The following is a 288,358-nucleotide window of genomic DNA, read 5'->3' on the forward strand; positions in this document are numbered from 1 at the left end:
ACGAAGCCGATTAGCTTGTATGGTGAGTGGTCTTTCAGGTCAGATGGTAAGAGTACGGCTCTGCCGAACTCTAAAAACCTGATTCTGTCCCCAGCTAGGCAGGCACAAAGTATATGCTCTACCGTTTCATCGTTAATCAGGTAGTCGCATAGTCAAGTTGCAAGTTTCCCACCTTGATACTCACGACAACCTACCCATATGAGGTTTTTGCACGTCAGCTACAGATTATGCGTACGCCGCTCAAGAATTTTGTGCAAGGTGGTTTTATAAGGTACCCCACTCTTGACGAGACGACTCAGTCGTTTCCTGGCTGCACCATTAGATCTTTTTTTAGGTTCAGTTATTGGATCAGGAGTTGGGGAGTTGGGAAGCTCTCGCTCCTGAACTAAATTTACAAGGAGGTCAGTTGGAGTCATAAACTCGACATCCATCTCCTCTGTAGACCCGCTCCTGAACTAAATTTATAGGGAGGTGAGTTGGACTCGTAAACTCGACATCCATCTCCTCTGTAGACCCGCTCCTGAACTAAATTTACAGGGAGGTCAGTTGGAGTCGTAAACTCAACATCCATCTCTGTAGACCCGCTCCAAAACTAAATTTACAGGGAGGTCAGTTGGAGTCGTAAACTCGATATCCATCTCCTCTGTAGACTCGCTCCTGAACTAAATTTACAGAGAGGTCAGTTGGAGTCGTAAGCTCGACATCCATCTTCTATGTAGACTCACTCCTGAACTAAACTTAAAGGAAGGTCAGTTGGAGTCGTGAACTCGACATCCATCTCCTCTGTAGACTCGGTCCTGAACAAAATTTACAGGGAGGTCAGTTGTAGTCGTAAACTCGATATCCATCTCCTCTGTAGACCCGCTCCAAAACTAAATTTACAGGGAGGTCAGTTGGAGTCGTAAACTCGACATCCATCTCCTCTGTAGGCTCGCTCCAAAACTAAATTTACAGGGAGTTCAGTTGGAGTCGTAAACTCGACATCCATCTCTTCTGTAGGCTCGCTCCAAAACTAAATTTACTGGGAGGTCAGTTGGAGTCGTAAACTCGACATCCATCTCCTCTTTAGACTCGCTCCTGAACTAAATTTACTGGGAGGTCAGTTGGAGTCGTAAACTCGACATCCATCTCCTCTGTAGACTCGCTCCAAAACTAAATTTACAGGGAGGTCAGTTGGAGTCGTAAACTCGACATCCATCTCCTCTGTAGGCTCGCTCCAAAACTAAATTTACTGGGAGGTCAGTTGGAGTCGTAAACTCGATATCCATCTCCTCTGTAGACTCGCTCCTGAACTAAATTTACAGGGAGGTCAGTTGGAGTCGTAAGCTCGACATCCATCTTCTATGTAGACTCACTCCTGAACTAAATTTAAAGGAAGGTCAGTTGGAGTCGTAAACTCGACATCCATCTCCTCTGTAGACTCGGTCCTGAACAAAATTTACAGGGAGGTCAGTTGGAGTCGTAAACTCGACATCCATCTCCTTTGTAGACTCGCTCCTGAACTAAATTTACAGGGAGGTCAGTTGGAGTCGTAAACTCGATATCCATCTCCTCTGTAGACTCGCTCCTGAACAAAATTTACAGGGAGGTCAGTTGGAGTCGTAAACTCGACATCCATCTCCTCTGTAGACTCGGTCCTGAACAAAATTTACAGGGAGGTCAGTTGGAGTCGTAAACTCGACATTCATCTCCTCTGTAGACTCGGTCCTGAACAAAATTCACAAGGAGGTCAGTTGGAGTCGTAAACTCGATATCCATCTCCTCTGCAGACTCGCTCCTGAACTGAATTTACAGGGAGGTCAGTTGGAGGCGTAAACTCGACATCCATCTCCTCTGTATATTACTGAGCTAACTTGCTTGTATATCAAAAAGTAGAAGCTGATTCATGGTAATAATGCTGTGTAAACCCATTAGCGTCTGTTTGAGATATTATGTTTTTGGAAAAAACACCCTAGTTAATAATATATATTTGGCAACAGCTACTTCTTTCGAAAAAGTATAAGTAACGTTATAGTTTCCAATTTCTAACTCTCCAATCCATCAGACTGAAGCTTGTGACTTTTTCCAACTCGAGCAAATTTTTTATATATACAGGGTTAGTTTGAAGAAACAGTGTCGTTTGAGGTGCCCTACCCTGTATATACATGGACTGTTGAAAAAGTAAGGTGGATATTCAAATTACGCGAGCTAAGTACATTTGATTAGCGATTGTTTTTTATGTTGATACACTTGTCTCGAATGTATGTTCACAATTTCAGCCGTTTAGCATGTTCAGTTTGTGGGTGAGAGACACAAAAGTTAATAGTTTTTGCATGTTTGGCGATTTTCTGCTATCGGAAAAAAATTAATCAAAGAATATGCATTGAATTTTGAGTGGAAAATGGAATTGAGTGCGCAAAATACTTGAAATGTTGAAAGTGGCATACGGTGGTTGTACTCTGAGTCAAGAAAATGGTTACAAGAGATACCAGTTTGTCACAGAATATATGAATAACAATTCTCACCCTGGACACCCCAACATATCAACAATTATTGACGAAAACGCCAAGAAAACTGTTATGAAAATTCGTCGAATCACTAATGAGATTGGCATAATGGTTTGCTCATGTCATAGTATTTTTTCGGAAATTTTGGATATGGTGCATGTGGCAGCGAAGGGTCATAACTCGTGATAAATCATGAGTATATGTTTATTATATCCCAATGGAAAAACCCAGGATAAATGAGACCAAAAGAGCACATCAAGTCCATAGTGCGTAGTGTATCAGGAACTCTCGTCACATGGTTGTACGGTAAATAAGGACTAGTTATGTGTCGTTTGCGAGAAGCAATACGAAGAAAACTTTCGGTATTGTTGAAAATAAATTCATGGCTTTCGCATCACGATAATGCACCTGCTCACTCGTCATTGCTTGTTCGTAATCATGCTTCAGCCACTTAGTTCACCAGATTTGGCCCCCAGCGACTTTTCCCTTTTCCCACATTCCCAAGCTCACCTCTCTCGTAGCAATGCATAAGGTTATCCCTTAGCTCATGCATCCACTCAAAACGTCCGTTGTCTTTGCCAGATTTGTCACCGATAAGCAAGTCATGGTTATGGACCCCACCACTTCGCCTCTGACCTTCCGAGAGGGTCGGTTGTGGGGGCCCTTCTTTGATTACCAAGAACCGAGTTTTTAAGTCTGCTGTCACCTAAAATCTCAGGTGTTAGATGCAATCCCTGCTTATTATTACTATTATTTTTTCACTATTATTTTTCATTATTATTATTTCTTCATAATTATATTTCCAGCCTCTATCTGAATGATATGGCGAATTTCAAACGTATTATTTGTGTTTCAGAGCCTCATACCTTCCAAAAGAGATTTTCAAAAACAAAGCAGCATTTGATATAGAATCCAAAACCCTTTTCAATAATGAATCGCTTGACGCCCATTTCTATTTAAAAAATTTCGCATAGACCGTTGAAATTTCGCAATGGGTTATGAGTCAAATAATGATATTTATTCATTTCTGCGATGGGTTTTCAGCCTGGCAGTGATGCCTTCTGGAATGTATTTGTATAATTGAAAAAATTAATCAAGTATTCTTGAAGATTCAGCATAGCTTGCAGAGCGAACAGGAAGTTATAAAACCCAAGTATAATCAGTTATTGCATTCTAAAATCCACATTTTCGAATATTTCTATCGAGTCCTGAACATGACTCATTATTTTTTATGCAGTCGACAGGTCAAATTGCAATCCACCAAAACAACAGTAGTGAAACAATAAGCCAATTCCAAAACTGAATTTGGAACCGCGGATAAATACTATACTAGCCCTATTATTTCTCTATAATTCAAAATTTATAAAATCCTATTATGGTAATCTTTTGCAATTGTTTTACTACTGATAATTCATGATGTTTTGGCATTGCGTGCTCGAACATGATTTAGTATTGTTATGATTTATGATGGACATTATGTTTTTGCGCCGTGACTCGCGAATCTAAATATAAAACGCCCGGACAATTAATAATTATTAATAAATTTGGAATGATTGCTGGACTTGTTAACGAACATATGTAAACAACGTCATCATAAATATTCCAATTTTTACAAACCTCAAATAATTGATAAAAATATCGTCATAAGGGTTCTTGGTTCTTCTTTGGTTTTAAATCAAGGAATCTAAAGATAGATTATCTTTAGATTGCTTGATTTAAAAGTTGCACTTAAGTGTCTGTGAAAACAAAATTTCATGCTAGCCACTCTACCATCCTGCTAATACCTCGAGGTTCAAGAAGAGATATTCCATGATATCGCTAACTGAAGCTAAAACTCGTCGTAGTTCTCCTCATCATCAATGAGGAGTCCCACAAATATGAACCGGTAAATTATCCGGATAACTGTCGCATTAATCCTTCTCAGTGAAACTCAGCAAAATCGAGCAATTTACGAGAAGGTATATCCAAGCTTTCTAGATAGATAACTTCTTTTGAAGGGTTTGACTTTGTACTTGAGGAATCCATAGAGATTTTTTCAATTCAGAAGCCTGGTCAAAGATCAAATGATTGCTGACAATGTAACTAATGAAGACTTGAATGAACCTAAATTACCCACGTTTGTTTGAAGGTGATTGACATAGTTTCATGATGAATTTCATCAGTTTGGACTTCCATTGTCTGATATTATATTAAATAAAATTCCTGAAAAAACTAAGAAAAAAAGGATTAAAAAAGAATAGCTGGAAATAACATTAATTCAAGCAAAAAACCCGGACATAAAATAGCCAACATATATATGGAGTTGTTTGAAACTCTGGCCAACGAAGAAGCTCGCAAGAAACCTCGTATCTAGTTGATATACGTTAATGACACCTTCATAATAAGAAAATACTGAACTAGACGCCTTCCTGAAATACAACAACAGCGTAAGACCTTCCATCATTTTCACAATGGAGAAGGAAGTCCACAACGAATTGCCATTCTTAGACGTATTGGTGAAGAGGACCGACACTAAGTGGAAAACATCTGTATACCAAAACACCCACTCACACGAGACATTATCTGAACCACGAATCCAACCACCATCAATCGACTAGAAGAGGAATCATCAAGACTTTATTTAACCGTGCTATCAGGCTCTGTAATACGAAGGAAGGTCTCGAGAAGGAACTAGACATCATCAAAAATGGTCTTCAAAGGAATGGCTACTCCAAAGTGATGGTAGAACAGGCCTTAGCTAGATTATCGGAAAGGATAAGAAGAATTGGGTGCGAGTACAACATCAGAACCTGCTTCATATCCGGAAACACTATCCGTAGCACCCTCACGAAAACCAGGCCACCAAACGCGGCCTGCGATTCCAAGAATTCATTTACCGGATACCCTGTGAATAAGGAAAATCCTATATCGATGAAACTAAGTGGCCATTGAATGTTCGCATTGCCCAGCACAAGAAACACACACAGCGAGGAGGAACCAGCAAATCAGGAATAGCAGAGCATGTTTGGACCCATCAACATAACATCGAGTGGTCCCAAGAGGAGGTCATTCACAGGGAGGAACATTGGTTCAGGAGGAAACTCAAAGAAGCCGCATACATGTTGTTCAACAATGTATTCAGCCAAGCTAGCGTAGAGATACGCAACATATGGAAACCCATAATCAAGCGAAAAATGACCAACTCCCACCAAAAGATCATTTCCCAGTAGACCGGTTAAGCGAAAAAGGAAAACGGGGATAAGTGAAAGTACTCGAATGACACATAAATAGTCATTTCTCGAAGACGATTGTGGATACTAGCATTCGAAACGTTGTCAAGTAACTTGGCTTGAAATCTCGTAGCTTTTTATTTTCATTTTCAAGTTTTGTTCAGTTTTTCTATTTCTTTTCAATTCTTATTGATATTATATAAAATGATTTCAAATCATTTTATATAATATCAGGCAATGGAAATCCGTACTAATGAAATTCGACTAAACTACCCGAATTAACAGGAAATACTACAGCACGAATTTCATTTCATTTTCATTTTTGGGAGATTCAGAACATTTTTCATAAAGTAGGTGCAAAATCAGTGCTTTCAGGACCCGTTCTGTGAAAAGTTGTATATGTTTATAATAGTTCTGTATCTTTCTCATGATCAATACCTGCTATTTCATCTTTGAAAGTCTCTTCTCCATCATCATCATCGTCACCAGCACAACACTTCCAATATAATATGAGTTCTTTGGAAATCACCAATGATATCTCAAGAAGCCCGACTAGCATTAACGATGATAGATTTTTATTCATTTGAAAGACCTACTTATGCCATTATGTGTGGAATATAAGATCGTCGTCCACGTAGATCTTACGTTTTGTCGATGTACGAGTGTTGGTCAATCGTTTACTGAACCAGTGGACTCAAATGTATCCACCATATTGCGAATATTTCTCTCGCTAGAACGAATATGGCAACCGTAGGATTTTGATTTTGATAAAACAATTTTATTATTTGCACATGTTGTTGAATGTTATATCCGTCCATAGAGATTTGCCAAAACAGATTGAATACATGAAAAGTAATTTTTCAGATGGAGCTCCAACAAGATGGCCGTTATCGATTGTCAAAGTTTGAAAGTCGCTGCTGAAAAATCCTATACAAGCATTTATCATGATCAGTACCATTTTTCCTACGATTGGTCCTATAACATGTGTATAGCCTAGAATCATGTTTTCCAGAGCAAACTGATACGATAAGAGCTTATGAATACTTCGGATTGTCGACAATAAGTACTGGGATTTACATAAATTTTGATTTATTTTTTTTCGGTCATACATTTTTAAACAGAATTATTTGTTATGGTATCCTTCTCGCTCAATACACTCTAGCTCATTAAAAACTAAAGAAATTTTTTTGTTTGTTGCAAAACAGCGACCTTGGAGTTGTTTTTTCAGATTTAGGGGCACGAAGAAGACAAAACAAATGGTTTCCCAAATCATGATGCAAAAAAAATGTTTACGAATGAAACCAGGTGTCAGCTGCGTAGTAATAGCCACTTATTGGTTCATTCCTTTTTCGAAGGGCCAACATAAACGGTGCATTTTACAACCCAAAAAAACAATAGTAATCACCACTCCAATGGGAAGTGCTTTTGGTCATTTCGATAGGACTTTCGTTATCTTCTTTCCACTACTTCGAACGTTCCTTCATCTCCATCTACGCGTGTACATTTTTGGTCTTAGTAAGCACCCATCGCTTTGAGAGATTTTTCGTATCACAATGTTCGTTCATTTAAAGATTCTGCTATCTACGAATTCTGTTTGAAAACTGCTATGATCCTATAGACGTTGTTAATGGTTTTTGAGATATCTACAACACCATCGTCAGATGAACTATTTTGACTAGAAATAAATTAACATCCTTAAGAGAAGAGGGAATACTCTTTCAATGAAAGCTTTTTAAAATATTCCATAATTTCATTGGTTGTTTTGGAACGTTTATAGATTTGAAAGTATCTTGTGATTCAGATGGGAAATTACTTCTTGCTTAGGTGGTCCTATTTCTCCCAGTGATGATCTCATATCGGGAAGTGATAACCCTGATAGTGAATCTGCTGATAGTGAATCTATCACCTGTTATCAAAGTTACATCAATTCACCTCAATGATCTTTCTATGAAGCCAATTCCTGTCATTCTTGGAATTCCTTTAAAGAAGATTTGACAGGAATTTTTCAACTCTGTTCAGTTCAATCACATCGAACATAACGAATAAAAGTATTTGAGACAATTATGATTCAATTGAGATCGTAGTACATATTTCCACAGTACTCATCTGAAAATATATGTTAGATACAATCATCTACTGAAACTGTATTCCTTGTTGTTATAACTAATTATCAAGAGAGCTCTAACTTCAAATGAAGACATCTGTGATTTAATTCAATGGCAAAATTCAAGGAAGTTTATAATGAATAAACGAAAGTTCAACAATTCAATCCTCTGTTGTTCCAATACATAATAATTGCCGTGTATTCATGGCCTGATTTCGTAGGAAAAATTCGAGGTGACAAAATTTGTTGGATTCAGATGCCATCACTAAAACTAAACAGCAAAAGTTTTGTCCCAAATAATTTCCCAAATAATTTGCTATGCCCTCTCAAAATCTATCAGTTTATACATGATCTGAAAATTATTCATATTTAGTTGCACAAACATCAAAAAATGTCCACTTCATTGAGGCTGATAATATATTTATGAACTCTTTGTATTGACAGTTGTGTGAAGTTAAAACAATGCAGGATTAGATAAAAACCTTTTTGTTTTAGAAAACTACACAATTTCCCCATACCGACAAGAGCTCAGAATATAGATTCAGAATACCATATACAAGAAGAAAATAGAGTACAAAATACCTTGGAACGGACAATGTGACTTCGGAATGCTTTAGCATATAATTGAAACATACAAAAACAATAAACTTACAGTATTATCTGTGAAGACTTCTGAGTTTTCACAAAGATTTTGAATTGAATATAGTAATATGAATTGCAGCAGATTTGGCATCCATGTTGTATAATTCAAGTCGGTAACCAGAGTTGCGCAGCTAGGATGTGACGTGTCAAATAAAATAGATAGTTATAAAAAAGACAATGACAACAACTCATGAAATCACAAAAAAGTTCACTGCGAATTTGAAAAGTTTTTGGTGAATTTTAAAATATTCTCAAGATAATTACAAGTATCAGTGACTAATGATTTCCCCTATTTCAGGAGACTCACTTCGAGATTGAAAACTTTCCCTTTATGTATATGTATAGGGTCTTCAGAGACTTCGGAACAATTGTTAACAGCTATCTTGTTGGAGCTTCATCTGTCGTTTTGCCGAATCACCATGGACGAATATAGCACTGCAAGTGACAAAACTATTTTATCAAATTGGATTTTCTGTTCGAGAAACGTACCGCTCGCTTCAACCATTTTTAAAAAATTTCAAAAAAAATATTTTTACGCCGGATGCTTTGTTTCAATTTTCCCCAAATCAACTCGATGGAATTGAAAACACAAAAAAGGGGGAAAGTCTCAGTATGGTTTGTCCATACTCTTCAGCAATGCTCTCAAGGGCATACACTTTTTCAAATGTTTTTGTCTGTAATTACTCTAAATAGTTGGTATTTGGTATAGTAATCTTCAAAATACAGATCGTTATCCACTAAAAACTTTTTATTTAATCTTTTCTCGAATTTCTATTCGGTACTTTGATGAGCTGTCGCGTCGCATGCATGCATGTTAGGCGTACACATTCTCGAACCATCAGTCCATCTTTCGTAACTGTGTCGTAAATGTCATACCAAGTATCGTCCAAATAAAAAATTTGCCGTTGTTCTTGTCTACATTTAAGTATTTGTTTTAAGTATTTGTTACGAAATTCAACTATTCTTCTGTTTTCCATAACTGCTTGACATTTGTCTATTATTTCAAATCCAAATCTCAGTTTCTTTATCCAAATATGAAGGGTTTGGTCAAAACAGCTCACGTTATGGGGGGATGTATTCAATTCCTTCCTGATGATTTTTATGATTTCAGTTGTAGGAATCTCATTGCTTTTGTAACAGTCGTATATTGTTTATTTCAATGATTTCATTAGATGAACATCTAAAGGTTTTGGTAATCCTGTATCACATCGCGTCTTGCGTTCACAAGGTTTGTTTTTGACTATTTTACGTACAGTTAAGAAAGGAATTTCGGTCAAATCTGATGTTGCTTGTAATAGTTTGTTTGCCTCGAAACCAAATTTGGGATATACATTGAAACATACTGTCTGTATTTCAATATTCAAACGCATCCAAATCTTATTCACTGGTATCTCTTTTTCGCATTGTTCACCATCGCTAATGGAATCACTACACAGGAAAAAGTCTGCGTTGTTATCACACTCGTTATTACTATTAGTACTTGTTTAAGGACGCCACATTTTAAACAGATAACGATAATTTTAAGTAATTATAACTGCACCAATATCGTACTTCAACACTCAAATCGCGATTAGTTCCTGAACTGAACACGACGGCGATAACCATCTCCGCATTCCCGATTTCTATTCGTCACCGTAACATGACTTCAAATTTAATTATATAACTATTCAGCCACTCATAAAACTTGGTTAGTAAAAATTATCCATTGTTTAAAGTTAAATTTAAAAAATCTGGGTTTCCAATGTATTCGAGGTAAACCCTTTTCATAACAAATATAGTTATTTTAGAACTTTGCATCATGATTGTTGTCTACCGATTTTTTATTCCTATTTCCTACGAAACTATAGACGTTTAATTCAGAACAAAACCAAAGCAGGTAGTTTCTGTCTTCAGGCCAGTACTAAACAATAATAATGCAAATACACGATGAATGAAACCTTTTCCTCCTAGATCAGATAACTTCTTTAACCACAATATACATATATTCACACGCCTAATAAATCAAACATGGCTGATTAAGCGTCGGGCTTGAACATCCTCCTTCTTTCCCATCTGATACGATTCAATTCGGTATGTCTGAATGACCATATTCATATTCAATTTTGTGGTATTGTAATGACCCACAATATTATGTTTGATAATATCACTACAGAGCACGAATACATATAGTTTCTATGAATTCGTTTGTAACCCCCTGTCTTTTGCATCGCTGACTTACAATTCGTGGTGGTTGATGAGTTTTTTATTCGGGATCGAACGGGTTGTTTGCGTTTTTTATTAATTTTGATGAGGTCTGGCGAACGAATATTTGTTTAAATAACTTTCTCTACTCCGTAGTAAAAAAGTTAATACTCTACAGTGTTTTTTAAAACATGGTCCTTCGGGAGTTAAACGTGAAACTTTCAGCTGAACCAACTAACAATTTGCGTTGTGCTTTTTATATATTACAGTAATTTGAGTCTTTATTACAATCAAACAATTAATGCAGTTTTAACAATCAAGGAATGAAGTCATTGAACTGGGCGTAAGATAATAAAATATTGATAAAAATACTTTTGAAACATGCTTTTATTTAAGTGCCCTAAAAAGATCAAAATAAAATCTCAAATCACATTGTTGATGGTCATCACTCCTTACCTCTTGATATTCTATCAGGAGTACCACAGGGTTCCATTTTGGGACCTTTATTGTTCATCATTTATACTACTGACATTATCTCGTCCATCAAAAAATGTAAAATACAGGCGTATGCTGATGACATACAATTATACATGCACTTTAAAATCGATGAGTGTGCTGAGGCACAAAATCTCTTCAACACTGATCTTGATTTGATCAATGGGCTATCAAGTGAACATGATTTGAAAATTAATCCTAATAAAACAATGATGATGCACTTTGGATCGCAGAAGAATCATAAATTTGCAGAAAACAATTTCCGTGTAGAAGTAGGTCATACTATCTTGACTCCTGTCAATACAGCTAAAAACTTAGGGGTCATGCTTGACACTGATCTTAGATTCACTAGTCATGTTAAAACTTTAATGAAAAAAGCTTATATGTCATTGAAACTGTTATACTGTAATCGTTTCATTTTGAGCCAACCTCTAAAAAGAATGCTCTGTGATAGTTTGGTGCTAAGCCATTTCAACTACTGTGACTTCATATATGGACCATACTTATATGATTCAGATAAAAAAAGAATACAAAAAGTGCAAAATTCTTGTTGCCGCCTAATTTATGGACTTGAATCATACGTAAGTATGATTCAATTTCAATTTCAAGAATGACAGCCTTCTGCATCTGTGCGGCATTATTATTATTATTATTATTATTATTATTATTATTAACCACATTCATTTATGACTTCACAGAATTGAAATTACAATAAAAGCTTGTCGCGATAATTTCAATTTGTAATTGAAATTTTGTAATTAGGTAGGTATTAGGTAGGCACCTACTAAACTTTTAAGCAATTCATAATGTTTGTAATTAAATAAAAGTGCCGTGAATGCTTGAAATGTGGAACTTTAACCCTGAATAACTTTTTTGCACACATAGGAATTATCGGGTTTGAAATTTATTGCAGTACCTTACCTAGTTGATCTGTTAGAATGTTTTTTAATTTAAATTTCATCTGACTGAATATGTAGAGATTTCTTCTAGGCATCGCGACAAGCTTTTATTATAATTTCAATTCTGTAAAGTCATAAATGAATGTGATTGATGTGATTTAAAATTTTATTTTGATCTTTTTAGGGCAGGACTTAAATAAAAGCTTGTTTTAAAAGTTTTTCTAACATTATTTTATTTCATATTTTTCAGTTTCAGTCGATAGTTATCGATCAATACGAAAGTCCATCTGAAAAACGGAGAGTCCTTCAACAGAAAAACTTAAGGAACCAATGCTAATGACGCCCATCTCACCAAATTGCACAAGTCCTGGTATGCCTCTTGTGCCTGTTGCTCACATTGCGTAATAGACCCTCTTACTCTGGGAACTTAGAGGGTGGTAGATAATAATATTTTTCTACAATGCAAATGAATATGGGTTCTTACAATTACAGCCTACCACACCATTTACTGTCTTCTTTTTAGGGTCGGGAAGTAGGTATTTGAAGGTGAAAGCTTGATTTGATTTTTTTTCTAGGAATATATTTTTTTTATTGAAGCCAACCCTGGATATGGCATCTATTTCGTGTCCCTGCTATTTACCACTGAGGAGATCTCTCGTACGGAGCCGATCCTGGCAGCAGCATCAGGTCACATTTATGATTAACATGCATTGTCATCGGTTCTGGACCAGCATTCTGGAAAGTGGGTCAAATTAAACTTGCAAGATTTGTTAACATACATACAAGTCAAGTTAAATCCATTGATTGAGTTTCATACCTATTTCTTTCATATTTCATAGGTCGTAATCACGATTGCTCATGCTCCTGTAGCAAAAGATGGTTTGCGAATAAATTGGTCTTCTTAGTCTATACTTATTCATTCTCCTGAGTTGTGTACTCATGTTCATGAGCAATACCACAATCATTCGATGAATTGACAGTTTTGATAGTTTTTCTTGTTGTCCGAATTTGTCCTATCTTTGGCGAATCCTGCAAAACCGTTGCCTGTTCTTCTGATAATGAAATTTCATTTGCCTTCAATAAAGCTTGTTGTGTCTTTTGGTCGAAAATTTCAGCAAGAAAGATTGGAACGGTTTACTATAATGTTGCTCAACTGCAAAAAAATTGAATCTTTCAATCCTCAGGTTCTTCTTGGGTACACGATACTGTTAAAATTTACTCAAGATCACTTCAAAATCAGTTTAGTTTTTTTTTCTCATATTCAAATGTCTGTTTCACTTCTATGGTAACCTCTCCAATCAAATTTAGAATTATATTGATCTTTCTTTTATCTGTTGATCCATCCAAATCAGCTGCACTCATATACATTTCAAAGCAACTTTTTCATTTTTGCCATTCCTTACCAGCATTTCGTTTCAATTCCAATAATGGAGGCTTATTTGAACCTTCTATCATTTTGACTTCACTCAAATAATTTCCAACTCAGTTTCTAACTTTCTTCTATTTCATTTTCAAATCGTACTTTTTGATCTTTTACGACTGCCACCATGTTTAATATTCGTCAAGTTGTTGCCCGCGGCTTTGCCCTCGTCGAATTTGGTTTGTCACATTAAATTTCGTGATAGACCAATCTAAGCAAATAGTTCAATATTTTTTCGTCAACCCAAAACTTCAGGTTTCCAACTTCAAAACTGAATACATTCAATACAATCTTTGAACCCCTATTTGTCCCGCTTGGAATGCAAAATACTGATTCCCTTTCTTGATGTTCATTCACGCCATACAATTAACCTACCTGCATATTTCAAGGTTCAATAGCTTCGGCCTATACAATGTTGAATAGCATTAGCAAAAATAACTGGATGGATTAGAATGAAATGCATTGGTAATCCTACTGATCCTACTCCTATACCTATAAAGAAAATCGCAAAACACATCACGACGTCTGCCCTCACGCGTCTGCCCGCGTTCGGGTCGCATTCTCGGCGCTTCTTTGCTCAGAACGCTTCTCTAGCCCCGCGCATCGTCCACCGTAGTCTCACAGTAGACGCGACGCGTAATGGCTTACTGCGTTGTGCCAAGTTAATCTTATCGTGATAACTTTTAAACGATTCATCTCAATTACTTAAAGTAACGAAGTTTATTCATATATAATACTTAAAACGACAATTGTATCAATTTTCATAAGAATTTGACAGATATTCTAAAATGACCATTGTAAAAAAAAACTTTTATAACTCAAGAACGAAGGTATGGCGACACGTGTGTCGCTAACCAAGTTAAAACAACTGCGTTGAGAACCTCCTGAACATAATAAACAGTTCATTGGCCCTCAGATACTTCCCTAGAAGGTGGAAGCAAGCGGTCGTTGTCTTGATCCCAAAACAGGGTCAAAACCTGCTGTTCCCACAGAACTATCGCCCGATCACTCTGGTCTCGTCGGCGGCTAAGCTGGCTGAAAGAGTCGTTCTGCAAAGACTCAACGAAGAAGTTGAGGACCGAAATGTTCTGCCTGATGAACAATTTGGCTTCAGGAGAGAACACTCCACTGAGTTACAGGCTCTAAGGCTGGTCGAAAACACCATCCAAGAAATAAGCACAAACAAAAAAGTTCATATTGTTTTGTTAGACATTTCGAAGGCCTTCGACCGTGTATGGCACGAAGGTCTTCCGCACAAACTAATCGAGTTCGATCTGCCTCGGGGCCTGGTCTAGTGAATTGGGTTTTTCCTAAAAGACAGAACATTTCAGGTTAGAGTAGTGTGCTCTCTGTTTGACAACAGAGATGGAGTGCCACAGGAGGCCGTGCTCTCTCCCACGCTGTACTCTCTTTACACCAACGACCTTCCGAGGCCTAAGCCTCTATACGCCAACGACACGGCTCTCCTCTCATCTTCCATGGGTCGGGAGCTCGGGATCCTCTACATGCAATGTTCATTGGATGACCTCGAGCGCTGGTACCTCAAATGGAAGATCCGAGTGAACCTGGAAAAGACTCAGGCGATAACCATGGAAAGAACGTTATCTTCTCCAGCCAGAAAAGTGAGGATCTCTGGAAGGGAGATCGACTGGCAAGCGCGGGTAAAGTACCTCGGTCTTTTAATAGACCTGGATCACCTGGAATCCGCACATTATGTGCGTTAAAACAAAGATCGAGGGTTGAGCTAATCTGTACCCTCTGATCAAAAGGAAATTAAAAATGAGTCTTAAAAACAAAATTACCATCTACAACACGATGTTCAGGCCTGTCATCATGTATGCTTCAGGCGTCTGGGGACAAGCGGCTCCGTCTAACATCTCCATCCTGAAGATATTACAAAATGAGTTTGATTCGGATGATTGTGAATGCTCCGTGGTTCGTGCGGAATGAAGCCATCCGCAGAGATTTGTAGCTGCCTTCCATTCAGCAGTCCATTCAGTCGAGGAATCCGAAAGTTTTTTTATAGCGCGGAAACTCACTAAAATCCGTTAGTTAGGGAAGATATAGATTATGCTGTAGACGACCCCTCCCGATATAGAAGGCCCCGACACTCCGTCGAATGAGGCTGGACTCCAACCTGATGTAAACGAAGATGACACGAACAAACCAAGTTAAAATCATCAGCAGATTTATCGAACATTCAGTTTCTCTGGTAGGTTTAGTTATTTCCAGACAATTCTAACATGGTTAGTGAATCGCGGATCATAGTGCTTCAGTTCTGGTGTGGAAAAAGTGTTCTCATTAGATTTCTATAGTCTAGCCTACATGAAAAAACTTCGAAACAAATTACCCAACAAATAGTATAGCGGGGTCCTTGTTCAGTGGAATAAAGTTCCAGAACAGAATACAAGGTACAATTTTTTTTTCAATTCGATTCAATTTATTCAATTCAGATAACTAGAAATACAGAAATATATTTTTACAGTGTTACATTTTGTTTGATATGTTATATATATATATATATATATATATATATATATATATATATATATATATATATATATATATATATTATATATATATATATATATATAATTGATAGTTTGTTGTTAATCCTGGTATAGAATTCTTGTTGTAGATTTACGATATTGTTAGCCTTTTTTAAACATTGTATGTTTATGCTATATTCATTATTGATTTATATTTTTATATATTTGTTTTTTTAATATCTAACAATTTGACTATGTGTATATGTTCACAACCTAGTGAGAATTAGATTGTTATGTATATATGACCTGCTACAAACAGTATGTAAAGTAGTTAAATAAATGAATCTATTTATCTATCTATCTATGGTTCCTCCAGTGATAGTTTCAGTTAGTTAATGCCCGTCTTCTGAAATTTATCTTTGAAGGATCATATTCCTATTCTAACAATATATCGTTCTAACAATATTGTATAAGATTAGTTACACATAGAATGTGTCCGATTTACTTGTTTTATACACATCTTGGGCTTTCACAATGCTTGGGTATGAGAGAAGTAGAACAATTGGTAGAATAATGTTTCTGTTCAAAACAGGCGTATAGTTTATAACCTATGGGTGTTTTTTGAGGGTTAGCAAATGGAAGGTTATTGTTTACTTAGAATATATTGAAAATATTGTAATTTTCCATTAAAAAATGTTTTACCTCTTTTTTGAAACTTATGGCACTTTTTAGTTGTTTTATATTATTTGGGAGAAGGTTATATATTTTGGGTCCATAAAAATAGAACCACATCTTGCTTTAAAGTTATTCAAACAAACAAAACGAATATGGCGTTATCAAAACCAGAAGTTCCAACCTGAATAACTCAAGTTTCTTCATCGTTTCCATTGTTCCTTTGAGCATTTCCATCAACCAAAGGAAATTAATTTTATCTCTTCAGCAAACACGGTTGCTAAAAACGGTAGCCGTTTCTTGTTATCAGTTACATGATTGTTTGCGGAGGATGGAGAGAGACCGAAATAACTTCGAGTTAACTTCGAGTTAACGCGCAGTTAGCTCCGAAAAGAGACGTCCAGCCGCCGTGAAATGTTCTGTAACTTGAGGCAAATTATTTTCCCGCATCAAAGGTGGCTTGGAAATTGTTTTAACACGCGCCCTCCCACTTTACGCGCTCCGGTGCACACCCGGAGTCTGTGGCGCTGGACGGGTTTCCCCCCGCCGAGGGTTTCTCTTTTCATCCGCTGCTCCTTGATTTCCGGCGATTTTCTTTTTGTTTGTGACGTTTTAGAAACGTTAGTAATTGGTTATCTACTGTTTTTGTATCTTGGAGGTTATATCTGGGGGGCGGTCTTTTGGAGTCAGTAGCGTATCTTCAAGTTTTACTCGGATCATCTCTCATTTTATGACGTTAAAGAAAGTGGGAGTAGTCACTGCAAAGACTTCCACAATGAAAAAAGTCAATAGTATGCAAAATGGACAATATTGGTGAAAAAAGAAAAATAAAAAGAAATATCAAACTGAGTTTTCATCAATAGTCGTCTTCAGGGCATTACTGACCTATTCCTGTTGCTTTGTTCTTAGATTTTCATTCACGAAAAAATAAAACATTTATTCCATAGAAACTCATCTGATAAAAAGTGTTAATGCGTTAAGTTTCGTTCAACATGATTTTAAAAAAATTGTTAATAGTCCCGATTATATCAGAGTGAAACTCTTTGATTGAATCACACATACACTTCCAAAATTTACAATTAAAAAAGTTTTAAATGGAAATGAAAACACTTCTGATCGAAAGATCATACTATTCTGCAGATGAATTTTGAAATCATTGCTTGCACTAATTCTAGTACCAGATTATATCAAGGTTTTTAAATTTTTCTAGTCATGAAACTGCGGATATATTTTCGTTTTTTTGAATATAACGTGTGAATCTATCCTACGAATAGCTGCTCCCGACAAGTACTAATAAATGTATTGTTTTGTATTGTTATGCTTTGTTTTTGCTCAGTGCACAGGGACCCGTTTCCCGCTCAATTGAAGATTTCCACACGTCAGTGCTCCATGCTGACCTGAATAAATATGTCGTTGTTCAATGTGTATGAAACTTCGGGTGATGACCCGAAGACGATTGTAGATACTAACAATCGAAACGTCGTGAACTTACTTGGCTTGGAATCTCTTTCCATTTTCATTTTTATTTCTTTATTTTTATTTTTTGTTCAATTGTTCTATTTTTACTTGTATTTTATTTCACTATTATTTCATTTCAGGTTTTTTTGCTTGATATAATTGTTATTTTCAGCTATTCATTTTTAATTCTTCTTTTTTAGTTGTTTCAAGGTTTTCAAATCATTTTATATATTAGACAATGGAAGTCCGAACTAGTGAAATTCACCATGAAACATTGTCAATCACCTTCAAACAAATGATAAGAGATGTCAAAATGTGTTTTTATAGAAACATTAAATTTATCTATTTTATTATGAAAACAGGACAGTTGTACAAGAAACTTTGTATGATACTTGTGTTGAAAGTAAGTTTTATTTTTTGGGAAAAAAAGTGTTTGTCTTTCTACTATTCCATTTTGATACAAAAAAATGTGGGAATCTTCCAAAGAAAGGAAGGAATTAATCAATTCAGATATCATTCACAGGAGTTCTACTTCAAATGAATGGTAATAAATTGCACTTACATGGAACACTGTCATCCTCACTGTTATACATCGATGTTTCGCCATAAAACACTTGCCTTGGGCTCGTCAGTACCAAATTGGATAACATTATAGAAAATACACACAATTCATTCATGAATTACGATTTTTAATGTCACGGAATAGGTTTGATCTACTTATGTCATCGATGACATCGTAATGACATGCATTCACCTATTTGATTAAATCCCAGCCAAGAGGAATCTTATTTGAATTGAAGGGGTTATATTTTTAGGAGTGATTAATTTTTCCCACATTTTTTTGTATCAAGATGGAGTAGTAGAAAGCCAAAAACTGTTTTTTCCCAAAAATTAATCACTCCTGAAAATATAACCCCTTCAATTCAAGTTTTATTTTGTTTATGAAATTCATCCACCTTATTTTTTTAAAAGACATCGTATTGTGGTTTATACAGTGTCATCCCCAAAGTAAGCACCACATGGGAAACTTATTTATTAAGGGTTTTTCGACAAAAAGTTATTCGTGATAAAAGTTTATGCATCCCTCAAAACTAAACATGCACCAACTAAATACAGTGCAATGCACGTAATATACGAGGAGCCTTCAAATATTTGATTTTGTTATAGGAGTAAAGTACTCTTATTTTGAAAAATCTCGGGAAATGGTATTTAAAAAAGTTGTTCAGCATTGAAAAATATATCTAGAATTGAAGTTATCGCCATCTAAGTGAAGTTTTATTTTTTTACTATTTTTTTTAAATGGGGACTACGAAAAAAAAATTTGCTGAACCTAAAAATAGACAGCATGCTGTACACGACAGTTCATTTTAAAAGCCTGTGATATCACAAAATACACAACTATGGTGTTAACCACGGTCAATTTTTTCGAAAAGTAAATTACTCAAAATTATACAGTATTGTCACAAGAACTTAATATTCAATAATATCAAATCACAAAACATCAAAGTAAAATAGGCATTTCGGAACAAACTCATTGATTTTCTGGAGATTCAACTTGAAACACTTATTTTGGACAAGAAAATCTCCAGGAAATCAATGAGTTTGTTCAGAAATACCTATTTTATTTTGATGTTTTGTGATTTGATATCATTGAAGTTAAATTTTTGTTACAATACTGTATAATTTTGAGTAATTTTTGGTTATAACAAAAAATAAAAATAACTTTGCACCAAAAACTTTTAATTAATTTACTTTTCAAAAAATTTACCGTGATTAACACGATAGCTGTGTAATTTGTAACCCATTTTAAAAAAATTGGTAAAAAAATTAAACTGTACTCAGATGGCCATAACTTCAAATCTAAATGTATTTTTCAATACTCAACAACTTTTCTGAATAACATTTCCCGAAATTTTCCAAAATAAGTGTACTTTACTCCTGTCACAAAATCAAATATTTGAAGGCTCCTCGTATATTATGTGTGTGGTACTGTATTTTGTTAGTGCATGTTCAGTTTTAGAGGATGCACAAACTTTTATCATGTTTTTGTCAAAAAACCCTTAATAAATAAGTTTTCCATATGGTGCATACTTTGGGGATGACACTGAATGGATAAAAATTTATATCTTCAAAAATTGTTCAAATTGTATCTCTACCAATTTTACCTGGAAACGATAATACTCTTTTTGGCAGAGACAATTCAAATTTTTCCACTGGAGATACATTCGCATTAAAATTATAGATATATTTCTGATCAACTTTTTTTATAATAATTTTTGGTATTTTCGAATTCATATTTTTTGAGAAACCGTATTTACAACTGAAAAAAATTCATATCTTATGGTTGCATTTCAGGTTCAAGACCATGCAGATGTTTTTATAAAGAATAACTTTTTATGTAAAATTGATAATAAAAAAGTTTTCGATATGGTGCGAACTCAAGCAGACACAGTGTATATAATTTTATTTTAATAGCACCACAAGACGTGAACTCTTGTCAGTGTCAAAAAGTCTGTTCATTATCTCATAGAGTATATGATGACATCTCAAAAATCAAATAGACTATAATAGCATACAGGGTAATCTTTCTAAAAAGTTATGAAATTAATAAAATGAAATGTAATAATGTGGAAGTGACGAAATTACAGGCATTTACTTGACTATGATTATATCATATTCCCCAAGATCTGTGAAAAATAATTCAAAATTGCTAGTGAATATCTCATAAACCGATAACGTCCCAATCTCAAAAGTTTTCAACTGAGAAATGGTGATTTAGGAATGTCCATTATTTGACAGGTTATTGAAATCGAAACTCCAATATACATGATCAAAAACCTATAATTTTATACTGCCCTGTATCCTGGTGAAAGAGATACTTTTTCTACAGAACCCGCCTACTTTGATTCAACGTCTTCATCCAATTTTCCCTAACAAAGCTATCTACAAATTTCTATTAGGGCCAAATTCTTTCATAAAAGAACATCGGTTTGTTTAAATTGTGGTTTACTGGGACAATAGTTGACATTTTGAAAATCCTTTCAGTTAGTAACATTATCCTTAATTTCGTTTGTATGCTGAGATTTGGTCCTTGTAGCAAGGATCCTTTTGACTGCTCTGACAATTACATAAAAGTATTGGATTACTTCGCTCCACACGGGTCTATTCAGATAGGGAGGCTCATTATCTAATTTTCCAGTCATGAAGCACAGTTGAGGAAATACCCTCGAGCACAATCTTGGCAGTATAAGAATTTAACAATGAACAATATGTGAGTGAAACGATTTCATTAAAAAAATGCGTTTATTTCTTCAACACGATTTTTGAAAAAGTTATATCAGTCTTATGCAAATATATTGATTTGACTGAAAGTAGTGTGCGATTGAAATTCAAAGAAAAAACATTTTTAGGAAAGGTGAAATTTTTGGGAAAGTTTGTTTGGCTTTCCACTTCTTCATCAACATATAAGGAGTGTAAAACTTACAAAAAAAAGAAAAATTATCAATGTAATTTCTTCACATAGATGTGTGAATCATGCACAGGGGTTTGTTAATTGATATGTTTACTTTTCTTTTCCCTCATTCCGAATTCCCTACTTTTTATATATAAATGGAGAAAAAGATTTTTCCAATAACAGTGGTAGAGCAAACTACAAATAATATCAAATATATTTTAGTTTCAACCGAATAATTCATTGAAATTTCAAAGCATACCCATTTATAATGAAATACGCAAAATAAAATGCATATTCCATATGAAGGATAACATTGAAATGAAAATATTCATAAATAATCTTAAATAAAATTCAGATAACAATAACTGTGAAAAAAAGTTGTTTTTCCTTTGGGAAATAACTTTCGATATCTAAAGATGTGGCTGATGCCCTGACGTTTTCGGTTTCTTTAAGGTTCTCAAAGATATTCATGGATAATTCATAATTGTTCCAGCTCATCTCATAACTAAATTATGACAAATACCTCTACAAATGCAATAAGAATCCGAACAAAAAAAAAAGGAGCAAACCTGTACTCTTCATAATCGCCACAGGAAATCAATCGAAATATAATTCAGCATACTTTTCTGTTTCAAACCCTGGAATTGTATAGACTTATTGAAATATAGTAGAGTGAAAAATAATCTAGTTTTCCTATGACTATAAGCAGTTATCTACAAATCGTTTTTTTTAAATTCGCCTTGATCACCGTTGAATCAAAATCATTCAATTGTTTTGTATGCTTCAATGCTTCATTTGGTAGTGTATTTTTTAAAGTAGTGACGTAGAGTTATCTGATGTTTAACATGCTGTTATCAATTTCGAATATTTTTTGGTGACTTATTCCTTTCTCTATATAAAATTGCGATAATAATTGGATGGAATATACCGATATTTGATAAAAATCTGTGTGAAACCCATAACCATGCCAATTTTTTTTTATGAAGGTAATCTCCAAATTGAAAATGGGTGCCTTCTATACATACTTTCAAAAGTTTCAATATAGAGCTAGGTTAGGTTAGGTCCAAAGTGAGTGGGTCTATTTGACCCTCCACCGCAACCCGCAAGGATTTATTGTGGCTCACACCTATTCACACTCGACCAAATGAACCCAGCTTCTCAACAAAGCAGATTAGTTTGTATGGTGAGTGGTCTTTCAGGTCAGATGGTAAGAGTACGGCTCTGCCAAACTTCAAAAACCTGAAGGACCCCAGCGGGGCGGGCACAAAGTTTATGCTCTGATGTTTCACCATTAATGAGGTAGTCGGATAGTCAAGGTGCAAGATTCCCACTTTGATACCCGCGACAACCTTCCCATATGAGGGTTTTTGCACGTCGTCAGCTGCACCTGACGATGCCCTAGATTCAACCGTGCAGGGCTTTTTCGCCTCTGGTTTTGGTAAATCATCACTTGAGCGAAAACGTTTGCTAACCTGCTCATGGGGGGTTCGTTCCTCCACCTGAGACAGATTCTGCGTACGCCGCTCAAGAATTTGGTGCAAGGTGGTTTCTTAAGGTACCCCGCTCTTGAGGAGACGACTCAGTCATTTCCTGGCTGCACCACAAAACCTTTTTTTTTTAGGTTCAGTTATTGGATCAGGAGTTGGAGAGTTTAGAAGCTCTCGCTCCTGATCTAAATTTACAGGGAGGTCAGTTGGAGCCATAAGCTCGACATCCATCTCCTCTGTAGGGGGGTAATATAACCAGCAGGGTCCATCGCATAACGATAACGCAAAGAAGTAACTTTCAGACAGAAACTGGAAGAAGGACCCCTCCCAAAACAGCTATTTTGATATAAACATTGAATTACACGAATGAAAAATACTTTCAAAACAAATACTTTTATATGAACGCTGAATTATACGAAAACACACTTTTTTCTATTCCGTTTCTATTCCAAACATTCGTTTGGAATCGAATCAGATATTATTCACAGGATTCCCACACAATATAATCAATAAAATAAGTAAAATTTACTAAAAATGTACCCCTTTCAATTTAAACAAGAATATTTTCATGTTTAGCCAATATTCTATAAGTTTCTGTTCAACTGATATTGTTGACTCATCTTTAGGATTTTGTATTTCTTCTGTGTTTGGTATATTTCATTTCAACTGACAATTCATTTGCATAATCGTTAGTATTCATTACTAACGTTACCTTCATCATCATCAAGTATTTTGACATAGCTTCAACGAAGCTATGTTTATTCAAATTATTTTATTACTTGAATTACTTTTATAGTGATGAGGTCAACAGCACAAAAGAAACAACAAAAAATTGCGTTTGTATATACCTCATTCTTTTTTTGAAAGTAATATTAGTGGAAATCCAAGATCATCAGAAGTACGTGAGACTGAACATCGAGGTTACATTAGAAATAGACAATCAACAGGATCAAAATTGTTAGAACATATTTTGAAATCAGACGGTGAACATCGACTTGAATGAAACAAGAGGAAAACTATTGCCACTGAACCCCACTCTAAGAGGGTTATGCTCAAAGAATTAGAGTATATTCTTATAGCTGAAGAGAATTGTATTTCAAACAGCTGCTCAAAAATGGTTCATATTTGGCTAACCATTATAGTCGATATGTGATCGATTTGGCCGATACATTGATTTAAAATAAAAAGTGATAGATACACTTCCTTATTAAATTTTCACTGAACAATTAATGTAAAAAAGTACATTAAAAAATGGATGAGTATCAATGTTGGGAATGATTTAAAAGGTTTTTTGATAGAGAGCAAACAAATAAAAAAATATAGTGATAAGTTTTATATTGTTTTTTGGGTTTATACCCTTCCTTCTACAAAAATGAAACATAAATCAATAGAGAATCTGTTGAAGTGTAGTATAGGACAAACTGAAAAGTTAACCCCAAAAAGTTACTGCGTTATATAAACTACTGGAAAGTCCAATTAGTCAGTAACTTGTCGTATTCATAAATTTTAGCTACAAATTGAAAAAAAAAATCAATGGAAAATTTTAAATATTGATACTAAGTTAAGTAGTTTAGAGATCCAATAATTGAAGGTTGGTTGGGTAACAGAATCAATTTTTTCTTTTCTTCAAGAACAAAACACAAGCACTACAAGAAAATCCTTAGGCACTCTCAGAGCGGTGCCTGTACGAATGTAGCGATTCACATTGGATTTGAATCGCTGAAGATTAAATCCATTTGCAAAAACGTTCTAAGGAAGTTTATTCCACATAAACGAAGTTCTCCAGATGAGAGATTTCTTAAACACTGGAGTTCGAGGTGTACTGAGTTGAACCTCAAAACGATGAGCAGCCACAGACCGTCGCATATTTCTGATATGTACTGCTCTTGGTGGAATCAAATGTACCAAGTCACTTGAACACACTTTCCCTGACATTATCTTATACGGTTCAGTGCCATTTATCTACTTGGAGAAAACCGATGCCTGGGTTTTTGTGGGTTACTGTGGAACCAGGTTACTTCCACCTCAATTCGAAATACCTTCTAGATTCTCATAAAGATATGCAGACTCCTGCTGCCTGTGAAGATGTACCTCCGTACCCCATGTCCTGGAATCCAAATAAAAAAACAATTGTTTTCTTGCCGACGTTTCGACCTCAATTAAATTTTACTTCAGAGCACTGTAACACTTCAATTTTCATTAAAATACCTCCCACAAAACTTACACGATTATTATTGTTTCAGTTCTACCAGAGAGAATCAGTTCTTAATTAAATTACTCACCGAAAAGTAGTTTCTTCGAGATGATAATATTACTATAATTGAAAAAATGTATCTGTCATATCAGATACATTTAATAAAAGGCAGCACACAATCTTCCGAGATACTTAGCTCTCGTAAGTGATTGGCGTTTAGGAAAACAATATTTTTCCGTTTTCAAAACCTGAATTCACTAAAAAAATCTCGCCTCAAACTGTGATATTTCTAATTTCTTTTGACACAAGTCTCAAGAATTGTTATAAAAATTCGTAAAACAGCACCTACCGGGTGAAGAATACGTATCGAAAAGGATAGAAATGGAATAAACTGTTTATAAAGACTCATAACTTTTCTGAAATGCAAAAAAAACTCAAAAACATTTAATCCGACCAGTCTTATTTCAAAATCTGACAAATTATTTCATTTATTTGTCATTAATCAAAACACAAAACAACTAATACTGAATGCTCTAAACTCCGAAAGTTTATGAAGTCTCGACGATTTTCAATATGAATGATGTGTCCAGATGTCCACATGAACACATACACTGTATGTTTTTTGAGAATTCAGTTCAGTTGAGGTTCATATTTCCGTTTTCAATCTCTCTTCAGTAAAAAAAGCAGTATAAAATATTGAGTCCTCTACAAAAATATGTCGTTTGAAGAATATAATAGTATATACAAGTATATAGAAAATCAGCAATTCTACATTACCAAATAACCACCTAGGTGTTCCACACAAGGTTTTTTTTGGGGCATGCGTTATTTCTGTTATATATTATTGATATTGAAAAACTATGTGGAAATGTTCATGCTCAACAGTGATCATAGAACTTCAAGACGTATTCTAACAGTTTCATCCCGTAAATATTCACAAAACTGTTGGTATTACAGTAATCGCAATTATTGTTTATCTAAAGAAGGTCGGTATCACAGTTATCTTTTACAAGCAACGACCTATTATGAACGAATCAAGAGGCATATCAGATTCCTCCTGGCGATTTAAAACACTGATGAATGCAGCTACGGAGCCCTGGAAACTTATAGGATCTTTTCATTCATTTTATGCGTGGGAACACCTCCTCGATTTGTTTGTGTTGTAGGCCATCATTGTACCTTTATTGTGCCATTATGTTCGCGTCAGCTAAAAAGTTATATTTCCAATTGAAATACAATATAAAAAATATGCAGGAAGTGGCTAAGGTAATATAATATTTTTGGATGAATGGATCTATTATGAAATGCTGAAACATTCGGATGAGTAAAAAATATATGCTGTTGTATAGTGGAGAGTATTCGATTTACTTTTGTTGAAACCATCATAGCTTGAGCAGAATGATATACTGTTTCTGAGTTCATCAAAATGACATATGTCCATGGGGTTTTTCTTAACTTCGAAATATCACGTTTCTGACTGTTTATACAATGGCATTTCTTCGTGATCAATTGTTGAAATTGTGTTGCACTGTTTGGAACCTTTAGTTTGATAATGAATATTAAAGCTCCTCAACATACCCTAAATAATATCCTAAACAAAGCACGATCTTGGTTTAGATCAAATTAACTGATTTTAAATGAACAAAAAAACAAAAGTACTAACTTTGGAAACAAGAAACTCAAACCAAGCTGATAAAACTGCAGTTAAATTTTTAGGGATTTATTTTGACACACATTTATCGTAGGTAGAACATATAAATAACATATGTACCAGGCTGAGTAGGTCAACAATTAGAGTAATTAAAAAATCTATGAACCAGAACGCAGCCCTCACTACATATCATTCTCTTTTTTACTCAGTTCTAAGATATGGAATAATATCCTGGGGCAGTGCATCCTGCAGAAATTCGCTGTAAGAGGTATAACTTCTGCCAGATGGGAAGAAACTTGCCGTCCAATATTTAAAAATCTCAAAATAATGACACACTATTCAGTAGTAGTAGGTTTATGAAAACCTACTACATAATCGACTAAATATAATTATAATAATACATATTTATCATTCAGTATATATCGTACATACCGTACAGACATACACCATCATGATACTAGAAATAAATCAGACCTCGTCATGCAAGCAAATAGACTGAAAAGGACTGACAATATTGGTCTTAAGATATACAATACTCTGCCACTAGACTTTCGCAATTTGTCATTCAATAGATTCGAGTACTTTCTGGAGTTTTTCTGAAAATCCTTTGTATGATATCAATGAATTTCATGGAAGTGTCCAATTGAATGAGATGCCTTCAATGTGGACACCTAAATAATAGGTATGTTCCCAGTTGACTAATATATATGTGTATTGTAATTTAAATCAAATGATGGACTGAACTTCTTAACGATCTTGATATATTCTTGACGATCTCGATATGATTTTTTCAACCTTATGATTACCGTGTAATTCTCAAATTCCATCATATAATGTGATTTGTTTTAATGAGTATGTTGATTTGTTCTAATGAGTATGTCTTCGTATTTTGTATTTCTCAATTCATGACCACCATTGATTGTGGAATCTTAAGATGTATATAGCCTGATTTTAAACGCACTATTTGTTTTGACATGTCTATAAACCTTGTGTTTGTCAAGACGAATGAAGATATCATTATTATTATTACTTGAGTTCTATCCAAAATCAAACCGTTATGTTTAACACCTTTCCGAAACGAAGATTAAGATGAGTTTGTATTTCATCACACCGCTGTGTGTGGAGATACCTGCAAATCCGGAATAGCAGGACATGTTTGGACTCATCAACATAACATCAAGTGGGCTCAATCTGAAATCATCCACAAAGAGGTCCACTGGTTTAGGAGAAAATTCAAAGAAGCCGCATATATGTTGTCCAACAACGCATTTAGTCAAGCTAGCATAGAGATACGCAACATATGGAAACATCTAATCAAGCGAAAAACGACCAACTCCCGCCAAACGGTCATCTCCCGCTTAAACCAATGAAGCGGAAAGAGGGAAGAGGGGATATGTGGAAGCACTCGAATGACCTATAAATAGTCAGATCTCGGAGGAATAAGTCCAGTTATCACCCGAAGACGATTGTGGATACTAACAATCCGTCGTGACGTAACTTAGTTTGGAATCTTTAAATTTTTAATTTTTGTTAATGATATTTTTTATTTTCATTTCATTTTCATCTTTCATTAATATTTCAACTTTTTATTTTTTGGTTGTTGCTTGTATGTTATTTCTTTCTCATTTCAGTTTTTTGTTTAGTAAAATTGTTATTTTCGGTCGATCTTTTTAATTTTTTTCAGGGATTTCAAATCAATTTATATTATATTAGACAATGGAAGTCCGCACTGATGAAATACACCACGAAACATTATATAAAAAAACATCAATTCTAGACATCAGACAACTCTACTTTCTCAAAACTATAATAAGACAACATATTAATAGACATGAATTAAGGAAAATGGAACACCAATATGAAACTCGACAAAAAATAATTCATATGTTCCGAATTCAAGGAAAAACATCCTTCAAAGGTCTTACTCATACCTAGCTCCTCGATTATAGAATCTAGTCCCACATCATATAAAAAATATCAGGAGTAACAATTCATTTAAAAATAAACTCAAAACCTGGGTTTGATATGAAAAATGTTTACTATCACAGTGACATGGACAGAAACTGATTCACATCTTCATACATAAAGTTTGAAGATATAATTAATGTCCAAATTTTCTAAAACATCTTACCTTTTATTCATTCAGTTATACTATTTTGAATTTTGAAATTGTTTTCATTATTATTCCAATTTCTGCAGATCCCACTGACAATTATATCCTTCTCTGGGATTCCTATATTTATTCGGAAATTGCCTCGTACACCTTGTGATATTGAAATATGTATATTTGCCAATGAATATTATTATTATTATTTTGACTTGTATTTTGTTTCACTATTATTCCATTTCAGTTGTTTTTTGCTTAATATAATTGTTATTTTCAGCTGTTCTTTTTTTATTAGTTCTTTCAGGAATTTCAAATCAATTTATATAATATCAGACAAAAGTCCGAACTATTGAAAGTTTTTCCATTCACATGTTCGAGAAAAATCTGTATCATTGTTTAAAATACTTTTAATTGCTTAGAATTAAGTTCTTTCTATAAACCATAAAGTCAATTAAATGTATCTTCTCAAACTATTTGAAAGCAATTTGCAACTATGAAGAGAATTGAATCAGTTTGATCTTCCTCTTTGAAAATGATCAATTGGTGATAGAAACAAGTGTCGAGGTGTTAAAAATAACGATTTGGTGTTGGGAAAAAACTCCAGTAACATTCATTACTACACCAAAGGTTTCAAACAGTGCATCATAAGTACATGAAGAGAATTACTCAATCACCATTGAATCATTTTCTATTCGAGCAATTTTATGTGAATCATCCACTTTCCGCATAATCCAAATCTGATTACAACCCTGTCTTACCACTAAACTGAAATTGAGTAGATATCGAAAAGACATCAGACTCTGTTGGGGCAATAAAATGCAGCACGACACTAAAAATTCGACAATTTGATACACCCCTTCGCCTGAAGGGTTTGAGCAATAAAAAGGGTACACTTATTCTGAGCTTTTTTGTCCCTCTTTGTAGCAGTTATTCTCACTCTTGGGGTGGATCTACTATAATCAGTTATGATGCATGGTGTTTCAAATGTATATAAGAAAGGAAAACTCGATTTTGAGAGTGAAGAACTACTACATGGGCTGAAAAGTCTTGGACCTAACACATAGATGGCGCTAATCTTATTGTACGCACCGCGTTTTCAGTTAGTACTAACCTTCAAAAGAAAGCTGTTGAAATTTCAAGATATTCTACTTATGAGTTTGTGAGTTATTGTGCTAAGAGTGACACTACTTTTGTTTGTTTCAAAACAATTGATCAAAAACAATTTTGTGTTCCGAAGCGAAACAGTGGCTTGAAAGGTGTTATAAGGACGCCACTCCATCAGAAAAAATTCAATGTTGAAAGGATAAAACACAAGCACTACAGGAAAAGCCTGTGCGAAAGTAGAGATTTTGAGGCAGTAACAACAGAACACATTAAAAAAACACAACTTTTTTTGAGTGATCGAAAAGTGAAATTGTGTGAGTTGGCTGACATTGTGAAGATATTAAAAGAACGTGAGAGGCATAACATTATCTCCCCGATTCAACATGGTTTTCGATCCAATATGTCCACTATTACTGCTGTGACAGCTTTTTACTCAAAAATCTTGAAGTACATCGAGGCTGGTGAATGCTCTACTGGAATATTTTGTGATCTCAATAAGGCATTTGACTACGTCGACCACACGATATTATTAAATAAATTATATTCATATGGAATAAGAGGAAATGCCCTTGACTGGATAGAGTCTTTCACCAGAAACAGGAGTCAATTTGTTTCGGTGAATCATAGATCTGAAAATAGTCATTATGAATGTATTTCAAATACTCAAGTTTTGACCATTGAAGTACTTCAAGGATCAGTGTTGGCACCGCTATTATTTATCTTATACTGTAATGATGTTGTGGCCGCGGTTGCTGAGAATACGTGCTTTATGTATGCAGATGACACATCACTTCTAATTTCGGACAATGAAGACACAATTTTGAAAAAAATTGTAACACGGTGTCAAGTCATTTGGTTTCATGGTGTGCCGCCAACTCACTTCATTTCAACTCTCGAAAAAGTTTATTATTACGGTTTTATCACAGGCAAAAAATCTGTTCAAATCTAGAAATTAAAATCAATGAGAATGAAAACACACTTTCTTTATCCGATGAATGTAAATTTTTGGGACCCACGCTAGATAATTGTCTGAACTGGAAGAGTCATTGTTATGAACTGATATTGAAACAAAATTCTGTTTCGTATCTGATACGAAATCTTAAACCGATATTAACCACTGAACAGTTAATAAATTATTACTATGCACATATTGAATCTAGAATCGATATGGCAGTTGTCTTTGGGGAAGCTCTTCATAGACTCCAAATGTATTCATTGCCCAAAAAAAGATTATAGAGATTTTAGCAGGCGTAAATCAGAGAACCTCCTGCAGAGATTCATACAAACATTTAAAAATTCTAACTTTCCCGGAATTAAAAATGAAGATTTGGTGTTGGGGAAAAAGCTCCAGTAATATTCATTACTACACCAAAGGTTCCAAACAGTGCACCATAAGTATATAGTTTTGTTGGGTAATTCCTCTCACTCCGTTAACTTCTAGAGACTTCAGAAAAAAGCAGTCAGAATATTTATGAATGCCAATTATAGAGATCACTGTAAGCCGCTTTTCGAAAAAATGGGTATACTACCCAAAATTATCTTTCATTTTATTCACAATTTATGATCCAATATGTTTAACTTGTGACTAGTTTTTATTTCTTTTCTATGTACATTTTAACTGACTTGCAACAAACATTCAAGTGTAAAGTTGTCAAATAAATATATCTATCTATCTATCTATCTATCTATGCATACATTTCTGGTTCGGAACATTGTTCCAAGCTTTAAAGAAGCAGCCTTTGCAATTCTGTCTGTCCTGACATTATATCTTAGGTTTTTGTGGCATTGAATTGAACCTGGTTACTTTCACCACAATTCGAAATCACTTCCAGATCCTCATTTAGATATGCAACCTCCTGCTGCCGGTGAAGATGTGCATCCGCAGCCGATGTACTGAAAACCAAATGGAATGACGAACAAGTGTGCTGTCGTCAGCAAAGCAATATATTGAATTCTTGTTTTTTCTAATAAGTCATTGATAAACAATAAAAAGAGGGTTGGAGACAATATGGATCTCTGCGGAACACCAGCGTTGATAGTAAAAGTATTCGAGAGATATCCATTGACGGCCACTTGCAGGGAACTTTCTTTCAGGAAGCTGGAGAGCCATACACAGAAATGATCCGACAAGCTAGAGCAGGGGTCTCCAAACTACGTCCCGCGGGCCAAATCCGGCCCGCCAGTGCCATCAGTCCGGCCCGCGACACCCAATGATTTATTGTCATCAATCTGGCCCGTGACAGCCAATGATTACCTAATTGTTGTAACTATTGCTGTCATGAGTTGAAGAAGAAAACACAGAATGATAATTACTCGGTTTTATTTACTTGCAAGGTAAATCTTAACGACAGAAATGATGACAAAGAAAACTTAACGCAAGTATCTAAGTTTAAGCATATTAATAACTAACAAATAATTGAAATGAATCACAGTAGAACAAAAACACTAATGAGATTTATGTAATTGTGATTTTCCACCGACAATACTTTGTAGTTGTGGATCAATTTTACTTGTACCAATTATCAAAAGAGATTTAAGATGCTCATCGGTTAATTGAGATCTGTAAACATTCTTTGTGTACTTCATCTTGGAAAACGTTTTGTCACACAAGTAGTACCAAAAACAAAAAACAACCCACGAGCAAATTTATGTTAATGTCAGAATCAAAAAGATTTTGAAAAGCTTAATTTCTGAAAAACGAGTATCAAAATTTATTTTCAAAGCACTCAAAGTTTCGATTGCAAAACTGACGGGAAATTCAGTCTCTGTAGCGTGGCTGAATATTTCACATATTTCAAAATGTGTGAAACATTTTTTACGTAATTGCGATTGAAATAGTATTATTTTCTTCCTGAAGGATTTGATATTGGTGTATAAATCAAGGAGAAGCTGATTTTCTCCTTGCAATCTCAAATTCAGTTCGTTCATATGATTTGTCAAATCGACATAGAAGGCTAACTTCCACATCCATTCACTATTTTCTAAATCGGCAAAAGGGCGCTGCTTCTCATTTAAAAAAATTTCGATCTCTGCTCGAAGCTCAAAAAAGCGCTTAAGGACTTTTCCGCAACTAAGCCAGCGTACGGAAGTATGATATATGGTAATTCATTTTCTCCAATCTGTTGAATAAACTCGCGGAATTGTCGGTGATTCAGCCCAGTGGATCTGATGAAGTTAACAACTGAAATGACTGGTTTTAGAACTTCAGACATATCCAAACATTTTCCGCACAAGGACTGTTGATGAATGATACAATGTAAGACTAATGGTTTTGAACCACCATCATTTTCTACAGCCTTTGACACAAATGCAACCACTCCTTAATTTTTACCATACATATTTTTGCCTCCATCAGTTGTTATAGATTTCAAATTTCTCCATCGAAGGTTCTTTTTATTAATGGCATTTTCAACTCCCTTAAAAATATCTGCCCCAGTTGTCGTGCCGTGAATACTATCAATATCATGAAGTCCTTCATACACTTCATAGCTTTTATCTACTCATCCAATGCTAGAGAAAACCACTCATGATGTCCATTTTTGTCAGACAGTTGAGATGATATATTTTCTGCGATGTCTTGCACCCTCCGAGCCACGGTGTTTGCTGACAAACTGACACTTTTAAATAAATTTACCTTTTCGGGGCATATTTCATCGGCCACTGCAATCAAGAATTCTTTTATCATTTCTCCATCGGTGAATGGTTTGCCACGTTTTCCGATTTGAAAAGCTACACGAAAGCTAGCGCGAGTTGCTGACTCTTGTTCAGTATTCGCTTTGATAAACAAAGATTGCTGCGATTTGAGTCCGCGTTTCAAAGCTTCAAATTTTTACTTCTGCAAACTTTCTGTATACTTGGAGTAACTTTGAAGATGTTTCGATTCATAGTGTCTTTTAATGTTATAGTCTTTGAGAACAGCTATGGTTTCATTACAAATTAAACATAGCGCCTTATTACTGGACTCAATCACAAAATACTGAAAGTTCCATTTTTCTTGGAACGTTCTGCATTCACTGTTGATTTTTCGCTTCTTTTCCATACTAACAAATCACACATAAAAACAATAAGTCAAATCAAAATACTTTTATTGACGGGTGTTACTTTATTTCACAATAGACAGTTTCGCTTCCTTCGCCTTTCCTACGCAGACTAACTCGCAGTTGCGCCGCTAGCCTTTTTATATTCAATTATTACTGCCATCTCGAGGTGATCGGAATACACTAGCTAGAACCAGAACTTTCTCGAACCAACGCGGTAATTCCAAATATTTAATTACGCCTAATGCCACCTAGTGGGTAGCTGAAAAAGATAGTACATAGTACCACTACTCGCCACTAGATGTCGTTAAGTGTCACAATACACAATAATAATTGGAATGCAAAAAAAGCGTAAGTTTGCTTAGGTCACGCACTTTGCGACTATCCTAGTCTAGAAATATAGTTAAGGGCAGAAATTGGCCTTTGGAACAAACTGAAAAAATCATTATGGCCTGAAGGCTTCAAAGTTTGGAGACCTCTGAGCTAGAGTATCGAAGTTTAGCCAGCATCATGCCATACACGATCAAAGGCCTTAAAAATATCAAGCGCAACAGCTCTCAAGTCTCCATATGTCTCGATTACGCTATTCCAAATATGGGTGTCATATGATAAAAGGTCGCCTGTTGATCTTTGTTTCCGAAAACCATATTGATGATCGCTCAAAATGTTAAAGCCTTTCAATACATCTGAAAACAGCTTCCAGGACTCACCTACGGCGAATTTTGTCTACTCTTCCAAAAAAACAGTATTTTCCGGACTTGTTACGTAAATTACTATCCTTCAATATTTTAAACAGATTCGTTCCTGTCTTGAGGTAATCGATTATGAAATGAATATTGAATTTTTACACCAACCTAGAACAAATTTGCCAAAAGAAATTCGAATTTATTAGTTCTCGCCATCACTTCGAAAAGATATAAATGAATACTCTTGTACACGCCATGGAATTAAACCCTCAGCTGAACACATCACGTTAAATAAACCTTTCCATCAAGAATTTAAAAATCTCACAAAACATCTGTCCCGGTTGACGGTAAACGGTTACAATATTAATCAATTTGTTGAGAAAATAAAAATTTGTTTTTTCAAGTTTCGGTGTCCTTTATCCAACGTCCAGTTCGAGGTTTGGAGAGCGTCGCTTTTTGTTGACCAACCCATTAGTCAAATACACTCTTATGTAACTGAATATCGCTGGGCACTTCATAAAACAAATCGATATTTTTGAGGTTAGTATTTAAGTTTCTCAAGGTGTCTCTGGACGATACAAAAATAATAAAACTGATACAAATTGATGAGGGTTGAATTTAAAGCGTTTTTAGTTGGTGAGGTAAAAAAGGTCCCAGATGAAAACTAAAGAAATAGTGTTTGTGTACGTACCTAAGAAGTTATACTTATCTTTTTTTGAATTATTTCACGCTGTGATTTATCTGATTATTCATTTAAGTTTATTAAAGGTCATTTTGATACTGTCATCATGTTGTACTGTGTATGGGATGAACCGACGATAAATATAATTATATCGAATTTTAAGATTACTTCAAGAAACAAACATTCAATTTAATTCAATATTTGGAATATATTAATTTTTCCAAAATTCAATGATTATTATTTGTATCTATTAATAATTTATTAATTTATTTGTACACTCATTACATAATGAATAATAATGTGAAAAAAAATTTAAAAACAGTCTGGATAAACTTGTGTCCGGAAATGCTTCGTTTCGGAGATACAGGGTATTGAAATAGATTTTTTTGTTCGTTTTTTGAAACTAATTTCTGCAAAAATAAATTATTCGCCCCAAATTTGATACCCGGTGTTTTTTTGATGTGGGAAATCATAATTTCGTATTGATTTTTATGTAAGGGTGCTGCGTACGCTGTTATTATTTATTTCAAAATTGCCCTAACTTTTTTTACTACTATTTTTCATGAAATAAAAAACAATCCCCGCACCTTTTCTTAGTAAAAAAAGGCATACTTCCTCAACAACGCTGAAGGTGATCATTTTCGAGATATTTACAATTTTCTATATCGATGCATATCACTCAGCTACTAGGGCGCTAATTGAAGTTACTGAGAACATTTACGAAAAGTAAGTAAAGGTAGATCTCGCCAAAATAAACAACTTTTTCCAATAAAATGTTTATCTACACGTAGTACTCATTATACAAGGTGTAACTAAATAAAATGTAAAACATTCAAGGAGATGATTCCTCATCGAAAAAAAAGATAGGATCTTTCATATAAAGAAACTTCATTGGAGCATCCCTTGTTAAGATATAGCCCCTCAAAGTGGGTACATAAAATTTGTATAACAATTTTTTTCACAAGCACTAAAAAAGTTACAATATAGAAATTAAGCTGACGTTTTGTACTACCAAAAAGGCACTTAACCAGAAATTTATTTGGTTTACCCCATGGTTGTAAGGGGTGGAAAACGCAACCCCTAAAATTTATTTCCAATGTAACTTTTTGTCTTATTTTTTGTTTAATTTATTTAAAGATTTATTTCCGATAGCCTGTTTGATTCTAAACAAAAATGTCACTTGACTTTTTTGCCCAAAATAAACCAGTTCGCAGCAAAAAATTATTTTAGGAACAACTACAGAGATACATCGTCATAAATGCGAAAATACGAAACTAATCTATCTAGTATGTCGCTATTAGCGATAGTGACAATCAAATTGGTATGACGCTGTCAGTTTGTGAATTTTCAAAATTGAATTAATACTAATTGTGTGTCGTTGTTCTGTTCTTAATTTGTTACTTCAATAATTCACTTGTTATTAAAATGGCATACACAAATGAGGAAATGGCTGATATGCATTACGTTAACGGTCTGTTGCAGGAGAATGGGTTAGAAGCTTCTAGAAGATATGCTGAAATGTGTCATCGACAGCAGCATCCTTCACATAGAATATTTGCTCGACTTCATCAACGATTACGAGAATATGGTTCATTCGACAAAAGAACGCAGGATTATGGTCGCTATCGAGAAGTACGAACACCACAGCTTGAGGAAGCAGTACTTAATTTGATTGAAGAACAACCTACTACCAGTACTAGAAAGATTGCTTTCCAGCTGAATGTTGATCATATGATGGTATTTCGAATTTTAAAGGAACAACTCTTATACCCTCACCTCGGCAACGAGTACAGGCACTGTTACCGCGAGACTTTCCGAACCGTCTTGATTTTGCAATTGGATGCAGGAAAGACGATAGAATTCACAGAATAGAATTCACAGACGAATGTAGTTTTTCTCGGGACAAGATTATTAATTTTCATAATTACCACATATGTGCTGATGAAAACCCTCACGCTATTGTCGAAACTAACCATCAAGAACAGTTTTCTCTTAACATGTGGCTCGGAGTTATTGGGGATGATTTAATTGTGCCTCATTTTCTACCTCCTCGATTAAATGGTGAGGCATCCGTTCAATTTTTAAGAGAAGTGCATTCAGTACTGCTGGAGAAAGTTCCTTTGGGCGTCAGAAGGGCTATGTTTTTTATGCGTGATGGGGCTCCCGCCCATTTTAGTCAAGTGGCACGTTAGCATTTAACTGAAACATATGCAAATCAGTTGATAGATCGAGAAGGACAACAGAACTGGCCCGCTCGATCCCCGGATCTCAATCCTCTCAATTTCTCTATTTGGGGCCATTTACAGCATTTGGTTTATCGTACTCCTGTTTGCGATGTAGAGGACTTAAGAAACCGCATCATCGATGCGTGCAGGGTAATCAGAAAGACTCCAGGAATATTTGAGCGAATACGTGGCTCAATGCGCCGACGTTTAGACGCATGCATAATGTCTGAATGTAGACATATTGAACATTTATTATGATTTCTACATGTTGTGTGTTTTGTTATTAATAAATTTGTTTTGTTTATTACCCTTCAATCGTTAAATGCAGGTATTAACTATAAAATAATAATAAATCCAGTTCGCATTTATGACGATGTATCTCTGTAGTTGTTCGTAAAATAATTTTTTGCTGCGAACTGGTTTATTTTGGGCAAAAAACCAAAGAGACATTTTTTGTTTAGAATGAAACAGGCTATCGGAAATAAATTTTTAAATGGTAAACAAATAATAAGACAAAAAGCTACATTGGAAATAACTTTTAGGGGTTGCGTTTTTCACCCCTTACAACCATGGGGTGAACCAAATAAATTACTGGCTAAGTGTCTTTTTGATAGTACAAAACGTCAGGTTAATTTCAATATTGTAACTTTCTCAGTGCTTGTGAAAAAAATTGTTATACAAATTTTATGTACCCCCTTTAAGGGGCTGTATCTTAATAAGGGATGCTCCAATGAAGTTTCTTTATATGGAAGATCCTATCTTTTTTTCGATGAGGAATCACCTCCTGAAATGTTTTACACTTATTCAGTTACACCCTGTATAAGCTTGTCTTTCTCTTCGTTTCTTCCTGTGAAGTTGCTAGCTATAGACCAAGTCTGTTTTGCTACTTACTTCTACTTAATCAGCATAACGGAACTTTTTGAATGTTCAACTACTTTCTAGTGGATTTTTGCTAAGACTACCTCAAAAACGTTATTTCAGCAAAATTGATAATTTGGTAATAAAAAGAGTGATGAATATCAAATTGGTATTAGGTTATCGATAAGTTAAAAGCACAAATATCAGGTGGAGTATTTTCTAACAACCTGACTTCAGATTACTGCTAGTAGCTAATAAACTACATCGTCCTCAGAATGTGACAATTGTAATGACTATTTCCGATCATTCGCATCAAAAATTGCACGCATTAAACTGTTATGATGTTGACGTGTATAATGCAAAAAAAAAGCAAAAGGGTTCTATTTTCAAACTAACAAGAACACATACATTTTCAACTACTTATTATTTACTCTATTCATTATCAAAATATTAGTTTTGTCAAAATTAAAAGAGTCTGAAAACACTTTGATTTCGGACTAAAATAGAAAAGATAAGAAAAATTCCAAAGTGATTCCTTTTTTTTATTTAGGTACCTCGAAATAAATGATCAGTGACTCCGTATATTCCCAACCATGGAATCGTATCAAAATCAATACCTCTCTGACTAAAATTGAAATGAAAACTATTTTGCTATCAATGATTTTTTGAGTAATAGGGCTCCTGAAGATGTTTCATCGGAAGATCAGTTTACCCTCAATAATTCAAGTTATTCCATTCTCAAATGCAAAAACCGAGAAATATTTTAAAATCCCAACTCACTCCAATTCCGTATACATATAACAAAGCCAACAAACAAATATGTATTTCATAAAGAAATCATCCAAATGTAAGGAACTGTTGAACCTCAATCACCACGTCCAATTGTGTGTATTATTATTATTTTCCTAGCATTTCACACATCATTAACCCACGAAACTGGCGCGTGATTTCAACACAAAACCTGAAGCATCAGCTCCGCTTATTCGCAGCACAAAAGATCCGAGGTAGGTGGAAACGGTTAGCATTCATATTTTACTGCCTTTTCCTTTCGAGATAAATTTCAGTTCTTAAAACTCGCCGCATTGTCTTCCCAGCCAAAGAGAGAAGTTTACAAACTGTTTAAAAGAACTCGAAAACGGATCGCGAAGCGTTAGAATTCGAAGATTAAAAGTTCGACGAACAATCACACCTTTTATCAGTTGCTGTCACTGGCAAAAGATTCAACCCCTTTATAGAGGAGTTAATTTTAATTTTACCACTCCATCTCTGGAAGGCGTTACTACGTTGTATTTGACGTTTTTCTTCAAAGTTATGAACTCAGTTAACCAATCAGGGATTGAGATAGATATACTTTTATTGAAATAAATAGTATTGTGGTCGTCAGGGGTTACAGAAGATATTGAAATATTTACGCATATAAATCATATCAATGTAAAGACATACTCTAGACTGTTTCTCAGCCCAGAAGTTCTACGTCTTTCAATTCATGAGTCAGTAACTAGAGCTATTTTAGCCAAAATTCCATCAAATCTGCTCTTCTATCCGTTACAATTGCAGATGATATGAAAGTCACAACAACAGAAGTAGTAATATGCTGTGACAATATGTATGTATGTATGTATGTTTCAGTATGTACCTGATATATTGCGGAACACTCCAAAATACTCTAGAATGTTATGAACTGTATTAAAACTATCCTGGTGGTGGATAGAGATCTCACAAACCATGTAAGTCACTTCATTGTTTGTTTAACAAAGATCTGGGATGATTCCGAATTTTCCTGAACATTCCAGATTATTTTCGAACATTACATCACATTCTAGAATTTTGCCGGGTGTTCTAGAATGTTGTGGAATGCTTTCAAAATCTTTCAGATTTTCTGGACATTTTAGAGGGCCAAACTTTTAGCTTTTATATCTTCAAAAGCCCTCATTCAGAAAACTTGGATCTGCAGTGGAACAGTCTTGGGATTGGAAAGATCCAAAAGAATGTAATTTGTGAAAAATAAGAAATAATACTTCTCAGGTTTTTATACCACATGTATTTGGAGTTATTGTATTCTTTCAGAAATGTCCTTGTAGGACGAAACTGCAGTTACATTATTTATAGATACAAGAACTTGTATTGTAAAACAACGATAAAAATGAAAACCACAATAAAAATTAATTGGCGCTCCGGGGTAACTTCATTGATTCCAGTGGCGCATTTGCTTTCTCAGCTGCAGGAAAACCCGGAAAAACCTGCAGCACCACATCGTCTGAAGATCTTGATCTGCCAATGTCCTCTCTCATAAAATAAAATGTAGGGTGTCTCCAAAGGCTCCGATAGATTCAATACGTCGCCAGAACATTTCGTGACATGACTATCGTCAAACTTAAACCAGTCCGTTTCGTCTTTGACCAAGGCGTTATAATGACCAAATTCAACGCCAGAACCACAGTGAACAATGACTGCATGAATATTGTAAGAGTGTTCATCTATTTCGAACCTTCGAAAGAGTTTCTTGCTTCCATCAGAGTTTGAGTCTTGTTTGAAATTCATCAGTGTTATCATTAGATTGACTGGTGCCTCAGTATACTTGTTTCCTTATAACAGACAGTTAGTTTGGCTCATATTTGGCAATACAGTCGATCATCACCTGTTAAAAAATCAATTTTCAGATGATTTAACAATAAACTTTGCACGGACTGGTTATAAGTCATATTAGGAAACGCTAGATGCAGTTCCAAAAATTCACATAATTTTTCACTACCTCTTGAACATTTACTGCAAAGTAAACAAGTGACGATTTTTCCAGCAAAAGATTTACAAACACAAGACGAGATGGTCTGTACAGAATCATTCAATCCAGAGCGGTCAGGAGTATTGATTTTGCTATTGTTTTGCTCACAAAGAGTATTCAACAAGAACTCCAAGAATTCGGAACAATCCTCTTGTTGTCCTAACGAGTATCTAGTGGATTTCAAAGACTCCAGGAAATCGGTTGGAAGGAAAGATGATACATTCTTATGAAACTGCAGCTACATGAACATGAGTTTGATGAATAAGTAGGGACCATTTCCGTTCTCGTTCATTATTAAAACCTCGTTCTTGAAATTCTTCGTCATGAACAACACTTGTAAAATTCTTTTCATGTAGCAAGTGTTTCCTGAATTATCCAATCCAATTTTCTTCTCTGGATTTTCAGGACAACTCTCTACTGATTCGTAAGGAAGAACATGTTTCACATAATCACCATAAGAACCATTTCTCAAGCTGCGATCGATCCTTCCAAGTGAAGAAGGATTTCGTAGAGGGATCGATTCGGCTCCTGCTTCATGAAGCTCTTCTACTGAAAAGAACCAGAACTACGAGGACTGCAACTCATATTTGGGGGCAAGAATGACCTAAGTCCATTGACCGCACTGAAAAAGAAGAAGGTGGATCAATCACTTGTGAATTAACCTTGACAGGGGACTAATGAATATCCACATATCTCGACTCGTTTAGAAGATATTTCAGTTCCATACTGAAATTAGGGCAATGCATGATCTCATCAAAGTTATGTGGAGGAGGAATAGTTCTAAGGACCAAAGCAGCATTGCCACGTTGAATAACAATACTAATTCTTTCTATCAAGAACGAGATAGAACGGTGATCTTTCGTTGCTTGGCCTATTCTCCTTCCGAGTTCATGAACGAATAACAGAGACTCCGGGCCATAAACATCAAAAGTTTCAACAGCTACTGGATGGAACAAATAGTTGTTACCAAGATTTTGGTATTTTTTTCTTTTCAGTTTCTCGCCAGACAATGCTAGATGGAAAGCCGCCCCCGTGTCAACGCAAGTGAAGTCCCATACCACAGGTTTACCGTATTTCTATGGTATGAGAGACATACCATCTGGTCGTTTACCATCATCTCGACTGGTACCTAAGGGTTCCAGGATTGCAGGAACATCAGCTGACAACATAGCTCTTTTCAATATGTCGTTCACTTGGTGATGTCGAGATATACGCTCTGCACTTATCCTACAACTCAAACCATGTGTACCTTCCTCATCAACTATACTACCGCAAACACAAGTATGAGGAACACAAATAGATGAACCCATCCTAAGTGCTACTGCTATTCTGAAAGATTCATCGTCTAATAGTGTTCCAAGAGATGCAACAGTAAAGCATTCAGCCAAGCACCCGATTCCTTGATCATTACTGCTTTCAGACGAGCCTTGTCGTATACACTTGTTGATTTCAGAAGCTTATCATTTATAATGTTCAGAAGAGGTCGGTCCCATACACTTTGTATTTCCTTTTTATCTGTAGGAGGAGCAATATTAGTTGCAGCATGCCAAAGTCATTCATCTTCAGCATAAAAAACGTCTTGGATATTGATAAATATAGAAGGAAGGATGGAATCGATAAGATCAAAAACACTATTGACTGGTGACAAAAACCTGGTAAAGCTAGGAAAGAAGCCGAACGTAGCCCTAGTCCGCCAAGGTTTACAGGAAGCGTTACTTGGAGCCATGAGTCATTATTGAAATGATTGTTTGTAACATATTCCGTCGTGTTGCGGAGTAAATTATCAAATTCGTCAGGCTCTAACTGACTTGAACAAGTGGGGGAACATGAGTTTTGGAATCGCCAAATACAAGTGGTATAAAAGCATAGGAAGTTTTATTTCTCAATTTTCATGATGACCTTCTATATCCATAAATTTATTAGAAGTTGATTTATTTCAAAACCTCAGAGAACATACACTGCCGTTAATCTGCTTTGTATAGTTCAAGTAAACGATATAGTGCAACCCACCTTCCAAGAACAATTCCAGCAACATATTGGTGTCCATTTTAACCCCCAACAAACTTATTATATCCGAATCGGATACATTTATCTTCTTGGAGAGAACCGATGCCTGAGTTTTAATGGAATTGAACTGAACGTGGTTAATTTTACCCCAGTGCAAAATCACTTCTGGATCCTCATTAAGATATGCAATCTCCTGCTGCCGGTGAAGATGTGCCTCCGTAGCCGATGTCCTGGAATCCAAATGGAATGATGAGAGTGTGCTGTCGTTAGCAAAGCAATATATTAGATTCTTGGTTTTTTTCAATAAGTCGTTGATATACAATAAAAAGAGGGTTGAAGACAATATGGATCCCTGGGGAACACTAGCGTTGATCTCCAAACGTTTCGACTGCAACTAAGTCAGTAATCTTCAGTAGCGTGGTCGAAGTATTCCTCTTGACGTGTCAACTGTAGTATCATAAAAAACCCATTTGTATTGAAAAAAATGCCAGACCCTTTCTGGCGACAAGTAATATTTTTTCCTATCGATAAATTACCGTGTAATTATGCATTATCCACATTGAACATACATGAAATAAGAATGTGTGAATGATTGCGACTGTGAAAGTTCGAAACATCAATATGTTCCCAACCACTTTATTGTTACTTGAATCATATTCATACGTCAAAAGACGCTATAGTACCAAATCCTAGAGAAAGCCCTTTTGAGAGTTTACAAATGATATAATGCGTGGTTTATTTGAAGATAACTACTTGTGAACTGGGCATATGTATTTTGAAAGAGGAATGTAGGCTTTTACATATCATTTTTGTCTAAAATCTGTTTGAAATCTGTTTTTCCGTTAATCAGCAGCTGTCGCCCCCATACGAACGACAACTCTCAGAAGTTGCGAAACTTGTGCGAGCTAAGGACTAATGAGGTATCACCTTTTAACGTGTGATTCCTAGATATCAGTGAACTATATCAGTTTGAAACAACAGTAATATCTGAAAAATCTAAAACAATTCCATAGTCCTCTGCTCCATTGGCAGCAATTCAGTGAAAGTATTCGAGAGATATCCATCGACGGCCACTTGCAGAGAACATTCTTTGAGGAAGCTGAAAAGCCATACACAGAAATGATCCAACAAGCCATAGCATCGAAATTTGGCCAGCAAACCCTCATGCTTCACACGGTCAAAAGCGTTAGAAATGTCAAGCGCAACAGCTCTTGATTCTCCTTGTGTCTCGATTGCACTATTCCAATTATGGCTGACATACGATAGAAGGTCACCTGATGATCTTTGTTTCCGAAAGCCATATTGATGTTGAAGCCTTCCAAATATTTTAGGATATATTGACGGGCTACATAACACCGTACTATCTATCATAAGTTATAGAATGATTTACGACGCTCACCTCCGGCTAGCGTTGACAAAACTTCATTCTCACGAGTACTGGCCACATTTCTTGTTTCTTTCGGAAATATGCTTCGACACGTCGATTAGTATTTCAAAGTGCCCTTATTTTCATGCAAAAAAAATTATACAGTGTGTCTCAAATATGAGATATGACTTCATCGATAATTTTTTTAAATGACAACCCTGTTTCTTTAATGATTTTTATTAAAGTGTTCAACAAGTTGCACATGCCTGCCAAATTTCAATTTTTTACTCCTTGACCTTTAAAAGATATTCAACAAACATTGTCTAATTCAAAAAATGAATTCATTTCAATAGTCTTCCTTCAATAATTGCTTAGAATGTCAGGGATATCTGACAGTGACATTATCATAAAAAAGTTATCAAAAAAGTAAGGAGAGCAGTATCGCATTCCAATCATATTTGTGCACAAAAACTGTTAGTCGTTTCACAATTTGTTGTTCGCCATTAGTAAAATGCCGTACTTAACTGAAACACATAAAATAGAGATTCTAAAGATGTTTGGCTACGGAGATAGGACAAGAACACAAAATGAAGTTACCCATTTATTCAGAGAGAAGTATCCTGATTTACCACCCATATCGCGAAGTACCGTAAGCAAGATCGAAAAACAGTTCCGGAAAAATGGGCATTTGAGAAAAACAAATATAATCATCGTCGGAGTACGCTCAGTGAAGAGGTCAAAATAAATGTTCTTTTCTCTGTCGAAGAGAATCCCCATGTTCCCACTAGGCAGATAGCTAGGGAACTCGAAATTAGCCAGTCTTCAGTGGCAAGAGTTCTTAAAGCTGAAAAATTTCATCCATATAAAATCACAATCCTCCAGGAACTCACCGAAGATGATCCAGATAGAAGACTCTAGTTTTGCGAACAAATGATGGATCTACTAGACAGGAATGTTGTACAAAAAGAAAACGTTCTATTTTCTGACAAATCAACGTTTATGTTGAATGGTGTGGTAAATCGTCAAAATTATCGTTATTGGGCAGACAGAAACCCACACTGGATGAGCGAAGGCCACACTCAACATCCAGAAAAAGTCAATGTTTGGGCAGAGATTGTTGGTGATTGAGTTATAGGACCGATTTTCTTCCAAGAGCATCTTACTGGAGCAAGATATTTAGAATTCTTGCAGGAGGACCTAGTTCCGAATTTGGCTATTTTGTTCCCTTGTCCTATAGAAGCTGACGTCCCGAATAGAAAGATCTGGTTTCAACAGGACGGCACGCCTCCTCATTTTGCAAGACCTGTCCGTAAGTACCTGAATGATGTATTTCCAGGCAGATCGATTGGCAGAAGAGAACCCTATGAATGGCCACCTAGGTCTCCGGATTTAACACCTTTGGCTTTTTTCTTATGGGGTTGATGAGCAAAGTTCTTAAAATCAAACCGGCAAATATTAAGGATTTAAATGAATGAATAAGACAGGAGTGTAGGCTAATTTCCGGCAAAATAATCAGAAATGTTCAAAACGAGTTTCAGTTACGTTTAGGGTATTGTCAGTTAGTAAATAGACAATATTTTGAACACTTGTTGTAGAAAGACTATTGAATTGAATTAATTTCTTGAATTAGCTAATGTTTGTTGAATATTTTTTAAAGGACAAGGAGTAAAAAATTGAAATTTGGCAAGCATGTGCAACTTGTTGAACCCTTTAATAAAAGTCATTAAAAAAACAGGGTTGCCGTTTAAAAAAATTATCGATGACGTCATATCTCATATTTGAGACACACTGTATAATTTTTTTTTGCATTAAAATAAAGGCAATTTAAAATACTAATCGACGTGTCCGAGCATATTTCCGAAAGAAATAACACCTTTGATTTAGTGAATTTGTTCAATGTTAGAGACTCGCACTCTATAATTTTTCCAGGTGGTACCTATTTTCATAGTTATTCATCTTTGGCTCACTCTCGCCTCATCGATTACCCTTCGATAATATCTACTCGTTCAACACTTCCCACACGCCCGCTACTGGGGTCGATTCCATTCATATAAGGGTTGCCGATGGTGTTGAGACTTTATTGAATCATGGGCACAAATTGGAAATGATATCTTGGCCAGAGTTGTCAGCGGCACGCCAAGACACTCTTTCCGAACTTCTTCTCAGCCGAGAAAGTTAATTGAAATACTATTAGTATTCTCATTGTTAACACTTCTCCACAGTCAGCTCCAGTTTTTTTCATAATTAAATTGTTGAATTGGGATTTCGGGACTCGTCTTCTGATATTTTGAATAATCGGATTCAAATTTCGTTTCGTAAATTATTGAATTGTCTTCGGCTCTGTTTTTGAGCTCGGGTATTTATCAAAAGTGAAACGGTGCGTGATTGGAATTGCCGATTGTCAGAAGTATAATGAGAACTTTTTCTGGACTTGAAAACAGGGTCAAAACTGAGGTGACTGTTTATAAAGGGTGTGCGAAAAGTTTTAGAGCGGGCTAATGTATCCGAAGTCAGGGAAGATAGAAAAACGGAATTGTGCCAATTACGCCAGGGTGACTGCCATTTTAAAAAAAGGAGACCCCTCGATTCAGGGCAATTATCGACCAATATCATTAATTCCGATCATTGGGAAAGTTTTTGAAATCTTGATTAAAAATCGCTTGATAGTTTTCTTTGAAAAATACTCCCTTATACACAAATTCCAGTTGGGGTTCAGAAAAAATCGGAGCACACTTGATGCAGTTTACACTGTGGTAAAAAATGTAGTCCAAAGTTTTGAAGAAGGTACTTATACTTCAATCACCTTAGTAGATCTCAACAAGGCCTTTGACTGCGTTTCCCATGATCTACTGATAAAAAAGCTGGAGCACTATGGTATAAGAGGGCTACCACTGAAACTATTGAAATCTTACCTAACAGACAGATATATATGCGTCTCAGATGGCACGAGACGTTCCCAAGTGGAAAAAGTTAACCATGGCTTCCCGCAAGGGTCGATTTTAGGGCCCCTTCTTTTTATCATCTATATAAATGATCTTTTCTATCAATTTTTGCCTGATAAATTAGTTATGTATGCTATGACGCTACCATACTTAACATCGACCGTGTTCTACACAATCTCACAAATATAGAGGATGAGGTATTAGACTCAGCTGAACACTGGTATTCTGATAACCTGCTGACTGTGAATATAGATAAAACGCAGAAATTAAACTTCTTCAGCAATCATATGCGAGTAAAGGTGATACCGTTAACCTTCTGGGAATAACACTGGATGACAATCTAGCCTGGGGTCCACATATTGACATTCTGTCTAAGAAAATCTCCACCTATATCTTTGTTCTCCGCAAACTAAAAACATTTACAAATCAAGAAACTCTACTCAGTACTTTTCACGTCCTCATTCAATCACATCTGAATTATGGTGTCATGTTGTGGGGAAATTCAACGCACGCCAGTAAAGTGTTTATTATACAGAAAAGAGCGCTGAGAGTTATGGCTAATGCTGAATACAGAGATCATTGCCGTCCGCTATTTGTCAGGTATGGTATCATGATAGTGCCTTCATTATATATCTATCATACTCTTCTTCACATTCATAAACATAAAGACATATTCACAACCAGTTCGGATTTCCGTACTTACAATACAAGAACAAAAGACATTTTACTTGAGCCTCGATATCGTCTACATAAATCGGCTAGGAATTCTCCCAATATTAAACTTTATAATAAATTGACTGAGAAGACAAGAAATCTTGACAGGATAAGATTTAAATCTGCGATAAAAAAATCTCTTCTACAATACGGTTTTTACTCTGTTAATGAATATTTGATTAATGATTACTCTATATAGCCAGCTAGTTTAGACATTAAGGTCAAACCCTCTCATTTATTTATATATAATGTATATGTGTAAATTTTGTGTGTTGTAATGTTATACAAATAGCTGAATTTATGTCAGAAGTATACTTGTTTTTCTAATCTGAATGTTAGATTAGTATTTATATTTTTAAATATTTTATTGTAACCTAGTACTAAGAAACTGACTTGCTATAAATGTATCTTTGTACATAATGTAGTAAAATAAACATCTATCTATCTATCTATCATATGTACAAATAAATCTACTTCGTCACGCATTTGCAACTTGAAGGAAAGGGTGCTGCACCCTAAAATCTCAAATGGAACCCTATATCGATATGTAGGAACCCCATATCAAATGGCTTGAAAAAACAAACTTTCTTCACAAACTAGGGGGTTTGTACGATAATCCACGATTTTAAGTAATCCAACGAAAATGATTTTGTTGTATTACTTACTTATCAAGTTTTTTAATTTTATTTTCACACGAAATGTTTTATCATTTCGATTTGACTTTCTATCGGTATCCGTTGATTCAATCCTTCGATAACATTAACAAATGAGGTATTCAATTGACTTCAGGATCAAAAAAATGTTTAACCGTATTTTTAGACCTGGTAACTTTTTTAGCGATTAGAGGGCGTAGGAGTGAGATGTGTAGCATTAAATTCATTCAAAGATCACTCATCAACCATAATTCAGAGAGTAAAAATAAATAATTCCTATGGTAATCTACTATAGGTTACATGGGTGTGCCGCAGGGAACTGCCATGGGCCTCATACTATTTTTACTGTGTGTCAATAATATTTCCAAAATTGAAAATTTTGAAACTTTAATGTCTTACGCTTATAACATTCGTGAGGTTTAACGTGGAATGAAATATTTGGAAAAGCAGAAAATGGCATGAACCAAATTTACTTCTGGCTAGGTACCTACCAAAGTACTGACCCCTTATCTGAACAAAACGAAATTCATAACTTATTTCTCTACAAAAAAAAACATAAAAATTTCGAACCACAAAGTTGCATGCTTAGGAAATGCAAATTGCATTTGCATTTGAAAACTGGCTGTAAATCAAACTAAAATAACAATTTGTTCAGGCCAGTCTCGACTTACCTACACTGTAGATTAGTGGACTGACACCTATCAGAAAACAACTATTACCCTGGCTAATACCACAAGGGGCGTTGGATTAAATTCAACAGGTGTCAGCGCAGGAATCTCAAGAGAAATATTTCCTGCATATACTGTTGGCGATACAACTGCTGGAATCGATTTTCAATCAGGTTGATGATGGTCACTACCTTGCACTGACGAGAGGCTAAATAGCCCGAAACCGGTCTGCAAGTGTGCCTGTTCTTTTAATTGAAAATCGATTTCAGCAGTTATGCCAACACCACATGCAGAAAATACCGTGAAAATTCCTGCACTGACACCTATTGTACCGATATGATCCAACGTCCTTCGTGGTATTAGCCAGGGGAGTAGTTGTTTTCTGATAGGTGCTGTCCATCAACCTACAGTGAAGGTAAGTCGAGACTGACCTGATCAAATTCTTATTTTTTAGTCAATTTAAAATAAAATAGAATCAACAAAGTAATTAGGTTGTAAACCCAAATGTTCACAGACGTTGTATTGTGAGTCCAAATACTCACAGACGTTGTATTTTTATTATATGGAACCAATATTCTCTATAAATTTGTGTTTTTATAGTGACTGACAACTGCTCAAGTCACAGTTTTTTATTTGACAATCAATTGACTTTCAATGAAAATTCAACATACATAGAAATCAAATCAACAAAACCAAAGTAATAAATAATTGATATTCTTCTTCCGCAACATAGATATAGTCCAAGTTGACGATATTGTGAACATTCAATGTTGGCAGCACTCTCAAAGGCCAAAAAACCTAAACATAGAAATGAACCGGCTGCGAAATAGTCCACGTGAAATGCAGAATTGGCGGTTCATATTGGATAATTTTTACTAACCGAGTTTTATGATTGGCTGAAGAGTCATGAAATTAAATTTGAAGTCATGTTACGGTGAAGAATAGAAATCAGGAATGCGTGGATGGTTATCGCCGTCATGTTCAGTTCAGGAATTGATCGCGATTTGAGTGTTGTAATTCGATATCGGTGTAGTTATAATTACTTAAAATTTTTATTATCTGTTTGAAATGTAGCGTGCTTGGACCAATACTGATAGTAATAACGAGTGTGACAACAACGCAGACTTTTTCCAGTGTAGTGATTCCAATAGCGATGGTGAACAATTCGAAAAAGAAATACCAGTTAATAAGATTCGGATGCATTTGAATATTGAAACACAGAGAGTATGTTTCAATGTATATAAGAATCTACATCTCAACTTTGGTTTCGAGGGAAACAAACTTCTACAAGCAACATCAGATTTGACCGAAATTCCTTTCTGAACTGTACGTAGAATAGTCAAAAAAAACCTTATGAACGCAAGACGCGATGTGATACAGAATTACCAAAACCTTTAGATGTTCATCTAATAAAATCATTGGAATGAACAATATACGACTGTTACAAAAGCAATGAGATTCCTACAACTGATATCATAAGGAAGAAATTGAATACTTCCGGCCATAACATGAGCTGCTGTGACAAAACTCTTCAGAATTGGATAAAGAAACTATGACTTAGATTTAAAATAATTAACAAACGTCAAGAAGTTATAGAAAGCAGAAGAATAGTGGAATTGCGTAACAAATACTTAGAACAAATAACTAAATATAGACAAGAACAACGGCAAATTTTCTATTTAGACGAAACTTAGTATGACTCTTACGACACAGTTACGAAAGGGTGGACTGATGGTTCGAGAATGTGTACGCCTAACATGCATGCATACAAAGGATTGCGACTACTCATTGTAAAGAAAGTGAAGGATAGGTTTTGAATTATTCGAAAAAAAACTTGAGGACTGAAATGTTGACTATCATAAGAGCATGAAAGCTAATATTTTCGAGGAATGGTTTGGAAACACATTGATCCCAAATTCAGATGCGAATAGTGTAATAGTTCTTGACAACGCTTCCTATCATTCGCGACATCTCATCAAAGTACCGAATAAAAATTCGAGGAAAGATGAAAAACAAACTTTTTCAATGGATAACAATTTGTATGTTGAAGATTACTATACCAAAAACCAACCACTTGAAGTTTTACAGACAAAAACATTTGAGTATTGCTGAAAAGTATGGTCACACCATACTGAGACTTCCCCCTATTTTTGTTTTTTCAATCCCATCGAGTTGATTTGGAAAAAATTGAAACAAAGCATCAGACGTGAAAATAATTTTTCAAAATTTGAAGAAGGTAATAGAGCAAATTAAAGAAGAAATACCTAATATTACCGAAGAATACTGGCAGAAAAGGATTAAAAATGTAATTGTGGTTGAGAAAGACTATATGGAGATTGTACACCTCCATATTAATATATATATATATATATATATATATATATATATATATATATATATATATATATATATATATATATATATATATATACAAAAAGGATTCGAAGCCTTATATCTTCTATTAATTATCTGCGAGCGCAGATAATTAATAGACAGTTGGTAGTACTGTCATCTTGTAGGCACTCCTCAAACTGAACTTGTCATCCCGTCGTCTGCCACTTTATACGGTCAGAGCATCTCAACTCAGGTATTTCAGGTACTTTAGGTAAATTTGCCTGTATTTGTACTGCATCAGGTACTCTTCTTTGTGTCAGATCTTCTCTAGGAATGTGTATGGTTTTGTTTAATATATTGAATGTGGGGTCTTGTGTTTTGATTTGTACTTGTTCCTCGATAAGTGATTTATGACTGTTAAATTTATGGATATTCAAGTTTTCCCAAATGTGCATGCGGTTTCCCTTGTTGACTTGTTTTATGACTTGTATATTCTCTAGTGGGGGGAAATTATGTTCCTTTTGTATGGCGTGTGTTGCGAGGTTTGATTTATATACTATTGGATTTATGTATGCCTTCTTGTGTTCATTGTACCTTTGAATTAGTTTTTTCTTGGTTTGACCGATATAGAATTTGTTGCAGTCCGAGCATTGTATACTGTATATCCCGTTTTGGTCTTTGTCATCTTCTTTTTCATAGTTGTTTATTTTTTGTGTTATCTTCGTGTTCGGCTTGTAGGTGATGTTGATGTTCAGTGGTCTGAAGATGTTTGTTAGTTTTTTGGTTTGGTGTCCTACGTACGTAAATGCTGTCCATCGTTGTATTGTTTTGTCTGTTGGGGTGGATTGATCCTTGTTCTGTATTTTTTGTTTGATTCTATTTTCTAGTTTATCTATTGTCTTTTGGGTGTATCCGTTTTCGTTCGCTATTTGGTATATGACTTTCCGTTCTTTGTTTCGGGCTTCATTGCTGAGTGGTATCCTTAACATTCTATATATGAATGCGTTATAGGCAGCCATTTTGTGTGATGGTGGATGGTTTGAACCATCCACCATCACACAAAATGTGGTTATATCCTATGGTTATGTCCAAGTAGTTAAGTTTTGAGTTGTGTTCTTCCTCAATGCTGAAGCACAGTTTTTGATTTATTTCGTTAATTTCTTTTTTTATTTGTTCTATTCTTATTCCATTGTTTTGTGATATGTACAGTCCATCGTCAACGTATCTTACCCATTATCCTTTTTCATCATGTGTTTTTATTATTGTTAAGATTTTCTCATCTATGGTTTGCAGGTATATTTCGAATATAATGCTAGATAGTGGGGATCCCATCGCTAGTCCATCTGTTTGCTTATAAATTTTCCCTTCAGATTCTAAATAATTTTGATTAAGTATTGTATTTAGACTGTGTTCCATTTGGTTAATGTAGGTTTTGTCTATGTTTTGGTGTTTTAGTGTATCAGATATGATGTTTATACTTTCGTTGACTGGTATGTTGGAGTAAACGTTTTTTATGTCGAACGAGAACAGTTTAGTGTTCGGGCTGACATTTGTCGTAGAGGTTCTGTCTATGAATTCCATTGAATTTTTGATGCTGTGGTCGTTGTTCCGGTTGATTTTGTTTATCAGTTCAGAATGTTTGCAATGGACATTGAGTACACCCATTATTATAATCAATCCCACGTATAATACACGAATATCAACAAACCAAGCAACAATTATACCGTGCTGCCATTTTTGTGTACTCTCATGTATACCTCTTTGTGTCTACATCTCTAAATCGCCATGTCCTGATCAAATCTACATTTATATCATTTATTATAAATTTATGTAAGGTCCGTCATCTTTATCTGAATGCTGAATGAGAGGTAGGTCTTGGACCTCTAGCGTAGAATAAATCCAAAACAAATACTACTCCCGAACATCAGGAGATATAATAAACAAATTTCACGAATTCTCAAAATCAAAAACGAAGTATAATCCAAAATTTCCACTTTACTCTGTAACTGATACTTTATGTTTATCGATGTTTATTACGAATCCTATTAAGGCAAATTAAATTGTGAAGAAAAACACTGAACCCTATCTAAACTCACATCGAATCAATCTAAAACTTTTTGCAGATAACGTCCCTCTTGTAAACGGATTCTCATCGAAAAAACAATACAATGAACGAGGAAACGAACTCCGTCACATAAAGAATCTCGGCGAGAAAAATAAAAGAAGGATATCATATTAAGAAACCGGAAGAGGTACGTTAAAATGCAATTATTTCCAAGTTTCCTCCGGTCCCTCTCGAGCTCGTTTCTTTATGTTCGAAATCTTTGAAAGTCGAGTGTACCTTTTCAGTTGCAATAGCTTGATATAGTGATCCCCATCGAAGAACAATGATATAATGGTCGCTCGTTTTGTCGCAGCATGTGTATAGAAGCCTCCCACTGCTTTTTTTCTTTGTTTGAATTATTCTAAAGCGTTTTCGATCAAGCAGACCGTGGAACAAACGAAGGGCGAGTTTGTATTATTGAGTTATTGTCCAAATTGTGATATTCCTTTGTTCTCTGCCTATTATTCCTCTATTTTCAACAGATTACTCCATTACGCTCTTTTAAAACAATGTTGGATTTTTGGAGGGTGCTTTTAGAAAAGGGTGAGCCATGCTTATGTATTCAAAATGGTAAACGCGCTAGTCAAGTAACACACCTCCGTTTCAAGTGGGTTTTCGGTTTGAATATGTTTCTGGCAAAAACGCCCCATTAACTAATTGGGTTTCTGCTCAAGCGTGTCACTGAAAAAATATATGAAATATTGAGACGTTACTCTTTCACATCTTCTGAAGGTTGTTTCATAAGGTCATTAAGCAGATTTTCATATGTTTCCACAAAAAAGCTTCTTAGCTTTTCTCCAAAGTAAGTAAATTCATGTGTCTTTTTCGCTCCATATCTCAATGAATATTTATTTTACTGTGTCATGATATACTGACATTTTCTTCTGACGCACTCTTCAAACTTAGTTTATTATATAAGGTTGAAACTGCAGTAACGTTAATTACAAATAAAAGTGGTAAAAAACATAGAAAGTTTCATTTCTCTTTTCTTCATTATGATTTCCTGCCACGTAGTAACGGCTACCTACATCCATCATTAATTTAATAAAATTTTACTTTGTGTCAAAGCTAATAAAATTCAACTCACCTCTCATGAACATTCTCACAATACCAGAAGAGCTGATGCAATTTTCTTTCCCAGAAGTGAAAAATGTATAAGGTCAACGAAGTGCAAATTTCCTTGCACCAAGAATATATAGTCTGTTACCAAATGAGCTGAAGTATATTTCTTTTGATAAGTTATTCAAAAAGAAACTCTGTTGTAAGCGAATTTTCATTCTGAAAAAATACTCCTCTCAATTTGAACGAAGTTTCTACGGCTGGGATTGAATCAAATAAGCGTATGAATGTATTCACGTCGTCGTGACATTAAGTCGTATTGTTTTGAATGAAATGTTTGATTCAACTTGTGATATTTTCCAGAACGTTGCTGATGAGTGGATATGAGATGTATATACATCTCATTTCCATACCACCAATATACGACGAACTTTGGAAAGATTTTCAAGGAATTAGGTATGAAGGTGGTTTTTAAAACATGTCATAAACTACAGAGCCTTTTGGCAAGTCCAAAAGACAAAGTCGAGAATTCGGAAAAGTCTGGAATTTACGAAATTGAATGTAAGGACTGCGATGCAAAATATTATGGACAGACAAAAAGATCTATTGAAGTAAGATATAAGGAACACATAGCACACTTAAAATATGGAAGACCTGAAAAATCAGCAGTCGCCCATCATATTTTGCAACAAAACCATTCCATAGACTTCAGTTCATTAAGATTAGTTAGACAAGTTAACAACAACAGGCAACATGATGCCTATGAGAGTGTAGAAATAAGTAAACACAATAATATTATGAATAATGATGACGGACCTATACCAAAGAGCATACTATATAGCTTGTTAAAATAAAATAAAAGAATGTTGTTGGGTTTACTGATTACTACATAAGGACACATTGAAAAAATAAATTTGGATAGGCAATATTGTGAAATTAATTTTTATATAGCTGAAAATTGTTTTATATAAACATATGTTGTAGAATAATAGATAAAGCAAAATTGTAAAATTAATTTAGGTTGGTATGCCTGGATGGTTTACCTATATGAGTTACCTTTATAGCATAAATAGGATTAGCTCGCACTAGTCCTCAGTTTTAATCTTCCTCTTTGAAGATGATCACTTGGTGATCGAAACACGTGTCGAGGTGTTAAAAATAACGATTTGGTGTTGGGGAAAAAACTCCAGTTATTTTCTTCTTGATGATGATATCAGATTCAATCCTATAACGAATCTTTGGAGTACAAACTGGATAGAAAAAAGTGACTTTTGTACAACTGTCATTAAAAGGGACATTTCTAAAGGTTGTCAAGATAATTAAAAGATTAAGTTTAGAAAGTAGCGTGTTATAAATATGTTCAACACTATAGTATTTTTAACACATTTTTTTCGAACAAATAGCCTTCTACAAAACATAATTATTCAAATTTCAAGGAAGTTTTATTATGAACAATAGATATAAATACAATTAAATTATGTTATGTATTATATACATTAATTACATTATTATTAGTATTTATGAACATTAATATGAGAAGTATTACTGCAGATGTCAGTACCTTGCGATGTTGAAGAGTCTGTGATATATTTGAACTATCTGAGTTGACAATTTCATGGGAATTAACATCTAATTCTTGAAGTGAAAAGGACGCTGCTGTAACGCTGGACTAGCTGTTGGGATTATTCTTTCAGTCATAGCCTTTTAATAAGAAATAGATTGATCGATGTAACCCTCAGCTACTGTTGTAGACTTCCATCCTCCGTGCTTCTTGAAATCCGTTATATTTTCTCCTGATTCTGCTAGCAAAGAAGCAGAAGACCTTCTGAAACAGTGACCTGTATATTCCTTTGATTCCGGGAGGTTCAGAAACTTGGCAATGGTATAGGGCATTTTACCAAACGTTTTTATACCAACAGGGTTGGCACTGCATTTATAATTTGAGTATTTCAGAAGAAAACCTTGATAATTGATAACAGAAGGGCGTAATGCAACGTATTTATTAAAATAGTCAATGTTTTCTTCAACAACATAAAAAAACGACCTATTTTCGTTTTTGTATTTGGAATTTGAACGATCAATGATTTATCCATTGATTTAATGTCTTCTATTAATAAATGGCACAGCTTTTCACGCCGGCAGGCTCCATATATTCCGAAAATAGTAGCAACTTTCATCATCAAATAGTTTTCATCTGGCGCCTCATTTATAAACCTCTGGACTTGTTCAAACGTAAGAGTTTTTAATTTTTTGGGCCTATAACTTTAATTTTTTCGCTTTAAGAATGCTATTACCTTGAGATATCTGCTTGTATTAACACCATTTTTAACAAGCGCACTCGACTTTATCTTTGAAAACTTGCTCCACAAAATTGACGAGTTCCATATTTTTTATTTTTCTTCTAGATAGGCTAAGAAGACGGTTTCACTGAAATTTCCTTCGACGTTTTTAAGTCTACACAAGCTAAGAAAATTAGAATATGCGATGTCGTACTGTTGAGCCGATTTTTTTGGTAACAATTCAATTGAAGCTCTTTTTGCAACCTCTCCTATATCGTCAGGAACACACAATTCCTCACTATTTTTCTTCATTATGCAAGACAGTAAACATCAGCAAGAACTTTAAACGTTACTTTAACGTGTTAGGAATCATACGTTAAAAGGTAAAACCTCGTTAGTCCTTTCACTCACAAAATAAAACCTCACTTTTAACATTCATATCATAAATAGCCATTCTGTACAACTCAGTGTTCTTACGGAAGTAGTCATTTCGAAAGTGAAGAGTTTATCCTGAACCCAACTGCTTCCTTCCTTAAAGTTATTAACAATTTTTGAATGAAAATGGAGAAGTTGAAAGTCAAAAACATTTTTTTCCATCAGTGACAATAAATGATAACAATGATAAAATATACATCATTGTCTCAAGTTATATAGATATTCAGACGAATATTGCTTCCTAAATATACCTCAGAATTAATTAATGGAGTTCACTGTTTTTCATTTATTTTCCCGAGAGTGCTACAGAACTGGGAACTGCTCCCATCACTCCTGCTTCAATTTAATCCTGAACACGTGTCTTTCAAAAATTGAATAAATATTTTAAACTGAAAACTCTGCCGTTGACAGAATAGTGTGTCAATTAATCTGCGGTTACGCTTTGACGGCCTTTATTCGTCACCCGAGGATTATCTTTTTCACAGCCACTGGTGTGAAATCAAATTAGCCCCAAAGGGTGCAAACAGAACTTGTCCGCTGCCCTGTGATGTGCTAATTTACTGGTTGTGATGTGGAATGTGTAATAGCCAGTTTATAGACAACGATGTTAGTTGTAATGACATCAACTTCAGTTATTGCAAGAAAATGAACGAGAAACAATTGATGCTAAAATAGGATGAAAAAAGTGTTTTTCTACTCCCTCCATTTTGAACTAATCATTACGTGTTTGACAGCAGGTAGGTAATGGCTCATTTACAATACACGTGTACCTATTGTAAATTAATGGCGGCCACTTGCCTAAGAAACTAAAAAAAAAAGATGAGATATGTAACATGTACTCTGATAAATAAATATGATCTCACGAACACATTCAATTGTCCAAAAGCCAAAATCAGTGAATTTTCTCTCCAAATTCTCTGTAGAATCGAAATAAAAATGATATTTTCAGTGAATTTATTGTTCAACAGTTTGTGAGTTGGTAATGAATCTAGTTAAATCCGTGAATCACCAACCACGTAATCTACTTTCTGCACTAATGCAGAAAGTAGATAGGGGGAGCCCAAGCGAAAATTTCGGGATTTACTAAAGCGCGGCAGATTGATATACAGGGGGATACCTTGTACCCGGTTAAGTACCTCCACCAAATATGAGCCCCATATATAAGGCCGCCTGTGAGGGATAAAGGATCAGATTAGTAGAAAAAAATTTATTATCAGAAATTCTCGAGCACGTCAGATTAAGGTAGGGTGAGTTAATTACCTGCTAAAAAGTGTATATTCCAGTAATCTGACAATTTGAGAGTGACGTAAAGAAAGGGGAGGGCAGCAAAGTTGTAAAAAATTACGTCATTTCGACATTCTCGAGCGTAGCAACTTTTTTTTATTTTGAAGGAAATAATTCAAGGATAACGAAAAATATATAATCTGACGATTTCCGCAAGCCCAAATAACAAAAATTTGTTGATAAAGTTTAATGCGTGCAGCTGTGTGATACCCATATTTTCCTCTCCGAGTTTCCATTCCTCTATTCTCTCTATCTATTATTCTCTCACTCCGTCCCCACACTGAATTCTGTTGCCATGACGTCATCACAGCTGATCACAGAGACTCCTTCGTGATGAAGATGATGATTAATTAATCAATTAATTGATGTATGTAGCCGTTACTACGTGGTAGGAAATCATAATGAAGAAAAGAGAAATTAAACTTTGTATGTTTTTTAACACTTTTATTTGTAATCAACGTTACTGCAGTTTCGTTCTATAAGGACATTTTCAAATGTATAACATATATAAGGACATTTTTAAAATTATATAACATATGACTTATACTTATATAAGTTTGAAAATGTCCTTATGGGACGAAACTGCAGTAACGTTAGTTACAAATAAAAGAGGTGAAAAACATTGAAAGTTTCAGTTCTCTTTTCTACATCAATTAATCAATTGATTATAAAAAAATTGATTTTTTGAACATTTTTTTTTAATTATTTTCTTATAAATCCAAGTATTCTACTTAAAAAACATACACTAATTTGTTTGCATGCAATTTCCTGAGCTATTCAATCAATTAAGTTCAATGAATTAAAAAAATTTAAAAAAACATTGTTTTTGTCAAATTAAGCGAATCCCTCTAGATAATCGTCAGATTATGAGACAGCACGTCTAAAACATAAAGATGAACCATATATATCTCAATCTGACGCGCGTGAGTATTTCAATATGGCGAATTAATCACTCTGACGCGCGTAAGTATTTTAATATGGCAAATTATACACATTATAATAAGGGCCGCGAGTTTGCGTCAGATCGAAATCGTCAGATTATTGATTGAGAGCTTTTTTTTGTTGCACTTAACACCCCCTTAGAAAATCTGACGCGCTCGATTACATTTTTTTCTTTTCACTTTTAACCCTTACGTACAACCACCCACATCATGCAAACGATCAGATTAACATACCAACATTATTACAAATACGTAGGACTTTGATGCTATCAATATCTGACGCGCGAGTATGTCCATGCAACAGTATTTTTTTACATATTCAAAAATCTATAGCCGCTTCCCCCACCGATGAAAAGGTGTATATTATATAACATTTTTTTCTTATTATCTAAGCTTTGCAACCTAATATGTATCAATGTAAACAGTAAATCCCCATTTTGCATCGTGGGCTCCCCTGCTAATCCAAGTTGGAAACGAATGTGTTTCATGTTCACCTCTGATATAATTTCGTAATCACAGCAGCACTAGTTTATAACTCGCTTAGGAGATGACTCAATGTGTCGAAACAACTGTAAGCATCAAATGTTAGTGTAAATTGTGAAGTATTATTTTCACCCTACCCATTAAAATGAATGAATGCACACATATTAGAAGCCGGAACTGTAGAACAAAATTAAAAAAGTATTTTTTTTAAGAATTCGCCCCAAGCTCAGTGGCATTTATATAAAGGATTGCACACAAAACTTCCATACCCATATTTTCAACAAACAGGAAAATCACTGCAATTTCATTGATTTATGGAATTTTTTACAATTTATGACTATGAATTCATAATGCTTAATACCTTCCCTTGAATGTGCCCTACAAAGCTGAGTTTACTACCAAATACCAGACCAAATATCAGCGAATGTAAGGACGTAATAATAATAATAATAATCGGCTTTATTCATCAACATAATAATATACAAAAACAAAAATAATGGTGAAAGCAGAAGTTCAGCTTAAGCTGTTTTTCAACTTAACCTAGTTAAAAAAATAGTAGACAGAAAAACAAAAGATAAACTGCAATAACATACCACAAAAGAGAGCATTAACGGTATCCAATTGACCTATCCAGCTGATTTCGAGTGCAGTTTCAATTTTTTCTTGAAGTTATATAACGTGTAGTGTCTGTCTGATCTCACTGGGAAGTGAAGTAAAGGACAACTGAATTATATAAGAAACTTCGAGTAAAACAAGCTATGGGGTGTTTGAAAATGATGAATTTATCACGATTTCGGGTTTTAGAGTGACTCTGTGTTTGATAAAAGATTTATATTCAGATCCCCAGCTAAATTCAAAGAGACACAGTTTATTATAAGACTCGACAAAACTTCTTCCAATGCAGATACTGAGAGTGTTACATTAGCTTTGGGCGGTCGATTAGCGACTCCAAAGATATTAGTTCTACCGAGATATCTTACTGAAATCCACATCTGTTCTAAGTGTAGACTCACATCAGAAAAAACGATTTGAAATTCTATAGAAGTGAAAGGCAACTCCACTTCCTCTGCCATCTCTATCAGTTCTAACAAGACAGTAATTCTTAATTTCCACTGTATCTGAGGAGATATCTTGACTAAGCCAAGTTTCTGAAATAGCAAATATATCAATATTGTGAGTGATGATGAAATCTTCAAGCAAGTCAAACCCAGTTAATAGAGACCTTACATCAAGATGGGCAAATTTGAGGCTCCTTGTCACTGTCAAATAGATTATTGGAAAAATAAATAGGAAAAAGTTGAAGTAATATCAATATAAATGAAATCTAATATCTATAAAAGTGAACAAGTACTTATCAGTGAATATTCTGGGAACGGGTTTCCATAGGTTTTTCAGTATGTTTGGTGTGAACTTTCTTGGTTGGTCCTGCTGATGTCGGTGTGGACTCTTAATGATGTAGCTTCTTTGGCGGTAATATAGACAATAGTGGCTTTTTTTATAGGAGACGTAAGGACGTGAACATCGTTACTTTGCATTTTTTTGTGAAGAAACGGCCTCCTCTCTCCTGACTCCCTCAAGAGTACACATTGGAAACACTACTTCGATAAGTTTGTTGGGAATTGAAATGAACACCAAAATGTCTTGGTACAATCACGTCGCTGGAATTGCGAAGGCTGCTTCTCAAAAGCTTGGAACACTATTCCGAATTAGAAAACTGTACACACCTCAGCAACTCTTGATGCTTTATAAAGCTCAGATCAGACCTTCCTTGCAGTATTGTTTTCATGTATAGAGCTCCGCCCCCAAACATACCCTGAAGCTGCTGCATTCCATCCAGAAAACATCCATCCGCCTGATTGGAGACGCGAACATCACTTGCAACCTTGATAGTCTGGAACATCGAAGAAAGGTTGGATACTTATCTCTCTTCTATAGATACTTTCACGGGAAGTGTTCAAGTGACTTGACACATTTGATTCCACCAAGAGCGGTACATATCAGAAATACGCGACGGAATGTGGCTGCTCATCGTTATGAAGTTCAACTCAGTACACCACGAACTTCACTGTTCAACAACTCTGTCATTTGGAGAACGGCATTTCTGTGAAATAAACTTCCTGAGAACGTTTTTCCAAATGGATTTAATCTCCAGTGATTTAAATCCAATGTCAATCACTATTTTCGCACAGGTACCGCTCTAATAGCGCCTCGAGGCCTGTATTGCTTGTGTTTTGTCCTTGAAAAAAAATGAATTGCCGTGGTATATTCCAATTATATTCAGAAAACGAAGGCTAACCTGTTAGCTGATCCTTCTAAGTTTTGGTCTTATTTTAATACTATCCAAAATACTTCAGTTATTTCAGAACCCATGATCTACAATGGTAATTGCTTTGTCGGTTCCCCAAGGAATAGGCAACGCTTTCTCGTCGTTTTGAAAATCTGAATTCATTACCTATTTCCTCTGCTATAGTCAAAATAATATAGCTAAATCCAAAAAATCATCTTCTCCCATTCCTGGTCTGAAGGAATGGTTCTTGGAACTTCAAAAAATGCAAATCCCAAGTGACAGAGACCATCCTTCCTTCTGAAATAATTTTGGCTAAGCAGTTATCGGTTATTTTCAACCCAGCCCTTTGAAAATTTTGTTTTTCCAATGTCTGAAAAAATGGTAAAATTTGGCCTCATATTTTCAATAAGGGTGACACAACCATAGTTGAGAACCACAGACCAATTTTAATGTAAACTTCAACCCACGTCAAATGCTAGATTACTGAAAATCTGCACGGTTTTCTTAAAGGGTGATCAACGGTGACTAACTTGATCTGTATTCCTCAATTCATATCTTCTGTTTTGGACGTATCTTCCCAAGTAGATGCTATCTACATAGATTCCTCCAAATCTGTCGTCAGACTGGATCATGGTATTCTTCTCAATAAGCTATTTTCATCTTCGCCTGACTGAAGATTTTATACGTTTTTCAGAGTCATACCTTCATACAATACCTTGATTTCAGGTCTATCGAATTTGTAACATCCTCTGGCGTTTCGCAAGGTTTTGTACTAAGTCCTTTCCTAATTCCCATTTCCATGAATGATATTTATTTGGATATGGCTTCTGAAATTTCTCTCTACACAGATCATTGTTCGATGAATTTCGTTAGTTCGGACTTCCACTGTCTGATATTAAATAAAATGATTTGAAATCCCTGACAGAACTAATAAAAGAAGAATTAAAACAGAATAGCTGAAAATAACAATTATATTAAGCAAAAAAATCAACATAACATCGAGTGTTTCCAAGCTGAGATCACACACACTGTTATTTCATGATTCAAATCATTTTATATACCTAATATCAGACAATGAAAATCCGAACTAACGAAATTCATGATGAAACATTGTCAATCACCTTCAAACAAATCATTGTAAGATGTTTCGTAGAATATTATCATTGAATGACCCATCTTCAAGATGATACCAGCATGTAGAAAAACTGATGTCAAGCGAACCTGCTTCTCCCTAATATAAAGTGCAATATGATTTCATATCGTCGTGGGAATCACCAATGCCTTTCTAAAGTAATGGGTCAGTCCAATAATAATAATTATAATAATATCGTTTATTATGCATAAAAAATATATTTATACATAAAAGGAAAAGAGTTAGCCAAAGGCTATCTTCCACCCCTCCCAAAAATTATACAGTGAGTGTAAGAAAATAATTATAAAAATACTTATTTACTATCATAACAATGATATAGAGGAGAAAAAAAATAATGGGTCATATAGTTGCTGATAATTCTTAATATTCTCAACATTATTTTGGTCAATTTAACAATTTCATTGCACCACCTTACATTGAATTTAATTTTTTTTAAATCAATACTGAGCAGTAAGAACCTGTGATTTTATTTCTTTCCTGAATTGAGGAATATTATGATTTCAAAGGGATAAAATTTTATTCAGATAAGAAAAAAATCCTTGAAATTTGGAAGTACGGTGCCTAGGTATGTTGAATGAGTTAATTCTCAAATTGACCATATGTATGTCAGAATGCCTGCTTAATAAACTATATAAATAACTAGGTGTTTTAGTTTGAAGCAACCCTAACAAAAAAAATCAAATATTGGACTGTACCTCACATTCAGCTCCTTCATTTTTAACAAAAATGGTGTGACATGTTCACCATATGGTGAGCATACGAATCGCATGCAAGCATTTGTATACGTTGTAACTTCTGCTTGTTATATTGCGGCAAAAAATTATAATACACCGAACAACAATACTCGAAATGGGGGTAAATAAGAGTTTTAACTAACCTGAGTTTCATTTCTTCTGATAACTGATACTTGAATATATTTTTAACACTGTCTGCGTTATCGAGAGTGAGCCTAAAGTTGCACTGAGTTTCTACTATTTGTCTATTAGGAACCTACTTACCTATTTCAAAATGAAAATTGATAGAGCATATGTTTTTCAGTGAAATTTAAAATATCTAGAATCGAATAGCTCACTTCAATTAGTTTCATACCATGTTGAATGTTTTGATTTGAGCGATCATTTTCACGGACAGCCAAATGACTCATCCAATAGATTATGTCCAAGATCAATTCGAAATAAACGCGATAGGAAACACGTAGATACCCTCCTTGCACCTTATCCCTTATATATCAGTCAGATATTGGCGTGAATGTTCAATGTCTGGAATGCGAGGGTTGGTTAGGGTGGTTTACAATTTTCAATTCAAAGACGCCAACATCTTCAATATTGCAATATGAAAATAGGCCGGTCAAATCACCTCACTTGTTTGACGCATAACAAAAATAAAGAACAAATCGACCGTTTTCAAAGTAAAAAAAAATTCATTCGGAACTACTCTATATTATGTACATTAAAATACATAGAAATTTTTTACTAGGAAAGTTTTGGAATTATAGATGGAATTCCAGTGGTTTTCGGTGAAACAGTTTACTTCAAATATTCAACAACCTTATCGACCTTTTCAAGGTGTTTTTGCCTTCCACAATCTGTAAAATATAAAAATCATAATGGAGAACTTTATATAGGTGTGGAGAGGATAAACTTTTCAGTTCACTTCATTAAGTTTCCGCGCGAATATATTCCAAAAATAACTATGTTTTTGGCGTATTTGATAACTTTGTCTATCAAAAAAGGCCTAAGAAATCATACAGATAGGATAGGTTGCCTTTTATGTTTCAGGATTTAGCAACCCTAGTATTGCAACTGGCAACTGATAGCTGTATCGTAAAGTTGAACATTTTTGAGCTTATAAGTACCCAGAACGCTATTTGTGTTGTTTACAGTAACTTAAAAGATTCATCTCGGCCCAAAAATGGAATTAAATCGTGAACATTTTTGTGCAATTTTTTTATAACTTTCGACGTGGACACTAACTCAGCAACAGTGCATGGATCAACTAAATTCAATTTTTGGCGATGAAGCTCCATCAAGGACCAGTGTTTATCGATGGTATGGTGAATTCAATGGTGGTCATAGTTCACTCCAAGACGAATTTCGTGAAGGTGATCTAAAATCAGTTGTTGTTCCGAAAACCATTGATGCTGTGCGCGAACTGATATTGCAAGATCGTCATGTGACCTATGGTGAGATTGAGACAACCTTAGGCATTAGTGGGACCAGCATACATTCATTATTGCATAAACATTTGACTGTCAAAAAATTTGTTCGCGTTGGATCCCACACAATTTGTCAATCGCTCAACAAAAGGTTCGTGTCGATTGGTCGAAGGAAATGTTTAAAAAATACGATCGCGGTGCTTCGAAACACATCTATGACACCGTGACAGGTGATGAATCGTGGATTTACGCATATGAGGTCGAAAGTAAACAGAAGTCGACTGTATGGGTGTTTCAAGACGAGCCAAATCCAACAAAAGCTGTTCGCGCAGGAAGCACTTCCAAGCAAATGGTCGCCTGTTTTTTCTTAAAAACTGAACATGTCACAACCGTATCACTAGAACAACGCAGAACGATCAATTCTGAGTGGTACACAACCATTTGTTTGCCAGTTGTCTTTCAAGAAATCAGGAAAACCAACCGCCGAAGATGGATCACTCTTCACCACGACAATGTGAGCTCTCACACATCGGCTCAAACAACTGCATTTTTGAGCACCCAAAACATCGATTTGATGAGTTATCCGCCGTATAGTACTGACTTGGCACCGAGTGACTTTTTTTCAGTCCCGCACGTAAAAAACAAACTGATAGGTCAACGTTTTTCGACACCTGAAGAAGCGGTTGCTGCATTCAGCATGCTTGTTTTGGAGATACCTCAATCAAAGTGGCAAAAGTGCTTCGACAATTGGTTCAAACGCATGCAAAAGTGTATGGATCTTCATGGGGAATATTTTGAAAAACAATAAAGTGATTTTCGATGATTAATATTTGTTATTGTTCTCTAATCGCGAAATATAAAAGGCAACCATCTACTTATCTTGACGTTTCTCAGGCCAAAATCTGCCTCCGACTTCAGAATTGGAAAAAAATCTAATGAATCTTGCAATCTTTTTGGTTTGTTTCATAATCGACGTTTCGAAATATGAAATATGTCAATGTTGTCGATTGATTTCTGAAGCAACAGACTAATATTAAAAAACACCTCATAATACATCGAATGTTTCATTGATATACTACACATTTTAAAAACTCCGTGAACGTGAACTAACGTGACTTGGAATCTCTTCACTTTTTATTTTCTTTCTTTTTTCATTTCTTTATTTTTATTTATTCAATTGTTCTATTTTTACTTGTATTTTATTTCACTATTATTTCATTTCAGGTTTATTTTGGTTAATATAATTATTATTTTCAGCTATCTCATTTTTAATTCTTCTTTTTTAGTTGTTTCAGGGATTTCAAATCATTTTATATAGTAGACAATGGAAGTCCGAACTAGTGAAATTCTCTTTTCTTCATTATGATTTCCTACCACGTAGTAACAACGGCTACATCAATCAATTTAATGCATTTAAATGTATTTTGACAAACATCTCACTGGCTTAAATTAGGTTAAGTGGAACTTCGCCTTCCACTATAACTTTTTATATGTAGTTAGTATTCAATACTGTGATTGTAGTAATAAAGATGTTGATTATTATTATTATTTTTACCGTAGTATGTGCTGGTCAGGTCCTATCCCCCCATTCTTTTTTATCTAGTAAATTTTATAACTTTTTGCCGACGGAAAACAAAGAAGTCTCAAACATATACTCCTTCAAAAAAAAGACTAAACATTATATTCTTTCTTTAGAACGTAAGGCTATCCATTCATTGTTTGAATATTAGAATATTCCATATATTTTATTTTGTTGATTATTGATGTTCGTTACCTATGTTATGATATTTATGTTTCAATAATTGTGTGTAAGGCTCATTAGCCTAATTTTATTAAATTGACTACAATTTTATTATGTCACAAACATTTTAGTGAATTATACATGATTTTATACATATAACTCTCATATAGAAATGCAACTGAGCCCTATTTTGAAGTGTACTAATTATTGTCAATATTTGGAATAAGTAAATCACCCACGCACAGGCACTGCCTTAGTGGATACTTGTTTATTCGAAATATCTCTGAATGAAAGTGCACTATTATTATATTATTGTATTTTATTTTAAGAAACTTATTATTATTTTGAGAATTTATTGAGAATAAACTTATTATTATTATTATTATTATTATTATAAAGCCCCGATACATTCGGGAGGGCGTGCCAGCATTATCAACCAACGACCACTCCCCACTTCGTGGGTTAAGTGATCATTGGGTCCGAGAATCATGTGCCCCCAGCAAGTGCAGTGGGCCAAGAATGACAGCCTTCTGCATCTGTCCGCCTAAATTTCTGCCTTAGTGGGGCGATCCGGTATGATTTTAGGATTTGAGAGTAGAGAGAGCATCATTCCAGCATGGACTCCAATAATCAGAACAACCATCTTGGCAGAGTAATCTGGATAGAGTCTGCGGAGTTCGAAGAGAAAATCTCGATACTTTATCGCCAGGAGCTGAAAACTTCACGACAAATATCGTTATGTCGATGGATATAAACCGAGACCGCATATGCTGGACATGCTGATAGCAAGTGCATTAAGGTGTCGGGCGTCTCACGGCAGGCCCTGCACCTTGTGTCAGGAACCTGTATACCCATCACGCGACTGCGGTAGACTAAGGTGTTGAAGACACCATCCTGGCAAGCCATGATGAACCCTTCAGTTTCCGACTTCAGCCCAATCGACCTGAGGAAAGCGAAAGTCAGGCGCTTTGATGAGCCAAGATCTCCAATGTTATTGAAGAAGACCCCATGCATTGGCTTATCCTTGTGTTTCCGCAGAAGTGAGGTGACCTCTGCGGCTTTTATATGAGCTTTTTGCTGAACGGGTTCCAGCTCGGTGACAGAGTTGTGGTCACCTCGTTCAGTGTCGAAAACTAAACCGAGTTCATCAGCTGCTTGGGAAGCTGCCACAAAGAGAAATGCTGTTACTGCAGAAACTTTAGTTACAAATAAAAGTGGTAAAGTTACTGCAGTAACTTTAGTTACAAATAACGTAGTAACCACATTATTCTATTTGTCAATAAATTATCTGGCTTTGAGTTCCGAAACGACTGGCCTAAAAGGGCTTGGTGGAGAATCCCAAGAATTACATCGATGGCGTTACCATCTTATACCTATATCCTCCTTGGCTTCAATTTTCAAATTGGAGCGATATACACTCTGTGGAAAATTTAAATTGCAAAACGTCTTGAGATGTTATTAGGATTAAATAGAATTCGCTATCCTATGTTTTCCAAATTAGATTATCTGTGGTATGTGTTCCGGAATTTGTTAATCGAATTGAGAGAAAGCCTGCCAGAAACTATCTTCCGATCAGTAATGCATGAGGAAGTACTGGATGATTGTTCCTACAGGAATGTTTGACAAAAGCGGGTTGAACGAGGAAGAATTTCAAAAAATCACGATAAAAATAAAGGTAATGTTGATGTGATTAAATGAGTTTTTGTTTTGTACAACTGTCAAATAAACTTGACATTTCTGCATCTTTATTGATGCGTAAATGTTTACTTTTTCCATTGCCAAAATAATTCACAAAATAAAAAAGAAATATTACTTTTTGACAAATTTATTTTCAACAGAGTCGATTAATAATTGATCATTCATCATAAAACAATTTCATTTATTGGAATAATAATTGATAGTAAAGTTTGAACAATTCCTTCCAGCATAAATTTCCGGAGATGTTTCATGTTGATGCTGATCAGGAACGCTAGATATTTCTTGAAGAGTTGATTCCACAATTTTATCAGATATTTTAATTTGTTTGGAAGAAGATGGAAAATTCAATATTTTGTTAGACACCTCAATTTTGTTTTTCAAACTAACTTCTATACAAGCTTCTGCTACGACGGCAGATTTCCAGACACCGTTACAGTACAGGAGTTTTATGAACAAGAGCCTTCAGATGACCCCATAAATAGAAATACAGATGATTCATATCAGGTATGTGAGCTGGCCAATTTGGAGGTCCTACACGTTCAATCCAGCAATGTCGAGATGCTGACGAGCAAGAACACTAGAATTAGCTGCAGCCCCGTCGTACATATACCACATGCTGCCACTTACAAGTACCGGTAGGATTCACCAGTTTAGAAAAAATTGGCCAATTAGGTAGTCACCAATCGTTCTTGCCCAAACGTTCAGCGAAAATTATTGCTGAAAATGACTTGCTCTAATAACGTTACACCAATCTTTAAAAAAGGAGACTCAAATAGCTATTAGAACTATAGAGGAGTAAGTCTTCTCTCTAGTATATCCAAGTTATACGAAATGAATATTAAAAATCAGTTACAATCGTTTTTAGTCGAAAATGAACTACTTTCGAGAAACCAGCATGGTTGCATGCAAAATAAAAGCACGGAAACCCTTTGTATGATTTCAAAGAACACTTAGTAGGAGCCTTGGATAAAAAACTACAAATTTGTGGTTTTTTCATCGATTTTTCTAGAGCATTTGACTGTGTTGATCACTATGTACTAATCCAGAAAATGCATCGCTATGTTCTGGTCACTGATCGTAATATATTAGCACTTGCAGAAACAACAGAATCCATATTTGAGAAAATAATGAAATGGACTGATAAAAATCATTTAGGACTAAATATCAGCAAAACAGCATTAGTAAAATTCTCAATGCAGAACACCACCGAAAGTTTGAAAATATTTGAAGATAGGCAACTAGAGGTGACATCCAACCCAGAAACAAAAATGCTAGGTCTAATTCTAGATCATAAGCTCAATTAGAGTCCTCATATAGATTCATTTTGTGATAAACTACGATATAACTGTTATGCACTGAGATTTATGTCGAATCATTGTGGAAGGGAGGTTCTCCTAAATCTGTATTATGCAACTATTGGCTGTCACTTGCGCTATGGAATCTTGAATTGGGGTATGACCTCTTCTGCTGAAAGAGTACTCATTTTACAAAAGCGCGCGGTCAGAATAATTGCTAGTTCAGCATGGCGACACTCATGCAGAAGCTTATTCAAAGAGCTGGAAATACTCATAGTTGCTGGTCTGTATATATACGAGATGTGTCTCTACGTTTATAAGAATAGAGAAAAATTTAGCGCAAGCCAACAAGACCACCCAAACGCAACTTGAGCTAGAGGGTTGCTGATAGCGAATCCTCACCTCTCTCTCTATGAGAAGAGTCACCTATACCTTGGACCCAAACTATATAACAAGCTAGATGTTTCTATGAAGGACTCAATGAATATCTGCATATTCAAAAGAAGATTGAAAAAATGTCTCATTGAAAGAAACTGCTACACCGTTTGACGAGTTTTAATAGTTAAATTGTTAATTAACTTTATAAGCCCAGTTTAATATATGTCATGTCATATATATATATATATATATATATATATATATATATATATATATATATATATATATAATATATATATATATATATATATAGAGAGAGAGAGAGAGAGAGAGAGAGAGATTTTATCGGGTGTGTATGATACCATCATGTTAGATGTAGCCTGGGAGTTCTAGGTCTCCTAACTGGAACCACAAATGTGCGGTTGGCTTCTGTTGTGATATGGGTATAGAAGTTTCCTTTTAAGAACTATCCATACGGTTTTTAGGCTGACTTCCAGCTGCAGCACAATCTTGCCGATTCTATTTGATCTTCTTCTATCGCATCAAGTATAGCTTCTTCTAGGTCAGGCAGAAATTCCGGATTCACATAATCTTGCATGTAGCGTTCTAAATGTTTTAGTGCATTACTCTGTTGAAATATCTGTCCTGGTATATTCTCCGTGCTTTTTCCGCATTTCCATTTGCTAATCCATAAATAAAGTGCATGCCAGACATTTCAGCGTTTGTAAAATTATTCATGATGGAATTATTGCTAATTGACAACTTTGACTTTCACTGATATGACAACACTATAACTTTCAGCTGGTATCCAAAGCAGGTGTTCATAATATGCGTAGTGGCTTTGATTTTTTTCTAGAAAACAAAGCTTGGTATGAAGAAAACACAAGTGAAAAGAAAATTGTATTTTTATTTGATTATTGTTAAAAATAAAAAACAACAACAAGTCAGTGGTGTGCTTATTTTTCCCAATATTGTTAGCTGTGGTGGCCCCTTAGACTCCAGTGGACCTAATAATTTCAATATAGTTAAAGCTAAATGAGCGCCTTATCACTTCAAATGATTGTAGCAAATTTAAACCAAATCGGTATAAATATATTTATGATATTTTATAAATACCGGTTTTTTTCCCAAACTTCAACGCCCTGTTTCTCAGAAAAAAAGCAACTCCGGGCCTATGTACTTTTTTCCTTAAAACTACCTAACGAATCACTCTCTGAAGTTTCGTACCGTAGTTAGTAAACACCCTGTATACAAGTACTTTATGTGAAAATATTCTTGCAAGTTACCAGTCGGAATATTCACATTTCCGGCGTCATCCTACCAAAAATGAAAAGAAAATTCGGCAACAAAGCCCCGTGTAATAATAACACTAATATCAAATCCTGTCTATGTCCCAACAAAAGAAGGCGGGTCAAAATTTCGGGTATAATTCCACAGTGATACTAGTGTCGGCGTACATTCATCGGATTAGGCTCCGAATTACAGTAGCTGACAACTTTTCAACAGTTGTTATTCTGGTTCCTGTCAGTAACTGGAGACGTTTTAGTTACAATTACTGGACGTGTTTCTTTTAGGGCTCTTTTCTTTGGCCAATAATACGACGTGTTTCGATGGGGTGCATAAAAAATTATACATGGTTGTTTGTTTTTAATGGCTGGTGATTTGTTCTCGGAGAAGGGTATATGTTGAATTTGAACACAGGATTTTGTTGCTGAAGGGTATTCAAAGGGTAGTTTGGAACAGGTTTATATGTACTTTGCAACTCCAGAACAAAATGTTCAGTGAAGGATTTAAATTCGACTCTAGGTATGCCATTATCACATCAACACAAGTTACACTTTCCTGAATTTGGTGGTGGCGTTTGCCCCGCCTATTTTTAAATTAATTCATTGACATAATAATAATAATAATAATAATAAATCGGCTTTATTGATAATATACAAAAATCAATACAAAGATAGTTTTGAAAATGAAAATAAGTTACGGGAGATTCTGATACTCATTGGCGAAGTCTAGCTCTAAGCTACTCTAACTCAACCAACAAGCACCACTCCATAATGCACGCGAACATACAGAAATAAAAAAAATAACAGTGACGGTACCACGAAATAAGAAACATGAATGAAAATAATAATCACAACACAACAAAGTTTTTGTTTCGGGGTTGAAATTGGATGATTTTAATGTATTTCCACGTGTTAAAACCGAAAGTGACCATAAAAATTATATATTAGCTCTTGTTTTTTCAAGATATAGTATCATTATATTATATATATGTATATTGAGTTTTCAACAAATAAAATATTTCATCACCAACAGTTGGTACACATGTTTGTTTACATAACACCCCTCTCATCAGCTGTTCTTAAGTAGTAAACATAACCTATGTGAGTTTGTCAATTGTACGCACGTGGTTGCTATTGAAATTATCGTGTGAAGTTGATTTTTAAATTAATTTAAGTGCTGATCTGAAATGCCTCGAAAGTGTGTGAATTCTGTCGATAGCTTTTGCTATATATGTGGTGAAATAACATTTAAGGCTCAGAAACGTAAAATGACACCTATCGTTAAGACAGCCTATGAACATTATTTTGGTGTGAAAGTTGGGGACCAAGATAAATCATGGGCTCCTCATATATGTTGTAATTCTTGTTCCGTCATATTGCGAGAGTGGCTGAAAAATAAAAACCGGGCAATGGCTTTTGCAGTACCTATGGTTTGGCGTGAGCCTACTAATCATACAGACGACTGTTATTTCTGCTTAACTCCTCCCATTAAGCAAGGTTTATCTATGAAGAAAAGAGGAACGGTTAAATACCCTAATCTCCCATCTGCTCTTCGGCCTGTACCACACTCAGACAATTTGCCAGTCCCTTCTCCACCCCAAAACTATGAAATTTTAGAGGAAGGTGATGAAGACTGTTTAGAAGGAGCAACCCATCCTTCTACATCCTATGACCCTGATTTTGAGGTAAGCGATAGGTCTAGTGATCCGCACAGAATTAGTCAAGCAGAGTTGAGTGACCTTATAAGAGATCTTCGCTTGTCTAAGGAAAAGGCTGAGCTGTTAGGGTCAAGACTACAACAGTGGAATCTTCTAAAACATGATGTGAAAATATCTCAGTACAGACAGCGTCAAAAAGATATGATTCCTTTTTTTGAGAAAAAAGAAAACCTCGTAGTTTGTTCTGATGTTAATGGTTTGATGGACTGCTTGAATTTGGATCACACTCCATCTGAATGGAGACTGTTTATAGACTCTTCAAAACTAAGCTTAAAAGCTGTACTTCTGCATAATGGAAATCAGCTACCCTCTATTCCTATAGGTCATGCAGTTCACATGAAGGAAACGTATATAAATATGAAAACACTTCTCCAATCAATCAAATATGAACAACACAAGTGACACATCTGTGGTGATCTGAAAGTCATTGCTATACTCCTAGGAATGCAATTAGGGTTCACCAAGTACTGTTGTTTTTTGTGTCTGTGGGACAGTCGGGATAGAAAATCTCACTATAAAAAAATGAACTGGCCTACACGAGACCTAAACCCTAATGAGAAAAATGTAGTTTACGAGCCTCTTGTAAATCCTAAGGATGTTCTCCTTCCCCCATTACATATTAAGTTGGGACTAATGAAAAACTTTGTGAAGGCCATGGACCAGGAAGGACAAGCTTTTAAGTACTTGAGAGCAAAGTTTCCCAGGTTGAGTGATGCTAAAGTCAAGGAAGGCATCTTTATTGGGCCTCAAATCCGTGAAATTGTAAATGATCCTGCTTTTGACATGATTTTAACAGGAAATGAAAAAAGAGCCTGGGAAGCCTTTAAGGGGGTTGTACATGGGTTTTTAGGTAACAAAAGAGATGATAACTTCACAGCATTGGTTAAAGAGCTTCTTCAAGCTTACCACCAACTTGGATGCAACATGTCCTTAAAAATTCATTTTCTTCACTCTCATCTTAATTTCTTCCCACAAAACTGTGGAGCTGTGAGTGACGAACATGGAGAAAAATTCCATCAAGACATTGCCTTAATGGAACAGAGATATCAGGGCCGTTGGAATGAAGCAATGCTTGCAGACTACTGCTGGTCTGTGTGTAGGGATGCTCCAGAAGTGTTTTATAAAAGACAAGCTAAACGACAGCGATCTTACAATGAATCGGATGGACTTAATTGAAATTTGGTGGTACAAACTTCTTTTATTTGTCAAAACACTAAGAATAATGTTTTTTTTATTAATTTTGTACTTAAAATATTCTAAAAGAAACATAACAATATTGTTTTATGTACTTTCACTTTTCACGTATAGTATAACTACTCTTTAAGATTAAGTATTGTGTATCTCAAAAACCAGAGCTAATAAAAATTTTTCATTGTTATTTTCGTTTTTATCACCCCAAAATTAGTAGAAATTGACTAATTTAGTGTAGGAAACATTCAAAAAATATTTTTTTGTTGTGTTGTGAATTTGTGATACCCTTTGAAGAGAGTTGATGAATAATTACATTTAATTGATCTGTTCATTATTAATTTGTCCAATGAGCAAAAGTTGACATTACTGGCTATCATAGATATGATTTTTATATTTGTATATAAGTTTCGAAACGTTTTTTTTTTGTAATATTCCTCCTTACTTCACAAAAAATGGTAGTTACAATTCGAGTATCTTCCTGAATACTCCCAATCTTATTGTTATAACATCCTGAGTAGTAATTTCATTTTAATTAAATTTTGGCTATTTTTTTATTACTACTTAGCATTATTATCTTGAAAATAGTTACATTGTTTACTGTTTCCTTAAGTCATTTTTTGTTCCAACTTTGGTCTACTATACTCTTTTTATAATTAATCTATAACTAAAAATCTCAACCTATTTCAAAATACATTCTTCTGGTTAATCTGTAATCCCACTTTTTCTCTCGTTTTTTTTTCATTATTTTGACTGTATTCATTTGATTCGTCAACATCACACCGTAAAACTATGTCACCACACACAAGCTGATGATATCAGCTTTTGTGGATTTTTTTTTCATTCACGTCTCATGTTTTTGAGTTTCTCATGAATCATTTGATTTTGTATCAATTGACTTTCTATATCTTTTCGCTACTTATGAATGAATAAACATTATTATTATTATTATCAGTAATGGAATTGCTTGAATGGTGGGAAATAGAAAAACAGATGAATTCCGGTTGTTGGGGATTAAATATAGTTTAAAAGACTAAAAAGCAAGCTTTCAAAGAATATCGAACTGAAAAGTTGATTTTTTTTAAATAAGCTTAAAACAAAAACGAACGAAAAATACTACCATTATTGTGAAAAAAGCCACGGGCGCTTTATATACAAAAAATATGGCACAAAGCTCCCACACTTTTTTCTTTTCAAACTATATTCATTTCATCTAAACTTTGGGATCAATCAGTCGGATATGTTTAGAAAAATGACCATTGATATTTTCCGATTCTGGAGAGGGAGCCTGAAAATCAGCTACGAAGCCCAAGGCAGCAGGTGCGCAAAGGCGGGTTACAAAAAATACATTTTTCAAATGAAAAAATACATGTAAAGTGAGTTCAAATTACATCGAGGAAATTACGTACAGCGCCATCTGCCTGCGAATAGATCAAGGAATAATGTTGATATATCAAGGTGGGTACGCCATCTGCCATCTGCCGCGAACAGATCAAGCAATAATGTCGATAATTCTGTCAAATACAGATTTCGAGCTTGATAGTTACAAATAAACAAACATACATGCATACATACATACAGGTAAAGCTAATATAAAGCATGTAAAAAGGGCATCATGATGTCAATCAATCATTCATTTATTTCCCATAATCGACAACATAGAGTGTATAGGGATAGTCACAGATACTACACAACTATAAAACTTACAAACTAATGAGTGTATATTACGAATAAATAAATTACGTATACAAAAATTCGGTCACAGTATAAAAAACTTTGTCCAATAAAAATATTTTGACTTTTTTTATAAATTCTATTTCCCTCTTGTACAATTTCTTACTGACTCAGATGATACAGATGATCTGTTGAAAAACGTCTATTATTTTAATATAATTTTCGCCATACATTAAGTTGATGACAAAATTTGGTGAAACGGGGTTCTTGAAGGGAAAAAGGAGACCCTAAATATAGAAGATAATTTTTCACAGTTCAAACTCCACCTTGAATGACAACAATTTATACAATGCTATTCAGAAATCTCGATCGAAACTTATTGGTATAATGAGAATTTTTTAATTCGAATCGAAACATTATTCTGAATAGTAACAGTTTCATTGAAATCGAAAAGAATACGCGACGTATTCTGTTTAAATCTGTTTAAAATCCCTCAGAAGTCGAAACTTGTGCGAGCTAAGGATTAACGAGGTCTTACCTTTGAACGTGTGATTCCTAACACGTATTACTTTCGATAAAAACTTACTTCACTATGTACCAAAGAAAAAAGTAATTATTCACAATGTGTATCGTTTTGCTGAGTTCTACTATACCATACTTGATCACGTGAACGATACGGATAATACCGCATTCTCACCGATATTTTTAATTGATCCCTCGTTTGTGCAACGTGCCAGTAATTTTTCCGAGCGCTCAACCTCTAAAACGACGCCAACAAATTGCCGGGTGTAAAATAACGAACCTCTCGTATGAATAAGTTCGACATACCACAATGTACAAATAACGAGATCGATCAAGTGGTCGTCCAAGTGAAAACGGCATTACAAGGAAACGCTTGCTGCATGGCTTGCGGTTTCAATTATTCCGTATTTTCGCTCGTTACCCGAGAATTGTTGTTCTTTCGGGAACCTGGTATTTTCTGGAAGTGTGAATTATGCGAGATTCGTCTTTGTTAAAGTTCAAATCCGTACCCTTATTGAATCCGTATCCGATCGATTTAGTCTATAATTAATCGAAAAAAATGTGTGATGATTGTCAGATTAGTGATTACATACGAAGCGGATGCCTGGTGGCAGAAATCACTTCAGCGATTGTCGCGTTCAACGTTTTTCAATTATTCATGGACTGGAATATAACTCCGATCGACAATTCACCCGTAGCATACCTGTTAAAAACTTGGACCAATCAGAACAACCTATTGCGGACCAATCAGGAGTTAGCATTCGCATGGTCACCCCGCTATAGCCCCGACCACTGTCCGCCACCGTTGTTCCTGCCGTCATCCCCACCATCACCCCCACCACCCTCTGAAAATATTAATTCGAGTGAACACATAGCTCACCACTCAGTCATTGCTGACACTTCGAGATATAGGTTTCGAACTCGCGGTCAACGCACATAATGGTGTCTGTTGCAGGTTCCACACACACACTACTTACTAGCCCGGATTTTGATATCTTCAAAATAATTTGACATTATTTAGTCACAATTAGATGAAATACTATTGCCGCGCAGAACGCTGAAGTACCTTTCGAAGCTGTGGGTTAGGTGTTGTATCTGCTACACGTACCTACAAAATCGTAGGTCTAACACGATAGGCAAGTGTTTGGTATCCAAAACATGAGCATATCATAAATGTGCACCTCTCCGGGATATATTTATTATTTTGACTCCCACACCGGAGTTTGTGTTTGTGTAGTTGCTTCCGGACTTTGTCTGTAGGTGGCACATTCTACTGAATCAACTGCAAGCAGAGCTTAGTAGGAATTGGGATACTGAGACAGGGTGAACCGTCAGCGTCAGCATTTGAATGAATTTACCAATTCTAAGACATCTAAAAAAAATATCCCTAAAATATGTTTTTTCCGTTAACCAGCTGTCACACCCCTACGAACAACAACCCTCAGAAGTCGAAACTTGTGCGACCTAGGGACTAACGGGGTCTTACCTTTTAACGTGTAATTCCCAACACGATTCCTAACTATGAACATGATATCTTTAACTAAGTACCATTATAGTATATTTTCATCAGATAGTTTTAAATCAGGTGATGCCTTCTAAAACCTGAGTTGTTAAAACTTGAAACCCATCTTTGTTTTAGAAGTTACAGGCCAGTCAGAGCTGGGCCTGTAAAATCGTTCTTATTGGATATAATTCAGCATCTACAGGTATAATGACTGGAAGCAGGGATTTCATTTACAAAAGAATTACTCCAAAAGTTACATTTCTGATGTATAACTGCATAGCTAATTTTTTCAAGTACTGGCACTGAAACATTCTTTTATTTATTATCATTTTCTGCATGTTTTTGAATTTTGATAAAAATAATTACGTATGCAGTGCCATCTAAGATTCAATAAACGAACTGAAGCCTTAAAACATGAAATAGAATCCAAAATTTCGGTAGAGATTCCTTCCTGATCATTATGGCATTAATAGACAATGATTATGGGACATTCTTCACTATAACATCCATAAACGGAGTCAAAACTAGCAGATCCTCCACGTTTTAATAAATTCTGCCCTATTTACATCCACTCTAAGAATTCTCTATTGATTTCTAACCGAAACTGTATGATTGGTTTCTATTCCATATCATCATTTTCTGGAAGTTTTTAATATTTTCCTACCTTCAAAAGACAAGTATACATCGCCATCTATAATTCAATAGCAATAGTACATCCTAGAAACATCAGGTCGACAGAAAAGCATTGTCTATAAAAGTTCTTATTGTAGGGTTCTTTCCAGTTGGTTTTGTCTAACAATTTCCCTTCAGTTATTGTCTGATAGAGGCGCTGATATTTGTTGATAATTTGGCAATCACTTTGAAGATGGCACGTTTCAAAAAGAAGTTTCTTCGACATACAAATTTATAATATTGCAATTTATGTGAAATACTTTCCCATTGTACCAAAGAAATTTCTCATCTATCAATAAAATATTCTCGATTTATAAATCTTTTTATTAACAAAAATACAATCAGAGGACATCTTAACATTAAACTTGAAATGAACTACTTCAAATTATGGGACTTTGCTTCACGTAAGAGTGGGTGATAACTCCATAAAAATATCAGAATGAATGTGGCAATGATATTCAAATCACCATATAACCACGCAATGCGATAAGCTAGTAACAATAACAAGTGTTCCAATTTATTCCAAGTTCTTATCTATAAGTAGGATGATAATAACAATGCAAATTCTAGACTATAAAAATAAGGTAACAATATTCCACCATGGTCGAAAAAAATTATAATATACATGGATCTCTCGACTATATTCGACAGAAAACAATTATCGTGTACGAGGCGCACAAGAAAATTAATCAGTTTTTTGGTTACAAACAAAATAAAGAAAATAAAGAATGTTCGAAAATGAAATCATATTCACAAAAGTTGAAACTTATAAAAGGAGAAGAATTCAAAATTAAATCAGACTGAAAATAAAATTCAAGAAATAATTTGTAAATCACAGAATATCTGAGTAAAAGAATAGAATAGTTATGAACACACAATAATAATGATAGTTTTAACAAAAATATCTCAAAACTACACCTCCATTTTATGACTTCAAAATTGAATAAAGGAAACAGAGAAGGTAACATTCGAAAAGAAGAGTTCGAGACAGCAAACAACAAATAAATCAAACACACATATAAGAAACTACTAATATGTAAAGCTGTTGTGAAAGCATATACTTATAAAATATACAAGTTTGAGAACTATACTATGTTTATCACAATAATTAATTACTCAAGCAAATTACTTAAGCAAATATATGTATAACAAATGTCATGTATTTTTTAGGTACTAATCAATCTAAAAGTAGGTAATTCTAATCTACAGTAAGCTTCTTGAAGGTGCCTTCAATGCCCATACCGAGTTCTTCATTCATCTCGGACACTAACGTACATGTTTTTTCGTCTATTTCTATATACATATCGTCTAGAGCTAGAATGGATTCCCGTTTTTCTTTCAGGAGAACCTTGAATTTATTCAGCATTTCTTGTAATGGGACTTCCCCTCCATACTCTTTAGGTAGAATTTTTTTGTCAATGTTGGCGTACAGTTCTTCTGTGGACTTGTACATCTGTAAAGGTAAATGAAAGAAGGGTGATAACAAAATTAACAAGTAATATATTTTTAAATTCTTACAAAAATTCTACTCCTCAACTTCTCGTTCAGTAGTGACACCGCAAATTCGATCAGTTTGATCGCGTTTGACGAGATATTCAAGAAGTGATTGGACTTGTGCCTCATCGGTGTTGTATTCTGAAAAAAAGAAGCAAGTTAGGTACTTATTCATTCGTTTATAAATACGCCAAGTCACGAACGTGAAAGTGGAGAGAGTGGACAGTTGAATGCAGGATTTGGATTGCTTCGAGAAGAGAAACAAACACTTGGCATCTGTGGAGTCGACGCGATTTGTGAAAGGAAGAAAACACCGATCGATGTATTTTCACTGAGGAAGCATTGAAGATTACGAAAATTCATTCGAAGACAAGATTTGATTCAAATAGCTCCAGTAGTTTCAAACTTCAAATCTAAATAACCTTTTTTCCTGGAGATATACGAGGGTAGTCTGAAAAGTTTCCGACATAAAAGTAGCAGCTCTTGTATATTAAAGCTAGTGAATTTAGTTGTTCATCTGTTTGAAGTTTCAGTCATTTTGGACCGGCAGTTGTTATGTAACATACGTTTGAGTAAGTCATTAAATATTTGTTTTTGAAAGGTAATATGCCTAAGCAAATCAAAGATGAATTGAATTCTGTTTATGGGGACTCTGCACCATAACTTATCCCAGTGGAATTGCGGCAGCTGAATTTGTAAGTGGCTGTAAGAGATTGGGAGATGATGAACGTTCGGGACGTCCAAAAACTACAACTATCGACGAAAACATCGCCAAAGTTCACCAAAAGATGCAAGACGACCGCCGAATTGGAGTGAGAGAGATAGCAGAGTTGTTGAACATGTCAAAAGAATGTGTTGGTCACATATTTAATCAACATTCAGGCATGAGGTAGGCTCACGGTAGGCCAAAAACGTGTTCGAATGAACATTTCCAATACTTTGTTGCCGAAATTTAAGCGCACTAAATTCGACTTTTGGCGCCGATTAATTATTGTAGATGAAACTTGGATACACCATTATACGCCTGAAACAGAAATACAGTTCTAACAGTAGGATGCAAAAAAGAAACCGGCTCCAAGAATATCAAAAACTGTTTTTTCGGCTAGGAAAGTGATGGCGACTGTTTTTTGGGATAGTCATGGAGTTTTTTAATAGATTATCTTCAAAAATGAAAAACCATTACATTACAATACATACTACGCATCATTACTTGACAAGCTGAAGGCAGGCCTCGCGAAAAAAACGGCCACATTTGCAGAAAAATAAAATCCTGTTTGCCACGGCAAAAATCCACAAATAACGGTCTGAATTGCTTCAACATCCGCCTTACTCACCAGATCTAGCCCTAAGTGACTTTTTTGTTTCCTCATCTAAAAAGTGCGTTCGGGCAGAGATGTTCGTCAAATGAAGAGGCAATCACCTTCGTGAACAGTTATTTTGCAGAGAAAAACGCCGGGTACTATTTGGACGAGTTACAGAAATGGAAGGGGCACTGAGAGAAGTGTGTATGGTGAAAATGAGACTATGTTTAAAAATAAAAAAAAATCTGAAAAAATGTCTTGCATCTTTGTTAGGCCAGAAACTTTTCACACCAGCCTCGTACAAGCACAAGTAAAATCCAAAAAAATATACACGTTATCAAAGTCGCTGTTGATTACTGTTGTTTTTTCAATACACAGATTTGTTGTTACTTGTGGAGAATCAATAACACTATTCATGGTAAATATTACAAATCTTCACAATATAGACTACAACACTAGTTTCCTTATTTAATAGTATTGTACACTAATTTAAAATGTAATTTATACAAATCACTAACCTAACTCTATCTGTAGAGTAGGGAGGGTGAGTGTAGGCCCACAGGAGGAGTTGTCCTCCTAGGTCATCGTCCATCCTGCCCTATCCAGGAAGGTGGACAGGTCACTGGGAGACATCTCCTTTATATCGGCAGGTGTAGGCCAAGACTCGCCGAACTTATTGACGATAACTCCAGACACTCGCATACGTCATGCCTGACAGTCTCCATCTTCCTGTTCACACATCCTGCAGATGTATGTCTACTAGCCCCATATTATGGGGGTGTTTCCTTAGTTGACAGTGGCCAGCCAGAAATCCTACTGTTAAGCGTAGATTTTTCTTGGTCATCGCCAGATATTTCTTCGGCGCCAGCTTTCCAGGGTCGCCCAGGGTGATTCTGGCAAGATTGCATCCTTTGATTCCATCCCATCTCTTTAGGGATTGAGCATTGGCTTTCCGCAATTGTCGAAGTCATCAGAAATGGGTTCTAAAATTCTCAGTCCAGCCGCTTCCTTGGCTAAAGAGTCAGCAATGCGATTACTTTTACTGCTGTCGTGCCCTTTAACCCACCTCAGGATAATGATTTATTATCTACCGAGGCTTTGGCTAAATCTTGGTGCCAGAAATTCCCTTCCTGGTTATTTCTTTTGTGGCGATTGAGATACCAACCAGTTCTGTTTGGACCACGCTGGTATTTTTCCCATTCCCCACCTACGCAATAGATATTATTGATTGGTGAACAGTTTCAAGAACAGATAGCCAGCGGGACAGAGCAGATAGAATTATTGTCACTACGTGACTGATTCTAGACTATGTGACTGATTCTAGACTATTCGTAATGTGTTGGATAAATTTCCGCTGGTTCAGTAAACGATTGACCAACTCGCGTACGTTGACGAAACGCAAGATCTGCCTAAAACATCACCGCTGTCTGTGAAAGTGTGAAGGCAGTCAATTCCGTGTCGCTCACAAGAACTTGGCCTTCCGCAGACTACAATATGACGAACTAATCTAGACAACGACGTATGTTCACTGAATGGGCTCTGAAGCAATTAGCAACTAATCCAATTTCCATCGAAAAATCATCTTCAGCGATGAAGCCCATTTCAGGATGAATGGGTGTGAGATCAAACAAAATTGTCCAATTCAGAACGATACCAATACACATAAGATCAAAGAGAGCGTCCAATGCATCCCGAGAAATGAACTGTTTGGTGTGGATTTTGGGCTGTTAACGGCGAGCACTGTAGGTCGATAATTACCAACTTCTTTTGGCCTGAATTGGATGATCTGGACATCAACTACATGTGGTTTCAACGGCGTTACATGCCACACAACTCATGCTATATTGGATATTCTACATGAGCGATTTGAGGGCATGGTCACCATGATCGTGCATTTGACCCGTTAGCTTTTTTCATGTGATATTTTCTCAAGTCCCAGATGTATGCGAATAAGCCATAAACCACAGCGGTCCTCAAAGCCAACATAACCCATTCCATTGGTCAAATTCATCCTGATTTATGCGCTTCATGGAAAATTTACCGTTTCGGCTCTAGCCTCTTCAATAAATAAGATGCATTTTTCATGGAATTGACAGGAGTATGTTTTTTGTCTTTGTCTAGGTCTAGCTCCAGTTAAAGACAGGGTCGCACATCATTTTGGAAAGAATCAAATCACTCCCACGGTACTACTTCTCTCCCACTCCCACTACATCCATCAAACTACCCATTACGTAAGCAAATACCAAACTCACCTGAATACATCTGAGGATATTCCTGACATCAGTCAACGACCACAAAGAAATGTGCGACATCGTAAACCCACTTTCGTCGTTAACGTACGTGTACCCGTTGATCTGGTTGATCTCGTCATCCATCAGAGCCTCAGTAATCAAGCTATGGATCTTCACCATGTGCGCAGAAGTGTACTTGTGGGGGTCGAAGTTGCCTGCGCAGCTGAAGAGTACCATCCTTCCTTGATCCCTGTCCAAGAGAGGAACAAGATAGCCGGCGTTGATGATGTCGGCCAGATCCTTGTCTTCGCTGTCGAGGTTTTGGAACCATTGGGGGTAGAGTCTGCGGATGGTGAGATACCTTTCGAGCATCTCGCATGCGAGAGGAACGCTGAATTTCTTGGTGCGTAGGAAACGTAGGAGGAATGGCGCATCTGTAAAGTATAATAGTGTAACCAAAGACCCATGAACAGTTGATGCACTTATCTAATCATTCATAAATAGTATTCATTTAGGTTCTTCTTAAGAGTTACATTTTAATAACGCGTCGACGCCCAACTCGTTTAATTTTTGGGTCTCTTATGTTGACCAGTACTGGTTGCTGCTGGAGCATTTATCGGTACATTTCGTCGATTTCCTCACTATAGGACTCTGCTGTGATGGTTTGGCCTGGCCTGCTCACCACCATAAAGTAACCATGACCTTTTATGGTGGGTTTACGCCTTTGGTAAGTGCCTGGGTAACTCATCGGCGTCCAACCACTGCCCTGAACGTCTCCTGTTGTCATAGAAGATCCACTTTTCATCACACGTGAGAATGCGATCGAAAAAAGGGTCGTTTTGGTTGCACAAGAGCAAAGAAGAACAAACATCAAAACGTAACAATTTCTGTGGTTTGTTTAAATCGTGGGACACCCACTTTTCGAGCTTTTTGACCATTTCAATACGTTTCAAACCATCAAAACTGCTTGGGAGTATATAAGCTGACTTGTGGCTCCTTCCCAAAACTTTATATTGGCCAATCAGGGAGAACATTTTCCCAAAGAATTAAAGAGCACAGAAGTAGTTTTGTAAATCAAAAGACCAATTCCACTTTCGCAAACCACCTTTTGGAATGTTTAGAAATCAATAGATTCAGGAATTCGGGAAATTTACTGAATCAGGTTCTTGAAATTTAGGCACTTCAAATTGTAGAATGAGGTGTATTTAGCATTGAATATGTAGAATTAGTTAGTAAAGACATTCCCGAAGAAGCCATTGTATTGCGAAACACGTGTTACGTTTTTGTAAAATCGTTTAGTGAAAATCTCAGAACAAAGTGTTTTTTGAATACGTTCCTTATGTTGTCATACTGATGAATAAAAAAAAATTCTGGGCTTTATAAGGATTTTCTCTCCTGGAATTGAAAACCTCTTTAGAATTAATAAATTTTCAAAATTCTGAATTCGATATTTATAAATTGTGAACGATTAGTAATTTTTTTATGTTACACTCGTCTCGAACATATGTTTACAAATTCAGCATGTTCAGTTTGCTAGTGAGAGGCATACATTATAGAAGTATTCTACGTATTCGGCGATTTGAACTTTTAAAATGTTGACAGTGGCATACGATGATTGTACTCTGAATCAGAAAAATGTTTACAAGTGGTTCAAGCTTTTCACAGAAGGTCCACAAGATATGAATGAATTCATGGTATCGCCATTATCATGGCGCTAATGCACCTGCTTGATCATCATTGCTTATTCGTAATTTTCAGCCAAAAACAACATCGTAATCATGCCTCGAACACCGTATTCACCAGATTTCGCTCCCAGTGACTTTTTTTCCAATATCGAAGAAACCCGTGAAAGCGACTGTGGAACTCATAACCGAATCGATGAGAGCGAATCGCTCAAGGACATGCCAAAGAGACACTGCTTCGAGGAGTGGAAAAAAACTGGCACAAAGTGTATTATATCTGATTATATCTGAGGGGGACTAATTTGAAAGGAAGAAAGTAGAAATAAATAAAACATTTTTGAGAAAAATGAAAATTCACTATGTTTTTTGAACAGACAGCGTATTTTTTTCTTTGATGTATTTAAGCGAAATTGATATGAAAAAATGTTACCGATGAATTGGATAAATCCTTATCTGAATTTTTATACAAATGCAGTAACGTTTCTGGATAAATTCAGTGAGTTGCCCTTTTCATATGAATAAATTTGGAAAGTTTTTTGACTTCAAGGGAGTTTAAATCCATAAATATCTGTTAAAAAAAATCTGTTTACAATCTGTTTTTCCGTTAATCAGCTGTCGCCCCCATACGAACGACAACTCTCAGAAGTTGAGAAAGTTGTGCGAGCTAAGAACTAACGAGGTCTTATCTTTTAACGTGTGATTCCCAACACCAAGGATTAACTCATATACCCCTCAAAATAATATTCAGACAAAACGTATATCGATTGTGCTTATTATTTCAAAGATCAAATTACGCGAGCAATAATGAATTACTGATTTTTCTTCTTGTTCTGTAGGAAAAACATGAACGAGTTTCATTGAACCATAAACTATTCACATATTAATTTTTTCTGATTTGACTCTACAAATGGCATTTTTTAGTCAGTAACTGTTGATAGATTTTAATTTTTTTTCTGAATTTGCTGAACAATTGAAAATAATATTTGATATTATTTCATCGTCGATTACGACTAAACTACCCATTCGTCAAAAATGAATTTCTATTTATATGCCAGATATCCATTGGTATTGAAATGAATTTCTTCAAGAACACGTAATCACTTTCAGATTTAAAGAAATAATATTATTATTTATTGTCTGACAGCCAATTATAGCTTACATTGTATCACTGATATTTCTCAAGGACCGTTATATAAAACGTAAACGAAAGAGAATATTAATTGAGAATATTCCCTTTATATCCTTTGGAACAAACCACATAGAATATTTCATAATATACAAAGAAGTTTCAATTATAATTGAATATTTGTATTTTCTTGGTTTAAGTAGGTATGTAAATCTCCAGAAACATTTTTGATTCTCTATTTTTGTGGCTCGTCATTAGAGAGAGAACGTCTTGAGTACAGTTGACATTTTGAAATAATTTCATTATATAATGATAATAATCGTCTTTATTCATCAATATGATCGAAATGAAATACAAAATTTCAGAACAATAATTATGTGTCGACGAACAGGTGAAGTATCAGCCTAGTGCTTTTCAAATCAATCTTGCAAAAAAATAAATAAATCAGAGAAAACAGTACAAGAAATATCTGAGAATTAGCGAATATAGAATCAAAAATACTAAAAATTATCAATCTACTTATTTCAGAACAATTTATACTAACGTAATTATAAAGTATAGTAGTTGGAATCATCAGTGCCTAAATTCCTCAATGATATTTTTCACATTATTGGTAACCATAGCGTAAATAATCATCATATACAGGTCCGCCTTGAAAGCAAATCTATGGTGACTGAAGTAAGATTTTCAATATATTTTTGAAATCATTTTTATATGAAATTAAATCAAATCATCTGAATGATATTCACTTCTCAAAATTCAAGAACTTAATAAACAAACATTTTTCTTACTACTCAATAGAGTTTTTCTGACAGAATAATTTTCCTAATGTATTAACAAAGAAATGAAAAGTAGACATTTCAAGGAATCTCTCTGGTCTAATTGAATATTTTTTCATTATTTGCATAAATAAATTGCAAAGGCAAATTTTCATTTTATAGTGGAGTCTATTCTGAATATAAGTGATGAATGTCATTTCAGTTATTTTAATGATAGACAAAAAAGTCCTCCAATAATCCACAATGAAGATTATATTGTTTTCACCGCCACACTGATTGTATTTTCATTTTTCAACAGTCGTCTCAGACATGTCCATTATGAAAATAATATTTACTCAATAAATTTGAAAGGAAATTCCAACATAGTATGTACATATTGGCAAAGGAGTTAATTAACTATTGAAAACATTATATACGGTGTGATTTACTAGACAATAAACTTGGAAATATTCAAAAAAAAATTGCAATTCAGACAAAATATAAATATTTATCTACCGTTCAACGGTGTCTTCTCAAAACATTCAAATCAACTCTTATATTTCAAATATCAATATACTTTTTCGGGACGAAAGGTTTCGACTTTCAACTTCTTCATCTTTATACAAAAAATGAGAGAAGCAATTAACTGAAAGAACTGAACTGAAAGAAAAAGCCATCTCAAAACAACTACTTTCATATAAACATTGATTTACACGAAAGAAAAAATCCTTTCGGAAAAACTACTTACATATGAACCTTGAATTACATAAAAACAGTTTTTCCTACTCAGTTTGTACTCTAAATATTCATTATGGAATTGAATCAGATATGATTCACTGAATTGCCACACAGTCTAGTTTATGAACGAGATAAAATTTAATTTACACGGAACACTGTTACCCTCAATGTAAGTGAAATTTTACCTCTTTCGTATACTTTATTGTGTAGCAATCCTGTGAATGATATCTGATTCAATTTCATAATGAATGTTTGGAGTACAAACTGAATAGGATTTTTTTTTTGTATAATTCAATGTTCATTTGGAAGTAATTGTTTCGAGAGGGACTTTTCTTCCAGTTTGAGATTGAGACTGACTTCTTTGCATAATCTACACATCTTCCCCAAAAATTAATCTCTCCTGAAACATACTTTTCTCAATTCAATCAATATACTTAATTGAAGGCTTCAATTTCATAATGAAATGTAGAGATTCAGGTTTTATTGGGAATCTATACAAAGGAGGGATAGGTTATGTTAGGTTAGGTCCAAAGTGAGTGGATCTATTCGACCCTCAACGCAACCCGCAACGGTTCATTGTGGCTCACACATATTCACACTCGACCAAATAAACCCAGCTTCTCAACAAAGCCGATTAATTTGTATTGTTAGTGGTCTTTCAGGTTAGATAGTGAGAGTACGGCTCTGCCGAACTCTAAAAACCTGATTCGGTCCCCAGCGGGGCAGGCACAAAGTATATGCTATGCTGTTTCATCGTTAATGAGGTAGTCAAATAGTCAAGGTGCAAGATTCCCATCTTGATACCCGCGATAACCTTCCCATATGAGGGTTTTTGCACATCAGCTACACCTGACCGTGCAGGGCTTTTTCGCTTCTAGTTTTGGTAAATCATAACTTGAGCGCAAACGTTTGCTAAGCTGCTCATGGGGGGTTTGTTTCTCCACTTGAGACAGATTCTGCGTACGCTGCTCAAGAATTTGGTGCAAGGCGGTTTTATAAGGTACCCCGCTCTTGGGGAGACGATTCGTTTCCTGGCTGCACCACCAAACCTTCAGTTATTGGATCAGGAGTTGGGGAATTGAGAAGCTCTCGCTCCTGAACTAAATTTACAGGGAGGTCAATTGGAGTCGTAAACTCGACATCCATCTCCTCTGTAGACTCAGCGTCAGAAAGAATTTTTAAGTTTACTCTGTCCATAAAAGTCCCACGAGTAGCTAAGAAAAGAAGGTCAATCACGGCAGAGCCCCACATTACCATGACAAGGCGATGCTACGACGAGAGGGCGCCCGGTATCTCGAAGGTTCCGTAGAGACACCTGATAGGCTCAGTGTCATTCATCCTCTCGGCACGGATACACACACCTTAGGATTGAGCCATCGTTGAAATGCCATTCAGTTAGGGAATAACAGAACCACAAGTGATTCTGTCATTCCCGTATCCAGCGGGGCTACGTGGAGGCAGGCATCCGATGGCCGGTTTGGTCAACCCCCACATCCCAAGAACATGCACTTGCCAAAAACAGCATGCACAGTGGTTCAAGCAGTGAAAGATGAACGAGGACATCCAACCCGAGGGATAACTCTTTTCTGTACAGAATTCAAACATGTTTACAGGTTTTCTGTGACTTCGATAATACAGGCAATATCAATATCATACCTCGCAGTCAACGCACATATCACTGATGATGTCTGTCGCAGTAGCACACGAAACGTTTAGTATTTCAGGTTCCATTCGACCACGGCCTAGCAGCCCGAATTTCCTTATAATTTCAGTGGATATATAAAAAGGGTCGCTTTTGGTTCAAAGAGTTTCAGAAAAATAGTCCAAATTTTTCCCATATTCGTAAAACTTACGAAATATTTGAGAAATTTCGGATTCTCATGAATTGACACTGTAAAATCTTAATCAATGAATTGAATTCTGTTTCCTATCAATTACGTATTTGAGATCAGTTCTGTCTGATGATCAGTTCCTCATGCTCTACTATGCCCAAGTGGACTCCAGACTTCGATATGCCATCTCCCTCTGGGAAAGGTCTTCGAGAGCTAATGATGTATTTGTTGTACAAAAGAGAATACTCCAAGTAATGTTTAGTCTATCCTTTCGACAAAACTGTGTTGTAAAATCATGACGCTACCATCACTCTTTATCTTTGAAGTTTGTGTGTATATATTTAGTAACTATAACAGTTTTTCAACCAGATCTAGCATTCATAAACATGACACAAGAATAAAAAATCAGCTGAATATACCCTTTTCTAGGGTCCAATTAACTAAAAACTCTCCAAACTCATTAGGTCCTTTATTATTTAATAAATTACCAGACTATGTAAGAGAGAGTCGAACCTTAACATGTTTTAAAAAAAGTCTTAAACATTTTTTAATTGAAAGATGCTATTATAAAGTCGATCAGGCACTATAATAAGTATTTGTAAATCCTTTATGATTTGTCTGTTATTTGTGTATTTGGGTGAATATATGTATATATGTCTGTATATGTATATATTTGTTACACAATTATTCTATACTATAGATGAACGACTATAATATCTGCAAATTTACTGTTTTGTTATATACAATTTATGTGAATGTTATCATGTTCTGTTAATTTTAGATAAACGACTACTCCTATACAATACTTGTATTGTCCTTCTGGAGAATAAAGAATTATTATTATTATTATTATTATTATTATTTTCACCGTAGTATGCGCTAGTCAGGCCCTATCCCCCGAAGCCCCGATACATTCGGGAGGGCGCGCCAGCATAATCAACCAATGACCACTCCCCACACCGTGGGGTAAGTGATCATTGGTTCCGAGAATCATGTGCCCTGAGCAAACGCAGTGAGCCAAGAATGACAGCCTTCTGCATCTGTGCGGCTAAGATTTCTGCCTTAGTGCGGCAAGCCGGTATGATTTTGAGATTCGAGAGTAGAGAAGACATCATTCCACCAAGGACTCCAATAATCAGAACAACCATTTTGACAGAGTGATCTGGATAGAGTCTGCGGAGTTCGAAGAGAAAATCTCGATATTTTATCCGTTTTTCCTCCTCTTTTCTGACGATATTCGTCTCGCCAGGAGCTGAAAACTCCACGACAAATATCGTTTTGGTCTGGTGGTCGAGAAGGACTACATCAGGCTTATTAGCTTAGGGTGGGAAACGAATAGTTCCAATAAATTCGGCACTTCTCGTTTCCCACAACGGATTCAATATCCCCCGGAGCGTAGGGCAACACCGGTGTCTCGTCTATACCGTAAGAGTGCCGTAGATGGTAATAAAGCACTCTTAGGGCCGCGTTATGTCGATGGATATAGGCCGAGACCGCATATGCTGGACATGCTGATAGCAAGTGCATTAGGGTCTCGGGCGCCTCGCGGCAGGCCCTGCACCTTGTGTCAGGAACCTCTATACCCATCACGCGACTGCGGTAGACTAAGGTGTTGAAGACACCATCCTGGCAAGCCATGATGAACCCCTCAGTTTCCGACTTCAGCCCCCTCGACCTGAGAAAAGCGAACGTCAGGCGCTTTGATAAGCCAAGGTCTTCAGTATTATTGAAGAAGACCCCATGCATTGGCTTATCCCTGTGTCTCCGCAGAAGTAAGGTGATCTCTGCGGCTTTTATCTAAGCTTTTTGCTGGACGGGTTCCAACTCGGTGACAGAGTTGTAGTCACCTCGTTCAGAGTCGAAAACTATACCGAGTTCATCAGCTGCTCGAGAAGCTGCCTTAAGGAGAAATGCTCCAATTCCTGCTCTCTCATGGTCACGGACCATGCAGAGAAGGGGATCCGAACTCCTGATGACTTTACAGGCTGTATCCAGTACCATTCTGTCATGTAAACACTCCAAACTCAAAAGTCCACGACCTCCCTGTTGTCGGGGGAAGTACAACCGTGGAACGGACGATTTTGGATGCAAACTCCTATAGAGATGCATCATATTTCGGGTCCTTACGTCGAGTTGATACAGCTCCTCCCGAGTCCACTTCACTACTCCAAACGAGTAGAGTAAGATTGGAACGGCAAGCATATTTGTTGCAGCAAATTTGTTCTTCGCGACAGCTCCGATGACCAGATCAGTCGAAGTTTGTGCTGATACTTGCCGCGGAGAGAGTTTTTCACTGCAGTTACCTCTTATGAGTGGCGTAGTTCCACCCCGAGGTAAGTATACGTCTCTCCGGCATCCAGATGGTGTAGGATGCTTCATTGTTTTTTTGTTGGCTCAAAAAGTCTATGAATTTTCTCTTTAGGTCAATAGTTTAGGAATTATTTGCGGAATTATGGAAAACGAACAGGGAATAACTGAAAACACTATCATTTTGTTTACTTTCCACGCTATTGGAAACTACTACCCGGTCTATGTGCATTCCAAGTATTGTAATATATATTAGGTTCAAGTATAAAGTTATTTGCTTCACGTTTGGTAGTAGAATATATGTTACGAGCAACGTGATTAACTGGGCATTATCAATGAGGACCGGCCATTATTAATAATGCCCAAGAGCCATGGGCAAAGTCATTAATTTATCACTTTGACCGGCCATTATCAATAATGCTCGACGGCCCGTGGTCCATGTAATAAGTCAGTGTTTGAGATAGCTTGAATTTATCACTTGGACCGGGCATTGTGATAAATTGGACTGCGGCCGTGCCTCGCAACATACGAGGGGCACGTACATGCAGGGGGAGGGTCGCGTGCGCACGCTGCGACGTATTAGTTCGCGAACTAATTCATAAATTGAAATTAACGAAGGAGAAAAACACGCAGTAATTTTCTCGCGATGAGTATCGTTCATTTTTAACTAAAGTGAGAGTGACAAAAGACCAGATCGCAGGCAAAACTCCGGAGGAATATCAGCGATTGTCGAGGTATGACATAGTGAAGATCGGAACAGTTCAAAAATGAATCGTACCAGTGAAAAATGGCAGAAAACCAATTCAATATTACTGTTATTTGGAAGAAACATTTGATATTGTTCACGAAATCACATTTCTATCGGACATGGACGTAGAAATAGGATGATGAAAGAGCTCAAACCGAAGTACAAAATATTACTAAAGAGTGTGTGGTGTTGTATTTGGCTTTGTGTGGACCATGTCAAAAAAAATCAAGTGTTTCAAAAAAAGGGCTAGTGGTTAAGTCTATAAAAAGTAGTGAATTTAACTCACGATGCTGAGTCGACTCAATCGATATGCAACCACAAGCAGACAATGATTTCAAGTTCATCGTGGTGTATCAAGATCACCTCACCAAGTTTGTGATTCTTAGACCATTAAAAACAAAACGAGCCGAAGAAGTCGCATACATTTGCTGGATATCTTCACAATATTTGGAGCTCCATGCATTTTGCATAGTGATAATGGCAGGGAATCCGTAAATGAAGTTATTGCCGAACTATGCCAAATGTGAGAAGAACCCAAAATTGTAAACGCAAACTCCGTCATAGCCAATCTCAAGGTTCAGTAAAAAGAGCAAATCAAGATATAGAAAAGATGTTATTTATATGGTTGGAGACAAATGAAACCACAAAATGATCGGAAGGGTTGAGATTCGTTCAGTTCATGAAAAATAGAGCTTATCACTCCGGCATCGATCGCAGTCCTTACGAAGCTATGTTTGGCTGCAAACCCAAAGTAGGTTTCAAATCAGTCTTGCCATCATTTGACGGGTTAACGGAAATAGAAAGTGAAGATGACATTGAGGCAATGTTTAAAGAAGATGATTCCGGTGAAGGTTAAAATGTAATTGTGGACAGAGCGGATGATACCGTAAACGAAGACAGCGATAACTTAGATGAAAACTCAGCCGCTGTTACTGATTCTATTTCTGTGACGACTGAACCTGAACGCAGTTTCAAACTGCAACAATAATCTGACGATATTCAACCAGAAAATCAGCAACCTACTGTGGACATGATAAATGAAAACCCTCGACCAGACGTTCAACAGCCTTCTGAACTGGAACAACTTTCTCCCGATAGTCTACCAGAAAATCAGCAACCTACTGAGAGTGTGGACATAATAAATAATGAATAAAATTCTGCCAATATGAGCAATAAGAAGACAAATTCTGATAAGGAAAAGGCTGCATCTTCACTCAACGCAAAATCAAATGAAATTCGGAAGGCTCGTAACGCAGCTAATGAAAGAAAATTTCCTATTGCAGAAATAGGCCAAAGCGTTCGAAATAGGCCAAACTGTACTCCAGAAATGCGTTTACTGTGTGTAAAGAAAAGTTCATTTCGATCGACGATGTTCCAAAAGTTGATATTACTCTTCGAGAATGTGCTTGAAGAGACTCTCATTTTCATGGACAAGGCTTCCAGCATTGTAACTGTAGTGGTGACTGCAATTCAAAACATTCTTTGCAATTCCAGATGTCACAAAAGTTCATCTTGCAAGAATAAGTAATTCTAAACTTAATAACTTTCTTACACAGTCCTTAATTATTAGATATTTCTGTTGATTTTTCTCAGTTCACTAATTTTTAAACTATTGTTTTTAAGTATGATTTTTATCGAAATAAAAGTAGGTAACAACTGATGTTATTACATTTTTAACTATTAATTTTTCAACTACTATTTTCAATAGTTTATTTTTTTTAACTTTTCATGAAAATTGAATGAAAGTTTTTTTCACTTAATAAACAAAAACACTACAGTTCACCTATTTCATTACTTTGCCCAAGACAGGGTGGGCATTATTCATAATGGCCGGAAAAAGTGATTAAGCAGGCTGTTTTAATCACATCGCCCAATAGATTCGGGCATTATGAATACAGACCGATCATTATTAATAGTGCCCGGACTTTTCAAAATGCCCGTAACATATACATTTCAAAAAATCACCTGTTCCGAGATTAGCAAACTCTTACGAGTTTCGTTATTGCTTGGTATCATTATTAATATCATCTGAATTGAAAAGTGAATATTTTCAGGAAAGTTCAGTTTTGGGAATAGCTTTTTGGCTTTCTATTTGAGTAACTGAAGTTAAATACCTGTTCTGCATCTTTTAATATTCGGGTGTTTGGCAATCCATTCTCTCATTTGCTCTAAGGACTGTTCCCTGATACCGTCATCTTCCCTCAATTCCTCTAATGCTCGCTTCTTCTCGACTTCAGGCACTTGAAAAATATATTCCTGCTCCTGCTTTCCTCCTAAACCCATTTTGGTAACTGTCGACAAGGAAACACACTGTTAAACTACATTTATCGGTATCTGCTAATTCAGTTTGTCAATATATTCAATACAGACGAGTGCAAAAACTGAAATCAATGAATATACAATCAGCTTTGGAATAATAATTGTATTCATGATTTCCACTACTGTCGTTCACTACTGAGTCATTTTTCATCGTATTTTCTGATAATGATCTTTTGTCTATGTATTATGTCTGGACAGAAGTGGTTTTTTATTGATTTTTTTCCTTCTTGGGGGTTGCTCACTATTATATATCCGGAATAACAATCAAATCAAATATTTATTGTCGGGTCTGGTTTCATTGTTTTCCAATCTCCGTGATTTGAATGCGCGAGTAAATAGTTGGCCTAAAATATTTTCAATTGCTTTTTCTGGCGGAAACTCCAAATTCGGTGAAAGTGAAATAATTATTTCCAGATTATAATCTGTGTGATGAACCATTGTAAGTTCCTATACCGTCAAAAACGCAATGCAAAATCGAATCAACTGACAGTTCTATGTGAATACTCGTGAATAGAAATATATCATAAAATACCATCGAAGTTACCAAATAGTAGTTTCAACAAATAATATTGTAAATGGTTGAGGTGGTAAGTATGGTCCTAACAATCGACAAAGATTAATTTGATGTGTATAAGCGTACCTACATGTTCTTTGAGAGTGTGTGTATTTGTGTAAATACACACATCGGAAAAGTCTAGGGATATTTTTATAACATACTAAATATCACAAAAATAAATGCATGAGGTCGTTTAATTTCGATTAAATTGGTACACTCGACCACCCTGTAGATTTCTATGGGTTGAACAAAGCCTGCAAAAACGGTAACTAATCTTTCATCAAGTTTTTTACAAACTGTAGGTTTTCGGCTGAAATGAATAATCTGAAAGTGTCGAGTTTGTACATTCTAAGCAGTTCTTGCTCAGCAATTAAACTGGAAATATTGTGCTTTAACATGGAACGCCATCACTTACCATTGGCTGAGATGAATAGAGCTGTAGGGCTTCTTCAAGGTGGCATGCGACAAAATGATGTAGCTCTTCGTTTGGGGGTCTCCCAAAGTGTTATCAGTCGATTGTGGCGGCGTTTCCGTGAAACTGGCAGTCCAGCCGAACAACATCCAGGGCGAGGACGCGCTACAACTGCAGTTCAAGACCGATTTTTGGTCTTAACCGCAAGAAGACAACCGACAATCACAGCACCTGAGTTGGTTAACGTGTTGCAGCAGACGCACCAGGTAACCATTGGTCGTGATACTGTCAGAAATCGACTGCATGAAGCAGATCTCCACAACAGAAGGCCACTTAGATGTTCACCTTTGTCGAGAGGCCATCGCGGTAGAAGATTAGAGTGGTATCAAGAACATCAAAACTGGGATGCAAATGATTGGGCCACAGTTTTGTTTACAGACGAATCCAGATTTGGATTTCATCCAGATTCTCGTCGAGTAAGACTGTGGAGACGACCTGGAAATAATGAACGTTTGAGACACGTCCAGGAAGTCCACACATACAGAGGTGGTACAGTAATGCTATGGGGCGGAATCATGATCGGCAGCAGAACCGATCTCGTTTTCCCAAATCGCTGCCTCACAGCTCGACAGTACCTCGACACCATTCTTCTACCTATCGTCCGTCCGTTTGCTGGTGCTGTTGGTGAAAACTTCCACCTAATGCACGATAATATCGCGCGTCTAGTGACTGACTGGCTCACCAACGAAGGAGTTGATGTATTGCCATGGCCAGCACAATCACCGGACTTGAATCCCATCGAGCATGTGTGGGACATGCTTCAACGAAGAATTACTCCGCATATGGTGAACATTCACACAACGTTTCAATTGAGAGAGCTTTTAATCGCTGAATGGGCAAATGTACCTCAACAAGACATTGACAATCTCATTTTGTCGATGCACGATAGATGTAGGGCCGTAATAAACCAGCGTGGAGGCTATACTTTGTACTGATTCCAATTTTTTTTGTATTATGATTTTTTTTCGGGGTGCCAAAGAAGAGCCATATTTTTTTTTAGTTTTGCTTATATGCGCACTCAGTATTTTTGACCATTTAATAAATTTTGTTGTAAGTTACATTCGTTTAATAATCACCCGTCAACTTTTTTTTTTCCCTAAAGCGATCTAAAAAAAAATTATTGCCATTTTTAAAAATATCCCTAGACTTTTCCGATGTGTGTATATTGTATGGTAGCCTGCATTGATAATATTATATTTATTTTACTCTTAATGACTCTCTTCAAATCTCATTTTTACAACCGTAAGCAGTATGTCCACCTCAATGGCCTCAAGTCTGTCGAATATGTAGCCACATCTGGTGTACCACAAGGGTCAAACCTAGGAACCCTACTGTTCAATATGTTCATCAATGATATCGGAGCTGAGATTGATGTCAATTTCCTTTCATACGCAGATGACTTGAAACTCTACTGCAATATAACATGTTCTAAATGATTGCAAACGTCTCACCCTGAATTTAAATCGTGTTGATACATGGTGTCAGAAGAATAATCTATCTTTCCACATATCCAAATATTATGTAATGTCCTACTCACTGAAAACGAATCTGAGATCAAATAACTACATCATAAACAATCAAGTCCTGGAGCGTCCTGACACACTCACTCATCTAGGTGTTACTTTTGATTCATTTCTCTCTTTCAATAAACATATTGACACTACTCTGACAGCTGCTTATCGCATGTATGGATTCTTAGTTAGAGTTACAAAAGACTTCGAAAAAGCTTCAACATTGAAATCACTTTATTCCACTTTTGTTCGATATAAGCTGGAATATGCATCTGTTGTGTGAAGTCCCTACTATCAGGTTCATATAAATCAACTAGAAGCCCTACAGAGGGACTTCCTAAAATATACCTATGTCTATAGGAATACCCTATTATGAATTGCGTGAAAGTCACAATTTTTGTAGTCTCGAGGTAAGGCGTAAATATTATTCATTTCTTTTTTATTCAAAATCATAAACAATATCATTACCTGTTCTCAATTGTTACATTTGGGTTCCTAGGCGCTCATCTAGGAATAGTGTCACCTTTTATATCAACACTCCGAGAACAAATATAATGAAGAAATTCCCAATATATACAATGTGCGATACCTCTAATTTTGTTGGTCGTGTTCTAGATATATTCAATTGTCTGATTATACAAATCAAAAGACATTTCTTAGCTAACTGACAGTTCAGTTTTTAATTTTTTTTATATAGATTCACAAATTATATTATGTAAGTACATATTTGTACTGTTTCTCCCTACTCTCTAATTGGGTTCATCCTGTAGAATAGTGTATGAAATAAATAAATAAAAAAATAGTGTGGCTTCATTTTGCCTTCAAAATTTTTCCATTTTTGATGCTATGTTTACTGACTCAAGTAATGATTCCGTATTTTACAGATTTCTGTATTTGGCATATTTGTGTTTAGCACAATTTTCTTTTATCCTCATATTCATTATCGACAAATTAAGTTCTTAAGAGAGATGATTCAACATTTTCACATTTTTCTGAACTATCTAATTTCTGTTTCTGAATATTTTTTTTGTTTATAACACTCACAGACAGTTGACAAAATGTCTTCTTCTAAAATCGTGATATAAAGTTCAACTTTTTCTACTTATACGTTATGAGACTTTATGGTTCGTAAAATTTCTTTACATCAGTTTTGTGGCCTTTATCTTTACAAACTTTGATAGCACCAGTGGCGTAGCTACCTTGGGTGGCGCCCGGTGAGGAAGTTGGTGGTGTCACCCCATCAAAATTTAAAAACAATAAAGGGGAACCCCACACGACACCGTCGTCCGCTTTTGGGGGAAACCCCGAATTATACATAGTGCTGAGCTAGTGCTTGAGGAGGAATCTCCGAAGAAGAAAGCTGTGCTAGCGATATTTTTCAATGTTTGTATATTGTTCTTAAAACTGAGTCACCAGGCTGGTGTCACCCCAAAAAAGTTGCGGCCCGCCCCCGCCGCCTCACCCTTCCTACGCCACTGGATACCACAAGGTGGAAATTTTTATGTAAAAAAAGTGTTTTCCTATTCACTTTTCGGGATTTTCACTCTACCTCAGAATGAACCATTGAAATTCATCAAAACGGAACCGGTATGAGCACAAGTGGTTCAGCAGGATGTTGTAATCGAAATAATTATCAATACTCGTAGTGATATTGATTATGTAGGTTATCGTTTTCATAGCAATTTTCTTTGTTTACTGTATTGGCCTTGGGTGTTTTACATCAAAATTCAACGCGACCGTGTGTAACAATAAATTGAGACTAATTTGGCTTGTTGGTACAATAGAAATCAACAGAGTACACTTTGAATACATAACTGAATATTAGGTAACACGTCTTAAGTATGGTGGTGTCATATTTCAACCTCTTTTCGATGAGTATGTTGTGTCCTAGATATTCATGAAGGAGAATCTTTGAGTTTGTATATTCATTTATAAACGGAAAGTCACTGTTTTGACCGAGGTTTGATAGACAACTTCTGAAAAATTTAAAAAATACTTGGTTAGAGTATATCGAGCGCATGTATGACCGGAAAAATGTAAATGTGTAGCTGAAAATTTGTCACAAACAAGATATAATTGTCACATATTGTCACAAAGACATAATTGACAATTGAACCCACTGGAGTGTGGGTTGAACTGATAAACAAATCAAAAGAATAGTTATTCGCTTCTCTCAATATTCTTCAAAATAGACTAAAAAAACTGAGTGCATGAGTAAAAGGAGGGGCTATGCCGAACAGTTTGTGTTTTCATTAGTTCGGACTTCCATCGTCTAATGATATATGAAATGATTTGAAATCCTTAAAACAACCAAATTTTTTTCGTTTCAATGGTTCTGGAGCGTGCTTCTACCTTGGAAGTGTGCCATATCTCCATATCCATTTTCAAAATGAATAATAAATAATTTCAGTGTATGTTTATCTGATTTTATTAAAATGATTTTATTAAAAACCTTTTCTCAAAGAGTTTATTTTTTTGCATAGCCCCTTCTTTTAATGAGGTACTCAATTCATAATAAGTATGGTGGAAATGTTCTCGGAGGACAGTTTTATTGTCCCTTAGATATTAGATTGTCCCCATGGACATGTCGAAGGATTTGTGATAAAACTTGTGGTTTAGGTCCCAAATAAATCCATTGGAAAATGGAAATGACCTCTGACTTTATACCTCCAACTGTCAACTACGAACTGCCATATAAATTACTGTTCCCGAGTAGAGAGGACTGGATCCTCCGGGAGAAGGAAATATTAAGAGCAGATATTTGTTGGTTCACAGATGGATCAAAAACACCTTCCGGCTCTGCAGGTGTTTTCGGTCGCAGACCCAGGACAGAGATATTAACCTGCCTAGGAACTCATGCGGCTGTACTTCAAGCGAAAATTTACGCTATTGAATTGGGTGCGGAGAGAATGGAAGAAGCCAACCTCATACGCAAGTCAAAAAAATATTTTCGGACAGTCAAGCAGCGTTGGAAGCTCTTGGCTCCTACCGAGAAACTTCTAAATTGGTAGCCTGGATTCCTGACCATGCTGGCCTGGAAGGTAATGAGGATGCTGATTCCCTTGCAAAGGAGGGTGCTGCAAGCAGCTTCATCGGACCAGAACCTGTCATTCGCATCGCTTTGGGCTTTGCCAAATAAAGAGTGAACACCTGGATAGCCAAAATAATTATAGACTTCTGGCAGAATCTTCCAGGATTGAGTCACTCCAAGGTGTTTATTCACCCTTTGAATCTTGATACCAAACAGTTGTTTGACCACAGTAAGGATGAACTACGGTGTTTAACAGGCCTTCTTACAGGTCACTGTCATTTGAATCATCATATGCAGAGACTCGAACTGTCGGAAGACAGTGTGTGTTGCCTCTGTTTGGAAAATGATGAAACAACAAAACATATACTTTGTGCCTGCCCCGCTGGGGACCGAATCAGGTTTTTAGGGTTCGGCAGAGCCATACTTCTACCATCTGACCTGAAAGACCACTCACCATACAAACTAATCAGCTTCGTTAAGGAGCTGGGTTCATTTGGTTGAGTGTGAATAGGTGTGAGCCACAAAAAACCCTTGCGGGTTGTGGTGGAGAATCGAATAGACCCACTCATTTTGGACATAACCTAACCCTCAGATGTTTATATTTCAGTCCTCAATTCTGTTAACTACATTAAAATAAGTAATTTATCATTGACTTTATGGAAATATTTCGATTTCCGAACCGATTTTCAAAAGCAATTAAGATGGATAGTAATACTTTTGCACTTGCCTTGTTAACATTCACGACATATGTCAAAGTTGTTTTAGAAACTATAATATTCCGAAAAACTTCCATTGCTTCTCTTCGGCCAATCCATCCGGCAGAAAGTCTATTATTCAGCCATTTCCAATTGAAAAAAAAAGTAAGGGAATAGCTACATCTTGTTGCAAGTGAATAAGATCCTTTCCAACCGCGTCAATTTGAGTTGCCAAACTAGTTGTTAATGAAGGGTTTATAATTTCTTCGAGCAAATTTAAGTAGAGTTCACCAGTTAGATTTCAAAGAATGAAGAAACAATAAAAGTACATATTCTCAAGAATACCAGCTCAAATGTTCTCTTTCTCTATTACAATGTATAACCGTCCTTAAAAAGTCGTAGATTTTCATCGCTTCAGTAGCGATAATTTTGTTTGTTAACATGCCCATCAAGAAAAAACAAACACTCATCGTTAAAGGGATTATTGCGGAAAATATTTTGGTTTTCATTTATGAAATTCGACATTACTTCACAAAATTCAATTGGTCTGTCGCAATCGTCATCATCTTCTTTTTATACGGAGCAAAGCTGATCATAAACGGAGCATAAACTTGTTGAGGAAGCTATTTTATAGCAAAACACGTGTTGCGGTTTTTGTAAAACCCTTTATAGTGAAAATCGTACAATAAACTGAAATGTTTGAGTCAATCATGTAATCATACAGCGACTACACAAACTCTCTTATAGTACAATTCCAGAATAGTAGGTACTAAATTCTCAAAAATGTTATTGCATTGAAACGGTTGTGATTCTAAATATTTTATCATCATTTTTCCTCATCTCTTTAGTATAATTTCCGTACGCCACTGTGAGAGATAAATTATGGCAAAAACGTGATTTATTGATTCTGAAATTTTCTAATATTTCTACGTTCTTGTAGATGTTTCCACTCTCAACAATCATCTTGTAAAACAGAACACCGTCTTTTTTTCACTTCCGATTCATAAAAACCAGAACTTTGGTACATTTTCGTTTATTCAGATTATCTGTTTTTCCCAAGCCACACTTATTTTCTTGTAACATTCGTTGTGTCGTTCAATGAAATTACAAGTTGACAAACGAGGTTAATGATTGGAATCTTACTTTCTTCTTTCTTCTGCACTTTCTCCGCTGGCTTCACCACAACTACTGACATTGAAATTCAAGCAAGCGTTACGAAATATATGACCAACGGCTGAATTGGATGATTCAAAATTAGTTCGTTTCGTTATTGGTTTTTTCTTTATTACACGGAACGGTGTGTTAATTTGGAAATCCAGATATCGTAACACTGGTATTATCTTTTGGGTTTTAATCTCTCAATTGACCTCTTCAATTCGACTTATCTAATTATCTGGTTGGAAGATTACCGGACTTTTTCAGCGCAATAAATTTTCAATGTTCAAGGGATTTTTGAAATGAAATGAAAAATGTGGCTCGCGAGCCACATGCTGCTCTTTGAAAGATTATTGTGGCTCTCGATAAATGTACACAAGTTCCCTTTTCATTTTTGTGGTATTATATAAAAAAAATTATTATCGTTCCGTATGTGTTTCAGAATGCCTTTACACGGTGGCGTAAGTTCGTCATTTTTTCAAATAAAATAAATGTGTTCCAATATGAAACAAGAAAAACTCAACGAGTATATAATAAAGGTAGAAGAAATATTGACGGAATTCCATAATAGATTCCAAGACTAGAAATATTTTAAATCGTCTCTTGATTTTTTTCTGAATCCATTTGAAATAAACATAAATCAAGGTGAGTTTTTCATTTCCAATATAATCATGAACCAAAAAACATCAAGAGATTCAGCTCTACAATTAAAATATAAGTCGACATTGATTAATTTCATTAGTTCGGACTTCCATTGTCTAATATGATATAAATTGATTTGAAATCCCTGAAGAAATCTATAAAAATTAAAAAGATTATCTGAAAAAGAACAATTATATTAAGCAAAAAAAAAACAAATAATTCAAACTTCGTGAAATAACTTAGCTTGTTATCTTTTATTTTTTTATTTTCATTTCTTGTTAATAATTTTTAATTTTCATCTCGTGGTAATAGATCAATTTTTTTATTGTTGCTTATATTTTATTTCATTGTATTTTCAGTTTTTTTCCTCAATATAATTATTCTTTTTCAGTTAATCTTTTAAATTTTTAAACCTTTCTTTTCAGGGATTTCAAATCAATTTATATCATACTAGTACTAGACAAAGGAAGTCTGAACTAATGAAATTTCAATATTCATTTGTAGTTCAGGATTGAAAAAAAACATATTTTTTTCGAATAAAGTGTCATGAATATTATTTTAAATCATCATATTTGTTTCGTTGTTTTTTAAAACATTTGTTTTTCCTGTTTTGATTGAAGTCAATCTAACATTTATGTTTATTTATTCAATATTACAAAAAAATCTTTCGAAACGTAATTAGTAATTACATATAATTTTCATTGAATCTGTTTGATAAGACATATTTCAAATTATCTTTTTTCATTCAAATACTCTACTCGGGCTTTTCATGACTTCAAAAGAGTGTACTTTCTCACAGGAAACAAATTTGAACTTACTCCACTGAAATTTTCACTAAAAAAATGGTCCTTCTATGACTTATATATATACATATCAATATTGTTTTCACAACGTATCTTTATCAATGGATTTACTGTTGGGCAATCGGGGCTATTTTTCATATTAACCTGAAAAGTCACTACGGCCCATTGGGAGGACCTGCCAGCATCATAAATGAATAACTACTACCCAAAACCGTGGGATAAGTGATCATTAGTTCAACAATCGTGTGCTCTGAGGACGTGTAACAAACGAAGAATGACAACTGTCTGCATTTGTCCGGCAGAGATTTCTCCCGTTTTGGTATTGATGTACGGAATTAGGGAGAGCATTATTGCAACAAGGACTCCTTATATTCATAACAATCATTTTAGCATAATGGTCTGAGTGGTCGAAGAGTAAATCGCGATAGTTCATCCACTTTCCTTTCTCTATTTGCTCTCCGAGAGCTGGAAACGCCACGACAAATATTATCACAGCAGACTTACTGGCATGTATCTGATTCAGGATGAGAATCAATAATTTAAATATATCAGGCTCTCCTTATACGCCAAAATGGATCCGCGTATGCTGAATTTGCTGACAGCAAATTCATAAGGGTGTCAGTCGCCTCTCAAGCCCTGCATCTGAAGACATCATCCTGACAGGTCATGATGAAAATCTTAGCCAATTTGGGCCCGCTTAATCTGAGGAAGGTAAAAGTCAGGTTCTTGGATAAGTCAAGGTCTCAAATGTTCTTGAAGAAGACCCCAAGCATCATTTCATTCCTATGAAGTCCCAGAGTAACCGTTTGTAAAAGAACAAAAGGTCTGAAGTCTTCACAGGTTCCAATCAGAACCATTCTGTTAGGTGTTCAAGTACAAAAGTCCATGGCACTCAGTGACCATGGAACCAATGATTTAGCACGCAAACTCCTATGAAGGGGACATCTTATCGAGTTAATATCGCTTCTTTCAAGTCCATTTCACCACTCCAAAAATGTAGAGTAATATTGAAACGTCTCTCTGGCTTCCAGATGATGCAGGATATTTTCATCTACCAGTTGTACATCTTCTTTGTAATACCCGCATCGTCGTCTTTTGAGCTGGTCCGTTGCGAATTCGCAAATTTAAAAAATTAATAGTAAAAATTGATGAGCTTCGCTCCATGAAGCAAATAGCGATACATTTTTGTCAAGTATAGATACTCGTTAGGACAACAAAAGGATTGTTCCGAATTCTTAGGGTTCTTGTTGAATACTCTTCGTGAGCGAAAAAATAGCAGAATCAATACTCTTGACCGCTCTGGATTGAATGATTTCGTACAGTCTATCTCGTCTTGTGTTTGTAAATTTTTTGCTGAAAAAATCCTCACTTGTTTACTTTGTAGAATATGTTCAAGAGGTAGCAATAACGTATGATTTTCTGGAACTTCAACTATCGTTTCCTCATATGACTAATGACCAGTCCGTGCAAAGCTTATTATCTGAAAATGGAACTTTTAACGGGTGATAATCGACTGAATTGCCAAACATGCGCAAACTAACTGACTATTATAAGACAACAAGTATATCTGAGGCACCAGTCAATCTAATAATAACACTGATGGTCTTACGAAGGTTCGAAATAGATGAACATTTCAATCTAGTCGACCACTATTATGATCTTCATGCAGTCATTGTTCACTGTGGTTCTGGCGTTGAATCTGGTCATTATTACGTATTGGTCAAAGATAAAAAGGGCTGGTTTAAGTTTGACAACAGTCGTGTCACTAAGTGTTCTGGCGATGTCTTGAGTTTATTGGAGCCTCTTGAGACACCCTACATATTGTTTTATGAAAGAGAGGACATTGGCAGACCAAGACCTTCAGATGATGTGGTGCTGCTGGTTTTTCCGGGTTTTTCTGCAGCTGAAAAAGCAAATACGCCACTGCAATCAATGAAGTCGCCCCGGAGGGCAAATAAATTTTTGTTGTTGTTTCATAATTTCATGATTTGTATTACTTTCTCAAAATATTAATAATAATTCACACGTTTCAAGTATTAGCACAATATTTTACAGTTCTGGTCCTTGGAATTGCAAGAAAGACACAGTTCATTTTTGTTGCAATTCTACCATTATGTTTTATAGAGACTTCAACATCTCAAGTGAGCATTAATACGGTTTCCGATAGCTAAGATCAACAGACGTTCTTCTTACATATGTCACCCACCCAACATAATAGAAAAAATCGAAAATTTGGAACAATCTGAAATATCGTTAATATAAATATTGAAAACAAGGGGCCTGAATGTGATCCTTGAGAAACCCCAAATGAATCTCGAGGTGTAGGTACCAACACAAACATCCTGAAGACGGTTGATTAGATAAGATCGAAACTATTTAAGAATGATTCGATTACAACAACCTCAGCAAACTTGATCTCTGCTATTTGGTATATTCAATAAATGTATTTCCGCAGATATTTTTATTCAAACAACTTAGATTCAATGGATAGCTTTGGAATTGGTCTTTAATTCTGAGGTAATTGTCTGTTACCAGATTTGAGTAAAGGAATGAAAAGTCCATAATTTACTTTACTCATTGAGTCGTGTGATACGTTATATTCATTGATAATTTCGATTTGACACTTACAAAATATGGTTATGGACTTCACCATTTCCTAACAGTTTATTTGGGTAAATGGTAGCGACCAACATAATAAAGATGGTCAAGCTTTTAGGCGCAATTTGCCCATCAACGCTTGCAATCGTGATGTGGAACGAAATTGATAGATTCTTCTCAATTATCTATGATTATTTCTTCTATACAATGATGAAAATGTACACAATGTGTGAGTATGAAATTTTTGTAGCGACAGGAAGAGACAGATGATGAGTAAAAGGCATATACGTGGTCCGACTATTAAATAACGACACTGCGCGCCTAGAGGGGTGAAGAAAAAACGAGTAATGCGTTGGGTACCTGGAAATCTTCTCTATTCATGTACCAAAACACGTTTTCAATCACTATTATAGTATTTGTGCAGTCGCGGTTTGAAACGAACGTGTTTTTTTCTCGTGCCGAAAACCATGTGTGACAAAAAATAGGAGCAACGTATCAATCTCAAATTTCTCGTTGAATTGAAGAAACTCCAACTGAGTGCTATAAAGTGTTGTGAGAGGCCTTTGAGGACAATTCTCTATCTCGTACGCGTGTTTTTGAGTGTTGTAAGCGCTTCAGTGAGGGCCGAGAGAGCAAAGATATCATAATCAAAATTCAAGGCAATGTTGATCGTTGTTTTCAGCATTAACGGTATCGTGATGACTGAATGGGTTCCAGAGGGACAGACTGTCAAGCAGACTTACTATTAATCAGTTTTGGCAACACTGCGAGAACGAGTTCGTAAGTAACAGCCCGAGTTGCGGAAGAACAACTCATGGATTTTGCACCAGGACAACCTGCCCATAACGCGCTATCTGTGAAGCGGTATTTGGCCGATACACGCACTCCAGTGCTCGAATACGCGCCGTACTCCCCAGATTTGGCACCGTGCGTCTTTTTTTTTGTTTTCGAAGATAAAACCTGCTTTGAAAGGGACCCGATTTGAGTCGATGGAAGCAGTGAATCAAAAACCAAAGAAGACTTCCAGCACTGCTTCAATCAATGGAAAAAACGTATGGAAAGGTGTGTGGCGAGGGTAGGGGAGTATATCGAAGGAGATCATTCGAATGTAGAAAAATGTTTGTAATAAAACTCTTTTTCGTAACCAGTCTCGTTATTCAATAGCTCGACCTCGTACAATATGAATGAGTATTCAACCTACTGTGGAGGTGTATCTAAGACTGACTTGAACGTTTGAAGTTCGGGCAAATTTCGGATATGCGGGTATGCAGTTGGTTAGTACCTCGTCCACTAAATGTAATGACATTTTGTTGTCCGTTCCAACTTGGGAAGAAGAATGAAATACTCTTTAGGTCGATGATGGCCACTATCTTCCACTGACAAGTGGCTAATGAGCCCGAAACCGGTCTGCAAGTGTGCCCGTTCGAAAATTGAAGGTCGACTCTTTCAGTTGTATTGCCAATTGCATATGCAGGAAATTTTCTGTGAAGATTCCTGCACTGACGCCTATTGGATATAATCCAACGCCCTTCCAGTCCATTCAACCTATTGTGTAGGTGTATCTAAGACTGGCTTGAACGTTTAAAGTTCAATTTTTTCTTCTTATCATCTGAGCTTTGCAACCTAATATGTCTCTATGACGCTCGAGTAAATCCCCATTTTGCATCGTGTGCTCCCCTATTTTCTTCACTTTACCAATATTTCCATCGGATGTTGATGTGCTGAGGTGAGTGTCATCATTCACATTTTCTCGACCTTCTGTGAAAAGCTTATACCACTTGTAAACATTTTTCTGACAATCAGCATATGCCATTGTCAATATTTAGGTACTTTTGAACACTTAATTTCATGTTTTACACAAAACTAGTTAGGCGTGCGCATTGTTTTAGAACAGTGCTTTCAAAATATGGTTCTACATCGCCATCTAGTGGCGAGTTACAGAAAAATTGATAGCATAAAAACCTTCTCTGTGAAAAATTACTTAAACATGTCAAGTTTCATCACGATCGGTTGAGCGATGTAGAAGTTTATCACTTACCAACCAACCAACCAACAAATATCCATTTTTATATATTAGATTTGATGAAAATTGTTTGGAAATTGGGAGATTTGTCTCTTTTATAGATACTTTCAAGTGACTTGGTACATTTGATTCCACCAAACGGCGGTACATATCAGAAATACCCCAGGGACTGTGGCTGCTCATCGTTTTGAGGTTCAACTCAGTACACCTAGAACTTCACTGCTTAAGAACTCTTTCATTTGTAGAACTGCGTCTATATGGAACGTTATTCCAAATAGATTAAATCTCCAGCGATTCAAATCCAATGTGAATCGCTACTTTAGCACAGGCACCGCTCTCAGAGCGCCTTAAGGAGTTTCCTGTAGTACTTGTGTTCTATCCTTTAAAAAAAGGTCCATTTTTTTCGATAGCAGGAAATCTCCAAACACGCAAAACGTTTATGCCTTTCAACAACAAACCAAACAGGCTAAACAGCTGAAACTATGATATGTTCAAGATGAGTGCACCAACATAAAAAAGTTGACAAATCGCTTATTTTCGAAACATATTTTACACTGTTTCCCACCCTGTACCAAAAACATGCAACCGGCATACATTTTTGGAAACAGCTCAGCAAGATGACTCCAGAAATTGAAAAATGAACAAAATGTTTCATTTGAAGTCCGATCAAAACGTCATACTCGGAGATGAATCCCTGTATATTTTGAATAAGGTAGCATTTCATAAAAGAGGTACTCATATTTCACACAGAAACCCACTAGGTTCCTGTGAAACCCACTAGGTTTCTGTGTGGCGTACATAAATGTAGTGGAAATTTAGTTACAGTGTATTTGTTGAAAGCCAGTATTGAGCACCTCGTTCTCCCGATCTGAGATCTTCGATTTTTTTTCTCTCAGGGTCATATAAATTATTTCAACGGCAAATATAATTGGAGGCCATAAAGATGTTGTCTTCGAACATTCATTCCGTGGAAATTAGTTATCGAAAACTCTTTGGGACACCCTGTAGGCCATGCACAACACAAAATTCGATAAAAGTAAACACTTACAGTAGTCGGGAATCGATTGAACACACCACACACCAAAGCCGAAGCCTGACTGAATTGGCGGTAGCGTCGATAGTAAAAAGTTAACTTTCTCCTAACCTACTTTTTGCAGAAAGAAATTCTGCACTCGGTGTCGATGATGAGTAACTTCAGTCCGCACGCTATGGTAGCACTTCTTATATTCCGTAATAGAAAGTACGCGTTACTCAAATCCTGTTTCCAAATTATTTTTCGCTTGAGCAGAATGATTTTTTATTCGAGCATTGTTTATTAAAAATGTAACAATGTTAGCCAGTGGTGTGCTTGCGGGTGCCAAATTGGGAAGTGCCTCTACAATTTTATTTATATGGGGGGACAGGAAGTGCTTTTTCAATTTTCATTTTTGGGCGATTATCAATATGGAAACAAAGATCAACAGTCGACCTTCTATCGTATGTCAGCGCCTGCGTGCGAAACCTATGAAGCGCCTTTTTCTTTCACAAATCTTCATGTTTCAACTTATGTTTATTATTTGTTAATTTTGACCGAAATAAATGTTCCCCAGTTTTATTTACTTAGATAATATATTCCTAAATAGGTAAAACCACTCAGTTTCCGCTTGCCAATTACTGCGAAAAATAAAACACGAATTGAATTTTTACTTTTTTTATGATGTTATATCTAATTGTATACTTAGATATTAATAAAAAAATAGCTCACATATCTAATAATACTGATTTAACTATTACGTATGCTATGTTTAAAAAAACAACAAGAGTCTATAATATGTAAGAATATAAACATACTTACCTCCACTCTTCTCGCTTTTCTGTTTGCGAAATCCTTATAATCTCGTTTATGTCTATATGGTCTAATATAGCCTGTAGACTTTACACTAAAGTCCCCTTTAAAGTAGCTGTTGCCGTCATTTGGTTTCATAATTCATAAATCCAGGGACCTGATGGCATATATTCAGTAATGTTCCAAAAGGGACCGGAAGTACTTTTCAAAAAATTGTGTATAATTCTCAGGGCAAGCTTAGCACTGGGACACATACCAAAAATTTGGAGACGGATCAGAGCCACCTTCATTCCGAAACCTGCAAAAATCGGACAGGACTCGGCAGAGGCCTTGAGACCAATTAGTCTCATGTCATTTGCGTTGAAAACGCTAGAAAAACTACTTGACAGGCATATCAAGGACGTATCACTGGCTATCAGACCATTACATCGAGACCAATATGCATACAGGACAGGTATGTCAACAAAAACGGCTTTATGTCGGGTAACAGAAAAAGTTTAATATACTTACAAAAACAGGGAGGTACTTTCAGCTGCTTTCTTGGACATTGAGGGCGCATTTGATAATACGTCGTTAGAATCAATCATCCAGGCGTCGAGGAGAAGAGGGATCGACAAGACAAGCTGTAGGTGAATAGACTGCATACTTAAGAGAAGATTGGTATATACAACCATTATGGGGGAAACAGTCGTGGCACGGGTAGCAAGGAGCTGTCCTCAGGGGGGAGGGTTATCCCCTCTGTTATGGAACCTTGTAATGGACGAACTATTATGTCTCTTGGACCATAATGGGTATAAAGCACTGGGCTATGCAGACGACTTAGTCATCTTAGTCCAGGGTAAATACAATAATGTAGTGAAGGGATGCATGCAGCAGGCCCTGAATATTATAACAAGATGGACCGAAGAAGAAGGGCTTAACAAAAGCCCATCGAAATCGACCATAAAGGACTAAAACGGAAGGTCTCGGACCTCTAAAACTTCGAGGTGAAGAAATACAAGTGTGGGGGGAGGTTAAATATCTGGGAGTAATCCTATATTCCAAACTGACCTGGAACCAATACTTGGACAAGATAAAGAGGAAAGCAGGGGTAGCACTGATGCTCGTCAGACGCACCTATGGAAAAACATGGGGGCTAAACCCAGATATGGTATATTGGCTATACACGATGGTGGTTGAACCCGTGATAATATACCCATCTCTGGTCTGGTGGCCAAAGATGAAGAAGGCGACGGCCATCAACAAACTAGGCAAGGTGCAAAGACTTGCATGTTTGGGAATAACGGGAGCAATGAGAACTACCCCTACAGCTGCATCAGAGACACTCCTGAATCTACCTCCTTTACACCTTGTGATAATGGGGGAGGCCAGGATGAGCCAATTCAGACTGAAAAACTCACCGAACTATAAAAGATCGGACCGAACAGAAATTTCGGAACAATTGGAGGAGCAGATATTGAATACGTGCACGGACCACATGACGCCGAAGTACACCTTTAACACAAACTTCACGGCCAAAATCATAAGTCGTGAAGAGTGGAAATCCTTTAGTCCTCCAGAAAACATGTTTGGAAAAAACACCTTGTATACAGATGGATCGAAGACCAAACATGGAACGGGAGCTGGAATATACCGAGCGGATAGAAATTTAAACTACAGCTATCCGCTAGGACTATACACATCCGTCTTTTAGGCGGAAGTGTATGCTATCTTGCAGTGTGCAAGGCTTATTAAATTGAGACTTCAAATATTTTTACAGACAACAATAGCGCACTAGGGGATCTGACAAACCCGAAGGTGACATCAAAACTGGCCTGGGAATGCCATGAAGAACTGAATGAACTTGCAAACAGGAACAAATTAACTTTGTACTGGGTGCCCGGGCGTTCAGGAATCACAGGTAATAATAAAGCTGATGAATGATGCGGATCATCAACTTCATACATAGGTCCTGAACCAGCTCTGGGGGTACCAAAATCATTGGTAAGAAACCAGATTAGGATATGGACCAATAAGAAGCACACAGAGTACTGGACAAAAGTACCTGCTACAAACACAGTAGAACCTTTATTAGGGAACCGTCCGAGAAAAGAACTGAAGAACTACTTCAATATAGTTCGGCTCAGAATAATTACAGGGTTACTAACCGATCATTGTCCGCTTAGAGGACACCTGAATAAAATGGGGCTGTACAACGGAGACATCAGCTGCAGATTATGCAACGAAGGGACAGAAACAGCTCTACACATCTTATGCGAATGTGAGGCACTGAATCACAGGAGGCAGGCAATATATGGACGTACGAAATTACGTCCAGAAGAATATGACGAACATCCAACACGGAACCTGTACAAACTAGTATAGGGAACGAGACTGATGGAATGGGTGAGAAGATGGGAGAATAAACGCAATAAGCCCAAGAGGCTGCAGTGTTTTCTGGAGACTTGGACTGAATGGACAAGTCAGACAGCTCCCAAGGTACAAAAAAAAGTAGCTGTTGCCGTCATTTGGTTTCATAAATAATAATAAAGTGCCCTTTCCATAAAGTATCTTCAATCGTAATATTAAATTAAAGAATGCCAGTTCAAAGTGATCCATCGGGCTGCCACTGCGAATAACAATGATAATTATATTGTTTTGAAAGTTACTTCCATAGAGTGCGAAATAATTACATATTCGAAGAGCGGAAAAATAATTATAATTCATAACATTGGTAAATATGATTTGATAATCTACAATCTGATACACCTTTGTGTATGCATTTATATTTAACGTATGAACAGTCATACGAGGTTAATTGACCATTACAAATGAATATTCCATTATTATTTTGGCAATATTTTTTCAGGACAATATTTTTTTACTTTCAGTGAGTTTTTCAAAGGTTGACTTTCAGCAACGATTTATTCGCGTCATACTTTTCAGAGATTCCACAGGATGAGGTTGAACTCGGCTTCGATAATGGTAATTTTGGTAATTTTTTATGTATTTAATGGTCATGAGAGATACAAACAGACACCAGGTCCACTAGAGTATCTATATTATTACAAAATAGGTATATCTCCTCAGTTGTAGATATAAAACTATAAAATAATACATAAGTACATAATACATAATGAGTTGATGCATTGTAAAACTCATAACATTAAAGCAACAATTTAACATTGACTCAAAATTAAATAATATTTTCAAACCATCAATTGAAACGAAAGCAATATATAAAGTAACAAAGACACAAAATAGTTTATTGGTCGTCGGCATTAACTAATTTAAGCAAAACTACGTGAGATGTTTCAATATGGTCTTTAATTTTTGATGGGATTTAGAGAAAATATCAATTTGATCATTGTAACTGTTAGTGTTGCGAACAATTCTACATGAAGGATAATTTTGAGACGAATTAGTTCTCCTAAAAGGTATATGGAATACGTAATTTGTTCGAAGTGGCCGAATAGGAACGCTATAACAAAATAACAATTAAAAATAAACTATACAACAGCAACTCAATTTTTCAGACCATTTTTTGTTTCCCCTGAAAATCTTATATCTAACTTAGGAACTTGGTGTAAACATTTAACAAGATCAACACAATTAACATCCTAAATTCATTTAAAGGCATCGTGATGAAAATCTCTAATTCAGCCATCGAGATCTTCCAACCATCATTTAGCAAATTGACAGCATAATAACTACAGTTGCCAACAAAGCTAACAGACCAATTTCAATCAAGGTCGCCTGGAAAAAATCATCCACGAGTACATTGAGAGCGGAGCCTCAATTGTTGTGAAAATGGGCAGCAAAGCGAAGAGAAATGTCTCAATAATCTCTTCAAAAAGTTTTGAAGCATCTTTTCCTTGTAAAATGAGATTCATCATCGACGAAACCACTACCAAAAGTTCTTACTCTTCTCTAAACCATAAAAAATCATCTAAGGAAAACCTTCAGGGGTGATTCAAATTTTTTAAAAACTTGCTTTCTACTTGCTGTCAACTAGGTTAGGTTAGGTCCAAAGTGAGTGGTTCTATTCGACCCTCCACCGTAATCCGCAAGGGTTTATTGTGGCTTAACATATTCACATTCGACCAAATAAACCCAGCTTCTTAACGAAGCCGATCAGTTTGTATGGTGAGTGGTCTTTCAGGTCAGATAGTAAAAGTACGGCTCCGTCGAACTCTGAAAGTATGATTCGCTCCCCAGCGGGACAGGCACAAAGTATATGATCTGCTGTTTCATCGTTAATGAGGTAGTCGGATAGTCAAGGTGCAAGATTCCCACCTTGATACTCGCGACAACCTTCCCATATGAGGGTTTTTGCACGTCAGCTACAGCTGACGATCCCTTAGATTCAACTGTGCAAGGCTTTTTCGCCACTGGTTTTGGTGAATCATAACTTGAGCGCAAACGTTTGCTAACCTGCTCATGGGGGGTTTATTCCTTACCTAAGGCAGATTCTGCGTACGTCGCTGAAGAATTTGGTGCAAGGCGGTTTTATAAGGTACCCCGCTCTCGAGGAGACGACTCGCTCATTTCCTGGTTGCACCACCAAACCTTTTTTTAGGTTCAGTTATTGGATCAGGAGTTGGGGAGTGGAGAAGCTCTCGCTCCTGAACTAAATTTACAAAGGGGTCAGTTGGAGTCGTAAAATCGACATCCATCTCCTCTGTAGACTCGCTCCTGAACTAAATTTACAGGGAGGTCAGTGCTGTAAACTAACTGACATCATCGAAGCTGACATTATCTTTTTTTTGCTTTAGCATTGACCGAACAACTCTACGATTGTAACACCTTCAATGACTAACTAATGAACAGTTTTCGTGTTGTTAGAAAAAGACTGATGATCATGACATTCTAATCAGTCATAAATATCGAGCGCGTGAGAAAGTCTTGCTTTTCCTCCGTAGTCATTAAAACTTCAAAAAAGTGTTTGGGGAATATACATCATTAAGACTGTAAAACAGTACGTTTTTTCTTCGTTGAACAAATTGAGGCCCTTTATAAATATAAAAAAAGTTCCTGAAATTGACTTTCAGTTGATGCGGTCCAGTTGTTTGATGCCAAATCACATGTACAACTTAAGCGTGACGAGATTTCTTTCGAATTCTTTTATTTCAGTTAATTATAGAAGAAATGACTATCAAATATCCTTAAAAACGAATGTAACTTTTACGGTTCTTTGGCGTGTAAATGTGTATTTGATGCTTTCGAGTGTATAGTAAAAGTATAATTATAATAACATTAAAATCGGTAATTAATGACGGAACTGTTGTAACTAACTAACACCATATATCTCTTGGAATACCTCAGAAAATTAACAGTCATAAAATTTCGTATACTGTATACCATGTGGTGAACATGTCACACCATTTTTGTTAAAAATGAAGGAGCTGAATGTGAGGTACAGAGTCCAATATTTGATAATTTTTTTTTTTTTGTTTAAGTTGCTTCAAACTGAAACACATAGTTATTTATATAGTTTAATAAGCAGTTATTCTGACATACATATGGTCAATTTCAAAATTAACTCATTCAACATACCTAGGCATCCTACTTCCAAATTTCAAGGATGTTTTTCTTATATAGCCCCTTCTTATCTGAGTGAAATTTTATCCCTTTTGAATCAAAATATTCATCAATTCAAGAAAGAAATAAAATCACAAATGATTACTTCTCAGTGCTAATTTGAAAAATTTAAAATTCAATGTATGATAGTGCAATGAAGTCGTTAAATTGACCAAAATAATGTTAATAATATTAACATTATTTTGATCGAAATAAATATTTTTATCATTATTTTTATACACTCACTGTATAATTTTTGGGAGGGGTGGAAGATAGCCTTCGGCTAACCCTTTTTCTTTTATGTATAAATGTATTTTTTATGCATAATAAACGATATTATTATTATTGCCTGTGGGGTGGGGTAATTTGACATCAGATATCAAAAACGTCCGTCACGCAATCCACGACAACCAAACCTCCGGCACCCACTTACAATTCGCAAGGAATTACTAAAATAAAACTCAGTAAAATGTGTTCTGAATTGTTACGATTGTTTGAAATTTAAAACTCGTTTTACACGAAACACTTGTAATGTGTGAAATGAATTGTGTGTTCTCTTCTAATAATTTTTTCTTGCCACACAAAGTAATGATATCTTCATGCGACAATCTAGGGGGATACCTCGAGCTCATTATCCTAAAAAAAATACAAGGAAATCCTGAGGACACAACGCTGAAATGTTAATTGGGCGTCCTAAAGGAGTACCTAAGCTGTGATTGAATTGGGTTATCCTACGGATCTTGTATGGACATCAGCAAAAAAAATCCCGGAAAGAGGCTGAAATCATCCTAGGAATGAGGTTGAGATGTCCTGCGGAGCTAAAAAGGCCCTGGTGAGCGTACATATATCCTATGGGATTGTTTAGAAAAATTACTGAGGACAAATGAAAAATGTAATTGGGATATCCTGAGGAAACTGTGTGCTATGTAAACGGTCAGTTGAGAAACTTCCTTCTCTGTTGTACTGTGATCATTTCACTCATTCTTCTAGGTAGCAAACAGAATCCTGCCGAGCTGAAAAAGCTCTGTGAGCGTATCTATATGCTATGAACATTTATGGGATTGTTTGCAAAAATTTCTGAGGTCAAATGGAAAATGTAACTGGAATATCCTGAGGAAATTGTGTGCTATGTGAACGGTCAGTTGAGAAACTTCCTTCTCTGTTGTAAAGTGATTATTTCACTCATTCTTCTAGGCACATTGGTCTACCGCTGTACTTCCCCGGCAGCAAACAGGGTCCTGCCAGCAGCAAACAGGGTCCTGCGGAGCTGAAAAGGCTCTGTGAACGTATCTTTATGCTATGAACATTTATGGGATTGTTTGGAAAAATTCCTGAGGCCAAATGAAAAATGTAATTGGGATATCCTGAGGAAACCGTGTGCTATGTGAACGGTCAGGTAAGAAACTTCCTTCTCTGTTGTACAGTGATTATTTCACTCATTCTTCTAGGCACGTTTGTCTACCGGTGTACTTCCCCGGCAGCAAACAGGGTCCTGCCAGCAGCAAACAGGGTCCTGCGGAGCTGAAAAGGCTCTTTGAACGTATCTTTATGCTATGAACATTTATGAGATTATTTGGAAAAATTCCTGAGGCCAAATGGAAAATGTAATTGGGATATCCTGAGGAAACCGTGTGCTATGTGACCGGTCAGTTAAGAAACTTCCTTGCTTCCTTCTCTATTGTACAGTGATTATTTCACTCATTCTTCTATGCCCGGTGTACTTTCCCGGCAGCAAACAAGATCCTGCGGAGCTGAAAAGGCTCTGTGAACGTATCTATATGCTATGAACATTTATGGGATTGTTTGGAAAAATGTCTGACGTCAAATGGAAAATGTATTTGGAAAATGGGAAACTGTGTGCTATGTGAACGGTCAGTTGAGAAACTTCCTTCTCTGTTGTAAAGTGATTATTTCACTCATTCTTCTAGGCACATTGGTCTACCGCTGTACTTCCCCGGCAGCAAACAGGGTCCTGCCAGCAGCAAACAGGGTCCTGCGGAGCTGAAAAGGCTCTGTGAACGTATCTTTATGCTATGAACATTTATGGGATTGTTTGGAAAAATTCCTGAGGCCAAATGGAAAATGTAATTGGGATATCCCGAGGAAACCGTGTGCTATGTGACCGGTCAGTTAAGAAACTTCCTTGCTTCCTTCTCTATTGTACAGTGATTATTTCACTCATTCTTCTATGCTCGGTGTACTTTCCCGGCAGCAAACAAGATCCTGCGGAGCTGAAAAGGCTCTGTGAACGTATCTATATGCTATGAACATTTATGGGATTGTTTGGAAAAATGTCTGACGTCAAATGGAAAATGTATTTGGAAAATGGGAAACTGTGTGCTATGTGAACGGTCAGTTAAGAAACTTCCTTCTCTGTTGTAAAGTGATTATTTCACTCATTCTTCTAGGCACATTGGTCTACCGCTGTACTTCCCCGGCAGCAAACAGGGTCCTGCCAGCAGCAAACAGGGTCCTGCGGAGCTGAAAAGGCTCTGTGAACGTATCTTTATGCTATGAACATTTATGGGATTGTTTGGAAAAATTCCTGAGGCCAAATGGAAAATGTAATTGGGATATCCCGAGGAAACCGTGTGCTATGTGAACGGTCAGTTAAGAAACTTCCTTCTCTGTTGTACAGTGATTATTTCACTCATTCTTCTAGGCACGTTGGTCTACCGATGTACTTCCCCGGCAGCAAACAGGGTCCTACGGGCAGCAAACAGGATCCTGTGGAGCTGAAAAGGCTCTGTGAGCGTATCTATATACTATGAACATTTATAAGATTGTTTGAAAAAATTACTGAGATCAAATGGAAAATGTAATTGGGATATCCTGAGGAAACTGTGTGATATTTGAACTGTCACTCAAGGAACTTCCTTCCCTGTTGTACATCGATTATTTTACTCATACTTGTAGGCACATTGGTCTACCGGCGTACTTCCCCAGCAACAAACATGGTCATATTGCATTCTCATTGTTTGGATTAAGAAACACTGACAATCCTGAAATATATTTTTGGGATTCATTTTGTATCAAGTTGCTGGTGCTAAGAATCTCAAGTTAAGGTAAGACCTCGTTAATCGACAGCTCGATTAAGTATTGCCATGTTTTAACCAGAAGAAGCCTTTCAAGATTGATGGTTCCTTGGTATCTTATTTTTTATCCCCCTTCATTATACATTTGAAGGTGGTTGACAATGTTTCATGATGAATTTCATTAGTTCGGACTTCCATTGTCTATTATGATTCGAAATTTATGGAAGAACAAATGAAAATAGAATGAATAGCTGAAATATCAATCAAATTAAGCAATAAAACGCAAAAATGCCATAAAACGAATAAAATAATCAATATTCAAAATGAAAATGACCACAGAATAAAAAAGAATGAAAATACATGTTGAAAGCTATATTCTAGATAAATCTCAAAATGAATATCTATATTTATCAGCTGATAACAGTGAACAATCAAACAAATTAGTCAGTGGTGTTCATAAGGTTCAAATATTGGTTTTTTTAAAATAATTTATTTGGTGGTCATAATGATTGTCGAACATTCACAAAGATCTTGTTGCATCGCTTAAACACACAGAGGCTAATATTCTAAAATAATTTGCAATGAAATCTACAGAACTTCTTGTTTCCAACTATGTAAAACACTTGTACACAAATTATAAAAGAAATGGGGAAATGAAATGTAAGTACCTACATTTTGGAATAAAGTTTGGTTATACAATTTACTTTTTTTGTATTGTGAATATACAATACACGAACCATATTACAAAACATAAATTCCTGCCCAAAACATATTTTCCTCTAATAATTAAACTGCTTACATAGACGACTGATCATTGATCAATTCTTCAAGTACTGCCATCTCTTAATAAGTAGAAAAAGTTCTATAGTACTAAAGTTCAACAATTCGTGAATAGTAATGTTTTCTTTGCACTTTATAGAAAAATATTAATGAAAAAACTATTTTGAGATGAAATCAATGTTTGGATTGTTTGAGATAACCTTTTTGACTTGTTTACTTCTTCATTAATACATACATAATATAAAAAAAATTAGTATAGAAAGGTCTACTAATATAATTAAAAACTAATATTTATGTCATCCACAGCTGTTTCTGTCAAATTTATGAGTTATATCGTAAAAAAACATAGTAGGTATGAAAACATTGCTTGTTCTTTATTAACTTGTACGCCAAAACTCCGTGAAGGGTATTGAAAGAGATCATTTACGAACACGCTACTCCAAGTAATACATGAAAGAATATTAATACCTACAGATTATAACCACTGAGAAGAAACATATTTCCTACAAAAATTTTATCTTCTGTATCTTTTCTATATTTAATGTCGAAATCTTAAGACTCGGAATTATATTTTCCCAAATTAGAACTCAGAATTAGATGTTGTATCATATATAGGTAACTTATAACCTAACCCACGTTTGTGGGGGATGGTCATTTGGGTAATGACGATAACACACCCTCTGAATAGATTCAAACTTCAGCTATATGGCCTAATTATAATTCTGAGTTAATATCAGAAAAATATAATAATTAATGTTGTGATCCTTCCACGACGCTTCAGTAATTCTGTTTCAAAATCAAAATCGAATTTCATTGGCTTAAAAATTCATGTTTGATAATTCAGTTGTCACTTAGAGATGACATCTCTTTTTTTTGCTAAAAATGCTACAAAAAAGAATAGTGAATTTGTTATGACTACAAAGGGTTCATTAAGATGTGCAAATAAACCTATGATAGATGAAAGTCAAATCTATCAATCTATCTTTCCTGAAAGTAGTTTTTCTTATTATATTCAGATCGTCCCATTGAAAACTTGAACCCGATTACTGAACACCTTCAAAATGTTCCTCTTTACATAATAATTATTAGAGAGGACAAAATCAGGGCTATCGGGATGTATTGTTTTTTTTATTAAGTTTTATATTCAAAGACATACCTTAAACGTATTTCTCTTAAAGCTAGATAATTTAAATATTTCATACTTTCAACATATATATACTTTTTGGGCATCATCTTTCGTAATGTAAAATTTACAAAAAAAAACTCATATTTGAGAAACTGATGATTTAGATACCTACTTTATTAAACGGGCATTTCGATATATTTTTTAAAAATCTCAGTCCTTTATAAAAATAGATATTAACACTTAAAAACTAATCTCTCATCAGTCATATATTGTTTGTATCACACCCACATCACATATCTACATCATACCTAATTAAAAATCCATTGCTTCATTGGCAAAAGAATACCAGTAATTAAGAGAGCAACTTATAGTTAGAGCAAAGTCCGTGTTACGCCTATGGAAAAAATTACGTCATATCTGAAATGTTCAAATCGGACCAATGAGAGATCGACAGACAAGCGACAAATATGGTAGATTGTTGATAATTGATAATGACAGAAATAATATTGGTGAAATAAAACAGAAATAACCAGAAACCAGTCGATGTGTTGATGTGAAAATTCACAAGGTATTTTCCAAACAACTGGTGACGAAGTTAAAATCAACTGCTAACAAAATGGACTCTTTGGTTACCCTGATTGTGAAAGCTCCCAATCAACAAATTGAAGATCAGACAATAAAGTGCGAACCATCATGGACAATTCAAAAATTAAAACAACACTTATCGGAGGTTTATCCTAGTAGGCCTGTAAGTACGAGTTACTGTAGAAAATAAGAACTTAAGTATTAGAAGAAATAAACAATTCAAAAAGAAAATTGAAGGGAATGACATAATGAGCAGGAGAAATGTCCCCAATTTAAAACTACGTAGTTTTGATAAATAGTCTAGTAGATAGATAATATTGATAGGTATGCCCGCATTAATCTCAACTCTTTGCAGTATGTTGTAGGTTTTGCATTTCAAACTTTCAATGGCTTCACAATCTATTTAGAAAATGTCTGAAATTTACAAATACTCATTCAAATATTTACTCAGTCATTGTTTTTGTGTAGTTGAAATACATTTAATGAAGATGATGCAATGTTTGGAAATTAATTTCTTGGCCTCAATTCCAGAAATGTCTATGCTCAATTCATGTGTCAATTTGCCTTTTTGCCAAAAAATCACAGGCACAAATATGTGTTGACTGGAATAAAATATTGAAATAAAAAATATGACACATGTTTTCGTTATATCATTATCAATAATATAAACAGTGTCTTTCTTTTTTGGAAAAATAATTGTTCGGCATCTTCCTGGACCTAGACATTGGTGAAATATCTTCCCAGGCAGTGTTATTTGTAGGGAAACACTAAAGGAAGGATTCAATTATTGGTCCTAAATCATACGTCACAATTTGTTAGTAAAAGTTGTAGAATCATTGATTTTCAATGGATGTACCTACATGTCATAACTTTTTAGTTGTGACAATGTGACTCTCTACAATGTGAGTTTTTTTTAAAAGACTCAGTATTTTGCCATGTAGATGTGATTTTTATTAACTTCAGTGATTTCTCCTATTTATGTAACGGCATCAACATTAAATTCTGTTTTCTAACGATTACTCTATGACGTACTATATTTGCAACCATGAAGACAAATGGTGTTTGAATATGTTGCTGAACGTGTCTAATCTAGGTCAAACTATGGATTAGACAACAGTAAAAGTATTAGTAAACATCATTGGCTAGTTTTCTTGATTTAAAGAAAGTTTTTGTTGGTGTCTATCAAAGTATTTATAAAATAATTGTCAAGTGTGTTGTGGCATTCAAATTGATTGAGTTATCTTGACTAGAGGCACCAAAAGGTATAGCATCAGTTTTTCTTATGATTCTATGCAACCTATAAGGATCTCAAACAAGAAAATTCAGTAGTTTGGTTGAATATCATTCAAAGCACTAATTTTTTATTGTAAAACCAAAAAACCCTGATAGATTTTCAATTCACTTCACCCATATCTAGTTAAAATAGTCTTTTTTGACATTGTTTACTCTCTCACCGTCTTGCGTCCACTGTTTATGTCTTTTATAGCTGTTCATGTCTTTTATAGCTGTTTATGTCTTTTATAGTGATTTTTTTGGACCGCTCACTTTTATCTATTCAATGTTGTGATGTTTAGATATTTTATACTTGTTTTTTATTTTATACATGGATTGCTTCAACTCATTTTACTGATGTTTGGTCAATAAATATTAATATTTTACCATTTCTTTTTCAGCCGAAACACGAACAGAAACTAATATACTCCGGTCAACTACTGAGTGATTCAGTAACTCTGAAAGATGTCCTTCGGCAGTTTGAAGGACAAGAAACTCACACTGTTCACCTTGTGTGTTCCTCGAAATATACGAAGGACATCCAAGACCAACCGCCAGTATCTCAAGCTAGTACACCAAATAATACCAACCAACAGACGAATACACCTTCACAGAGTCAAGAAACCACGCCCACGGTTACAGCAGACCAAAATATACCCAATGTTCCTCCCAACATGGCCTGGTTCAACATGAATAACCCTCCGATGACCCCCATGGATCCCAACCAGTATGCCCTACAACTAGCCTGGATGCAGCAGGCATACTTTCAGTACATGACACAGTATATGCAACTGTGAGTATTTTAAATTGAGAAGTATTTTGATTTGAGAAGCAGTAGAAAACAATGAATTCATAAACTGATAATGGTAATAATAATGAATCAGAAACTGGAATATTCATCGTGGCTTGTCAGAATATAGTTTTCACACCTCAGTCTACGGTAGTTGTAGATGGACCTGATGTAAGTGGTTCCTCACATCAGATTCATCAAAGTAAGACAACATTCTTTATGGAATTTTAACTTCCCAGTGAGGCGAATATTATGTGAAAAGAGGAGAACAAACATATCTTCGCTTTGAACTCTAAGCTATCCAGATCACTCTGTTATAATGGTTGTTCAGAATCTTTGATAAATTAATATTTACTCTACTCTCAGTATCATACCGGCTGGTTGCATTATGGCAGCAATCTTCGCTGATAAAATGCAGAAAGATATCATTCTTGGCTCATTCTTGGGTCCGAGAATCGGACCCAATGATCACTCATCCCATGTTTGTGGGGAGCGGTCATTGGTTAATGATGATAACACACCCTCTGAAAGATTCGAACTTTAGCAACCAATTTGTAGATTCAAATAATGATATATCTTTATCTTCTGATTGATTCACAAAAATACAATAGATTGTATAGTTACCATTATCAGCAAATATGGCTGAATTGTTTAGGGCAAGAAAAAAAATGAATATAGTTACCAAAGCAAGACTCTCAAACTCCAAACAAACATATCATTTGTGTAGATACGTAATTAAAACTAGATAAAAGGCCCATCTACAACTACTTCGAAAACTCATTTACGGCGTAGCAGTTTTTTCAAAAAATATATTATTCAGTTTTCTCTCGAAGATGTGAGAGTTAGCAGACTTCTTGATATCTTGGAGACAATTATGACATTTACATCCAATATATTCAAAATTACTTTGATATAAAGCAAAACATGTTAAATGGGGCAGTTTTTGACCCGTTCTTTAGTATTATCTGTATGCGGAGTGTGATTCATCAAATTTATATTCCTACTGTTAGCATTTTGAATACCATTTTGCATGTATGAATAGAATTTCACCTAATAATAAAGTTAATATTATTATTTTGTCACCACAATGTCTAAAATTTTTATGTCATCGACTTCTGTGGTCAATAACCAAAATTGTTGATAATATTCACAATTTGTTTTTGTCCATGAATAGCTTTCTGCCAATCTATGAATAATGTTTGTAAATGGTGATTGTAGATGAAGTTCAACCCCTTAGAGGTCACTGTTTTTCATTTGTAATTTAAATGAAAGCAATTGATTAAATTTTCACATAAATCTAGGTAAAGGCATAAAAATGTTTGACCAAATGTTGCACGTTCGTTATTCTTGTTGGTAATTGAAGTTTATTCAAGCATATTTCATGTGTTTAGCCAATGATAACAACGGCAAAAACTGATAATATAACAAGTTTTATGTGCTTTAGATAAGCTATCAGAAGAAACTTGTCATTTCAGCAGCTGGTTTATGCCAGTTTTGTACAGCATTTTCTTCTCTAAGCAAATACTCTTTTTTACCTTTAGGAAACATATTTTTTACCTATGAATCTCTCTTGTATCCTCTGAGAATTAATTTGGAACAAATGTTTATATTACAACAGTAAAATTTATCAGTAATTTTTGAAACAAGTTGATAAAAACAACAATAGATTTTGAAATATCACTGAGGATATTTTTTTATCCATTGTTATAAAGAAATTGATGAAAAGAACAATGAGTTTTTACATCTGTCGAAGATTTTGTAAAGGGTACTTAGAAATTAATGTATGGGCTTATCGTTTCAGCGAAATTAACAAATAAATAATTATAACATATTAGCCAATGAAGGGTGCCAGATTGTTCGGTTGGTTTGATAACTGTTGATAGAAAAAGGAAAATTCAAAAGAGTCATATTAATCATAAAATTGTTAACCTGAAAATAAAACACTTCCCAGAAATATTCAAGTTTTTCTTAAATTGATATTTAGCAATTCAACAAAGAAAAAAAATGTAGTTGGATAACTCCTTCATTTTCATCTTTTGTGAAAGCTACTGCATATTGCATGTTTTAAAACTTGTAGTCTATGAGAAAATATTTATTCTGAATATTGATTGATTTTTTCAGTGCTGCAAACTCTTTTGCTGCGAATCCTCAGCAAATACCGATCAACGGCGACATTCCTGGCCAGATACCCCCCAATCAAGCGGAACAACCCCCTGCAGTACCCGAAGCGCCCCCTGCTGCAGTCCGAGATCCTGAAAATGCGGAAAGGGACTGGTTAGACATTTTCTACCTGCTAAGCAGATTGATGGTTCTATTCAGTGTGGTTTACTTTTACTCCAGTCCGCTGCGGTTCCTTTTCGTTTTAATACTGGGCATCAGTTTGTACTTATACCAGATCGGTTTCTTTAGGAACATAAACAACAATAATAATAACAACAACAACGGCCCCCCCGAGCAAGTCCAGGAGGAGGAGCAAGCTCCTTCACGGTTCACACTCGTGTGGACTTTTTTCTCGACCTTCTTCGCTTCTTTGATACCGGAAATTCCGAATGCTCTTTAGTAGATATCCTCGGGATCAATTTTATAATTGATGTAGGGTGTTTTTGTTACGGAGATATTAGTATGTGAAATTTATCTGATGTATCGAAAATATACTGTTGTTTTTTGCGAACCGATCGCTTCATTGGATGTTGGATCGTATAGGGAAGTAGATGAAACGTGGGTGTAATATTTGTCAAGTGACTTGTATGTCATGAAAATACTCCAGTGTTAGCAATCTCGAACAGGTTAGGTACAATTAGGGAGTCTGCTTAAGATCTACAGGAAGCAGGATTTTTCAGATATAAAGTATTTTGTCCTGTTCAATTGTATTATATTTCATGTTCAACTAAAACTCTTCGGTAGATTCAAACCTATTCTTTCAGAGCGTTGTCATGAAGTTTTGCGTAAGTCTCTCATAATATACTGAGGTAGTATAGGAATACTTTTCTTCATCAAACAGTTCACCGAAATTATATCTTGTTATACTATAATTCTCTGGTGAATTATAAGAAGTCGGTGAAATGCAAAATTTTACTACCATAGTAATATGACATTTCTAGAATTTTATGATGATTTAGAAAAGGCACATTTCAAAATACGATACAAGTATTACTTTCATCAAACATGTAATTTTGTAAACCATTCTTTGGTAAATGTTTGGAATCTTTTTGAAGATGAAGAAATCATCAACAGTATTGTTCTTCACAACCAGGTTATGAAATGGCAAAAAATTTTGGAGGCCATATTTGTGACATCATTGGAGGGAATAAAAGTAGGAAAACTGGTAAAGGGAAATGTTCACAATATATTTTCAACAGTTTATTCAGATAGAAAGCTTTCAGCAGGGCTTCATATGTAGGAGCCGTACCATTAAATTTATCTAAAAGTCACTTGTTTAAAGGTGAACAGAACATGTTCTAACAGTCGAACTTGGAATTAAATCACCAAAATGACCATATAATCAATCCATTTTTGATTAACTAAAACATCGTTGGGAAACCTATTTAAACTCACTTTTCACTGCAAATGTAAGTCACAAGAGTGTTTTTACAATTGTTCAGACAAGTTAAATGTCCAGGCACTTTTTAAAACTATACTAGGTGCCTAATGAAACTGATATATTGAATGAATTCGTAAGCCACTATATAATAGCCTTACTTATTTAATGGTATAATAGCACGGCGTGAATTGAGTTTTTGCCCAGTTACACTATCCGCATCTCTTTGTGGTAACATTTTTTCAAACTGAATACTCCAACAGGTGAAATATCAAAAAAAGTTGAGAAAAAAAATTTTTTTTGACATATGAACATGAGACCTAATATGTCTTGTTTATTTTTTTGTAAGGCTATCCTGTATATTATGAGAGATACGAAGTTCAGAGGAAAACACAAATCAAAATTGTGCAATTGCAGATCAAAATTAAAATAAAGGAGTTGAAAAAAAATTATGTTACAAACAATTACCGTTTCTCAAATTTATAGTAAATCAAGTGAATACTGATATGGTTAGTATGGATCCTGCCACCTTTTTTTTCAGTCTCATCCGGAACTTAGTCTCTGCTAGAATCAACATCTGGTAAAAGTCTCCTAGTAATTCATTTCGAGACACTTTAAATCTCCCCTAATGGATATAAAACAATATTCACATTTCTGAATGTGTCCTTTGTTATTTATTGTCCTCTTCACTTGTTCCGTACTACATTAGCATTTTTAGGTACTTATTGTATTAAAAAAAATTGTTGCTTTTTTTATATCTTCACTCGGAGATCTGTGAATTGAATGTATACTCTCATTATACGCATCTCTGGATGTGATGTGGCTCGTTACATATGCTTTTCATCATTAATATACATGTACATATTTTATTATTAGCTGTAGTAAAGAGATGTGATTTATTTAATAAGAATATCTACATATACATTGTTGTTTTCATTTTTTCCCGCTGTAACATAACCTAACTTGATAGTCATGTCAAACTGCATCTCCACATTGTCTACAGTTTTCAGTGGTCGATGGGTAGGATATTTTTTGAACCCTTGTCTGCAGAGTATACATGCTCTACCTAAAAATAAGGTGGATTTTCATTTTTTTCAAAAAAAATTATTTATTCATCAATTTCTTGTTTGTTCCCTTCAAAGTAGTCCCCCTCAGATATAATACACTCTTGCCAGCAATTTTTCCAATCCTCAAAGCAGTTCCGATATGCACGGTATGTCCTCGAGATCTCTCAGAGATTCGGTTTTCATCTCCTCAATCATCGCAAAACGCTGTCTCTTCAATCTTGGGAACAGAAAAAAGTCGCAGGGGGGCAAATCTGGTGAATACGGTGGCTGAAGCATGATTACAGTGTTGTTTTTGGCCAAAAGATTACGAAAAAGTGATAACGAGTGAGCAGGTGCATTATCGTTATACAAAAGCCATTATATTGTTTCTCGCAAGCGTCGCATAACTTCAAGATGATACTTCTTATTGGCTCTAGGACCATGTGGCACTATGCCATGGTAATCGAAGAAAACTTTTGACATTTCATCGAACTTGGGCTTTTTTGGTCTTGGTTCCATATGCCTATGATTCAGCAATAGTTATGATCTTTTTGAGCAAATCTGGATCGCCGTTCAGCAATTTTGGAACGAACTTAGCTGCCATACACTTCATGTGTATGCATTTCGCCATTTTCAGCATCTTCTCTAATGGTGATTGGACGATTCTCCATAACAATTTTTTCATTTTCTCAACATTTTCGTTGGTTATTGATGTTCTGGGGCGTCCAGGGTGAGCGTCGTCATTCACATCTCGGCCTCAAATGGTCCACTTCATCATTACATTACATATAAAAATCAATAACAAATCACCTGTATATATTAGGAATGAACCCACACATCCAAGCTCTGAAACAATGAGATTTTCAACAAAATTTTAATGTTTTGTATTTTAATTGCATGATGTATGATATTTTTATTATCAAATAAATAAATTGAAATTTGACATTTAAAAAAGGGTTAGTGTGAATCATGTAGTTACTGTAGAAAATTTTCAAAAAATTCAATTTGGGAACTGCAAAATCTATTTACAACATAGATACATGTCACGAAACATTGATATATTCCTATGAACTACAAATTACGCAAAAACCCGCTGTTTGGCTATTGTGATATGCCACAAAAGTTGTTCATAGCTGAAGCACTTTGATCGCCTCCTGTTTTTTGGTTTCACTCGATATATCACCCTCTCCTTTGGAGAATTAAGAACTATCAACACTGACTACGGCAGCTCCCACACAGCACATCAAACAATTATTTGAAGTAAAAATAATAATTCATTGTCTGTATGCTCCTGATTTATCGCCAGACTGTGGATTCTATAACCTAAAGAAGCTTTTCATTAGGTGATGAAACCGTCCAAAACCACATTTTTGAGATCAACTTCACAGTAGAAAAACCATTTAGAGAATTTGTTTCAGTGTATGCTAAAGGGTATCAAAGTGTGAAGAAAAATCTGTCAATTTTTTTCCCCAAAAACTAAAGATGACTTACAATTAGTTAAAATTCAACTAGTAAGAGCCCCAGGTGCAGGGACACTTTTTTGTTGTGGAAAAATATTCAACTCGAGCACAAAACAACATTCTCTGGAGGTTAGTTAATTTTCCTTTCAGGCCATACTGGCCTGGAAGGCAATGAGGCTCCCTTGCAAAGGAGGGTGCTGCAAGCAGCTTCATCGCATCAGAACCTGTCATTGGCATCGCTTTAAGCTTTGCCAAACAAGGATTGAACACCTGGATGGCAAAAAGATTTATGGACTTCTGACAGAATCTTCAAGGATTGACTCACTCCAAGGCGTTTATTCACCCTTTGAAGCTTGATACCAAACAGTTGTTGAACTACAGTTGAGATGAACTACGATGTCTAACAAGCCTTCTTACAGGTCACTGTCATTTGAATCATCATATGCAGAGACTCGGACTGTCGGAAGACAGTGTGTGTCGCCTCTGTTTGGAAAATGATGAAAGCAAAGGACATACTTTGTGCTTGCCCCGCTGGGGACCGAATCAGGTTTTCAGAGTTCAGCAGAGGCGTACCCTTACCATCTGATGTGAAAGACCACTCACCATACAAACTAATCAGCTTCATTAAGAAGTTGCGTTTAGTTGGTCGAGTGTGAATAGGTGCGAGCCACAAAAAACCCTTGCGGGTTGCGGTGAAGGGACGAATAGCCCCTCACTTTGGGCCTAATCTAACCTAATTTTTCTATATCAAAAACCTTTCCACACTCTCCTTTGTCAATTATAAGTAGAAGAAAGGTTCTATTGTGTTATTTTTAGATGATTTTCAATACTCTATATTTCTTTATTTACTTCAGTAAAGGTTTGAATAATACTTAAATCAACATTAAAATTTTATTTTTCCCAGTGTAACATTACCTAACTTAAATTATCTCACTATCTTCTGCAGAGGGATGTTTTTGAGGAAACTAATTTGTATCCATTTCTTCATCACTTTCAATTCCTTGGATGCTTTTCTTTCGAGAGCTTTTATTACTATTTTCTTCTTCATAATTGTCAGTTCTGATCATCCCATCTTGATTGTTATCTGCAGACGCTGGTCTATTTTGATGTGGACTTTTTGATGTTGGAATTTCAGTGTTCTCATTAACTATACTCAATATATTATCAAAGTCAACCTCTTCCATGTCATCAGTTTGGGTTTGACTTTGCTCCAGCCTTTGATTTGTTTCATTATGACTCAAATTTGTATGCATTTTTTTCAGAGAAGTTTCAGTTTCTTCATTTACTATATTCAAAATATTGTCCAAATCCACTTCTTCATCATCTGCTTCCATTTCATTGGTTTGTGTTTCATCTTGACTGTAAATATTTGTAATAGTATCTATATGATTCTCTTCCACATTTGTGTCGGGTTCATCATCACTTTCGATGGTGAGGATTTTTTTTCTACGAATACTGCCACCATTTTCAGTGTCATCATCTTCTAATTTTTCGCTATGGGCAATTTCTTCTTCGTCAGATGAAAGTACTCGTGATCTACTAGTTGAGCTGATTTCAGTCTCCTCTGGTTTTTCAGATTCAATGTCCTCATTTACAATATTTAAAATATTATCTGCAGAACTAACTACATTCCCAGCACTTGAATTATTCATGTTCGTTTCATTTTGAGACATTGACTTGGTTTTCTCTAATCTTTGTTTTCTTAATGCCTCGGCACGTAATCTGTTCTGTCGGATTCTCTCAAGTTGTTCTTCAGTTGTATCTGGTTCACTAGTTCGTTCGCTTTCCCTGTTACCTGTTAAAAGTTGATCAAACCGGTTATCAAAGGTATCTCTAAAACCTTCTGTAGCAACTGCTTCTCCTTCATGTTCTTCATCGCTCACCATTTTATTATCGTCATCTGCTATTTCCATGCCCAATCTAATTTTTTTCATAAGTACCTACGAAATGAAAAATATGTAAATTAGGAACAATATGGCAGTTTCTTCAAGCATGTTAATATAAAACAATAATATACTTTTACAGTATTAACAGGTAAATCTCCATCATTCACAAAATATCTGTTATATTTGTTTTGACATTTTTTGTAGTGAAAGAGGAACAGTTCAATATAAAGGTTTAAAAAATATCACTTCCTATGAAGATTTTCAAAATAAAATCTAAGTAAATTTGCCTGTTTTCCACTACGTTTAGTTGATTTTATTTCTAAAAATGACATAGTGAAAAATAAAAAATAAAACTTCCTATGTTTTTATACCACTTGTTACAAATGCAAGTGGTATAAAAACAGGAAGTTTCGTTTCTCATTTTTCATGATAATCTACCACCTAGTGACGGCTACATCCATCAATTTAATGACATAGTACCGCCACATTGAATTTGTAGAAAATTAAACAATTCACAATACCAACCTGAGTGCCCCTCTTGGTACCAAGCGTCTCCAATCTTGCAATGCAGGCATCAAATGGGAACTTTGGAAACAAACGATGACACCAATACTCATAGGTCTTCATGAGAACATTCAAATCTTCGGCTTCATGACCTCGACCTTTGAATTTCACACGTTTGAAATGGTTTGTGAGAGCCGGAAGACCCTTTGAAGTTCTCAGAGTTTGTTCATTTAGTTTCGGTTGAGGATTTCTTATGACTCTTTTTGGTTTGACAACTTTTTTAGAACTATCCTCGTCATCATCGGAATCTTTGTTTGCAGTATTCGGAGTAGCTTCTTCTTCAGTAGGTTCTTCGATGGTTTCAATGGGGTTGTCCACCTCTCCCTCAACTTCTTCAATCAAGTCTATTTCATCTGGAATATCAACTGATTCATCTCCAGAAGACATCTTCAAAAATTTTTATCAACTTCAAAAAAAATGATACAAGTAAAACACGACCCATAAATGTGAAATCTTCCCGCGTTTTATTTAATTTTAGGTTAGGATATGTTACAGTGACAAAAATCTAGTTGAATTCGTTCCTTTCATTCTCGTGTTGTGAAGGCGTCTGATTCAATCCGTTAGACGACTCTCGGTTAATTCTAGTCAAAAATGACTCCAGCAAGCGTTTATTCAACTTATCTGTTTGAGTTATTTGTCGAATGGGAAGCACTTCAACTTGGGGTTCTTTAATTTCAGCATTGGATTGCTTCTTGGGATCCTTCATATTTGTAAGTGTTGGTTACACAGTGATTGTTATATAGTCAAAATGAGTACGATACAAAAAGAAATATTGAAATATAACAATTAATAAACAATATAATTAAAAATCTCAAAAATAATAGGTTATCTTCCTGTCAAATGGAAAAACTGTCAAAAGTGTCACAAAAGCGTCTAGAGACAACATCCAAGCACCGTCACAGTTTAACTAAAACCAGTAGTGTCACTCAAGTACCTTTGATATTGATGTCTCAGTTTTATTTTTTAGGACTACTGTGCACCCATAAGTGCCCGTCACGTCACGTGATTTGTCAGCATTTGATATTTCATACATTGTCTAACACGTGAATAATAGATATAAACTTTTTTATTAAAACAACGATAAAAATAAAATAAAAACAACAATAAAAATTAATTGGCGCTCCGAGGCGACTTCATTGATTCCAGTGGCGCATTTACTTTTTCAGCTACAAACAAATTTTATGGAAAATTAAGTGGGTATTTTGTAGTAATCCCTACTTCCTTACTAATATTATAAATGCTAATGTAAATTTGTTTGTTACGGTTTCACGCGAAAACTACTCAACCGATCATCATGAAATTTTGTACACATATTCTTGGAGGTATTAGAAGTAACATAGAATACTTTTTAAATATAGTTCTCATATTGATTCATTCCTATTGTACTGACACTTATTTATTGGCGTAAAAGCGAACGAAGCCGCGGGTAAAAGCTAGTATAGAATAAAGTAATATAGCTTCAGGAATTCTATGACATTCCTTATGGACTTTATTTTATTTTTATGTTTTTTGAACTTGAGAATATTTTTACCCTCTTCAGGCATCTTGACAGTTGTTTCATTGATTATCTGACAATCCTCAGTATGTTTCTGTAGTTTTTCTTGGGATCGAAAGTACTGTAGACAGCAATCACAAAAGTACTTTTGAACATGTTCTTTACTCAACTGCTTTGATAAGAGCCTTGATAAGTTCTTTACTCATACCTAGTGATAGCGAACTGGAGTTTCATATACATCAAAATAACTCAAAACACAAAAAACCTAAAACAAACATAACCTATGTTTAATTTTGTCCTGGGGGTGCAGAAGTCTTACTTTACACAATATACTGCTCTCCTTATGAATGTTACTTAATTTCATAAATTGTTTGCTTGCACATGCTATGGCGTCTCGAGCTTCCGTCCCCACGGCGATGAGAATAGCCGATACACGTCCACTCATCTCGACAGGGAAAGGAAAACCCCATGTTCAACATTCCATTATTCAGATCAGCCGTTAGTGTAACGCCTTTAGCAGTAGAAATTATTTTCTATACCGTTGATTATTATTGACATATGATGGTATTTGGAACACAATGTAATGTTCATGGTAGTAGAATTTTTGATTATTTGAAATGAGTACAAGAGCCACTTGGTTACGATTGGTGACATGCACATCACACGACTAATGATATGTATGTCATACATCACTAGTCTCATTTCTAAGGATTAAAATTATGATGTATAAATTAACCAGTCTTGAAATCTTTTAAGACATTGACAGGCTAAAATAGATACAAGAACTTGAATCTATAAATCACTGACATAATAACAAATAGAAGTCTCACAAGTATTTTATTCAACCCTTTAAAAATATGATCATTAAATAAGTCAACTAAATTTAATTAACACAAGCCTTAAATCTAGGAAATACCAGAAGAACTATTCAATCAAACTAATTTTTGCATAATAGCTGCATTCAGTAAACCCGCCGCTTTGAGAGTTATGCAGTCATCCAGCACCTTCGATGGATAAGTCGAAAGCAGGTTGAACGACTGATTCTGGTATTGCGGTCGGGCAATTTGGATGAAAGACCTAACCTCTCCTATGGTGTGTTCATGATTGAACTGGCCTACAAGTCTTGATCCATCAGCTAATCGGATCTGCAAGCTGAAAAACACATATATCTAATAAAAACAGTAAGGAAAATGGATCTTTACACATGCATCATCAATTATCGCATTCAAAATTAGTTGACGAAGAAATAAAAACGCAATGGCATAGTTTCTACTCCAAACAATCTAAGCCTGAATGAAACATTGCTTTCATTTATTAAATGTTATGATTTTGTGTTAATTCAATAAAATCTATCTATACTTCATGAATTAATCTATCAATATTGTTTTAAATTATCCTTTGAAAGAAAATGTCGCTGGTCACCGCTGGTCTTCGTTAATCAACTGTGACTTGACTGAGGTTGCGCCCAACTCGACTTGCGTCTCTCAATCGCGTTGCTTCAAAAGACTTCCATTACGATATATAAACACTACCAACAGGCAATGGGGCAGGTCTAGTTGAAAGTTCAGTTATGTAGCATTGTCAGTATAGCAGCGAAACAAAGTTGAGTTCAATTGTGTGGTCAATTATTGTCAAACTCACGGGGAAAACATAACAATATTTTAAAGTTTAATTATAATAACATAGGCATTCATGACCTGAGTCGTGCGCGTCATCCCGCAAATTTACCAGCAACGTGGAGATCCATCTTATCACTTCACAAACTCAAACAGACCTCACAACCCCAAAAGCAAAACTTAGCACTTGATAATTCAGGAATGATGACAAAAGTAGGCGGGACCGTACGAGTAATTGGGCCCCTATAAATTACGAAGCAGAGTTGAGTGAATCAGTCTAGTTCTAAACTCCAGACATCACCAGAAGATGGCAAATGCGACTTTGCCAAAACATTGTAGAAATAATCCTTGTGAGGATCAATAACGAACACAAGGATTATTTCCACAACATTTTGTCACACACACACACAATTTGAAATTAAAATCAATAATTACAATATAAAACTCATTTACCGTGAAATTCAGAAAGTATTAGTTGTGAAAACAACTATTTTTGTAGCATAGAAGAATTCAAACTGTAAAAACTTTACAATAAACAATATTGAACCGTCAACCGATATTGTAATTCATCATAAAATTGACAAATTTAGACTTTGACTCCATTTGTATAGCTATCTCTCTTCATTCATCACTAGTAGAAGAATGCTGATTAAAAGTTTATGTTTTATAGCGTCAGATATTGATGACGCATGTACAAGTTTTGTTGCTTCTATTATACTTAAAGTAATAATCAAATGTCAATATCAACACAAATGAAGTTTTACTTACTTGGTGGTTGGTTTTGAAGAATCAACTTTCATTTGATCCTTTGCTTTTGCTTCATTTGTTGGTTTGTCTTCCTCTTTACAAGTTCCCACAATTGGAGGCGCTGGGCTACCCAAAGTGTAACCGTGTCCTTGGAAAGCCTTCACCGATTTGTTTCTCTGGGTAGGTTTATATTCCTCCATTCGGTGGTCTTCCATTGACAAATGTACCTTTAATATAATAATGTGAAGAGTAAGGATTGAGTTTATCACGACTGGAATACAAACTTCTTTGCATATATTGCACAAACATTAAAAATATAAACTACTGTGAAAATATTTTGCACAGAAAAGATCATGAAGATATTCCTTAAAATATGTATGTACGTGAACTGTTCAAAAAATAAGGTACATCAACAACCGATGAAAATGTTGAGAAAGTGAAAAATATTGTTATGGAGAATCATCGAATCACTATTAGAGAAGTTGCAGAATATCTTGACATATTGGTTGGCTGAAGCTTTGTACATGAAGCGTGTGACAGCGAAGTTTGTTCCAAAATTGCCGAATATTGACCAAAGAAACCGTCGCATGAGCATCGCCCAGGAATTATTAAATGACGTCAACGGCGATCCAGATTTGCCTAAAAGAGCCATAACTGGTGACAAATCATGAGTATATGGTTATGACATCGAAACCAAAGTCCAATTGTCTCAATGGAAAAGCCCAGGACAGCCAAGACAAAAAAAGAGGACGCTAAATTCGATCAAATGCCAAGGTTTTGCTGACAGTTTTCTTTGATTACCGTGGTTTAGTGCATAAGGAGTTTTTGTCACATGGTCATAAGGTCAATAAGGAGTATTATCTGGAAGTTATGCATCGCTTGCAAGAAGCAATATGAAGAAAACGTCCAGTATTATGGAAAAACAATTCATCATGATAATGCACCTGCTCACTTGTCATTGCTTGTTCATATTTTTTTGACAAAACAACATAATCATGCGTCAGCCACCATACTCACCAGATTTGGCGCCTTGCGACTTTTTCCTGTTCCCAAAGCAGAAGAGACCCATGAAAGGACGGAATTTTATGACGATTGAGGAGATAAAAATTGAATCGTTGAAAGAGCTCAAGGACATTCCAAAAAATGAAAATCAGTACTGCTTCGAGGATTTGAAAAGACGCTGACACACGTGTATTATATCTGAGGGCGACTACTTCGAAGGGGACAAAATAGGAATTGATGAATTACCAAACATTTTTTGAGAAAAATGAAAATTCAGCTTATTTTTTAAACAGACAGCATATTTCAAATGGTCAATAAACTACTCAATTACTCATAGGCATTGAAAGTTATCAGTCATAAATTCATCAACCACATAACATGTTCTTTAAACAAGAAGCATCTCGAAAAAAGGTCACTTTCGGTTCTTGTCCCAAACTTTATATTGGTCAAACAGAGAGAGCTTTTTCCAAAAAAATAATAGACCACGGAAGTAGTTTTTTAACGAGAACAACAATTTAACATTTGCAAAAATTAACTTTTGGCAAACAATACAAATGACATTTAGAGGACAAAGATTCAAAACTCTTATGTTTTGGAATGTTCAGAAATCTATGAGTTCAACAGATTTGAATAATTCTACTTTGTTAAATGTTTTATTATGATTGTTAATTTAGGTAAGGCTATTAGGAAAACATATGTAGTTTTTATTACATATCTAATTTAATGTGTTAGGTCCTAAAAATGGTTTATATTATAAGTCATCAAGTAGTTAGTGAAAAACATAAATGAGATTATTAATATATTATATTATAACAGGCACTACGTTTAGTATTGAACATGCCTGAAAAAACTAGTGTAAAGTGAAACATGTGTTGTGGTTTTGTACTGTTTGGTAAAAGTCTCACAATGGAGTGTTAAGTAAACACTAAAAAAGCACATATAAGAAATATATTAGTAACATACATTAGCTTATTGTTTACACCTAAATTTTTTTATGTCTAATATGATCTGACGTACAGACAAGTTCAAAAGATATTTTCAAAAATTCATAAATGTTTAGGAGTAGTAACATAAAAACGTTTAAAGGTTCAATAGCCATAGTTGAAGACTTTGTGGGTAAAACAGAGTTCTGAAAATATGGTGAAATATCTAAAAAAAATAATCAACTGAATTACCTCCGTAGTCCCTTGTCTCAGTTCTTGTGGTATTTCTCCCCTACGAATACTATCAAGAAATTCTTTATTAGCAGGATCAGTGTAGGACCTTAACTCTCCCTCATCAAGGCTGAAACCATTTTGCCACAACCTCAAAGACACTTCACTAGGCGGAGCTTGGGAAGCAGCTCCAGGAATCACTTCAGTATCATCATTATCCTGGCCTAGTTTATAGCCTGTCCCACTGAAAGCTCTTGAACCTGAAGCACCTGTGCCCGGCTCAAGAATTTCTACACCATGTCTGAAAAATGAGACATCAAAAAGATGAATTATTATTTCTGTGTTTCATATTTGATCTTTAGACTCGTACAAATGAATCTTATTTTCATAACCGCATTTTATGAATCTTGATCAATTGTTCTCATACATTTTCAAACTTTTTATTTGTCAAAATAAATTTTTGAGTTTACGTCCTGGGGCCTAATTCTCGAGTAATGTGAATCTTTTTCCTTTAGTAGGTGACGTCAATATGATGTAGTTTGACATTCTAGGCCATATATTGATCATTGCGGATAGTTGAATATTACCTCAACTGCAATTAAAAAAAAGTTCTCCAAACTCAAAAATCAGGTTGCTGAATGCCATCATTTCGAACGATTATTACTAGCATACACACTATCAAGTTATTTTTTGACAATACATTCAGAAGTGAAAGTCTGAAAAAATATTATATTGTTAGATTCGATATCACCATTTATAAGCCTTTATTACATATCTAAAAGTATATGGAATAACACAATTTTTTTTAGCCTATTCTCCTAAAACTATCTTACAAATAATACGTTTTTTTTAATACAAAATAGTAATTTTTTCAGTTATATACAAATATTCCTATTGAGTTAAATGAGGCCAAAACCCCTTTTCCTGTATATGTAGTTCTGCAGAGAGAGTCCATTGCAGAATTTCCGCCACTGAGTGAGGAACACGGACTCAGTGAAGGAAACCACAGAATTCTGTTTTAAACACAAAACTCATTGCCCCCCAACCAGAGATACCATAGCCAACTGGTATGGGAGGTAATAGAGATCCACAAACACGTATAATTTTAATAGAAAAGAAGAAGCCATGAACCTCAACCGATTAGAGAATCCCACAAACACGTATAATTTTAATAGAAAAGAAGAAGCCATGAACCTCAACCGATTAGAGAATCCCATTCTAAGACGTTCAAGAATAACAAACATCATGACAGCAGGTAGAAGAAGGTCAACAAATATTTACCTTATTCATGTCAGTACACTAGCACCAAACATCCTAAATCAACATAAATATGCTTTACACAGTCGGAATACACAGTCATCGGAGATAAACTCAAGATGTATGAACCTCTGAAGAAGCTAGCAATGCCGCCAGCGAAACGTCAGACAAAAATTCCAAAAATTGACTGCTTTCAAACCTGAATAAAAATAATGACACTGAAAACCTCGGCCGCGAAAGCCTTAACCTTTTTGTGCAACACTGCCAACAGAACCAAATAAAAAGGCCCTTGTAGAAGTATAATTTAGTTTCATGGAAAATAAATATGATGTAGTATGTTGGAAAAGGTTCAATTTAATGGAAATTGAAAGCTTTGTATGTAGAAAAGTGACTGTGGCAAGTGAATAAAAGTAGGCAGCATGCAATTCTGAAAGGAAGATGTCATTTTATGAATTTTTATTACCAAAAGTGAGTTTTGAAATAGCTGATTTTTCCACTTTTAAGTGGCCGTATCTCCGAGATTACATGGGAACGCCAAGTTTCAACAACAGACAAAATATAAGCCTAATTAAACAATTTTACTATCACCAGCGGAACAAATATACTTCTATCTTGAAATAGATGAACTATCTGAAGAGGCATTTTCAAATTTGAATCAAATCCAACTCACTCTTGGACAGATTTGAACATATCAGCTACAATATCTTTTTTCTTTGGAGGCCCCAGTACTTGTTGTCCACTATGTTCTGAACCTCCTGCATAGTAGGCCTGACCTTCTTCTTCTTCATCACTAGAACTAGTAATTGTATTAATTGTGGCAAAGTTTGAGGGCTTTGATTTAGGTTTTGATGTTTTAACAGGCAGGCTAGGTGGTTCTGTGGCAACGTTTTGTGGAGGTACATCTTCAACTAATTCAACATCATCTCCGTCATTTTCATAATATCTGGCTATGGCCACCTGAAAATCGAAAATAATACCGCATTTATTGTCATAATATACAAAGTAACTGAGAACATTTGAAATTATACCAACCAAGCCCAAAAAACAATTCAAATCATATGCAGAACAAACATGATTAAAGTTTTAAAAAATGTATTACATTCAGCGAATCATTCTGGATAGCCTGTTCAAGATTTTTCTTCAGATAGGAAGCTAATAAATTAAAATATTTGTGAGGCATATTATTTAGCTGATAAGCTAGCAAGTAGAAAGATGCCTTAAAATTGGAGAACAACAGACAGTAATAGTGAATCCTCAGTGATTTGTTGCAGATGTCTTTCCTTCAAACTTTTTCTAAAGCAAGGCAATAGAGCAGTCTAGTAGTCAAGATTTTGTTTAGAACAGAGGCATAGTGGACAAATCGCATATCATCCAATTTCAAAATTTTCAGTTCTGTTATGTACAGGGTGATGTTTGCTTGACGAAAAACCATTGTTAGAAATGAATGCATTGATTTTGCATATTTTTTGCAGCCTTGCACATTCTTCGTGTAATAAGCAAAACCTATACATATGTTAGCATAGTTAATGTGTGAAAGGGTACGAGAGTTGTGAAGAATTATTTTGGTTTTGGTGTCAAAATCCCATTTGAAGGGAAATAGTTTTTCAAGGGAAAGATAAGTTCTTTTTGCAAGTGCATAATTGTTTTCGTAACGTGTGCTGTTGGTCAAAAAAACAGGAAGACATTCAGACTCAGAAAAAAAGATTTTTTTTGTTTATATATACAGAGAATTCATAAAGGTGGGTTAAGTTGAAGAATGACTCTATGATATTTTGTATTGAATATTAGTAGACAAAGGAAAGGGTTTCCATTTTGAAATATTTTTCAGTTATAATTGAAAAATAGAAGTATTGCATCAGATTTAATCGAGTAACTACTAAAAACTTAATAACGTCAATGATTTTAAAAATGTTATTAGTTCCTAACCTCAACTTGCCAAGCTGAAGAATCCAAATAAAATTTCGCCCTATCTTCGTTTGCTCCAGTTATTGCCGTGAATTGGGCCAATTTTTCTGCCTGATCAGACATTTTGTTGAAGGAGGGTATCGAAATTAGTTGTAGAAATTTGTATCTTATTTGCTATATACACTTTTCTGTACTCGAAACTCGAATTGTTATTAGAATTCACAGAAAACAAAATCGCGAAATATGAAACATTCATTAAACAGTCATGTATGTCATTTATATCACAGAATACCTATATATGCATTTGTTGAAACTAAGATGCGTTCGAAACTAGTCCAGACTGAGTAATATTTATGTCATATTCCACACATGTCTTGAATACAACATAGAATCACTTCATCCTGTCTTTTGATGATTTGATTCATGAAAAACCTAAACCTAATTTCATCAGTATGATAATGAAACATAAAAAAGTACAAATTAAAGAAAATAAAAAGTTTCATATCATATTGCGGTTTTTATCAGTTTAATCCATTAACTGTTCATTTCATTATTATTATTATTATTATTATTTTTAATTGGACAATTTAATTTAACTTTACCTCAACGATACTTGACGTATACCCTGAAGCTTCTGGATCCAGAAGGGAGCCAACCGCCTGATTCGAGACTCGAATATCACTTGCAATCTTGATAGTCTGGAACATCGAAGAAAGGTTGGAGATTTGTCTCTCTTTTATAGATACTTTCACGGTAGGTGTCCAAGTGACTTGACACATTTTATTCCACCAAGAGAAATATCAGAAATACGCGACGGACTGTGGCTGCTCATCGTTTTGAGGTTCAACTCAGTACACCTCGAACTCCACTGTTTAAGAACTCTTTTATTTGGAGAACGGCGTTTATGTGGAATACACTTCTTGAGAACGTTTTTCCAAATGAATTTAATTTCCAGCGAATAAAATCCAACGTAAATCGCTACTTTCGCACAGGAACCGCTCTTAGAGCGCCTTAAGGATTCTTCTTTAGTGTTTGTCGGCAATAGACGTGTCGGAGTGTTGCTGATATATATTCGCCCGTCTGTCCCGTGTCCTACACGGTAATTTGATCTGGAAAAAGAACCTGCTTTTAGATTGTGTGATATCAAAAACACATAATTATTGTTTATAATATCTAGATTCTTCCACAAAATATTGACTTTAGACAAAAATCTATGCTTGTACTCGGTTTCGAATTGTTTCTCAAGAAGATATGAACCACTGATATATGGATATGAATATAATTTTACTGTTATATTTATACTAACGTGAATGTTAATTTAATAGTATTACTTAAATATGATATCTAGTAAAATGAGATGAAATTTCAAACACATTTCAGTCCATAGGTTAAATGCTCAATGTTTTGAAATATTTTGTTTCAAGATGTTCAATACCAACAAAATCATTTCGCAGTACTTGGGATTTTTGTCTAAAAAGTCCAACTTACAGCATTTTGAAAATTACAGCAGCATTGCTTTCAGCAATGACTAATGCGCGTTTTGCGGGTAATTCTCTCATTTGAAACCACTTTATCATTGGTTCACTATAAATGTGCATTAATTATTGCTGACTAAACTTATTCAGCTTTGAAATTGCTTTGCTGCTGAATATTATACCGCCGAATAAAATAAAAAAAGTCAAATTGTGCTTTTAGCAGATGAAACTTAAAACTGCTTCACTGCTGAATGTGATAGATGGTAGTTGTTGAATGCTGCTGCTATATAAAATAAAAGCAATTTAAATAACGTATATACGCTGCACGCAGCGCAACGCTATCCGTTTCTTCATCCAAACCTTGGACAACTTGTCTAAGGTCCGAACTAAGATGCCTATAGCTAGAAACCCGAACGCATCTAAATACAAAAAAAAGAATATTTTAGTTTATAATAAGTTTTAGGTTATAGGTTATAATGGTTATGTTGTCTAAAATAGATTTATCATTTATGAAGACTACAAATTAAATTCAAAGCTCTTCTTAATAATATGAAAACTATTCCCAGAATCTAAAAGTTATAAAAAAATCAGTATTTTTGAAATGGCGACATACCTGAGAAATGTAGTATTTCAAAGTTTATTAAATAACAATGTCAATAATTTTCGAAAAGTCGGAAATATAGGCAGTCGTAGGTGAGATTACAAATTTTGTACTAGAAAACGATACATTTCATGAATTTTTTTTAGGATATTCAACTCTGTATATAAAAGATCTAGAAACAAAATCAAGTCCCTTTCTATGTGTGAGGCTAATAGTTTCCATATAAGTTCCTGTGATTTGAAGAGAAGAAAAACAGCTGAGGAGCGAGTAAATTCACAAAAGATAATTTGAATATTTCAATTAAATTTGTTTTTCCGTAGAAATCTACTAGAATTATAGAGTATCCCCCAAAAGCCAAAGGTGAAATCATAGATATATGGAGAGGCATAACGTTAGGAGAACTAGCAAAAGTGTACAACAAGGACATAAAGTACATTTATGACATATTTTTGAATCAATATCAAAATCCTCACATTCCCATTACCGACATAAAAGTGCTTCAGCAAGCGATACACAGAAGCGGGAAACGAATGAGAATAATTTCCAAACCAGAAGATAATTTCGAAGAAGAAATAAAAAGGGATGCCTTTCCTCGTCCACCACCTTCCAAAGCTGAGCTGAAACCTCGACCTCCAGTCGTTACTGTTATGGGGCACATTGATCATGGAAAAACTACTTTGCTTGACGCTTTAAGGAATGCCAGGGTAGTTGATTCAGAGTTTGGAGGAATCACCCAACATATAGGCGCTTTCTCAGTGGTTCTTAATTCCGGAGCTTGCATTACTTTTTTAGACACGCCCGGGCATGCAGCGTTCAGTGCCATGAGGTCTAGGGGAGCACATTTGACTGATATCGTAGTTTTAGTTGTTGCTGCTGATGACGGGGTAATGGAGCAAACTGTGGAGTCAATTCGAATGGCTCGGCAAGCAAGAGGTGAGATATTGAGTATTTGTTCGCAATGAAAAAACTGTTTTTCTCAAACTATGGAAAAAAAATTACAAAACTTTTCAAAGACTATCAAAGATTTATTTACACTAAATTGAAAAATATCTTCTAATTGATAAATATTTCACAAATTTCAAAGTAAGCTATAAAATTTTCAAAGTACTGCAGTTATTCTTTATCATATATCAGTTTGTAAGTAGTTTATGTTGACCATTATATATTGCAGTTCCAATTTTGGTTGCCATCAACAAAATTGACTCTCCGAAAGCAGACATAGCGAGAACAGAAAAAATGCTTGTAGATGTAGGCATTCAAGTGGAGAATCTTGGGGGAGATGTCCAAGCCATTCCCATATCAGCGTTGAAAAAACAAAATCTGGACCAACTAGTCGAGGCTCTGGTGCTGCAAGCTGATTTGTTGGAGGTTGGCGGAGATCCAAATGGCCCTGTTGAGGCAGTAGTGGTGGAAAGTAAAGTACACCGCCATAGGGGAAAATTGTGTACCGTTGTGGTACAAAGAGGTGATACAAAATTACCCTGAACACTACTTTGGCTATATGTTATACATTTTTTATTGAATCACCAAAAATGAAAACGAATTGATTTCCATGGCTATAACAACCATGGTTATATAACAACCAAGGCTTGTGTATATGATTTGGAACATTAGAACTTTATAAAATAGAGTTAGAAATACACATTTTGTGAAAAGGTCCTAGTTAAAACAACACCATAAAAAGTAGAGCAGATATCAGAAAAATTTATAGTAATAATAATAGTTATAAGCCTAGTTGTATGTACAATAATGAGTTGAAGGATTATTATCGAAATATTTTTGATGTGATTTCAAATCTCAAATATACAGGTATTTGTTCTAATCTGATTCTGATATCTGAAACTCGGTTATCTAAAAATTACTTTGATAAAGAACTTGGTTTGAGTCCTATTCATAATATATTTTCAATTGATTGAACTCACAGCTATTTGTCCAATTACATTAAAAATAATATCAAAATCATTTTTCTGGGTGGTTTTTCCAATGTATTTATCAGTTACCAACATTACTTAAACTTAAGAAAATGCTATCAGATTATTATTTCTTGGAACTCGTCATTCATGCGTATTAATTTGTTTAATCCCATCTTGAATTTCAGCAATCTTCACAAATTTCTCAGGCAATAAATAAACAATAATCGTTCTGAGCTTTTAGGAGAATTTGGTGTGGGTTTTTTTTTATGAAAAAAACTATAAATGAAGTGCTGTGTCACATTAATTATACCTTCCACACTCTGATGAATAGAATACCAATACTTGTGAATCAATATCATTCAGAAATAGACATCTTTGCTACATTATTATGTTTTAAAAATTAATAGTAATTTATATAGAATATTTTTTAGTTTTAGTTCAAGTGTCATTCTAAATATAGAGAAACCCTGAATTTATATATGAATTTAGTCCTCAAATAAGCGAACAAAAACTGTTTTTATATTTTGCTGCTATCAAAGATTTTCATATAATTTCTGTAGTATTCGATGAATTATTGTATAGATCTTTTGCAGGAACCTTAAAGAAAGGTGACATACTGGTCGCAGGAACAGCCTTAGCCAAGGTCAGAGCTCTCAAAGATGCCGAGGGCAAATTTCTGGAACAAGTCGGTCCAGGCTATCCAGCAGAAATAGAAGGCTGGCGAGAATTACCTTCTGCTGGGGAGCAGGTGCTTCAAGTGGAATCTGAAAAAAGAGCTCGTGAAGTCCTGAGGTTCAGAGAAAATGATCAACTACAAGAGAAATTGCAGAAAGACTCAGAAGCCATAGCTCAAAAGGAAGAACAACACGAAAGGGAGTATCGGGAAAAACTACTCACGAAGAGAAAAATGGGAAAGTACAAGTTGAGAGAGGCAGGTCCAAGAAAACCGGAGATTTCTTCAGGTGATTTATGTTTGACTTGGCATTTGTTGGGTGCAGAAAGTAATTGTTGATTTGCTGTTGCAGATGATGATGGTGTGCCCACGTTGAACATAATCCTGAAAGCCGATGTGGACGGCACTCTAGAGGCGATATTAGATGCTGTAGACACTTATGAATCAGAAGACTGCAAAATGGAGCTTGTTCACTATGGCGTTGGTTCGATAACAGAAACGGATATAGAATTAGCAGAAACTTTTAAAGGTATTTTTATTTGACGTTACATTTGTTTAATATATAATTTTGATTATGAACTTGTATCATAAGTTTGTTGTGTGCAGATCAGTATTATAGAAAAGCAATATTCTAAGGCCTATTGAGGAACCTTGTATGCCCACTGAGTGATTTAACTCCCTGTTTTGAATATAAAAATAGAAATTTTGAAAGTCGAACCACTTGGCCCCCGTCCTTGTAAAGGTGGATATTATTGACTCAATTATTTCTAAAAATTGCAGAAACAAGCTCTGAACTAGGTCTACACAATTACAGTTTCAAAGAATGATACTAAACATTATGTAACTCCAAATTACTCTGGTGATCCTACTAATAATATTGCTCGTTTTTGAAAAGCAAAGAATTGTATGTAGCCTCCAGAATAAATAATCTAATATATAAAAATGGATGTTTGTGGGTTGGTTGGTAAGTGACAAACTTCTACATCGCTCAACCGATCGTGATGAAACTTGACATGTATAAGTAATTTTTCAAAGAGAAGGATTTTAGGCTATCAATTTTTCTGTAACTCGCCACTAGATGGCGCTGTAGAACAATTTTTTGAAAGCACTGTTCTATAACGCTGCGCACGCCTAAGTTTGTTGATTCTGATTCTGTCAAAACATTGGAACAGCAGCGATACAGCAACATAGTACTAGTAATTTATATTTCCAAATTTCTTCAGGTATTATTTATGCATTTAATGTTGAACTGCCACCCCAGTTGAGAGAAGCTGCTGAAAATGTATCCCTCAAGCATCACAACATCATTTACAAACTGATAGATGACATTAAAGAAGAAATCAATTCTAGACTGCCACAAAAGCAAGAAGAAGAAATACTTGGCGAGGCGACGGTATTGCAAAAATTCGAAATCAACTCGGGAAGAAAGAAGGCTTTTGTGGCTGGGTGTAGATGTACAAAAGGTTTATTGAAAAGGACAGCTCATTACAGAATCATGAGAAAGGGTGAAGTCATTTACACAGGTAAGTTCAAATTATACGATGAAAGAGTTGGAGTTTTTTTTAACAAAAACAAATATTAATTTTGTAAGTCATTCAATATGATCTACCCAATTTTTTTTTCATTACTATTGATTCATTATTTATCTGAATGAACATCTTCCAAACAGAAAAAATCCAGTATGACACGTCAAAGACATTCAATTCAATGACATGGAATTAGTTTTATTGTTGGATTGAAAAATAAGTTATTCATAATTTTGTGTATGTGAGTATGATTTGTTCATGGTTTTTTGAAGAAATATGGAATGGTTTGGAGAATGCAAGAAATTCCTAATTTACAGATAGTTTTCCACATACTCTGTAAAAAAATGGAACTGTAGAAAATCAAAACCATTCTTTTCCAAAAGTAATCTCTCCTAAAAATATTCTGCCTCCAATGTATCTCTACTGTTTAAAAAAAATCTGTTTGAAATATGTTTTTCGGTTAACGAAACTGTTGTCTCCCTACAAACGACAATCCTCAAAGGTCTAAACTTGTGTGAGCTAAGGATTATCGAGGTTCTACGTTTTAACGTGCGATTCCTAGCACTGTCTTCTCATTCATCAAATGATATTACTGAAAAAAAATGAGATACATACTTATGAGAAAATAAAATCTCAAAACATTCCTCTCTCCCAACATACCCACACAGTAGGTTCTGGTAAATGCCTGCCGGAAAACAACTACTTCCCCGGCCCATACCACGCTGGATATTGAATTATATCCGGCAGAGTACTAGAGGTCTTTAGGTTAACTCATGAATAGAATCAAATGAAATATCGTTGATTGCAGGTACATTGTCTTCCATGAGACACGTGAAAAATGAAGTAGATATCATTAAAAATGAGACAGAATGCGGTCTGCAGTTTTCTGAGAAGGAACTCGACTTCGAAGCAGGTGACACGATCGTATGCTTCGAAATGAAAACGGTTACACAGAAAACAAACTGGGACCCAGGGTTTTGATAACAATGCGATAGTTGGTAGGACTCAAACTTTATTTATTTTTTATTATGCAAATAAATATGTTTAGTTTTGTTGTTTGCAAGTGATTACCCCTTCCTAGTGTACACCCGACATAGTGAAAACAATGAACATTCTTATGAATTTCAAAATAGGTTCAGCATAAATGTAATAAACATGAATTGAAAATGAATAGCTCCCCTGTAAAATCAGTTTCTATTAGAAATAATGATAATGATTATTTCACTCAATGCATAAAAATGATGAATCAATTTCAAGCTACGCAGCGTTTACAGAATTTTAAAGCAATTGAGTGCAGTGTACCTATTTAACAAATTAAATTGTACATGAATCGGTGCTCATATTCCATATGAATTCTAAAATTTGGATTTTGAAACTCACTATGGTTCCCTTTTTCTGGAAATAATCGGAAGATAATTTTCAATGGTCCCCGGATTTTATAAAATTATTATACACTTGAGTCATTTGCTTAGCAGAATTTCAAAAATTGTGGATTTGCACACATTTCAACTTTGCACTCAGTATATATGATTAAATGCACTAGACCTGTTCAACTCATTAAAATTAAAATAAATCAGTGCTCCTATTTGATGTAAATTATAGATTTTGAGTTTTAAAATTAAGTTTTTCAAGCTCACATTATTTTTTCTTGAAATAATCTCAACACGATCCATCGTACACCAAACTCAATCGACCAAAATGTGTGTCTACCCATAATTTTCAAAATTGTACTTTCAAGAAAATGTTTTCGTGTTTAATAATTTAAAGAAAGAAACTAGTATACACTCAAGTCATTTGCTTAGCAAAATTTCGAAAACCATGTATTTTTCAACAGATAAAACTTTGAAAAACACTGCAGAGAAGCATAATGTGATGATGTAATATCCTTGAAGGTATGGTAATAATTTGTTGAATAAACATTCTACGATTATTTCAAGGTGACCTAATTAATATGAATTAGAAGAAATAGATGAGGCAAGTAACTTTATTGTCTAATGCACATTTTACTGTTTCAACATGAATAAAAATGGCTCTAACTCATAAATGCCACAAATTTTTAAGGGAAACTAGGGTCACAAATAAAACATATATGCTGAAAAAAACTTTTATTCCAATAACAAAAAATAAATTTCTATTACAATAAAATAATGATCATATTATTCATGAAATAATATTTTAAAAGAGCAGGGTTTGCAAAAATAAATTATTATCAACCAACACAGACATGAAATAAATATAAAACTTGGGCTTAGGCTGAATCTTTGGAAATCAATGAATTATTCACCATATGACTGGACCTTCTTTGTTCCAGCGTCTTGACTAACTCCTGTATAAAAGGATGCTGAAATTTACCCTCTGTAGAATCAAAAAACTCCTGCAACTTCTTTGGAGTGTCATCTCGCTTCTCGTAATGCGCCGCTGTAAATAACAGGTCAAATCTGTCTAGATCCTTGACGAATTTAGCTTCTGGTGTTTCCTTTGCCTCATACTCTTTGTACAGGTTATAAATCAGAGAACCAATTTTCGATCCCACATGAGTGGTCAATTCTTTCATCGCTTCATCTTCCATGGCATGTTTTGTATCTTCGGAAATGTTATCATGGGGTGTGATATCGCCTACGATGCACTCTGCTAGGTCGTGAACTAGTGCCAGTTGCAAGCACTTGAATCGATCCAGCTTAGAATCATCTCCTAATAAAAACGTCATTATTCCCATGGCATACATGTGTCCAGCTATTTGTTCATGGTTTTTTATTTCACACACAGCCCATCCTCTCCTGCTGAAATGTTTAAGGTTAGTAACGAGGTCAAGAAATTTCAGAACTTCTTCTGGGTTGAGAGATTCCATATTTTTTGGTAATGTTATCGATCAAACTGTGCGATTGTTTGGCAGTGACACTAGAAAACTTGAGAGGGAATTACTAGCCTAACCTAACGTATTCAAAAAAGTTATCACAGAAAATAAGAAGTCACATCACATTCAACTTGACCAAAGACGTACAAGTGAAAAGATGGACTGGCTTATCGACCTAAATGTTTTCTCTATGGACTGGCCGTTACGTCACTTTCATATTGCATGTATAGTAAATGGCAAATGACTAGAGAGAGAAGAACTGTGAAGAACAAAATACGTCATCATGGCTATTTCTATGAGCATAAAAAGAAATTTAAATAATGGAAGTGTTTAGGCACCTGCTAACGTTCGTAAAAATACCATTATTTTTTCTCCTTTGAAAAAATAAAGTAACTTCTTGATAGATAAAAGTCGAACCTTTGACGTGAAATAAATCTATTCATCCTCTGATCATTATACATTGAGTTGGCATACTTGCAGCAGCTGCCGAAAAATCAGTTGTTTTTCTACAATTGGAATACATTCCTCAACAAACCCGAATCAGAAGAATATAAATATATGACTGCTTCATCCATGAGTTTTCCCTGCTATTGATTTTATCAAATCCACTCGCAAAATTATCACACATACACACACACACGCATTCACGCACACATACGCATGCACACACACAGCTAATCACAAACTGACCCTGAAACAAAACAAAGCAAATTCAGCATGCAGTACCCAAATGACCAAAAAGATGTAGGTAAACTATTATTCTTTAAAATCTACAATTTGTTCAGTATCCATTCATATTTTCGTCAGAAATTGAAAACGTTACCGGTATATAAGCCACTCAAGGAATTTAGTTTGTGGGTCTATGCTCTCTTTCTAATATCTAGTCCAACGTGTCATTTCTATACATTTGACATTTAGAAATGTTCTAAGATTTGACGACAGTGACACGGTACAATATTAGTATCGCGAAACCTTAGATAATTCTATGCACGGCACACGGACCTTGTTGGTAGGGCTGCCATTTATATCTCATTTTGCTGTTTTCATACTGAAATTGTTCTCAGAAAAACAAAACGATACTATAGGTTGTTCACGTTAAGAAGAGAATGACGTCACGAAATGACAAGTTACGGCGTTGCCAACACGTGCACTATTTCGAACTTTCATATTTTTTTGTACTGTTGATGTTTAATTCCTATTATCCTTACTTACTATCAACTTACTTTTAGTATTTGTTGAGACTATTTCGACAATGCTTTAGGCATATTGAATATACGCAGGTCTTATCAAAAGAAATTATTAGTTCTGAAAAGAAGAGAGACTGACAGTTTTCGAGTTATTTTCGATTCAGCAACGTCTGAAATTTTAAATATGCCAATATTTATATTTAAAATTAAACACAATATGTTGCCAAATTATCTGAGTGATCAGTTAACCTACAACACAAGTAGTATTCATACACACTCCACTAGAAATAGAATAGGAAATTTTTATATCAACAGAGAACATATAGGTTGTGATTCGTTGTATAGTTCACGTCTGATTGCATTTAATAATTTGCCGTCATATAAAAAAGCTGTGATTCATTAAATTCATTCAAAAGAAAATGTAGTGAATATATTTCAAGAAATTGTCATCAATAATTCTTCTTGTTTTCTAGTTTCTTGTTTATAAAATATGACTTGTCTCTAATTTTATATATATATATATATATATATATATTTTAACATTATGTTGGATATACAAAATTACCAAAAATGACGTCATTCTCTTCTTAACGTGAATAGCCTATATAAAGTTTTTTCAATATCTTTTTAGGACTTTCATGATTCCAATTTATGTTAAATGTGTAGTAAATTTCATTGCTGTAAAACTCTGCCAAGTGTTTCATCCTTTTTATGTATTGAGATTCTTTCATCACATCCAAGTGGGTGGCTATTGGTTTGTTTAATACTAATAGAGTTTCAGCTCAGAGGACCTGACTTCTCGTATTGTAAACCTCCCGTCGGTTTTCAAAATTTTATCATTTGCATGTCATTGAGCAAACGCCTTAAGAACGTCGAAAAGATGGCTCGAGCAAATGCCTTATGAATGCCGAAAGGATGGCTGTTCCCCGATTCGGATATTATGCTAGTCATAGCCAAGTCATGACATCATCATCAGCGCTCTTATACAAATATAAAACATTGAAAGACTAAGAGAAATTAACTTATTCCTTTTGGTGTTCCCATATATTACAGTTGCTATCAAGTGAAATTATGAAAAATTTCAAGTTTGAAACTTCAAATTTGATGACACAATAGATTTGTATCTAAAGAAAGGTTTCAAAGTATTTTGCAATTGTCGTATCAAAAAAAAATCAGGCTACTATACAAGTAAATATATTTTAGACGTGTATTATTTACAAAGTATACAGAATAAAAATAACAACTTATATATATATATATAACTATAAAATATTTATGTATATATATATTTATATATGTATAAGAATTGAATAGACTATTATGAAGCTTAAATTATCAATAATGGACAGAATTTAGTTTTCACGTTCAAGAAAAATGCAAATCTCTGGTAAACTGTGTACTAATCGACGCCAGCAAAGCCCTGAGAACCCTCAATGGCTTTCACTAGCTTGTCTTTCAAATGAGTATAGCTTTCGTAAGGGGGCAAATCCAAACGATTGAAGCTGAAACAAAAATTGATTATTCCCTAACAATTCTCAGAGACTTGTTAAAAAATCATGCCTTACCAAGTATGGGCCCTGGGAAAATTATCGGTGGTTCCCCACTTTTCAATGGTGAATAGCTGCGGCCCGTTGCTACCATATAATTCTTTAAAACCGTTCATAGGTACTCTTGAAGTGCCAGTCACGAACTGTAAGAGTCGAGCTCTCATTTCATTACTAAATGATAAAACCACCTGAAAAAAAAAAATCATCCGTGTCAATATATGAAGAAGAGAAATGGCCCCAAGATGGATCCTTTTGGAACACCTCAGTGAACTTACCCTCCAGAACCACTGTATCACAATATGGTTTGAATGATAATCTCCTTTGTATAGAGTGTTCTGTTTCCAATCTTTCACGTCAATGTGTTGGATACCACACATGAGCAGTTCCAATTCGTGTTCGTCAAAAATTTTAACGATGTTCAGAGGTACCAGATCTCTGAAACCCTCCAGAAAGGCGTTCATTTGATCTTGTATCCTGTCTACAAATCTCCATTTTATTATGCACCTGAAATGAATTAATATATGGATCATGAATACACTGGTTACAGTAAATGTAACATTTAACTGTTATAGCTTCAATTTGATTAGTTATACTTCATATTAGCTTTTTCAAACTTATGTATGGTATTGGGATTGCTAATAAAAACAAATTATTGAATATTTTCCCATTGATGTACTTTCTGACTACAATTTCAATGAGGTGACATTAATACTAGATTTTGAGCTAGGTGCTCCTCAGGGATCAGTTCTGGGGCCGCAATCATTGTCGATTGGTGTGATATTTAGGCCTCCGTCACATAAGAGAGAAAGTTCATAGAGTTATAAATGAAAAGGGCTCATGATTTGCTTTACAAAATTTTTCTCAATGGACCATACTGAATAAGGAATTCTTTTGGAACATGTGTATTTTATGAGTTGGCTACTCTGTAAATTTGTCATTAATGTTGATTTTGCATGGAGTTATTTCAACAAAATAAAAAGACTCAAGAATGGACAATACAAACATCGAATACAAACATCGAATGACAACTGACACTAATTATTATATCTACACAGAGTAGACGACAAAAAAAAAATGGTCCACATGAAATCTTCAACCTATAATCAATAAAATAGTAACATTCTAAATCTTACTCACGCTATATACTTATCCTTATTGGAATTGTCCAAAGGAATGTCAGCCCCCCCTTCAATCAGTTCATGTACCGACGTGTGTCCGAAAGACTCTTCATCAACCGAAAATGTCAGATCTAAATCGGATGGATCATTCTCCTTTATCCACAAAAGCGACTTGTAGTATTCCGAATCTACTGATTCCATATCTTTCAGATCGATCTGTTTTGACAGCATCATTTTATAAAAAGGTCTGATGAAAAAGGCTATGGAATGAAAAAAAAAAGATAATTTTTTAGAAGAAAACTTTGGTCCTGTATGCACTCACCATCTAGTAGTTTTCCATGGTAGACAGCCATTCCTGCTACACGTCCGATGAATTTGAAATAGCTCATATGTTCCTCGTTGCAAACTCCAGAGAAGGGGTTTATTTGTAGGGTGTAATTATCCCTGAGGAATATTAATTTAGTTCTTAATGATATAGTTAAAAAGCTACAATTGGATACCAATAATTGAATGCTAAGAGTATGGTGGCATCATCGATGAAGTTCATCTATTGATTTTCTCATGTTTTTTTATAACTTCCTATATTATCGATATAACACAGAAAACGAACACAATACCAGACATGGTAACTTATTGAGAAATCCTGAACATCGAATGCCAGGTGTAGTTATTATAACTGCCTCAGTTTCAGCTATATCACGTTTCATTTCACATAAAAGTTAAGAAAATCACATTCATGGAAATAGTTCATACTATTGATATAAATCAGATACAAAAGAGGAACTAAGGACACTCCTCTGTGGCACTCAAAATCCAATAACAAAAGCGGAAGATAAAACATTTACTACTATTGTGATCTTATCCATTTCAATACCAATCGCTTCCATTTCCTCAATCAGTATCTGACTATCAACCGTTTCGAAGGCCTTCTTCAGATCCAAGAAAATGGCAACAAGCAATCACCATTTTCAATTGATTTTTTCCATTTTGATATTGTCAACTGAAGAGATGATTCTGCATAAATCCTGATTGATGAGATATTAGCAAATTATTTTAATTCATGAACTGGAGTAGTTATTGGTAAACAGAAATATTTAAAAGTTTCTCTACACCTTATGTGATTGGCCTGAAGTCCATTATTTATTTGTAATTCAATGTTCATGAGAAAGTAGTTGTTTCGAGACGTTTTATTTTGACTTCGTATCTGAAAGAAACTTTTGTTTATGCACTACATATATTCATTGAGAGTTTAAATTGTAGTTATTTTCTTCCTTTCTCTGAAATTTCCGAGATTCATTGTTCAATGACGGAGAAGTAGAAAGACAAAAAAGCTTTTTTCTCAAATAAATTTTTGCTATTTCTGATGTCAGATATTGAAGTTTATCTGCTTACTCTTTCGAAGCGAATGTTATATCTTTAATTATAAGTTATACCAAACATTACTACAATTATATCTCTCACTTGTTCTTCTGAAGTTAAGAAACGAAATTCAGTTGATTCAGAATTTTAGTTTTGTTCTCTGGATATAAAAAATATCGCCAGCAAAAAATAAAGGCGTTATATAAAACAGAATAGATTCAATCAAGGTAAAAGCTAATAATACCTGAAATAATTGAAGTAACACACAAGTTCTGATTATTATTAATCAAATATTGTTCATTTATGCCATTTTACTGCCATTCAACAATTTTCATCAATACAAAAATTTGGAGGTTAGAGATAAAGTGGACAAAAAGCGCCTTCAAAACTCGTTGAACTAAGATGGCATTAGTGTACAAAAGTATTAGTTTCAAGAGTAATTTTTTGTTACACCATCCTAATTTAATATTTTTGAAATGCTTTTTGAGTTAAATAGCTACTCAAGAGTATTTCAAATACTCATTTCTATCTTCCACATCAAAAATATAATTCATGAAACTTACATCGCTGAATATTCAAAGAGTCCATAGTACGGGTTGAACATTTCCTTTGAAAGCAGATAGAACCATTCTCTCGCCAGCCCACCATAATCCAATCCAACTTCCCCTTCGAATTCTACCCACAGTTTTGTTTTCAACAGGTCTACTCTAGAAACTGATGTAATTACCCTGAAGGAATCCTCCAAAATGCTTCGTCTCCTCACTTTTATTTCGAATTTGTTAGGAACATTCGACTAGAATGAAAACAATCAGAAAACACTCAATATGTTTAAACAAAAACTCACTGGTTTCTTAAGTTGCGTTTTCATATACTCATATTTCCTTCTGTAATCTCTAGAATATGGTATTGCTGGACCTGCTATCAAAGGGTTTGATAACCTGGGATCTTCCCATTGAGTTGTTCTCGTATCTGGAGAAAATTACATAACTAAAAATGTCAGGTTGAACATCACATACGGCAAGATAAAGGATAACATGTATTGTAAGAAAAATATGTGTTATAAAATTCAATGTATTGGTTTCAGTTAAAACTTGAAAAATCCTTTGAATGATATGGTAGTCTTTTTCTGTTGTTTAAGAACAAACAGTTCCCATAAAATAAGTTGAAATTGCTTCATCTATTATGTGACCTTGTTAGAGACACAACAATTTTGAGGTTAATGTCATCTGTCAGTAATGTCAAAGCTGTCTCTACTCAAGTCTATACCAAACTGCACTTTGGCTAATTAAATTTAACACCAGTGGTAGTGTGTCCGACTCACAATCCATAAATTGTGGGTTCGAATCTGCTTTGACCAGATATTTTTCTCATAAGAATTTATCTAGTTGAAAGAGGATTGATTCTGCTACATTGCATGGCTGATGGGATTGACAGAACACAAAGCTTATAAACTTAGCAGTGGACGCTGCTGACACTAAAAAATAATGTGAGAATGTGTAAGTGTAAAAGACTGATATTGAATAATTAATTGAAGTTCAAACTCACTGTGATCAATGAAGAAAATCCTTCCATCTGAATGGACCCTTTCCTCCCACCCTTCGGGCAACGGACCCAAATCGTCATCAGGTCTCTTATTAATCACAGGAGTGGTCGCTTGGTTAGGCATAGGACTCGCTCTACCAGTCCTGGGATCCACCCACGAGGTCGTCTTTTCATTGTGGTCTATGAAAAACAGACGTCCATTCGGGGCACGCTGCACGCTCCAACCTAAAGGCAACCCTTCAGATAGTCCTTCGAGATTGTTTTGAGAATTACTGTTGCTGGTTGAAGAAGAGACAGTCGAATCTCTTCTCGACGAGTTGTTTGACATGCTGTCGAGTTGGTCATCGCTCTGAAAAGATGAAGAGAATAGGGTTAGATTTTTATGTCTACGATATAATCACTCCTTGGCAGGATTTTTTTTGTCTTGAAAGCTTAAAAATGGTTATAAGTCACAGGCATGTATCTTGTACCTAGTAAAATATAGGTACTTCTCCACAATGGCGAATATATTATTGATCTCAAGAAATAACTGTTAATTATAAAAGCGGACATATACATTTGAATGAAAATAAACACATACCGGTTAAAACATTGAAATAAAATGAACAGAAATGGAGGTCCATCATGTTTTGGAAAGGTCCCAAAAGTTTTTTCTCGAACATCAGGTAGTTTATTTAGGTTACCCTAATATACAAATTTCATTAAAATTGCAAAATTGTCCATAGAAAAATTTCAAAGGTTTGCAAAAGTTAAATGTCGAGTAACAGAAAAAATAATAGATTCAACAAATGAAATAAACATAAAAATTATGATAATAAAACTCAACTTTGATTACATCAAAAATAATTTGAAAATATATAAGATTTATAGTAATGTAGGTTATGATTTGAGACGGATAACAATTCATATGACATATTAATGTTAGAGTATTCAAGCTTGTGTAAGACATATGAAAAGCCAAGGAAATCACAGTGATAATGAAATTTTCATTATGAAAAGGAATTTAAAGAATACCATTGTGAAATGGAATGTCCCATGCAAATGGCGAATTGTCAATGTAAAATAAAATTGTCAAAAAATAGTTTGATATATTGGTTGAATCTGAAATGATAGCAATAAATATACTGCATTTTAGTAGAATATTTGTTGTAGTGTACTACTATTCTGTATTTGTATTTGTGCAAACATGAAGTTATGGAACGCCGTTTTACTTTTTATTGTCACAAATATTCATTCCTCAATATATTCAACTAATAATTTATTTGTTTGAATTGAATTGATTCATGCATTTGTTCGACACATCAAAAACGATTGTTAGCAAAATTTGTTCTATTTCAAATGACATTTAATTTACATGACATCACATGATTTACATGAATAAAATTGTTATTTGAATAAAAAAAGACTAATGAAATTACTTGAAGTTTTTATTGATTCCGAAGAAAAATATTGTTTCAGAGTATTGGAAAATGGAACGCCAATTTACTATATATTATGCTGAAAAATAATCTATATACATAGAGTTCAACTCGGTAATGAACAAACATTTTTATTCAACAGTCAATGGAATGTATTATTCGAGTAAATTCAACAAACGTTTCAATTCCGCATATAATTTTGACCTTTGAATGTAATGTTAGTTATTTATATGACTGTTGAATTATAATGAAACTTCAAATTCACTTTCACTTTCAATAATTTCAATGAATGAATTTGAATGACTGTCAAAGTTTTCCCATGAAACATTGATGGTAATAAAAATAGACTTTCGTTTGTCTGAAAATATAGCAAATTAACTTTCCATAATAAATATTTTTCTATGAATAATAAAGACTATTATATTTCAATTTTATTGAAAGTGTTGAATATTTCCAACATTCACTTTAATGCATTCAATTTAAAATTTGGTTACAACTTTTGTGCAAAACCTTCTCAAGCAAGTACCATTTTATTTCATCAATCTTTTTAAAAATCTAATTTCTGACAAAGAATTGAATTTTTTGATGATTTAAAAAGTTTGTTGTATTTGAAAGATACATTTAAAACGAATGTTGATAATTTTAATTCGGCGCTGGTATCGAGCGGATTTATCAAGAACTTCAAGCGTTACATATGTCAACATGCTAGTTCATTTATAGTACGACAAAACGCCGTTTAACCGTGGCGCTGAATAAAAATTATCAACAATCGATTTAATTCATGTATCACTGAAATTCAACAAACAAAATAATTCAGCTCATTTCAAAGCGATATTAATAAAAAGTAAAACGGCGTGGCACGCCGTTTTACTTTCTACTGGTATTTTGTAAAAATGAATTGTTTTGATTGTTGCTTTTAGGTGATACATGAATTGAATTGATTGTTGATAATTTTTATTCGGCGCTGCGGTCGGACGGAATATTGTGTTACTATCACTAGACTATCTTACAAATTCAGCTTCTGCAAAAATCCGCTCGACGCTAGCGCCGAATTAAAATTATCAACAATTGTTTTAATTCATGTAACTATAATTATCAACAAACAATTTTATTCATGTTTCACAGCAATTGTAGTAAATTATCCGATAGTTACAAAAAAAGTATATATGACAAACATTTACTTCCAAAAATTTCAAACAATGAATCTATATTATAACTGTTCGCAAATTTTCATCAAACAAATTAATTCATGTAAAATTTTGAATCAAGTGTCATTTAAAATAAAACAAATTTTGCGAACTATCGTTTTTAATGTGTCGAACAAATGCATGAATCATATAAATTCAAACAAATAAATTGTTAGTTGAATAAATTGAGGAATGAGTATTCGTGACAATAAAAAGTAAAACGGCGTTCCATTTGAAGTGAACATATTTGGTGTTCATAGTTACAAATGTTGATAATTTTTGGTAATTAGAATCAATAATACGACACCGAAATTATTTTTACAAAAACATGGAAAAGCCACAAATGATTTGACAAAAAAACACTGAATACACAGTTCAAACTAGGAATTTAACAAAATTACGATCGGTTCTGTCCCATAACCCAACTCATTTATACGACGTGATCAAATAAATGATCATTTTTGACATAAAAAACTAATTTCACGAAAGCCTTGGAGGAATTGATCATCTTTGCAGATAGAGGTCACTTTTCTGAATATGAAAATGTGTTCTATTTTGCTGTGTAAATCTTTAGAAATAGAAATTTCCCAGTCATAATTAGAACTTTTGGCAAATTACCCCACACTTGGGTTATCATTTTTACTTTCATAAGTTTTTCACCTGCATCATGGCACAAGGATAAAATTAATTTCTTACTGTAGGGCTATAAAAATCATACACTTCTACATACATTCAGCATAGGCTTGCAGTCTACTTACTGACTCACTGTTAACTGTAGAGTGAAAAGTCAAAAGTAATAAAAGGTTGACCACCCATGTTACGCTCGGTAAAAAGTACACTCGATTCATTTAGCACAACGAAATTTTCAAAAAAAAAAAAAACACAAATTGAAATGAAGCACTACAGTGAAACACTACAATTCAAAATAAAAAATATATCCAATAGATAATCAAAACGGAAGCAAAGAAAAACAAAAAAATTTTGCTGCCAGCTAAATAAAACAAAGTAAGAAAAACTATAAAAAGAGTGTCATGAACAAAAAGGGTACAGTAACCTTCAATAATTTTCACTTCACCCTCAAGGGCGGCTTGTTTTCAAAAATTTAAAATTTCCAATATTAAAATACAATTAAAAGTGTTTGATCCATCCCACCTTTTGTAACATGAATCCAGGAACACAGTGATGGGGGGAAAAATTATGTTCTCAAGTACATAGGGAACGTTTTCCACCTCCCCGTAAAAACAGGGTTACCAAACCGAACTGAAAGAGGATTTACCACCACATTAATCTTAAAAACATTGGGATGAATCGGTAATGTTGCAACAAATACATAAATAAATTTGTCCTGTTTCTTAGGCTTAATTAAAAAGCCATATGAGTGCAACTCAGTAGATTTTACAAAAGAGACAAAAATCTACATAGTAAATTTGTGAAATTTGGTTATTAAATTCATTCCAGGTAGTTAAACAAATTAATTTGTAATCTTATAACCATATAAATGTGATTTGACTGCTAAGAGTTCTGTTGTCAGAACTACCAAAAGTCTTGAAGCTGTTGTCATGGCAATATGGCAATATATATATTGAATAGTTACATTTCGTATGTTAGCTCAAAGATGCCAGTACAAATATGCAAGATACAAATAAAAACAACTAAATAAAATATCAGCAACACACTTTAGCTACCAAACACACAATTAATGAGACCTACAACGGACCACACTGAAGCGCAAGCCTACCAACCTCGGAAAGACCATTCTCCGTCGAACGTCTGCCAAAGTTCATTTGACATAGCTGGAAACGAGGTATATCGACAGAACTCCGTCGACTGCTCTCGTTGCTCTCCGCTGAACCATTGTAATCGGTATCGCAAATATCAGATCTCAAACTAATTCTATTCTCGTGGTTACGTTCGTCATTGAGGTCTCTTTCGATAACTATGTCAGGTATATTATCGGTTGTCGGTTGACTGACGTCTTTATCACCATCCTGATGATCGATGACGTCATTATCCTGGTGAACGGCGACATCAACGTCATTATTCTGGTGATCCGCGACGTCAACGTCATTATCTTGGTGATCGGTGACGTTACCCTCGCGGTGATCGGTGATATCATTCTCCTGGTGATCGGTTACGACATTTTCCTGGTGATCAGTGACATCATCATCCTGGTGATCGACAACTTCGTTATCCAGTTGAATTGTGACGTCGTTGTTCAAGTTATCAGTGACATCGTCATCTTGATGGTCTGTTGTGTCGATATCCGCCTGGTCTGTATTGTCAATGTCTGCCTGATGATCATGCAAACAAAATGCCCATGCAAAACTGAATCCGTTAGTGTTAGTATGAATAGGACGTTGGATAACAAAAAGCGGACACACACATTTATCACATTATATATATGAAATAAAATTTATAATTCTCTGCATGAGTTCACAATCGATTTTGGGTTGAGAGCAAACATCCGGCCCTGCTCGATTTATAGGCATAAAGATGTAGCCAGGTACAAATATGGCAACACTGTTTGTGAGCGACTGTTTCTATGCAATGTCTGATGATATAAGTCTAATTATTTTGTATTATCACAAATTTATGTATCAAACATCTGATAAATTTGTCAATATACAGACAGATACCCTTATCATCCTCTATATTCTTATCATTATATATTATAAAACAAATTCCTTCTGCCAAGTCCATGTAGATAAACTTAAAAACCATCAAACGAATTTTAAACGGTTTCATCAATGAACAAAGTGACTCAAGAGGAAGATTAATGTGTATAATTCATTAGTGCTTTATAAACCATAAAAAATGATAAAAACATATCATAGTTATAGTGCGCTTTTTTTCTGTCAGGACATTTATCTGTTTTCATGGAAAAATAATACAATAATAATATAATACTAACAACAAAACTTACAAATATGTTTGAGTGAATTTATTTTGAAATCGATAATCAAATGTCCAAGTAGAATTAGTGAAAAATGAGAAATCAAACTTTGTATGTTTTTATACCACTTGTATTTATTATTAACGTTACTGCAGTTTCGTCCTTTAAGGACTTTTTCGAACGAATACAATAAATAGTTTACTGTATTCGTTTGAAATGAATACCCAAATGCAAAGAAGGCACACAGAATTTTATTTGAAGCGGCCAAGTGAAAATTTTATCAAAATTTCATTTTCAACAGCAACAAAAAATTAAACATGGAATGTAGTCTGAAATCACAAAAAAAATATCTATAAAACATAGTTATTGACCATGATAATATTAGTATAACGAATAAAGCCGAGAATGATAAAGCCGAAATTTTCAACAACTGTATCACAGTTTTTACTAAAATTGTTGAAACAATAAAATTCAAACAGAAAGAAATTCTATTGCTGCCTTAATTATAGATGAATGCCACGTTTCAAATAAAAGCATGGTTTATATTGTGAATTTATCATTTTGAAGAGATATCTTTCCCAATCTATCAAAATGTGAAATGATTAGCCTGCTCTTCCAGAAGTGGACTATTCTTCTTAGTGAAGAAAATTATGTGTCATCTCATCTGGTTTTTCTAAATTATTTGAATATTGTTCCCTAGACAGATTCTTAAAGCAACTTGATGAGATAAAATTTTCAACAATATGGTAGAATGACTTTCGTAAACACAAATCAACTTCAACTGCTGTTTTCCTCATTTTTGGAAAATCGCTAAATCATATTGTAGCGGGAGAGTGCCCTGTTAGAATCAATTTATAAGTTCCCCAAGTTTCAGACTACACATAATGGCTTCTTCGTTGTGTCTTTACTGACTAAATTATATATATTCAATGCTTCATATACCCAATTTCACAATTTGAAGTACCCGATCTTTACCTGGCCATTTAATGTTTTGTGTATCTGACTTTGTAATGAATTAAATTACCTGAACTTATGTAGCAGTTTCCACATTTGAAAAAATATTTAGTAACGGTGACTAATTTAATTCTATTTAGTCATTCAGTAAATTACCCGAATTCTTAAATCTATTGATTTTTAAACATTCTAGAAGACTGAGTTTCAAACATTTCTCTACTAAATGTAACCTGTGCTAAAAAGTGGTTTGTAAATGTGGAATTGGTCTTTCTAATTACGAAACCACTTATATGCTCTTTAATTCTTTGGGAAAATGTTCTCCCTGTTTGGCCAATATACAGGAAAATCAAATTGTTTGATCTTCCTCTTGAAGATGATCACTTGGTGATCGAAACACGTGTCGAGGTGTTTAAAATAACGGTTTGGTGTTGGGGAAAAACTCCTGTAATATAAATGAATAAAATAAATCAGTCAATTTACAGTAAATTAATTGAAGTGAAAATGGAACAATACAAGGTCTAAGCTTACATGTAGACAGGACATAAGATTCTACAAAGCAGATAAGAATTGATTTACATGTATAAATGAAATAAATCAGTCGTTTTAACCTGAAAGGTTCAGGTACTCAAAATCTGTCTACAAGATATTCTTCCAAGCCATAATATGCTTTCATGAGTAGAAGTTCCTTCACACGTTTTCAAAATATTTTTGAGTATGTAACACTTTTCATTTCAAATGGTAGATGATTAAATATCTTCCAACTCTCAAATATAATGGAATTTTTAGGTAATGTTGAAGTTGGTTTTGGGAGAGGTATATTGACATTTTGCCGTGTGTTATATATTCTTTGGAAAGGAAAACTTTTTTTTTTTAAATTAGACATACTGTTTCTAGAATGAAGCTGCAGTATATTGTTAGTATTCTACTTTTAATGAACAGTGATCTACAGTGGTCCAAACGCTTGGCTCTAGATATATATTTTATCGCCTTTTTTCGTAGAACAAACACTTATTGAATTTCAATTTGGGTCACCTATTCCTCAACTTAACCATTCAAGTTGTAATTTTATAGGATAATCACGTGAATACTAAGAATAAAATGGGTCTCAGATTTGAACCTTGTGGAACTACAGTTTCAAAATCTCAGTTCACAAACTGTTTTTTATCAGTCACAAATGATTATAACAACAGACAAATGCAACATGATTCAACAAGAAACATGCAGTTTTCTATAGGTAATATATCCACCCTACCTGACTGACATTAGAATTGTCACTGCGCCCATTCTGCTCATCATCAGCACTGATGTGGTACCTTCTTTCAAACACTTCACGTTGTTCCTCTCTTTCGACAGCTCTAGTTTCTGAAGTACTATTGCTGAAACAAATTTAAATAATCACGTCATGACAACTGCAACCTAGTGAGGTAGGTTCCCGAATTTCCTAGTGCATTAATTTGTATGTAGAGAGAATAATTATTGCGTACATTTGTTTTCTAACATTGGAGGGTCTGGACTGTAAAAGAAAACAGATATTTTCGAAAAAACGTCTTCACTTCAGAAATAGATATCAAAAATATTTGATACCTTCAAGAGAATTAACAGAAGATATAGCACCAAATCCGTTATAAGTTATTTCAAAAGGTACACTAACAATAGCAACAGTCACTCAAAATCATCATAAAAATTTTTGTAGTGTGCCTTCTTGTTCCTAATCAGTTGGTGGAAAAAGAGGAGACAAAAATTTTCAAAAATAACTGACATAAAAGAAACCAAATCAGCTCCTTTCTTAATGGCATAGGTAGAAATGCCCTAACATGGATAAAAATTACCTCAAATACTGTAACAAAATCATTTTATATCTAGTAGAATCATAATTAGGCTTGGTGTACCTCAGGGCTCGATCCTTGGACCATCACTATTCCTTCTATATGTAAACGACTTACCCAAAGCCTTGAATCTGGTATACTAACTAACTGGAATACTAACAAAAAAATATTAATTACTAAAATCCTGACTCTAGATTGAAGAAGATCTTACACGGAGTTCTTTTATAAACTTGAGATTTCAACAATGCTTTCGTTGTACTGAATAGGGACTCAACTCTGAAGCCGGCAGATATTCTGGTCCTTGTTTACCAATGTCCCACTGGAATACTCTCTGAGGGGGCTAGCCTACTTGTTTTCAAGTGATATCGTCGGACTCTCCAGAGCACGTCTCACAGTGAATTTCTTTCAGTGGTGGGGGAACTTCTATGAGCAACTAGATGGCGTTGCGATGGGAAACCCATTTAGCACAGTGATAACCAAGTACTTCATAGAACGTTTTAAAGAGAAAGCAATCGACACCTTTGAATTTAAACGGACCTTGTGGCTATGTTACATGGATGATACCTCCGTCATCTGGAAACATGGAAAGGACGCTCTAAATATTTTCCTAGACCACTTGAACGCTCATCACCCCAGCATCAAGTTCACCAAGGAGACTGAACAGGACCAGCGGATAGCATTCCAAGATGTACTCATTGAACGATGTGGTGCTAGACTAACCCACAAAGGCGATATATAAAAGTATGTATTGCTGTCTTGTAAACTGTCAAAGTGTTATTTGAATAACTCACAAAATTACCGGACAAAATTTGACAATGATGTCAAACCTCAAAGTATATTTGACATTACGAATGTCATTTTCAAAGCTACCTGTTATGACACAAGTAAACATGATCAATTGAATTTTTTTAATAATCATCATCTCCTTAATTTACTTGTAAAGTATTGTAACATTTTGAATATATGTTTTTTTATGTATTCGTTTTGAACGTCCTGAAGAATATGTACATTGAAAAAACTTACTTTGTGAAATATATCAGTAGGTATTCTTTAACGGAATTTATGAACTATGACATTGCCAATGTTGTCACAATCTAGTTATTGTATATTTATTTTATTTACTTGTCTTTATAATTTGTTGAAATACTTTTGATCATCACTTGACTGTTCTTAAAAAAAAATTATCTTCCGGTTGCTATGCAGTTAGACTAATCTCTAAAGAATCAAGTTTTCCAACTGCTAAAACTGTATATTATTCATTATTTGAATCACACTTAAGATATGGCATTCCATTTTGGGGCAGTTGCTGTAATTTTCTGTTCAATAGCATATTCATTTTACAAAAACGTGCCATTAGGTACATGTGTAAAGCTAAATTTAACGACCATTGTAAACCTCTATTTAAATCTCATAAAATTCTAACTGTAGTAGCGTTGTATATTTTAGAAACGGTACTTATTGTAAAAAAACATTTGAATAAATTTGGTTCAAATTCTTCACATTACGTAACTCGACATCAAACTCCCACTGCCTACCACGTCTCTTGTATATGACTCTTTTATCTACAAAGGTGGCAAAATATATAATCACTTACCACTTGCAATAAAAACCATTGGATCCTTCTATAAATTCAAAAGAGCAGTAAAAAATCTATTATTAGACAGAGCCTATTACAGTCTGAATGAATACTTTAGTGAAACACTAGAATAATCCTTATTTAATTTCCATATGTCGCATAGTGTTGCTCATCTTTTATTATGTATAGTTGTGTAGATTTATATAGTATTAAGTGTGACATGTTACCTTTTATTAACAAGTTTAATTGTTGTTGACATATTTTCTCTGGTATCAGTGCTATGTATATTTTATATATATATATTTTTTTTTAATTTTTTAACTTTGTAACCATGATGTTATTCATGAACAATAAAGTACTTTCTCTCTCTCTCTCTCTTTTATAGAATAGTTTGGCGAATTGAAAAAAAATTATTATCAATTCAAAACTTGACTTTGTGAGATAAAGTAATTTATGCCTGTGCATTTGTATATCAATTTGTGTGTTGTGAATTTACTGGAATGAATATTATAGCCTATGTGTAAATAAAAGCAAGACACAAACAGTTATGTTCTCGCTGTCCCATAATCTCTCAAATAATGTGAAATGTCTTGGTGTAACAATTGATTCAAAGTTAACTTGGAAACCCCATATTGACAAACTAGCAAAAAATCTATCATGCAAGGTCTATGCAATCAGGCAGATAAAAATAAAGTCGGTAATGAAGCTGCCCATACCGGTTATCATACAATGTTTCATAGTTCCTTAATTTATGGATTGATAAACTGGGGCACATATGTTCATATCTCGAGAATATTTGCAATTCAAAAAAGAACAATCAGAACTTTAGCTGGAATAGCTAAGTTCAATATATTAACTCTGCCATCATGTGTAATATACTGCAATTTGATACACATTCAAGAAAATTTACAAAGGTTTACTACAAACGGTAACAACCATTCGTATAATACCAGGAACAAGGATAATATTAGAGCACCAAACCAAAGACTAGAAATAACAAGGAGATGTAACTCATACATATCATTGTACAACTCACTGCCCCAATCAATGGAAAATGCAACCCTCGCTAATTTCGAACGGAAACTGAAAAAACATCTCTCAGAGAATGCTTACTTACTATGATGCGTCTGACTTCAGCTTTACAGAGTGACTATTGTCAATGTAGGTACTGTCTCTATGTATCTTTATTTTCACATTTTCATTTTTACATTTATATATTTATTTACTTTATTTTGCGCTTGTATCATATACAATTTTTATGTACTACCTACTCCTTTTCGGTAATTTTAATTGTAATTTTCATTTATTTTATACATTATTGACTCGTCATAGCACTAAGGTGTAATAACTTGACCAATAAAAAATCTAATCTAATCTATTATTAAAAAAATATCATAATTACCTTAAAGTTGGCCTTTCCCACTGTGTCGTCCTGGCAATATGATTCACGTAATAAGTCCTTCCATTGGCGTCTTGCCTTTCTTCCCAACCTTGAGGTAGAGGCGTGTGTGATTCCGAAGATGGACTTACATATACAGGCTATAGAGAAAATAACAATGTTGCATTTACACGTGAATACCAAAGATTTTTTTTATGCTGAATTATCCCGTGATCTTAATTGTCATATCACCTCTGGTTTCTGTATCATTTTGGGTTCATAGTACAAAACTATGCCATTCTAACACTTTTCGGTTTTTTGTGCTTGTACTCAGACTTTTGAGTTGTTTTCCCCGTGCTACAAACATGTATATTTCTTAGTAAAATAAATCATTATTAATAAATTTTTTACAGTTATAATCCGTTAAACGAAAAGATAAGAGAGGCTTGGTTAAGCAAATGTTCTGAGTGGCAATATATTTATTGCATTTCAATTGTTGAGGTGTATATATTCAATAAACCATTAAGATCATATATCTGAAAATGTATACTGCTAAAAGTTATCTGCACATCATTCTGAGTTGATAATAAAAGGAGATAAAAGAGCCGCCATTTTTACATACACGACAAATTTGTATCGACATTTTGGAGACTTCCATGTCATTTGTCTTTGTTCTATGGGGCTATATAACATTTTTCACTTTTGCATGTGTTGTTGGTTGCGGTTGTTAATATATTTATTCATTCATTTCAATGGAGAAGCCAATTTGAAAGTAATTTTACAAATGCTCACAGAATTAGTTAATGCATCATACATTTTCAACAGATCGTTTCAAAGATGATACAAATTGTTTCATTTTGACCATGATTGGTTTTACAAAAAGGAATTTTGAAAGATTACAATATCTGTTCCTTCTAGGATTTATAGAGAGAAAACAGCTTGACTATTTCCAGACAATCAATTTATAATTTTGTACTCATCAGTAACCTTCGATCCTATTAGGGATTTGTCTTTCCCCACACCACAAAGAACTGGTCAACTGAGTTTGTCACAATGCTTGGATTCCTTCACGAGAGAGGAAACTATGGATGGAGATGAAAAACTAACGTGATCGAGGTGCAAGGAAAGGAGAAAATGCGCAAACTCCCTATGAATCCCTAAGTTTTCCCTTATTTTAGTGATTCATTTAAAACGATTCTCTCCAACGGAAAGATTTGGAGGCAAATTAAATGTTGCCATTGATTTTTTTTAGAAGGATTAGATAAGAGCAATTATGCAGTTGACAATGTAGCTCCTTGTTGTTATAATCTATATGCACTTTCGAATCACAGTGGGATTACTTCAGCGGGCATTACACAGTACACAGCATATTACAGACACCCATACACTGGCAAGTGGCACAAATACAACGATTCACAAGTGTCCCCAATTTCACCAAAATCGCTTGTGAGTGGGGAGGCCATATGTCCTCTTTTATGAACAAAAGGGATTGAAGTCGCACCTTTGAGGTGATTTTTTTTTAATAAAATAAATTCAGTGAATTGATTTGTATTTGATAGTTCTAATAAAGTTGTTTCATTCAATGTTCACATAAAAAAAAGATTCATGTAGGTAGAATCAACTTGCAACTTGTCTTCTAGAGAAATGATTACATAGTTTTCATAAAGTGGTAAGTTAGAAGCGGTTGATTTTTTTTTGGTGAATCCATGTTGTTAATTAATAAAGATGGCTTTTGGGTCACATAAGAGTTTCCTAGTGATTAGACGGCATTTTGGGCAACTCTAATTGATTGCAGATGCTTTCTAGTACCACTTTTATGAATAGGGATTATATAGCTTTTTCCAAAAGACCGAAAATATTTATGATTTCGTGTTGAGAAAACAGAACTGAAACTCAATTTTTCAAGGCCTTTCTTTCAGTTCTGTGGTTGAAAAGTAGATGATCCTTGATCATGTAACATTTCAATGGTTTGTTTGAAAATTTTCAACTGTTTTTAATTGTAGTTAAATAGTTTTTTCACTACCCTTCTGATGAAATTTTCAAAAAATAACTCTGATGTGTTGAATAATTCGCGAGATGCATTTGACAAATGACATTTATTTGTAAAAATAGTAGCAGTATACTTTTTATTTAGATAGATGATTTTGATACATTCTGTCTATCAAACATAACCTAAAAAAACACCAAAATTTTAAATATAACCCTCTAATTACACAGTAGCCTGATGTGACTGGCCAATTTTGTTCGCGGGATTATGCTCAGCATAGAAAGTCTATTAGAAACACACACTTCACTGCAGGACTGTTATTTATCTGAACACATATAAAAACCAAAGCAGTTAAAAGAAAACTTTATTATACCTGTGCCGCATTTTCCTCTCTCGCCTCGCTGACCACCTCCCACTCCCTCTCGTCGACAGGTGCGTCCTCTGGCGCCGCTATGGGTGGCAAGTTACTATCATACAGAAAGGCATGGTAGACCTCTAGGTGTCCCCGAACCCTGGATCGAGCACTAAAATCGCTTCGTTGAGTAATTTGCGAACAAGCAACAATGGGAGGTTCATAAAAGAGAAAGGTAAGCGTTAATGGAGAAGCTAATGAAACGGGACCAGTCCGAATACAAACTTTCGTTAGACACAAGAAATGAGATCAGTTTTGCACTTCATTCCAAAAGAATAAAATGAAAATTTGTAATCGTGAAATGATACAAATAGAATTTGGGATGAAGAATTTCTTTCCTGAATGATGGTTATGAACATAGACGATTTGATAACTCAGTAAATGGATAACATAAATTTTTTAGACGAAAAAAATAGCATAATGAGTATTAGAAACAATAAAGTAATCATAGCAACAAGCATAGTGAATTACAATAATATCAGATGATCTAAGTAGTGATATGAAAATTATGGATATGATTTCACAAGAATCCATTCCAATATCCTGGCCTTCTATCCAGGTAATATTTTAAAAGAAATTTGTGCAAAAATGTGTATTTTTGTGAAAAGCTGAGTTAATGAGAACTGACTTATTTTACTCCAATGAAAACAAAAAGAAAAAAATATATTTATTCATCTGTTAAAGCAGTACAGAATATACCACAATACGTGGTAACAAACAGTTGTAACTACTTTATTAGACTAATCATACATACAGGTCCAAATAAGTAAATTTACTTTTAACAACACATTTAAAATTTTTGAAAAAGATAGGTTTCGGCTTTCTACTTCTACATTTTGAAGATGGCAGTGTTCCATGTGAGTGAAATTCTACTTCTTTCATTAATTATATTGTGTAGGAATCCTGTGAATGATATCGGATTCGATTCCATCAGTCCCAACTGATGAAATACACCACGAAATATTGTCAACCACCTTCAAACAAATCATCTATAATATTTTCAAAATCTACTTCAACATCAACATGAAAAAACAATGCTCATAAAATACATACCCTCCAATTAATGTTAATGTTAAATATGACAAAACTCACCTTCTTGGCATCAGTAGGTACTTGACAGTTGGTACTATTCTGTCACCCTGTTCTTTTGGTAAGCCAGTCAAAGGTAACTCTACCATTCCCAAAAAGTCATCCCTCGTAAGCCTGTTTTCGTCAAAAACTTGCAGGATTAACTTGTGTTCGGCTGGTTTGACCTAATAATCAAGCAATCAAATATAATAATTGATACTATAATATATTTAGAATTTAGTTAAGAACACCTTACCCGTTCAAACATTTATTAATTGGTATTACTACAAAAATGCAACGTAAAAAATAAAGGATTCAGAAACAGAAATGCGTTGAAGAACACCTACATAGAAACTTATTGAAATAATCATCGCTATCAACATTAGTTTATACAAGAAAAAACTTACCCTGAAGATAAATTCTTCATTCCACTCAGGACTAAGAGTCTAGAATTTAAAAAAAAATAAATATGGTATTACTACGATAGTTTTGAATTTTCACAAAAAAATATATGACAAAACATAAAGAAAGTCTTTTAAACGTTATACAATTCATGTAAAAAGAATAAATATGATTTTTTAAATAGAGTCTTCGAAAAAACTAAATGAAATCCTCAATAACTATCAATATGCAGTTGGCGTATGTGCGCTGTTATTTCAAATGTACTGGCAAAAACACAACAATCTGGCAAAAACACAACAATCTGGCAAAAACACAACAATCTGGCAAAAACACAACAATCTGGCAAAAACACAACAATCTGCACTGATAGCAGAAAAGCCCTATTAGCCTTGAACAGATAACGTGTTACCTCAGGGCTAGTACTAGACTGCCACCAAGATTTAGCCAAAGCCTCGGTAGATAGTAACATTATCCTGAGGTAGATTAAAGGGCATGACAAGAGTAAAGGTAATCGTATTGCCGACTCTTTAGCCAAGGAAGCGGCTGGACTAAACATTTTAGGACCCAGTGGCACCTACAGTCTGATGACTTTGACAATTGCGGAACTAGCCAAACGTCACACCCATGGTCAATCCTTAAAGGGATGGGATGAAATCAAAGGATGCAATCTTGCCAGGATCACCCTTGGCGACCCTGGGAAGCTGGCGCCGAAGAAATATCTGGAGTGTCTGGCTGGCTTCCTCGGGCGTGTCTTAATCCACGTCCGAGGAAGCCATTGTATGGCGAAACACATGTTGTGTTTTTGTAAAACTATCTGGTGAAAATCACACAATAAAGTGTTTTTAGAATACGTTCCAATAGAAATATCATTAAATCCTTCCAAAAGTAATACGCATCCGAATCAAATTCTCAGAAACTTGAAAATATGGCATTCAAATTCAACAATATATGCTGTTTTTTTCAAAAAATAAGAGGTGAATTTTCATTTATCTCAAAAAATATTTATTTATTCATCCATTTCTATTTTGTGCCCCTCAGGAAAATTTGAAAAAACATCAAATATGTGTACATATAAATCTAAAAATGAAGTATTCAAAATGAAAAGCTTCAAATTTCAAACACGATTACAAACATATTAAAATGTGCGTCATATTGCGCATGATTACTGAAAGTAGAGATAATTTCTATAAATACATAGCGCAATTTTGAATAACATTCGGTTCATAAATTTCCACAGGCCAGAAAATATTCATAAGTATTGTAGGGCTCTAGATTACATAAGAATTTTCTTACAGATTTCAGAAATCTGTTAGCAAAGACAATATCTTTTATGTTTTTCGGAAGATTATTATAAAATTTCATTCCAGCATAGATAGTGCTACGTTCATATAGGGATTTTGCATGGTTGGGATATGAGAAGTCTTTTTTTTGTCTTGTTTCGTAAAGATGCGTTTTGCGATGTATGTCAAAATGGCCTGGATGATTGATGATAAATTTTATTGATTCATATATATAGATTGCTGACACAGTAAGTAGTTTGTTGATCTTGAAGGCTCCTCTGCAGAAGTCCCTTGTATTTATATTAAAGATTATTCTGATAGTTTTTTTTTTTGACATACTCTATTAAACCCATGACATGAGCCCCAATTATTATCCCTTGTCTCATAGCGGAGAAAAAATTCGCATAATATACTGTAATTAGTGCTTCAGAATCAAAATTTTTGTTTAGAACTCTCATGGCGTATGTTACCGAGGACAGTTTATGGCAGAGGTTGTCTATCTGACTCCTCCAACTCAAAGTGTCATCAATGTATATGCCTAGAAACTTCACTAAAATATTACAAATGATTTTTTGATTGTGCATAATTATGTTTTGTGGTGTTTCATTGTTATCGACTTTGAACATGATACAATTTGTTTCTCCATCGTTCAGAACTAACTTATTCTCTAAAAAATAATCTTTGAATTGTCCTACTATTTTGCTATTATTTTGTTTCCCAAAATCAATCAAGTCGAAAATAACACCTAAAATACATGATTTTGCGAACATGCTGTTTTCATCTTGGACCTTAAGAGTGATGCCATTACCAATGAAGATAGGATTTTTTTGAATTATGGGGCTAGTGTGGAGGTAGTGTCCCTAAAAGTTGATGCTGAACGAGAAAAAAAAAATGGAACTTCGTTTTGGAAATATCAATCAATGATTGGTAGCGGCCTCAATGTCTTTTACTGAGCATGTATGTAGATTTGAATGATAGAATTTATATATTTTTTCTTTGGCGATGAATTCCAATATTTCAATCCGTTGAGAAAACCATGCAAGTATTCCAAAATTCAGTAAATGATGAACATACCCGTCTTTTGGTTTTGGTGAGAACTGAATCAATGGTTTCATCTCCATTATTGGTATTCAAGTCAATTCTAACATAAGGGTCACTGAAAAAAAATTATTACTATTAGTTCAAAAATACCAGATTCAGTAAAAAATCATTCACCTTGCTCCAAAGATATCTTTTTTCATAAGATTCTTGGCAGATATCACCCTCAAGCGTAATTTACATGTTGGTTCTTCGCTCTGAAAAACAGATTAACCAGTAAAAATATACAACAATACGGAAGTTTTCTTTAATTCATAGGATATTTCTCATATTAGAAAATTGGTGAAAGATTTGGAACTGAAGAACAATCACAAAAAAATGAAAAATGACATTTGTCGAATTTAATATTCATATTGAAGCGACAATTAGGAGCCGCAATGCAGCAAAAAAAAGTGTGTATTTCGACAACTGCCTAGCTGTATCTGTAATTGTTTATAATACAATAGAGACCAGTTGGTTGGATAAAGAAAGCTTACTAAATGAAAATATTCCAAAATCATGAACATTTCAAAATAGTCACTAGAGGTTGTGCGAAAAAGGAAGTTTAAAGCAAACAATCATCTGAAAGGATGTATATGTATAAGAACACCAGATATTGAATTAGCAGCCCGGAATTCAGTTGAAGGAGGTTCCAGATCAAGTACACAAAAAATTGGAGAAAATTTGGATATCTCACATATCCTTAAATGGAAAGCTCTCAATGACTTTTTTATTATATCCTCACCACATTGAACAATTTTAAGCTCTTTTGAGACTTTCCATTACCGCACAACCTTAGCCTCAAAAAGCGAATGAAAATTTATTTAATACATTTTATTCACCGGAGTCATTGGTTTGCTAATAATACCCAAATATAATATTGAGAATATAAAATTTCAGATTTTTATCAAAATTAAAAAAGTGAAAAAATCATAATTTTGCCTGCGCTTACGTTCTTTCAAAATCTGTTATTTCAGATAATAATTCACCTAGAAAGTTCAAACTGTTATCATTTTCTTCAGCTTTTAAATGCCTTTGATTTTATATACAACAGGACACCATTGAACTAAATTGTTTTTTTCCTAAATAAAAAGAAAAATCTGAAAAGTTTCAAAAAGCTCCATTCTGATTTTTTGTGAAAAATAATATATTGTGCAACTAGTGCAAAAAGTAATGTACAGGGTGTGCCACTTACAAAACAAACAGGCATTGTCTAGTTTAGGTCCTGGCGCCCTTATATAGGTTAGGTTCAACAACTGTTTCAATTCAACTTTTAAATATTCTCAATATAATATTAATAACAGTACTAGTAATTAAAAGTTAGGTTGTTATATTTATATTAATTGTTTTTAATTATTTTAATTCTTAATTAATTCTTAATTTTAATTCTTATTTATATTATAGGTTCATTAACAAAAGTGCGCCGGGACCTAAACTAGGCAATCCCCAAACAAACTTTGATGAAATTTCCGAAAAAAATGGAAGTTCGAAAAAATCTTCCTCTTTGTGAGCATACTCAATACTTTGAATCTCGTAGAACTTACGAAATTAAGAAAAAAATTAGGGTTTGTGCCATCCAGTATGCCTCAAGTCAGAATTAGGCTTCTCATCACTTTCTTTGATGATATATTTGAGGACCACATTTTATGAACAGTTCATCTATGAGGGTGACTATTATTAAAGTCTAACTTCGAAATCCAATTTTCTTGTGTACACAGGCTGTTTATTAAACATGCGGCGAAAAATCAACCAAGAAATTGATTTTTTTGCCTAGGCAAACAAGTATAATATCGCAGATTGATACAAACATATTAAAAAAATGATGTCAGTACTTCGTCATTGCAAGCTGACTGGTTCTCTTAAACTGAATGAATTTCAGATAGAATCCTATTATTGTTCCATTATGAAAATTGACATACATATAACAGAAATGTATACAAACAACATACTTTTCTTATAAAGAAATCAAGGAGACAATTTTAAAAATTTTAATTTTTTTTAATTTTAGAAAAATTATTTTAGGTCATGTAGCAAGTAGCACATAAAATTGAAGGCTTTTGTAAACGGAAGAAATTAGTAATTGGGGAAATGGTTTAACTTCCAGTTTGTATCTGTGTATGCTCTACATATATTCATAAACAGTTTGTTTTGTAGTTATTTTCTTCCTTTCTTTGAAATTTTTCCACATTTTCAGTTCAGTGATGGAGAAATAGAAAGTCAAAAGCTTTCTTTCCAAATAATTGAGCTTTTATAATATCTGAACTCATTCTATTAGAAATTTCTTGAGAGTCTAGCCTCAAAGTTTAGGAGCTAAGATAGTGTTAACAGACGTGATACTAAACCGAACCTTCCAGATCCAAATTAACGATATAAGGAAGGAATCTCCCTTAATGAATATTGGACGTGTAAAAAGTTGACATTTTCCATTATTGATTTAAAAGTGACACTACACTTCTCCGTAAACTAGATAGAAGCAAAAGTGATACTATAATTTTGATTGGAGACACGTTGAAGTAATTACAAAATTAATATTTGTTGAACTTCAACATCGTTAATATTTATAATTAACAGGATTTGATGACAGCATTTCATAATGTCAACCTTGTCTGAAAAACATACTGGCTATTACTCACGTATCCGTCACTCCCAATTTGTGGGATATATCCGAAAACATTATCGGATGCCATTTGAAGATAAAATATGCACTTGGGTCACATTAAATGTAAAAATATTTTTCACGACTCCAAAAACACAACCCTTCTATGCACAGCACGATAAAAATAAAAAGTAAAAAAAAAGTGTTTTTAAACGTCACCGACTGACAGTCGAAGACTTTGACACGTTACGCAGAACAAGAATGAAAGAACTTGTAAGCACAGTATAATGCTAACAGGACTAGCATTATAATTGTAGCGCAGTTTTCTATTCTGCGAATGAAGGTGTAATATTTTTTTATTTAATTCGAAAAAAATTATCAACTCTTAATGAAATTAATAAATTTAGATGTTAATTTCAGGGGGGGGGTGCAAGGGATAATGTATATGTGAAAGTATATGCGTTTATATATTACAATACTCATGTGTAATGTATTGAATGGTGAAACTGAAAGTGAAACATCAATGTCGATTTCAAAATTTGTAGATGCTTGATATATACATCACCAACTAGGGCAATTCTATTGCTTGAAATAATAATGAAACATTTTTTATTTGTTTTTTGTAACGATTTTCTCTCTCAAAACTTAAGTTTTCGAGGCAATATGGAATTCTATACAAATCAAACTCATGTTCAATTCGAGTTAGAATACCTCTAAATATAAAACTGTCTAGAAAATATATCTTATCGATATCTACCATCAGATACCCAGAGATATAGCTCGAAATAAAGGACGAGATTAAAAAAATATTCAATATCTTGGAAAAAACTGAAGAATATCTATTCTATCAGCCTCTGTGCCATTGATATGTCTGCGACATCATCTTAGGTTACAATGCAATGATACTTTTTTACTCTGCAGTGATATATGCTAGACATTGCATTTTCAATTAGTTACATTCCACAATGTGTTCTTGAAAAAATATATTATTCGAAATTGAAATAAACATTTTCTGAGAATGGATAATCAATCGTTTCAAAGAAAACACTTTCCACACACCATAATAAAAACACTGTTTTTCGACGTGCGTTTCGTCAAGAGAGAAGAGAAGAGATGAGGTCATTTATTTCTGAATAATAACATTGAATATTGTGTAAATATATTTTCATATATATTGCTCATGTCTCCTTAAGCAGCGTATGATGAAGAATATGTCCGAAATTACTGAAGCCAACTCTTTGATACAATTTCGGTCAGATGACTATTCAAATCTGGAAAAATATATAATTGTCGCAGCAATATAAAAAAAATTGCTACATCGTAATTGCAGCGATGTCGTCATTTAATTTTGACATTGCTGTGAAAATACCATAATATTTTGGAAATCAATATATGATAGAGAAAGAAACCGAAAAAATGTAGAACTCTGCATAAACAAAATATATTAAAAATTGGTCATGTGTTGCTTAGTTTACTTTTAATTGTTTTGATAAACGTCGAAAATATTCAATGTTGAATGATTATGCTTTTATAGAAAACTGTTTACGAACATGTTCCGTTAATGCGTCCATAATATGTGAATACAATTCGTCTTGATTGATGACTGACGCTGTATATCAGGGACTACACAATTCATTCATTGTCCAAAGACGTAAAGCATCCTTATGTCCATATTCATATAAATCGTAAAATTATAAAGAAAGGCATGACAATCTATTTGTGTCACAATGTTTACCGTTGATTTTCTTAATATTTTTTCTGTTTTAAAAATATTATGTACATCAATTGAATGGAATGTTGGAATGAGATCGATTTTAATAATTGAATCAATTATAATTCTTGACTAAAAATTAATTTTATGTAACCCAATTGTGTTGCAAGATTTCACAAGTTTCTTCCAAGCTGGAATGTATTGAACAATAAACTTCATAACTTTTGACACATTTGTGAAACGCAAAAATGCGTAATACTCTAATGAACTACTTCTAGCTGTCAAACAAACAAACCGTCGATAACTAGTTTGATTCACAAAAGTAACCACATGAGCAAACCTTTCGTTTATTCATTCCATTTTCCAAATCATCCATAAAAATATCACTTTGAAAAAATATATTGGCTTTTAAGAAAGATGTTTCAGTAATATCGTCAAATTACAAGTATGTTCGTGTACTTACCAGAGTCCAGACAGATCTTCTAGGGCTTCTCCCGAGTTGATCCACTGCATTTGAAGGTCCCGAAGCATTATTTTCAGCAGAGCTCCATGTGTTACTCCGCCCTCTAGTGATATACACCTCCGACGAAGTTTTCCTAACCCTACTGTTTTTTCGGACAGGCATTTGAGCATTATTTTCGTACACCAATATCAATCCCGAAACTGATAGGAAAAAATATCATTTAGATTTCCGCGCGTAAACACATCAAAACATATTGATTTATTAAAAAATGGCAAGACTCTAGAGTATTGGTATATGAGTTCACCTCAATTTCTTATCTCCCATATGTTATCAGTGAAATATTGAGATGTATTAAGTAAATATATGAAGGAAAGATAAAGAAATACGACTATTCTCATTTCGATTGTTCTTCAAGGTTATTCTGTTACAGGGTCATTTATGATTATTTCATGACGTAGCGTTCAAAGCATTTTTTTCGAAGAGGTGGTAATGATTGATAATGTAAATTCATCCCATGTTGAACTTGAAACTGTGCAGTTTCAAGTGCGATCTTGCCGATAAACAATTGCTTAGACTTCGAGGTATAACCTGCATTCTCATAGTTAACACATGAGGCGCCCGTTTCCAAAACTTGTTAAATGCATCAGAAGTGATTTCGAGAAAATCCAACTTTCCTGATACCTTTAATTTGGAAATCAAGTAGGTTTGTGTGACTGATTTATTTGTAGGTTGTCCTTTATAACTAATATACGGTCAGCAAACAAATATTAGAGAATGTTTTGCTGAGTTATTTGAAAACAAAAGTAGGATTAAACGAGTTTTGGAAACATATTGTAGATTTATACAGCTTTGACAATTTATCTGAATGGTTATAAGAAGTTGAAAAAAACTTATGTGATGGAAAAATAGTGTTTATTCAACTCAACTTTCAAAACAAAAAAAAAGTCTCTCATTTAAGCAAAAACAGCTTCAAACAACTACTGACAAAAATCGTTTGTGTACGTAAACAGCAAAGAAACCGTGCACATACGAACAGGATTTAACAAGTTTTGAAACCGTCGTAGCATGCAATGAATAACATAATACTATTGGATCTACGCAAATTTGAAACAGCACCTACAGTAGTGGATACACACACTTTTGTAACAGTGTTTATGAAGAATGTAGCTAGTTTTGGAAACGTACTATTTTTTTAATATCATAGAATCATAGTATTACTGAAAGTAATCAGATTTGGTCCACTACAATTATATAGGCATGTGTCAAAGCTGTCAAAGAAGGTATTGTCGTCATTTTTTCAATTTTAGTGAAACATGGATCTAATTAGTTATGAAAACGCACGCCTCACATATACTACTGATGATGTCTGTCGTAGTAGCAGCTGAAACGGTTGGTACTTAAGGTTCCATATGACCACTATCAGCCCGGATTTTGTTGTGAAGAAGTTTGTCAGGTCATAATTGTTGAAGGCAAGTGTCACGTTGAACGACACGAAAACACCATGCCAGACCACAGTAAAATGAAAGCTGCTAAGACCAATTCAAAAATAAATGAAATTCTTGTTTATTCACCAAAAGTGGCATTGAATCAGGCAGTGAAAAGAGCTGAACTGAAGTTGACTGCGTTGGTAGCAAAAAGCAATCTTCCATTTAAAATAATGGAACACTTAGCAGAGCTTTGTGCATCAGCTTTTTCAGATTCAACTATTGCAAAAAATGTCGGAATGAAAATAAAAAAATGAACTCAAATTACTTTCGGTTTATTAGGTCCTACCGATAGGATGGTTATTTTTAACGCTTTGGGTGGGACAGTCCCAATTTCAGGCAGTCTGTCCCGATGTCCCCAGCGAGACCACCATTGTCCCGCTTTAAACTCGAAATGGATGGCGGAGCGTCCCGCACGGGAAGGCAGATTACAAGAGAACGCACCCGCCACGCTAACTCTGTGAGCAGGATAGATACACCCAGCTCAGAATTGTGGTTATATTTTTTCACGCACAAGCGGCCCCCTTTCATGCAGCTGTTGAAATTCGAAGGGCAAAATTTGTCGGCCATAGAGTCTGCCAATGAAATTAATCGTCTCCGAGATAACCTGGCACAGAAAGAGAAACTGTTGTTGACCAGCAGAATGTAAAAACTGCGGCGGTTGGATTTACTTATCAAGCAAGGGTTTATTAGCAGCAGTCAGGATACTGTTAGGTTTTTTCCCGTGGGCTGACCAATAATTGACTACACTGAATATTCAAACTTAACTTTACTTCACTTCAAATACAATAAACACATTAACTGAAACTTCAACTATCATTCGAATGTCTATCGCCTTACTAGATCGCTTCGCGTACCGCACTGTAGCTTCCATTTATTGACTGTGTCGATATGCTCGAGGCTAGCGTTTAATTCGTAATCGAATACAGTAGAAATTTCGCCGAAGTTTCATCGAAATCGGTAGCATTATTCTCGCTGCTTCTAGAGTGGCATGGAACATCGTGTATTCGCGCGCTCCAATCGTGACGTCACGATTGGTTTATGGCTACCAGTGACGGCTGGCGTTATTTTCTTTAGGGCATGATTTACAACAATACGGAAGTCTGACGAGTTTTCACTTATTTCCAACTTTGAGACAGCAGAAAAATATCTGGCTGGAATGTTGAAAACGTTCCTACTGAAAACCGTTTGTTCGAATTCAATTATTCCAACACTTTTGTACCAACAACCTTTATTTTATAAACTCTTCTACAATTATTCAGAACGTTATGTGTCTGCCTGGAAGTAATGCATCTGTCGATAGTTTTTTCTCAAACGAACAAAATATGGACAAGTGTTGCTACTACTGGGGCTTAGTAAGTCTTGCTTACTTAACTATTTTGTGTTTAGTGCTTTGATAATTTTGTGTTATTCTATCTTCTATAATAAAAAACTTGTAAAACACTAAAAACTTTTTTTATTATATAATTTAGCAGATGTCCCGCTCTGGCAAAAAAATATTGTATAAGTTTGAAAATGTCCGTATAAGACGAAACTGCAGTAACGTTAGTTACAAATAAAACTGGTAAAAAACATAGAAAGTTTCATTTCTCTTTTCTTTATTATGATTTCCTACCACGTAGTAACGGCTACATCCATCAATTTATTGAAAAAAATAAATGGTTACGTTAGTTATACTAGATGGAACCACTGATGTTAGTTGCAATACGTGATTGACAGTGGTTGTCAAGTTTTTTTTAATGGGAAAAAGCAGGACACTTTGAATTTGATTGAGGTGGATACTTCCACCTCAATCGGAATATATTTATGTTTTAAAAATGTATTAGATTTTATTAAAATTCCCTATGACAATGTTGTTGGAGTTGCAGCTGATAACGCAAATGTTATGATGGGCAATATTCAGAGAGTTTGAACATTAATAACAAAATTGTTATCGGCTATATCTGCCACTCATTTCATCTCTGCAGTTCACATACTGGTAAAAACTTTCGTCTTGTTTAGAGCAGTTCATCCACAATAATGTAACTGCTTTTCGCGTAGGTAGTTCAAAGGTAGTTCAAGTGTTGAGGGAATTTCAAAACTTTACAAATTAAAGGAATCCCAGAATTTTGAAAATCAGTTCTACTAGATGGCTGTCTATTGGTATGGTTGTGAAATGAGTAGTAATACATTAGAAATTGCTTAGTTTATATTTTCCTTCTCGAAAATTGACAGAACAAGCAGATGTCTCAAATAATTTTATCAAGATAACAAAATGTTATTTACTATTTCTATCATATATATTGGAGCTCGTAAATGAATTGGTTTCGGAATTCCCGTCACCTTAAGCAATAACAAAAAGCTAATAAGATGATTTGGAAGAATTGAATACAGAATGACGTTTGACTTGTGAGGTTCGGGAAGAGATATAAAATTTAGATGTGAATGAGTTTTGGAATAAAATAATAACCGAAAAAAATTTCCTTGATGAACCAATGTTCAGTAATCTTGCTCAAGCAATGAAACGGGTATTAGCTTTGCCGCGCTCCTCAGCAGCTGCTGAGAAAATTTCCTCCCACTTGAATTTCATAAAAGTCAATACAAAAAATTAACTTGCAAAATTGTATCATCTTTATTACAAACCAAAGAATTACTGAAACAGAATTGTTGGAATCTGTGTCACAACTTTGAACCCAACAATCCTTTGCTGAAGTGCAATCACTCTAAAATAGAAAATATCTAGTTAGGTTTTGAATGAAGATATTATCTTTGATATTCAATGAACAATCAATGATTATTTTTATTTTTTTATACACAAAACTGATTTTTTTTAAAAATTCTTGTTTGAATACTTTTTTTTCTGTATAAGAATGTATGTTTTTGTTCAAGACTGTATTTTTGTTCTCCATGTTTTATTTTTAACAAATGTTCTAAGTGAATTTCAAAAGATTGAGTTTTTCATTCAAAATTAGGTGATTTGTGACCACACAATTGCAGTCACGTACCAGCGAACTCAAGCCGCCCATAAGAAATACTGTACTACACGTACACGGGCGTTCACAAAAGTCAAAACGGATGTCTGCAGTCAACTTGCTGCTGATCTCCGCCGAGATGTCATCGCGGCATCCGCCGTACACTAACCACAAACTTGCAGTCGTACCCAACCGCGTACACCGTGGTGTACTTTTTCTCATATTGGTCTCACAGCATTGAATTTTTGATGTCAGTTGTCTCAACTGCAAGTGCGGTTTATATGATCGCAAGTCGACCACAAAAATGTGGTTGGGACAACCGCGAAGTACAGTCAACGTGACCACAATGTTGTGATTGCCTCAACTGCAAATATGTGGTCCGGGTACGGCCGGATTTAAAATCAATTTTTATATGACGCCACTGGCTTACTGACGTCGTATAAGCTACTACCTGAAAAAATTAGTAATCTAGTAGTACCTTATATCTGAATCTGGTACAAAAAATGAGTTCATTTTCATAAATGTCAATCCAGAAACATCACTGGGCAGGGCCTGGCCAAATGCGCTGGAATGAGAAGCAACAGCCATAGAAATTAGAGAGAGAGAGAGAGAAGATGAGAAAGAAAGTGTTTTGGATATAAAATTCAACAGCTTGAATACTGGTTATTTGATGTAGTTTATGAATAAGCTTTTACTTTAGAATGGATTCAGTAGTTAATGACTTGGAGCAACTAAAGTTGTCAGCTCTTCATAAATTACAAATAATAAATTCAAGTTATATTTCTAAATCTGAGCATGTTCCAGAAAGCACTGAAAAAGAAATAAAACTGCGTCCTCCAAAGGCAATTAAAAATATCGACCCAGCATTGGAACCCAAATCTGTCAATGAAATCGAAAACGTGATAACGAAACTGGAAATTGAACGGCATCAAGATATTAAAAGCAGGATACGAGCTCGTATAAGCATATTCGAGGATTTCACGAAACTACAAGAATCAAACACTAAGCAGCAATGGCTAAGAATACAACAGAACTTCGAACGAGAAAACCAACAAAAGGAGAACAGTATCTTCTTAGCCATGCAAGAATTCGACCAAAACTCTTCCAATTCTCACGCCAAACTCGCACAGTATTATCAAAATTTGAGACTTCGCAGACAGATGCAAGAACAAGAGTTGAAAATGAGAGAACAACAGAAACAAATGATGCACAACTGTATAGATAAAATAAAAAAGCATCAGCAAGATTTCAACGAGGCTTACGAACAAGTTATACTGCTTTTGAAACAATGTAACGATGAAGTGAAAAACAAGCTAGTTGAACAGTATAAACTCCTGAAAGCTTTCCATAACAATTTTGAAAAGGTAAGATGTTTAGAGTTGATTTTATCTAATATGAAATGCGTGGTCACTGAAGCTGTTCTTTTTGTTATGCTAAAGCTTATTACCCCACTGAATTATTTTTAAGATAATCACTAAATGCAGAACCCAAGGAGTAAGTGAGGAAGATGAAAAGCAAGCATCACAAACATTAAATCAGGTGCAGGCCTTAGGAATCAAAATGAAGGAAATAGTTGAAGAAGCTGTCAAGAAAAATGAAGAAGCGAAAATTCCCACAGAGACAGAAGTAGTGCCTGATTTGCCCACAACTGAGCCTCCCGTTAAACCAGTCCCAGTTCCTAACCAAAGTGACCTCCCGAAAGTGCAGACAAGTGTTTCAAGTATAACCCGCTATATTAGTTTATCAAATTTGAAAATGTATACAGACATAATGGAATTTTTCAATAAGCACACGGACAGTTTCAAAAATTTGCTTGAGGATGCTTCTCAAAAGCAGTTCAGGTTCGACTGCAAGAAAGCTATCAACTTACCAGTGAACTCCTTGTCAGGTGTCAACTCGGAACATATTCTAGACAAGTTCAACAGGTTGAAAGCACTTTTGAATGGACAGGATGTAGCTGTCGGCAACGATAAGATAAACGCTTCGAAGCACCCACAGGGAGTTCCTTTTTGTATGGACTTATTGGCCAAGAAATTTGTATTGCAAGGTGATTTGATGGTTTCTAGTAATCCTGACTCGGCTTTTTGCTATGCATCCGTAATGTCTTCGTTATGGAACGAGTTCCCCACGTTTGGGCAGTTGCTGTTGGCTCATTTTTATAAGTCCTGTCCATACTTGGTGCCCTATTGTATACCTAGAGAAGTTGGGGAAAGTGATGAAGAATTTTATTCCCGACTAGGATATCAATACAAGGATGGGCAGATTGAGAATCAGGATAAATTTCTTAAAAGGATGACAGGTATGGTTCGATTTTTTAAATTTTACCCGGAAAATTATCATGATGTATAATACTGAAGAATACTGCTCTAGCTGATTGGTTCCTGAGATATACAGGAATAACCAAAAATTCTAAATTCTACTTTTGGCATCTCAGAGACATCAGAAACCTATTTGAACATTCGAAGGAATATGTTCACAGAAATCTTATCATCTGACTTGGGCCTCCTCAACTTTGAAATTTCAAATACGGACTGATATTTTTAGTAACAACTTTTTTATCGACAGTGTTTATTTTATATGGAGAAATTAAATTATCCCCGACATTATTGAGAGTTTTGGCAATTTAACATCATCAGATGATAATCAATGTCAGCAATACTTAGTCTTTATGTATCATAGATGATTACAAATGTTTTTTGAGTGAAATTTTCAAGACTTACTCTTTCTTACTTAGGATTGTAAATGAAACTAGTATATTGATGAAATATGTAAAAAATTATGCCAATGTTTTATTATATCTATATACACAGTATATTGTTAAAAAATCTGTGTTAATAATGTATTATCATGCACAATTTCACTCAACAATTTATTCAAACTTTCAAGAATATTAATTTTTTCAATGGTTTACCTTTGTGAAATCGGATCAACCATTTTTTGCCTCTCGTTGAATAAAAATAACTTTTACATGACTGCGAAGAATAAAAACTCAAAGTCGTCTCCACAATTTAATGTCACCATAAGATGTTAGAGCCGTAAAACATCAATCAGTACATGTTTCGAAACTATATAGGTTCATCATCAGCTAATATTTAAAATTATGGAGAAGAAAATATAATATTTTTTATAGTAGAAAAAATGAGAAATTTATAACATCACATTTCTCAGTAATTGAACTGAAGTATGGTAAATGTTTTCAGAGCTCAGCGATTTTTGTTTGATAAAACAGATGAATGAAAGAATTTGTATCAAATTTTGCCTAAAAAATTGAATAAAGTATAACAAAGTGTGTAGAATGTTACAAGAGTTCATGAGTGGCATAAGCTTTTCCTACATGGTGTATTTCATCAGTTCGGACTTCCATTGTCTAATATAATATAAATTGATTTGAAAATCCTGAAAGAATCTGTAAAAAATTTAAAAAATTGAAAATGATTACCCGAAAAATAACAATTATATTGAACAAAAAACTGAAATTACAACGAAATAATATACAAGCAACAACCAAAAAAAAATTAAAAATTAAAAATTGAAATATTAATACAAGCTGAAAATTAAAAATATTATTTATAAGAAATGAAAATTAAAAATTGAAAGATTCCAAACCAAGTTACGTCACGACGTTTCGATTGTTAGTATCCACAATCGTCTTCGGGTGATCTGACTATTTATAGGTCATTCGAGTGCTTTCACCTATCCCTTCTTCACTCTCTCTGCTTCATTGGTTTTAACGCTAGCTTGACTAAATGTGTTGTTGGACAACATATACGCGGCTTCCTTGAATTTTCTCTTAAACCAGTGTTCCTTTTTGTGGATGATTTCTACTTGAGCCCACTTGATGTTATGTTGATGAGTCCGAACATGCTCTGCTATTCCGGATTTGCTGGTTTCTCCTCGCTGTGTGTGTTTCTTGTGCTCAGCAATGCGAACTTTCAATGGCCTCTTAGTTTCACCGATGTATGATTCTCCGTACTCGCAGGGTATCCGGTAAATGAAATTCTTGGAATCGCATTTATTGGATACCATGCGAGTGCTGAGAATCTTACATTGGTGAAACTAAGAGACCTTTGGAAGTTCGCATTGCTGAGCACAATAAACACACACAGCGAGGAGAAACCAGCAAATCCGGAATAGCAGAGCATATTTGGACTCATCAACATAACATCAAGTGGGTTCAAGCTGTAAATCATCCACAAGAAGGAACACTGGTTTAGGAGAAAATTCAAAGAAGCCGCGTATATGTTGTCCAACAACGCATTCAGCCAAGCTAGTGGAAACCTCTAATCAAGCGGAAAACGACTAACTCCCGCCAAACGGTCATCTCCCGCTAAAACCAATGGAACGGAGAGAGGGAAGAAGGGATAGGTGAAAGCACTCAAATGACCTATAAATAGTCAGATCTCGGAGGAATATGTCCAGTTATCACTCGAAGACGATTGTGGGTACTAACAATCGAAACGTCGTGACGTAACTTGGTTTGAAATCTTTTAATTTTCATTTCTTGCTAATACTATCTTTAATTTTCAGCTTGTATTAATTTTTTTAGTTGTTGCTTGTATCTTATTTCTTTGTAATTTCGGTTTTTTGTTCAATAAAATTGTTATTTTTCGGTTACTCTTTTTTAATTTTCTACAGATTCTTTCAGGGATTTCAAATCAATTTATATTATATTAGACAATGGAAGTCCGATGAAATACACCACGAAACATTGTCAACCACCTTCAAACAAACGTTTTCCTACATGGTCGTGAAGACATTGAAGATGACGAATGTGAATGCCCCAGTACATCAACTGTATGGTGGGCAGAGGCTGGTGTGATACACTATAGCAACTTTTATGCTAATGGAATCAATAGATTTGTGTTATATTGGCAAAATTGCACTGATTCAAATGATGTTTATTTCGATTGAATTGAATGAGTATACACTGAAATATCACAGTTAGAAGTAGACAGGTATTATGTAGGGAAAAAGCTGAAGGACAACCAATGAAATTCAAGTACCCGTGAAAAATTATTATTTTTCTTTTTTTTTGTTTCCACAAATCTAATGTACCTCAGTTCTGTTATGTAAGCATATATGTAAAAATCACTGTAAATATTTAAAAATTATACACTGGCTGAAGGACTTCGGTCAATGGCCCTTGTATTCACCAATAAATTGTATTTATTATTTTTTATCGTAATTGAAAATCTTAACCTCTAATTGGAAATGGCTCTGTCTAAATGTTTCGCTTATGTACTGGAAAATTTAAAGAACCAGATATCAAAGTTGAAAATATAATATCAATATGTTTACAAAATTTATGAAATCGACCCAAATTCGCATCATGGAGTTACTTTTCAGAAAATTCTAAAAATAAGGTTAGGTTGTTCCAAGCAATGGTTTGTCTTACATATCGTATGCACAAATTAATGACGCATGTGTAATTTTTCATTGCTCAAAGTATACATAACCGAAAAGGAAATGCTTATTGTTACACTATCAAGGCTGACTTTTTCTCAAAACAGTAAAGATATTTTTGAAACTGATTTCTCACCGAGCAAAAAAATCCTTCAATTATAAAATTGAATTTAAAAAGCCCATCACACCTCTTGAAGCAACAATCCTGGGACTTGCTGTGTAGTTTTCACAACTTATAAATGATTAATGACGGTTTCCTCAATACGTTTCCGTTTTAGGCATAATGAGGCTCTATGCTGCAATGATGATCGTGAAACCGAAGAAGGACCATAAAAGTAATCCACACAAAATTCACCATGGCTGGAGGTGGTTTTCTTCGGTGATGAAATTGGAGCCCCAAGTAGACATAACAGCCACTATGCTGCATACTTTTTTGGAAACTGTTGGTTTCGAAATGGAAGCCAAGTATGGCTTGTCTTTCCGAAAATTAATTATGGTCCTTGTTGATAAATTTTTGCCGAGCTGCAGGGAAAAATGTACGGGTGGAGCTACCACTAGATTGGAATTATTATTGACGAACTATTTCAAGAGTGAAAAATTTGAAAAGCCCAACGGTTATTTGGACTACAGGTATTGGTGATTCATAATAAATTTTAAGTAAATGATTTTTACAGTGATATTTTTATATAATTTTTTTATAGATAAATCATTTAGTACTTTGTAGATATTTTTTTTTGTATAAGTAACATTTGAATGTATATATTAAAGAGTGGAAAAAATCTAATTTTTTTCATTGTTATTACATCAATCATGAGTTTTTTCCTAATCGTTCTTTAATTTTTTTTCGTATTTGACATTATTTCCTTTTAAGTAACTCATCCAGTTAATTTATTCTGAATATTTTGTAAATAATTTTGAAATTTCATCATTGGCGTAACTATGATTAAATTCTAGGAGGGGCTACAGCTCTCAGTAGTCTTAGAGAGAACAGAATATACCTCGGTAAACTGTGGGGGGGAGTATAGAATTGTTTTCACTATTTGATGGTCCTAAGTTGCATTCTCATTATTATTTTCGCCAATCATTCAAGGGCTATCCAAAAACCTCCAGCCAATCAAAATAAACACTTTTTTAGACAACTGAAGTCCCAAACCTGTATCATTTCCAAAAAACAAGGTCAACCACATTTTTGAGATGTTTTTTATTTATTTAATATAAATAATGGTTTCAAGATAAAATTTTGTTGACAAAGCTTAGTAGCTGAATACAGATAAAATAACATTGACATGAAAACAAATAATGTAAAATACAAACTGCTGCATATAAACACAAACTCACAAAAGTAGTATATATACAGAGTATACAAAATATTCAATTATTAATAGTTTTTTTTCAGTCATTTATCAGCTTTTGATTTACATAATGAGGTCAATACAACTGATAGGTTGATATAAATATTGGTATGGATTAATCTCTTCAAGATAATATCTTTGTAAATGCCTGGAAAACTACTGACGTCTTGATAGAATATTTGATTAGATTGACCAAAAACAAAGAAGATTAGAATACTTCTTTTATCAGTTTTTTAGTGATTTTCACCTCCAACGATTGCAAAAAAACTGTCATTGTAATGGAGGCACAGAAATGGTGAATCCCGAAACTATGATTTCCTTAACTAAAAATACTGTTGTCAGAATCATTTGTAATTTGAATGCCTTAACTCAAATTGGCTATACTTGAGGCAGAGACGTGCACTTAAACTCACATGCAGTCTTGTGACATAAAATTCTCTGTAAGTTTCCTACAATATTACATCCCCAGCCCTTGTTCGGGCAGGATATTTTGATATTTTCAATCAAATCTTCGAGCTGAAAACATCTGGAGCCCTCATACTCTGATTTACAAGAAGGGCACAGGTTGATCTTAGCTTTGCACTTTCTGCAAATTCCGTGACCTTTTTTGCAGGAGAATATCGGACCAAAAAGGTATTCCATACAAATGGGACACTCTATGTGCCTCCGAATGGAAATACCAAAGTCCTTGAAGCTCAGCTCTTTTCTATGATCCTGCTTTACATCCTGATTTGGCACGACGCTGATTGTAACTTTGATTTGGGTGGGATTGTTCAACAGCTCCATCATACTGGCCAGACTGAATGGGCTGGCGCCGGGATGCACAGGAGGTTTCGTGTACTTTTTTGAAAAGGGATGATGATCAGCCTCGCACCTTTCTTTGATGCATTCGTAGCAATGAAGTCTCTCGTTGAACTCAACAATGTCTTTATTTTTGTATGAAACACATCTGTTGCCATTCTCGGAACTGAAATCGACGTTGAAAAAACTGTACTCTCTAATCGGTCCCAAATGTCCAACAAAGATCGAATCACGCAATATATACACAATGAACTGGCTATCTTCCACAATCAGCAACAGCGGTGTTGTTTGTTTCCTAATATTGATTTCGTAGGTAATTTTATCACGGAAAAGTTTCCTGGGATGTTGATCTCTAACGTGGGCCTCTATGTCGGGAATTTCGACGTCTTCCGCGCAACCGGTATATGTGAATGGACACAGGATAGTTTTGTGTTCGCAGTTTGTTTCGTGTTGTTCAACTTGTGCCCAGGGAACGATTTCCCCGCAGTACATGCAGGGATACATCAGACACTCTGCCACGCTTTCGAAAACTTGGTTTCTCACCCATTCTCCGTTCTTGACGGATATGCATCTACCACATTTATTTTTTGATCCTTCTTGGCAATTGATGAAAATTGGAGGAAAGGATAACAACTGTTTGCAGAAATGGCATTTCATCGATTTGACGGTCTCTTCTATCATTGTTGTCGGGTCCATTTTCAAAGTACTTTTCACTTATCAGCAAGTTGAAAAGAAATGGGGTTATGTCAAAACTAACAAAGAACACATACGTGCTTTATGAAAACTACTTCTTCCTTCATTATTTTTTAGTTCTTCTACTAAGATTTTGACCTTTGATCGTCAGAGAACATTTGGCCAGCTCATTAGCATGGGAACGACGTAACCTAGACTAATTTTATGGTTGGATTCTTCCATATCTTCCTTAAAAATTTTCTTATAATCCTTCTTTTGTTTGGCTATGAATATTTCTTTTTCTTTTTAAAACTGTTTTCTAATCCTTTTTTCAGCATTAGAGTAGGACCTGTATCAGTTGTAGCCGATGTTCTAGCTATAGCACAGATTAAATATCTGTGGCTACAGGTGTATTTTCGAAGATGAAACCTAAATAAATCATATCGTCTTAAACTATGTCTCATGTAGACTCTGTGACAGCTGGTTAGTTAACACTGTATTTTCTTGCTGCAGTTCATGCAAAATAAAACAAAATACCTGGAGCCAGAGTCCAGACATCACCAGAGAATGGCAAATGAGACTTTGTCGAAACATCGTGAAACCTTGTGAGAATCAAAAACACAGGACATTGAATGAAACCTGGAAAACAACCCCTCATAGGTACCCTGCCCGTAATAATCTTCGATTTACCATATTCACGTGAAAGACACCTTACCCCTTATGGATTAATGCGCCTTAATGGAAGCAAAAGCCATCAACATAGAGAGATAGAGGCATTACCTCTTGTCTCTCATGTGAATCAAGTAGGTACGTGTGGCAGATACCCGACGGGGCATGTCATATACATGTCACCAGACGAGATACTGACAAGGAGCAAGTACTCCGAATCAGATCTATCGGTTGTCGTCCCGACCAAATGAAATTAATTTCAGCTTCTCATATATTAGTAATAATTTACTTGCGACGAATTTTCCAAATGAAAGACGTTGCTCAGGTGCCTGATAATGGATTAGTTGTTGTTTTTTCTGTCGAGTATCTGCCACACGTACCTACAAAATATGTTGCCAGAAATTGGTGAAGTTTTTAAAAGATAATGAGAGGGAGCAATTTTTCAAAGATACTACCATGTCACGACCTGACTTGTTCGACCATTTGCTGAATTTATTGCAGCCAAAATAACCCCAAAATATTTTTCCAAGCCTTATAATAATAATAATATATGCTTTATTATCATAAGACATAATCTTGTAGACAAAGCTTGTGTAGTACATACATAAAAAATGCAATACATACCAACTAAAATTAAAATAAAAATATAAATGGTGCATGGGTATAAACTATGTTAAAATGGAGGATATAAAAGATATGTATATGTAAAAGAGTAAAAGTCAAGTTTATAAAACAGTAGTCATGAAAAGTAACAACTTAAGGGCTCCTTAATAAGTAAGGATAAAAAATATGCATACGTCAGTTAAAAGCTATCGTTAAAATATTCATCCAAAGTATAATAGGGTATATCAGATAGAAATTGTTTGACTAACTTCCTTCATTAATTTACTTTTAAAAATCTTGGGTATCTTTTATAAACGGATACGTTGTTATTTTACTTCTTCCTTTATTTTATTTCTTATTTATGTTACTTTGTTAATAACTCCCCCTTCAAGTTTCTTGGGAGAATGTTCCTCCTGACGAAAATCAAGTAGTTTTCATAAGAGAGCTCTAAAACAACGCATTTTAAACTTATTATTTCAACCTTCTTCTTTAAAAAATTATTTAAATATTTAAAAAAGAGGAATGAAATAATGCAATCAACATTTAAAGGGATTCGTTTCTATTTCACCTTTTGGCAACATCGGTTATGACTAATAAAGGACAATGAATCTGTTACCTGTATGAGACAAACAAAGATGACATATTTCAGAGGCGTGCTGTTCTGTTTACTTATGTTCCGAGTTCCGAGACATTCTGTGACATATGACATTTTGTGCACCTAACCCATCTTCCTCTATATAAATAAATAACAAAACAACTGTTGTTTATATCAGTCTAAAGGGTAAGGGAGCCAGGCTCCAACCTGTTTGAAATCAAGACGACGTGCAGGTACTGTTGTTTATGTGGCTTGTGGAGGTGGTATCGAACTATAATTTATATTTTGCCTTAATTGTTGATTTATAAAGATAATTTTCCTTATTTGAAGTAGAATATCTAGGTACGTAAAAATTATTGCAACTTGATATAGACGCTGTTGCCAATATGTGAATTAGAAACAAATCCATTTAAAAATTAAAACCCAACATTTGAAACATCAATTTCAATATTTTTTGAAGTGAATTTGAAAAACTCGTGAATCAAACTCAACTTTATTTTGTTCAAATTGCATTTGCTGTAATAACCCAAATTGAGGAACATTCCCCATTGTACCCAAGTTTTTGCTAGTACGCATTTATTGCGCTGATTGGCCCATTTGAGAACAGAGAACACATCTGGGACACAGATATCATCGTCTATAGATTTACTATAGACAATACAGATATATAATCTGTGCCTATGACAGAAATCGGGGATACCGGATAACTTAACCTAATAATTTTCAAACTTCAAAACGTAGGCTGTGTTCTGTTTAGTTCCATCATTTCTTAAATTTGTTTCTATAATCGCTGTAATAGAAATTGATGCTGTTGTGTTAAAATATACACAATAATAGATATACCCTAGTCGAAATTACAGATTTCCTTTTGGGAATGCATAAATGCCAATCATTTTTGATATTTGCTCCTTGTTACTTGCTAATCAAGCGTGCATAAATTCACCTTCAGTGTAGTGTATGATCACTTTCATTGATTTACATTGTGACAACTTGCTTAAAGTAAAAGATAAGGTAAAATCAAACAGTTTGGTGTATGATCCAGTCATAAGTATTCTAATCTTATAATTGAGATGAAGGTAACATATAAAGTATAATCGGTTTATAATTCAACCCTCAGGTGATTCATGATGGTTAATAAGTTCTTGGCACAAAAAAAAGGAAAGATTGGTGTTTTCAAAGGAGTATGGATATTTTGTGACCATATTATAATATGAATAACACTTTTATATTTGAAAACTTTATGAATTTAACTGATACCATACATAAAAATGCAGTCTACCCTTATATATGGGGGGCTTTATCACTGTGATTTTTTGTTTCATAATTTCCTGACGCCTGATACTCTCAGATCAGAATATTTGAATCACACTTTATGATTCCATCCCTCTTGATATGTTATTATTGCCACAATGAGAAAATTCGATAACCATTATCGCTAGGTGGTTTATTCTTCCATTGCAATATTTTAATTAATCTTCATTGTCACCAATGAGAAAAGTTGACTCTACCCCTTTGGAGGGGTAGTTTACTTTTGTGATACTTGATAATATAGCACTGGTGGCAATAGTAATATCAAAAAAGATAAAATTATGTGGTTTGAATGAAATATTCCGATACGAAGACTTTTTTCAGCAAAAATATAGTCACAAGAGTAGACTATTTCCATTTAAGGCTCTATGTAGGTGGTCCTTTTCTCGCCAGTAGTGTTGTTCATAGAAAAATGATTTTATCAAAAATATCTAGTAGTTTGCTAATGAAAATGTAGGCTCATTTTCCCACAAATTTTTCATCCTTGAATTTTTCAGGAAGATGAGGATAAGGATGGCAGTGTTTTTCATGAAAAGACAATTCTTCCAGTTTTCCAAAGAAATCACATCCTGCAGTTTGACAAGCAAGCTGAATGTCATTGGACAAAGTTTCTGCCAGCAGACACCTCACATCCCCTAACTGGACTTTGCATTTCTGGCAGTGTTTGATCTTCTTCCTGCACTGTTGACAAATAAGATGACCTGACCCACAACCGTAAACCTTACCCAGCGTGTATTCTGAACAAACAGTGCACCGCAAAGAGCGACAAATAACTGAACTGTTACGAACCAGTTTCTGTTGCTTTTCTGATTTGCTTCGAGATAAGTCGTGAACTAGTGTTACACTTATCAAAATCTTTGGAGCGTTTTGGAAGAATTCAAGTAATATGTTTCTATCAATGGGAAGACAACCTCTGTAATTTTTCGTGTAAACAGAGTGATGCTTCAAGGTGCACATTCCCCTTTTGCAGTTGTAGCAGTGGAGTCGCTCGTCAAACTCAACTATATCTTGGTCACTGTAAGAGATTGATATGTTTCTGAAGAGATTACAAGATATCTGTACGTTATACTTGTTGTAATTTCCAACAGGCCCTAGACAACCAACATAAATGTGATCCTCGTGTATGTAAACTAGGAAATCCTCAGTATCGGCTTTCAAGAGATCCACAGTGGATTCATGAATTCCGATTTCTCTATTGAGTTTGTTACTGTAAAAAATGTTAGTGGGATGTTTCTTCTCGATGTGGTCCTTGATTTGAGGAATTTCAACTACTTCTTTGCAATTATCTTGGTGATAGAGTGGACAGTGTATAATCACGAATATACCTGACCTTATCTTTTCTTCAAGGTCTCTTAAAATGATTTCATCAGAACAACTGCGGTTCGTGCAAGGCTGCGGGTGTTTGGTACATACTAATAAACCCTGCTTCTTTGCAGATTCTTCATACTTTATGTCTTTGTATCTTCCATACTTTGGAGCTCTTGCCATTTCGAACCTGAAAACAGAGAAAATGAATAAATATCAATGTTACTTCAAATGAATTCAAGAATATTGCAACTAAATTACAATTAAAAATACAGATGCAATTAAAAATGCAGATAATCCTGTAAAACTACTTTTAGTAATACCACTAGAAATATGTATTCAAATGCATAATGTATGCGAAAAGTAATGTTATTGACTTTAATCAATTGATAAATTATCATAACGATTCTTCAAGAGCACCCACAGTTGATATACTAAAGCACCAGAGTTTGAAAAATCAACCTACAATTTCTTTTCACTATATAAAGATATAATATATAAGTGACTATCACAAGTTCAAGAAAGAAAAGAAAATATATATTTCTTGTTTCTATTTTATCGAGGAATTTCTCACTGAATGCTTATTATTTTATCAACATTTCCATACCATTACTACAAATAATGATCAAAAGGTGTTTATACATAGTAGAAAAAGATGATTATTATTACAAAAAGATAGTGAAATCCATGGATTGCAAAAAATTGATATTACTATAGTACCTTTATATACGAATATCAAAATAATCTGGAAGTATTTTTGATGTGTGTGTATGTTTATCGAACAGGAATAAACATTTTCCACTCCACTATAAACCTAATACAAAGTATTTTATTGAACAAAAACTAGACAGTTGACAAAATTTTCTATATACTTGTTAACGAACTTTCCTTAAAACTAAGTAATTACACTCAAAAAAATAATTGAGAAAAAATTCAAATCATTTCTTACAATAGTCAATGCAGCCAACTGAGTAGGAAGAAAGAAAAAATAACTATATTTATTAAAATTCCGTATCACCTTGTTTGTGGTTCCACTCCTAAGCGGTTTGTCCGATTTTTATGATTTTTTTGTGTATATTTGGTAGGTATGAGAATAGGTTGTAAAGTATATTTCATACCGACAGGTGATTAGGGTGTCCCTATTCAGACTTTTTTTCTCCGACGAAATTTTTATTGTTTTTTTTTAATTGGCATCAAATTTGATAACTTATAGCTAGTGTATTCGTACTGAATGTGATATTTTCTTTTTCAAATTTAAGAGAAGATAATCCATGCTCTGCCTGCAATTTTCGAAACTGATACCTCAAGTTCTCAAAACCTCAACGAAAACTTTGCTATTGAGCAGTATCATAGGAACATGATAGCATGATAAAACTACGAGTTCGCAGGACAAGTATGAGCATCTGTTGCTGGTCGCTCTATTGGTATTGCTTAAATGCTCAAAAACAAAGGCAGTTTTCGAAAAATTAACATTTTCTGAGAAAATTTTTATATCGAGTGATATTTTTAGAGATTATTTCATGAAATATTCTCAGCTGAATGCATCGAAATGGATGAAGATACTGTTCATCTTCTAACGGAGGACATGATGGCCTCATTCGACAGGGTCTATATCAGGAGGGGTCGTCTACAGTGTAATCCATAGCTTTCCTGACTAATGGATTGTCATGGTTTTCGGCACAATCAAGGACTTGCCGATTCCTTGACTGAATGGACTGCTGAATGGAAGGCAGCTGTAAATCTCTGCGGATGGCTTCGTTCCGTACGAACCAAGGAGCATTCACAATCATCATTATTAGCTTATTTTACAATCTCTCCAAAATGGAGATATTTGACGGAGCCGCTTGTCCCCAGACGCCTGAAGCATACATGATGACAGGCTTGAACATCGTTTTGTAGATCGTAATTTTGTTTTTAGGGCTTAATTTAGAACGTCTGTTGATCAGTGATGTGCGGGTTCCAAGTGAGCCTACGGTCTATTACTTTATCCGCGCTTGTCAGTCGATCTCCCTTCCAGAGATTCTCACTTTTCTGGCCGGAGAAGATAGCAATCTTCCCATGGTTGTCGCCTGGGTCTTTTCCGGATTCACTCGAATCTTCCATTCAAGGTACTAGCGCTCGAGGTCGTCCAATGCACGTTGCATGTAGACGACACCGAGCTCCCGACCCATGGAAGATGAGAGGAGAGCCGTGTCATCGGCGTAGAGAGATATTTTCACACGCTCTGACTTTGGAAAGTCACTGGTGTAAAGTGAATACAGCGTCAGCGAGAGCACGGCCCCCTGTGGCACTCCAGCGAGGATCTCTCTGTTGTCAGGCAGAGAGCCCTCCCTTCTAACCTGAAACGTTCTGTCTTTCAGGAAAGACCCAATCCACCGGATTAGGCCCCGATGCAGGTCGAACGCAATTAGTTTATGCAGAAGGCCTTTGTTTCATACTCGGTCGAAGGCCTTCGAGATATCTAGCAAAACTCATGAACTTTTTTGTTTTGATTTAGTTCTACGATGGTATTTTCGACCAGTCTCAAAGCCTGTAACTCAGTGGAGTGTTCTCTTCTGAAGTCGAATTGTTCGTTAGGCAGAACATTTCGATCCTCAACTTCTTCGCTGAGCCTTTGCAGAACAACCCTTTCAGCCAGCTTAGCCGCCGACGAGAGCAGACTAATCGGGCAACAGTTCTGTGGGAACCGCGGGTTCTGACCCTGTTTTGGGATCATGACGACGATCGCATGCTTCCACCGTCTGGGGAAGTATCTGAGGGTCTTGGCCTGAATGACGGTTGGCGAGCTTTAAAAACGAAAATTTTGCTTTAAGCGAGACAAACGAACAGTTCATTTGTTTCTTGCGCTTATTGTAGTAACGGAAGCTGGCGCCCTCTGTCTCTAAGTAGCTCAAACTGGTTTCAATTGCAATCATTTCAATTATAACTTTATGACAACGTTGTTTCAATATTTCTTCTCTTCAAATAATAATGAGTAGGTATGTTGTTTATCCATCATAAACAATTTTCACAATTTTTTTTATTATAGACACGTTTCGCTAACATCGTTGCTTTTGGTCGAGTGTATTTTGCGAACCAATATTTCTAGGGGCACTAATACTATTTTCATTTATTCGACCCCAACATCATATATTTTGATTGAGTTTCGGAGTTAATATTTAACTTTTATGTTGATATAATATTTTAAATTACCAAGATATTAAGTGTCAACAAAAATCTAACTTTATATGGCAATAAAACAAAACCTGGAGACGCATTTAGACTATGTAAAAAATTTCATGAACTTTGTTTTGAAATAAGTTTTTCGAAACGTTGTGAACGGAAGAAGAGATCAGAAGAAAATACAGTGGAACTGAATTTCAGCATGACTAAAATATTTGCGAGAAAAATAGGAATAGATGATGGGTAGTTTAAACAATTATTAAAGAATGACCACACAAAATTTTATTCGCCTTCAGTAAGTGGTACTGGTGGTACTTCATAGTTTTCTTGATCATCATTTGGTTTTCATTTCAATGATGGTTACAGACATATTCAAGAAACACTCAATTGTGAGATTTTCACTCAACTGTTTGAAGAATGCATAGTGACACTATGTCTTTATACAGTTTTGTCAACTGTATAAAGAAAACATTACACAATGATGGTTTACTTAAACACTAGAGTTGACAGCCTTGACGATTGGCCATACTGACCTAACTCAACATCAAGTGGAATTTTATTAATTTCAAATTTGAGAAGTAATTTTGCTCGATTTGAAAGAAGAAAACCATTAGGTTTAGCAACGAGTTGTTTTTTTAAAAAAAAAATTATTTCAACCTGTGTTCCGAATATGAAAAATGTTGGATTATTTTTTTCATCTTCACCAATATATGACGGAAACAGAACTTGTTTTAAAACACAAAAAATGTATTCAAACACATAAGTTCTGAAACTTCTTTTATTAGAATTTGCAACTTGTTTTTCAACAATGTTTTGAAACGCATCTTGTTGCATAGTGTAAAATCGCCTTTAACAACCTCACTTGGCAAAAAGAACACCTTCATGAAAATACATAAACTCAAATCCCAACACTCATATTTTTCAAGGGTATGGTACAAGAAGTATCAAATATTTTATAACATAACGCCACTAACAATCGACACATAGGAACTCAACTTCTGCTATCACTCATCGCTTTAATTAAGAGTCTTTTATCAGGTATATTTTTGAGTTCTAACTCGACTCTGTTCACTAGCCATTTTTCATTTACATCACGTTCAGCCCAAAAATATAAGGTGCCCCTTTGTTTTGAACCTTTTAAAGGCACCTTGTATTGAGCAAAGTCTCCTTTAGTAAAATTATCTTTCTCGTTTCCTACATCGATGCGGAGGTCTTTTATAGGCTCACCTAATAGATTAACAGCTCCTGGATGGCTTCTCACAAGTTTGAGAGCATTTTTGTAGAAGTCTGTTGCTTTAACATTATTGTTTAGTTTGTTTTTGAATAATAAGCCCATGGTGACTGTCGCAACTCCTCCGATTGCTCCAATTTTGACAAGAGTCATGTTGCTGATTGTCATTTTGGACAATTGAATTATTTTTTAGTGTTCATACGAAGTTAAAATTCATATGTATATTCCAACTTTCTTTGAAATTCTCAAATTCAAGACATTAGATTGTAAGGTTATGTTTTTCTTTCATTGTAATCTTCTTCATTTTTATGGGAATAGGCACTACGTAGTAAGGAAAATTCCGTATTCCTCCAATGACGTCATGAATATACTTAGGCGAGTTCTTAAATTTGATAGAAAATTCTGACTAATTGTTTCAACCAATAGAACTCGCCAACGTATTGAATTGATTAACAGATGAATCCATTGTATCAATGAGAGAATTAAGGAACACGTCTTTTTTGTGTGAAGTATATACTCACACAAAAAAGGTATATACCTTGAGCTGCTTTCTATAATCAGACCCAAGTTCATTACAGATCTCACTATCTTCGAATATTTTATCCTGCACAAGCATACCCGTTTATAAAAACTTGTCTTCCAAATAATTTTTGTCTTAGACGTAGGTATAGCTATTTTGATTCAGTCAAAGAAACTGCAGATCATAACTTTCTTGCGTCAATGTCAAAATCGGTGTGGATATTACAAACAAAAAAGTTTCCAGAATTACCCCCTGGGACATTCAAAAATTCATTCTGAAGTAAACGGAATATCACCATTCAGGGAAAGCGGTTCAAACTCGACTTGAACAATTATAAATCAAAGCTACTAGTTGAGTGGAAATCTTTCATTTACAACACTATAAGCTCTGAATATTCCTGGAGTTTTTTCCCAACATCAAACCGTTATTTTAACACTTCGACACAAATCGAATTTTCCTCTTGAAGATGATCATTTGGTGATCGAAACACGTGTCGAGGTGTTAAAATAATGGTTTGGTGTTGGAAGAAACTTCAGGAATATTCATTACTATACCAAAGGTTCTAAATAGTTAATCACAAGTACTATCAATTCTATTCTTTTCAGTAGGTACAGTAGTAAAAAAATGGAAAATTTCACAAGAAATGCACATACTACAATATTGCACCAAAAGCTGCTATGGATATTTCTTAATATATAATATTTCATCTCGAACGGGTTCCAAATTAGGTCAAGACTTCTTCCACCGAAACGTACAAAGAGAATTCGCAGTAATTTTACGAATTCAACGAGTTTTAATGCAATAAAAACTCCGAAACTTGCACAACAATACAATCTGAATCACTCATTCTGTAATAAGCGTAGGATATTTGAAGCCTTCACAATGAGGATATGAAATTTATTAAAAGTCTCATTTCCTCTGCCGGAAAATTCAGAATGGACTGGAAGCTATTTTCGTTTATTATATTACTAATAATGTTTGTTTTGTAGCTACACTTCAATTTTTGCTTTGTTTTCATTTTGGAAATTGCTGTATACTTACGTTGTTTATTACAAAGAAATCGATAGCGCGAGGGATGAGAATAACTGAAAGGGGTATTCGGGAAAAATAGGTTTCATAATGAATGTCAAATTGAGAAAAAAATTGTTTTTCTGTGACGGGAAAAAAGTTTGACATTTCATCTCTGATGACAGGTAACAAAATGTCACTTTTTATGAAATTACTTTTTTCCCCGGGAAAAAAGTGAGTACTTTTTTCACGGCCCATCATCAGTATGGTGCAGCCAAGTGTAAGGATGGGCAACACTTGGTTACCAGAAGAAATAAATACAAATGCACGGAGCCACCAGCAGGAGGCAGCCGCACATTTGTGGTTTCACTTAATAGATCTTGTGTTTACAAGAAAACTATCAAAATCACCACAGAGGCAGCTATAGCTACCTGCGTGACATCCGGGTCCAGGAAATAATATAAATACGAAGGTTATCGAGTGTCTTGATATAGATAAAGGAGTTTTTTAATCGGACATAGCACTCAAGGAAGTGGCAAACCCATGACACGTGTTTCAGGCTTTTGGCCCATCATCAGTTGGCTTCGTGCGTATGTGTTGTTTCCTGCTTTCGGCAAACAAGTTTTGCCAATCTTTACACTTGGCTGCACCGCGCTGATGAGGCCAAAAGCCAGGAACACGTGTCCGCGGTTTGCCCCCCTTTTTTTTGAGTGTTGTGTCCACGAATTATTTCGTTCTTGATTTGTATCATACACACTCGATAAAATCTCTATCTGTATTTATATCCTGGACCCGGATGTCACGCAGGTAGTTATAGCTGCCTACGTGGTCATGTTAGATGTAGCCTAGGAATTCTAGGTCTTCTAACTGGAACCACAAATGTGCGGTTGGCTTCTGTTGTTGACTCCGTGCGTATGTGTTGTTTCCTGCTTTCGGCAAACAAGTATTGCCTATCTTTATACTTGGCTGCACCGCGCTGATGAGGCCAATAGCCAGAAACACGTGTCCGCGGTTTGCCCCCCTTTTTTTGAGTGTTGTGTCCACGAATTATTTCGTTCTTGATTTGTATCATACACACTCGATGAAATCTCTATCTGTATATATATATATATATATATATATATATATATATATATATATATATATATATATATATATATATATATATATATATATATATATATATATATATATATATATATATACATATCAAAGAGTACTTATCTATTTATTTTTTGATTTTCATGGAATTATTTTCCATGAAATATATATATATATATATATATATATATATATATATATATATATATATATATATATATATATATATATATATATATATATATACATAAGAAAAGGTAGAAATTTAATTTTAAAATATTTTCTTATACAAAAGTTACATTTAGTTACGATTTTCTATGACGGAAAAAAAGTTTGACATTTTATCTCTGATGACAGGTAACAAATGTCACTTTATGTCACACTTTATGAAAAAATGAGCATATATACATAAGTAAAGGTGGAAATTGAATTTTTCAACACAACCTCGAGCTAAAATCTAATACTTTTTTTCCTTGTATAATAAATAACTATTATTACCACAAGATATCTTAGTCATAAATATTCAAATATAAGATGTTTCATTTTTATATTGTTAAATATTACCATATGCGAATTAATGATCCATTGGACTCTAGGCTTTTCGCAAAGGGATTTTCAATATTTATCCGATATTGTTATGAATATATATCATGTTCAATGTTTGAAGAGACAATACATCGATATATTTACCAACCGTGAAATTACTTTCGATACCTCAAGAAGAATTATGCCCGAAACTGTATAATAAAGTAAATAGCAGTTTAGTGTATTCGATTAAAAACAACATAGGAACCAGATGCATATTGTGAAAGAACTTCAAGCACAAGTTTGAATGGAAACAAAAATTTGAAAAGCGTTGAAAGAAAAATATAAAATGAGTTTTTCGTTTTCTATTCATCTGTTTATTTCGATTGAAAATGTTCATAACTTTGAAAATTCTGAAAAATAATTATTATAAAGGAAGGAATATTGGGTCCTCCAACATGCATAGAAACCCCTGGGGCAATCACTAGAATCCTTTTTTCTTATGAACAATATTTTGTCAAAAACACTAGACTAGGGATATAATAAGTGTATTCGGTTTTAAAAATCTGGAGCTGTGTGAGCAGATGCAGATTTGATACCACGTGATCACAGAGTCAACGGAACGAAATATTTTTGATGAATGCTTGATTTCATCTCAATGACAAGTTAACATTTGTCATCACAAAACTTATGAAATATGTTTTTTTACAACAGCACTGTAATTTATAATTTTCTTTTCTAAATGCAAATACTTAAGTATGGATAGTGTCAGAGAAGTCAATTAGAATGTGATGTGAACTCTTTCCTGAAGACAGTGTTGTGCTGACAAACAAAGGTCGAAAATTTCACCAGCAGTTCATCATTTTCTGAAAAAACCTGAAACGAAACCATTACGCTTAATATGAGACAACTAAACTAAAAAAAATCAACTTTTTTTTCCTCGCTCTCGTAAATACCACAGAATATCATTCTGTGTAAATACGGAACACTAAGCAGATGTAACTGAGACAACAGATCTGCATTAACGAACGCTTTCCGAGCGAAGCATTGTTACTATTCTGTGGCGAGACACAGACGCTAAGATTACACGAATTGATATCGTGAAAGATTTTTCATAAGTTGAAATTTGAAAGATTCTTGATTTCAGGGGTTGGTTTAGGACTTGTGCCTTAATGGGGTGGATAGTGATATTATTTATTCATTTTCCAAACTGAATTTTTTGAATTGATTAATATTTTCAGTTTTAAGCTTGTGGCAGATCATCAACTAACTATGTTATTTTCTGTTCTTAGTTTGTGTTGCTTTCGTCAATGAGCATTTTTTTATGAGAGACATGATTGAAATACCTATTTGAATAGCAAGGAAATTATATTAGAAGTGATGCAACAACGTTTCTATGTTATTTTCATGATACATTGAATATTTCAACAAAAAACAAATTGGTAGCGTTCATCAGTTCCAACGGTTGAAGCCACTTTACCACTGAATGTGGTAGACGGCAATTGCTGAATTACAACTATCAAGTTTGTGGAATCACTTTTGTTTCATAACATTCAGCGGTAAAATAGCTTTTACTATTGAAATCTGCTGGACGCAAGTATTGAAGCGATCCTTCCACCATCTATCAGCATGTGTACAAAGTAGGGTTGATCTTTTCAATCGTGTCAAGAGCTCAGAGCTCATAACAAAACAAAACCGAATCGGTACAATACCAAGCAGAGACCTGTATAAATACACAAATTACCTAGATCGGGTTTTATGTTTTCCTTGAAATATTTCTGTCAACGTATTGTCATATTCAAATTTTAATCTTTTGTGCACATATTTCGACTTTTACGTTCTGTGATCATAATGTAACCTATAATGCGTTTTATTTACCCACTATAATTCAGGCCAAGAAAATGGAATGTGGATGTGTAGGTATAATAATTAATTTCATCGGTTAACTGAAGAGTTAACTGATACTCTAAAACCGAGTAGCAAATTCCATTGCATCTGGGTAAAGTCTTTTAAAATTTGAAACTAGGGTTGCGAACCTAAAAAAAGTCAATATCTATTCAAATTTGAAAAAAGGTTTCAATTTCTTTCAATAACAATCCTGACACTTCAGGTTTAAAACTGATTACCAAACAAAGAATTAATCTGGACAACCATGATAAACTGATAAGAAAAAGAATATAGTACAATTTTCTTCAGTCTAGTACATTTTAATTTCAAATCTACTACAAATAGTCATTTCAAAAACCGCAGCACTTGTTGATAACATTTTTCCAACTCGTTTACCAAGTTCTATACTTGTATTTATCAAAAGCATTTTCTTGCAAGGAAAAGGTAGAAATTATGAACGCAAAACCTTTTAGTTTTATCTTTTGCTTTTCCAATTGAAAGCAAATGCTTAATTTTTATAAATACTGATTATTATGGTTCCTTATTGACACATGCGCACACATGAATTGATGAGAAGTTATTGTTTAAATTCAATAATGAAATGCAATAATTATAAAGGGAGTACCTAATTGTTGAATTTGACGACGGAAATTCTCACCGCCCCGCCTCTGCAGAATGGAAATTATTCGAACAGAGGGATCCTTAGGATAAAGAGCACAGTGTCGCAGTTGTTCGACGGGATTTAGAATCCGCAGAGTCCCGGAGATTGCGAAGATTGTCAAGTCGTCTCTCCATTGTCATACGGGATTCTCCTCTGCAGGACTTATGGCGAAATTAAAAGAATTATACGTCTCAGTTCAGAAGGCTTAGCGTTCAATAGATGCTCAGCTTTCGCGAAACTGGAAATATTAAGAGGTCGAAGCAGGCGTCGGTGGCTTAAACGGGCGGTTCGTAAAGTTGAGCTCTTAAGAATGCAACGGACTTGGAGAATTAACACTTTGTTTTGAAAGCACTTTCGGAGACTTAATGAAAGTCTTTCAGTTCCTAAAATCATGGACAGATATTTTTGGACACATTGTCTAATGATTTTCTGGAAATGACTATATTCATAAACTTGAAAAATTGAGGACATAGATTTTCAAGGACTTTTTCAAACTTGAATTCATACTTTTTGTGTCTAGTATTTCCGAAAGTAACACCAATTTTGATTTTTAAATAGAACCTCCCATATATAGGGCTATTCAAATTCGTTTCTGTACATGTGGATCTCGTAAACGATAAGAGATAAGGTGTCGGTTAAATTATGGCAAAGTTGCATATTTTAGAGACCTATTCAATGATGTAAAGAAATCGAATATAGCTCTTTTGGTTCTGCAGATATACAGGAAAAACAAAATATCCCAAATTATTTTTTGCCTATATCTTCTTTATTCGCAGACATATTGAAAATCTGTCCACATTTTGCTATTGGCACTTGATGTGGGCTCTCAGAATATATCCATGAATCTTTTATACAGGGTGTCATCTGACTTGGGCCACCCCCATCTTTGAATTTTTAAATACGGACCTGTATTTTTTGTTGTAGTTTTTGGATCGTAGACGTTCACTCCATACTGAGAAATTAAATTCAATTTTATATTCCGGGATTTTTCAATAATATTCGATTATAATTGTGTGAATTATTCCCTTTTAAATTACGGCCCTGGAAATCGGTTGACTGAGTTGAATAAAAACACAATAGCAACTTTTACGTCTCCTTATGTACCGTAGAGTTTTTCGAGAGTTTTTTTTTTATTTTTAGGTACCTATTCATATTTTTTTCCATTGCTCTGAGCGTTTTCTACAATGAACTTCGAATAAGAAAACCTTTTATGATTATTTGAAACATATCTACATCAAAAATATATAATATGTGTTTTAATAAACAGAAAAAGAAATGATAGCAATAATAACATCCGAAACGCACAGTATAATTGTAATGAAAATTGAAATGAAGTAATTTATATAGGTACCCAAAAAAATTATTGGCGCAATAAATGTTCGAATTGGAGTCCTTCCATTTCGAGAGATTTTTAAACTTGGTTTTTCATATTATTCATTGCCCCTAATACACTTATTTGCTGCATTGTTGCGAAATCATACAAAATTCTCAATACCGAGTCTTCCACATTTTCTATCTCTGTGCCAGCGTAAATCCTATTCTTCAATGTCCCCCATGAAAATAGTCCAAATTAGTAAGATCTGGTGATCTTGCAGACCATCTTATTGTCCCATTATTTGCCTCGAAATGGAAGGATTCCAATTCGAACACTTATTGCATAATTCTTTTTGTGTGTATATAAATTACTTACTTCATTTCAATTTTCATTATAATTATGTGTTCGTTTCGAATCTTATTATTGCTACCATTTTTTTTTCTGCTCATCAAAACAAATATATTATATTTTTGTTTAGATATGTTTCAGATAATCATAAAAGGTTTTTTTATTCGAAGTTCATTGTAGAAAACGCTCAGAGCAATGGAAAAAATATGAATAGGTAACTAAAAATGAAAAAAAACTCTCGAAAAACTCTACGGTACATAGGGAGACGTAAAAGTTGCTATTGTGTTTTTATTCAACTCAGTCAACCACTTTCCAGGGCCGTAATTTAAAAGGGAATAATTCACACAATTATAAACGAATATTACCGAAAAATCCCGGAATATAAAATTGAATTTAATTTCTCAGTATGAAGTGAACGTCTACGATCCAAAAACTACAACAAAAAATACAGGTCCGTATTTAAAGATTCAAAGATGGGGGTGGCCCAAGTCAGATGATACCCTGTGTAAAAGATTCATGGATATATTATGAGAGCCCACATCAAGTGCCAATAGCAAAATGTGGACAGATTTTCAATATGTCTGCGAATAAAGAAGATATAGGCAAAAAAATAATTTGGGATTTTTTGGTTTTTCCTGTATATCTCCAGAACTGAAAGAGCTATATCCGTTTTTTTATATCATTGAATAGGTCTCTAAAATACTCAACTTTCCCATAATTAAACCGACACCTTATCTCTTATCGTTTACGAGATCCCCATGTACAGAAACGAATTTGAATAGCCCTGTATAATCATATGTCCAGAATTCTTATAAGTGATCTTTCCAGTATTTTTTACATCTTTTTTGATATAACTGAGATTATGAAAAAACATGATGGAGTTGCAAAAAAATTCAAACTATACACATTTTGTTACATGTAATTTTGGAATTTGGTATTTTGAAATAATTTCTTACAAGAAGGGGAAAACCTGTGAACAACTCAAGAAGGCTAAACTTTCTAAATCCAAGTTTGGTCTTCTTGTGAACAGCTCAACTGCGAATGGTGTTTGAAAGATGACAATAATTTGACAACAAAAAAACAGATGTCAATGACAAGCTCATGAAACACATTTATTCCAGAAGAGGAAATGTATTACTTTCAGTGACATAAGATTTTACAAAGATTTCGTGAATTAGTTGTCTAACTTGTCCTAAAATTGCTAAAATTGTGATGAATGATGTTGAAGGGTAACTCGAAAAAAGGGTAAAATTTCATCTTCTATGGCAAATTTGGTATTTTCTCACTATGACGAACATGATTACTAATTGGACAAACCAAAATTTTAATATTACTGGAGTTTTATCCCGTTATTTTAACACCTCGACACGTGTTTCGATCACCAAGTGATCATCTTCAAGAGGAAGATCAGTTTGATCTTGAAAATCAGTTGAATCTTCCTTTCGAAGATTAGTTTAGTCTTCCTCTTGAAGATGCTCACTTGGTGATGGAAAAACGTGTCGAGGTGTTAAAATAACGGTTTGGTGTTGTGAGAAAATTCTAGTAATATTCATTACTACACCAAAGGTTTCAAATAGTGCATCATAAGTAAACAAAAACTTTTTGAATCATCGAAAATCAAAACACTGAATTAGAGTCACTATTTTTTTGAAAACTTTAAATTTCAGGCGTGAAAACAACATATATCATTCGGAAGAAAATTAGGAAACTTTTCGTCATGAAATCCTAATATATGCGGTGTTACATAAAGAACAGACGACGATTTTGATGTTTTTGAAATTGAGCAAATAGATCCATTATATGAGAACCTTGTAAGACAGTGTTTCTCAATCCCCTAGGGGGGTCGCGAAGCCTTACTCGGGGGTCGGGGGGTCGTCCGCTGAAAGAAAAAGGCAAGGTTTTAACACTACAATAAAAACACAATTTTAGTGAGAAGGATAGGTTTGTTTATTTTTCAAAAGTTAATCAAATTGTGGTGATATTTTTGAAACGTTAATAATCAAATCATTTTTTAATTCCAGTCTATTTCTATTTTTGGTTTTGTAGAAAATGTCAGTTCACACAAAAATGAAGTGGCGAATGACACTAATAATTTTAGAGCTCCTTGCCAGCTCTGGGTACTTGTGTTTTCTTTTCATCCAAAATACGTAGACACTTTGCGAATAAAATTTCATTTTGAGCATGCCATCAGCAGCTAAATCTAGAAAAAATTCTTATTTTTTAAGACTGATTTAGTTTGTTTAAAAAGGAGTTTTTAAAGACACCAATTTTTCAAAATTTATCGTAGAATTCAAGAATGGAACGGAAAAAGCGGTATTCTATTGAATAATCATTTTCCAGTGACAGTCTGTATATTTGAAAATAATTTGAAAACATGGCCCCAAGTGACCTGCATATAATCGTCTCATATTCAATATTATAATAGTCACCAATGTTATAATAATCGGAAACTTGCTGCTGAAACTGTTACGAATACTAAATTATTCTTCTAAAACAAAGAGACGAACAAGAATTCTGCTGGTGAGCATCCTTCAGTTTATAATCATCTTGTTTGTTTTCTCTCGTTTGTTCAAGTGTTTCTTCCTATAATAAATTGACGATGGAATAGATAGATTAATTAATTAACCTCATTCGCAATCCTATTTCATATTTGGCGTATACCACTGTATACGTTTATTTTCAACCAAACTTCTCAAACGACTGTGAAGTCTAGATGTTTCAAGTTTCCTCCCTAACCATTGTATTTCCTCTTATTGAGCAAGAGAAGTAATTTTGATATAATTTGGGAAGATTATACGAGTAGGTTGAATGCGAGAGATTTTGCGCGGATTATCTTAGTAAAACGTAATCTCATATAAGATAAATAACTCGTTGAGGAAATAATATTAGGATCATGTTATAACATTCTTGTAAATACTACCCCTTCTCTTCCAAAATTACAGATTATAACTGCAGAAGTTACACGAACTCTGTGTAATTAAGTAAGAAAGATGAAATAATTTCTGATACTTCTGTTAGTTTGTAAGTAAATCATCTGAATATGCTCTATAATTTCAAAGAAATATTTTGTATACAGTGCATTTCACGTTAGTTGGAGATTGTGAAAATGAACGATGAATTAAAATTTTCTGTAATCATCAATTTATTTTTTTCAAGAATAAAGCCAGCAAACAAATTAATATACAATAATAAGATCGCTCGAATCCACGAATTAGGCATAAAAATGGACAATAATATTTGCCTTGATAACTGATATAGTACAATTTATATCTAAATATAATTCTGAATAGAATTAAACGAGCTGTATTTTCAAATGAACCCTAATAAAATAAATCAATTATGCATTTATATCATCCACCAAAAAATAAGAAATTCAACGTTACTGGTATATTAGCCATATTGTCATCCAGTCAGCCAGCGCCCTCTGTAGTGTATGCGACAATGTGCACTCTCTGATGTCAATGGTTTCCACAAACTTCGTATTTTTGTTAAAAAATAATTTCAAAATGAATGTTGAGCCTAGTTTTGTTGAAGCCGACTCCCGACAACTTACCAAGAGTCGATTTTGAAATGATCGATGAATTTTACTTGAAAAATTTACAATACTTTGGTACTGAAATGAAGAATGTAAAACTGAAACGGTAGGTGGTATTTTTAGTAGGTCCCTTTTATTTATATGACATTAATTTCAGACTTTGTCTTTTATCGAAGGATGGAGAGTTTTGATTTAATTTTTATTTTATCTCGGCCAAGGAGCAGTATGGTGCCTGAAAAGAGAAGCGAAAATATGTACAGTGAAATGTAGAATTACTTCAGAACATATCAATCCAAAAATAACCTGAAAAAATATTTTTCGGAATGTAAACTAATGACACGGAATATGTAGCAAAATAGGTACCCGCCGAGACCTACCTTTTACATAAAAACGTTCTTCAATTATATAACTGTAACAGTTGTATTCACATCGAGTTGACAACAATAACAACAAAAATGGCGTATGTCAAATTGGATCATCAGATCTGTGATTGGATATTAAAAACCAATACATTTGGCAACTCCGCTCTAGACACGATCAATTTTATTGATCAACAGACACGCCAATTTAAATTATTGCTTTTCGAATTATTCTTTTTTCTGCAAATATAAACAGATTTTGGAAGCGATTAGGCTTGATAAGTCTAGTACACGCCTAACTCGATCAGTCTATAAGCAAACCAGTATCATTTTCCGTAGCATGAAACAAGCCTATATTGTTCAGCTAGTAGATTTGCTTTTTCTATAGCTTTTATTGCAATTGAACCATCCGCTTTTGTTAATGGTGGAATTGTTAATTTGGTAAAGTTATGATTAACAGCTTCAGTCTTCGGCCAGAAGGATCTAGACGCCTTGGAATTGGCAAGCAGTTTATTCCCAATTCTCTGATTGTGAAGTTCTCTGCTTTCAAGTTTGCAGCTGTTGCGAGCATCAACAAACTCAGTTCGGTTTTCGGCATTGGGATTTTTGCCCAGAGCACCATGTTTTGACTTCATATTCTTAACATGTTGACTATTGCAGTGATCGGAAGGAAAGGCCCGACTGGAAACATTCTTTTCAACAAAAAAATCCGTAATTACAAATAAAACGCCACTCCTCATTCATTCGAGTTTAAGTGAAGACGAAATCTCCGGATTTCATTAATTTCTGTCACTCCCTATCCAGCCATTTCGAAACCATTGGCCGGAATTAATTCCACTCAATTATTCCCAGTGGAAATGTATAGTCATTTCAATTTGTTTTTTACCGCTTCTCGTCGCCATCAAACATTGGCCGATCATTGTAAAGGGATTGGAAAAGAATTCGACCGGCATTAAAAATATGTAAATTTCTTGTTAGGGTTATGAATTTACGGTTTTAATTAAATCCCCGGTATAACCATACTTTGCTGGTTTCGGATTTCCCTCTCGCCTCCGAACATCGCATGAATATTCAATAATCGATCATTTGAATTTTTATCTTCGCGAGTTCAGGCATTCGTCAGCGAGTTTTATGAATTACCGAATGTTTCGGTTTAAGAGGTTTTTCGTCGAGGTCAACGTTGGGATTTTCACGTGACAATATTAATGAATCTACTACATTTACGAAGTTCTTAGTACGTTAGTACCATCAAATTTAAAAAATTAGAATTTGGTATTTTCATCATTTTTCAGATGTTTTGGCTACCAAGTAATTTCAAACCAGACCAGAGCCTATAACAACGGAGGAGAAAAAAAGTGAAAAAAAAACACTCGTCATAGAACAACAGTAAATGTGGAAATGTGGAACACACTCCAAACCAAATATAATTAGGCGAGTTCTTAAATTCAACAGCAAACTTCTGATGGATTGCTTCAACCAATAGAAACACGCAAACGTTTTGATTGGACAAAAGATGAATTCATAGTATCCATCAGTGGTCTCACAGATTGATTTTCGAGTTCTTACTATCGTCACTGATCGTTTAGTTGGGTTTTGTGATGACGATCTTGGGTTGGCTGTTGACATTTGTGTAGATTTACTTTGGTTAACTGAGAGACTCAGAAATCTTATATCGAAGTCAAGATAATTGACTTTGATAACTATGGGCTCCATCTTCGTTGATCAATAGTAATTAATAGGGGAAATCGAAGTCAAAGAGCAGGATCAACTGATCAGTTTCGACGTGAAAAGCCTCTACACCAACGATCCTGTCGAAGAATCAATTCAAATCATACAGAAGAAGCTATCCGAAGATCGAGACCTGAAAGATAGAACAAATTTACCGATACAAGTAATCATGGAATTACTAGGATGCTGTGTACGAAACTGCTACTTCCAACTGAAGGACGAATTCTTTACGCAAAATGAGTGACTGCCAATGGGATCGCCACTTTCAATATATGGTGTGGTTTGAAACTCTGGCCATTGAAGAAGCCCACAAGAAGCCCCGAGTCTGGTTGAGATACGTAGACGACACCTTCATAATATGGAACCATGGGAATGCAGAACTAGACACTTTCCTGAAGCACATCAACAACGTGAGTCCTTTCATCACTTTCACAATGGAGAAGTAAGTCCACAACGAATATTGCCTTTCTTAGACGTATTGGTGCTATTGGTACTAAATGGGAAACATCTGTATATCGAAAACCCACTCACAGTAACTGAATCAGAAATCCAACCAACATCAATCGACTAAGAGAGGAATCATCAAGACTCTACTAGACCGTGCTTTCGGGCTCTGTTATACAAAGGAAGGTCTCGAAAAGGTACTGGGCATTATCAAAAATGACCTTCAACGGAATGGTTACTTCAGAGTGATGGTAGAACAGGCTTTAGCTAGAAGACAGCAAGAGCTCCACAAGGAAGAGAAGCCATCACAACCTGTACTTGTACTTCCTTACATCAGAGGATTATCGGAAAGGATAAGAAGGATTTGGTCCAAGTATAACATCAGGACCTGCTTCACATCTGGAAACACTATCCGTAGCAGTCTCACGAAAACCAGGCCACCAAACGCGGAATTGCATTTACCGGATACCCTGCGAGTTCGGAGAAACATACATCGGTAAAATTAAGAGGCCATTGAAAGTTCGGATTGCTGAGCACAAGAAACACACACAGCGAGGAGAAACCAGTAAATCCGGAATAGCAGAGCATGTTTGGACTCATCAACATAACATCAAGTGGGCTCAAGCTGAAATCATCCACAAAGAGGAACACTGGTTTAGGAGAAAATTCAAAGAAGCCGCGTATGTGTTGTCCAACAACGCATTTAGTCAAGCTAGCGTAGAGATACGTAACATATGGAAACCTCTAATCAAGCGGAAAACGACTTACTCCCGCCAAACGGTCATCTCCCGCTAAAACCAATGAAACGGAGAGAGGGAAGAAGGGATAGGTGAAAGCACTCGAATGACCTATAAATATTTAGATCTCGGAGGAATATGTCCAGTTATCATCCGAAGACGATTGTAGATACTAACTATCGAAGTCGTGACGTAACTTGGTTTCGAATCTTTTAATTTTAATTTTTCATTTTTTGTTAATAATATTTAATAATTTTCAGCTTGCTTGTATGTTTTTTTTTGCAATTTCAGGTTTTTGTTTAATGAAATTGTTATTATTTGGTTAATCTTTTTACTTTTTTTAAAAGTTTCTATCAGGGATTTCAAATCAATTTATATTATATTAGACAATGGAAGTTCGAACTGATGAAATACACTAGTGACTATTTCAAACTTACAATAATTACAATAATCCTGGTTTGCAATTGGCAACCCACCTTGATCAGGGGGTTAAGTATTTTCCGAAATGTGTTTTGGGGCTGTTTGTCTCAACTTAACGGGGACTGGTAGTCATATGTGACAACCAATATCATATATATGTGCTGCATTTTTTGTTGGCTTTTTAAGCTCCTGTTTTTTTAGAAAAAATCATGAAAATGTCATGGCATCGTATGAGAGAATCTGAACGACTAGTATTACACGCAGTGCTGCAAATGAAGTGATTTTGGGACTCTGGCACGGATTTGCAAAAAATTCACTATCGAAGAGATAGGCAACACGGTGTTATCGATACCATCAACAAAAATTGGTTATCAAAGGTATAGATAAATCTTCACCGACAAATAGAAGAAATAATTGGAATGATACATATTTATGGCTTCAACTATTTTTCTCGGTTCGTCTCCCAAGGATATTCGAAAAAAAGCGTTACCAGGTTACATTAACCATAATTGTGATTACGAATATTCACTGAATTTTAGACTGACTAAATATAATTTCGATAGGATGGGTATTTTTAGTTTCCAAGTATTGCGGCCTGATGGATGATTTTGGCATTTTAGTTACCGGAAGGATGTTATTCATTTGGAGCAAATATGTTTTTTTCCTACAAATGAAACGCCTTTTTTGATTTTTTGATATAATTAATTACGTATATTATTCCACTTTCAATGAAAATATTTATTTGAATATTTTTTATACCCCTCAATTATTTATGTGACTACCTGCCCCAGATACTGTAACAACCATTCCCGGCCCGGAGTTAAAAGTCACACTTGTTCTTTTCCATAATAATTGTTATATTTCCTCTATGGATGATGTCGGAGAAATTTTTTTTTTCAAATGAATATAAAAACACTATCTACTGATAAAAAAATAGCATTGATTATTTATGAAAAAGGACACTTGAAATACAAAAGACAAAAAATGTGACTTCCAACCCCGGTCTCCCCTAGATTTACAATATCAATACAGAAAAGGAATTTTTTAGAAAAGTTCAACACCATGTACTTTGGAAACACTGTATTTCCAGACCCATGCTATCATGAACTTTCATAATCATTATCATACCTGAATATTACTGGAGTTTTTTCCCAACACCAAATCATTATTTTTAACACCTCGACACGTGTTTCGATCACCAAGTGATCATTTTCAAAGAGAAAGATTAATCTTCAGTTTTAATCTTCAGTTTAAATCTTCTTCTTTGAAGATAATCACTTGGTGATCGAAACACGTTTCGAGGTGTTAAAAATAACGATTTGGTGTTGCAAAAAAACTCCAGTAATACACCAAGGGTTCCAAACAGTGCATCATAAATTATCATACATCTTCTGAATATGCTCTTATATTTTTTTCCGCAATTAGTTATCACCCTGAATGGAAGTCTATCCTTCAATTTGTTCGGTGAACCAAGGACTCAAATCCACGCGATACAATCAATGAATTATCATAATCAGAAAATTCTGTTTCGCGACAAATTTAAATTGCATGGAAACCATTCATCGGCATAATGCTACAAAGGATTTCTCCAAGAGAATTCCAATTACTCTTGAAGCTCTCATTTCGAGTAACGAGTTATTTTTTTTGTACTCTCGAGATGGCGATATTAAATTTATGGAATATTCCATTGTGTGAAAATCAATGGATATGAATTTGTTTCGAAATAAGGTTATTTGACTGAGTTGAATTAATATTTTTTTGGAAGGCTCACTTTGGGCTTACCGATGCAATTGAATATTTTGAAATTACGCAATTCTGGACATCGTTTGAAAAATTCTTTGGAAATATATCATTGATATCTCTCTTCAGAGGTTTTCACTTGATTTAGGAAAATTCTAGCATTTGGAGAAACACCTACAGCTCTCTAGAATGGTGTCCTACCTAGGTCAAAGACGAAACGGACTGGTTTAAGTTTGAGATAGACGTGTCATTAAGTGTTCTGGCGATGTATTGAATTTATTGGATCCTCTGGAGACACCCTACATTTTGTTTTATGAGAGAGAGGATATTCGCAGATCAAGATCTTCAGATGATGTGGTGGTGCAGGTTTTTCCGTGTTTTCCCTGCAGATGAAAAAGCAAATGCGCCCCTGGAATCAATGGAGTCGCCCCGGAGCGCCAATTAATTTTTGTTGTTGTTTTATAATTTCATTATTTGTATTTTGGAAGTGTTGATACAATTAAAGATTTATCTATCGATTTGGCTTGCGTCCATGAATTCATGGATGTCTTTATACATGCTTTAGCTACCCTGCAGAAGGGTTCTGGGCTAGAACATTGCCCTTATGACCCTCATGTTCGGGTGACCCTATTTTGGGTACTTAGCTCCTTGAGTGTATTCTTCCAAATTTGCCTATCAGTGCTTCTAGAAGATTGTTTTTTTTTCAGACTCTGTCTTAAGTGTCGCGTAGCTTGGTATCCCAATTGAGGGTCATTATGAAAGTAAACCTCAACTGGAACAGAAAATTCTCTTCCAAATGACTGAGTTATTGGTGGTTAGTCTAGGAGTGTCGTGCTATCAGGATATCTGAATAGAATAGTTCATGTTTTGGTAAGGGTCATTCTGATTTGCTACTTGCTGCACCATTCTGCAAAATGGTTTATCTCGTTCTAGGTTTGGGTTTTGCTGTATGTGAGTGTTTGGGGCAGAGAAATATAGAATTGTGTCATCTGCGCATTGAAGAATTTTTTTGGGCGTTTTGGACGGAAATTGAGGGGATAGAACAGAGCCCTCGAGAACTCGGATTTTGGGAGTTAGGGGAGTGGAGAGCTCTGTACCAACTTTGACGTGGAGTTGTCACCTGGAGAGCAGATAGATGATTAGCCTGATGAAGTGAGACTGGAGGAATATGAGAATGAGTTTTTAGATAAAGCCTGCGTGCCGGGCCTTATTCAAAGCTTTTTAGGTATAAATAAGATAGCGTAAGGGGTGTTAATATTTCAGATGATGTAGATTTGAGGATGGATGTGAAGTTTGATGAGGGAGGTTTGGTTGGAGTGTTCTGGGCGAAAACCGTGTTGGTGCATTGGGATTATATTATTGTAGGAGAGGAATTTGTTGAGTAGTCTTTCAAGTAGTTTACCTGAGCAACTGAGGAGACCGATGGGTCTATCATGATGGTGTTTGCCTGTTAACAGGCGGTAAAAAAAGCTAGTTTATATGCTAGTTTAAGGATGTGACTCCGATAAGGCTACATGGTATCGGGAAGGTTCTCTAGGATTTGTCGGTTGACAGAATCCGGTCCAGAGTATTTTGTTCATTTTATTAATTTCCAGTTTGTATCTGAAAAGAGCTTTTGGTGGATGATCCATATATTTCTGGAGAACAAATTGATCAAAATATTGAGTATTTCTCTTTCTTCCTGAAGTAGAAACATTTTTTTTTCACAAAATAAGGTATTTTCATTTACATGAACATTTACAAAATGTTCCGTTTATTGCAGAAATGATATGAATTTCATTACAGCAGAAAAAATGCCTATCCATGTATCCATCCTTGCTAAGACTACATTCTTCTCTGAAAGTAACTTAGTAGGTTAATTTTTCACAACAAAATCAAGTTGGGTGTTTTTCAATTAAACATCTGTTATTCTAACCAATCATCACTTGATATTTCTGATGTCAACAATCATAAAGAGTTCATCGATTCCCTGCATAATATTTCAAAAGTTGTTTACCTATCCTGGACATATCAATTTCCTATTTCTTTGACTACACATGAACCCAGCCATTACTCACATCAACATCAAAGAATTACGACCTCATCAAATTGATGGGGACCGATAAAAAACGTTTATTTGATGCTCATGCAAATGGCCGACCCATCACATTCAATATCTCGCCATGTTTACGAATTTATTTAAAGGGTCTCCGAGCTGAATTTAAAAAATATGACTATTATTTTCCGCTTCGAAGCTTTCGTATGAGAGAGGATGTCAAAAGGAACATTATGGAAATCTAAAGAAGGTTCTCGATCCTTAGTTGACACCGACTCTGCGTGTAAAGCACTGAAAAGATCTATATGAATGGCAATTTGGAAGAACGGTTCTTCAATATCTATCAGGTGTTATTCATTGCCTTCTATTCTCGGGGTTATTTTGATATAGAGCTCACTATTCGTTCTCTGTTATGTTCTCAGGTATGGAATTCGCATGGGGTGGATAATGATAGACATTGAAAAGGGTCAGAAGTGATTTTTCATAAAATATATCATTCTTGACATAAGGTGTTTTATGACCGAAAAAAATTGGGATCCATGAATGTACTCAAAAAAATTGTGAGCTGTCACATCAGATGTCAGGCGTCCTGTGAAAAAGTTTGAATGTTGCTTTAAAATCTTCATTGATAAGTTATAATGATTATGCTATCCTTCGATTGTCTTTTAATTTTTTTCTATTATTTTTTTTAAAGCCCACTCAAACTAAAATTATAAAGTGGGTACCCTATATTGGTGAATAAATGAACATACTAGTAAACTTAAGAATCTTATTGTTTCTATCTTAAATGTTTGGGAAGCGAGAATCCAGAAGAATCTGTCACCTAGATACTCAACCAATTGGTTATAAAATCAGTTGACAAAACTTATGAAATATAATATCAGCAAATAATGGCTTATGCAATTTTTAGGATCAGGTAAGCTTAAAAATTCTGCGATTTTCAACCCAATATTCCCAAAACTGTGAATACCAACAGGCTGAATCCTGTTTTGTATTTCACGAATAATCTCTAATGTATAATCTGTATAGAATGGTCATAAAGATGAATATTGCTTATAAAACAGCAAATTTTCTTGCCCAATTACAACAAAAACTCTCTCAATATGTTTTTTGGAATCTGGTATTTTCATAAGCAACATTTCTTCTCGAAATTAGATTGATGCTTTCATATCCTATAATCGAAAATATATGCCGGGGGCCTCATGCCCCCGGCATGAGGACGGTTGAAACAAATATGGATATTTTTGATTTCACATATTTCTGAAAATAGTAACCTGGGAACTATAATGATACAGCCATATCATAGCTAAAATTTCACATTTGAATTTCACGTATCACAATTGTTATTTTGCTCTTCACTGAAATAGTCCGGTCATTATACAACATTGAATTAACGAAAATTGCGACAGAGCTGAATTTTGATCAAGACCTTCATTTTACAATGAAAAATGAAAATTTGAAAGCCCCAATCTGTCCCATGAGCGCTTCGAAAGGTATTCGGGGTCAAAGGTCAAAATTTCAGGTTTTTTGAGATTTTCTCGAAAATCGTAAGTTTTATCAAAAAAATACTTCAAACCAAAGTTGTAGACCTTAAAATTCTCTACAAAAGTGGTACTTTTGATTTTTTCTGTAAGTATCACCGTTCCTGAGATATCGCAATTGTAAAAGTCACGTTCTATGTAATATGCAAACATTAGCCACGTATATACACATTCAGGTACTTGAGCAAGTGAAAATGCCTGAGTGTGTCCCTTTTATGTATATACAATATATCATATTGAGAAAATATACATTTAAAGGACCGTCAGTCTCTTCCAAAATGCCCTCTACCCGTATGGCCTTGAATATAACATCTGGCTACCTATTTTATTGTCCATGTGGCATCGTTCATGTGCCTGCTTTTTTTAGTGTTAAACGTTCTGTTCGAATAAATATACGTATTTATAACGAGCTTCTACTAGAAGTTTTCAGTGATAAATATTTGGAAAAAATGTTGCAATTTTGCTTTATTTGCTCTAAGCTTTTGACTGAAGGTGAAACTGTTGTGGTTAATCGTGGAATGCAAACTTTAATCGATGCAAGTGATCCGAAAAGTGATGAGTTTACTGAATAATCAAGAAGTCTAAAGTCCGTTACAATCTACGTGGATTGCCGAAAATCATACACCCGCAAAACTTCAATTGCCGCAGCAAAAAGACAACGTGAAGATGAACAGACCAGTATTTCAAAAGTAAGTCCACCTCGTACTAGAGCACGAGAAAGTGAATCCAGCTTTAGTTTTAAAGCCAACTGCTTATTTTGTGGCGATGAAACAGATGAACAGGCTGAGAAAAAGAAACCGCAGAGTCTTCGAAAAAATAATTACAAAGTTTCTACACTCAAATTTAAAGAATCTATTTTGAAATTAGCTAAAGATCGTTCTGATGACTTATCAAAAACTGTCGTTGATCGTATTAATTTTGAATATGATTTAGTAGCTGCTGATGTTAAATACCGTGATAGTTGTTGCAAGTCTTTTCTAAAACTTAATACTGGCGGTAAAATTGGGCGTCCACAAAGTGAGGCTGTAAACTCTGCGATGGAGGAAATTTATGAATTTTTGGAAAATAGTAACGACTGCCAGTTCACGTTAGATGAATTAAAGAATGTTTGTAAAAATGTAGCTTTAGATAACCGAATTCTAAAAGTACGATTGAAGTTAAAATATGGCAGTAGAATTATTATTACATAGAAACCCGGGAAATTAATATTTATTTGTTTTGTAGACAATTACCAAGACATTTTAAGTCAAGCTTGGTCTAATGATAAAAACTTGGATAAAAAAGAAAAACGGAAGAAAATTTTGAAAGCTGCGGCAGCGATCGTTCAAGAAGATATTGGATCTTGTGTGTTTAACAATACGATGTACCCCCCACCAGTTAGGATGTTTGAGGATATAAATAACGATATTCCCGAATCGTCATATTTTTTAGAACAAGCCATTCTTAAAAAAAAAACGTCATAATTTGGATAATTCAACGTTAGTTTGTACAAATATTTGCCATAGCATAATGACTGCTGTTCGACCAAGAACCTTTAAATCGAAACTACAACTGGGTCTTTCAGTTTTTTTTTCCATTGGCGCTTTGGTTCAAAACGGCTCATACAAATTTTCTCGTCTTTTGGTTTATGCGCATCTTACAGTGAAATGATGAAGTATGACGTAGCAGCAGCAGCTGATGAAGAGACAACTGATACATCATTATTTGAACAATTTATGAATATCCGGCAAGAAGAGGGAGAGGAAGAAGACGAAGAAGAAATCGCAGAAGACATGATTGTTGAAAGTAACTATGACGAGTATGAATCAGATTAAAGTATGAAAAGAAATCAAACTGACAATTACATTCCATAAACATTTTTAACCCGAATAATCTTCATACAGTTAAATAAGTATTGTGACTGAAAATTACGTAATAACGATTCGTGGAATAGGCCTACGGGAGAAACCACGTTGAAAAAAACGCGCCGAGTACACTACCTCACAGGTGGTGTGGAAACGTGTGCATATTACATAGAATGTGACTTTTTCAATTGCGATATCTCAGGATCGGTGATACTTACAGAAAAAATTATGTGAACCATTTTTGTAGAGAATTTTGAGATCTAAAACTTTGGTCTGAAGTATTTTTTTGATAAAACTCACGGTTTTCGAGAAAAACTGAAAAAACCTGAAATGTTGACCTTTGACCCCCAATAACTTTTGAAGCGCTCATGGGACAGATTGGGACTTTCAAATTTTCATTTTTTATGGAAAATAAAGGTCTTCACCAAAATTTACCTCTGTCACAATTTTCGTTATTTCAGGTCTAAATTGACCGGACTAAAATGGTACAGTACATGGTCCACAGAGTAGAGGATGTGAGAGGATTTGATAAGCCAAACTTACATCATCTATAACAGTTTTGGATTCTTTCACGTCTTTTTTTTAAGGACAAAACACAAACACACTTAAGGCGATCTCAGAGCGGTGCCTGTGCGAACGTAGCGATTTACATTGGATTCAAATCGCTGAAGAATAAATCCATTTGGAAAAACGTTCTCAGGAAGTTTATTCCACATAAACGCAGTTGTCCAGATGTCGCGTATTTCAGATTTGTACCGCTCTCGGTAGAATTTCCGTGAAAGTATCTATAGAAGAGAGACAAATCTCCAACCTTTCTTCGATGTTCCAGGCTATCAAGGTTGCACGTGATATTCGCGTCTCCAATCAGGTGGATAGCCCTTTTTTGGATGAAATCCAGCAACTTCAGGGTATGTTGGGGGCAGAGCTCCATACATGAGAACGATAATCCATAGAAGGTCTGATCTGAGCTGTATGAAGCATCTGAAGTTGCTGAGGTGTGTACAGTTTTCTAGTTCGAAACAGGGTTCCAAGCTTTTGAGAAGCAGCCTTTGCAGCGACATGATTGTGCCAAGACATTTTGGTGTCCAGTTTAACCCTCAACAAACTTATCGAAGCAGAAACCGAAAGTTTCTGACCTGACATTATTATATCTGGTCCGGAGACATTCATCTCCTTGGAGAAAACCGATGCCTGGGTTTTTGTGGCATTGAATTGAACCTGGTTACTTTCACCCCAATTCGAAATCATTTCTAGATCCTCATTAAAATATGCAACCTTCTGCTGCCGGCGAAGATGTGCCTCCGTAACCGATGTCCTAGAATTCAAATGGCATGACGAGAATAGTGTGCTGTCGTCAGCAAAACAATATCTTGAATTCTTGTTTTTTTCCAATAGGTCGTTGATATAAAATGAAAAGAGCATTGGAGACAATATGGAACCCTGGGAAACACAAGCGTTAATGGTAAACGTATTCAAGAAATATCTATCAACGGCCACTTGCTGGGAACGCTTTTTCAGGAAGCTGAAGAGCCATACACAAAAATGATTTCTCATGCCACACACGGGTGACGGGTAACATACGATAGATTTTCATATTTACAATGACAACACGGGACTAGGCCGGGAAAATACTATGTTCTCAAAGAAAAAGCACCCGGGAAGTAGGTACTTCCAGGACGGTTGTGAAAAAAAAATTATTAATCGCTCCTACTAGGAAATTCAACTTTCGTCATTGTCTTCTTGCGAAAGAAGTATCCAGAACACCAAACACATTCAGCTTAACCTCGTTTCATCGTTGAACCGAGATTTGCATCAAAGACCTCGACTTGTTATTTAAATATGCACGTTTGATTTTCTATTCCGAAACTTTTCAATCCCGCATAAGCAACGCTGACATATTATTCCAAGTGCACTTGTTAAAACTTCTCGCTGCTCCGCAAATCCTTTTAGTCGTTCCGAATCTTTGTTATATTTGTTTCGGGCGGAACACGAATTCACTTCCGACTCTAGAAAGTTCACGGGTGCAACCGCGGCTAAAGTAAATTTCTTTTTCGCGTACTTCCAGAAACTACAGAGAGCAAACAAGGGATTATTCGTTTGAAAACTCTGGATGGGATTTACTCCGTTTCGGGATTGGTTGTAAATTTACCGGTTTTTCATGCATAGTATGGTCATTATAGCGTTTGTTTGAAATTGGTTGACAATATTTCATGGTGAATTTCATTGGTTCGGGCTTCCATTGTCTGATTTGATTCAAAAACCATGAAAATATCAATCAAATTAGAATGAATAGCTAGCCCACAAGAAGCCCCGAGTCTGGTTGAGATACGTTGACGATTCCTTCATAGGATGGAACCATGGGAATACAGAACTATACACCTCCCTGGAGCATATCAACAGCGTAAAACGTTCAATCACCTCCACAATGGAGAGGGAAGTCCACAATGAATCACCATTTTCAGATGTATTGATGAAGAGGACCGACGCTAAGTGGGAAACATCTGTATCTCGAAAACCCACTCATACAGGACAGTATCTGAATCAAGAATCCGACCATTATCAATCTACCAAAAGAGGAGTCATCAAGCTTTCGTGTCTGTAATACGAGGGAAGGGCTCGAGAAGGAACTAGGCATCATCAAACAGATCTTCAACGGAATGGTTACTCCAAAGCAATGGTGGAGCAGACTTTAGCTGGAAATCAGCAAAAGCCTCGCAAGGAAGAGAAGCCGTCACAACCAGTGTGTGCACTTCCCTACATCAGAGGATTGTCGGAAAAGATAAGAAGAATTGAGTCCAAGTACAACATCAGATCCTGCTTCAGATCCGGAAACACCATCCGTAGCAGCCTAACGAAAACCAAGCAACCAAACGCGGAATGCGATATTGAGAATTGCATTTATTGGATACCCTGTGAATGAGTCAAATCCTATATCGAAGAAGCTACGTGACCATTGAAGGTCCGCACTGCCGAGCACAAGCGAGAATGAACCAGCAAATCGGGAATAGCAGAGCATGTTTGGACTCATTTTCATAACATCGAGTGGTTCCAAGCTGAGATCATCCACAGGGAGAAACACTGGTTTAAGAGGAAGTTCGAAGAAGGTGCATATATGTTGTCCAACGATGCATTCAACCAAGCTAGCGTAGAAATACGCAACATATGGAAACCTGTAATCAAGCGGAAAATGCCCAATTCCCGCTTAACCTATTTACTTGTGGATTGCTACAAATACCAATTGATCCTAAACTAGTGGTCAAAATTCGTAAATTTAAAAGGGAAGAGCTGCATGGTTCTAGTTGGTCACTGAGAGTTTTGAAATAGAAGTTTTCATTCAATTTATTTATTTCCAATGCTTCAAACAAATTCATCTCCCTTCCTTTACTGCACTTATGGAGAATTTCCATCTTTTCTTCATTCATTGTGTGATTTGTTTCTTGTAGATGCCCATATACAGGTCGTTTCTTTCATCATGTGATAACATCGCTATATTCTAAACCGTAACAGGTACGGAGACAATTAAATGGGAATGAAGGGAACTGTCATCGGGAACAATACAGTGGTCTAAGAAAGTTAACAGGGACTCTCGCCCTTCTCGAGTTATACGCGGAAAACCAAAAATTCTGTTTTTCCTTTTTTTTCGAATAGAATTGTTATTTCGGAGAATATAAAAAAATGGAAAAAAAGATGTTATTGTAGTCGAAGTGTACTATGACGATGTGATAATAAATATTCAAAAAAATGTTTCGTGTCAACATGGCCAACTATTTCTTTAAATACGAACCTGTCTTTTTTATCATAGATATTGATGAAGCGATAAATTTACAATCCAAGGGCCCTGAAGCATGTTGAGCGACAATAGATTTTCTGGTCTCCGAAGTCGGATATTTGCCACGTGTTCTTTGAAACGAGTTTCATAAGCTCACTTAGTCTGACCGATACATTTTTTGTCACAGTCCCCGCAGCTTATTCTATATATAACCGACTTTTCATTTTCCGACATGTTTTACGGGTGATTTTTTAAGAGGTATAGGATTTGATTTTCAAAATAACACAAACAATTAGAAAAAATTGATAAAATCTTTATTCGAATCGATAGCGGCTCTGCGGCTCCATGCGCAAGATCCAATTGTAGCCCACTCTAACATATCGACCAGTATTTCACGTATAAATGCTTCAATATTGGCTTCCAGAGCGCCAGTCGTTGCTGGTTTATCCCTGTAGATATGAGCCTCAGCATGACCCCACAAGAAATAATCCAAAGGCGTTAAATCACACGATCTAGGTGGCAAATTCTTCCATTTTAGTCGGTAGCGCTCACACGGTAGCGCTCGCCATTCACAGTAACGTTCCGGCCATTGTCGTCTTTGAAAAAGTACGGCCCGATGATGGCACCGACCCATGATCCACACGAAACAGTGACTTTCGGGATGCATCAGTAGCTCTTGCAATGCTTGTGGCTGGTCTTCACTCCAGATGCGGCAATTTTGCTTGTTAACGTATCCATTCAACCAGAAATGAGCCTCGTCGCTGAACACAATTTTTCCTCCAACTTTTCCAGCGCCCATTCACCTAATGTTAGACGTTGTGGGAAGTCGTGTGCCTTCAATTCTGGCACCAGCTGTATCTTATAAGGTTTTGCACCCAAATCCTTTCGCAAAATTTTCCACGTAGTGGAGTAACAGAGGCCCAATTGCTACGAACGGCGTGGCGGAGAATCGACATTTCACGGTCATCACGAACACTGGCGGATACAGTCGCAATATTTTCTTTGGTCCTTATTCTACGTATGCGTGTTGGTGGTTTAATGTCCAATAATGTAGAAGAAGTGCACGAATGACTTTCTTCACCGAGCATGAATTTTGATAACAACATTCAATAATTTGCAAGCGTTGGTCATTCGTAAGTCGATTCATGGTTAAATTATAGACCAAAATCATTATTCTGGGGTTATTTAACATCTATTGGAGTGAACAAGAAGTTTTGAAGGCTGCTTTCACGTCCAACCTTTCAAAAATACAATCTAAACTGTTAGTGTATTTGAGTTCATACTTTATACGGAAGGATAACGAACTTTGAAACGCGGTCGAGTAGAGTATTGCAGTCTCGATTTCGCAAAAAGTGCTTGTTGTAGATTTATTCTATACCAGAGATTCCAGTTTGACTTTTATTTTATTGAAAAATCACACTATATTTGCAGAAATATTGAGTTGGGAAATTTCATGTTGTACATCCTCTCTGTTGACTATCTTTGTGTTTCGGAGAAAACTATTTCGTAGTTTCCTCGGACTCAACTCAGAAATTTGCACATTTGTTCTACAATAAATTGCATACCGCACTGCACTGTGTCTGCGATAACTCACCAAAGGATGAGAACAGATGAAAGGTTCTCCTCTGGGAAAGCCAGCGTCATTATTTTAATTAGGTTATTGCAGTTGTTGGCGGAATAATAACGCCACATTCAGCACATCCCTTATTTTGCATAGGAATGTCCGAACTTCGTTCGCCAACGATAATTCGTATAGTTGATCCAAGGATGGCTCCTTGGAAGTTCTGAACTTGTGGTCCTAGAAGGACTTATTAGGATGAAAAGTGTTTGAACTGCTATAGTTCCAGGAAAGGAAGAGACAAAATTTATTTGATATTTTCACATATAGTCAGTGGGCATACAAGAAGACTGGCTGTAAATTAAATCATCCAAAGGAACGATTTGTTCAGGCCAGTCTCAATTCCCTACACTGTAGGTTAATGGACTGACACCTATCAAAAACAACTACTTCCCTGGGCGTTGGATAATATTCGACAGGTGTCAGTGCAGAATTCTTCACTGAAATTATTCCTGCACATGCTGTTGGCTATATAACTGCCGTAATAGATTTTCAATTATTGGAACACATTTGCAGACCGGTTTCAGGCTACTTGAAGACTTGAAGTATGCCCACTGACTATATGTGAAAAGTTTTCTTTCCTTATACGAGGAATTGGGCAAATTTTGGATATGCGGTTGGTTACCTTGTTCACAGGCAGACGGGGCGATGACAAACCTCTTGTTTGTTGTCCGCGTCAGCCTAGTTCGAAGAATGATACTCTGAAGGAATTCGATTTTCAATTATCGGAAATTATCGACTTCATGTTGATGATACACTACCTTGCACTGACGAGTGACCAAACAGCCTGAAATCGGTCTGCAAATGTGTTCCAATGATAACTTCAGTGAAGATTCCTTCACCGACACTTGTCGGATACTATCCAACGACCTTCATGGTGTTAGCCAGGGGAGTAGTTGTTTTCTGATAGGTGTCAGTCCATTAACCTACAGTGTAGGGAGTTGGGACTGGCCTGAACAAATTGTTAGTTCAGATGATTTGGTTTACCAGAATGAAAATATAGTTTGGTGTGAAAAACTTCTGAAAAAACATGCAGTACATTACAGTTAAAACAAGCCCCTTTAATAATAAGAAGAAGACAATACAAATTTGTATTGGAAACTATCAACACAATGAAATGAAAATAATAAAAGGTGATTATAACAATCAAATGAGTCGATAGTAAAAGAAGAGACCTATTGATAGTTGAAAAAATTGATGAATGAAATTTCCTTTTGGAGATGATCACTTGGTGATCGAAATACGTGTCGTGGTGCTGAAATAACCGTTTGGTGTTGGGAAAAAACTCCAGTAATATTCATAGCTACACCAAAGATTCTAAACAATACATCACAAGTAAACACTGAAAGCATATCTGTCAGAAAATTGTCATCATACACTAGCAGAATTGTTTGCCAAACATGAGCCAAACTAACTGACTGTTATGAGGAAACAAGTATAGCTGAGGCACCAGTTAATCTAATAATAACACTGATGATCTTTAAACAAGACTCAACCTCTGACGGAAGCAAGAAACTATTTGGAAGGTTTGAAATAGATGAACATTTCAATCTAGAAGACCACTATTATAATATTCATGCAGTCATCATTCACTGTGGTTTTGGCGTTGAATTTGGTTATTATTACACCTTGCCCAAAGATGAAACGGACTGGTTTAAGTTTGACGATAGTTGTGTCACGAAGTGTTCTGGCGATGTATTGAATCTATTGAAGCCTCTGGAGACACCCTACATTTTGTTTAATGAGAGAGAGGACATTGGGCAGATCTAGATCTTCAGATGATGTGGTGCTGCAGGTTTTCCGGGTTTTTCTGCAGCTGAAAAAACAAATGCGCCTCGGAGCGCAAATTAATTTTTATTGTTGTTTTCACTTTTATCGTTGTTTTAGTATCATTATTATTACATTATTATTATTATTATTTATGAACATTAATATGAAAAAATACAACTTTTATTGCCTTCTCATTAATATTAAAGGGGCTTGTTTTAACTGGAATGTACTGCATGTTTTTCCATAAGTTTTTTGCACCAAACAATATTTTCATTCTGAACGATATCAAATAAACCAAATCATCTGAAGGAACAATTTGTTCAGGCCAGTACCACTGATGAGACCTTCAGGGTCAAAACAGTGCTGTTTGGGGTTGAATAAAAAATGCGCTGTTTCGAAGTAAATATGAATATTTAGCTTTGTTTACGTTTTTCTTTACTCAAATTGTACTTTCCTAAACAGAGTACATGTTTCACGAGGTAGAGGATTTGACATTTTCAGATTTTTGTGCCAAATTAGAAGAGACACGGTGGCTGGGATTTTACCAATGTCGCTGAAGAATATACGAGAAGTGGTAACATCCATCCTCAGATTGGAAGAAACCTCCTCTACGTTGAAGTAGAGGGTAAGTAAAACCTAAATTCATATTTTTATGAATATCGTTGTTATTTGGCAAAATGAAATGGAAATTAGTCCATGGACTCCACTAAATCGCTGCCTTAGGCAAGTGAATGATCTAGTCGTAAGTCACCAAAGTCTTGATTTTTTTTTCTGTGATGAATTAGAAATAAGATAGTCGTTTTGAAAAAAATGTGCCATATATACCTGTTTTTATTAACGTTTTTCTTGTACGTAATTTTAGGTGTTTATTTACTCTGTTTATTTCAAAAATCATATATTTTATGTATCATGACATTGTATGACTGTATACATGTAATCGGGTGTAAACCTGTTTGGAATGCAGTTTAAATAAAATCTATTTATCTAAAATCATCAATGTGTGTTGCGAAGTGACACCATAAGTTATATAGGGTGTTCCAACAGGAATTTACGAACTTTGACAATTGATAACGGCCATTTTGTTGAAGCTACATCCGTCAAATTACTTATCATTCATTCAGTCGGTTTTGCCAAATCACCATTGATGGATATACCATTCAACAACACGTGCAAATAATGAAATTGTTTTATCAAAATGAGTGTTCTGTTCGGACAACGTACCAAACGCTTCGCCCATCTTACGGTCACCATAATCGACCTACCGAGAGGATTATTCGCAATGTTGTGGATGAATCTGACTCCTCTGGTTCAGTAAATGATCGATCATAACCTGTACGTCGACGAAATGCAAGATCTGCCAAAAACATCGCCGATGTCTGTGAGAGTGCGCAGGAGCATCCGCTCCTGCGATACCAATCCACATGAGATTTAAGAGCCTCCAATGATCCTAAGAAAGTCACTGTTTGGTGTGGATTTCGGGATTTCGGGACACTATAAGTCGACGATTACCAATTTTTTTTGACCTGAGTTGGATGATCTGGACCCAACGACATGTAGTTTCAACAAGAGGTTATTATCTAACGGTTAACTTACAAAACATACGTTTACTGTTAGATGATAATCTGTACGTGTAAGAAGGTTGGCGAACATTATGCCCAGCATCAACTTGATTGATGTTGTTACTTTCAAAGTAGAATCCATTAAAGTTTCATATCTCCATATATATGAAAGAAAGTGGTGTTAGTTACACTATTTATATCTCAAGAACGGATGAACCGATTTGACTGAAAATTGGTGGAGAGGTAGCTTAGAACAAGGAGAGGGACATATGATACTTTTTATCCCGTTCGACAGAGTTTCCGTGAAGTCACCAAGAAGTCACTATAAAACGTGGTATAGCAAAAACGCATCTGACATGGAATAACAAAAAAAAGTAAATGAGAGCTAAACATAATTTTGTCAATGGTTAATGAAGGCAATTGATGATGGAAATGAAGGTTTATATTTGCTGGATATGGGACGAAAGCACAATGGCGCACAAACGTGCATTAGAAGCACTTAACCGACCATTGAAAGATATACGCAATGACTCGAAGATTTCTCTGAGCAATTGCTGATTATCGGTAATGGTCGAGTACCGGTCGACGAATCGAGCGGATTGATTTCATTTCCTCAAAATTTCTGTAACTTTGTCTCATCGAAAGACGAACTTATCAGCAAAATATTCCCAAACATATTTATTAACTACAAAAATGATGAATGGTTGGGTGAGCGAGCAATTTTAGCGGCTAAGAATGAAGATGTAGATGACCTAAACTACATAATTCAGAATGATATCATTGGAACAATGCATTCATTCAAATCAATTGACTGTGTAACAAATGAAGATGAAGCCACCAACTATCCAATGGAATTTTTAAACTCCTTGGATGTGTCTGGCTTACCACCTCACAATTTACGCCTGAAAGTTGGCTCCGTAGTAATCATGCTTCGAAACATAAACCCACCAAAACTTTGCAACGGTACACGTTTGGTGGTAAGTAAATTGATGAACAATGTGATTTACGCGACGATATTCAAAGGAAAATTCAAAAGTGAGGAAGTTCTCATTCCGAGGATCTCGATGATCCCAACCGATATGCCGTTTGAGTTTAAATGACTTCAATTTCCAATTCGTCTTGCATTCACCATAACCATTAACAAATCACAAGGCCAATCCTTGAAAGTTTGTGGTCTGAATCTGGAAAATCAATGTTTTTCACATGGTCAATTATATGTGGCATGTTTACGGGTCGGAACACCATCTGCGTTGTTTATACTTGCGCCTGACAATAAAACAAAAAATGTCGTGTATCACAAGATGCTTAACTGAAGAGTGGAACCTAATAAGAATAATTGAAATACTTGATTGATAAAAAAATTAAATTATTAAAATCAAAACTGTGCTTTTTTATTGTCTCTAAGGCGGAACAAAGTTCGTCAGCTAGTACGTTTATAAAAACGTATTGTTGAAATTCGAAAGATTTATTGTTGGAGACGATTTCCAAAAACCAAGCAGCAATGGATAGGAAAGAAACAGCAATTTCCGATCACCCCATCCTCATTCTTATCGAAAAAAGTCAAAGATAAGGCAAAGATGAAGATAAAGAGTTCTTACTTCGTATTACACCGTACGATCTGAATGAGAATTTTGAATATTGTCGCAATTGCTAGTACTAACTTTTGTCACGTCTTCAAATATACTGTGCTGTCCGCTAGCATTTACATATTTTATTCACTTATATACATATATTTATTTTATGCTAGTATTTAGTTTTGTCATGTCTTCAAATATACTGTGCTATATATATATATATATATATATATATATATATATATATATATATATATATATATATATATATATATATATATATATATATATATATATATACCTATATTAATATATTTTACTACAATTTTGTTTACCTTGACTTGCCTTATAGCTTCTTGTATGCTCATATTAAGGACCAATAAACGTATTATTATTATAATAAGGTTTTCGGGTTTTATCCCTCACAAACTTTTTGCGGAATGTCATTCATTTGTATTCAAAACCTTTTTTAAACAGTCCACCGGAACTACTACCTCATCTACACCACTGGTTCTAAACTGACAAAAAATAAATTCGAAATATTCTGCACAAATATTTGATCAATATCCATCAATTCATTTATCCCCGGATTTCCTTCATCCGCTCATCCGAGAGAAGTTTAATTTGGAGCAATAAAATGAAAGAAACTCCGAAGTGGATTTCGCTAATTTGGCTCCTACTACCCTTAAAATTTAATTGCCATTATTAAAACTGTGATTTAGTTATTTCGGGGTCCGGTAGGCGATAAAAAGTGCGAATCGGCTATTAAAACTGATTATATTATATTGTTGGCACACTAGATTGCCTACGGAGATTGTTACACCGGGTGGACAAATTGATAAATCATACTAAAAATAATTTCATTTTATTATTCAATTCGAATGAGAATGCATTACAAGCCACATAAATTTCATTCTTTTCTACTATAATATGATATTAATATTTCTCGCCTTTGAGAAATATTTTGAGTTAGTTAATCTAAACTGTAGTAAATAAGCATCAATTTCATATTTATTCATTTTTGAATTAGTAAAAAATGTATTTGAAGGAATTTATTAAAGAGCTCATTTAAAATTTTTTCAGCGGTTTTTTCATTTTTGCGATACTTATGAATTAATTTGTTTATTGTCTAATATAATATAAATTGATTTGAAATCCCTGAAAGAATCTGTGAAAAATTTTAAAAAATTACCCGAAAAATAACAATTTTATTAAACAAAAACTGAAATTACAAAGAAATAACTTACAAGCAACAACCACATAAAAATTTAAATAATAATACAAACTGAAAATTGAAAATATTATTAACAAGAAATGAAAATAAAAATTAAAAGATTCCAAACCAAGTTACGTCAAGACGTTTTTTTTTGTTAGTATTCACAATCGTCTTCGGGTGATAACTGGACCTCCGAGATCTGACTATTTATAGGCCATTCGAGTGCTTTCACCTATCCCCTCTTCTCTCTCTCCGCTTCATTGATTTAAGCGGGAGATGACCGTTTGGCGGGAGTTGGTCGTTTTCTGCTTGATAATAGGTTTCCATATGTTATGTATCTCTACGCTAGCTTGGCTAAAGGCGACATATACGTGGCTTCTATGGCAGTCCGAACTGATGAAATACACCACGAAACATTGTCAACCACCTTCAAACGAGCCCATTTATGATTCAACCCCATACAGCACTGTTTTTACCCAGCAGGTCTCATCAGTGGTACTGGACCGATAAAATCTTCCCCACATCGTTTCTGTGAGCAAAAACTAATCTCATTCCTCCACCGCCACTAACGTCTGAGTGGTCCTCAACCTGCTGCTTGGCACTTCAGCCTGTGGTGCTTCTACTCCCTTATATCTGTAATTTGTAGTGTAGTGTGTAGTAGTGTGTAGTGTGTAGTGTGCACATGGTGGTCCCCTGTACCTAGCTGGAGACGAGTGTTGTTCTTGTTTTAAAACCGGAATGTGTCTGTCTCTGAACACTAAAAAAATATTTATCCTTAACGGAGCCGTCGGACGGCGACCCTTAGAGGTGGTCTCAGGTTTTGCTTTATCGGCCTCATGTGCGTGTCCCTCTTGCGGAATCTGGGGTTGTCCCTATTCAGTGCATCGTGAAGATCACGCAGCATTGGGTTGGGGTATGTTCGGATACGCTCGAAGATATTTTCGGCGTGGTTTCTCATGAGTGCATCCACGTACTGGGTGCTCAGATCCAGGTCATGATGGATGAATCGGTTTGGTATATATCTGGGAGCGTTCACGACCACCCGCAAACAGGTGTTTATAAATTCACTGCGCACTGGCCCAACGCAGTAGTGACATACAGGATGATGGTGAGTAGAATGGCCTTGATTAGGAGCAGTTTCACTTGTAGATCCTTATTACTCTTGCGTCTAATGTTGTGGGTAGGGGTTATGTGGAACGGATTTCGCCAGCCCTAACCTCTGTTGGATATGGGACCTGAATGTTAGTTTCCTGTCGGAGATGACTCCCAGGTATCTTGCCTCATGTGTCCACGGAATCTCCTGCCTGTTGAAGAAGACGTGTCCTCAAAGATGTACCTTTGTATCTTCCTACAGGTGGATAGTATCACCTGACTCTTGTCAGGGTTGATATTAATCTTCTGAATCTTGGCCTACTCCTCTAGTATGTCCGCTTATCGTTACAGGTAGTCTGTAACTAACGCGTGGCTAGTAGAGCATTATCGTCCGCGTAGAGGGCCAACTTGTTGAAGTTGTTCTTTGGCTAGGCACGTCTGCTGTGTAAGATCGAGGAGAGGTATGGGAATAAAACTGTGCCTTGTGGGACTGCTTCCAGAAGTCGTTTGGTGGAGAGTTCTTCTCCTACTTCTTCATTAGCATCGTCGGGTAGCTAGTCTCACAGTTGGTCTCTAGTAACCGAAATTTGTCATCTGGCCCTCCATCAACCGTCATGATTACCACTATAATGAATGAAATGACCTGTGCTCATGTATAGACAATGTGTGTGTTGCCACATGTGTAAACAAGTCAATAATTACTGCAGTAAATACTACTGGTGGCCGAAGGCTTTACAGAAAACGGCCCAAGCGAAGCTCTCTGGCTTACAGAGACAGACTTGTCTGGCTATCAGTGGTGACATCAGTACCACACTGGAAAGAGAGGCTAGATGGACTGCATACAGACTTGTGCACATTGCCAATTGCACAAATCAATTCAATGCAGAGTGCAACAGACTGTTGGTTGAGATTGGAAGTCACAACATTCTGGAAATGACCTCTGACTTCATGCCTCCAACTGTCAACTACGAATTGCCTTATAAAGTACTATTCCCGAGTAGAGAGGACTGGATCCTGCGGGAGAAGGAAATATTAAGAGTAGATAGTTATTGGTTCACAGATGGATCAAAAACATCTTCAGGTTATGGTGCAGGTGTTTTGAGTCGCAGTTCCAGGACAGAGTTATCTACCTGCCTAGGAACTTATGCGACTGTATTTCAAGCGGACATTTACGCTTTTGAATTGTGTGCGGAGAGATTGGATAAATCCAACATCACTCACAAGTCAATAAAAATATTCTTGGACAGTCAAGCGGCGTTGGAACCTCTTGGCTCCTAACGAGCAACGTCTGAATTGGTAGCAAACTGCCAAAAAAGACTCTTCTCGGTAGGAAGACTAAACAGATTGTCTCTGATCTGGAATCCTGACCATACTGGCCTGGAAGGCAATGACTCTGCTGGCTCTCTTGCAGAGGAGGGTGCTGCAAGCGGTTTCATTGGACCAGAACCTGTCATTGGCATAGCTTTGGGCTTTGCCAAACAAACACTTAACACCTGGATGGCAAGGAAAGTTATGGACTTCTGGCAGAATCTTCCAGGATTGGCTCACTCCAAGGCGTTTATTCACCCTTCGAAGCTTGATTCCAAACAGTTGTTGGACTACAGTACGGATGAACTACGATGTCTAACAGACCTTCTTACAGGTCACTGTCATTTGAATCATCACATGCAGAGACTTGGACTGTTGGAAGACTGTGCGTGTCGCCTCTGTCTGGAAAATGATGAAACTGCAGAGCATATACTTTGTGCCTGCCCCGCTGGCAGGTTCTTTGAGTTCGGCAGATCCGTACTCTCACCATCTGACCTGAAATACCACTCACCATACAAGCTAATCGGCTTCGTTAAGAAGCTGGGTTTATTTGGCCGAGTGTGAATAGGTGTGAGCCACAATAAACCCTTATGGGTTGCGGTGGAGGGTCGAATAGACCCACTCATTTTAGACCTACCTACCTAACTACTGCAGACATAATCACCACCATCTAGGCTCTTCTGCCTCCATGTTATCAAAAACAGGCAAAGCAAAAACCCCTTGCCACCTTATAGTGGTTACATGAAACTTGAATGACTTGTTCTGTTTCTCCTATAACAGTGAATAAAACAGATGGAGTCAAGGGTGAAATTTTGATTTCTTCGGTGTCTTCCTTATAGTTTCGAGTTCCGGTATCATTCAGTAGCTTTTTTCCTCCACACAGGAGGAGTTGTCCTTCTAGGTCATCGTCCATCCTGTTCTTTCCAGGAAAGTGGACAGGTCACTAGGAGAAATCTCCTTTATATTGGCAGGTGCAGGCCAAGACTCACCGAACACACACTTTCTTATTGACGATAACTCCGGACACTCGTATTAGACATGCCTGATAGTTTCATCTTACTGTTCACACATCCTGCATAGAGGTGTGTCCACTAGCCCCATAATATGGAGGTGTTTTTTTAGTTGACAGTGGCCAGTTAGAAACCGTACTGTTAAGCGTAGGTTTTTTCTGGTCTTTGCCAGATATTTCTTCAGCGCCAGCTTCCCAGGGTCGCCCAGGGTGATCCTGTCAATACTGCATCCTTTGATTGCATCCTATCTTCCAATCCAAAAGATTGAACATGGGTGTGACGTTTGGCTAGTTCCGCAATTAACGAATTCACCAGGCCGTGGGTGTCACTTCTCCTCAACCTTACTGGGTGTCTATTTCTAACTGTTTACGAGATCCCATCTTGTATAGACTCAAATCAGAGTCTTGTATTTCACAGAATTTTGAAATATGAATCCAAAATTCCGACCTGAATTCAATAAGTAGCTCAGTAGTTATCAATCGTTCTTTCCAGTGACCCGAAAGGCAAAAACCAACCACAATACAACACAATATTACGTATTCCATATTCTTCGCACTTCATATTACTTCACTGAATCCTGGCAATGATAAAATATAATCCTGCTTCCATTAAGAACGGTTCATTTAACGTGTTCTGAATCCTTTGCATAATTTCCGCATAAACTACAATCCAATGTAGTTGTTGGGGGGATAATATTTCACTGGATTCTCTCAACAGGCACGCAACTATGAAATATTAGCTGGTTATTATTTGGAAAATGATATGAATGAATAGCAGTGAAAAAGGGTGTCTACAGTTTTGTAGACAGTAGGTGTCGAGAAAATGTATGCAGGTAAATAGTAATGATAACCTTGGAACTAATAAATTGATTTCAGCTTTAAGTAAGAACGATAACAGATTCTCTTATGATAACGCCATCAATCTACAAATATTAAAGCTGAGTTAACTGCAACTGGAAGATATACGTTCCCTTGTATTCCAAGGCAATTAGTTGAAACCAAATCCAAAAAACCACATTCGTCATCTTATACCAGACAACCCTGTTTCAAAGTCAAAGCTTGTTGTTTCATCGGACCGCCTTGGAAAGCCTCTTTAATATTATATATTCATGGATTGGACCTTCTAATAATCCTACGAATGTCTTCTTCGTAAAGAAATATTTCATTGCCTTTACTTACTCAAGGTTGTCCCAAGGTCAGATGAATCCACCACCAATGCTTTGATTTGTGGCTCTACTTTCAACTGATTCTATATATAGATCAGGTTATATTCAAAGTGAGTGGGTCTATTCCACCCTCTACCGCAATCCGCAACGGTTTATTGTGGCTCATAACTATTCGCACTCGACTTAATATACCCAGCTTCTCAACGAAACATATTAGTTTGTATGGTGAGTGGTCTTTCAGGTCAGATGGTAAGAGTACGGCTCTGCCGAACTCTAAAAAACATGTTCCGGTCCCCAGCGGGGCAGTCACAAAGTATGTGCTTTGTTGTTTCATCATTTTCCAAACAGAGGCGACACACACTGTCTTCTGACAGTCCGTCCCTGCATATGATGATTCAAATGACAGTGACCTGTATAAAGGCCTGGTAGACATCGTAGTTCATCCATACAGTAGTCCAACAACTTTTTGGTATCAAGCTTCGAAGGGTGGGTACACGCTTTGGAGTGAGTCAATCCTGGAAGATCCATAAATTTCCTTGCCATCCAGGCGTTTAATTTTTGTTTGGCAGCCCAAAGCGGTGTCAATGACAGATTCTGAGATTCCATATAATTTTATATCAAAAGTAATAAAACTCTCAGGGTGCCTTGTATTTATTTATTAAAACTTTTGACTCACATTTTCAAGAACCTAAGCAGCGTTAGAAGGCGTTGCGATATTCACATGTATGACACTAGGAACAAAAGGAATATCCTACCGAAGAAAATTTGTCACTCCATGCAAAAAAAGCTCCAGTGACTACTGGAATTCGTCTATTCAACCTACTGCCCCTCGAATTGAGAGAGAGAGAGAGCAGAAGTCTGAATATCTTCAAACGCAAATTAAAGAAAGTACTGGCCGAAGGATGCTTTTACTCCCTCCGTGAATTCGAACTTTTTTGTCGTTAGTGACTTTCAGTGCTGACCTTCTCATATTTCTTCATGTCTTGCTTTATCTTTGTGTGATTTTTTCATAGGCGATGAAGTATGCATCACTGAAATACCTGATTCAAATTCGGGTGTTGACTCGATGTTTCATAATATTCAAGAATGTAATTTTTTTCATACCATTATTTATGTATGTCATTTTATTTGTATATATTCATCAGACACAATTTAATTTGTGAACTTGGACTAATCCGATCTATTTCTTGTTAATAGGATATGGATGCAATAAATTTGAATTTGAATATAGTGACACATATGGGATAGAGAAAATAACTCTTGAACTATTCTCAAGTAAACCGAAGCAGTTTGACAAACAAATCTTTGAAGGAAAATCAATACGGTCACTGTCATTTAGGTAGGTTGATCAAACCTGTACCTGAAATAACAAAAATGTTACCTGAATCATCAATACCTTATCTGATATACTAAAACAATACTGATTTAACTTCCATAACATATCAAAATTACTGAGTAAGGATTCAAAATCACTACTTCTGAATTCTACAAGCACCAATGGATCCTGAACTAGTTTTCAGAGCCGCATAGTTCTAGTTCAGAGGTTCTCCAACTTATTTTGCCCCAAATTTTTTGTCCAAATTTTTTTACTTTACTGCATCTTAAGAATCACAATCGCAGTCATTATTTTAATAATTAAATTATGTGTGTCATGTGAAAATGAGACTTTCTGATGAGGGTAATGTAAAACACCATTTTGTTTATTAGGAAAACTTTTATTCATGTTATTAAAACAAACATTTCAATTTGAATTTTAAAACTAATCTAATGTGAAAGATGAATTTGATGATTTTCAACAAGTTTGTTAATATCAGGCTCGAATATACTCAAAAACAGCCGTAAGTCACCGCATTCGGTATTCTGCAACCGATTTCTCTTTTTAGTCAGCAACGTTGCCATTAAATCCACATTCACACAAATACGATGATAAGAATGCTATCAAAAATCGTTGAACTATGGACTACAATCCAGGGTACAATTGCGGGATTGGCTTTTGTAGCCAACATTCTTGGTATCCATTTTTGAATGTTATTTTTATTTCCTCGTTGGTTATCAGTTATATGAGTTCTTCTTCCAGCTGGGGTGATCCTGCTGTGTTGACATTTGAAAAAAGATAAAACATCCAGTCCGGTATTTCCAATTTTAAAATGTCCTGGAATCGTTTCGCGAAATCACTGTGGAGGTTCTCCAAATGTTGGCAGTAAACAAGAAAGTCGTTGTTATTGAAAGATGCTGCGGACAAATTAGGGAAATTGCGAAACCCACGTCTGCCGATATTGTTCTTGTATAAGAGCAATTTGGCTACAAAAGCAGCAATGACATTTTTTGTTTTAATCAATTCAAATCATCACCTTGAAGTTGGAGATTGACATCATTAAATAATTCATACAGGTCTGTCAAGTACGCAATATCATTCTTTGAAGTGATGAGGTTGTCGTGCAATTCTTCGTCTTTGTTTTCCATGAACTCTATTACAGAGTCAAATAAATTGTAAAATCGAGTCAGACAGTTACCTCTTGATAACCAACGCACTTCTGTGTGGAATAGCAATCCGTTGAAATCTTCATCATTTGCAACACAAAGCTGAATAAATAACCTGTCATTTAAAAAGCTGTTTCGGATTTTATTGACTGATTTGATGATATATTGCAGTGATTGAGAGAGGTGCTCACTCAAATATTTCGCAACCAAATGTTGCCTATGAATGACGCAATGTACAGTGAGCAAATCTGGAATTTTATTTTTTAAGTACGCTATGAAGCCTTTGTGATGTCCTGTCATAGCGGGAGCGCCATCCGTAGCAGCTGATATAATATTCTTCAGTGGAATTTCTTTCTCATCACAAAATTTTTCCAGTGTATTATATATGGTTTCTCCTTTTGTATCCGTCTCTAAATTTTTGGCAAATAGTAGGTTTTGATATATTTTCTCATTTTTAATGAACCTCACGTATGACAACAACAGTGCTTCATTGGTTGGTAAATTGCACTCATCTAACTGAAATGAGAATTCAGAAGTCTTCAGATGATTGCACAATCACTCTTCAATGTTTTCAGCCATATCATCAATTCGTCTTTGCACGAAACTATTGCTCAAAGAAATTTTTCGGATAATATTTGCCGCTGGTTTATGGAGCACAGTAGTTATTACTACTGTGCACATAGGCGAAGATGGATTTGTGGGATTGTCAATAAATCCATATTTTACATATTTCGCGTTATACTGCCGTTTCTTCTTTTTTGCTTCCGACATAATTTTGTCTTCAAAAATGCCGAAGAAAAGAATCGAGTATTAAAAACTTGCTAATGACACCACTTATACATTCACCACCGCACGTACATCACTTTACCTAGCTAGTCACTAACAAAATTCACTTGTTTTCGTAATAATTGGATGAATGACATTACTGGCTGCATGGCGCGCGCGCTTATATATGAGGCAGCGATCGGGCCTAGTACTTTCGAGAATGGAGACTGAAAACTTCTCGCTTCGCAATGAAGCTTACCCCCATCTATTGTACAGTTTGACAACTATCGGACAGGAAACAGTTACGCCCCTAGATGGCGTTACATGAGGAAACGCGCGTTAAGCGTAAAGGAGCGGTGAAGTTTGTGTTAAAAGCAAAGAAACATTTTTAAATTGCCATCGCCCATCTAAACCGCTTCAACGCTCCCTAATCTACTCTGTACCCGTTACTGCCTCCCCCAAGAGGCCTCCAGCGCCTACAAGGGGGCGTTATCGCCCACTTTGAGGAAGACTATTCTATTTGATCATCAAGGGTTTTGAAATTAGGGCTTTTATACAATGTATTTATTGCCAATGCTTCCAAAAAGTTCATTTTCCTTTTTGCAAGTATGGAGAATTCTCTTGTTATTCCCGATAGACATCACACCTCGATGATGAACTTCCCTATTGAGCAAGAAAACAGTATTGCTGTATCTGTTAGAGAAAAAAAAGTTATCGACCGATTCCAACGCCTCAGTCTCCTGACCAGAATCTTAAGAATCTGTACCACAAAAATAGAACGTAGGACGTTTTCCATTTCCTTGTTTCAGTGTAGGTTCCGTCACCTATAAATCCATCTTCACGACCTCCTTATCAGAAACAGTCGGGAGCGAAGCCCGCCTGGACCCACTTCTGTTTCATCTCGAAGGGCATGGAGGGGGATCGCTATCACTGCGATAAACTACAACGAAGACTGTCTCCAGCCATGTTAATTAAACCGATTTCGTGACGTAATGAGGCGAGTTGCTCCCTCCTTCTGCGATAACACATGCTCGATAATTTGATGCTTTAATTATGGGGAATTTCACTTACTAGATGTGTTTTGTGAAAAAAAAAACAATGGTAAAATTTTGGATAGGCCGCCCGAATTCAAAAACAATTTTTGGTGTACTTAAGTATTTCGATTCGTTAATTACGAATTAGAAAAAAAATGGAGCTTTTCTTTATTTACAAAGTTACAGCTCCCAATAGCTCCAACTATTGCAACTTTCCATCCCTCTTTTTACACAAAAAAAAACACTAGTATTTATTCACCATATCACCTTTACATCTTATTCCACCTTCTTTCACTTTTCGGTTTAATAATGGACATTTTTTCAATAAAAAACTTCATTTAACGAAGGATTTGTTTTCTGGTTACATCCGTCCATTACAAGGTTATACAGTTAGTAAAACCCAAATGGAATAAATGGAATAAGAGGTACAACTTCCAATTTTTTAAATGGGAAATATAGGCTTGAGATATATAGTTTGAAAGGTCTCTTCATCTTCTATTCAAAAATGTTATCACTTTCAAGTTCATTGCAACAATTAAATAAAATAAATTAAAATCATGTGGTTACCGAAATTCGATAAAATACACTCAAAACTTATTTTATGTTGAGGTGTTGATAATAAGAAAGTAAGCAAAAACCAAAAACTTTAAATAATTTCCATGGCAACATTTGTAGCAACGGCTTGTCAACTTGTTTTGTATTTTACAACATCAGTTGCCAGTATTTTAATTTAAGTTTAAAATTCATTACTTTCAAGTCTGACAAATGGTTAGATTAACGGAAATGCATAAAGTAACAGTTTCACAAATGATTGGTTACGGAGATAAAACTCGAACACAACAGGAAGTAGCTCGCCTATTTCATGAGAAACTTCCTAATTTACCGCCCATATCTCAAGGTACAATAAGCAAAATAGAGAAGCTGTTTCGCGAGCTTGATCATGTGGGGCAGGTAAAAAAAGCAGCTGCCAATGCAATGAGTGATGAACTCAAATTAGATGTGACGCTTGAGTTTGAGGAAAACCCACATACATCGAGTAGACGAGTATCCACTACATTCAATGTTAGCCATACATCGATAGTAAATATATTAAAAGAAAATAAAATGCATCCCTATAAAATGATACCTACTCAGAAGCTCATGGAAGACGATTTTGATAAAAGAACTTATTTTTGTGAGCAAATATAATAATAGACAATTAGAAGACGTTATGTTTTCTGATGAGTGTACTTTGTCTCTTAACGGTCATGCTAATCGGCAAAATTGCCGCTATACTGGTCAATGGAAAATCATTACTGGATGAGAGAAGAATACACGCAATACCATTAAAAGGTTAATGTTTGGGCAGGGATTGTAGGAAACCACATCATTGGTCCCTTTTTCATTGAGGGTAACTTGAATAGCGATAATTATTTGGCACTACTTCAAAATGATGTCATTCCAAGTTTAGCAAATTTATATTCTGATCCAGGAAACCCTCAAGTTACAGTGCATACTATGTGGTTTCAGCAAGATGGAGCACCACCACATTACCAAGTCAATATCCGGCAATACCTCGATACATTTTCCAATCGGTGGATAGGGAGGCGAAGATCAATTGAATGGCCAGCGCGATCACCTAATCTTTCATCATTAGATTTTTTTATGGGGATATGTGAAGAGAAATGTGTACAAAACTAAACCTTTAGATTTGAATGACTTGAAAGAACGAATAACGCTTGTGGATAGGTCGATCACGGCTGATATGTTAAATAATGTTAGAAGACAGTTTTGTTTGAGATTAGGATGTTGCCAAGACGTTCGCGCTGAACATTTTGAACATCTATTTCGTTAACATCCATAGTTATTTTTCGTATTCTATATTTCATTACGTTTTGCATACCATTTTAGTGTTTGAGTGTATTTTTTCCAATTACAGTAACCACACGATTTTAATTTATTTTATCCTAATTGTTGCAATAAACTTGAAAGCGATAACATTTTTTAATAGAGTAGAAGATAACTTTCAAACGATTTATCATAAACCTATACAGTGTGTAACAACGAAAACTCAACAGAGCCGTTTTTGAATATAAAAAATAAGATTTTTAAAAAAAGGTCGAAGTTATCAAAGGACATATTGACGATTCTAACCCTTTTGATATGAACGATAACGTTATTATATCGAACTATGTTCAAAATCACAAAGAAGTTAGCAAAAATATGTACGAAAATATACAAATTGCAAATTTATCTGCGAGCGCTTTCGACAGCGCTCGCAGATAAAAAAAAACATGAATTCAGAAGCTGTGATTGAGTGGAGCAAATGTTGCAGAGTAGTGAAGTATCGGTTTTTGTCGAAATTATGTGAATTGAATTCAATTTCTTTGTAGTTTTGTCTGATATGGCGTGAGAAAAAAAACTTTTCCGAATTAAATGTTAAATTTTGAAATTTTAAATTTTAAATTTTGAAAAAGAAAATATAGGATGAGAAGCAGAGGGACATTGGCTTTTTGGTAGTATAGAGCGACTCACTAGAATAGTATTTATGATGCCTATTCTAGATAGAACTTCAAAAACCCTAATAAAAATTGTAAATGATATCGAACCTAGAATCACCATCATATCTGATTGTTGGAAAACCTACAATTAGTTGGATGCATAGGGTTATGAACAGCTCATAATGAACCATAGTAACGGGTCTTACAACTGAGATTTCCGAACTTTGATAATTGATAACGCTCATCTTGTTGAAGCTACATTTATCAAATCAGTTGTCATTTGTTCAGCCTGTTCTGCTAAATCACCATGGGTGGATATAGCATTCAATAACACGTGCAAATAATAAAATTGTTTTATCAAAATGGGTGTGCTGTTCGGGCAACGTATCGCGCTCTGCCCATTTTACGGTCGCCATAATCATTCTATTGAGAGGACTATTATTTGGTGAATAAATTTGAGATCGCTCGCAAGATCGCACTGTCTGTGAAAGTATGCAGGATAATCCGAGGCAGTCGATTTCGCGTTGCTCACAAGAATTCCGCCTCTCGCAGGCCACAACTTAGCGAATTTTGCATCGTGATTTGGGCCTGCACCCGTATAAAATTCAACTGAGTCAGGAACTGAGGGTAAACGACCTTAGACAACGACGTGTGTTCGCTGAATGGGTTCTGGAACAATCAGCAACTGACCCTAATTTCCATCGAAAAAGCATCTTCAGCTATGAGGCTCATTTGTGGATGAATGGGTAGGTGAACAAACAAAATTGTCGAATTTGGGACGAAACCAATCCACATGATATCCAAGAGCGTCGAAAGTACTCCGAAGAAATTACTGTTTGGTGTGAATTTGGGCTGGCGGCGTCATCGCTCCATCATCAACTTATTTTGGCTGAATACCGACGACATGTGGTTTCAACAGGAGGGCGCACGTGCTACCTAGCTCATGCCACATGCACGAGTGATTTGAGGGCATGGTCATCTCACGTGTAGCTGATGTGAACTGGCCACCGGGATCGTGCGATTTGACCCTGTTAGACTTTTTTTGTGGGGTTTTCTTGAGTCGCAGCCTGATTTATGGGCCAGAGTCATGGAAAATAGGACGTTTCGGATGCACTCCACCCGGAGAAGCCGTGGCGAACATTTGAACGATTTTATATTCCACACATTATGGCATCAATAGGTCTTTCAACAAATAAAATATTTCAATGATATCTCACACATACTTTGTTTGTTTGAGTTTAAAGATGGGAAGCCCTTGATGAAAGACCCTATTCAATGTTTTTTGGTTGTCAACGGTATCGACTGCTTGCTCATTAGCCTCGTGTTCTGTGTAGGCAATATTATTTACTCCCCAAGCCACCGAGGCAGCATAATCGCTATTCGCAGTCTTCCGTTCAAATAGATTGATTCTATTGAGAAAAATATCTGATCCAGATTGGGATCTAACTCACGACCTATCGATTATGAGTCAGACACGCTATCAATATGCCGATTCGCCGCAGTATACCAACCAAACCAAACCAAACCAAACCAACCAAAACAATATCCTCACACTGGTAAACTGTGCAAATTCGTTTTTTCAACATTTAAAATGACATTTATGGTGCTAATACAATCCGTAGAGAAAAAGTGGAGGTAACTTCAACATAATATTCCCAGATTCGGATGCAAAAAAGAACAATTTACTAGCTATCTGGCAGAATATTTATTCAAAGAAAACTTTCCACTCAATACACGTTTTCATAGTTCACTGAAAATAACAGTGGATATGTTCCATGAGGAAACATGATTATTGTTTGTTCATTTTCATTTGGCTATATTTTGCGCTCTTCATTACATTTGTTTGATTTACTTCCATGCATTCCAAAAAGAAAATGAATAATATAGAGCATACTTTGGTTTCATTCATTTTATTATATAAAATTTAATTAAATCATCGTAGGATTTCCATTCCAATCTTCATGAATTTGGTGTAAAATGCAAAGTGGTAAACAAAATGTTGCCAACGTTCAACAAATTCAGAGTCCCAAATATTTACTTTAATATAATAATAATAATAAATCGTCTTTATTCATCTTTGAACACACATGTGAAGAGATAACGATGACAGGTATCCAACAAAGATGAAGTGGCGAAGTGTCACCCGAGGGTTTTTTCAACTTAACCATGGAAATACAATATTAATTTACAATTTTCTTAATTAGTATAGATGAGTATAATTCTATCACATTATGGAATAATTTTGCTGTCTGAGATCTATCAAATTAATTAGTACCTTAAGTTCATAAAGTGATTGACTGGTCATTATCCGTTCTGTAGATGCACAGTTCGACATTTGTTAATCATATTGAGCTGGTAATAGGGATTTCAAATTTTTTCTGAAGTTCATCAGAGTATATGTACTGTAATCATGCGGAAGTTGATTATACATAGAATTTACAGGCATTGTACGTGAAAGATCGCTGAAAAATGGAGGTTTTATATTTATACATTGCCAGTAACCCCGAGTTACGAGTGTTATAATAACTCAGGTTCCCTATTTTGATAAGTTTGACATATAGATATGTTGGTGTCCTATATTTCAGTATTTCATGAGTCATATTTAATAAACGTAATTTTCTCATATCCAGCAATTTCAGTTTTCGCATTTCCCGATATTTATGACTTATGTGCTCATATTTGCATATTCCGAAAGAAAGTCTGAAACAAGAGTTTGAGTGTATTATATGAACCTCGGCAAAGTTGATTGACATGTTTTGTGAACCTCAATTCATTGTCTAACCAGAGTCCGAGTTTTTTTGTTTCATTTCTTATTGGAATTTTTTCCCCATCCAAAAAAATGTCGATTGAGGTACTGGCTAGATTACGTTTGAGCTTTGGTCCGAGAAACAATGTACTGGACTTACTCGCGTTCAACTTCAGATTATGTGCTGCAGATACATTTATCAAGGAATCCAGATCCGAATTCAGAGGAGCGGTAATATCAGGTTTCACTTTTTTGAAAGATAAGTACAGCTGGGTATCGTCCGCGTAGTGGTGTATGCGGCAGTACTTGACGAATGAATGAAAATCTGAGATGTACAAAGAGAATAACAGTGGGCCCAACATAGATCCTTGTTGCAGAACGTCATGGCTCTCTGCGTTCTTTCCTTCAGGTAACATTCCAATAGTTTCACTGAATCAGGGTGGAATCCGAAGAATTTTAATTTACAAATAAAAACCTCATGATCCATAGTATCAAATGCTTTGCTTTGATCCAGCAGGATCAGATAAGTAACCTTTTCTTCATCAATTGCCCTGAAAATGTCATCAACAATATTTGTTAGAGCTGTGGTGGTGCTATATCCTCCCCTGAAGCCAGACTGAATCGCGTTACTTTTTATTGAGTTTATACATTTAAGCACTTCCACGTTTTCCACAGTACTAAACACAAAAGTGCCTTTCTGATTATGTGAATCTTGCTTATATTCATTGAGTAAGCCTGTATGACTTTTGGTTTTAACAACGTTAGGAATAGTTGTGAAGTGTTCATTTATTGCATTGACATCTATCAAATCATCTGGTATGCTTAGTGAATACTAATTTAAATTCAATCTAATTGGGCGCCATTTGGATCAGTGCACTTTTGTCAACGTAACACAAAATGGGTTTTCGGGATTTGATGAAGTCAAGGAAGGCCGTTTTTTGCCTGGTCTTGATTGGCGAAGGTTCCCATTGTTAAAAAAGTTATCGAAGTTCTAGAAAAGACAGTAGTCAATCGGCGAGAGATCTGAAAAGTATAGTGGGTGAAGTAGAACTTCGACGCCCATTTTTTTGAATTTTCGGACGGTGATTTGTGAAACGTACGATCGGGCGTTGTCGTAGTCTATTTCCACACACACATATATATATATATATATATATATATATATATATATATATATATATATATATAGCTTATATTATAAGCTATATATGAAATTAATTTCACAATATTGCCTTATCTACTAGTCCTAAATTAATTTTACAATGTGTCCTTATGTAATATTCAGGTAAATGTTATAACTGAATATTATAAGCTATATATGAAATTAATTTCACAATATTGCCTTATCTACTAGTTTTAAATTAATTTTATAATGTGTCCTTATGTAATATTCAGGTAAATGTAGTAATTGAAATATTATAAGCTATATAAAATTAATTTCACAATATTGCCTACCTACTAGTCCTTATGTAATTAATAGTCAGGTGAATCTGATAAATAAAATATCATTTTAACAAGCTATATAGTATACTATATGTACTATATACTAATATGTTATTATTTATGTTCACTTATTTCTACACTCTCATAGGCATCTAGATTCCTGTTGTTTTTAACTTGTCTAACTAATCTTAATGAACTGAAGTCTATGAAATGGTTTTGTTGTAAAATATGATGGGCGACTGTTGATTTTTCAGGTCTTCCTTATTTTGAGTGTTCCTTGTATCTTATTTGTATGCTCATAATATTTTGCGTCGAAGTCTCTTCCGGACTTTTCCGAATTCTTGACTTTGTCTTTTGAATTTCCTAAAAGGCTCTGTAGTGTATGACTTGTTTTAAAAAACACCTTCATACCTAATTCCATGAAAATGTTTTCAAAGGTATTGGTGGTATGGAACTGAGATATATTTATCTTGGTTTTTGTTATTTTTTAAAGTCGAGATTTCGTTAATTCTCAACCCAAACTTCTTCTTTCTACTATGTCATTTACAATACCCCTCGAGAAACCGTTAGTGGCTGCTATTTCCTGTATTGTACGTTTTCTTGGTGAACCTTTCATGTGTGAGAGCACCCCACCTCAGCCTAGCACGTTTGTGCTGTTTTTTTTCTGAATACATCGTATTTTAGCCCTCCATATCGGCTCCTCACTACCAAAACGTCAACGAATGAAAGTTGTCCTTCATTTTCTAACTCATACGTGAATTTTATTGACGGAAATGTATCAATGTATCAAATAATTATTCGAAAAGGAAACAAAGCCCTCAAAACTGGATTTTTTGTTATCGAATATCACGATAACATCATTCACATACCTTAGCCATCTCCTAGGAAAATACTTTGACTTTTCTTTGGTTTCCATTTCGAATCTGCTCATGAACAGGTTTGCCAGGTAGGACGACAAGGGTTCATCCATAGCCGTTCCCTCATGTCGTTCAACATTCTACCTGGAACTGGTTTTGTTTTATACACAAATTAGAGAGAGAAACAAATTCCTCAATTTCGATATTATTGAGATAATTTTTCTTTAGTAATTCCCCAATATGTTTCAAACTGTCAAAAACCGCATGGGAGTTGACGTCCAGTTCTTCCGCCGTTTGTGATAGATCAGTCTCCAACAGGGTCCCCAAATACTCGTCCTGGATTACTGTAGGTCGACCACTTCGGGGCTAATCTTTGAGGCTAAAATCTCTGAAATAAAATTTTGCAAACCAATACGCGTTCACATCATAACTATTTGTTTTGTTCTATTATATGTTTCCTTTTAAGAATGAATATATTTTGAGATATGGAGCTAAAAAAACATTTGACATTGAAACGGACACAATTTTTGAAACAAATTAATATTTGATTTGCTTGGTTTTCGGTATCGTACATTATATTCATCGAATCTTCCTGAAAAAATGTATGAATTTAGCAGAACTAGAAAAATGCTTTTAGCGGAATGTTTACAATTGTTGTTAATATACCTACAAGTGAAATGATGTTATTTCTATCACTTTATACAGAATATGACTTTGCCACAATGTACGTAACGTAATAACAAATGAAAACATCGAACTATACTGTTTTGTATAGAGATTTCTGTGAATAGTAAGTGAATGCGCCTTATGTACAGAATTTATTACTTCCATAAAATTTGTATCACATACGAACAATGTATGTTACAATGTATTTGGAACTGTTGCTGGAGGTTTCCAAGAACGAATTTAGAAGTTTGAGTATTTCTACATCCGAAACAAGAGGGTTTTTCACTTCTGTGAGAAATTACTTAAATTCTGTTGAAGTGAGAAATTTTAATATGAATCACGAAAAACTATACAAACTCATTAGACCTGTTTCGCAAAGAATAGATGAACTGTGTTGAAGGTTAAATTTGTCTAAGCCACCGTTTTGAATGTACCACTCACATGTTCTTATTTCTTTAGGCGAAAATGCGTAGACATCGATCAAGCCCGTAGCTGATGCGGAATATCGGTTGGAGTCAAAGTCACTGATTAACTGGATGTTTCCACAGTTACGATTTTGATGCAGTGTTGTCTCTGAACACGATTTCGTCGTTTTTTTTTTGTTGATTTGTGCTCAAAGTATGATAATATTCCTTCTATCTAAAACAGTGAAAAAACAAAAACCCTGTATCTGGAACACATCTTCAGAAGAGTACATAAATCGCAATTAAAAAAACTGACTAAGAAATGACTGAAATACTATTGCTCGATTTTGTGAATTTTGATCGCGCAACAACAAGAAACACTGAAGTTACTGAAGATCTTACTTAGGTATAGGGACATGATATATCATCTTGAAGCATTTTTCACCATCTTTCAATTTACCGAGTGATATACAGGGGGTTTCATTTGAAAATATGAACTTTTGACTACTTTTATGCACAATGGAAATAATTGTAATTTTAGCACGCCTTGTATGATATGGAGTCGATTTCTTGGTGTTATTTGAATATTTCGAGTTTGTCCAAACTATTGTCAAAATATCAACTTTTCATGAATTGAGAGTACTGATGTAATTAATTTCAATTAAGGCTATGTTTTGGACCATATTTAGCACAATTTATTTTTCATATCGAAAACAGATAGAGATAGGTATAGGACATTATTAACAGAACAGTATTAAAATACCAGAGCGATTCCAAAAATGTATTAATATACGATGTGTTCCATTTTAAAAGTAAAGTTAATAGGATTTTTTGATGGAAGTGGCAACGCCGCAATGCTGAAAATATTTTAGATCGATAGAAAAGGTAAGGAAATGTGAGAGGTGACATTTTCAGAAAAATCATGCTTTGCGTTTTTCAGAAACGTCTAACCTACCATCGACCGTGCGTCACGCTGTATAAGTTTCTTTTTTCGCCTTTTTCTCATTATTACTTTTGTACATATAGTAAGCACGCTAATACCTCTCCTATATTAGGTTCTTTCAAATGTTTTCTCCATTTCAATGTCATGTGTTTTTGTGGGTGTTTTCCAGGGATCTATATTGTGCCCCACCCTTTTTTTACACGCTTTATATTAGCTTACTTGTATGTATGCATGTATGCTTGCTTGTAAGTCCCAAGCTCGAGAATCCGTATTGACAGAATTATCGACATTATTATTGCTTGATCTATTCGCGGGCAGATGGCGCTGTACATAACCTCCTTGATAGGTTGTTCAAAAGAAAATCAAAATGAAAAAAATGGATTTCAAGAATTATAACTTTAAGCAAAACTTTGTACTACAGATGAAATATTTAGATATTTGAATATTTTGAATTACCCGTGATTTAACACAGAAAAAGTTTTGAACGAAACGAAAGTTACATTTTAAAATCTAATTCGATTTCAAAGCAAACCAGAATATGGATTTGAACAATGAAAACGTTATAGTAACATGTACACCTAAAAAATTCAGTCAGCTGAATATTTAAAAAAATCGAAAAATTTGAATTAAGGTGCTTGACATTACATATTGAATCAAAAGATTGATTTGAAAAATAAATATAGTTTGAAAAACTGAAAAACACGCTTTTATAGAGTATGAAACTATAAAGTAAAAAATAAATATTTTTTTTGGTACCTTGGGAGCTGTCTGACTTGTCCATTTGGTCCAAGTCACCAGAAAACACTGCAGCTGCAGCACTCTTGGGCTTATTGCTCTTTGTACAGGTTCCGTGTTGGATGTTCGTCATAATCTTCTGGGCGTTTGTACGTCCATATATTGCCTGCCTTCTGTGATTCAGTACCTCACATTCGCATAAGATGTGTAGAGCTGTTTATATCCATTCGTTGCATAATCTGCAGCTGAGGTCTCCGTTGTACAGCCCCATTCAATTCAGTTGTCCTCTAAGCGGATGATGACCGGTTAGTAACCCTGTAATCATTCTGAACCGATCCCTACTATACTGAGGTAGTTCTTCATTTCTTTTCTTGGACGGTTCCCTAATGAAGGTTCTATTGTGTTTGTTCCCACGTACTTTTGCCCATGTCCTAATCTGGTTTCGTATCAATGATTTTGGTACTCCTATATATGAAGTTGATGATCAGCGTCTATCGCATTCATCAGCTTTATCATCAACTGTGATTCCTGAATTCCCTGGCACCCAGTACAAAGTTAATTTGTTCTTGTTTGCAAGTTCATTCAGTTCTTCATGTCATTCCCAGACCAGTTTTTATTTCACCTTCGGGTTTGTCAACAACAGATTGTTCAGAAACTACCCGATGGAAATATATTTGAACACATGCAAGCAATAGTTGAGAATTGCATACTTTTAAGACCCGCTGTCATAACAGAAATACTGAAACTACTAGGAGTGAAAATTCGAACATTTCTGTATTTTCAAGCAACCACAGGTCTTAAAGGTACGTCTTTCATCGCAATTGGTAGAGCCGAAAACTAAATTTCGAACTATCTATGTTTGAAGACATTCCGGGCGGCGAGCAAATCTCCTTAGATGAAAAGAAAACACCATATCGGAAAATCCGAGGACATGCATTCCCGCTCTCCACTTTCGAAAACAGGAATCGATACTGCTAACAGGATTTTCGCGATCCCTTTCGGTATAGGCTGACAAGGAGATCGAGCCGTGTTTCTAGCCCTGAGGTGATTTCGTCGAGAGTGAATGAAGTTATTACGTGAATTGTACCGAAGGCTCCGATATAATTCAAGGACTACGTCGGGCGGTTGTGACGCTTTTTGGGGTAATTGTTTTAAAAAACCCTCAGTATGAGAATAGGTTTGAGGAACTACTAGTAGAGGAGGAGCTCTGTAACTTTTCACTTCAAGGTGTTTTTAGAAAAGGGTGCCAAAGTGATTTCAGGAATAACTTTCCTGAAAATGCACCTGTTTTGGAATGCAAGGTATTGCCATTCAAAAGTGACTAATACGAGGTTGGGTTCAGAAGATGGCAGTAGTTGTTTGAAAAATATCACTATATTAAAAGGTACACAATCTATAAAGCATATCTTTCGAGTAAGAAAACGCTGCTTTGTTAAGTATTTGTTTGGCAGCCATCAATAGCGAACGTTTTCAGTGAATTTGTCCAAATGGGAAGAATTGGTTAACGTCATGTGGCACAGAATACTTCTATTCGAAGGGCCCCAGCCCAACCAATGTGAAAGCTGAACTGGAGTCTACTTTGGGTGAGTCTGCTTCTTCGTTTACAATAGTAAAACATTGGGTAGCAGGGTTCAAACGAGGCTGTACGAGCTGCCGAAACGAGCATCGCAGTGGTCGACTAACTGGAATTACGACTCCAGTAACGGTGAAGAAAATCCACAAAGCGGTACTGAATGATCGTCGACTGCAACAAAAAGCTGGGGCCGCACTGCAGGAAGGTTGGTAGGGTGGTGGACGGTAGATAGCTGCCTGGCGAACACGGTAGATAGCTGCCTAGATGATGACAGTACGACCAGCTGTCGAAAGCGCTCGCAGATAATTAAATAGGAGTTATAAAGCTTCAAATCCTTTTTGTGACTCACATTCAATATTGAAATACTGAAAGTAAAGGAAAATTAGTTGCATCATTCAAAAAAAATTAATTATATATACACGGACAAGCCCAATTCAGATACAAGTAGTACAGTGCTATGTAGTACTTGATACCATACAGTGGATTAAAAGTAAGTTAAAACAATAATACAATTCCAAAGTGAGACAGCAAATAAATATTAGGAAAAAATTAAAAAGTATAACAAAATTAACTTATATAATTCTTACAGGCAAGTAACACTAGACATAATACAACAACACAAGCAGAGAGTATTAGATGGTTGAGTGAAGAATATGATTTTTGAAGCGGGATACTGATATATCAAAGATTTGAAGGTTGTTTAAAGAGTTAGCCAATCTGAGAGTTCTGGAAATAAAGCCGTTATATGCAGATACGAAGACGATTAAACGGGAAAAAAGGTAACTAACTGTCATCGGGCAAAATATAATGATCGAAGAATAATTGATCAAGTATAATTGAATCTGTAAAAAGAAACGTAAAACGTTTGCACCTGTCTAGTTGAACGACTGAGGACATGTAAATCTATTTTTTATAGAAGTTCGGGGCTGATACTTATTCCGTTGATAATTTTGAATAGAAGTATTAAATCTTTATGTTTTCTGCGAGTCTCAAGAGAAGGTATGTTCAAAATGCATCCCAAAATGCAGTATAGTTATAGTATACATGCATTTCGAAGGCGATATATCGCAGGAAATTGTGCTGTTCGGCCTCGAGTTTCTTTTTTTGTGTAACGTAGTGAGAGGGCCAACCTGTGGAACAATAATCGAGATGAAATCTAACCAGGAAAAAATAAAGAGATTTAATAGCAGTGATGTTGGTGAAATCACGAGTGGTTCTCTTTATAGAGCTAAGCATCTTCATAGATTTTTGAATTACAGCGAGAATGTGTGATTTATAGCTAAGTGAGGAGTTTAGGATCACACCTAGATATTTGGTTTTAGTAGCAGGTCCGATTATTTATACTATATTTAAAAATGATTGGGTGATGTGTTCGATGAAAGCGAAGAATTTGGCATTTGGATGCATTCAAACACATATCATTTTGCGAAAACCAGTTGGATAGGCAATCTATATCGTTTTGTAGGCACAATGTATCAGCTTCACTTTTAATTATTTTGAAACATTTCAAATCGTCGGCAAATAGCCAAGCTTTGCTTTCATGGAAACATCTGATTAGATCGTTGATAAAAAGGTTGAACAACAGTGGTCCCGAATGTGAACCTTGTGGAACACCCGATGTAACTGCTATGGTATAAGAATAATAATGACTAACTCTAACAATTGGTGTTCTATATAATTTGTGTTGTATAATTTCGTATGATCGAATAGCATCTCAATTCATTTACCTTCGCGTAGGCTTTGCTTGGTTTTTATGGCAGGAAAAATTAATGCGTTGTTGATATTTGTTGAGAACTGTCAGACGTTTACGTACATATCAAAGATGTATTCAAATGATGAAAGGACTGATATGCTATTTAGTTATGCAAAATCGAATAGAATACCATTTTGGCAAGGAATATGTATGTTGAGCTATACCCGAATCGTCGTATTCCGAACATCCAAATATTCAGACGATGAGAAAGAAATTTGAGGGACTGTGGTGCATTTGACAAAAAGAAAACAAGAAAATGTGTAGTTACTGGAAGTGTGAGGAATCAAATAAATATTATGGGTAAGCAAATGTTACCACATAAAACTTTACACAGTGGAAACATTTTTTTTATTTAGGATTGGCCAGTTACAATAATTATGCTAATCAAGATTGTTCTTTATGAGAAATTATGGCCTACTAAATGGTGATTTCTGTAAAATTCACCAGAACTATTTTGAAGACAAAAAACAAATATAAATGCTACAGGATACGCAATGTTCATCACTTCAATGAAAGGGATTACGGAAGGAGAGAACGATTTGCGAAGTGGTTGAGACGTAGAAACAGGGAAGTTGGAAATAAGTATTTGTGAAAAAATAATATGGACGGACGAATCAAAATTCACCAACAATAGTTGGTTTAACAGAAATATCCATTAAAGGTGGAATGATACTAATGAACATTTACATAGGGAAACCAATTTCCAAGAAAGGTTCGGAATAAATGTTTGGTTTTGAATTTTCTATTTGATGAATTCGATGACTACTTAGATGAATTGCCACCGGATATCCGCCCCATGAAATACAATAATTTCAACAGGACGGCGCTCCTCCCCATAATGCAACAATAGTAGGAGAACATTTAGATGCAATATTCCCAAGAAAATGGATTGGAAATAATGGACTTATCAACTGGCCAGCTCGATCCCCAGATCTTACTCCTTTAGATACATAAAGGATAAAGTTTTTTCAACACCAGGTACAGATATCTATCATCTCAAACGAAAAATAAGCATTGCATGTATCAGTATTACACTTATTATGTTAGAAAATTGCCACAGAAATTGTCTAGACCGACAACTGCATTCAACAAAGAGGTCGTCAATTCGAGCATTCAATGTAGATTTCCCCCATGTTGCTTTGATTTTCCGTATTGGTCTCATTTTTCCCAAAAGTGCATGATAAAATAAATTGTTTCTGTTTGATTGTTGTCACTGATGATAATGGTTATTCAAGATGAAACGCTAAAAAAATATTAAGTGTGATATACCTTTGGATTGTGAATTTATTGCTTTATTGCCTTAATAAACAGAAAGAAGAATGATGAAGAAAAGAAAAATGAAACTTTCTATGTTTTTTACCACTTTTATTTGTAACTAACCTTACTGCAGTTTCGTCCTATACGGACATTTTCAAACTTATACAATAAACTAATAATGATGAATTACATTCGCCATTTTATACCACCCCTGTAGGTACTAATAGACATAGAGGTACTTGACTTGATTGAGTACCTGAATTTACCGTTCACAATGCGGATGTGCCAATTCAAAAATCGGCGAGTAACCTTTATCGATTTGTTCATTTAACAGGTTGCACCCGCAATGTTTATGCTTGTGAATTCTAAATAATTGAGTTTGCAACCTTTCCTTGCATAACGCAGAATTTCCGTATCGTTTAGATTCGGAAACTTGTGGTTGCATGCCAAGGAATGGTTTGAAAACCACGCATTATTTTTTCATAGTCTGAAGGACCTTTCGTGTTCAGCATACCGTTTTAGGAAATGAGATAACCCGGTATGTGGTCTGAATGCCACTTTCACATTGTTTTTTCTGAAAAAAAACCCGCAATTATCTCTGTTCTCTTTCCAAAATATGTTAGCGTCCGACAAAACTGCAGTAACGTTAGTTACAAATCAAAGTGGTAAAAAACATAGACAGTTTCATTTCTCTTTTCTTCATTATGATTTCCTATCACGTAGTAACGGCTACATCCATCAATTTATTGGAAGAAAAATGTGTTGAATGATGTGACAAAAATTTGAGTGAATAACAATTTTTTCTCGTCTGTTGCTGAACATATTAATATGGCGATCCCAAGAGAAATTGTGGTCTAAAATCACCCAAAGTATTTTCATTATGGTACAAGACTTTAACCTGATTATTAACTTTAGGAGTTTTTAAACTTTTCTCATGTATCCCTCGTTGAGAGTTTTATGACAGATGTTTTTGCAATATTTACATTCTGAAAATTAGTTTCAGACAACTCAATTTCATATGAATCTTTTATAATATGTTCATGAATTGCTTCATTTCATTTGTCTTTAGAAGTAGATCCGCTTCATTGGCATACGATACTATAAGGACATTTCAGATATCATGGGGGAAGTTCAAAAAACATTTTACTGTGACACGCAACAAGTGTAAAGACACGACTGAAGAAGCTATTGTATAGCAAAACACGTGTTGCGTTTTTGTAAAACCATGTGTTAAACATTTTACAATGAAGTATCAGTTCTATCAAATATGAAGGAAGTTGATTAAATGATTCGCATGGATCTCTTCCTGAACTTTCAAGGAGACACTTTGGAGATTTTTAATAACTACATACCCAATAATGTTTTGATTATATTTGATTGCACGCCTGTCACTCCATATTGCTCGAACGTGGGAAGCAGGAGCTCATCATTTGGGAAATCGAAAGATCGCGAATAGTTGATGAATAATTATTCTATCTGGATTATTATATACATAAAAATAATTACATATGAGCCGGTACAAAACATAGTTCACCATCTTGAGTTGTCTGCCATATTGGATTTTAGAGTAACATCATGTTATTTTCATTTGATATCTTTATTATTGGGGTGCAAAAAAAATCAGCCCGCCATCTTTGCCGGTCAGATATATCGGATTCAGAGTGGCGTTGTGTTATTAACATGCTTTTATTAGCTTCACCTGTATGTATGTTTGTAACTTTCAAGCTCGGGATCTGTATTTGACAGAATTATCGACGTTACTGCTTGATCTATTCGCGGGAAGATGGCGTTATACGTAACCTTCTTTATATATCGACATTATTGCTTGATCTATTCGCGGGAACTCACTTTACATGTATTTCTTCATTTGAAAAAAGGTTTTTTTTTATTAACACAAGCGCCTGCCGCCTTATTTGTAACCCTCCATTGCGCGCCTGCTGCCTTGGGCTTGGTAGTTGATTTTCAGGCTCCCTCTCTGGAATCGGAAAATATCAATGGTAATTTTTCTAAATAATATACGGCTGATTGATCTCATAGTTTAGATAAAATAAATATAGTCCAAAAGACTAAAAAACTCGCTTTTATAGCATACGAAACTAAAAAAATGAAAAACACATATAGTTTAAAAAACTAAGATACACACTTTTAAAGAACATTGAACTAAAAAGTTGAACATATTTTTTTAAATGAGCTTAAAACAATAACGAACGAAACATACTATTAGTATTGTGAAAAAGGGTGGGCTTTTGTAGAAAAAAATACAGTGAATGTAAAACGACTTCATCACTGAATGCCAGAGAACCAGTTCATTCTATAGATCAAGTGGGATCTGACTATTTTCAAATATTTTCCGGAAAGCGATATTTGTTGTCTTCTGAATGCCTGGACTATATTTTTGTGCTTCTGAAAGACAACCTATGTTAATCTATGGCATCTTAGGTGTGTTGCAAAGTGCTGGTCATCGATAATAAACAGGTAGACAGGTAATAAACCAGTAGTCAAGACATTTTTTTCCAATTTTGTGAGATTCACTTTCTACTCAAACCAGCAAGAATATTTCAAAATTATTGATGACCAACTAATCAGAGAGAATCGTCAAAAATTACAAGGTGAATTTGAAAAATCATGCATTCTGTGGTTGAGTTGAAGAAGTTCAAAATTACTTGAGTAAGATCAACAAGATGAATGAGAAATTGAACTGACAGGTGACCAAATTCAAAGCGCAACTCGAAAATACTCACTATTTCAAGTACAAAACACAAGCACCACAAGAAAATCTTTAATGCACTATAAAAATGTGCAAAAATAGTGATTCACATTCCAAATGAAAGAGTTCTTAAACAGTGAATTTCGAGGTGTACTGAGTTGAACATTAAAGCGATGAGCAGCCACAGTCCTCCCGTCAAAGTATCTCTGAAAGAGAGACAAATCTCCAACCTTTCTTCGATTGTTCCAGACTATCAAGGTTGCAAGTGGTGTTCGTGTCTCCAATCACTTCCACCAAGCTCATTTTTCATTATCTTTCAGAACCTTGGTATTTTGTTCCTAATTGTATTTGTTCATATTTCTTTCTTTCTAGAGAATTTCGATTCAGTTTTTAAAAATACGCTTAAGGATATTTTATTCAGTAATCACATACTGGATTTTGTATGAACTACTCGTGTTTTTCAGTTTTGTCGCAGGTAACGAATATATGTATAATCTAATTCAACAAAAAGCATCTTTTCAGTTTATTTGCTGACGGCGGTTCTCATTTCAGTAAATATTCACACTTCCACGTAATATTCTTATATAAAACGAGAGAAACTAGGGGAAATATCAAGTTTCTAGACAAAAGGAACACGTTAACAATCACATGATATGGCACGAATACAATTCAGCTCGTTGCGTTCAATTTGCAAAGCTCGGAGTTGTCCACATTACATAATAATACAAAATCGACCCGTATTAAGCTGAAAATCCAATGTGGTTTATGACGTTGTCACTGAATTTGATTAAACGGGTTCTTGAATTCATTGAAAATTAGAACCTCTCTAGACACATCAAAGTACAAGAATGATATTCAGTGACACTAGTCCAACCATTTCCTAAGAAACAAAATATAAATGAGTTCTGAAATTTCCGAACGCTTAGTGTTCTATCCACTCTATGGGTGACTGGTGAAAGTTAATTTCCGTGGTACAGTTATTTCCGTGGTAACCCCAATAACGGTTATTGTTTCTGAAATTCAGTTACTACATTTGAACTATAGCAAATCGAATAATTCGAAATAGTATGGATGAATACAGATCATACACTATAGGGGAAGCCTGGATAAAGCGAACGCCCAGGGTAAAGCGGATAGGCTCATTTACCACGAAATTTCATTAGATGGCGCTATAAGTTACGTTGTTTGATTATTAATAGTGATGTTGCTCAATCTCTGTGACTGTTTATGTGTAAGAATTCTATTATTTCTTGGTATTTCTTGAAATGATCATAGTTATCTCATTGATTTCAAATGTATGCCAAAATATTGATTTGGGCAAAGCGACGGGGGCAAAGCGGATAGAACATCCTCTATGCCCGGCCATTTTTGTTTGTTTTAGGATGGTTTCTCAGTACACACGAAAAATAAATCAATGTAAACGAACAGAGGTCGATTTAGAACGGGCCACGGATGCTGTCAATCAGAAAAACGAGTCTATCATATCGACAGCAAAAAGATCTTATATGCCGTACACAATTTCACAACGTCATATGAAATCTGGAATCTGTAAAAAGAAGTAGGGAAAGTTAACTTCTGTTTTCACCAAAGATCAAGAAAATTGGTTTTGTAACTACTTGAAACAATTGGATAGTTTGATTTCCTACAGCTAGTCTATGACTTTACAACACGAAATAACATAGACAACTCATTCAAAAATGGGAAAGCAGGCAGAGATTGGTTTGTTGGGTTCAAGTAGAGACATCCTGATATTGTCACTCGAGCGACAGAGTGAGAGGTTTCAATACACTACAGGTAGAATTATTTCATTCAGTATTATGGGGGCAGATTGAAAAGTTCAATTTTGATGCAAAACTATTTTAAACATGGACTAGACTGGTGTAAGAAATTCGTTTTCAAAACCACCAAAGATTTCAAGCTCGAAAGAAAAAAACAAGTGTTATTAGCAGTTTGAAAGTGGTTGACGATATTTCATGGTGAATTTCATTAGTTCGAAGTTCCTGCGTCCAATATGGTATGAAATGATTTGAAATCCCTGGAAAAATCAATGAAAGCGATTGAAATATCAGCTATTAGACAATGCCCCTCCTGGTTCTCAGGAAACTGTGAGTGACAAATGGGTGGATGAATGGGACAGCGTTTAGGACATGTCTTCAATTTTTTATTGGAACTGTTCGACCAAATGAAAATCGAAAAGTTCCGTTACTGCTCGATAACCATGAATTTCATAAATTTCATCCAGTCTTAGAATTAGCATCGGTAAACCACGTGGTCTTCGTCTAATTCGCACCTCACACAACAAACAAAATGCAGCCACTGGATGTTGCTCATAAAGAAATATTTTGAACAACAGATCAGTACTTTTCAGAAAAGCCATCCAGGGAGAATAATGAATCAATATGTTAACGCCAAACTTTTTGGAGGGGCTTACAGTAAAGAAGCTTTCGTCCAAAATGCTGTTTGATTCAAAAAGCCAGGAAGTAGACCCTATAATCCCAATATGTTTAATGATAAAGATTATGCTTCATCATCGATGACAGATCGTCTACTAGAGGAAAATTTGTCATTGCAGGATAATATCTTTCCACCTCGCTTCAATGTCATACCCCCTTGCATCAATGTTCCATCAGTTAATGGCAACATCTCACCGCCTTGCATCAACACTACAATACAACGTTAGTCAGGGAAGCTATAGATTACGCTGTAGACGACCCCTCTCGATATAGAAGGCCCCGACACTCTGTCGAATGAGGCCCCTATGTCCTCCGTTAACAGATGAATAATATCTTCATCCATCTCACCCCAGCCACGTAGGGGTACACCGCGAAGGGCGGTATGGATGTCTGAGGACTTTCATGCCACCATCACAAATCAGTCATGACCCATTCGTCCCTCTGACAATCAGCCCAAAGGGTAAGGGAGCAAGGCTCCAACCTGCAAGAAACGATGACGCCTTCTACCTCAGCCCAAAGGGTAAGGGAGCAAGGCTCCAGCCTGACATAAACGACGATGACTATCGACTACAATACAAGAGACTGAAAATCTTGTTGCAATGAGACCAGAAGGAAACGCAGGAGCTGATAGCATTTCCCCGTTTCGAGTAAGAGCAATAGCCACTACGACTGCACCTAAAATAGGTCTCAAAAATGAAAGGTAGAAGGCTGAAGTGTTGACGTCCAGCCCCATAAAGAATCAGAAAGCATTCAAGATTCAAGATGTTAACGACAAGAAGACAAAGATTACTCCAATAGCGACTAGTCCAAGCTGCAGCTAAAAAAAAAGGAATTAAGAAAACAGCCAATGTACCAAGGGCTCATGAAGGTTAAACCGTCAACAGAGGATTAGGTAGCTACTTCTGTGATGAATATGAGAATTAATGTTGACTTGTTTAGTTAACATAGGAAGAGTGAATGTAGGCCCACAGCATTTAGGCTATATGTGACCCATTGTACACCCTCCCGAGGAGTTGTACTCCTAGGTCATCGTCCATCCTCTCCTTTTGAGGAAGGTGGAGAGGTCACTAGCAGACATCTCCTTTATATCAGTAGGTGTAGGCCAAGACTCGCCGAACACATATTCTCTTATTGACGATAACTCCAGATACTCGCATAGGACATGCCTGACAGTTTCATCTCCCTATTCATACATTCTGCATCATAGAGGTATGTCCACTAGTCCAGTTATATGGAGGTGTTTTCTTAGTTGGCAATGGCCAGTCAGAAATCCTAGTGTTAAGCGTAGGTTTTTTCTGATCATCGCCAGATATTGCTTCGACGCAAGCTTCCCAGGGTCGCCCAGAGTGATCTTGGAAGGACTGTACCCTTTGATTCCATCCCATCTGTTTAGGGATTGAGCATGGGTGTGACGTTTGGCTAGTTCCGCAATTGTCGAAATCATCAGGCCATAGGTGTCACTGGATCCTAAAATTCTTAGTCCAGCCGTTTTCTTGGCTAGAGAATCGGCAATGCGATTACCTTTCCTGTCGTGCCCTTTAACCCACCTCAAGATAATGTTATTATCTACCGAGGCATTGGCTGAATCTTGGTGGCACTCTAGTACTAGCCCTGAGGTAACACGTTGTCTGTTTAAGGCTAATAGGGCTTGTCTTTTATCAGTGTAGATTGTTATGTTTTTGCCAAAAATTCCATTCCTTGTTGTTGAATACGTATTTAGATTATTATATTGAACAATATAACTGATTTTTATTTAACCAGATATTTTTATTTAATGAGCCTTAATACATCTACTTTACCGGGGCTCTCCCTACTATAGATAACTTTGATTATAGTAATGATGCTTATAGCTAATCACGTTTTTGTTTGAAAATATGTGATTTTCACACAAACGACGACAATTGAACAAAACAAGTCGCTGCTGACGACTCAAGAGTAACTGCGACTGTGGGATATTCTGTTTGAGTTTGTTTCACGCCGACCCTCATCACCCACGCACTCTCATTTGCCCCTGTCTCCCCTACTGTCACGATTAATGTGATTCATCGCATATAAGTGAACGAAATAGAATATTGAACCAACAATTTTCAATGAAATTGTCTGAAAATTTCCAAATTCATTATGTGAATTATTGATTAGATAATAAAAAATGAATTCAAATTAAATTCAAAGTTTATTTTTCCGAATCTCCTATTGAAATTGTAAAATAACTTTTTCATAAAGTAACCAATATTTAACGGGATATCTGTCGTTTACTTTTCGGAAAAAATCTCTATTATCCAGTTGAAAATTTTTTTTAACTAACCCTTCACCCCTTAACTACCCCCGAATGAATCACTGACTTCAAGTTGGCAAAACAGATTCCGATTTCAAGCGACTTAGATGTGTCACAGATTATCCGCTCACAGGACTCCATCGTGGGAAATGTCACTTGCTAGGTCCATTTATTGACTCCCTTTCAGACGACTGTCCTTCAACTGGACATTCAATTTACTCAACTTTTTACTACTTCACGGCAGTTTGTGGATATAACCTTTGCCCCTTTCAAGGAATTATTCGATTTTATTTCAGACCGGATTTGATATCTTGTAAGCCTCAGATTGGTTATATAAATTGTCGTATTGATAAATATGCGTTTTTTTACCGATTTTTGGGTTTTTAAACTTTCATAAGCGGGGGGGGGGGGGAGAATAAAACTGAATTACTAGCTGCGCGATAAAGTAAGTCTTATTGGTAAGTAATCTGAATTGGAAAGAATATATTTTCAGGGGAGATCGATATGAAAAAAAAATTGGTTTTCTACTTCTCCATTATTGAACGAAAAATGTTGAAAACTTTGAAAGAAAGGAGTAGAGAGAATATGTACAATGAAAACTCTCTATGAAGTTATGTAAATGATTCATTAAAGTTTCTTTCAGATGCAAACTGGAAACAACTACTTCCACATGAATATTGAATTATGAAAATATTTTTTTTTCTTTCAGTAATGATAATAATTTTACAATTTTCACACAATGAATTGTATTTAGGATGCGTTTCAGTACACAGTAGCAGTCTGGCTTCCGCGCGCCTTTCGTCACTGACATAAAAACAAACAAAAATATTTAAATATATTAAATGTAAATATTAAGGAATGAAAAAATTCATGTAATTTTGGGAGACATTAATAAACAATAATCCGCAGTCAAAAAATTTTTATCCCAATTTCAACGTTAATTATAAATTTGTTAATTAATAACTTTTTCTGAATAGAAAGTTAATATAAAAATCCCTATAATTATTAAACTAAAACCCTGGCATTTTTTTCCTTTGGTGAAGTTATCTTTAACAGGCAAAAAAATAGATTACCGTTGCCAAAATAAAAAAATTGTTATTTTCTATTTTTTTATTAACAATTGAAAATTATAATTTTATAAAAAATACATCACATTTTTTAAAATTTTTTATTGCTTCAATGTCTCATGGCTAAAAAATAATCAATAATATTTTTAAAATTTTTTTTACAGCTATTGTTAATAAATTTATTATAAACAAATACATTGTTTATTAGCAATTCGAAATTTTTTTTTTGGATTATGTTAATGGAAAAAAATCATGATCATGAATCATTTTCAGAAAAATGCGTTTGTTAATTAACAATCGTTTTTTGCAACTAAATATTAAAATTAAGGAACCTTTTCTTTCAATTCATAAATTCTATTGTTCTTTAAAGTTTTGAAAAAACTTTTTTTTTATTCTTTTTTCAATTGTTTATTTAATAAAAAAATTTGTTATAAACAAATAATTTTTGTAATTTTATTTTTCAATACTTTTTTTTTCTATAATAAAAGTAGGTAACTATGTGTTTTTTTTCAATACCACAATATTAAAAGTTTTATAAAAAATAGAATAAATTAAAAAAAACACATAGTTATTTTTATTATAGAACAAAGTATTGAAAAAAAATTGTATATAACAATTTTTTTTAAATAAACAATTAAGAAAAGAATAAAAAAAAGTTTTTTCAAAACCTTAAAGAACAATAGGATTTATGATTTAAAAAAAAACGGTTCCTTAATTTTAATATTTAGTTGCAAAAAACAATTGTTAATTAACAAACGCATTTTTTAGCAGCAAAGACATTTTTTTAAAACCATTATTTTTCTAAAAATCATGATTCTTTTCAATAAACATAATGCAAAAACGTTAAAATTGAGTTAAAATTTTTTTGACTGTGGATTATTGTTCATTGATGTATCCCAACATTACATGAATTTTTCCATCACTTAATATTTACATTCAATATGTTTGATTTTTTTTTTTTGTTTTCATGTCAGAGTGACGAAAGGCGCGCGGAAGCCAGACTACCCGCTTTTGGCTCTTTTTTCAGGGCTCTGTAAAAATTATAAATAATCAAGATACAGTTTCGGGAGTCGGGACTTTTTTACGCAAATTCATTGATCTTTTCAAATCTTTTTTCAAATTTCCAAAATTTGAAAATTTTCCGAGATATTGAGAAAAAACTGAAGCCCAATTTTTTTCACTCAATTGTTTATAACTTTTGTAATTTTTACTTTCTAGGCAAAAATACGAATCGAATGACACCTTAGTCGTAATTTTAGGACAGGGCTGAAAAATGTTACAAAAAAAAGTACATGTGAACTAGACTATTTTAACAGGATAAACTTTTCAGATTCAAATGAGGTTATTATGAAACCTAAGTGAAAAATGAAACAACCATAATGAACAAACGATTTATTCCATTAATTTATAACCAATTTTGATTTCCATAAAATATTTACACAACACCGGTAGCCCAGATGACAATTCATTATTATGGATCATACTCTACTCTGAAGGAGTACAAGTGACAAATGAAGTATGACTTACCAAGAGAAAATAGTCCTATATCTGGGTGATATCAAGAATTATTTCCATGTGTTATAATAAATTAAAAAAAAAACACGTGTCGCGTTTTTTGAAAAAACCCTTTTATAGTGAAAATCATACAATTAACTGTATTGATTACTTTTTCAATATGGATTTTTATCATGTATCGGCCAGTTCCATTCAATTAATAAATTTTATCTGAATATGAAGGGTTGGAAAATATATGTGTTTGATTTTTTGGGGAACATTCTTGCAACAAGGATATAATATATAATAAACGACATTTTTTTCAAATTTTCAAACTCTATTCCACTATTTTGATTCCTACAGTGTACTGGAACTGCTAATTATCTTCATTGTCTGCGAAGTAATTTTGTCGAATTCGGTACATCAGGTACTAATACTTTCATACGAATATACAGGGTGTATTTTAAATTATGAATTTCGTTCCAAAGCATGGCTGTCTTATTCCACGAGAGAAATTCAAATGAACCTTTGTATCAATTTTCTTCGTTTTTCATAAGAAGGCTGTGAAAGTTGCAATACAAAAATGAATTATACTCGGAATTCAGGAAGTGGGGGATTCTTCGTGAAATCTCAAAAAAGTATATATTTTAACCTTTTCTAGACCAGTTTTATTGGGATTTCAGATATCTAGTACAGATTTGTCTTACAAGAATAAATCAGCTTCAATTTCAACTCTAGGATAAGGGGTTGTCCCACTTCCATCACCCTTCAGGGATATATGATCCTTGCACTGAATTGAAAAAAAATATTTTTCTGCCCAGCTTTTTTGTATAGTATTGGTCAGAAAAGATCCTGGTCGCAATTAGTAACGAAATTTTTGCAAGACCTCCAAAACTTTTTGAAAAAATCCCCCCTCGACGTGTGTTTTCAGTTTTCCAAGATTTTACATCTTACTTTCAACTGATTGCATTAGACCGGAACTCATCATCTTATCCAGTATTACAAAAATCATATCTTCTCAAGTATGGGTTTGCGAACCATATCACCATATCAACATTTAAAAAGGTCTTCTTACATTGGACGAGCGGTACACGAGGTTAGCTGTTGATGAAGTTGTCAGCAACTCAAAATGAAATGTTTTTGTATGTCAGTCAGATAACTCAACACTTTCATTTTATTAATTACCAGCGAAACATATATATGAAAAAATCAAACAATATATTTCAACGATAACAAGATAACTAATTATTCAATTCAGTAGTTATCCTGGTGAGAAATTATATAACTTCACCATAGATTGAAAGAGAATAATAAACGACACAATTGGAATATAAGAATGAAACTAGAAGTTGACAATTTATGTTTCATTAAAGCATGGTTTCATTTCCCTTCTTTTGTTCTCCTTCTATGCACGTAACGGATTTTTCTCTGATGAATACAATTTCATTCGTAAAAACATTGTGATGTTTTGCATCTGTTTCATTTTCAGGAAACCCTGTTTCCTGCAACAACGGCAGTTTCAGGAAGAATTTATTGGATCATTATGGAGTATCGCAACTTTCGGTTAACTTCGGACCGGAACCATAACATCGTTAGAGAAACCCCAAATTAAAACAAAATCAGGCCTGGAAACACCTGGTTGCGGACGCCACAGAAACTCACCTACGCCTGCCGAATACTGACTGATGTGTTTATTCGAAACTCTCGTTCACGATACTCCAATTAGCAACACCTGAATACTGCCGTTGTCACTGAAACTAAGACAATGGAGGTATTCAGATGGATTGGAGTTTGTGGTAACGAGGAGTCTCGAGTTAAAGGACCTGCGGTGAAATTTTCTTCGATGTGAAAGTTTGGATTGTACTTTTTTCCTGGATTATACTGCATCGATCAATGGTGAAATGATTTTAATTAATTTGAAAAAAATCAAAAGAGGACGTTACGTTGACGCCAATTCAAAATGAGTTCAGAATCGAGAAAATGAAATGTGAGCATCACAAAATAGAATTGAAATAAAATATACCGGAGGTTTCGAATCACTAGAAATGCACAAAGCTCATGCTTCACAAATCTAGTCGTTTGAAAACACTATTTCTTTCACAGAACGAAAATGCCAACTCGACGCGCGATTCGCTGATTAAGTTAGCATCAACAGGAATTATTACTTTGTATAATGGTTAATCAATTGATTCCGAATATTTTATTATTGCCTTTTCATTATCAACTACCTGTTTGACACCTAATTTTCACCTCATCTTCTATCTGTTATTACCTGCGAGTGGCAATAATAGTCTGATATGAAAGGAAACATTTATCACCGTTCATAAATCAAATCCCACATTTATTGATTTCTGATAGTTTCAAGGCATCTCAAAACTTGTAATGTACCGACTCTATGACATGTTGAGCAACACTGGACTCCTCTGGTCTATGAAATCTATGAACATGTTTCTTTGCAGTTTTACCTATACATTTTTTACAGCAATCCTCACAGCATATGCATTTTACAACAGATTACCCATTGTAATGAGTAATAGCAACAAAATTACATTCAAAAAATATTCGACAACGGAAAATAGAGATCGCAACAATTTGCTTTTTTTGATAATGATAATATTCTTTGGTCTTCTTCAATTCGTTTATTGTATTATATTCTTTGGGTAAATCGATACTGCATCATTTGCACTCACTATAACATGACAATATGCACAATAATGATTCATCTAGATGTATATAGAAACGGTTACGTGAGTGTGAGTAGTAACTTGGTTGGCGAAACTTTGTTTGTTTGAAATTCGAATTTCCATTGTAATTACTCTTCTATCAATCCTTCTTGTCTTTTTTCTTCCCCTTTCCCTGCTATCAAGTCACATCAAAACCAACTTAGGATACTGATTTTTATGTTGTCGACGACACCTTCATAATATGGAACCATGGGAATATTGAACTAGACGCCTTCCTGAAAAACATCAACAGCGTGGGACCTTTCATCACTTTCACAATGGAGAAGGAAATCCACAACGAACTGCCATTCTTAGACGTTTTGGTGAAGAGGGCCGACACTAAGTGGGAAACATCTGTATACCGAAAACCCACTCATACGGGACAGTATCTGAACCACGAATCCAACCACCATCAATCGACTAAAAGAGGAATCATCAAGACTCTATTAGATCGTGCTTTTGGGCTCTGTAATACAAAAGAAGGTCTCGAGAAGGAACTAGACATCATCAAAAATGATCTTCAACGGAATGGCTACTCCAAAGCGATGGTAGAAAAGTTTTTAGCTAAAAGACAGCAGGAGCCTCGCAAGGAAGAGAAGCCGTCACAACCAGTGCTTGCACTTCCCTACATCAGAGGATCATCGGAGAGGATAAGAAGAATTGGTTCCAAGTACAACATCAGAACCTGTTTCAGATCCGGTAACACTATCCGTAGCAGCCTTACGAAAACCAGGCCCCCAAACGCGGACTGCGATTCCACGAATTGCATTTACCGGATACCCTAAGAAGCACACACAGCGGGGGGAAACCAGCAAATCAGGGATAGCAGACCATGTTTGGACCCATCAACACAACATCGAGTGGTCCCAAGCTGAGATCTTGCACAAAGAGGAACATTGGTTTAGGAGAAAATTCAAGAAATTCATGTTGTCCAACAACGTATTCAGCCAGGCCAGCGTAGAAATACGCAACGTATGGAAACCCATCATCAAGCGAAAAATGGCCAACTCCCGCCAAAACGGTCATCTCTCACGGAACCAGTGAAGCGGGAAATGGAAAGCAGGGATAAGTGAAAGTATTTCAACGACCTATAAATACTCATCACCCGAAGACGATTGTAGATACTAACAATCGAAACGTCGTGAACTAACGTGACTTGGAATCTCTACACTTTTTATTATTTTCTTTTTTCATTCCTTTATTTTTATTTATTCAATTGTTATATTTTTACTTGTAGTTTATTTCACTATTATTTCATTTCAGGTTTATTTTGCTTAATATAATTGTTATTTTCAGCTATTCATTTTTAATTTTTCTTTTTTAGTTATTTCAGGGATTTCAAATCATTTTATATAGTAGACAATGGAAGTCCGAACCAGTGAAATTCATACTGATTTGTATTATTATTCTTAGGCAAGATGCAGAATAACATGCAAACCTTAATTTTTTGTGTTCTTATTGTGCCATTTTGATGCTTTGTTTATAAAGAGTTTTATTATTATTATTATTACCAATACTATAATTTTATGTAGAATTGGAATATCTGGCGTTAAATGAATTTGTTTAAAATGTATTTTCCATACCAGTTCTGAACCAAAACAAATAAAACAAATTCTCTTCCTGAACTATGCACGTTATCGGTATATGTATACATCTCTTATTTAGTTCGTGTTTTATTCAGTGCTTCTGATGTATGTTGACTTGATAATGAAGTTGGCTCATAACCACTGGAAACTTCATGAAAATTCCATGCAGCAGTGGCTTTTCACGAACCGAATATATGTGATTATTGATGATATACGACTTTGCATTATTGAAATATGTTTATCGGGCAGGTCCAATTTGAATGGGATGTCAAATAATTAAATGTATATGTGCTTCAAACAAGATTGAAATTTCAAACATTTAATGAAAATGGGAATTTCAGAATCCACATTTATAATCAATTTGACGCCACTTGGTTCTAAAGAATCATTCATCACTGGCGAACTATTTTTTCTGTCACTGTGTCGAAAAACTTACGTTATGTGTCAACCGTTACTCCTGCCATCATCTTTGAATATTTTGTGTCTTCAGTGTGCTAGATTCCAAAGCTGGCAGTGAGAATGAAATGTTGAAAGTTTTATTATGAAATCCGAATACTTTCTATTACTAGTTCGGGGAGATCACTTTCATATCCCCATCAACTTCTACTCCAACAGTTTCAACCTCAAATCTCCATGATTGATTGAAAAAATCTTTGAGGATAATTTTTGGAAGCAGCAAATTTTAGGAGAGCAGAAACACTCAAAAACATCCCTGTTAACAAACCTAGGTGGGTGGATTCCGAAATATTAATTCTGTTTCAGAAAATTTTTCCCTCCATGAAGAATTAACCAATGTCATGAAGTCAAAAACTGCACTGAACCGAGGAAATGAGAATCAGTGGAAAATTCACAAAAGCGAAACGTTTTTACTGGGTAACATAATGATCCTTTTAAAGTGATAACTTCTTATGGGAGGGTAAACCGATTCGTTACCTAACGCGTCGCGGCGCCACTTTGTCTGACTTTCCTTTCTTCTACGCATACGTCAGCGAAAGGCAGGCTTCCCCTCTCTCGTCGGACAGATGATCAGTATTTGGTGTGCGTTAGACATGTAATGTTCACAGTATTATAAAAATTTAAGTAATAACTCAAGCTTTTCTCAAGTTGAACAATCTCAATATTGAATAGTTCAACTTGAATTGGTTTAAGCTAACACTTTTGTCGACCGTCCCGAGTCACACACTTTTTTTTACATAGACAGGGCCGTTCTTGTGGGACTTGTAAAAAGATCATGGAGCTTTGAAGGTCTGCACGGAGATATGTATTTCAATAGATTGAAAAATATGAGTCTTTGAAAAAGATTAACTTCTTTACTGATGAGAAGATGCTCAAATGGGTTTTTACAACTTTTGAAGCTAATTTTGGAATAAGCTTTTTTCAACAAGTTTGGGGTAGGAAGAAGATCCAAATATATCTAGCTTTGACCTGGTTGAATACATTCTATGGAATCATTATTATCCTTGTTCCGTGTTAAGAATCACACGTTAAAAGGTATGACCTCTTTAGTCCTTGGCTCGCACAAGTTTCTCAACTTTTGAGAGTTGTCGTTCGTATGGGGGCGACAGCCGATTAACGGAAAACAGATTTCAAAAACAGAACAGACAGATTATGGTCTTAAGGATAACCTGAATAAATTGAGCATTCACTAATAATTTACGCAATGATACTTGTTTTTCTCTAGAAATTACTTGAAATTTGTATAGTACTGCAGGAAAAACTATTTCATAGTTTAGTTGGTGAGGCAGATTTTGAAATAGCCACTCTACTAGCGAAAGAGCAGTGGTTTTCACTCCCGACTAATTATATAAGTATTGTGGTGAAGTAAATTTTCTGATGAGGAATAGTATTGAATCAAAAGGTTGACATTTTTTCTAACAGGAGGTGAAAATTATGAGTTTTGCTCTTGCTATTCTGGTTTTCTCTATAATTTTTTAGATGTATACATTTTGTAAAATATCAGAATTTGAAGTGAAAACAGTTGTGACGACTTGACTTCAAGGAAAGTCACTCTAGCTTGTGTTGATATTAAAAAAATACGGTTGTGACGAATTGATTTCCGGAAAAGTCAAACTAGCTTGTGTTGATATTAAAAAAATTAATTTGAGATTTGAACATTGTTGCTGGTCATTAATATATCTGTGTTGATGAAACTTTTTGATCCTCTGTCAGAAAGAATATATATAACTGTAGATCTACACCTTCTTCGTATCCATAATGAGTATTAAAAGGTCAAGATTTTGAATCACCCCCAGTCACTGCATGGAATGTCAGAAAAAGTGAGAGACAGAGGTTGAAAGGGGCCATGTTGTTCATTTCAGAATACTATTGAATGATGAGTAAAGATTGATTCGTATCTCTGATTTAAGAACCTGCGTTTTTGCAATGTCAGAGTTAGACCCGCATCAAAAGGTCACCGTTAAAATTAGATTAAAAAATTGGACTTGTCGTTGTTACTTCCAAAGATCCTGGACAAATAAAATTAAATATCCATTCATTTCACTGAAGTGAAGTCTCAGAATAACATTCCAAATCTTAGCACACTGGTATAGTGAGTATATAAGAAGTCAATTCGAACGGCATAAAAACAAAATAATAACCGAACATCGGCAGTTTCTTTGTATGGCATGAGCGGCGTGATATAATACGAGATCTTATTATTATTTATATGTGGGAGGGACTAGTAAATTTATTAGACCCGGTTCATTGGTCTTTGATTTAGCTGTTCAGATTTACTTCGTATAGACTATACATGATGCTTCATTTATTCGAATGAAAATAATCTATGGAATGAGATATACTGGAGTTGAGTTGATATTTTGGTGTGTTCCAATAGAACTATGAAATAGTCAATTCTGCCTCTCCCCAACCAACTTTCCGTGTGTTTTAGTTTACGAGATCCTTATTCATACCAAAGATTAACAATATTCGACAAGCCAATTCTTCCAGACCCTGTATATATAGTAAATGCACAGAGACTAAAATTGAATTGAAAGTACCATAGACTCCTTCATAGTTTCAACATTTAATGTAAAATATTCCGATAGATGACAAATATTAGAACAATTGAATCGATTTTTTCACACAATTAACTTTGTCTTTATTTATGTTATCACTCGTATTGGCTACTCCGTAAAGTCATTTTCACCAAGACGTTCCGTTGTAACAAAGTATAGTGAAGTGGTATAAAGATTGTGGAATTTGAGATAAAAAAATACTGGAAACAAGATCGGGTCATATATCTACAGATACAAACAAATTATTGCATAAAAAAACTAATCAATACAGTTCGTTGTATGATTTTCACTATAAAAGTGTTTTACAAAAACCACGACACGTGTTTTGCAAGTTTATGCTTGAGGAAGCTATTGTATAGCGAAACACGTGTCGCGGTTTTTGTAAAACACTTTTATAGTGAAAATCATATAATAAACTGTATTGATTAGTTTTTTTAATATGGATTTTCATCAAGTATCGGCCAGTTACATTCAAAATTATTGGATCTTCTGCTAGCTTTCAAAATGTAGTACACTATCAAAGAAATCTAAGAGCTACAAGATCAATAGCATATGCTATCCATGTGAATCAAGGCAAGCAATGATGTACCAAGTAACTTGTGCAAAATGACTGCTGTCTGGATGGAACATATTTAAAAAACAATTAACTGAATGGATGGCGTTCCAACATGGGCTTCCGAACTTTGACAATTGATAATGGCCATCTTGTTATTCATTGACAAATCATCATAGACGTATAAAGCATTCTACAATACGTGCAGATGATTGAATTGTTCGATAAAAATGGGTGTTCTGTTCGAGCAACATACCGCGCGCTTCGCCCATTTAACGGTCGTCATAATCGTCCTACCGAAAGGACTATTCGCAATGTGGTGGACAAAATTGAGCCCACTGGTTAAGTAAACAATCGAACAACACCTATATGTCAACGAAAAGCAGGATCTGTCGAAAACACCGCCGCTGTCTGTGAGAGTGTGCAGAAGAATCCATGGTAGTCTATTTTGTGTTTTCATCGAAAAATCATCTTTAGCAATGACGCCCATTTCTGGATGAATAGGTAAGTGAACGAAGAAAATTGTCGGATTCGGGAAAATACAAATCCACATGAAATCCAAGAGCGTCCAACGCATCCCGAAAATGTCATTGTTTGGTGTGAATTTTGTGTTGAAGGTGTTATCGGTCCATGTTTCTTTGAGAACAACGTTGGCCAGGCCATCACTGTCAACGACAAGCACAACAGGTAGATGTTTACCAACTTTTTTTGGACTGAATTGGATAATATGGACCCTAACGACATGTGGTTGGAACAAGAGGGCGCTACGTGCCACATAGCTCATGCCACATGGCCAACTACTGCAAAACAGTCATCTTTCGCTAAACCGGTGAAGCAGAAGGAGGAAAGCGAAGATAGTATCCACAATCGTCTTCGGGTGATAACTGGACTCATTCCTCAGAGAACCGACTATAGGTCATTCGAGTGCTTTCACCTGTCCCCTCATTCCTCTCTTCGGTTCATCGGTTTTAGCAGAAGCTGATCGTTTGGCGGAAGTTGGTCGTGTTCCGCTTGATTAGAGGTTTCCATATGTTGCGTATCTCTACGCTAGCTTGGTTGAATCCGTTATTGGACAACATATTAGTGGCTTCTTTGAATTTTCTCTTAAACCAGTGTTCCTCCTTATGGATGATTTCAGCTTGAGCCCTCTTGATGAGTCTAAAAATGTTCTGCTATTCCTGATTTGCCGGTTTCTCCTCGCTGTGTGTGTTTCTTGTGCTCGGCAATGCGAACTTTCAATGGCCTCTTAGTTTCACCGATGTATGATTCTCCGCACTCGCAGGGTATCCGGTAAATGGAATTCTTGGAATCGCAGTCCGCGTTTAGTGGCTTGGTTTTCGTTAGGCTGCTACGGATATTGTTCCCAGATCTGGTTGTTGCTTGTATTTTATTTCATTGTAATTTCAGTTTTTTTTGCTTAATATAATTGTTATTTTTTAGCTAACTTTTTTATTTTTTACGGATTCTTTCAGAAATTTCAAGTGAAGTAATGTGGCTTGGAATATCTCAATTGTTAATTTTTTTTGTTTAATTGTTCTATTTTTACTTGTATTTCATTTCACTATTATTAATAAGAAAACAATTGAATCCTTTAATTTCTTAGAAGAAATATTTGAATCAACTTACTGAATCATGTAAAGATTTTTTTTATCTCACTTAGACCTGTCTCCTCTTCGCCTGATTGTCTGATCCAATCCTTCTGCGGGTTGATCATTGCTTTCTATCATATTTTTTTTTATTATAAATATTCATTTCGTACTGAAAGGAATGAATAGTTTTTTTTCTCAGTTACATTCATGGTTGTGTCCAGATCTGGAAAAATACGCAACACAAGCTTTGCTTAGGCGTTGTCCAAGAACTGAACACCACCACTTATTTATTGTTATTTATTTATAATTTTTTAAAATTTACTGTAATTATTATTGAAGATATGCTAATATCTATCATAGACAAGACTATGGATCTGAATTGAATAAATTTATTGAGTGATTGATAGGTTGATGGATTCACTGTAATTTCATTTAAGGATTTTTTGCTTAATATAATTAGTATTTTCAGCTATTCTCTTAAAATTTTTCTTTTTTATTGGTTCTTTCAGGGATTTCAAATCATTTTATATAATATTTGACAATTGAAGTCCGAACTAATGAAATTCATCACGAAACATTGTCAGTCACCTTCAAATCACACAAACTTTGTTTTATTTGGATTTAAAAATAGGAAGGGCTTAATTAAAGACCCTATGTTATCACAGCCAGCTTCAGTTACAAGCCAGGATGAGAGAAATGGCAATATTAGCCACAGCCTTATGTTTTGGAAATACGGTATATGTAGAAAATAAATCATCTTCCCGAATTGTAACTGCTGAGTTTTCCTCAAAGAAAATATTTTGATAGAAATTATATTTCAGAGTTCAAACTAAAGCATTTTTTCATTCAGAAAAGAGTTTTATGAGAAACGAATACTTCGGTAGGGTGGATTCTGAATTCTAACTGTTCATGTGAAAATGGCATTTCTTCATTTGAACGTTTTATATGATTCCATTTTGAATCTGCACAAATTGGAAATCTAATTTGTGTGGGCCGTAAATGAAAAATTCTTGTTTGGTAAGCGGAGTTTCTTAAATATTCAATCAGATTATTTTTTAGAGAGTTTGACTAGACCAGTATTTGTGGCAAAGGGTAGAAAAACGGTTGAAAAAAACTTTCAATATGAAAGAAGGGATATTCGTGCGCTTTTGAAAACAAATTTGATATATTGAAGTACAAAGTACTGTACAAAGTTTGAGAATTCAAAATTGAGAATATCATAATCGAAATTTAGTTGACAGGTAGAATTGGAACATTCATCGTGAACTAAATCTATTAAAACAATTTTTCTACACCAATATCTTCCGATGATGGTAACTTGGTTGGAGAAAGCACGTCGAAATACAGTATTCTTGTTCTAGTATGACGATAACTCCGGACACTTGCCTAGGACATGACTGACAGTTTCATCTTTCTCTTCACACATCCTGCATAGAGGTGTGCCCACTAGCCCCATACTATGTAGGTGTTTCCTTAGCTGACAGTGGCCAGTCAGAAATCCTACTGTTAATCGTAGATTTTTCCTGGTCATCGCCAGATATTTCTTCGGCGCCAGCTTCACAGGGTCGCCCAGGGTGATCCTGGCAAGATTGCATCCTTTGATTCCATCCCATCTCTTTAGGGATTGAGCATGGGTGTGACGTTTGGCTAGTTCCGCAATTGTCGAAGTCATCAGGCCGTAGGTGCCACTGGACCTAAGATTCTTAGTCCAGCCACTTCCTTGGCTTAGCAATGCGATTACCTTCAATCCTGTCATGCCCTTTAATCCACCTCAGGATAATGTTATTATATACCGAGGTTTTGGCTAAGTCTTGGTGGCACTCTAGTACTAGCTTTGAGGTAACACGTTTTTTGTTCAAGGCTAATAGAGCTTGTCTAATACGTAATGAATTGTTCTGTTTGAATTTGTGTAAATTTTCCAGTGACTGAATTCTGCTGAGGTTATTTAGCATAGAAACTTCAAACAACATATGCCTGAATGTATTCGTTCAATGAAGGTAGAGGTGAAAACGATTAGAAGCCCTCATCGGAAAATAAAGGCGATGATGAATTCAAACGACCAAAACGTCGCATTGAAATTCCTTCCATGTCAGATTATGATAAACATGAACCTGCACACAAAATTCACTGTGTTATTTTTGAATATTTTGAATTGAATGCCATGGATTGAATTCTGCAATTTCAAATGTCAACCAACCTTGCATGTCTTACAATTTTCGAGATAATAACAGCAAGATCAGCTGAAAAAAACGGTCTGAACACATACACCAGTCATCTTAGTCAAAATAAGTATCTCGGAATTTGAGATACCCAGCTATGAACTCGTATAAACTTGTACTCTGATATCCTGAAAGGTGTCTTGAAACCTGCATATGGTAGGGTATACGCGACTATCGAAATCTAATGTGAGTGTTTCGCTATTTGTATTCGATTTCAGTATTGTAGAGGATTAAATTCCCTACAACTTTTGTTTAAAAAAAATTATACGTTAAATCGTTTCCGGTAAAGAGGTCGGAGAGCGCGTGGTTAGAGCTTCATTTAAGAGTGGTAGTCCCGGTCAAAAACACGCCGTATAAAGTTTATCAGTTATTGATGAATACATAATTATCAATAATTGGCATTTCTTATTAACTATAAATTATATTTAATAATTATTTTCATTATTCAAATATCTATCTATTCTCTCTCTCTCTTTCTCTCTATTTTGGATGGTCGTTGCTTCCTATCTTCAGGCGCATTTGACCAATGCTCCTTCTAATGAAAATAATTTTTTTATGGAGTCGCCTCCTGCTTGGGAGACCTTACGTGGTTATCCAAACCACCCCGGCCTGGATACTGGCGTGAATAAAGGGGGCCCTTTATTCAACACTTTTTTTTTAATGACACTCACACATTTTCTAAATTAACAAAATGGACTAGCACTACACAAAAACGTAGTCCCATGATGGCACATGGCATCCGCGTATATTTTTTGTGGGCGGACGTTATCGGCACGTCCGTACACTACCACGGCCACCACGGAACTCCTATCTATCTATTCAATAACAGACTCATACAGCATGCCTTCCACCGTATGTGGCATGAGGGTTTGCTGGCCATACTTCGATGCTATTGGTTATTGGATAATTTTTGTGTATGGTTTCTTCAGCTTCCTGAAAGAACTTTCCCTATAAGTGGCCGTCGATGGATCTATCTCCAATACTTTCACCATGAACGCTGGTGTTCCCCAAGGATCCATACTGTCTCCAACTCTTCTTTTATTGTATATCAACGACTTATTGGGAAAAACAAGAATCCAATATATTGCTTTGCTGACGACTTGTCTGGTCATTACATTTGGAATCCAGGACATCGGCTGCGGAAACACATCTTCACCAGCAGTAGAAGGTTGAATATCTTAATGAGGATCTAGGAGTAATTTTGAATTGGAGTGAAAGTAACCAGTGAAAGTAACCAGGTTCAATTCAATGCCACCAAAACCCAGGCATCGGTTTCCTCGAAAAAGATGATTATCTCCAAACCGGATATAATAATGACAGGTCAGACAATTCTGATTTCTGCTTTGATACGCTTGTTGGGAGTTAAAATGGACACCAGTACTGCCCTCCTAAGCCTGAAAGACGTATCTCAAATTCCACTCAATTTCTTATCCCTTTATATAAGGACACTTTGAATTGTATTTAATCCATTTCCTCAACGAAATAAACGTATCTCGTCCGTATCGTGCAGCTAAAGTGCTAGAAATATAAGACGTATCTCAAAAATGAAACAAAAACCTAAGCAGTTTGGACGTAACTCATATTCATAAGCAAAATGGCCGCTTCTCTGAGATGCGTCTACTTCGCTAAGGATTTCTGGTAATTTACAATTTGACCTTCACAGAGACACGTCTACATCACTTACAATTAGTAGCTTCCCTGATTGATACCTCAGTTTGCTGCAGTATCACCGCTGTAAAGGGTTCTTATCAGACGCATCTGTAAAGTTTGTTGTTTAGTCATCAACAATGTCAAATGCAGTTTGAAAATTGAAAGCCGTAAAAGGGGCTGCATATAAAACCGAGGTCCTGCCAGTGGAGCTAAAACATTTCAACATTTGGGAAGATTTTTCCCCACAATACATATTAACTCGTACAGAGCCGAGGTCATATTTACACGATATCGTTCAGGTAACCTTCTACAGAGGATCGAATCACAATTACTTTGATGGTCCATCATTTGATCTTAATTTTTCAACCGCCTAGATAACAAAAACTGGAAAACTGCCCCCATCCAAAAAACAAACAAAAGTTCTTGGAATTTCTTCGCAGAAGAAAGCCAATATTATGAAAAATTTGTCTGGAATTATGAAAAATCGGTTGCAATTCTGAGACACTCTTCCAGTTTCAGATGAGAACTGAAAAAAATTTATGCTTTCCTATTTGCATTCTTTTCTTGCATACTTTTGGGTTTATTTCCAGTATTAATATGTATTATTTTCTGAAAAAGTTTTTAATATCCCACAAATGTAGTGTATTTTTCATGTACCACATTATCAATAAATCGTTTCTAGATATTTTTTAATTATTATTAAATCTCCTATCCAAGTCCATGTGTTAAGAAACATAATAAAAACGTTATCTATTGATTAATCATTAACGCAAAAAGACGTATCTCCATTTTTGTTCACAATTCTTTAGCCAATTAGCCGTATCTCAGTTTGAAACTAAAAACATAGTTTATGTAAAACAAGTTATTTACCATGTCATTGTCGTGTCAATCATTATTTTATTTACCCAAAAAAAACATAAAAAAATTTGACTGTCTAGTTGCGGTTTTGAAATTCATTAAAATTCTTTATATCTCAAAATAAGAAAATTTGAGGTACGCCTTTTTGGCTTAGGAGGATAGAGTATGTCTTGGCACAGTCATGTCTCAGGTTGCTTCTTGAAAGCTTGGAACACTGTTCCAAATCAGAAAACTGTACACAACTCAATAACTTTTTGATGGTTCATGAAGCTCAGATCAGACCTTTTTTGAAGTATTGTTCTCATGTATGGAGCTTCGTTCCCAAACATACCCTGGAGCTGCTAGATTCCATCCAGAAAAGAGCCATCCGCTTGATTGGAGATGCGAACATCACTTGCAACCTTGATAGCCTGGAACTTCAAAGGAAGGTTGTGGATTTGTCTCTCATCTATAGATAATTTCACGGGAAGTGTTTAAGTGACTAGGCACATTTTTTTCCACCAAGGGCGGTAAATATCAGAAATACGGTTCAACTCAGTACACCACGAAATTCACTGCTTAAAAACTCTGTTATTTGGAGAATGGCGTTTATGTGGAATACATTTCCTGAGAACATTATTCCAAATCGATTTAACCCAATGTGAATCACTATATTTGCACAGGTACCGCTCTAAGAGCGCCTCAAGGATTCTCTCGTAGTGCTTGTGTTTTGTCTTTAAAAACAAAAAAGGAGGGGCCTGCCTTCCGCTGACGTATGCGTAAGAGAAAGGAAAGCCAGACAAACTGGTGCCGTTACGCATTAAGGCTTTGGCACATAGAACGCGGTTTGTCGCGGCGGGCTGCTATCGCGCGATCTTCGCAGCGGCAAAGCGATCTATAATGCCACACAGGTTGCGAAATTATTATGTGTTCGGTTGTGCATGTGTTCGCAATGTCCAGCTCTGACGAAGAACTTATTTTCCTTCTCTTTGCTCTAAAAAAAAAGAAAAAGAAGAGACGTTGCTGGGTGCATCCCATCAATAAAAAAAGAGAACAATTCGGTGAATACCATCGTCTTTGTATTGAACTACAGTCGCATGAAGATAGATTTTTTCAATATTTCCGCATGTCGAGGTTGTGTTTTGAGGAATTACATAACCTTTTAAAGATAAATATTGCTAAGTGCACCACGAACTGGAGGAAACCAATTCATACAAGAGAAAGATTGGCCATAATTTCATTTTCTGCAAATAATGTGGCAAGCTTTATTTTCATTGTTGCCTGAGTCAATGGATTGATTATTTGATAAAAAATCAATCACTTTGTCGACATCATCTGGGCAGTTTTCAGTTGATGAGTGACTATACGACTTTCTTTTTTTCTTTTTTTATCGAGCTGGTAATAGTAAAGTCGCTGAAGAATGTTCGCTAGATGCATTTGTTTGTTGGGTATCGTCAGACATCAACAAATTTTCTGTTTCAGATAACCTGGTTTCTTCAGTTTCTGTTACATCTTCTGATGGTATATTGCTACTATGCGAACGTGGTTTGAGGGTATAATAAAAAAAATTCATGTGGGTACTCCAAGGCCCCTTATGGTACTTCTTGGCCTGACCTGTTTCACCCTTTGTGAACTTCTTGTATCTCATGTAGGAATCACGTAAATTTCTCCACTTTTGTTTTGCTGTTTCAGCTGAAACAAAAGTAAATTAATTAGATAACGTAATTAGAGTCCTCTGAAGGGTTCAAAAATCAGTTTTCATTTTTTTTTCATCACATCGCCGCACCGCAAAGCTAACTGAACATTTTTCTTTTTCTTTTCAGATATTTGGCGACAGGTGACAGCCATCAGACTATCGCTTTTTCTTATCAAGTGGGACGATCAACTGTTTCCAAAATTGTGAGAAATGCCTGCCAAGAAATTTGGAAAACCCTAGAGCCAATTTATTTGCCATCACCCACCAGACAGATGTGGGTACAATCTGTTGAGGATTTTTTGGAACTTTGGGGCTTCCCAAACTGCCTTGAAAGCATACACAGCATATTAAGTTGAAATTTCCTCGTCGTAGTGGCTCAGCTTATTTTTGTTACAAAAATTATTTCTCCATAATTCTCCTTGCTATCGTTGACCCATATTACAAATTTATGGTAGTGGATATTGGCAATTATGGGCGTCACAGTGATAGCGCTATCCTTGAAAACTCAGCTTTCTACCAACAGTATATTGAAAATAAAACTATTTTACCCCCGAAACCACTTCCAGGAAGAGAGGACCCAGTACCGCATGTATTTGTAGGAGACGAAGGATTTGCACTGCAAACTTATTTGATGAGACCGTACCCAAAACTGGAGTTATTAATAACACAAGAAAGAAAAAATTCAATTCACAGCTCAGCCGAGCGCGTCGTGTAGTCGAAAATGCATTCGGCATATTGGCCATGAAGTGGCGAGTTTTCCTAAGAGCCATAGAAACTGATGCTCAAACTGCTGACTGGATTGTGAAAGCAGCATGCTAGTGTTTTTGCTGTTTTGTTCCATGCTTCACTTTTTTTTTAACATATTCTTATATTATGCATGTGTATGGTCATACAGGAACACATAACTTCCAACAGTTTCTATAAACAATTCAGTATCGCGCGAAAATCTGTAAATTTGTACAAGTGTATCGCTCGTCGTCGCGATCTAAACTAGACCGCCGCGATTGACCGCTATCAGTGTGACTATTATAATATACTTTCGTGTAATATAGAATTATCGCTTTCCCGCCGCGTTCCAGTATCGCAGCCCGCCGCGACAGACCGCGTTCTGTGTGCCAAAGCCTTTAGGAAAAGAAGCGGTTTACCTTTCCATAAGAAGTTATCACTTCAAAAAATGTTTGAAACAATAGTTGTAGGGAATTCAATCCTCTACTATTTTGAAGACGAGATATGAGATCTTAGATATGTAGGTTTTGAGACAACTTTCAGGATGTGAAGATACAGGTTTATACGAGTTTATAGCTGGGTATCTCAAATTTCAAGGTAAACTCACTATAAAATGACTGGATTAACATGTAACCTGTAACACAGTATTTGGAGGGATACAAATGAGACTACCTTATTGTTCTTAAATTCTTAGACTTCTTTGTGTACAACTGATCAATAATTTTTCCGTTACACTGTATAAATTTATTTGAATCTCGATTTCAATTTTTGTTAGAGACCCATCTCGAATTCCACAATCTAAAATACCACCCGAATACATTCATAAATCGAATCGTATCAAAAAAACATCACTCGCCTTTACCGAAAAGTAAATCAGCAACAGGTTTTCACTTTGCACGTCAATCGTAAATCGTAACACACGCACAAACCACTCACACTGAGATTTGGTTATGCATTTCTCTAAGTTGCTGTTAGGCTTAACTATACTTCCACCTCCTGGTCGTAGACGCTAAGATGACGAGGCCGTAGAGAAGAAGACTGGATGACGTGGCACGTTTACTACCTGCAAGTGAATCAAGCGATTAGGATGCTGTTTTGTTTTTATCGGCGCTGTTTATGAAGGATTGATGGATGTGCTGGGGTTTTAAGGAAATTATTAGATCGCTTTATAAGTATAGGGTGAATATACAGTGTGTCAATTTTGAAACTTACAATGGGCTATAGCTCACGAACGAAAGCTGATATCGAAAAATGTTCGAAACTGTTTCTAGGATAGTAAGGGGAAACTAAAGTGACATGAAAGAGAAGTCACTCCCATCAATCCTCCAGGCCCCACCCACCAAAATTTAAAAGGTTTAAATTGCAAACCCCTACTTGTGATACATTATTGAAGAGACTATAAAAAATGCTATCCAATGGTATGAATAATAATTGTACAGGGTGAAGCAATAATTGTGAAACTATGGCTTAATTGGAATATTCAATGAGGTTTTTGTTGAACTACAAATTTATTAAAAATGTCAATTAAGTAAATGTTCAAAGTGGATTCCATTGTTTTGTAAACAATAATGCAGCCTATTGTCAAAGTCTGCACAAACCTTAATATCAGCCGGCTTACTATGACTTTTTTATTTGTAATTCTAACTCCCGGACTATTATTTTAAATGATAAGTGTCCGTCGATACTTATTTTGTTGAATAAAAACTTAATTTGCCGTTTCTGCAAAACAAGTTAGAAAGATGTGGTTTTTGGGTTTTGTCAGAGTCAATAATTTTTGGTTTGTTTGAGACTTTGAAATGTCATTAGTTTTCATTATTTGTACGATCTGTACTGTCATTCAGATGTAGTTGTCATGATGGTTTACAGTATACCTGAGCGTGTGGAGATGATTTTTATATTTGCCTCCCAGAACCAGTGTTATTTAAAAACAGCTCAAATATTTCATGAAAGGCATCCGGACAAAAATATAAGTCACGTGTACGTCCGCGATTTAGTCGAAAAGTTTACAGAAACTGGATCAGTGCAAAATAAAAAAAATGCCCCAAGATTACTGAATGAAGCATCCTAAATTGAGGTCCTTGTAAATTTTGCAATGGAGTCTACTGTATCAACACGTCAAGTATCTGCAGTGACAGGACTTTCACATGAGTCGCTTAGAAAGGTGTTGAAATTACATAAGTTTCAGCCGTACAAAACACAAATTCTTCAAGAACTAGGCGATGATGATCCAGACCAAGGAACTGACTTTTTTGAACTCAACTGAGAGAATTCACGTTGAACCGAGAATGTTAAAAAATATTTGTTTCAGTGATCAATGTACTTTTATGCTGAATGGTAATGTAAATAAACAAAACTGTCGCTACTGGAGTGATGCGAACCCGCATCGATTCAGAGAAGCTCACACTCAATATCCTGAACAACTGAATGTTTGGGCAGGAATATTAGGCGATGCTATAATTAGTCCCTTGTTCATACCAGGCAATTTAAGTGGCGACATTTATCTCGATATGCTGGAAAACACCATCAAATTTTTAATTGTGCATGAATTAGAGAACCAAAGGGACGACCAAGGCAACCTAGCTGTAGACGAAGATTTGCTGCACTTCCAACAAGATGGAGCACCTCCTCACTATGCAGTTCCAGCTAGGCACTGGTTGGATACTAATTATCCGAACAAATGGATTGGAAGGAGCGGTTCCATTGAGTGACCACCGAGGT

General features: G+C 35.2%; 12 protein-coding genes and 2 long non-coding RNA genes across 20 annotated transcripts in view; 5 read left to right on the forward strand and 9 right to left on the reverse strand.

The window, feature by feature from the left end:
- Positions 1-80,171: 80,171 nt before the first annotated feature.
- Positions 80,172-111,089, reverse strand: LOC111508989 (retinaldehyde-binding protein 1). The gene is made up of 5 exons (XM_074180840.1): positions 110,933-111,089; positions 96,194-96,370; positions 84,910-85,322; positions 81,381-81,497; positions 80,172-81,315 (listed from the first exon to the last, which is right to left on the reverse strand). Exons 2-5 carry the CDS (start codon positions 96,360-96,362, stop codon positions 81,061-81,063), a joined length of 954 nt encoding a protein of 317 aa, XP_074036941.1. The 5' UTR covers positions 96,363-96,370; positions 110,933-111,089; the 3' UTR covers positions 80,172-81,060.
- Positions 111,090-118,772: 7,683 nt separating this feature from the next.
- LOC141485060 (uncharacterized) lies at positions 118,773-121,169 on the forward strand. The gene is made up of 3 exons (XR_012466987.1): positions 118,773-119,139; positions 119,197-119,619; positions 119,677-121,169. It is a non-coding gene; the product is annotated as an uncharacterized lncRNA (long non-coding RNA).
- Positions 121,170-122,651: 1,482 nt separating this feature from the next.
- On the forward strand, positions 122,652-129,316 carry Herp (Homocysteine-induced endoplasmic reticulum protein). The gene is made up of 3 exons (XM_023164661.2): positions 122,652-122,957; positions 124,468-124,859; positions 126,978-129,316. The coding sequence occupies exons 1-3, from the start codon at positions 122,826-122,828 to the stop codon at positions 127,414-127,416; spliced, it is 963 nt and encodes a 320-aa protein (XP_023020429.1). The 5' UTR covers positions 122,652-122,825; the 3' UTR covers positions 127,417-129,316.
- Positions 129,317-131,777: 2,461 nt separating this feature from the next.
- On the reverse strand, positions 131,778-133,873 carry LOC111508996 (uncharacterized). The gene is made up of 2 exons (XM_023164662.2): positions 133,312-133,873; positions 131,778-132,840 (listed from the first exon to the last, which is right to left on the reverse strand). Exons 1-2 carry the CDS (start codon positions 133,735-133,737, stop codon positions 131,866-131,868), a joined length of 1,401 nt encoding a protein of 466 aa, XP_023020430.2. The 5' UTR covers positions 133,738-133,873; the 3' UTR covers positions 131,778-131,865.
- Positions 133,874-135,666: 1,793 nt separating this feature from the next.
- On the reverse strand, positions 135,667-142,769 carry LOC111508994 (NSFL1 cofactor p47). Its single transcript, XM_074181002.1, has 5 exons — positions 142,548-142,769; positions 141,292-141,578; positions 139,386-139,665; positions 137,230-137,435; positions 135,667-135,997 (listed from the first exon to the last, which is right to left on the reverse strand). The coding sequence occupies exons 1-5, from the start codon at positions 142,647-142,649 to the stop codon at positions 135,778-135,780; spliced, it is 1,095 nt and encodes a 364-aa protein (XP_074037103.1). The 5' UTR covers positions 142,650-142,769; the 3' UTR covers positions 135,667-135,777.
- A 1,662-nt stretch (positions 142,770-144,431) lies between these two features.
- LOC111508997 (mitochondrial translation initiation factor 2) lies at positions 144,432-149,766 on the forward strand. 2 transcript variants are annotated; one of them, XM_023164663.2, is made up of 8 exons: positions 144,432-144,694; positions 144,749-144,869; positions 144,923-145,535; positions 145,774-146,067; positions 147,109-147,477; positions 147,541-147,717; positions 148,412-148,711; positions 149,523-149,766. In XM_023164663.2, the coding sequence occupies exons 1-8, from the start codon at positions 144,603-144,605 to the stop codon at positions 149,693-149,695; spliced, it is 2,139 nt and encodes a 712-aa protein (XP_023020431.2). In that variant the 5' UTR covers positions 144,432-144,602; the 3' UTR covers positions 149,696-149,766. The 2 variants fall into 2 exon arrangements, with proteins under 2 accessions (XP_023020431.2, XP_023020432.2); XM_023164664.2 differs by having other exon boundaries at positions 144,432-144,690.
- Positions 149,767-150,806: 1,040 nt separating this feature from the next.
- Positions 150,807-151,785, reverse strand: LOC111508998 (5'-deoxynucleotidase HDDC2). The gene has a single exon (XM_023164665.2). The coding sequence runs from the start codon at positions 151,560-151,562 to the stop codon at positions 150,963-150,965; it is 600 nt and encodes a 199-aa protein (XP_023020433.1). The 5' UTR covers positions 151,563-151,785; the 3' UTR covers positions 150,807-150,962.
- Positions 151,786-153,933: 2,148 nt separating this feature from the next.
- Positions 153,934-180,883, reverse strand: Nedd4 (E3 ubiquitin-protein ligase Nedd4). 4 transcript variants are annotated; one of them, XM_074181309.1, is made up of 17 exons: positions 180,550-180,883; positions 175,918-175,997; positions 175,777-175,858; positions 173,428-173,466; positions 173,045-173,205; positions 171,914-172,064; positions 169,578-169,714; positions 166,026-166,149; positions 162,669-163,217; positions 158,325-158,670; positions 157,624-157,748; positions 157,343-157,572; positions 155,743-155,864; positions 155,440-155,680; positions 154,578-154,806; positions 154,321-154,490; positions 153,934-154,257 (listed from the first exon to the last, which is right to left on the reverse strand). In XM_074181309.1, exons 1-17 carry the CDS (start codon positions 180,709-180,711, stop codon positions 154,155-154,157), a joined length of 3,051 nt encoding a protein of 1,016 aa, XP_074037410.1. In that variant the 5' UTR covers positions 180,712-180,883; the 3' UTR covers positions 153,934-154,154. The 4 variants fall into 4 exon arrangements, with proteins under 4 accessions (XP_074037410.1, XP_074037409.1, XP_074037411.1 ...); XM_074181308.1 differs by having other exon boundaries at positions 171,914-172,073; XM_074181310.1 differs by lacking the exon at positions 180,550-180,883 and adding an exon at positions 178,413-178,597 and having other exon boundaries at positions 171,914-172,073.
- A 4,696-nt stretch (positions 180,884-185,579) lies between these two features.
- Gle1 (Gle1 RNA export mediator) lies at positions 185,580-191,169 on the forward strand. Its single transcript, XM_023164656.2, has 3 exons — positions 185,580-186,348; positions 186,452-187,283; positions 190,666-191,169. The coding sequence occupies exons 1-3, from the start codon at positions 185,686-185,688 to the stop codon at positions 191,025-191,027; spliced, it is 1,857 nt and encodes a 618-aa protein (XP_023020424.2). The 5' UTR covers positions 185,580-185,685; the 3' UTR covers positions 191,028-191,169.
- A 948-nt stretch (positions 191,170-192,117) lies between these two features.
- LOC141485095 (uncharacterized) lies at positions 192,118-193,236 on the reverse strand. The gene has a single exon (XM_074181103.1). It carries the CDS (start codon positions 193,234-193,236, stop codon positions 192,118-192,120), a length of 1,119 nt encoding a protein of 372 aa, XP_074037204.1.
- Positions 193,237-195,822: 2,586 nt separating this feature from the next.
- Positions 195,823-197,453, forward strand: LOC111508993 (uncharacterized). 2 transcript variants are annotated; one of them, XR_012466953.1, is made up of 2 exons: positions 195,823-196,155; positions 196,885-197,453. It is a non-coding gene; the product is annotated as an uncharacterized lncRNA (long non-coding RNA). The 2 variants fall into 2 exon arrangements; XR_002722592.2 differs by having other exon boundaries at positions 195,823-196,090.
- Positions 196,112-198,612, reverse strand: LOC111508992 (uncharacterized). 2 transcript variants are annotated; one of them, XM_023164658.2, is made up of 3 exons: positions 198,413-198,612; positions 197,457-197,882; positions 196,112-197,402 (listed from the first exon to the last, which is right to left on the reverse strand). In XM_023164658.2, exons 2-3 carry the CDS (start codon positions 197,873-197,875, stop codon positions 196,847-196,849), a joined length of 975 nt encoding a protein of 324 aa, XP_023020426.2. In that variant the 5' UTR covers positions 197,876-197,882; positions 198,413-198,612; the 3' UTR covers positions 196,112-196,846. The 2 variants fall into 2 exon arrangements, with proteins under 2 accessions (XP_023020426.2, XP_023020425.2); XM_023164657.2 differs by having other exon boundaries at positions 196,112-197,882; positions 198,413-198,611.
- A 3,006-nt stretch (positions 198,613-201,618) lies between these two features.
- On the reverse strand, positions 201,619-202,384 carry LOC111508988 (cytochrome c oxidase assembly factor 1 homolog). Its single transcript, XM_023164652.2, has one exon. The coding sequence runs from the start codon at positions 202,251-202,253 to the stop codon at positions 201,846-201,848; it is 408 nt and encodes a 135-aa protein (XP_023020420.1). The 5' UTR covers positions 202,254-202,384; the 3' UTR covers positions 201,619-201,845.
- Positions 202,385-286,179: 83,795 nt separating this feature from the next.
- Positions 286,180-288,358, reverse strand: part of LOC111504397 (uncharacterized) — an 859,110-nt gene continuing 856,931 nt past the window's right edge. Inside the window, exon 6 of the mRNA XM_074181189.1 lies at positions 286,180-286,703. Within this exon, the coding sequence (XP_074037290.1) occupies positions 286,618-286,703 (86 nt within the window). The 3' untranslated portion in view covers positions 286,180-286,617. The remainder of the gene's footprint in view (positions 286,704-288,358) is intronic.

Source organism: Leptinotarsa decemlineata, unplaced genomic scaffold (genome assembly GCF_025532065.1).
Source record: "Leptinotarsa decemlineata unplaced genomic scaffold, Ldec_3_MD MMD2_tig00026307_RagTag_RagTag, whole genome shotgun sequence".
Classification (NCBI taxonomy): Eukaryota; Metazoa; Arthropoda; class Insecta; order Coleoptera; family Chrysomelidae; genus Leptinotarsa; species Leptinotarsa decemlineata.

Coding starts and splice junctions, on each gene's coding strand:
- LOC111508989 (XM_074180840.1), bottom strand. CDS start 96,362: ATGGGTTTAGGAGGAAAGCAGGAGCAGGAATATATTTTTCAAGTGCCT. Junction 81,498..84,909: donor ATATCCTCAGATGTATTCAG/GTGAGTTTGGTA, acceptor TCTTTTTTTCAG/AATACAACACCGATGAGGCA. Junction 81,316..81,380: donor AGTTGAGGAGTAGAATTTTT/GTAAGAATTTAA, acceptor TTACCTTTACAG/ATGTACAAGTCCACAGAAGA.
- LOC111508996 (XM_023164662.2), bottom strand. CDS start 133,737: ATGTCTTCTGGAGATGAATCAGTTGATATTCCAGATGAAATAGACTTG. Junction 132,841..133,311: donor GTACCAAGAGGGGCACTCAG/GTTGGTATTGTG, acceptor TTCATTTCGTAG/GTACTTATGAAAAAAATTAG.
- Gle1 (XM_023164656.2), top strand. CDS start 185,686: ATGGATTCAGTAGTTAATGACTTGGAGCAACTAAAGTTGTCAGCTCTT. Junction 186,349..186,451: donor TCCATAACAATTTTGAAAAG/GTAAGATGTTTA, acceptor ATTATTTTTAAG/ATAATCACTAAATGCAGAAC. Junction 187,284..190,665: donor ATTTCTTAAAAGGATGACAG/GTATGGTTCGAT, acceptor TTTCCGTTTTAG/GCATAATGAGGCTCTATGCT.
- LOC111508998 (XM_023164665.2), bottom strand. CDS start 151,562: ATGGAATCTCTCAACCCAGAAGAAGTTCTGAAATTTCTTGACCTCGTT.
- LOC111508997 (XM_023164663.2), top strand. CDS start 144,603: ATGGCGACATACCTGAGAAATGTAGTATTTCAAAGTTTATTAAATAAC. Junction 144,870..144,922: donor GAAAAACAGCTGAGGAGCGA/GTAAATTCACAA, acceptor GTTTTTCCGTAG/AAATCTACTAGAATTATAGA. Junction 146,068..147,108: donor TACCGTTGTGGTACAAAGAG/GTGATACAAAAT, acceptor GATCTTTTGCAG/GAACCTTAAAGAAAGGTGAC.
- LOC111508988 (XM_023164652.2), bottom strand. CDS start 202,253: ATGACAATCAGCAACATGACTCTTGTCAAAATTGGAGCAATCGGAGGA.
- Herp (XM_023164661.2), top strand. CDS start 122,826: ATGGACTCTTTGGTTACCCTGATTGTGAAAGCTCCCAATCAACAAATT. Junction 122,958..124,467: donor AGGTTTATCCTAGTAGGCCT/GTAAGTACGAGT, acceptor TTTCTTTTTCAG/CCGAAACACGAACAGAAACT. Junction 124,860..126,977: donor ATGACACAGTATATGCAACT/GTGAGTATTTTA, acceptor TGATTTTTTCAG/TGCTGCAAACTCTTTTGCTG.
- Nedd4 (XM_074181308.1), bottom strand. CDS start 180,711: ATGCCTGTCCGAAAAAACAGTAGGGTTAGGAAAACTTCGTCGGAGGTG. Junction 166,150..169,577: donor TGGGAAAGGCCAACTTTAAG/GTAATTATGATA, acceptor AATTTGTTTCAG/CAATAGTACTTCAGAAACTA. Junction 154,258..154,320: donor TTTCCCAGGGCCCATACTTG/GTAAGGCATGAT, acceptor TTTTTGTTTCAG/CTTCAATCGTTTGGATTTGC.
- LOC111508992 (XM_023164657.2), bottom strand. CDS start 197,875: ATGGCAAGAGCTCCAAAGTATGGAAGATACAAAGACATAAAGTATGAA.
- LOC141485095 (XM_074181103.1), bottom strand. CDS start 193,236: ATGGACCCGACAACAATGATAGAAGAGACCGTCAAATCGATGAAATGC.
- LOC111508994 (XM_074181002.1), bottom strand. CDS start 142,649: ATGTCTGATCAGGCAGAAAAATTGGCCCAATTCACGGCAATAACTGGA. Junction 141,579..142,547: donor CTTCAGCTTGGCAAGTTGAG/GTTAGGAACTAA, acceptor TTCGATTTTCAG/GTGGCCATAGCCAGATATTA. Junction 139,666..141,291: donor ATGTTCAAATCTGTCCAAGA/GTGAGTTGGATT, acceptor CTCATTTTTCAG/ACATGGTGTAGAAATTCTTG.